The sequence below is a fragment of the Sapajus apella genome, unplaced genomic scaffold (genome assembly GCF_009761245.1).
Source record: "Sapajus apella isolate SASKATOON/1434 unplaced genomic scaffold, GSC_monkey_1.0 scaffold115, whole genome shotgun sequence".
In the NCBI taxonomy this organism is placed as follows: domain Eukaryota; kingdom Metazoa; phylum Chordata; class Mammalia; order Primates; family Cebidae; genus Sapajus; species Sapajus apella.
In genome coordinates, this window is record NW_022437055.1 from 4,962,751 (window position 1) to 5,251,108 (window position 288,358).

General features: G+C 41.7%; 3 protein-coding genes, 2 non-coding genes and 1 pseudogene across 27 annotated transcripts in view; 2 read left to right on the forward strand and 4 right to left on the reverse strand.

The window, feature by feature from the left end:
• Positions 1 to 14,033: 14,033 nt before the first annotated feature.
• Positions 14,034 to 207,569, reverse strand: PLAC1 (placenta enriched 1). Of its 5 annotated transcripts, none has more exons than XM_032260250.1 (3): positions 206,583 to 207,569; positions 47,230 to 47,301; positions 14,034 to 14,937 (listed from the first exon to the last, which is right to left on the reverse strand). In XM_032260250.1, the coding sequence occupies exon 3, from the start codon at positions 14,877 to 14,879 to the stop codon at positions 14,238 to 14,240; it is 642 nt and encodes a 213-aa protein (XP_032116141.1). In that variant the 5' UTR covers positions 14,880 to 14,937; positions 47,230 to 47,301; positions 206,583 to 207,569; the 3' UTR covers positions 14,034 to 14,237. The 5 variants fall into 5 exon arrangements, with proteins under 5 accessions (XP_032116141.1, XP_032116142.1, XP_032116140.1 ...); XM_032260251.1 differs by lacking the exon at positions 206,583 to 207,569 and adding an exon at positions 159,008 to 159,219; XM_032260249.1 differs by lacking the exon at positions 206,583 to 207,569 and adding an exon at positions 158,907 to 159,219.
• On the forward strand, positions 93,045 to 102,605 carry LOC116538014 (annotated as a pseudogene).
• LOC116538022 lies at positions 202,687 to 202,826 on the reverse strand. The gene has a single exon (XR_004263458.1). It is a non-coding gene; the product is annotated as a U4 spliceosomal RNA (small nuclear RNA).
• A 2,654-nt stretch (positions 207,570 to 210,223) lies between the features above and the next one.
• FAM122B (family with sequence similarity 122B) lies at positions 210,224 to 236,415 on the reverse strand. Of its 12 annotated transcripts, none has more exons than XM_032260265.1 (10): positions 236,294 to 236,415; positions 232,974 to 233,049; positions 228,887 to 228,943; positions 228,532 to 228,575; positions 228,394 to 228,448; positions 228,038 to 228,139; positions 227,323 to 227,384; positions 226,012 to 226,076; positions 221,705 to 221,801; positions 210,224 to 212,888 (listed from the first exon to the last, which is right to left on the reverse strand). In XM_032260265.1, the coding sequence occupies exons 2-10, from the start codon at positions 232,989 to 232,991 to the stop codon at positions 212,744 to 212,746; spliced, it is 645 nt and encodes a 214-aa protein (XP_032116156.1). In that variant the 5' UTR covers positions 232,992 to 233,049; positions 236,294 to 236,415; the 3' UTR covers positions 210,224 to 212,743. The 12 variants fall into 12 exon arrangements, with proteins under 12 accessions (XP_032116156.1, XP_032116145.1, XP_032116144.1 ...); XM_032260254.1 differs by having other exon boundaries at positions 226,012 to 226,073; positions 235,245 to 236,415; XM_032260253.1 differs by having other exon boundaries at positions 235,245 to 236,414.
• Positions 217,604 to 217,747, reverse strand: LOC116538028. The gene has a single exon (XR_004263464.1). It is a non-coding gene; the product is annotated as a small nucleolar RNA U109 (small nucleolar RNA).
• Positions 236,416 to 243,717: 7,302 nt separating the features above from the next.
• Positions 243,718 to 288,358, forward strand: part of FAM122C (family with sequence similarity 122C) — a 47,454-nt gene continuing 2,813 nt past the window's right edge. For 2 of the 8 annotated variants that reach the window (XM_032260266.1, XM_032260273.1), the window contains exons 1-9: positions 248,250 to 248,336; positions 248,564 to 248,734; positions 255,092 to 255,170; positions 266,244 to 266,300; positions 280,367 to 280,410; positions 280,509 to 280,563; positions 282,519 to 282,611; positions 283,008 to 283,096; positions 283,972 to 284,033. In XM_032260266.1, coding sequence (XP_032116157.1) covers positions 248,311 to 248,336; positions 248,564 to 248,734; positions 255,092 to 255,170; positions 266,244 to 266,300; positions 280,367 to 280,410; positions 280,509 to 280,563; positions 282,519 to 282,611; positions 283,008 to 283,096; positions 283,972 to 284,033 — 676 coding nt within the window. In that variant the 5' untranslated portion in view covers positions 248,250 to 248,310. Of the gene's footprint in view, positions 243,896 to 248,134; positions 248,337 to 248,558; positions 248,735 to 255,091; positions 255,171 to 258,001; positions 259,326 to 266,243; positions 266,301 to 269,785; positions 270,201 to 280,366; positions 280,411 to 280,508; positions 280,564 to 282,518; positions 282,612 to 283,007; positions 283,097 to 283,971; positions 284,034 to 288,358 lie in introns of those variants that run through there. The other 6 variants (XM_032260269.1, XM_032260267.1, XM_032260268.1 and 3 more) reach the window with 6 other exon arrangements.

The window sequence follows — 288,358 nt, forward strand, 5'->3', positions numbered from 1 at the left end:
GTCTTCCAGGGTCTGCAAAGCTGGTTTTCAAAAATTAACCAAAAAGGTTTTAACAGAGCAAGATTTTCTTTTCAGGAAATGTTTTTAAACAGCTGATACTCGTCCAGTTTCGGTGGGCGCTGAAAACTCTTATTACTAAGCTACAGTTTCCCTGCTAACGTTTTCAAAACCCCTCGTGGACAGGACCGAAAGTTTGCCGGGCTGTGAGACGTGACTGAACACGCTTCTAAATCCTCAGAGAAATCATTTATTAAGCTCTTGTGCCCTTGGGATGAAAGGCTTTGCTGGGCTTTTAAGGCTTGCCTTCGTGGGTAAATTTGCTGGGGTTGCTACACGTAAGCATTTATTTCCCCACCTAAATTAGTAAAAGGGCAGAAGATTCCAGCGACATAAGATAAAAGTTGAGTTTGTAGCATGTTCTCTAAAGACAAACTGCAACAGCTTTCTTTATTAAACTCCTTTTGCTACCTCAGCAAATTGGAGAGTCAGTTGAATATTGATGAATTCTTTGAGGGTGAGTAATATTGCTACAGGCCGGAGAGAGTAAGGGAGGACAAGCTTAAGCACTTACTCAAGTGAACAGTCTTCAAATGTTTTTCAACTATGATGGCTCGAGGATTTTCTTAGGACCTTTGAAGTGAACCCTGATTCTGCAAATGGCTTCTCATTTGGTAGGCCCTTCCCAACTTGACAAAACTCACAGGATATAAATTGCCCCTAAGAAGTGGTGAGAAAGTCGCCCTAGGACTGGAAACAGGGACAGCTCAACAACTGGGGCGTTAGGGAGGCCTCCAACTGGCAGTCAGGCAACTTCTCACTGGGCAGCTAGGAACCTGAAATGAAAATTGCACACCATCTATTTTTTTTTTTTTTTGGTCACTTCTGAAATATTGTTTCAAGGCAGGTGTTTTCAGGAAAATAGTTCATATTTTCCTTTCTATTTTTTCCGTGAAACATTCAGAAATTACATTGACAAGGAATAATTAAAGTCAGCTGAGGGAGGAGACTTTAGCAATAGCTTTGAAGGCTCGGAAGGCACAGCTGAGAAAAATAAATTAGCTCTAGACTAGAGATATTCAGCAAGGAAGTTACGCATAACATGGTATTTGGCATAATTTTTGGAAAATGTTTTCTGGAAAGCAACTGTGAATGAATCCTGGGAAATAGATACTGGAGAATCCAGTTGAATTAAAATTTCTTTTTTGTAAATTATACAGAAGATTTCTAGAAGTTTCTATTTTTGTTTTAAATAGAAATGCCATTTATGATTGTGTTTTTATTGAAGGCCTTGAGTTAGGGAAACAAGACTTTCCTTATGTTGTAAATATCCAGAAGTCTTCAGAGAGATAAAATCAGGATACAGTTACAAATTTAACAGAAGGAAAACAACTGGAATTGTGCTATAAAGCTTCTATTGTATTATTTGTAAAGGCATTTTTCGGGATTTAAGCAATGGCTAGCAGTGAGTAGTATAACAGTATACTGTAATATACAGTGTAAGAATGCTTGTCCCACTCTCAGATTAAACAAAAATGACAGTGCCCTTTGGTAATTTTTATTTTATTTTATGAAATTAGTTATGATAAAAAATAGTTATTTGCAAACCTCACAACTTTGGGAGAAAAATTTTAATCTTCTCCTACCCCCGTGATCTCACCAGGAAAAAGTAGAATGAATCAGTAAGTTTTTCCTTTCTGCCTAAGAGAAGGTTAGTAAGTCATTGGTAGCTGTTGCTTTTGATTTCTAGATCTCTTTTCCCTCCTCAAAGACGCAGAATCACTGCCTTCAGTGTTGCTGGGAGTTCTTCTTTAAACCAGGCTTTTTTTTTTTTTTTTCTTGCTGGATATGTGTTATTATTTTCTTAATTATTCCTGGATTTTTACCCATTAAATCAAAGACCGTCTCAGATGACGGCAATGATTGAAACTTTTTGCCAAGGAGGGCCGGAATGAAGGGGTGTAGGACAGCCTCAGTGTCTCTTTACACCGTGCTGGCCCTATAGCATGACTTGCTGTCCTTTGCACAGCATATGAAATGACAGAGCAAAATGTAATGACAGGGCCATGGAGACCAAAAACCCATCTCTTGTAGGTGTGGTGGCCAGAATAGGGATTCAAGTATAGTACCAGGCTAGATTTAGTCACTTGCTTTCACCATAAAATTATGGTAATTAGTTTTCACCTCACACTTCCAGCACTTTCCTTTAACTGCAGCTAATTATAAAAAAGAGAAAAGAAAAAGAAATCCAAATATATCAGTGTCGACCTGTCAAATGCAATCTTGTTCAGGGAAGCTGAAGTACATTTGAAAGGTTGGTTGCTCCACTGATATAAAAAAAAAAAAAATTGAAAAAAATCCAAACAAACAAAAAACACCAACCAAAAGTGACCAGCGCGAAGGATGTCCTTTAAAAAGCACAGAGCTCTGCTTTGTAATGTCTGAATGACATCACTTTCAGGATCTTGTTATGTAGAAAGAAAACACTCCTGGGGGCAAATAACCCCTTGCTGGGTAGAGAGAATAGGAGGGAACAAGAAACTAAAGAGTGCTAAGGGATTCTATCCTTGTTTAAAACCAAGATGCAGCCAGAGTGTTTTCCAAAGCATGAAATACGCTGTTGAAGTAGCAGTGGGGAAGTCAAAGTGCATATCTGAAATGTTTACGTGAGAGATGGTAACACAGAATCATCCAGAACTGAACTCACTCATGGTTGCCATTCTTTTCCCCTGAACACCCCTGTTTCCATTTTAAAAAATAAAACTTAAGAGGTAGAGTGTCAATTAGCCAGGCATGGCGGCAGGCACCTATAGTCCCAGCTACTCGGGAGGCTGAGGCAGGAGAATCGCTTGAACCAGGGAGGAGGAGGTTGCAGTGAGCTGAGATTGTGCCACTGCACTCCAGCCTGGGTGACAGAGCAAGACTCTGTCTCCAAAACAAAAGTGAAAGAGCGTCTAGGACTGATGGATAATGTCATTTCTTTTGCCTCCTGTTGCTTAAAATGAGTCTTGGGCTTAGGATCAGGTGGGATTTTGCAGCAGTTCATGAACAGAGTAAGCCCCTGCCATCCACGTGGAAGAGGAAATGGAAATCAAGATCCAGTTTTAAATTTTAGCATTTGCCCTAAACCCAGGGCTGAATAGCTTCGTTAGTCCAGAGTCCGCAGGAATGCTTATGCCATAGGCAGGGAGAGTGGAGTGGGGAGCAAGGGCCAGGGCAGAAGAGAGAAAGAAACAAGATGAAGGAAGAAAGAAAACCAAGTCCTCCTCCATTCCTACTATCTGTCCTCAAGTTCAGTGTCTCCACTTGCCACCATGAGGTCATCAAGGGGACCCACTCAGGCCCCACACTGGTCTCTCAGCTGAATTTTTCTCCTCTCCATGGAGTTCTGCTGGGAAAAGACAATTTTGATCATATTAATCCTCGGCACAAAAGGCAAATGACTAAAAAGCTTAACTCAATGTGGCATTCAAGGCCTTCTACAGTCTGGCTCCAATCTGCGCCTGTAGTAGCACCTCCTACCTTCCAGCCACACCTCCTTCACGTGTTCATGCTGGATACCCTCTTCCTCCCATTTCCTCAACCTTCTTAGGCCCAGCTAAACGCCAGCTCTTCCTTGAAGCATTCTCAGATGGCCTCAGAGTTGGAGTTAACTGCCTCTGTCCTGTCCTCTCACGGTACTTTAATAAACTTAGTTGTTCTGAGACTCTCTGCCTAGCAGACAGTAAGCTCTTAGAGGGTAGGGACATGTCTGTCTATAGGCATCTTCTCAGCGCATTGCACAATAATTTGCTTCCATTGATGTCCAATACATATTTGTTTTTGTTGGGTTTTTTTTTTTTTTGAGACAGAGTTTCACTCTGTCACCCAGCCTGGAGTGCAGTGGTACTATCTCGGCTCACTGCAATCTCCACCTCCCAGGTTCAAGCATTTATGATGCCTCAGCCTCCCAAATAGCTGGGACTACAGGTGTGTGCCACCATGCCCGGCTAATGTTTTGTATTTTTTTTATAGAGAAGGGTTTTGCCATGTTGGCCAGGCTGGTCTCCAACTCCTGACCTCAAGTGATCCACCCGCCTTGGCCTCCCAAAGTGCTGGGATTACAGGCATGAGCCCAGCCAAGTTAGAAAGGAATCCAGACCATATTTGTTAAGTGAGCGTATACCAGAGAAGGGAGAAAGGGAGCCGGAAGAAGTAGGAACAAGGTGCTGTGTTGGTGGCAAAGATGATGGCTGACATCCTCAAGAGTTGGCTTAGGCACTATTTGATATTATTGGTGCTGACCAAGGCTTGTCGAGCCCATATCTAACATGTTAGCTTCACAAACGTCCATCTGGCACTGACACTTGGAACACACCCTCTGGAATAATATAGAATTAATTTGCTTTTAAATTAGCTGCTCAGTACTATAAACTCTCTCCTGAAAATCTATCACCATCATTTTATACTTTAAAGCTTCAAGGTGATCCTTAAAGGGAAGGTGAGATTTGGATGGAATGGGCAAAACAGCATTTTCAGAAGCCAGGAGGTAAAGAAGAACTGAAAGGAGATGGACGTAGTTGGGTAGAGCCTTTCTACTGGGGGTTTAAAGAGTGGGCTGGACAAGGAAGGTGATGTCAGATAATCGGGGCATGGGGTGTGCACGGTGGCTCACGCCTGTAACACGAGCACCTTATGAGGCCAAGGTGAGTGGATTGCTTGAGATCAAGAGTTTGAGACCAGCCTGGTCAACATGGTGAAAACCTGTCTCTACTAAAAATACAAAAACAGGCCGGCATGGTGGCACGCATCTATAATCCCAGCTACTCGGGAGGCTGAGGCAGGAGAATGGAGAATAGCTTGAACCCAGGAGGCGAAGGTTGCAGTGCGTGGAGATCGTGCCACTGCACTCCGGCCTGGGCGACAGAGAGAAACTACCTCAAAAAAATATATATATTATGGGGGGCCTGGAAGTCGGCAGAGTAGTTGTGACTTTAGTTGCAGGATGGTATGGAGCTTTTTTCTTTTTCTTTTTCTTTTCTTTTTTTTTTTGGGGTGTGTGTGTGTGTGTGTGTGTGTGTGTGTGTGTGTGTGTGATGCTTTTAAAGGGGCAGGGGTGTGATGTAATGAAAGCAATGCTTTTTAACAGATTCACCTGGCTTATATGCTAACCATATGCACTATAAACTATGGTAAACCCAGGACTATCTGAAAAATTAGAATATCTTCTCCATGCCACACTGGGGTGAACATTTTTATTTGGGAAGAGAAAGAGTGGAAAAATACTATTTATCATATGCCTATTGTGTGTCAGGAGATGTACCAGACTCTTCCCCCACCCCAGGTATGCCCTCCCTCTCTCACCTCCCTCCCTCTCTCCCTCCCTCCCTCACCCACCTGCAGTTGCACACACCAAAAGTTCCAACTAGGATTTAATTTTAATTGACCTTTAAAGTTAATCAATTTCTTGTTAAATTACTCATACAAAGTATGCTGTGAAATAACAGTAAATATCAGGTTAAAAAATTAGTTGAAAGACAGAAACTTACTACTGTGTGCTGATTTGATGGAACAGAGGGGTGAAAATATAGTACACACCTTCTGGATTGAGACTGTGGTTTTCATTTTTGTTTGTTTTCATTTTTCGGTAGTGGCAGAGCTTCAAACTGCAGAATGTTCTTTTTCATGGGCAGTCTTAAAAATTGTCATCAAATATTTTCATGAAGTTAAAACAACATTGAAAGTAACTTGGGCAACTTAGATATTCCCTGTACTTGCTGTAACTCAAATACCAAAACATATTTAGAATTTAGGTGCATTTATCATTAGAAATGTGTGATTTCTCTACCTGGGTAAAGTGAAAGAAAGTTAAACCTATGAAATATGAAATGAAAATGAGAATTAATTTGTAGAATGAACCATAAAAGGACGAGACTTTTGAAGAGATTATTTTACTTTGATTGCAGATAGTAAATTATCACAGGGAGTTGGTGTAGGAATGACATTGAGGCTTACTTTTGGGTCAATTTGTTTCTGTCCTGACCCACCCTTGGCAGTGGAGAGAGCTAGAATTTCTCTAACCCCATAGAAACCAGTCTCACTCTTGCTTTAGGACTCCTATGCTGGGCTTCCTTTAGTGCTTTGTTATGTAAACATAACTTCAAAAATAGAATATTCTGTAGGCATTACTTGGAAAACGAGCTTTTCTTTTAAAGATGTGTGTCCGTTTAAGTTGCAGACAGAGCTTTAAAGAGCTCTTGATAGAAATATATTTGGCAAAAAGTCAAAAATTTTAAAGTGACTTTAAAAGGTGAGTAATTTTTACATCTGTGTGGCGTTTGTGTAATAGGGTGTGTATGACAAAACCAAAACAACACTGAAAATAACTTGACCAATTTAAATATCCTTCCTAGTAACTGTAAAATAACGGTGCTTTCAAATGGTACATTCACTGGCAGGGATTCTTTCGTGTTCTCTTATGTTTGAAAACTGGTATGGCATTTACTTGTCAGACTCAGTCCAATTCCCCCTTACCTGTCAGAGAACAGCTAGCAATGAAAGCTAACAAAGCTACATAGCAAAGGGCAAACCTGTCACTTCCCTTTTGGAAATTTGTTTATGCACCCTCCTTCAATGCCATCACCTGCCCAGGCCCAGCGAGCTGCTCTCTGCTACTGATGTTTCGTAATTCTGTGAGCTACTTTGATTTCATGTGTTGCCCTTCAGGTAAGCCACAGGAACCTCACCACTGGCCACACCAGACGGTTGTGAATTGGATAAGAACAAAGAAAAACGGAAGTAGCAAGTGGTGGGGAGTTTAGTGTACTATATGACTCATATGCAAGTCAATAAGCAAAGTCCCCTGCCTCTTGTCCTTGGATGCTGGATAATAATAAATGTAAATATACGTAATATATATGTATACATATGTATGTGTGTGCGCACACACACACACAGACACACATTACCTGGATTCCCCTACCTCCTCACCCCACTCTGAACAACTTTAGAGTATTGTTGGCCTGATCTGAATTACATTACATTAGAGGATTGTTGAAAGAGTTCATATTACCGCTAACGTGGGGAACATAATTAGAATCAACGTAGTATCCTCATTGATATTATTTGATTTACATCATCTGCTTTATTCCTTTGGCTTTAACTGTCTTCATCAATATCCTGTTATAAAAATAAATAGAAGCTTCCTGTGGAATGATTCTCATCAGTCAATCAGTCAAGTCCTGTAACCTGTTTTCCTTGAAGAGGAAAAATATAGCTGATGGACACAAAGCAGCAGCAGTGGCATAGCATTTCCTTTTCCATCCAGTCTGTGGAATACATTAATTGTATTTACACAAATAAACTGAAAAATGTTGCATTTGTGGAGTTTGCCAGTGTGATGACATTGAAGGGGTGGTAGGCAGCCTCTACGCTGGTCCCCACTGATCCCTGCCTCCTGGTGTTCCTACTCTTGTGTAATCCCTCCTAGCATGTGGGCTGGACCCAAAGACTCTTCTAACAAGTAGACTATGGCAGAAGCCATGGGATGTCACTTGTGTGGCTTCTAACTTGGGCCTTCTGTCATTCCCTTCCCCTTCTCTCTCTTCATCAGCTGCCATGTTATGAGGACGCTTGGACCGCCTATGGAGAAAGCCACAAGAGAGGAACTGAGGTCTCTGGCCATTATCCACTTGAGCGAGCATGGGAGTGGATTCTCCAAACTCCAGTTAAGACTTGAGATGACCACAGTGGCAGCCGCCAGCTTGACTGCAACTTAGGAGAGACACTGAGCCAGAGGCACTCAGCTAAGTCGTGCCCAGATTCCTGACCCGTAGAACCTGTGAGACAATGCAGGTTTGTTGTTTGGGGGTAATGCGTTATTCAGCAATAGATAACGAATACAGAAGGCCTTGAAATTGTATAAACAATGTGAGTTTATAAGCGGAAATCTGACCTCATTTGTTTTGTCCTGAAATAGTTGTAGAAAAATTACAGGACTGCAAGTCACTCTCTTTCTTTCTCTTGGGGGGAATAAACAAGCATAATTACAATTTTTAAACCCATTGCTTTATTCTCAAATATAATTACAATTTAAACAGGATATTGTATTGCTCCATTGTAGAGATTAACACTAATTAGAATTAAACGATGTTTTTCTGAAAGTCAGCTTTAATTTTTTTTAAATAAACACTCATCCATTGATAATGTATTTCTTTTTCATATTAAAAAATGTGTGGGTATGTAGTAGGCATATATATTTTTTGTGGTACCTGAGATGTTGTGATACAGGCATGACGTGTAGTAATCACATCACGGAAGACGGGGTGTCCATCCCCTCAAGCATGTATCCTTTGTATTACAAACAATCCAGTTACACTTTTTTTGTTATCTAAAAATGTACAATTAAATTTTTATGGCTATAGTCACACTGTTGTGCTATCAAATATTAAGTCTTATTCATTATTTTAACTAATTTTTAGTACCCTTTAACCATCTGCAATTCCCTCCCATCACCCATCCGACTTCCCTTCCCAGCCTCTGGTAACCATCCTTCTACACTCTATCTCCACAAGTTCAATTGTTTTGATTTTTAGCTCCCACAAATAAATGAGAACACATAATGTTTGTCTTTCTGTGCCTGACTTATTTCACTTAACATAACGACCTCCAGTTCCCTCCATGTTGTTGCAAATGACAGGATCTGATAATGTATTTCTTATAAACGTGTGTATGTGTGTGTGTGTGCTTAATTTAATGCTTGACTAAGCCTTCATTACCGGTGAGGGAGGGACGGGTGTATTTCCATGCATTTCCTAAGTGGGCTATAGGTCCAAATTAATGAGAAAAGACTTTTTGCCCTTAACATTTACATATACTTTACACAGTTTTCTAAAATATCTGGTTGGCTACTTTCAGGCTACAAGAATAAAAATTTAAACGTTACTTTGAGTTTCCTTTTATGGGTGAAAAATCTCGCTGTGTCCCTAAGTTTTAAATATTTGACAAGCAATTATCATAACAAATGGTTTCAGACATTTTTGGCTTTCCCACAGATTGAAAGGTGAAATGTTCATTTATTTTATTGGCAATGAAACATTTCATCTTGTTATCACAAATATGATTAACACTGTTATGGATTTTTATAAATCATGTCATCTTAAAAATTAAAGAATATTACCACAATAAAAGAGAAAAACACTCTTTTGAAATGGCATTTCAAAAGGCAAATAAATTAGTCAACTTGAAATGCAGTTTTTTCACAAGGTGTTTTTATCTTCCCATCTTTAGAATGGTTCCTTTAGCTTACAGACTCCCATGCCCTTTCTCAGCACCAGTCAGTCAGTCAGTCAGTCACCTGGACTGACCCTACACTGGATACCTTCACCAAATAATGGAAAAGCAAGGCAAAGCAAGCAAACAGGAGACAGCCCCCCACCCATCCGCCTCTGGCTCAAGAAAATACAACGGATTTGAAAAGATCAAACATGCACCTGAAATGTTTGAAGAACACTTTTTGAGTAATGACATGTCCAAGCCAACAAGTGCAAATTACTATTGAATTTTGAAAAATTATGCCCAATTATCCTGAGACATTAATCCATCATATGCAAAATATGATCCTTGACCACAATGTTTATTTGCATCTTTTTTTCTTTTTCTGAGATGGGGTCTCACTGTCACCCAGGTTGGAATGCAGTGGCACGATCTTGGCTCATTGCAACCTCCACCTCCTGGGCTCAAACGATCCTCCCATCTCAGCCACCCAAGCAGCTGGGACTACAGGCATGAACCACCATGCTCAGTTGATTTTTTTCGTACAAAAATGCAAAAATACACGCTGGTCTTAAACTCTTAAAGTCAAGTGATCCTCCCACCTCGGCCTCCCAAAGTGCTGGGATTATAGGCATGAGCCACCATGCTTGGCCTGCGTCTTCATTCTTACTGTTTCCTTTGCCTAGAATGCCTTTCCCCTACATTTTCACCTGATTAAATTGTACCTCTCACTTCAAGTCTAATGAAAAGGTTCCCAGTTTTGTGAAGCCTGTGCTTACTACCTCTTGGCTTATCTGTTGTACTGGAGACTACAGTCCACCCAACGCTCCTCATTAGAATTTCATGAGTCATACTTCTTCCGTATCTCTGATCACTTCTCTTCTAATTATTTTGATGACTGTTCTTCTCTTGCCCTTTTCCTAACAATGCCTTGAGGATTGAGTATTAGGGAATTCTCTTTCCTGTACTCATGTGATCTCCCAAGGCTTTATCTTCCAGTAATTACCCTTTACTGGAGCTCCAGGTCCATTTCTCGAGCTGATTCCTGGACATATCCACTTGGATATCACTGTCATCTCAAGCTCAACATGATCAACCTAGACTAATCTCCCCCCATCCTCTACCGTCACCCCAGTTTCCTTACTTAAATCCAGAGCTTACCATGTCTTCTGAGCTTCTAGGGCTCTTGATGGTGACATCTTCTTTGAGTCAACATCTTCTTTTTCACATATATCCAGTCAGACAGATCAGAGGGTAGCTTAAGTCTTGCGCTCCATGAAACCTGCCTCTCTGCTCTAAGGTCTGGAGCGTTCCACACTCCAAATTCAATTTCTCTCTTAATCGTGAATGGGGCTTTTATGAACATTTAACTGTTTCCTGTAGGCTAGAATGAAGTCCTGTCATTCTTCACTTGAAATGGATCTCATTTTCTTCTCTTCCTACTCTTCAACTCCTTCCCCATGTGCTCTCATCTCCTCTCACCTAGGTTAGAGCAGTAGCCCCATAAGTGGCCTCCCTCCAACACAGTAAACTTGTCCACTCTGACCCAGGGCTTATGACCACAAAGAATACTCTACTTCCTCTTCTCTGCTTAGCCAAGTCCTCCTCATCTTCTAACAGTGGGGTCTTTGCCTACCTCTACCAAAAAACCTTCCTGGATCTTCTAGTCTACACGGAAGACTCTCCTTCTTTGGGAGGGAGTGTTGAGTACAGAGGGGAAAGTGGACTTTGGAGCTAGACAAACCTGCGTTTGAGTCCCAGTGATGTCATTTACTCATGGTACAATCCCCATTTCTCTGAGCCTCAGTTTCCTCATCTATAAAACAGAGAAACTCACTTTCACCTTGTAGAGCTTTTGTGAGGATTAAATGAGATCATGTATATAATGTGTCTGGCACATAGTAACTCCTATTATTACAATGGAGGTCTTGAGTTTTTTCCAAGGCTGATACATTTTGCAACTTCAGGGCAAGTCTCTGTGAATATCACCCTTCCAGTTGTGAAATGCTCAACTTGCATATTGTAGCCCAAGTCTAATGTATCTAGTGTTGATTGTCTGCTAAGTTGTTTGTGTTTTAGTATTAAATAATCTGTTAGCTTCTGAAGAGAGGGTAGGCGAGGGATGTGCTAGCTCTCTTGTACATAGTCTCCTATACCACTACTGCTTTAGCCCCATCACTCATCACCGTCACCGTCCCCCACTCTACCTACATTGTATTGGACCAGACCACTTGCGCTTTCTCTGATGACCTCAGCCCAAGTGCTCACGTCTGTGCACAGGCACATGCTCTGGGCTGGAGTAGCCTCTATAGCCTCTACCTCTGTAGGCCTCTTTACTTGTCTCCCTCACCCCAATTAGATTGTGTCAGTCTTGTTCCCCATTGCATCCCCAGCATCTAACATAGTACTTGGCATTAAGACAGGCTCAATAAACATTTTTTTGTATGAATACACTGTTTTCAGGGATTATTACTTAGTTTTCCTCAAGAAGGGGTAGGAGATTTTTAAATGAACAGCTATTTCTTCAGCTACCGTGACTGAATTTCTAAATTTACTCATCTACTGAAGCACTTTGCCTATATTCAATATGCAAACATTGTGTCAACATTGTGTAGTTTTAATTAATTAATTGATCTTTGAGACAGGGTTTCACTCTCACCAAGGCTGGAGTGCAGTGGCGTGATTATGGCTCACTGCAGCCTTGACCTCCAAAGCTTAAGTGATCCTCCCACCTCAGACTTCCAAGTAGCTGGGACTACAGGTGAGCATCACCGTGCCCAGCTAATTTTTAAAATCTTTTGTAGAGATGAAGTCTCACTATGTTCCTCAGGCTGGGCTCAAACTCCTTGGCTCAAGCAATCCTCCTGCCTTGGCCTCCCAATATGTTGGGATTACAGGTGTGAGCCACTGCATCTGGCCAAATTAATTATTTAATTTTTTTTTAAATTTATTTATTTAACTTTAGGTGCATACTATATCTGGCATTTCTCCGCATGTTATCCCTCCCAACCTTCCCCTCTCTCTCTACGCCCCGCTGTCTCTCCCCTACCCCCTCAACTGTCCCGAGTGTGTGATGCTCCTCTCCCTGAGTCCATGTGTTCTCGTTGTTCAGCACACACCTGTGATTGAGAACATGCGGTGTTTGGCTTTCTGTTCTTGTGTCAGTTAATTTATTTTTAACGACAAGTTAAAAAAAAAATATATATATATATATATGTGGTGCACAATAAGATGCTTTGAGATAGTCTGCTTCTTAATAGGTATGTGGCCTTGGGCAGGTATCTTCATCACTCTGTGCTTCAGTTTCATTATTTATAAAATAGATATAGGAATAGTATTTCTCTTACAGGTTGTAGTGAAGATTAAATGAGATGCTTCTACTATTTGGAATGTGTTCTCCTCGGATCATCTCAGAACTCTCTCCTTCTTCACATGCAAGACCCAGTTGAAATGACAAGTCTTCAGAGGCCTTCCCTAAAATTTAGGTTCTCCATAGCATTTGTTGCAATATAGATTTATCTTTATTTATTTATTTATTTATTTATTTATTTTCTATGTGACCTCAATTTTTCTGAGTCCCTTTCTATTCACTGCTATATCCTCTGTGCCTAGGACAGTGCCTAGCATCATGTAGTAGCATTCAATAATAAGTTTTTGTTTCTTTTTTTTTTTTTTTTGAGACGCAGTCTCGCTCTGCCACCCAGGCTGGAGTACAATTGCATGATCTTGGCTCACTGCAACCTTCACCTCCCAGGTTCAAGAGATTCTTCTGCCTCAGCCTCCCGAGCAGCTGGGACTACAGGCGAGCACCACTATCATGCCCGGCTAATTTTTGTATTTTTAGTAGAGACAGGGTTTTACCATATTGGCCAGGCTGGTCTCAAACTCCTGACCTCATGATCCGCCTACCTTGGCCTCCCAAAGTGCTGCGATTACAGGCATGAGCCACCACACCCGGCCATTTTTTTTTTTAAAGATGGAATCTTGCTCTGTTGCTCAGGCTGGAGTGCAACATCACGATCTCGGCTCACTGCAACCTATGCCTCCTGGGTTCAAGCAATTCTCCTGCCTCAGCCTCCCGAGTAGCTGGGACTACAGGTGCATGTCACCATGCCCGGCTAATTTTTGTATTTTTAGAAGAGACAGGGTTTCACCATGCCAGCCAGGCTGGTCATGAACTCCTGACCTCAGGTGATCCATCTGCCTCGGCCTCCCAAAGTGCTGGGATTACAGGAGTGAGCCACTGCTCCTGGCCTCAATAATAAATTTCTGTTTAACAATTCACTTCCTGTTACTTCTTGCTTTCTCTCTTACCCCTTTGAGAAATCTAATAGCCAAACTTTGGCAAAAATTTTCTGATCATACATGTTGGGGGAGAAAAAACTCCTTTCAAAGCACTATCAGTCTGCGGCTAAAGCATAAGCTCTGGCTCTCGACATGAGGAGTTTACCATCTAGCTGGTGGGTAGTGACTTGAGTGCTTCTTAGAACCATTGATGGTTTATAAATCACCAGTGCATTCTATGCTTTTTGTGGATAAAAAGTGACACAGTTGCAGATTGAACTAAGAAACAATGTAGCTAAGTACTGTTAGGGGTGCAGAGTGTAAGGGAAATGGGGATAGAGATAGAGGGTCAATTGCTGAAGGCTTTCTTAGAGGAACTTTAAGCAGAGGGAAGTCATGCTAGAGAGATGAGACCAGGCACCACTGTTTGCAAACCACTTAGAACAATGCCTGGCCCATACCAAAAATGAGATGTGTTTATTAAATAAAAATGCCCGACATATTTTTATGCAATCAGAATTTTATTTTTTTGTTTACACATGATTATAAAAATATAGAAAAAGGCTTAATTCATGAGGTTGCTATGGGTTGCTCTTTCTCAAAAGTGCTCACGTGAATAGCATAAGAGCACTTATTTGTGAGATATTTGTACACTACATACTAACTCTAGAAATAACATGTTCAGGAGATTCCAACCCTGGGGATCACATGGATCCAATCAGATCATCTGCGCGAAGAGACCAATCTTCGGAAATATCAAGAAAGTGAGATGGCTGCAGAGGTCGGGCCTCCTGAGCCTCTGCTTGGTGACAGGGGACCTGGGTATGCTCTTCTTCATTGAAGACACAAGGTGGACAATCGCAGTTGGGCCTTTGGCTGGGCTGTGACGAGGCGAATACCTCAGAGCATTTCTCATCCTTCTGGGCTGTGGCCCTGCTCTTGCTGGCTACTCTCATGAAACCCCAGGGCTTGGTGAGCCATGGGGACTTTTTGGGGGCAGCACATGACACTGGGATCACAAATCTAGATGGCGTGCCCTTGGAAGAGTAATGTATCTCAGTGCTGTAGATAATCGTGTCTGGAGAGACAGCTTTGACCCTGATGCCACATTGAGTAACACGGTAGACGAACTGGTAGGCATGTGGCTGAACATGGTTTGGGGGGCAACCCAGACCCATGTGTAGCTCATTAAAGTGTACACAGACATCGTTGTTTAGCATGAAGGGGTGCACTGTGACCATGAACCAATCTATGGAGCATAGCACAGTCATTGGACTTTGTCCTGAACAGGCTGAAAACGCGGAGGTGAGGAGGACCATCACTCCTATGAACTCAAACACTTTCATCCCTGCAGCCAATCAGATAATGAACCACAGGAAACAGGAAGCCGTCCAGTGAGGATTTCTAGAGCACATAAAAACACAAGAGGCAAATCATCTTATTTTCTATGAAAGTTCAAACATGATCTATTTTTTAAGCAAAAGGCTGTCCCTAAAGCATTAAGAAGAGGAAAACATTCATTTGAGAGAGAACTGAATTTGAATTTCATTGTTGGAACTCACGTGCTTATGGACAATTACAATGGCTTTTAAAAGTGACTTTCCCATGCTGTTCTAGTATAAAACATATATCCCAAATATGCGGAACAACAGTTTACACTGATCAGCACTGGCATCCTTTTGTGTTTAACCTCAAGACGAACCCAAAACGGAACGGTTTTTGTCTCAAACATTGAATAAAGAGATAGGAGATAGCGTTTAATTCAAGATGGCAATACTTGCCTCTTTATGGGCCTCAATGTCCTCCCATAGACCATACTAATGAACCCTTCCCTATTGCTTTTTTGTTGTGGTTAGCAACAAATCTGATCAAATAAAAACATAAGGAATTGTGGTTTATTCCTAACAACCAAATGTTGAAATTTTGCCGAGTGGCACTTAAAATGATCAAACAAATGCTTCATAAACTCTGGCAGCAGCATCATAAGTCATTATGACCAATAGATTCCCTGGTATATTCTTTGGAACACCTTGTAAAATAGTGACATTGCAGAAACATAAAAACATTTTTTTTTTTTTTTTTTTTGGACAGAGTGTTGTTTTGTCAGCGGACGCCAGGCTGGAGTGTAGTGGTGCGATCTCGGCTCACTGCAACCTCCGCCTCCCGGGTTCAAGCAATTCTCCTGCCTCAGCCTCCCGAGTAGCTGGGACTATAGGCACACACCACCATGCCCATCTAATTTTTGTATGGGGTTTCACCATGTTGGCTAGGTTGTTCTCAATCTCTTGACCTCGTGATCTGCCCGCCTCGGTCTCCCAAAGTGCTGAGATTATAGGCGTGAGCCACCGTGCCTGGCCAACATGCTGGTTTTAAATTTTACATTTTTCAATGCATATTACACATGAAAACTACTGTAAAAATCTTATATTAAAGAAAGGGGCTTGGTTGTAGCAGCTCATTCCTGTAATCCCAGTACTCTAGGAGGCTGGGGTGGGAGGACTGCTTGAGCCCAGGAGTTCAAGACCAGCCCCGGGAACATAGTGAGAGCCTGTCTCTATAAAACAATACAAAAAACTAGTCGAGCATGGTGGCGAACATCTGTAGTCTGAGCTACCCAGGAGGCTGAGGTAGGAGGATTGCTTGAGCCTGGGAGGTTGAGGCTTATAGTGAGCCAAGACTGAGCCACTGCACTCCAGCCTGGGCAACGGAGAAAAACTTTGCCTCAAATTAAAAAAAAAAAAAAAAAAAAAAAGGAAGAAAGGGAGGACTGTTTGTACTTTACACACCAATTGACAAGATATCTCCTTAAATCTTTGCTTTACATACTTTTACTTTTTCTAGCTTTTTATTGTTTTCTTTTTCAATAGGAAGCTCTGTGGCCACTTCCTAGTCCTGTTGCTTTTAGCTGTCAAAGAGTGGCAGGCAGACCAGCGAGGAGAAAAAGCGGTGCTAGGAATAAATATCTAAAACATGTTCTCAGAAGGAGGTAAGAGATGAAGAAAGAAGACAGCAAGAGCAACATCATCCAATGTTTTCCAACTCAACTTTCATTTTACAAGTGAAAATGACATAAGTCACAGAAAGTGCCTACAGTTTGGAAGGAAATGTACATGCATGTAGGAATTCACTTTTGCTCCCTGCTGAGAGAAGTAACCCCTACATACATTCATTCTTTGACTAATATTTGTTGAATGCCTACTATGTGCATAGCAATGGGCCAAAACGTGTCCCAAGACATTTCTTTTCTCTCTTTTTACCGAGTTGCAAAAATGCAGCTCTTTCTCTTCCCTTGATAGTGACAAATTTGCTGCATTCTTTAATGGAAACCATGGCATAGGAGCCCACTAGAAAAGTGCACTGGCCTGGATGAGATGTTTTGTTTCTGATTGGTACAGACTGGTCTCACTATCTTTCACTCTGCCATTAATGATTCCTCATTCTCTCAGAGGTGCTGGGGATGTAAAAGAGAAACCCCCAAAGATCTGCCAGGCTCCTTCCTTTCCTCTTTGTTCCTTCTGAAATGTCTGTCCAGGGACCAGTTTTTGGGGTTTTGTTTTTCACAAAGCAAAAAACAGAAGCAGCAGGAACAAACAAAAACTTACCTCCTTTCTCTCTCCCCACCCCCCAGCACCAAAACAACAACAACAACAACAAAAACCCAAAACAAACAAAAAGGAAACAATGATAACAACACAAGTAAATTCTGATGTGAGCTGGTCCTGGAGGACTCGACAGTCAAGCAAAGCAACCACCTGCTCTGGAACACTGCACCACATTTGCTGAGGTGCCTTTTGGCAGCTGAGATAATCAGCCCATCACTACTGCCTGCACTACTGCCTTGGTCTGAAGACCACCTTGTCCTAAATGTGCTTTACGTGGGTTTTGTCTCCCTTCCTGTCTCCCTTCCTGCCTCTCTTTCTCTGTCTTCTTTCCTTCTTTCTTTAACATCATCCCACAACCTGGGCCTAATTGCCTGAATGAAAACCTCCTTAAGTAATTCTGGACTAGGCCAACGAAAGAACAATTTTGACTGAAACCCCAAAACTAACACCCAAGTTTAAGGCTACTCTTTTCCGGGGAGCTAAGCCATCCATTTCCTCTCCCTCCTTCAAGCATCTTTCCTGTACTCCTCCTCCTTTCTCCCCATAGATAATCCAAATATAATCATAAAATGTCTAGAATTTCTGAGAAATGAGACTGTTGCCCCTCAAGCAATCATTATAGACTACCTCACTTCCCACCCCCGCACATTCACTTCTTGAATTATGTTGCATTGAATCAATCTCAAAGGAAGGAGTTCAATAACGTCATGGAGTTTAGGGGTTCATTTAGTACAAGCCTCCAAATGTGAACACGGCAGAATGTTTCCTCTGATTTTTATAAAGCCAAGAACAGCTCACCATGTGATAGAGAAATAAATGAAGATGACTATGCGTGAGACAGGATACCCTTGAGCTCAGATAAAACTGAAAGAGGAGGTCACTGAGACCCAGGTCTAAGGTTGCTCATCTCTAAGGGGACAGAAAGAGATTAGGGGGAGAGCAGAATGTACTTTCTAATGAGCTTGTGAATGCCTAGCTCACTGGCACACTTTGGGACTTTCTCTTCCTGCTGAGTACAGATCCTCAAAGCGAGGCAGCCTCCCTTCTGCTACCTGCAATTACTAGGGAAGGGTAGAGCAGTGTATGCAGGGTGTGCCCACGTGTGTGTGTGTGTGTGTGTGTGTGTGATGGGGGATGATTATTTTAATTCTTTTTTTTTTTTTTTTTTGAGACAGAGTCTCGCTCTGTCACCCAGGCTGCAGTGCAGTGGCATGACCTTAGCTCACTGCAACCTCCACCTCCTGACTTCAAGCGATTCTCCTGCTTCAGCCTCCTGAGTATCTGGGATTACAGGTGCATGCCACCACACCAGGCCAATTGTTTTATTTTTAGTAGAGACAGGGTTTCGCCATGTTGGCCAGGCTGCTTTCGAACTCCTGACCTCATGATCCACCCGCCTCGGCCTCCCAAAGTGCTGGGATGACAGGCGTTAGCCACCGCTCCCGGCGGGGATAGTTACAAGTCATTCACAACAGAGTTCATCAGCTGGCTTTTCTAACACCTTGCTGAGATGTGCTGGAAGAATGGGATCCTGAACAAGAGAGGGAGAAAGTGGGCTGTAGTTATTGGAGGAAGAGCGAAAAGAAGGCTGAGGGCCTAGAGATGGGAAGGAGGTGCCAGAAGAGAGGGCAGTGTGGGGGTGCCCAGCTGAAGGTATTTTTAACCATCGTTCAGGCATGCACAGTATCCCAGGAGCTTAGGGCAGAATTCTATTTAAAGTCTTCAGAACTCTTTAGAGCTGAGGTGGAGTTGGGGACCGGGGAAGAAATAAATGCAAAGAAGGGAGCACTCATTTTGGGACTACTGTACAGCTTCTTGGGGAGCCCTCTAGGCTGAGAAAGAAAGCAGGTCTCAAGGTTTGTATTACTATAGCCGCATTTTGACTTGATTGCAAATTAGCCTTGCAACATGCCTGAAGCAATGAGCTTAGATGCATTTGTATAGCCAAGTAGGGCTCAGCTGTTAGTACACAGCGTCCTGAACTAAGCTATAGAGAGGTCAGGCAAACCCAGAGCTGCTAATAACACCTGGATGCAAAATGTTTGCTTTCCTTGAAGCTACAGAGTACAAGTAGCTTTCTGTTTTTTCTAAATGGAGTTTCCCACTGGCTCCTTTAACAGTTTTCCTCTTTCTCCTTTTTTCAAGAACTCCCTGATAAGCCTTAACAAGTTCTTTACATTAAAAAATCACAACAAGTTTCATTTTGGGAATATAAACTACATTTCCTTTCTTCTCCCATAATCAAATCTGCTCTTTTAATTAAGTTCAGAAAAATTCCAGTGTTTATGTTTGAGAGATATCTACATCAGTCACTGACAATGGTACAATCTGATTAGCAAAGCCCGACTGAGATCTTATAGTACTTGTAAAACCAAGACAGCCTTTTTCTTCTTATAGGCAGGAAGAGAATGGATTGGCTCAAACAAACAAAAAAAAGGAAAGAGGAAGAAGGGCTGCCACGTAACTCTCCATCGTTAATTTTTTTATGCTGAAAATGCTGCTTATAAAGTTCAGCGTTGTTCTGTTTTAAAATTGACAAAAACTGTATGTATTTATGGGATACAGTGTTCCATATATATACATGTAACAATGATCTATGTATATACATTGTGGAATGATTATTTTAGATCAAGCTGGTTAACATGTCCATCGCCTTACTTAAAGAAGTAGAGAGTAGAGTGATGGTTGGTGGGGTGGCGTGGATGGGATAAAGGGAGATCCTGGTCAAAAAGTGAAAGTTTCAGTTAGACAGGAGGAATAAGTTCTAGTGATCTATTGCACAGCATGGTGACTTCAGCTAATAATAATGCATATTTCAAAATTGCTAAGAGGGTAAATTTTAAATGTTCTTACCATGAGCTCTATTTCTTAATGTTTTATAATAAAGAGACTGAATATTGGGCTAAGCACAAAGCATTTTTAATCTCAGGACCCCCAAAAAATCCTTATCAAAAAAGACAAAAGCAGAAGTTCAAATTAGTTTTGTGACGTTACAGAGTGAATTGAGAAGTGTAAGAGAAATCGCTTTCAGAGCAGACAGGATTTTTGCCTCCCCATCTCCTCTGATGTCGTTAGAGACACGTATGAACTCTTTGCATGAAGAATGGGAAGGGGAATTAGCTAAACATTTCCACATCTGGTTTTGGAACGGTTTGGAAAAAGAACTCACTCCATAGGCTCCTGGAAGCTTTTTGGGTCGACAGCTATTTATTTTTAAAATTCAGTATACTCGTGACAGCATAGCTATCATTTGTATATTGTTTTCCCAGAAACTTGTTGTCAAAACAAAAGGAAACAGAGGGGAAAAGGAAACTCCAAAGCAGCATGCAATTATCTCAGGGAAATGTAACTGTCAGGGCTTTGATTTGCAACAAAGTTTGTTCACTCTCTTGCAGCTGATTTAAAGAAAAATGAATCTGAGTCAGAATAAAGATTCTTTTACAAGACAAGAACGAAAAAAAGGAATCCTAACACTTTGTGGACGCTTTAGTTTAAACATTCAAGCAGTCACATTCTGACTTCTCTCAAGGTTTGAGAGCCTTTTAAAATAGACATTCTTTTTAAAGCCCAGTTTTAAGGAATTAGTTGGTTCACTGCTCTCAAAGAAAGTGACAATTGTGATTAATACTAATGATGTTGAAAGTACATTAAAGTGAGTTAGAAAATTAAATAACTGCATTTGTAGAATTTACATTAATTTTAAAGACGCTGAGATCGGTTCAGTTTTCCAGCCTCGTGAAGCACAGTGTTAAAGTAACCACACATTATTCATCATTTTGTGTAGAAGAAGAATTATGAACTGCTAATGCTTAACAATGTCCATTTTCTCAGCAGAGAAAAACACCTGACCGAACCCTAAAAAAAGTCTTCATTAAAATTAAACTAAAAAGCAGCCATTACATTTGTTTTCTCATTCTAAAAGTAAGTGCAGAAAAATTGAGTGTTGTCAAAAGGAAAAAAGAAGGAAACACACTTCTCAACCCCCAAATAGCCATTGTTACGTTTTTGGTTTATATATTTCTAATTTGGGGGGAAAATATATGTCCACATATATGATTCAGTTATCTCGGGGGAAAAAAGAGTCAAGGTTTTTTGAAAGCTGTTTTTAATTTTTGACATTGAATTTTAAAGCAATCAAAGCATTATTTTTGTTTGGGCCATCTGGTTTTGTTCTTATAATCTGTTAAGCTATCAAGCATAGTTTAAATGTCATGGTTCATCTCATACACAAATAAAGGTTGCGAAATAAATAAGACTCCAAGCTCCTTGTAAGAGAGAAATTTCTGCTGGGTCACAAATTGGTTACTAAAAGGTGAGTAGTCCAATGTGAAATCAAACCATAATAAGGCTATACACAACAAGGGTAAACCATGCCCTGACTGAACATAAATATTCCTAAATAAATACAGAAAGCCATACTTTAGAGGAAATTGCAAAGATCAGATCATGAGAGCTCCTCCCCTTTTGTGAAGAGAAGCTGAGTTGGTTGAATTTTAAACTTGAACAAAGAAATGTGTTTCATAATTTCCATGAAGTATGAGGGACATCCCAAATATATGCCCCTAATTCAGTTTATGTTTTAATTTAATAATTTATTTGAATTTGATTTTTTTCAGAAAACTACACCCTTTGCCACAAAACCCCAGAGTCCCTTCTCATTTTAAAAGACAAGGCAGGTTTGTGTCTCTGCAGACCTCTCAATCCCATGGCAGCCACGGCCACATTTTTAACCCATTAGTAGTCTCTGGGAGTCTGCCAAAACCAGATAAAGGCCCATTTGCCTGAGATGATCTGAAATCATCAGAAGGCAGAGGATTGAATCAGATGTTCCTTCAAGGGCTTCACCACCTCTTTGATACACCTGTGTCAATAAATGAGGGCTCTAGCTGGCTTCCAAAAATGGTCAGGCACATTCCTGTCTCCCTTTCAAAATTGGGATTTTTAGGTACAGTTTTTCTTAAAGCGAGGTGCATGCATATGGCCCCTTAAGTATGGCTTAAATCCAAAATAAACCACAGTTGACTTTATAGGCTACTTGACTGATTTTTCACTGACTTGACCCAAATGCATCTTTCCAAAACCCAAAGCTACCTTGTGTATGCCCCACCCAGAATGTGGTCACTTGGTGCATGTGTATATGCCCTGACTGAGGCCATTCACCATCCTTTGGCTCCTGAGAGGTAGAAAAGGTTTTAGAAAAGGCTCCTTTGATAGGAAGGCTGTTGGTCATTGTTAGCGAGCCTACAATTTGGGGCATGCATGCATATTGGAGTAGGTAAAGATGTATTGCTCTGTGATCAGGACATTGTAGGAAGAGAAAAAACCTTTACCTTTTTTTCTCTCAGTCTCTCTCTCTCTCTTTCTCTCTCTCTCTCTCTCTCTCTCACACACACACACACACACACACACATACACACGTATGTGATGGACAGATAGACACACACATACTGAGGAGAAGAAAATTCCCAAATCTGTTTCCTGCTATTGCCCTGATCCCTACTATTTCACCTCATTCCTTAATTATTGTGCTGTAAATTCCTTTAAAAATGGAGTCTTGGTCTAATATGGTATCTGGTACACAGTAAGTAATCAGTAAATTTTTTTTTCTTTTTTTTTTTTTAGATGAAGTCTCACCCTGTTGCCCAGGCTGGAGTGCAGTGGCACGATCTTGGCTCACTGCAACCACCTCCTCCCATGGTCAGGCAATTCTCCTGCCTCAGCCTCCTGAGTAGCTGGGATTACAGGCGTGTGCCACCACGCCCAGCTAATTTTTGTATTTTTAGTAAAGATGAGGTTTCACCATGTTGGTCAGGCTGGTCTTGAACTCCTTACCTTGTGATCCACTTGCCTTGGCCTCCCAAAGTGCTGGGATTACAGGCGTGAGCCACCAAGCCTGGCCAGTAAATATTTTTTAAATGAAAGAATGAAGAAATTAATGAATGACCACCAGAAATCACCATCTGCCCCTGTGCCTCCTTGTCTAACCCCTTCCCCCACTCCTCCTCCAGTCTCCCAGTTGAAGGCCTGGGGTAGCAGTAGAGCCTTTCTATAACAGAGAGTACAGAGTCCTAAAAAGGGTCCTGGCCTGTCCACTTGCACACCTGCTTACCTTCTAGGCTCACTGATGCCAAGGGCTCTATATCTGTCCCACCCAACAGTACCCACTGCCCTTTCAGTTAGCTCTTAGCCAGTGACCCCAAGTGTAGCCAGCACTTCTTGTACCCCTTTCCCTCCATCCCTAAGTCATCCTCTGGAAAGAAGACAATATGGAACTCTCCCCTAGTCTGGCCTTTACGTGGGAGGAAAGAAGAAATTATCAAGCCATACGTAGACCAAGTCCAGGCCATTGAGAGAGAGCATAATCAGAAGTGGGAGCCTCAGGTCGATGAGGTACCGAAGACCAGTGGGGTGCCTAGAAAGGGCTTGCTGGAGTCCCCAGGTTTACCCAGGCAAATGGACTTAGCCCCTGAGGTTGTCCAAGGATTCCCTTAGCCAGAAAAAAACCCTAAATCACAGGCTGGATATCTGTTCGTCCTGAGAGCAGAGCTACACATCTACTTCCAGTTCCAGTTCCAAGCATAGACGCGGAAATCAGAAAACGCCTCAGAGGTTCCAGGGAAATCAGAGGCCAGATGGGTGAATTCTCCCCTACCCCAAGTTGACCGTTGGCTCCCTTTGAGCTGGGCTTTTCACATATCACTGTACGCTTCTCTCATCTGGACTTTTTATATAACAAAGATGTGACTTTGGGTGTGATAGCTCCTTATCCTAGCAATATCAAAAAACAGAACATTTTTTTTTAATTAGCTGGATGTGGTGGTGCGCACCTGTAGTCCCAGCTATTTGAGAGGCTGAGACAGGAGGATCACTTGAGCCCAGAGAGACTCTGTCAGGAAAATAAATAAATAAATAAATAAAAACAGCAAGAACAAAGTGTTGCCTTGAGGCTTGACATCTTTTTCCTGGAATTAGTTACTTGGTTAAAAAAAAGCAATTGGTTAAATTTGTGTTCATCATTTTCATATTATAATATATAATATTTTAAAATATAGCATATATAATGTTAAAAATTAATATAAAAGGCTCATCTATTATAGCTAATAATATATATACATATGATATTAATATAATACTTTTATATTAACAACAAAAAGGAAGTTTCCCCCCACTGGTAATCTATCTTGCCTTAACAAAGAATGAAGGACCTTTTTGTGAAACTTTTTTCTAGGACTGAGACTTGAGTTTACATCACTGGACTACAAACGTTTAAGAATACATATGTATGTATTCTATATCTAGATAGCTAATATTCTATATATAGATATATACATCTCTATATCTATATCTATTCTATGTCTATATATTCTATATTGCTAGATAATTACATAATATACACATATATGTATAAAATTGTGTCCTCCTAAAAAGATATATTGAAGTCTTAATCCCCAGTACCTCAAAATGTGACTTTATTTGGAAATATACTCTTTACAGAGATAATCAAGTTAAAATGAAATCATTATGGTGAGCTCCAATCCAGTATGACGTGTCTTTACAAAAGGGGAAAATGTGGACACAGAGACAGACACACACAGAGGGAGGACAATGTGAGACATGGAGGAAGAAGGCGGCCATGTGCGTCACTCCAGTGATGCACCTACAACCCCAGGAACGCCAAGGATTGTCGGCAAATACCAGAACCAGAAGAGGCTTCCCTAGAGCTATCAGATAATATGGCCACGCTGACACCTTGATTTTGAACTTCCGGCTTCTAGAACTGTGAGACCATACATGTTTTGTTGTTTTAAGCTACCCAGTTTGTGTACAGCAGCCCTAGCAAGCTAACAACTTTATCTTCCCAACAAATGGAACAGACACATGTGCCTCCTTTCTGAGATAGGAGCCTGCAACTTTTAATGTTCTGACTCTGTGTTTTGCTACAACCTTAAATTTCATTTAGAATTAAAAATCTGATGAGGCAACAAGGAATACAGACAAAAACTTAGAAAGGAGCCAGTTAAAATTGGTGTTGGTGCTGATATTTGATGCCTACAGGAGAAACTGAATTAGAATTGTAGTGCAATATCAGGGAGATGTTCGTAACTCTACAAGTTGTCCAAAAATGGATGGAGAAACCTGGAGTGAAACTAAGATCTCTTTGTTCCCTGTAGGCATTCAGTTAGAAGCTGGCTGGCCACTTGTTGGGGTTACTGGAGAGGGAGATCCTGTCCTACGTCGGAGGCTAGATTAGATGGTCTTTGGCTGGGCACAGTGGCTCACGCCTGTAATCCCAGCACTTTAGGAGGCAGAGGCAGGCAGATCACCTGAGGTCAGGAGTTTGAGACCAGCCGGGCCAACATGATGAAACCCCATCTCTGCTAAAAATACAAAAATTAGCTGGGCGTTGTGGCACATGGCTGTAGTCTCAGCTACTTGGGAGCTGAGGCAGGAGAATGGCAGAGGTTGCAGTGAGCTGAGATTGTGCCATGGCACTCCAGCCTGGGCGACAGAGAGAGACTCCACCTCAAAAAAAAAAAAGATGGTCTTTAAAGTTCTATCACAGAATGTCCTGTTTGTGTGTATGTGTGTGTGTAGCGGATAGATTAGCATATGTATTATGAACACATGCATGCATGAGAACACACCACACACATATATACGTCATGCACATATGCAGAGGTTATTTATGTAGGTCTTCTCTTGAAAGTCTTACAATGTCATTGATGCCTGAAGCCTTTAATTCTGATATACAGAAGACTATATAACACTTCCTAACAGGGACCTGACCTCTCAGCCAGGTTATTGTTGTGACTGGATATGACTGTCTACCGGTGGCAATTACAAGGGGAAGGTGGAAGGGGAAAAGGGAGGGCAGATCATGATATAGAGGAAAATACTCAGAATGATTCTAAGTATTAGTTATTAAGAATAAAACCTCAGAATAGGGCTTACTGCCTAGCTCTAAAGCCTGGGGCTGGGGTAGTGGAAATGGTCTTTCTTCTTTCTGCTTTTTTTTTTTTTTTTTTTTTTTTTTTAGATAGGGGCTTGCTTTTTGCCTGGGCTGGAGTGTAGTGGTGCAATCATAGCTCATTGCAGCCTCATCTCCTGTGCTCAAGTGATCCTCCTGCCTCATCCTCCTGAGTAGCTGGGATCACAGGCATGCCTGGCTACTTTTTTTTTTTTTCTTTTTTTTTTTTGAAGAAATGGTCTTTCTAAGCAGCATGGTCTCTGGAAGCCAGAACTGGGGGTTTATGTGATGTCTGTCTTTGGGGAACTTGCAGGAGAGCTGATCCAGAGAGAGAACAGGAGGGAGTTTTCTGCTGGGGTGGGGCTGGGAAAATCTCTAGACAAAAGATATCCAAATTAAATCAAATTTCTTGCACCGAATTGAAAAGGTTGGGGCTCTGATCATTGGAACTGCAGTCTATGAAGGCCCTGTCACAGTTATAGGGCAAATGTTCAAAAGTAGAAATGTTTTCTATTTCACCTTGAAAGGAGTAGTAGTGATGACTTTAAAATATATATATTTATGCTTCTTTGCAATGTCTTAAGTGATTACAGAATCCAAGGGTCCTAAAAAGCCAGTTTAAACATGTATGGGTTACAGATGGCAACAAATTAACTTTTGCTTTAATATGGATATCTTTTGTCTAGAGATTCCCCAGCCCCAGCCCAATAGAGTGCACTCCCTCCTGGTTTCCCTCTTGACACTTGTAGCTCTCCTGTAAGGGCCCCGAAGACAGCATCACATGTTAAAACTATAAAAACAGGGGCCCCAGAAGGGTAGAGAGCCTTGGCCAAGATCAAGGTTGGATAAGTCAATTGGGGCCTCAGGCCCTTCCACCAGCCTGCCTGGCTTCTCTGCCTTACAACTCAGAGAAAAATGGTCAGACATTATAATGAGTTTAATCACCGTGAAAGGAAAGGTAAGTCCCGAGGTGGCTTGGCTTCTGGACCATGGCTCTAAAACACTCGGGTGATTCTGCCTCAGTGTCTGATGGCTGAGTTATTTAGGAGAGGGGACACAACTTTCAAACTGAGCAAACCCAAACACAGAAGGGCTCTGGGAGCAATTTCCCGCATAGGACTGGGGGAAGCTGAGAGAAGCTCTAAGGGTGGCAGTGAGAGATAGGGACAAAACTTTCTTGAAAACGACAAGAGAAAGAATGGAGTGTTCTCAGGCTTTCACACAAGACTTGTATCACAGGCTGGAGAGGGCAAACCAAGATAGACCCCAGCTGAGCAGGTGGTTTGTGCTTTCCCGGAAAGCTGAGGCCTCTAGAACTTAGGAGAGTGAGGGCAGATGCTCATCCCTAGGAAGACACCCACGTCCAAGAAAAGCAGATAATTCCTGTATTCCAAGAGTTTTGTGAACTTCTTTATGAAACTGCCCTGCTTCCAACAAACAGAGCTATTTCTTAGGCCAAGCTACCAGTTCTAAAATCCACTGCACTGCATTTATGCTGGGTATAAAGAGATATAGACAGGCTGCTGAATTTCTCACGTGGCTACCTTCTGCCAACTGGAGCACCTTTGGGAGTAGAAGAACAGAAAGAGGTTCACGATACACAGGCCGCTGGAATTTTTTGAAAATTGGATATTTTATCTTGCACAAAGATAAACCTCTTTTCTCTGCACCCTCAAAAATAATCCCACTTTTTAAAGCTTTCTTTTTACACCTAAGTGAGGAGAACAAAGGCAGAAACTGAGTCCATCTACTAGACAAAGCCTTTCATCAGAAGCAGCTGCTTAAGTGTAGCAACTGAGATTCCTGCAGAAGGAAGAAAGGAAGGAACACAAGAAAGAAGGAAATGGATATTTATTGAGACACTGTGTTACTGTGCTGAGGGCTGTACGTGCGGTATCTCACTTAACCCTCAGGGTAACTCTGTGTGGAATTCTTATTAGCTTCCTTTTATGGAAGAAGAATTGAGGATCAGAAAGGTTAGGAAATTCGCTAAAGACACAAAGGTTATCCAGGATGAGAAGCTTCTATAGCTGTCTGTTTATGCCACTGCCAAGAAAGTAAACACAGGGAAGGTTTTTCAAAACACAGGACACAAAAGAATGGCATCGGTTGTTTATGGGTATCAGAGTCTAGGGTGGTGGGGAGGTGGGGAAGTTAATAGCTTTTCAAGCAGGGGAAATTGAGAAAAATAGAAGCAATAAATGGGAGACAGAAATCCAAGGGCATTTAGAGTAGATAAGTCGGGACCACTGTTTCTATTTTATCACTCTCTATATTTTAGACTTCTTGACAGCAAGCAGTCATTCCTTATTTCAATGTAACACATTTATTCTGTGGGCTCCGTGCATGCCCAGAACACAATGAACCTCGGGACACACCGTATATTCAGGCCTTCTCAATCTGTTTTGACGAGGGAAATGTGTATGGCTTCTGTACAAAGCCACCAAATATGGCAACCCCAAACTAAGAAGAATGGCCTGTAGGCTCACCCCATAAATCTTCCTGAATGGAAAAAGGGTACCACACATTCTCAAACTCTTGCATTTGTTACGGAAATGGAGAATCATATATTCCTGATTCCACTCTGAAGACAGGGATTGTGTGTCTTTCTGATCTCATCATGTCTTTAAAAAGAATGGGCTTCTCTTACCAAGCCTGAATGTTTGTGACACTCCGGACTTGGATGTCAGGGCTTGGATGGGAGGGAGGGAGAGAGCACAGACGGTTGAATGACTGAGTCAGTGGGCAATGTCTCATTAGTGCCATGTTGAAAACAACCAGAGCTAAGCAGCCCTAGTTCCCTGTTTTCACAAACATTTTAGTTTGTAAAAACTGAACAAAGAGTGGGGGGAACTTACTGAGTTTGAAGAAAGCAGCAGGGTGGAAGCACCCTTCGTTCCTGATTAAAACCACTAGCTTGAGTTGCTGAAGAAAGGAATTGAGTGTATTTCCCCCTCATGATACCATCTGGTGGTCTCAGACTCTTTTTTTTTCGAGACGGAGTCTCGCATTGTCATGCTGGCTGGAGTGCAATGGCACGATCTCAGCTCACTGCAACCTCCACCTCCTGGGTTCAAGTGATTCTCCTGCCTCAGCCCCCGAGTAGCTGGGATTATAGGCACCCACCACTGCACCCGACTAGTATTTGTATTTTTAGTGGAGACAGCGTTTCACCATGTTGGCCAGGGTGGTCTCAAACTCCTGACCTCAAGTGATCCACCTGCCTCGGCCTCCCAAAGTGCTGGGATTACAGGCGTGAGCCACCGCGCCCAGCACTGCTTTCTCAGACTCTTTATGAAGAATCCTATATTGTTCGAGCTATGAACTGGCTTATAATAAGAGCTGAACAACTGCAGCACCCACCTGTTAGAAATCAAGACTGGGGTATTAAAACCAGAAGTGCTGGCCTATTAGAACGGCCTGACCATTTTGTGTGGAAGGCAAAGCTCGCCTAAACCCATGGATTAGCATGTTCACATTGGGACAGTAACTGAAGCAGGTGCTCATTCTATGGGTTCTTTGGAATCATTTTTCTGAATACCGAGAGGTAGAAACTGAAATAGAATAAGTTCTCAGAGGGCACAACTCCAAACAGGGAGTGGGGAGGGAAGTGAGGCATTCCTTATTCTTTGCTTCGTTGGAAAATGGAAAAAGAAAGTCTGGCACAAAATGGCAGCTGCCCTGGCTCATTTGGCGGCTCTGTTACGAAACTAGGGGGCAAAAGCTGACTAAAGAAGGTCATGTTTATCTAGGGATATGGTAATTGAAACACACCCTCACTCGTGATCTAAGTTTAAATCCCAAGCCTCTAAATAAGCAATATTTTCAAAAGGGCCGCCTTATCATTATTTATAAAATAGTCTGATTTTCAAGGAGGAGTACTTCTCTTTTAAGTCTCTCCTTTAGAGATTTTGTTTGTGGGAGATTATAGACCTTGGGGAGGATTTTTTTTAAAAAAATAAGTTTTAAAGTCACCATAGTGTTTGTCAATAAAATAAGATAAAATAAATACCAGATAAAATAAATACCAAGTGATTATTTTTAAGTACAAGGGCTTATGGTTTTGCATTGTCTTCTTAAAATTCTGTGAATCTAGAAGGGTGACTGAAAACTTGGTATTAGTAGTATTCTTGTTCTGATTTCCCTATATGGACACATCCTTGAAACTTCCAGATCTGCCTCACTGGATATTGGTGATCAGAAGTGATTTGGGTAAGGAGAAAAGGCAAGGTTATGGAGGAGACAATGACTTAGCTCACTCATGGGACAGAAATGAATGCAATGTATTTGGACAGACTTATAGGGACAGAAGAATGGTGAGAAGAAAGTCTAGGGAAAGAATTTTGGAAGCAATGAGGTCCTAGAGGATTTGAGGCAGGATAGTCTAGTAGTTGAGTGGCTTTGACGTACTAAGAGAGACTTGGAATAAGACAGTGCTGTCTTAAACTTTGGGCATTACTTTCTAAGTATTATTTTCCTCATTTGTAAATGAGGAAAAGAATAATAACAATAACACTGCATATTTAGGGTCACTATGATTATTAAGTGACTCCATGAGTGTAAAACTATTTAGTTCCTAACATGCAAGTGCTCACTAAGAATTATTAAAATGATTATTGTTTAATATAGAAATTAGACTAAACCAAGCATGAAAACAGGGTTCATAGCACCTTTTAGAAGCTCCTAATCTTTCTCTTTTTTTTAAAATGTCTGGACTTTTGATGTAATGAATAGGATGGTTCTTCTTTTTTTTTTTTTTTATTTTAATGTTTTGTAGAGACAGGATCTTGATATATTGCCCAGGCTGGACTCGAACTCCTGGCCTCAAGCAATGCTTCGGCCTCAGCCTCCCAAAGCATGGAATCACAGGCATGAGCCACTACGCCTGGCTATTTTATTTATTTATTTATTTATTGCTTACGTCTAAACCACATCTGAGTTATTATTATTTTTTTTAATGCCCAGGGAATTGGAGATATACAGACCTAAGCTTGAATTGAGGCTCTGTCACTTCCTAGCTGTGTGACTTTGGGTAAGTCTCTTCCTTGTCCTGGCCTCAGTTGCCTCGTATAAAACAGGGACAGTTATAATAGCAACCTCAACGGGATTGGAGGAGTGAATGAGGTCTGAAAAACTGCACGTACAGGGCCTGGCACAGAGCAAGTGTCCAATCAATGGGAGCTATAGAATAGGCTCAGGCAGACAGCCTGGCTGCAGGGCTCTTTCCGCCCCTACCTCCCTCCACCCCCTGGTTAGTCCCAACTAGAGTCCCATCAATCTGCCACTCTCCTCAGGGGTTGCTGGAAATTCCTGGCACAGATGTCTCTTACAGAGACCAGTTTTGGATATTCCTCCATCCACCCCTGTTACCACTGAATTATGGGGAGAGAGAGAGAAGGAGAGAAGACCCATTGAGAGGGAGAGGAGAAAACAAACGACTTCTGTATACTACTACCCTGGCTAGCCCAGGTTCATGCCTGAAATAGGTGTTCGGTAAATACTTGAGGAATGTATGTACAAGTGAATGAAAAAAAAAAAAAAAAAAAAGCTGCAGGCAGGCATCCGGGCAGGAAGAGAAAGAAATCCGAGTCATGGCAAACTTTTCCTGACTGTGCCTCCATGACATCTGTCTATCTCAGGGGCCTCCCCTGGCTATGGCTTCACTCAATAACTCCAATTCGCTCCTTCCTTTTGCATAGATCACGTGCAACACCCTACACGCTCCCTTCAGGAGATCCAGATAGAAGCTTGGGGGCTCACCACTTTGGGTTCAGAGAACCTGAATTGCTTTGCTGTGGGCGGAAATATTGATCTTAGACAGCTCAGCAAGGGGTATCCAGATATAACCCCACCCATCATTCTGAGATTCCCTTCTTGTGCTGAGACCAAGAAATAGGGTGCCAGACAACAGAATCCACCAGTCCACTTCCATTTTCCACGTAACACATGTGAGCAATATGACTACGAGGTTTTGCCCTGAAGGATTTGCAAGTGAGTCAAGACACCTGTGCACACAGGTGGATAAACATGAGCATTGAACGTGCACATTGACCATCCAAGGGACTGACACTGAGCATTATGCTTTTTATGGGTAACATTTAAAAACCCTTATGTGTAAGGGTTTCTCGGTGCCCTTCATAAGCTCAAGTTCTGTTCCAACATTTGTTTCAAGTAAGATTTCCTTCCATAAAAATACCACTTAAGGACACACATGCAGAATATGCATTTGGCTTTTCCTGGGTGTTAAATGTTTTATTTGATGTGCTGATTTTGTTACTACATCACTGGAAAATTAATTCACAATGAATTGCCTGTGTGACAGCCTCTCACCACAGAATCAATAGCGATTTGAATCTTGAATCCTGGATTCTTTAGCTCTTGCTCCCTGTGAACTCTTAGCCTCAGTTTCACACCTGATCTCCTATTCCCCACAAATTCTGCAACTGACACATAAACACAGGCAAAACGTCTTTCTCCCCAAATAAATAAAAACAAGGAATCAGAAAAACAGGGCAGGGATTCCACCTTTCATGATGCCACTTAAATTTTTTTAAATATTTTAAAAACCATTAAGCCAGCTCTTGCTAACACATGTAACTCCTTGATTAGTTCCACATTCACATCATCGCTGCCTTTATTTGGTTCTGGGGTCTGACTTAGCAAGCTTTTGTTTTTACCTCATTCCACATGCGATGAGAGTGAGGGATATCTGTGAGTTGCTCTTTATTGTTAAAGTTTAAAAAAAAATAGTGAAGACCACAGCTGACTTCCAAAGTGGGCAACTCCAGCTCATGGGTTAATGAATGAGCCCCAGGGAGTGTGTTTGTGATGTTCTGAGGTGGGGACCCTGAGGTGGGGGTAATTTTGGCCCAATGGCAGCTGGTTAGGCAGCTGGTAGAGAGCAGCTGCAGGAAGGGGACTACTTCTATGGGGGTAGTATTTAAAGTTGGACTTCTGTACAGGACTGCTCAAGTTAAGCTTCCCCTGGATGGAATTCTCCCCCTTGGGATAGGTTACCAGCTTATGCTTTGACATCAGATGTACAAGGAGTTGGGGGAGGGAACTAGGGGTGAAAAGAAGGACCCCTGCCTACTTCCTGAATCACAGCATTATTGGGGAGAAGTTGGGACCCAAATGTGGCCATTGCCATGTGCCCTCCTTTCCCTCAATATGGTGTTTTGATGGAACTTCGCGTTTGAGAATGTACCACCAACAGGGCTCTCATTTAAAATGTAAAATGTCCTTTCATAACTGTTGGAAAGGAGGTCTGTATACATAGAGAGCATCTAGGATTTGCCCATTTCTGTGAAAAAAAAATTCTTCCTGACTGTAAATCCTGTGCTCTGTAAATAATTTTTGGGTCCAAGAAGACCAACAACTTGCATTTTCCTACCCACTGCCTGCAGCGAGGGGAGGGGAAAGGGCATCTGGAGGGAGGAGACAGCAAATGGATCCAAACACACATATTTATTTAGTAAACAAACTCATCATCTCCTCAATTTTAAAATTCACTGTGAGCAAATACAAGCACAGACTTCATTTGAAAAAAAAAAAAAAAAAGTACAACGTTCCCCTTAAAGAGATTTGGTAATTGCAGGAAGGAGAGAGCAACATTCCACCCAGGTGCTCAGTACAGCACACCTGTGAGTTTGGAAACAAAGTCTCAGCTGTTAAACCTGAGGGGCTGTGAAGCCGCCTTTGGATTAGGCTGTGGAAGGAAGAGTGCTAGGGGAAGGACGCAGAGGGCAGCTAAACCTTTCTTTCCAGGGGACCCCAAGGTCATCTTGCCACCTCCTCCCTCTCCTCCTTCTCTTCCTTCTCCTCACAAATAAATATATATGTGTGTGTGTGTGTGTATATATATATATATATATATATATATGTTGAGATGGAGTCTCGCTCTGTCGTCCAGGCTGGAGTGCAATGGCATGATCTTGACTCACTGCAGCCTCTGCTTCCCAGGTTCAAGCAATTCTCCTGCATTAGCCTCCCGAGTAGCTGGGACTACAGATGCGCACTACCACGCACAGCTAATTTTTGTATTGTTTTTGGTAGAGATTTTGCTATGTTAGCCAGATTGGTCTCTAACTCCTGACCTCAAGTGATCTGCCCACTTCAGCCTCCCAAAGTGCTGGGGTTACAGGCATCAGCCACCGCGCCCCGCCCTCATTAACATTTATGGAGCACTAACAACATGCCAGGCACTGCATTTAGGCCTTTGTGAGCCTTGCTTCATGTAGGCTTCACAGTGTTCTGAGGTGGGCACTGTTATTACTCCCACATGAGAGAGGAGGAAACTGAGGCCCAGAGTGTTTGGATGACTTGCTCACGCAGGTCACATCCTAGTAAGTGACCAGGAGTCAAGGCCAGGCTGAGCTCACTCCACAGCTGGTTCCCTCCCCATAGAAGCCAGACATTTCCTTAAGCCTCCCCTTATGGGCTGGGTGTGGTGGCTGGGGCCCGTAATCCCAGCACTTTGTGAAGCCGAGGAGGAAGGATAGATCACTTGAGCCCAGGAGTTTGAGACCCCTGTCTTTACAAAAAAAATTAAAAATTATCTGGGCATGGTTGTTGGCACCTATAATCCCAGCTACTTGGGAGGCTGAGGTGGGAGGATCACTTGAGCCAGTGAGCTATTGTTTTTCCCATTCCCCTCAGGCCAAGGCATCAGAGTGAGACCTTGTTTTTAAAAAAAAAAAAAAAAGCCTCCACTTCTGGACCCTGTTAAGCTGCAGATTGCTCTAGGGAGTCGAGCCCTTTAAATCCCTCCGTTCTCCAGAACAACTTCATGAAGAGAGGGCCCAGGTACATCACAAAATGTTGAGTGGGAGAGGTGGCACCAGTATGATGCTTCCCAATGTTCCTTTTGCTCTCACTTCATTCAAGTGCTATTCATGGTGGCCTCTGCCGTGGCTCTTGGGCATCTTCAGGTTGTTTACAGGACCCAGTAGCTTTCAATGAGGCAGGCAGTGCGGGGAGGGGCTGCCTCCCTTCGTAACCTCCAAACCATAAAAAAGGGCACATTTCATGCAGAATAAAACAACTGTCAACATATTTCTTATTTTTATGAACTGGTACAATTTTAACCCCACTTGAAAAATGTGATTGACCCTAGAAAAAAACCAATTTATAAGGTTCTGGTATTTGTATTCTTTCTCAGAACATTTTGAAGGTTTATTTACAAAGAGTCTGCATATAGGAAATGTTATTAAAAACACCCTTGAATAGATTTTCCTTGACTACGATTTGATTAGCTTACCCTCTCTTTAGGGGGAAAGCTAGCGATTTTCTAGCTGTTTTGATGAAAAATACTCTCATCTTCAAACTCAGTAATCTCGGTAATATCTGAATACCTTCCCTGAAGGGACTGGGTGGAGGAGGCGTGGGGAACTTATTTGGCCTGTCGCAAAATCATGGTACACTGAGAAGAAAAGGCAAGCTTATGTGTGAAAGGCTAAACAGGTTGGATTTGTCCCTGAAATGTTCCGGCTTTGGGCTTGTTCCCCTTGCTCCTCCAGTTTCTCCCACTGGTGGAATCTCTATTTCCTAACTGGTTGGAAGGGAAGGCTGTGATGTGAGTGACAGGAAATGGGAAACCTGGAGAAGCCCGGAAGAGCACTGGGGTCCTAAGGTCAAAGTCTAAAGCGCAGCCTCCTCTCAAATCCTTTGTGCTTGCTCAACGTGTTCCCTTAGGGGAAATAGTATAGGGGATGGAAATAATCATTTTTAGCTTGGATAGCAAATGGTTCCTTCCACCCCTGGGCTCTACTGGATGGTTGCAAGGGATATTTGGCGGGTGGAAAGAAACCCCTCCAATGATGGATACATGAGTACTGATGTCTACAATTTCATGTGCAGAAGATTCAGAGCTTGGGATTCTGTATCTCAAAGAACGTACAATGGGGTGGGCGAGGTGACTCATGCCCATAATCCCAGCACTTTGGGAGGCCAAAGGAGGGGGACAGATCACTTGGGGTCAGGAGTTCAAGACCAGCCTGGCCAACATGGTGAAACCCCATCTTTACAAAAAAAAAAAAAATCAGCTGGGTGTGGTGGGGCACCTGTAATCGAAGCTATAATGTTTGCAATAGCAGAGGAGTGAGGAGTGGAGATCTTTGTGCAAAAAATTTTGGCACTCAAGATAATACCCTTGAGGTCCATCCAAGTTATTGCCCATTCTTTTTTACTGTAGCACAGTCTGTTTAACTCTTCACCTATCAAAGGACATTTTGGTTGTTTCTAGTTTTTTGCTATTACAAATAAAGCTGCTGTAAATGTACGAGAATTTGTGTGGACGTAAGTTTTCATGTCTCTGGGATAAATGCCTAGGAGTGTGATTGCTGGGTCCTATGGTAATTGCATGTTTAGTTTTATATGAAACTGAGAGTTTTCCACAGTGGCTGCAGCATTTCACATTCCCACCAGCAATGTCTGAGAGATCCAGTTTCTCTACATTCTTACCAACATTTGGTATTGTCACTGTTTTTTATTTCAGCTGTTCTAATAGGTATGTAGTGAAATCTCATTGAAGTATTAATTTGCATTTCCCTAATGATTAATGATGGTGAACATATTTTCATGGCTTACAGTCCATGTTTCCTCTCTGGTGAAACATATCTTTATGTCCTTTGCCCATTTGCTAATTGGATTTTGTTCTACTGTTGATTTTTTTGAAGTTCTTAATGTATTCCAGATATGTGTCATTTGTCAGATGTATGGTTTGCAAATATTTTCTCCCATTATATTATATAACTTGTCTTTTCATCTTCTTTCACGAGTAAACATTTCGTATTTTGGTCAGGTCCAATTTATTGATTTTTTTCCTTTCATAGATTGTGCTTTTGGTATTAAGTCTAAGAACTTTTTGCCTAAGCCCTAGATCCCAAACATTTTCTACTGTTTATTTAAACATTTAAAAATAGTTTTTACGTTTAACTCCATCCTCCATTTTCAGATAATTTTTGTATAACGTATGAGTCTTAGATTGAGGTTTCTGATGGTTAATTTTGTGTGTCAACTTGGCTAGGCCACAGTAACCAGACATTTGATGAAACATCTCTGAATGTTGCTGTGAGGATATTCTTTTTTAGAGGAGATTAACATGTAAATCAGTAGACTTCGAGTAGATTACCTTCCATAATGGGGGTGGGCGTTATCCAATCAGTTGAAGGCCTTAAGCAAAAGACTGACCTCCCCAGGAGGATGGAATTCTGTCAGCGGGCGGACTGCCTTTGAACTCAAGTTGCAACATTAACTCTTCCCTGAGTCTCCAGCCTGCTGGCCTACCACGCAAATTTTGGACTTGCCGGCTTCCACAATTCCATGAGCCAATTCCTTAATCAATCAATCAATCAATCAATCTCTCCCTCTCTGTCTCTTTTTCTCTCTCTAAATACGCCGCCACCACCGCCCCACACACATCCTATTGGTTCTTCTTCTCTGGAGAACCCTGGTTCTTTTTTCCCGACTGGATGTGCAAGTTTCTCCATCATCATTTGTTTAAAAGGCTATCTTTTCTCCATTGAATTGCATGTGTATCTTTTAAAAAGTCAGTTGGTCATACTTCTATGGGTCTATTTCTGGGTTCTGGTCTGTTCTATTGATTTATGTGTCTATCCTTCTACCAATACCACACAGTCTTGATTACTGTAGATATATAACAGGGTCAACTGATTCCTCCCACTTTATTCTTCTTTTTCAAACTTGCTTTAGCTATTTGGGTTCCTTTGACTTTCTGTATAAATTTGACATAAAATTATACAAAAGTCTAGTTGCTGTTTTGATAGGAATTATGTTAAACATGTATATCAATTTAGAAATTATTGACGCCTTTATGCATAATCTTTAAAATGGATTTAAAGCATTTAAAGTACATAGTATGTTTCTCCATTTAGTTAGATATTTGATTTATTTCCTCAGCACTTCATAGTTTTCAACATACAAGTCTTATTCATGTTTTGTTAGATATACACCTAAGTCTTTTTTTGAGCAATTATAAAGGGTGTTGTATTTGTAACTTTGATGTTTATGTATTCATTACTAGCATATAGAAATACATTGATTTGTATATGCTTATCTTGTATCTCCTGACCTTGATGAACTCATTTATTAGTTCTAGGAGTTTTTTAAAAATAGTTTTCTTGGTAGTCTTTATACAGACCATCATGTCATCTGAAAATAATGAAATTTTCATTTCTTCTTTTCTAATCTGTATGCCTTTTATTTCCTTTTCTGGACTTTCTGTGCTAGCTAGAATGTCCAGCACTATGATGAATAAGAATAGTGAAAGTGGACACCCTTGCCTTTTTCCTGATCTAAGGGTGAAAACACTACAATGAATAAGAATAGTGAAAGTGGACACCCTTGCCTTTTTCCTGATCTAAGGGTGAAAACAATCAGTTTTTCACCATTAAGTAAAATGTTAGCTGTAGAGTTGTTGTTTTGCAGATGCTCTTTATCAAGTTGGGGAAATTCTTCTCTATTCCCTGTGTACTGAGAGATTTTATCATTAATGGATGCTGAATTTTGTCAAATGATTTTTGGCATCAAATGATAAAATCATGTGATTTTTCTTCTTTAGCTGTTAATATGGTGGTTCATATTGATTGGTTTTTAAATATTGAACCAGACTTGCGTACATGGAATAAACCCTATTTGGTCATGGTATGTAATTCCTTCATATTGCTGAAGTCTATTTGCTAATATTTTGTTATTAATTTTCGCATCTAAACTCGAGTGATCTTGCTCTGTAGTTTTCTTGTAGTGTTTTTGTCTGGTTTTAGTATCAGTTTGTGTTTTTCAAGGAATTGGTTCATTCTTACATTTGTGTGTCTAAAGTTGTTAATCTTTTGATGTCTACAGGGTTTGTAGTGGTATCCCCTGTTTTGTTCCTGATACTGGTAATTTGTTTATTCTCCCTCTCTCCTCTCTCTCTCTCTCTCTCTCTCTCTCTTTTTTACCAGTCTTGCTAGAGATCTGTCAATTTTATTTTTTATTTTTATTTTTTACAAAGGAACAGAATTTTTTCCCATTAATTTTCTCTATTGTTTTCCTTTCTTTCAATTTCAACTCTTATCTTTATTATTTCCTTCCTTCTGCTTGCTTTGTGTTTATTTGTTCTTTTTGTAGGTTCTTGAGGTGGGAACTTAGATTACTGATTTAAGACCTTTCCTCTTTTCTAACGTATAATTTAGTGATAGAAATTTCCCTCTCAGTGTGGCTTTTGCCGTGTCCCACAAACTTTGAAATATTACACTTTTATTTTCAGTTCGGTTCAATGTATTTTAAATATTTCTCCTGAGACTGCCTCTTTGGCCCATAGATTATTTAGAAGAATGTTGTTTATTTTCCAAGTGTTTGGATGTTTTCCTGTTATCTTTCTGTTATTAATTTCTAATTTGATTACATTATCATCAGAGAACACACTATGTACAATTATAATTCTTCTAAATTTGTTGTGGTTTCTTTTATTATGGCTCAGAATATAGTCTATCTTGTGCTATGTTCTACAGAATGTGTATTCTGCTTGTGTTGGATGGAGTATTCTATATGTGTTGATTAAATCCTGTTATTGATGGTATTGTTGAATTCTATATTTTTGCTAATTTTCTGTCTAGTTGTTCTGTCAATTGTTAAGAGAGGGGTGTTGAAATTTCCAACTATTATTGTGGCTTTATGGATGTTCTTTCAGTTCTATCAGTTTTTGCTTCACATGTTTTGCTTCACAAACAGCTTGGTTGTTCGGTGCATGCACATTTAGGATTGCTAGGTCTTTTTGGTGAGTTGAGCCATTTATCATTATATAATGTCCCTCTCCATCTCTGGTAATTTTCTTTCTCTGAAGTCTATCTGATATTAATATAGACACTCACGCTTTGTTTTGAGTAGTGCTTGCCCGATATGTATCTTTCCTTCCTTTTACTTTCAGTCGTCTTATATAATTATATTTAAGGCAAGTTTCTTGTAGAGTACATACTGTTGGGTCATTTTATCTTATCCACTCTGCCAGTCTCTGTCTTCTAATGGGTGTATTTGGACCTTATATACATTTAATGTAATTATTGATATGTTAGGATCTACGTCTGCCATTTTATTTTTAATTTCGTTTTCTTTTTCCTGCCTTCCTATGAGTACTTGAATATTTTGGGGAATATTTTGTAACATTTTGATTTGTCTTTAGTGTATTGAGTGTATATATTTGTACAGATTTTGAGTGGCGGTTCTAGGTATCACATTGTATATACATAACTTATCACAGTCTACTGGTAATGTTATTTTGCCAGTATGAGTGAAGTGTAAAAACCCTACTTCTGTTAATGCCCCTTTATCTCCCTAGTTTATGATATAATCATCTTAAATATTTCCTCTACTTGCAATTAGAACTATATCAGACAGTATTATTATTTTTGCTATGACCATCAAACAACATTTGAAGACTCAGAGAGGAAAGAAATTCTAACATGTTCATCATGTTTTTACTTATTGTGTTCTTTCTTGCTTATTGCTGTTTCAAGATTTATTTTATCATTTCTGTTCTGTTTAGAGAACTTCCTTTAGCTATTATTTTAGAGTAGCTCTGATGGAGACAGGTTTTCTTAATTTTCCTTCATCTGAGAATGTCTCCATTCTCCCTTCATTCCTGAAGGACATTTTTGTGGGATATAGGATTTAGTTTTTTTCTTTCAATATTTGAAAAATGTGCCAATTCCTTCTGGCTATGTGGTTTCTGATGAGAAATCAACTGCCATTTAAATAATTGTTTCTCAGTTTCTCTGTCAAATCATTGTTTTTATTTTCTTTTTTGAGACAGAGCCTCACTCTGTTGCTCAGGTTGGAGTTCAGTGTGGCATGATCATGGCTCACTGCAGCCTCCACCTCACTGGGCTCAATGACTTTCCTACTTGAGCCTCCTGAGTAGCTGGGACTACAGGTGTGCAACACCACATCTGGCTAATTTTTGCACTTTCTGTAGAGATGGGGTTTCACCATATTGTCCAGGCTGGTCTCAAACTCCTGGGCTCAAACAATCCACCCGCCTTGGCCTCCCAAAGTGCTGGGATTACAGGCATGAGCCACTATGCTTGGCCAAATCATTGTTTTTCCTCTGTCTGCTTTCAAGATTGTTTTCTTTGTCTTTAGTTTTCAGCAGTTGGACTATGATATGTCTTAGTGTGGATTTTTTTGGGTTTAGCATGTTTGGGATTCTCTAAGCTTTTTGAATCTGTAGGTTTATGTCTTTTGCCAAGTTTGGAAAAGTTTCAGCCATTATTCATTGAAATACTTTTCAGTCTTAGTCTCCTCCTCTCATCCTGGGACTCCAATAACATGAATGTTTTATCTTTTGTAACAGTTCTACAGGTCCCTGAGACTCTGTTATTTTTTTCCAGTCTATTTGTTTTCTGCATAATTTCTATTGTTATATACTCAAGTTTGCTAATATTTTTTTCCTTTGTCCCCTCCATTCTGTTGTTCACCCTATTCACTGATATTTGCATTTTGGTTATTATGTTTTTCAGTTCTAAAATTTACATTTGGTTCTTTATATATTCTTTTTTGCTGAGACTTTCTGTTCTTTTTTTTTTGAGACAGGGTCTTGCTCTGTCGCCAGGCTAGAGTGCAGTGATGCGATCTTGGCTCACTGCAACCACTGCCTCCCGGGTTCAAGCGATTCTCCTGCCTCAGACTCCGAAGTAGCTGGGATTACAGGCGTGTGCCACCATGCCCAGCTAGTTTTTTGTATTTTAGTAGAGACAGGGTTTCACCATGTTGGCCAGGATGGTCTCAATCTCCTGACCTTGTGATCCACCTGCCCCAGCCTCCCAAAGTGCTGGGATTACAGGCGTGAGCCACCACGCTGTCCCGTGTTCTTTTTATTTGTTCCAAATATGTTTGTAATTGCTCATTGAAGCATTTTTATGATAACTGTTTCAAAATCTTTGTCAGATAATTCTATCTCAGTCATCTTAGTGTTGGCATGTATTGATTGTCTTTTTCATTCAGTTTGAAATCTTCCTGGTTTTTGGCATGATGAATGATTTTCAATTGAATACTGTTCATTTTGGGTATTATGTTATGAAACTCTGGATCTTATTTAATTAAACCTTATGTTTTAGTGATTTTTTTTCTGACATTGCTTTAGTAGAAAAAAGGGAAAGGGATGCCTTGTTACTGCCAGATTGGAGTAGAAGATCAGGCTCGCCACTCAGCCTTTGCTTGCAGTTGGAGGTGAGGGTTACAGTTTTTCCTCCGATGTTTGGCTACAGTAGAGCAGCAATTGTGTAAAAGTTTTCTGTCTTTTTCGGGTGTCCCTTTCCTAGTCCTCTGGCTAGAGAGAAGAGGCTTTTGTTGGGGCTTTAGAAAAATCTGCTCCCTTGGCCGGGCACAGTGGCTCACACCTTAAATCCCAGCACTTTGGGAGGCCAAGGTGGGCAGATCACGAGGTCAGGAGTTCGAGACTAGCCTGACCAACATGGTGAAACCCTGTCTCTACCAAAATATTTAAAAAATTAGCCAGGCATGGTGGTGCATGCCTGTAATCCCAGCTACTCAGGAGGCTGAGGCAGGAGAATTGCTTGAACCCAGGAGGCGGAGGTTGCAGTGAGCCGAGATCATGCCACTGCACTCCAGCCTGGGTGACAGAGTGAGACTCAATCTCAAAAGAAAAAAAGAAAAAGTAAAAGAAAAATCTGTTCCCATTGGTGTTTTCTGAATTGCTAGCTTCTCTAGCAGCTGGTCTGGGATACCTGAGGCCAAAAGAAAGCTTGGGGAACTCAAGAACTCGTCACTCTTTGAGTCTCAAGGTCCTCAGTGAGTCTATCTTCTCTCCATCTTTCTTGGTTGTCTTATGTTTGTGTATATATAACTAGGGTTTATAGTTGTACCTAGTGAAAGGAATAGGGAAAAGGATATCTATTCCATCTCTCTAAAAGCAGAAGTTGACTTTTAGGATCTCACATCTCTGATTAGTTATTAAATCTCATTACCTATCTCTGGAGGTATGGTGTCAAAAACTCACATTTTAATACGCTGTCTTTGTTGAACGAGTGGATCATACTCATGTAGCTTGTGAGATGTTGAAGTAGAACTATAGATTAAAGTGTCCCCTGAGCTCGTCAGCTGCTGAGCTGGTGACAGATTCCTTGAGTCTGTACTGCTCTTTAACAAGTGTTCAGTATGTGACCAGAACTGTACTGGGCGTTTAAGAAACTATAAAGAAAGATGTGGCCTTGACTCTCAGGGTATTTATGTCTATTTGGGAAAACAAGAAAAGTGAATTCTCCATTTCAGGACGTAGAATATAGTAGACACTCAATACACGCTTGTTGCATGAATGAATGCTGCTGAGCACATGCTGATTGCCCCTGAATGAGAAGTGCTAAACTAAACTGTGTGATGCAGATTAAAAGTGCTGTATGAAGCCAGAAGAGAGGCAGTAGTATGGCTGAAGTGGTCGAGAAGGGTTGTTTTTTTAAGAAGGTAGAGGTTGGGTGGTCTTGACAGTATGTCAGTACCTGGAGGTAGTTTTTGAAGGAAAAATTGACAGGACTTGTTAACAGACTGTTTGTTGGGGTTGAAATTCAGTAAAAAGCAAAACAGACTTTGGTCCTGGGTGACAGGGAGATGAGGGAAACACAGTGAATTTAACTTTGTACCTGATTAGCTTGAGTTGTTAGCAAAACATCCAAGCACAAGTACACAGTATTTGGAATATTTGGAGGTGAAGAAAAGATTAGACTAGAAAAACTCATCTTTTCACTTGAGAGTCTCCAGAAGATATAGGAACTATCCCATCTTAGCAGCCAACAAATGATGTGAGCTAAGGTAATTAATAACCTCTCTCAGGGCTTCAGTTTCCTCATGTATTAAATGAGGTGCATTGGTAGGTATTTTTTTTATGAGATAACATTGGATTAGCATAGTATCTGGTATTTGGAAGGAGCCCTATACTTGCTGGAATATTTTTCTTCCAGCTCTAATGATCTAGGATTGTGTGATTACTTCGAGATATGAACTGTCCTCAATATATCTGCTGATATGGTTTGGCTGCGTCTCCACCCAAATCTCATCTTGAATTGTAGTTCTCATAATCCCCAAGTGTCATGGGAGGGACCTGGTGGGAAGTAATTGAATCATACGGGTGACTACCCTCATGCTGTTCTCGTGATAATGAGTGAGTTCTTACAAGATCTGATGGTTTTTCAAGGGGCTTTTCCCTCTTTTGCTCGGGACTTCTCTCCCCTGCCGCCATGTGAAGAAAGACGTGTTTGCTACCCTTTCCACCATGAGTATAAATTTCCTGAGGCCTCCCCAGCCATGTGGAACTGTGAGTCAATTAAGCGTCTTTCCTTTATAAATTATCCAGTGCTGGGTATTTCTTCAGAGCAGCATGAGAACAGACTAATACATCTGCCTTCTATGATTGAGTTTTTCCTCCAGCAGAGCCCACCAGTTTATATCATGTGAGGCTAAGAATCTAGGGAAGAGAGGGTTACACATGTTGTGTCTCAATCTTTTCAGACTTCCCAAGTTTTTCTATCTTTTGAGCATTTGCATTTTTCACGCTTGAATCAGAAAAGCCTCCATTTTGGCTGACTCTAGCCCTTCACTCTGGGGAGTAAATGGGCAGGTAGCCATTAGTACACAGGAAGGGAGGGATTTGTGGTATCTTAAAGCCATTGGATTTTATTTATTTCCAGTTTGCTCAACATTTGTTCCCCAGATCTGGACAGTTTAAAAAGGGGTGGGGATAGAGAGAGAAGGATGAAAATTAACTAGGACTCGAGAAAAGGAAAAACATATTTGCCTTTCAATATCAAACTAAGGCTCAGAGAATTATTATTATTATTATTCTTTTTGACATAGGATTTCATTCTGTCACCTATGCTGGAGTGCAGTGGTGTGATCACAGCTCACTGCAGCCTTGACTTCCTGGGCTATGATCAGCCTCAGCCTCCTGAGTAGCTAGGACTACAGGCATATACCATCATGTCTGCTCATTTTTCACATCTTTTCTTTGTTGAAATGGGGTCTTCCTATGGTGCCTAGGCTGTGCTGGAACGTCTGACCTCAAGCAACCCTCCCACCTTAGCCTCTCGAGTAGCTGGGATTACATGCGATTGTCACCAGACCTGGCTAATTTTTAAATTTTTTGTATAGACGAGGTTTTGCCATGTCGCCCAGGCTGGTCTTGAATGCCTAGGCTTAAGTGAGCCACCCACCTTGGCCTCCCAAACTGCTAGGATTACAGGCATGAGCCACTGTACCTGGCCCCTCAGAGCACTTAAATTTGAAAAGACTTCTGGGCTTTAGTTTTTCGAAAAACTGACTACTGCCGTAACCATCCATATGGTATCTGAAGAGCTGACACTGAGCCCAAGAGTTTGAGGCTCCAGTGAGCTATGATCACCCCACTGCACTCTGGCCTGGGTAACATAGAGAGACCCTATCTGAATTTTTTTTTTTAAGGATGAAGAATTGACACTGGTTGGAGAAATGGATATCTCATTACTAGGATCTTATGAATGTCAGCCCTCTAGCCTAAGTACTTCTTTCAAATTAAAAAAAATTGGTTAAAGTAAGATAAGCTCATTACAAAAATAAGAAAATAAAAATGACTCATAATCCCACAACACAGGGATGATTATTGTTTTGTAGTTTGTTGTTTAGGGACATGGTCACCCAGGCTGGAGCAAGGTGGTGTGATCACAGCTCACTGCAGCCTCAAACTTCCGGATCCAAGGGATCCTCCCATCTCAGCCTGCCGAGTAGCTAGGACAACAGGCATGTGACACTATGGCTGGCTAATCATTGTTAACATTTCATTTTTTTTTCTGTTGAGATGGAGTCTCACTCTGTCGCCAGGCTGGAGTGCAGTGGTGCGATCTCAGCTCACTGCAATCTCTGCCTCCTGGGTTCAAGCTATTCTCCTGCCTCAGCCTCCCGAGTAGCTGAGATTACAGGTGTGTGCCACCATACCCAGCTAATTTTTTTTTTTTGTATTTTCAGTAGAGACAGTGTTTCAACATGTTGGCCTTGATATCCTGACCTCATGATCCACCTGCCTCAGCCTCCCAAAGTGCTGGGATTAGAGGTGTGAACCATTGTGCCTGGCCCATTGTTAATTTCTATTATTTCTTTCTAGTCTTTTTTTTCTGCGTGCACACACACAAACAAAGACACTTGGGATTTCACTGTACGTTCGTCTGTGTATCCTCCTTTTCCCCACTTAATTTAGACTCTGAACATTTACTCATGTCATTAAATATTCTTGTAAGCATGATTTTAAATAACTACGTTGCATTTCCTAGTGTAAATGTTACTGCATAGGATTTCATAGTATGGATAACTGAAGTTGTTTCCACTTCTTCTCTATTTCAAATGAGGGCACAATGAATTTCTGTGCATTTGTATTTTGTGCATCTCCATTTTCTTTTAGGATGAATCCTTAGATAGAGAATTACTGGGTGAAAGGATAAGAACATTGTTAAGGCTTTGGAGCATTTTGCCAAGTTGCCCTGTGGGAGAGTTGTACCAATTTGCATTCCTATTAGTGTTTGAGAATGCCTGACTCACTGCATTAACACAGAATATTTTATCGTCATGTATACATGATTCTCTTTTGGGTCATTTCAATTCAGATGGCATTTAGTGAGCACCTACTGTGTGTAGAGTGTTGTGCTAGGCATCTCTCCTGTTGTTATACAGCATAAGTGCTAGATCTATAACACATGTACAAAGATGGTTAAAAATGCAAATGAAATATAACAACACATAAATTTCTATGGCCAGGGCTGACATTATTCAGCCTTTAAATGGCTACTCATTGAGTAAAGACGCTGTGCTAGATAATTTAAAAATTAATTTAGATTTTGTAAGCACTTAAAAATCCAGAACGCATAATATAAATCTTGCAAACAATAGAGGTTTCATTGAGATCACTTACACTCTATTTCCTGGTATAAATTAGAGTAGGAATGGAAAGGAATATTACAAATCCACATGTTTTTAAAAATCAACAATCACAACTCATTTAAGTGAAAAGACAATTTCTGCTTTTGTCAGTTCCCTTCAGAAAGTTAACCTGTTGGTTATCAGAAAAGGGGGACACAAAACACGCGGAAAACTAACCTCCTTCTGGCAGCTGGGGATAATTTGTCAGTTTCCTTTGAAATGTGGCTTTGTGCTCACTGGCGAAGGCAGCTGGAACAGAAAAAGCATGACAGACAAAAGCTGAAATCCACATGAAGAAAGGTCTTTTTCCCAAAAACTACTGCCTGAGTTAGCAACGGTCAGAACAGAAAGTACATGTATATCTTCCCAGCAACAAACATGTCTGGTACTAGAGAAGACCCCCTATGTGACAGGAGGCATTTAGAATGGCTGTAGCCTTGAATAGGGCTGCTGGACAGCATTTGAACAAATCTTCCCACCCCCAAGACAAATCACACCCTCAAATTAAATCCATCTAAAACTGTGACTAAAGAAATGAAATTATGTTTTTCAATCAGTCCAAAGCATTTACTATTCTGAAAAGGAAGACCTACTTACTATATAGTGGATGATGGTACAAGAAGTAGACGTTTCAGTATATGATTTCCGGTTGAAAAGTAACCAATAGAATAACTAAAAATAATGCTATCAAACCAGAAATAACTGAAATGATCTGTAACGAGTGAATGCATAAGCTGTGGTACATCCATGCAATGGAATACTATTCAGCAATACAAAGGAATGAAAAACAGATATATGAATCTCAAAATAGTTACACTGAGTGAAAGAAGTCAGTCTCAAAGGGTTACATAGTGTATGATTCAATTTCTGGGACATTCTGAAAAAGACAAAATTGTAGCAAGAAAACAGATCAATGTAGGGGTTAAAGGGAGGAGCTGATTACAAAGGGCAGCATGAGGGGATTTTGGGGGTACTGGAACTGTTCTGTATCATCATTGTGGTGGCAGTTACGTGACTTTATGTATCTGCCTAGACTCATAGAACTGTACACCAAAAAAGCAAATTTTAAAATAGCACACTATTTTAAAAAGTAAAATTTAAAAAGTCTCGTAAAAATACTACTATCAAACATGGGGAGGTGGAAGAAAGAGAGGCAGTTGGGAGTAATGTTAAGTGAGCTAAATCTTCCATTTTTACAACAGGGAATCAATAGACAATGTCCAAAATGGATACACCAAGAATAGGAATAGAGTAATATTTAGAGATACAGATGTAACTATCAGATGAATTGCCAACAGAATCTGTTCAAAATGGTTGCCTCTGAGGAGTGGGACTGGGGATGGGGAGGAGTGGGGCAGAGAACCGTTGTTTTTTATTACCAGCTCTCTATATTATTTGATATTTTTAAACCATGGTCATGTATTACTTTGATTTAAAAATGAATGTAGTGGAAAAGCACTGGACTGGGAATCTAGAAACCTGTTCTCTAACCCTAATTTTGCACTAATCGAGCAAATCCCTTCCCCTCTCTGGACCTTGGGTTCTACATCTGTATGATAAAGGGGCTGGACTATGTGATGTTTAAGGTCTCCTTCATACCTAAAGAAAACTATAAAATTCGATTACTTGCATATATCCACAATTCTTTGTTGAATGCCAAGCTATGCAACATGCATTTTTATTTTTAAAGCTGGAAGAGACTACCTCATCAAATTCAGCAGTCTCTTTTTAACTGCTGAAGAAACCAAGACACAGATTCATTAAAAGATTCACTTGGAATGACAGTTAATTGGCAACAGAGCTAGGACTGGAGCTCGGGGCTCTTCGTGGCTCTTTCTGTTGCACCACATAGCTTCTCCTAGGCCTAATGGAATCAGTCCTGGGCACCAGGGTTGACAAAAATTCCCTTGGATGACACCAGGAGTGTAATTCACATACTGAAACGGTTTCATTAGCCTGGGAGATGAGTCAGAATTTTGGAAGTGGTCCCTGACATAAGCATGTATGACACAATACCATAGGCATCCCAAAGTTGGTCAAGTCTATGTTAAAATTCCAATTTTAGGACTCTATTCCCTAATAACTGTCTAATAAGCTGCCCTTGGCAGCTACTGCTAGCCTACTGACTTCCCCTTTTGTGTGACAGGAATCCCACTACTCAGAAATATCACCATTCTCATTCTGATGTAAAACGATGGGCTCATCCATTATTTTCTCATCAGCCTTTCATCTCTAGAGCCTCTCAGCTTGCAGCATGATTCACTGAAATACATCAAATATGACAGAAGATACGTGCATTTGGAAACCTGCATCAGCCATCATCAAATTAAAAAGGTATTTTGATCTGATTTAGCAATCATCCTTGGAATAAAGTTGAAACAGACCCCTGACTTTGACCACACCGTCTTCCTAGGGAAGACCTTCCATGTTGACCAGCAAGCAAGCTAAAAGTATGTGTTTTGCCAACCCTCCCCCTTTGCTGGGGCCCACAGGCGCACTTGCCCCTCATCGCACAAGGTCTGGGGTTTACAGAATAAGGACACCATTATGCAGGGTTATCATTCTTCCTTAGTGGAAACAACACTGCCCTTTGTAAGCTCCCAGCTAACTTCAAAGGGTGTGGCTATCTTTCTGTGCTCCAAGGGGAGGCTCCTTGGGAAACATTGCTCACAGTGCCTTTCCAGCTCTAGAATCTTCTTTAGCTGATAGTGAGTTAGAGCAGGCATTTTCAGGCAGCACCCCCAGCCCTGCACCCCCCCACCCCGCCCCATTGGTGCTTTGTCTACTTTAGAGGCCAAACTGGATTTTTTAAAACCTACTTGGAAAGTACTTGTTTGCCAACTTTTATGCTCCACTCCTATCAGTGCTCCCACTCCAGCCTGGCTTTCTGCCCAGTTCTGAATCTTGCCTTACCTACTGCCTGGCGTTTACTTCACAACAGCTGGCCCAGAGATCTCAAGTACTTAGCCTCAGCTGCCAGCTTTGGGGAAGGAGAGGCCCCTGTAGTTGAGCCTGTGACAAAGACAGCATTTGTTTCCACGCTGGTATTCTCAATGTCAACATCAGTGACAGGCTCCAAAGAGGATCATACCCGTCATTGCCCACTTGATGAGAACTCCACAAGCCCAGGGATGTCCATTCATCCGGCTTCAGCTCTCCCCACAATGCTGTGAGATGCCTAGAGACCACTAATAAGATTCCTGTTTTTATTTGCCCATGGGGAAAGCAGACAAATGCCTGGAGACTAGGGGACTTGTCCAAGAGAAATACGAGCATTTTATTCACAACAAGAATCAGGATAGCTGTGTCTGACAAATGTTGGTTTCTGTGATTTACGAATTCGTTTAGCTGAAAAGTGCTATAAGCTGGCTTGCTCATCACTGAGTGACCTGAAGTGATCGATGATGGAGAGGAGGTTGCTGTGAGGATAGAGGTGGCTCAGTACCCTGCAGGAGCAATGCAAAGAGACACTGTACCCGAGACCATCTCCCCAAACTGCAAAAGAAATATACAAAAATATATATCTCCATATAATTATGTTTTGGCTGTTGAGTTTTTCTTTACAACAATAAAAGTAGTGCTATTGTCTTGTTCCTCAGTAAGTTAAACACAGAATTACCATATGACCCAGCAAGTCTATTCCTAGGTACATATCCAATAGAATTGGAAATAGTTGTTGAAACAAAAACTTGTACCCCAAATGTGTAGCAACACTATTCATAATAGCCAAGAGGTTGAAACAATCCAAATGTCCATCAGCTGATGAATGGATAAGCAAAATGTCATATATTGGTACAATGGAATATTATTCAGCCATAAAAAGGAATGAAATGCTTATACATGCTACAATTTGGATGAACCTTGAGAATATATGCTAAGTGAAAGAAGCCAGACACAAAAGGACTGCTATATGATCCCAGTTATATGAAATATCCACAATGTGCACATCCACAGATACAGAAAATAGATCAGTGGTTATATAGGGTTAGGGGAAGAACAAGGAGTGAGTACTTCAAGAGGGATAGGATTTCCTTTTGGGATGATGAAAATGTTCTGGAAATTGATAGTGGTGGTGGCTGGACAACACTGTGAATGTGCTTTGTTCCATTTATTCTATCATTTTGTATCGTTTTTCTTTTTCTTTTCTTTCTTTCTTTTCTTTTTTGAGACAGAGTCTTGCTCTGTTGCTAGGCTGGAGTGGAGTGGCGTGATCTAGGCTCACTGCAACCTCTGCCTTCTGACTTCAAGCAATTCTCCTGCCTCAGCGTCCTGAGTAGCTGGGACTACAGGTATGCGTCACCACATCTGGTGAATTTTTTGTATTTTAGTAGAGATGGGGTTTCACCATGTTGGCCAGGATGGTCTTGATCTCCTGACCTCGTGATTCACCCATCTCGGCCTCCCAAAGTGCTGGGATTACAGGCATGAGACACTGCACCCAGCCTCATGAGCCCCTTGTCAACATGGAGGGTCACTCTGGCCACCCTTGCCATGGCCTGTGCTCAGTGCTCACTCCAGATACGTGCTGCTTACTCTTTATCCATATGAACAAGACAAGGCCATTTTGCATTGTATGGCATAATAATCCATGCAGATCCCACAGCTCCAAAGCTGGTTGGGGGTGACAGGTTGGGATGCCAGCAAATAGGATAGTGGCAGGCTGGAGTTTCTGAACTGATATGACTACAACAACCAGTAATCCTGTCTCACATAAACAAATTTATTTGAAATAATCCATGTTAAGATGCCTTGCCCATCTTAAGCACTCAATAAATGTTAATTATTATACTTTTTTGAGGCGGGGTCTCACTCTGTCGCCCAGGCTAGAGGACAGTGATGTGATCACGGCTCATGCAAACCTCCACCTCCAAGGCTCAAGTGATCCTCCTACCTCAGCCTTCTGAGTAGCTGGGATTACAGGTGTATACCACCATGCCTGGCTAATTTTTGTCTTTTTTTGTAGAGACGGTGTTTTGCCACGTTGCCCAGGCTGGTCTCAAACTCCTGGGCTCAAGTGATCTGCCAACTTTGACCTCCCAAAGTACTGGGATTACAGTGTCAGGTACCACTCCCAGCCTATGCTTTTATGATAAAGGTATTTTATACATCCATTAAAATTATGTTTTTGAATATATCTAGGCATATAAGAAAGTCATTGTTAAGTGAAAGGACGTTACAAAGAATGCATACAGTATCATCTCATTTTTACAAAAAATGTGATTTGTGTATGAGAGATATTGTATAGTAATTTACAACTCAGGATCTGAAGGTAGGCCTGTTCTTAAATCTGTGCACTATCACTTATTAGCTGTGTGACCTAGAGTAAGTTACTAAGCCTCTCTGAGCACCTTACTATATATATACACATATATATGCATATATATTTGTAATGATATGCTTGGATATCTTGAAACCCAAGAAGCGTTAAGTGAATTGTAATTTCACAAAAGAATGAATAAGAGAGTTCAATACGGTAGTTGGATGCACAGTGGACAGCGCAAAAATGAAAACTTTTCAGTGGGCCAGAAATAACCAGTCAAAAACTACCGTGATAAAAAGACACGAGACACAAGGCAGGTGTAGGTTTAGTGCAAAGTGCTGGTTGTCTGATCTGCCAAACTCTAGGTCACACTTGGACCCCTGGGCTTAGAAGCAGCTCCATGGTTGCTATGGTTTCTTAGGCCTGTCAGCCTCTGGCCCTTGGCCTTCGCACACTCAAGGGTCTTGAAGTCAAACTGCATTCCATCACCTTATCGTACTTGTTCTCTCTTCAGCCAAGATGTAATTGCTCCAATAGCAAACTAGTTTGCAGAAGTGCTACTCTGCCTCTCTGGTAGACAACTTTATATATCTTCCCCATTGCAAAGCCATTTTTGCTTCTTGAACTACATTTGATTTTCATTAGAAAGTATTTTCTTTAAATTTGCAGGGAGAAGAAACTTAAGTAGTCCTCTGCAGGAAGTTTTGCATAGTCATTAAGACTAGGGGTTCAAACCTCAGCTTTCCACCTATTAGCCACCTTGCCTTAAGTCCCTAAGTCTCCCTTTCCATCAGTTTCCCCCTCCGTAAATGGAGGACAATAATATTATCTCACTTAAGGGTGCTGTAAGAGTAAATGAGATTATGTATGTAAAGGGTTTTTAGCACAGTGCTGGACACATAGAAAGCTCTCAATATACAGGAGATGCTATCACTAAAACAGGAAGAGTTTGTCCTAAATGAATATCAAAGGTTTCATCTCTTATAAGCTAAAAACTACTCTCAGCAATTAAATGGGATTTCTCCACCCCTAGTTTCTATCCAACAAAATTTCAAAAATGTCAGGGTCTTAATTTCAGTCTCGGGCTCCCAAACACAACTGTGCAGACATTTGTATATAAGGAAATATATCTATATGGAAATATACATAAGGAAATACACTATCTCCGTACAGAGCCACAGGACACTTCATCCAGCACGGCAACTGAAACACAACAATGTCATTTTTATATTCCTTTAAATATATATATAAATATATTTATTTTTATATTTAAAAGTTCATAAGAACAAAATCCTCCTTTTCCAGCCAGATGAATGTATTGGTACCTTTGCTTTGCCCTGCCCCTGAGCTGGAGTAGCTGAACCTGTACTGAATCCAGCCTCCAAGAGCAATCTTGGTCAAGTGCAGGAACCCCTGCGGGGGTTCCACCCCATTTGTACTTGAGGGTGTGTGGGGATTGGGTCAGGCATGGGTTTCTCAGGCACACATAGCAGCCTCAGAGGGGTCTCTACATGAAACCACCTCACTCATATTTCTGAAAGAAATGCTCAAAGCCGAGATGGGTTGGGTGGCTAACACTGGTAAACCCAGCAACTCGGGAGGCTGAGGTGGGAGGATCGTTTGAGCTTGGGAGTTCCAGATCAGCCTGAACAACATAGTGAGACCCTCATCTCCAAAATAAAAGGAAAAAGCTCAAATCTGAGAAAGAAATGCTCATGTCAATCCAGGGAACTGAATCCCGAGAGACCTTTGCAAGATCTCCCTTTTGTACCTTTCATGTTAAAATGTCAACAGAATTGCATCCATGTGGGACCAGGTTCACGACTCACCTGTGAAAACTGAGAGACCATTTTTCCACCCTAAAAGCCTCACAAGACCTGTTACATCAAGTAGAACTCTGGGCAGAGGCGGAGGAAGGGGACTGTGGAGGTACTTTGTCATCCCATGCCTCAAAGCGTCCCTAGGGCAGTAACTTGGACATAAGCTGGGGCAGTTTCTATGTCAAAGGACCCTCTGTGACTCCTTTGGTGAAGAACCGTGGTGCAACATGAAAAGTCACCTCTCAGGCTCTCTCCTTTGCAAGTTGTCTTGCCTGGTTTTCTTCAAGCAGGACGCGTGCTCCTGGATGAAAGAGGTATTTCTCATGTTGTAGAAATATAAAGACCAAAAATGGACTTGCTTCTTACAGAGAGAAAAGTCTTTGTGTTACTCCAGCCAAAGGCTCTAGAGACCAGCGAGTGCTTTCATCCTTCCTCTTTCTTTGTTTCCATGGCTTCATCCTAGCCCACACTGACCACTGATGGCTGGATTCTTACTCCTGGCTCCCAGGTGGACTCTCCGACTCTACTCCCTTTTCTTGCCGCTCTGTTGCCACACCTCACTGCTCACTGCCTACCAAATCAAGTCCAGTCCCCTTCCCTTGTTTGAGCAATCAATGCCTTCCATAACCTCTTTGACCAAAATTCCCACCGTTTCCCAAAGTGAACTCCCTGGCTGACCACTGTGTGAGCCCCTCCATTCCCCAAGTCTACTCATCCCAGCCTCTATGCTCCTGCTTAACTGCCTACCAGACTGCTTCCCTCCGCATCCCTGGCAGCCCAGGGCCCACCTCCTCCAGGAAGCCTTCCCTGGATCCTGCAACTGACCTACATCTTCCGCTCACTACAGTCTCACAGCCCTTAGCTGTACCAGATCATCCAGTGTCTAGCATACTTTCTTACAATTTTTACTTTCATGTATTCTTTGAAAATGTTTTTATTGCATATATGTTTGAGATGTATAACATGATGTGTGTGTGTATATATATATATATATATACACAGTAAAATACAATCAAGCAAATTCATATGTCCATCACTTCACAGGGGTACATTTTTTGTGTGGTAAGAGCACCTAAACTCTACTTTCTTAGAAAATTACATACCATGTTATTAACTATAGTCCTCATGCTGTACATCATCAGCTTTCTAGAGTTATTCGTCCTACATAAATCATATTTGTACCCTTTAAGTTACATCTCCTCACTTTCTGTATTTGACTTTTAAAAAATTCTACATTCTACATATAAGTGAGATTATTCAGTATTTTCTTTCTGTGCCTGGTCTATTTCACTTAGCCTAATGTCTTCCAGGTTCGGCCACATTGTCAGAAATGGTAGAATCACCCTTTCTTTTAGGTTGAATAATATTCCATATATGTAAAACACACACACAAAATATATATATATATATATATATATATATATACATACAAAAAAAAATACACACACACACACACACACACACACACACACACACCACAATTTCTTTTTTTATATAGAGACAGAGTCTCACTCTGTTGCCCAGGCCGGAGTGCAGTGGTACAATCATAGCTCACTGTAGCCTCAAACTCTTGGGCTCAGGTATCCTCCCACCTCCACCTCCTGAGTAGCTGGCACTACAGATGTGCACTATCATGCCCAGCTAATTTTTTGACTTTTGTAAAGATAGGATCTCACTATATTGCCCAGGCTGGTCTCAAACTCCTGGCTTCAATCTATCCTCCTGACTCAGCCTCCCAAAGCATTGGGATTACAGGCATGAGCCATTGTGCCTGGACACAATTTCTTTATCCATGCATTCATTCCTGGACACTAATTGTTTCTGAACCTTGGCTATTGTGAATAATGCTGCAATGAACATGAGAGGACAGATATCTCTATGAGGTGTTGATTTCATTTCCTTTGGGTATATATCCAGAAGGAGAATTGATGGGCCATATGGTAATCCCAATTTTAATTTTTTCAGGAACTTCTATTCTGTTTTTCATAATGACTTTACTAATTTACATTCCCACCAGCAGTGTTATTGGGGGGGGATCCCTTTTTCTCCACGTCTTTGCCAACACTTGTTATCTTTTGACTTGTTGACAATAGCCAACCTAACAGATGTAGGTGATATCTCATTGTGATTTTGATTTGCATCTCCCTAATGATTAGTGATGTTGTGCACCTTTCCATATATTTGTTGGCCATTCGTATGTTTTCTTTAGAGAAATGTCTCTTCAGATCCTTTGCCCATTTTTAAATCAAGTTATTTATTGATTTATTTTGCCATTGAGTTGTGTGAGTTCCTTTTATATTGTGGCTATTAGCCCTTATTAGATACATTATTTGCAAATCTTTTCTCCCAATCTGTAGGCTGCCTTTTCATTTTGTTGATTATTTTTCTTGCTGTTTGGAAGCTTTTTAGTTTGATGTAGTCCCGCTTCTTTATTTTTGCTTTTGTAGCCTGAGCTTTTGTTGTGATACCTGAAATATCATTGCCAAAGCTAGTGTTAAGGTGCTTTTCTGCTGTTTTCTTCTAGTTTTATGGTTTCAGATCTTACATGTAGGTCTTTAATGAATTTTGAGTTGACTTTTGTGTATGGTATAAAAGTTTAATCTCATTTTTATATCCAGTTTTTCCAACAGCATTTGTTGAAGACACTGCGCTTTCCCCATGGTGTCTTCTTGGCACCCTTGTTAAAAATTAGTTGACAGCGTATACTTGGATCTATTTATGGGCACTCTATTCTATTCTATTGGTCTATATGTCTTTTTATATGCCAGAGCTATACTGTTTGGATTACTATAGATATTTAATATAATTTATTATTTTTTTCTTTTAGAGACAGGGTCTTGCTTGTCACCCAGGTTGGAAACCAGTGGCACAATCATAGCTCACTGTAACCATGAACTCCTGGGCTCAAGCAATTCTCCCTCTTCAGCTTCGCAAGTAGCCAGGACTGCAGGACTACCACCACGCCCAGCAAAAAAAAGTTATTTTGTAGAGACAGGATCTTGCTATGTTTCTGAGACTGGTTTCAAACTCCTGGACTCAAGCTCTCCTCCCACCTTGGCTTCCCAAAGTGCCGGGGCTACAGGCATGAGCCACTGGACCACCTGCATGTAATATAATTTGAAACCAGGATGGGGGATGCCCCCAACTTTCTCTTTGTTTCCCTCTCAAGATTGCTTCAGCTATCTGAAGTCTTTTGTGGTTCCAAACAAATTTTAGAATTGTTTTTTCTATTTCCGTAAAAAATGCTGCTGGAATTTTGATTGGGATTACATCAAATCTGAATGTCACTTTTCTTTTTTTGAGACAATCTTGCTCTGCCTTCCAGGCTGGAGTGCAGTGGTGCTATCTTGGCCACTGCAGCCTCTGCCTCCTGGGTTCAAGCTATTCTCCTGCTTCAGCTTCCTGAGTAGCTGGGATTATAGGTGCCCACCATCATGCCTGGCTAATTTTTGTATTTTTATTTTATTTTATTTTTTTGTAGAGACAGAGTTTCACCATGTTAGCCACGCTGGTCTCGAACTCCTGACCTCCAGTGATCCACCCACCTCAGCCTCTCAAAGTGTTGGGATTACAGGCGTGAGCCACCACGCCCAGCCTGAATATCATTTTAGGTAGTAGTAGGGACGTTTTAACAGTGTTAATTCTTCCAATCCATAAACATGGGATATCTTTCCATTTATTTGTATCTTCTTCAATTTATTTCAACAATGTTTTTAGTTTTCAGTGTAACAGATCTTTTTTCTCCTTGGTTAAATTTATTCTTAAATATTTTGTTCCTTTTGGTGCTACTGTAAATGGGATTGTTTTCTTGATTCTTTTTTGGTATAGTTTGTAGTTAGTGTATAGAAACACCATTGATTTTTGTATGTTGGTTTCGTATCATCAATTTTACTAAATTCATTTACAGTATTAGGTCTAACAGGTCTTTTAGTGGAATCTATTTTCTACATATAGGATCATGTCATCTACAAAGGAATAATTTGACTTCTTCCTTTATTTTCTTCTTCTTTTTTTTGAGACTGGGTCTGGCTCTGTTGCCCAGGCTGGAGTGCACTTGCATGATCTCAGCTCACTGCAACCTCTGCCTCCTGGATTCAAGCAATTCTCATGCCTCAGCCTCCCAAGCAGCTGGGACTGCAGGTGCGAGCCACCACGCCTAGCTAATTTTTGTATTTTCAGTACAGACAGGGTTTTAGCATGTTGGCCAGGCTGATCTCAAACTCTTGATCTCAAGTGATCTGCTTGTCTCGGCCTCCCAAAGTACTGGGATTACAGGCATGAGCCACCATGCCCGGCCTACTTCTTCCTTTCTTATTTAGATGGCTTAAATAAGTGTGTGGTTGCTCAGGTGAGTACTTCCAATACTATGTTGAATACAAGGGGCTAGAGTGGAATTCTTGCCTAGTACTTAATCTTAGAAGAGGAAAAGCTTTCAGTTTTCCCCACTGATTATGATGTTAACTTTGGGCTTTTTCACAAATGATCTTTACTGTGTGAGGTAAGCTCCTTCTATACTTAATTTGTTGAGAGTTTTTATCAAGAAAGGATGTTGAACCTTGTAAAATAATTTTTTGCATCTATTAAGATGATCAGGTGGTTTTTAGCCTCATTTTGTTAATGTAGTATATCACACTGATGTGTGTATGTTAAACTAACCTTGCATCCCAGGGGTAAATCCCACTTCATCATGATCTATAATCTTTTTGATGCACTGTCATGAAATTCTTGCCACTCCAATCTGACTGTATGAGCCTTTCAATGTGCCCAGCACTGTGCTATGTTCAATTATACTCAATAAACTAAATATTCAAAAACTAATACTCGATAAACATTTCTTGCTAACACACTAATTTCACTTATTTACAAACCACTGCATTTTCACAAAGTCCCCAAAACTTCTGGACTTGCTTGTATCATTGCCGCATAAGTGGCTTTTCCAACACCTGCTTTGCTTACCTCATATGGCTGTTTTGAGGATCAGATGAGAACAGGCATGGGAAGACCCTATGGACACTATTATTGCTGCTGGGTCAAAGCACCAACTGGAGCTATTGAGCTGATTTGACTGCACCAATTGTTCCTCCCTTTTTCCTACATAGAACTTCAGGGTTTAATAGTCAAACATGGTTTCAGGGCTCCTCAACAGTTTCTAGCAGAGGACAAGTGTTGAATAGGCCAAACCCTATGTTTTGAATAAAGTGGCAAAGGTCCAACTGGTTTTGTTCCCATGCCCATGGATGGACCACTGAGATGGTGCCAGGCAGCAAGGTAGCTTGCAGACAGAGCTATCCACATCCCCAGGAAAGAGCTTTGGATTTTCTTAAAACTTGGTTATCAGCACAGGTACCACTGGCATTGCTATTTATTAAGCACTTACTATGTTTCCAGCACATTATATACATCATGCCACTTTTGATTGGAGACAGAGTCTCACTCTGTTGCCCAGGCTGGAGTGCAGTGGTGTGATCACGGCTCACTGGAGCCTCAACCTCCCAGGCTCAAGCAAACCCCCCACCTTAGCTTCCCTAGCTGCTGGGACTACAGGTGTGCACCACCATGCCTGGCTAATTTTTTTTTTTTTCAGTAGAGATGAATTTTTGCCATGTTGCCCAGGCTGGTCTTGAATTCCTGGGCTCCAGTGACCTGCCCACCTCAGCTTCCCAAAGTGCCGGGATTACAGGCTTGAGCCACCGTGCCCAGCCTCATCACCTCACTTATAATCCTCAGAACAATCCTGTTATTATCCCCATCTGTCGGATTAAAAACTGAGGCTCAGAGAGATTAAGTGACTTTCCCAAGATCACAGAGGACTATGATTCTAAAGCTGAAGTCATGGAACAAAGATGTCTGCCTTATAGGCTGTACTCTGGGGTTGACAACTGAGGACAAGGACTTGGAAATGTTATCAAACAATACCTTATTTCAGTCTACAACAATTGCCACTCAACTCCTATTAGCATGGTTATTACCCTGCAAATCCGACAGAGAGAAAGTCAAAGCTTGGCACTATGTCCCATGGGTACCTATTCTTCAGAGGCAGCAGAAGGAAGAGAACCAGACCATGCAATTGACAGAGACAAAGCTACCTTCTTAATAAATTGTGGTTGAAGCTGCATATTTTAAGACTCACAAACACAATTACAGTTCCACTATTTTTTTCAGCCAGTTTTTCTTCATCTTTTTGGGTGTCAACCCTTTTGAGAATTTGAGGAAAGCTGTAGATCCTCTCAGAAAAATGTATAAAAACAAAAATACAATTGTGCACATAGTTTCAGAAAAATTCACCCAGCTTCCTGTAGCTAATCCAAGAGCAACAGACCCCATGTTTAAAACTCCTATGTTAAGAAAACCTAATTCTGGCCGGGCATGATGACTTACACCTATAATCTCAGCACTTTGGGAGGTTGAGGCGTGTGGATCACGAAGTCAGGAGTTCGAGACCAGCCCGGCCAACATGGTGAAACCCTGTATTGACTAAAAATACAAAAAGCAGCCCAGCCTCGTGGCATGTGCCTGTAATCTCAGCTACTCAGGAGACTGAGGCAGGAGAATCACTTGAACCTGGGAGGCAGAGGTTACAGTGAACTGAGATCGTGTCACTGCACTCTAGCCTGGGAGACAGAGCAAGACTTCATCTCAAAAAAACAAAGAAAAAAAAGAAAACCTAATTCTATGTTTTAGAAAATGATAAACTAGGGATCAATGATTCTTTTAAATAACAAGCTGATCTAAGCAACAAAAATAAAGATTTGCTTTACAAAAATTTTGTTTTCAATGTCTAATTGCCTGCATGAGGTACACTTATGATGAACATGTCTATATTTCCCTAGTGGCCCATGCATTAGAAATGATGATGGCAGAGATGACCATCATCAGAACTGTTCAGAACGCAGAGCTTGGAAACTATAGGTAGAGTAGGCAGTAAGTTTTTTTTTTTTTTTTTTTTTTTTGTCACTGGAGGGTGGGCAGCAACTCATCAGATAGGAATAGCTTTACTGGATGGGAACTAGACTATATGACTTTATTAAACAGCTCTATTCAGTATCATTGGTCAAAGGTCCTAAGACCTATGTAAACCTGGAGAAAAGTCAGATCACAAGTCTGCTCCTGCTAAGCAGTAGATGGGGACAAACTAAGTAGATACTGCCTGACTCACTTGAGTCTATAGTCAGCCTTCTTATACTGGCCCATGTTATTCTAAATATCAACTGCTAGTTCCTTGCCAACTAGAGGTCTCATTGTTCTTTTACAGAAATATTAGATAATCCAAACCCAAGTCATTCCAATACCATTTCCCCCTGTCCTCTTGTGTTTTAAGTTGACAAGGTCTTACTGTGATCTTCAATAGCATCATTAGTCCTAGCTTGATATTTCTTCTTCTAAGCCCACCTCCAGTGTTTAAGTCCTCGTATAAAAGGCATTTTTTTTTCTTCTTCTTTTTTTTTTTTTTGATGGAGTTTCGCTCTTGTTGCCTAGGCTGGAGTGCAGTGGCGCATACTCAGCTCGCTGCAACCTCTGCCTCCTGCATTCAAGTGATTCTCCTGCCTCAGCCTCCCGAGTAGCTGGAATTACAGGCATGCACCACCACACCGGGCTAATTTTGTATTTTTAGTAGAGACGGGGTTTCTCCATGTTGGTCAGGCTGGTCTCCAACTCCCAGCGTCCTCCACCTGCCTTGGTCTCCCAAAGTGCTGGGATTACAGGTGTGAGCCACTGCACCCAACCTTAAAAGAACTTTACATCTGAAAGTCAGAGGTTGTGTAGAACATTTGAAGGAGCACTGAATCAGAAGCCCCTAGTTCCATCATCTATTGCCTCTTCACCTCTCCGAGCCTCAATTCCCTCTATCAGACAGGTAACAGTCCTTACCCTGTTTATCTCACAGGTGCCTTGAAAGATTCAAATAAGATAGTGAGTATACAGATAATGTATTAAGTGTAAAGTGTTAGAAAATGAGAACTCATAACCATTATTTCATTTAAGCTTCAAACCAACTCCATGAACTCCACAAATCCTTACCATTCTGTCATATATTCATTCACTTTCTTTATATATTCATTCATATATTCATTGCTTTCTTTTTCTCTCTCACTATCACTTATTCAGAAAACTAGGCACTGTGTGTAGCTAAAGTAAGTATTTACTGAATCAGAATCAGAAACAGGCTTAGAAAAGTAAAATAACACTTCAAAGCTTACACTTCTTGGGTCACCCTTCACACCCAAAGGAACTAGGACACTCCTTCCTTCCTTCTCCCCTCTCCCCCTGGCAGGCCAGTTTGTTTTCCATTATTCCACATTGCCTGTTCCAGAACATTTTCCCCATTAGATTAAGAAATTTTTACTCGTTTTTAAAAATTAGATCCTGGCCAGGTGTGGTGGCTCATGCTTGTAATCCCAGCACTCTGTGAGGCCAAGGCTGGTGGATCACTTTAGGTCTGGCGTTCAAGAGCAGCCTAGCCAACATGGCAAAACCCCATCTCTACTAAAAATACAAAAATTAGCCAGGCGTGGTGGCACCCACCTGTGATCCAAGCTACTTGAAAGGCTGAGGCAGGAGATTGCTTGAATCCAGGAGGCAGAAGTTGCCGTAAGCTGAGATCGAGCCATTGCACTCCAGCCTGGGCAACAGAGCAGACTCCATCTCAAAAAAAAAAAAAAAAAATCCTTGGCCTTGTTTGAGACCTCGGAGGCAGTTAGTCCTGTTTTCTCCTTGTGAACATGAGGGTGAGGGTGAGGAGAGGATAGGAAGATGCCGAGGCAGGCCCCTTGGACTTGACTCCTCAATGACTGAACTGTTCGAGTTATGTATGGCTTTCAGAAGACGGCTATGTCCACTCTCTCTTTTTCCCTGCTGCCCTTTCCTATTTTGCAAGTTGTAAATAAAATGTGTCACCCTCCAAATGCACCAAGTGTCTTCAACTTTCTAATTGAAAGAAAGGCAGCCTCTTTCCCAGCCAAGAGTCTTGAAATATTTACCCACATTTTGGGTTCACTGGATTACTGCTTTAAGCTGGTGAGCAACCCAACTGAAGGTCAATGTTTGTTTCCGAAAGTTGTCCAATGTCTGTGTGGTACTCAGACCCAAAAATGATAACTACTCCAGATTGCAAACTCCCCAGAATGCATCCTGGAGATGGAAGCCAGCCCACAATGTTTTCTGATCGGTCAGCATAAATGATCCTCTCTTTTGAGTTCAAGGTGGGCTCAGAACTGAAACTGTCTTGAGATAAGGCAGATCAGCCCCAATTCACCCCTGGGGGAAGGGCTCTGAGCAGAGGAATGTGAAAGGCCCCTCCAGTCAGGGAAGGCATGTGCTCCGCTTGGCTTTGGGCTGTATCAGTTGGCAGATGAAGCTCTGTGCAAATGCTGGCCAGACCAAAATGGTGCCGAGACAGCCACAATGTTGTTTAGAAAAAAGAAAGGAAACATCTGCAAATCCTGCCTTGGTGCTGAGCGGGGACAGCCTGCTGCTTTTCCTCATGGGCCCACGGTGGGCTACCTCCTGGCTGATCAGAAGGGATCCCTGAAACAAATGCATTTGAAAGATATTTTCCACCCCCTGCCTCCCCCCGCCCCACAGGAAATTCTTGTGTTTAGTCATCCTTACTACATGGGCTGAGTCAGCAAGCTCTGCTTTAACCACAGCTGCTTTCAAATGGTAAGTTAAGACCAGTTAATTGAATGAGGAGGCTTGGCTGAAACACTTTGACAGCTGGAGCTCCAAAATCGGATGGGCAAACTAGAGGAATTGCAATTTGGACACTGCTCAATACCTTTGAGTCCTTCTGGGTGGGCCTCAATTACTTTTTTAGTACGTTGATACCATGGAACATTCCAGAACTAGAAGAGACAGCACTTTGAGTGCCTTGAGAGATAACTAAGGTGCAGTGGCATGATGTGTTGGCCTAAGATTTAAATCCTTGTCCTGCTAATAATTTGCTATATGACTATAGGGCAATTATCTCCTCACTCTGTGTGTTAGCATTCTCGATCCTTAAAATAGAGGTTTGGATACGATGACCTCTAAGAGTTCTTCCTGCCCTGGTGGTCTGTGAAATGATCTAGGACAGATGGCCAGCCACTCTTTTCCCAGTTTACCAGGGGAAGACACTATATAACCTGTTTCTGGAATCTGGCCTAGCGTTTTATTCATGTGTGGTAAAAATGTCTTCCCTGGGTCTAACCACAATCTGTAGACATGGAGCACCCTCATGGAACATTCTTTTCTAAAGATCCTTTGTCAAATCCAAGAGTCTTCACGTCTGAGCTCTGTTAAATCCTCTACAATGGCAGAGAATTGCTTATGGCTGGAGTCTCACTGACCACACTTTCCCTCTCGTCAAATAGTTTTTCATATTTTTGGTCATTATCACTGACTTGTGAACCCAGGGACACTAAGGCTGGTCTCATTGGACAGTAGCTGTATAGAAAAGGGAAAGTCACCTATTCCAGAGCAGATAAAAGTTGTTCTTACAAATGTTGTCCTAGACCACAAAGAGTCTTGAACTCAAGAGAAAGGTTGGCCCTGTGAAATCCAACCCTTTCAACTCCTGGATCTGTACTTGGACATTTGAGCCCAATGGACAAATAGTTAACATTTGCTGAGCACTTACTATGTATGTGCTAGATGTTCTAAGCACTTTACATGCTCACATGATCTTATCTAATCCTTGCAACTATACTCTGCAGTAGTGTGATTATTATTCACATTTTACAGATTAGGAACCTGAGGCACAGGGAGATTAATTAACTCACTCAAGGTAAACAGCTAGTAAGCATTCTAATCCAGGAATGCTGGCTCAGGGATCTCTGCTCCACACTATTATGCTTCTGAGTGGGGCCAGCTGCATGGGAGGACTGAGACTAGTACTGATTATTCTGGCTCCTGTGAGGGACAGCCTGCCCCACATGCCGCATGTGCCTGCTTCTCTTGTCAGGTGTCAGTTCCTGCCCTAGTTCCCATGGCACTCTGTGCCCGTTCTACATAGAAAGAAGCTTCCTTGTGCAGAGCTGCAAAGTGTTGACTTTATGACACTGGAAATTGGTCATGTTTTCCTTTTAAAAGGGAAACACAGGGAAAGAACATATAAAATGAGTTTCCCCAAACTAAAAGAAAGTGTTGGAAAATAGCCACATTCCTCTGTGCTGATAAGTGCATTAGATTTGTCAAATGTCAGAGTTTGGGGAGAACTTGTAGCTTGTCTAGTCCAAGTCCTTCATATAACACATGAGGAAACTGAGGTTGAGAAAGTGGTATTAGATATATGTAAATCGAAGTCTGAGAGAGCTCTTAAAAGGTTGGGAAATGGACAGAAATGACACAGTTAGCCTAACTTATAATTATCCTTTAAGCCAACCCTACAAAGGAATCTGAAGGACGAATTCATCCACACTGGAGCCGCTTTTTCCTGCAGGCTGCCCCGACCCCTTGCATAACAGGGATTCCATAAGCATGGGCTTCAAACGCATTGAGATACCAGGCAGCTGCCGCATTTAGATGATCAGGGTCCATGGCTAAATGGTAATGTTCCTACAACTTTCCTTAACAGCAAGCCTGCTTACAAAATGGATCCCACACCAACAATCACAAACGACTTTGGGAAAACCAATTCTGTTGAAAAAGAAGCCAATCAACCACCGGACTAATGACTGGGGTACAAAGAAAAGACATTTCTGAAAGCCTACTACCATGAGAGCGGAATGAGGCCATCTTACTTTTCAGTATTGAATGTGCAGATGTTATTGAAATATTTTCCAGCCAAAGGTTTGTAAAGCATTACTTTAAAATAAATTTTATGATAGTATAAATTTTCACTGATCCTAACACAGGAGTCAATATGGAAAAGCTAAAAGAAGGACCTGGGGCTTTGTATGTGGTTAAAGCCGCCCAGGAATTGGCCCAAGGGAACAGTATCTTAATGGCTGTTTTCAAAGAAAGATCCTCTTGCGCATTCTCCAGTGTCAACCCACAATGTACTTTCCAGTCTTTTCCTCCTAAACTCAGAAAAAAAAGTATCAGAGTTTAAAAATACAAAGTACATAATGGGAGATCTTGCGTGATTTGCCTGCAAACAAAGCAGATATACATATGCACACACACACACACACACACACACACACACACACACACATAGAGAGAGAGAGACCTTATTAATTATCATGTCTCATAGGTGCAACTACAGCTAGACACTTGAACAGAAGACCCACATTGTGCCAGCTGCAGTGGCTCATGCCTGTAATCCAAGCACTTTGGGAGGCCAAGGTGGGTGGATCACCTGAGGTCGGAAGTTAGAGACCAGCCTGACCAACATGGAGAAACCCCGTCTCTACCAAAAATACAAAATTAGTCGTGTGTGGTGGCACATGCCTGTAATCCCAGCTACTTGGGAGCCTGAGGCAGGAAAACGGCTTGAACCCAGAAGGTAGAAGTTGTGGTGAGCCAAGATCGTGCCATTGCACTCCAGCCTGGGCAACAAGAGCGAAACTTGGTCTCAAAAAAAGAAAAACCCACATCGTGTTTTGGGGCATGATCTGTTACAGCCTACCAACTTTCCCACGTGGCAAGTCGGTCACATACCATCTTACAAATAACCAAATGAATTCCCCTTCATTTTATAGGATGGCTGAAACCTGATTACCTTTCATAATCAGCCAATATCTTAATTCATCCCAGGTTGCAGCTGGGCTCCAGGAATGTGGAGGAAGCTTGGTTTAGGAGGGAAGGCAGAGGGTGGGAGAGAGATGGGGTATGTGTGTACACGTGCATGGCACACAGAATCACTTTTGAGATTTTTATGGGTAGTCAGTACTTCAAAGCTAGAGAAAACCTGCTTTTGTAGTGTTAGGGGATGACATTTCATTGCAAAAATAAATGATTTGGTCATTACCATTTCATGGTTGCTGGCAACCACCCTCCTCTGCTTTCTAACAATTTCCATTTTAGGCACTGACAAGCCCTTCAAAGTGATTCAGCCAAATATCCACCCAAGGTTGCATATTTGGCAGTTTCAGACTGAGAAATCTGGGGCCTCTGGGCAAAAATGTCAGAAAGGGCTCCCTCCTTCTTTGTCAATTGCAAAACAAACATATCACCATAAACAGTCATTGGGGACTCTTTGGGCAGCCATGCTGAAGGAAAGGGAAGGAACGGAAGTTGTTGGCAGGGGCTGCTTCCTTGGCTTCAGTTCTTGCTCTCTCTCCCTTGCTGCTTGCACTTTTCCTCAAGGCCAGCACCGCCTCAATCTTTAACCCTAACCAAGGCAAGGCACCCCTTATCCGCAGGCAAGCGTCCCCTGCAGAAAGAAAGTGATGATCAGGAATGAAAATCACTGCGAAATGGGTCTCGGAGGCTGTAGGGTTTAAGAATATTCTGGAAGCTCACTTCATCCAACTGACTGAAACTAGCAGGCTATCACTATGCTATTGGGCAACTTTCAGGCTGCTCTCTGGAACCCACCTGGTCCTCTGTGCCCCAAGCAACCACCAAGCCCAGAGCACTTTGGTCTACACAGTGGGGAGCAAAAAGTGGAGGAACTTTCAGGGAGCCTCCTGCCTGACCAGCAACTTCAAGAGCCTGAATCCCCAAAGTGCTTTCACACATGTTCCCTCAAGCCTGAAAGGCTCTTCTCTTGGCTCTGTAAGTGACTGGCCCCCTTCTGTTTATTCAGAACTCATTCTAAATGCCAGGCCACCATGGCGAGGCCATTCTGACCCTTAGTCCATGCCCCACCTGTATTTTTTCTTTTGCCATCTGTAATTCTGTATCTGTTTGTGTGTTTACTTGCTCTTCACTCACCTCTCCTATGAGACAGTAAGCTCCCTGAGGGCAGGGGACACTTCTGTTTTGTTCAACACTTACTCCCAATGTGTATCAATGTACCTGGCACGTGGTAGATGCTCAGTAAACATTTGTCAAGTGAGTGAATAAAATGGTGGTATTCTGTACCTAGTTCATTTTGTGGAAATTTAAAAAGCAGTCCTATTGTCTCCACCCATAGGTCTCTGTAAAAGCTTGCGCTGGATTCTGTTGTAACCCCTCTATCTGGAAGAGACAGCTAGCATCAGCTATCTTCTTTCCCTATCTACTCCCTTCTTACTTGGCTCATGACGCCCAGGATCTGGCACCAGGGTCCGGTAGCTTTTCGGCCAGAGGCAGTTAGTACTGGGGAGGTGCCAAGCAGAACTGGCTCTACTAGCAGTGGATCAAACTTATCACTTGGAGGGACACACCATTATACTTCATAATAATACTCAAGTTTACCTTCCCTTCCCTTTGGGAACTGTTTTAAAGAATGTATTTAGATTCCCTCACTAAAAACAATAGCCAACCTTCTCGACTACAAATAAAATCAAATTGTTATTATTATATCTGAAAATTGCCCTCCATTCAGTTTGCCAATCTTCCTCCCAGGAGCCTCTCAGTGGGCTGTCTATTAAATGACAGCCACACAGGAGGATCGCTTGAGCACAGGAGTTGGAGGCTGCAGTGAGATATGATCACACCACTGTACTCCAGCTTGGGTGACAGAGTGAGACCCTGTCCCTTAAAAAAACGACAGCCACAGCAATGCAGCTGCTCAACCCCGCAGCATAGCTCCCCTTCCCTCAAAATTAAGTATTGAAGAGAGATGAGTTCCAAGTTCTCCATTTGCAAATGGTTCCCAAAAGCGTTACCGTGACTTCTGTCCCCTTTCTTCTTGTAATTAGCTTTGACAACATGGACGTTGCTTGGTATGAATGGTATGGAGGGCCTTGTGCTTTTTGATTACACTTTTGAATGACGACCAACTCATTTACTTCTGCTATAGAATATCTACCAAGGAAGGTTCCCTCCCACATCCCTAATTTAAAATAATAATCACTCAAGTATGAAAATCTTCCCCAAAATGTCTATCGAAATTTAAAATATGTTGCTTTAAGCCCAGAAATTCCACTGATGGGAATTGATCCTATATACATTCCAGTATACAAAGATATACATACATCCAGCGTGCTCACTAGAACAGCGTTTGTAGTAGTAGTACTCACAAGGAATGAATGCCTAAGCAGTCACAGAAGGTACAAGACAGATTTCTATGTCTTGTCATAGGAAGATCTCCATGATTTACTAAATGACAAAAGCAGATCCCAACACAGTAAGATCCTATTCATCTTTGGAGTCTGTCAGTTTCTCCTTCCAGTTCTATTTCACGGAATTCTTTGTTTTCATTCCCTTTCATTGGTTCTGCCTCCTGACTGTTTCCTTAGTCTCAGGGCCTATCTTTCCAGTTCACTTTTTCTACCAGCCAGAATGAACATTCTGAAATATCAATTTTGTCAAATCTCTCTTCTGTCAGAGGGAGAGTCTCAAGCAACCAAGCCGTCCCAATTACAGATGCAAGATGGGGGAGTGTTTCTGTGCTCTGGAATTAAGGGAGATCTGAATTTGAGCAGAGGTTCCATCACTGACTAGCTGTCTGACTTGGGGAAAATGAGTTAACCTCTCTGAGCCTCAGTTTCCTCATCTGAAAAATGGAGGTAGTGCCTACATCCCAACCATATGATGAAATAAAGGTAAAAGGAGGAAATAAGAAAACGATGTAAAGAGCTCAGCATGGTGCCTGGCACATAGTAAGTGCTCAATCAATGGTAGCTATTATTAATATCGTCATTATTAAGCCAAGAATTGGTTTACTGGAAGCATTAAAATGTTTTTCAACTTCACAACACCTTCAGAATAAGAAGGTTTGCACACTTCCTTCACATTTACTGGGCATCTCGTATCATTGTGTACAGTAAAGCTGCTTTTTTCGGTCTACTTTTCCTGATAATCACTGCAAAGGCTCTCCATCTGTCTTGTACTCCAGAATCTGGTGAATGTGTCTAACTCCTCTGGATCCGTGACCTTCAGGAGTTTCTCTACATACTTTGATTATGTGACATCCCTTCTATGCCTTCATCTTCCCCAGCTATTTTGGTTGAATCTTTCCTGCCTGGCCTTGTAAGGCAGCCTCCCAATGCCCTTGACCCTTTCCTAGTTTTGTCAATACCTCCTTTGTGGCTGCCTGTTTGGTGTCTCTCTTTTTTTTGGACCAGATGACTGTTTTACTCCACTAATTGTTTAAAAATGAACAGGGCTGTTAGCTGGTACTGTGGAATGAAAGAGCATGCCAGTTTGGTGTTTCCTGTGGAATCCTAATGTTATGCCTGTATTGTTAAAGGGCAGCAATGTTTTCTATATTCCATTTTGATTCTGCCTCTTTCATTTAGTGGGTTTCCTGAATTCTGCCAGGGGATGAATTTCCTGTGTGACCCTGGGCATGTCTAAGAGACTCCTGTGCCTGTTTCCTTATCAGTGAAGCGAGAATGTTGGATCATAGTTCCTAGTATGTCTTCCAGCTCTGAGGTTGTTAGGTGTGGATAGAGTCCTGATGGCAAACACTATGGCTAAAGTCCTCCCATTATATCCACCCCAGTACTGGGGCTGGGCTGGCTCAAGTTGAAATTAGCTATCTTGTGGGACAGTTTCATTTACTTCTAAGAGCCCATCTTTTGCAAATTCCTCTAATGTCCACTAAATATCAGAAGAATTGATTTTTCCATTTTTCCAGGGCTCACCACAGCTTCAAGTTCCAGGTTCCACTTATATTGAGAAAAACCCTGCATGCTGAGCTCCGGTCAGATGTGATGGCAAAGAACTTTCTATCACCACCTTTATCCTCAGTAATTCTCATCCTCACACATGTATGTCTTGTCTCTTACAGGCAAATGCTGACTGGTGGATTATTTGCACTGATGATTGTAGCATGCCTTCACTTGGATTTTGCCTCCAAAGTCTTTTTATTGAGAGTTTTTATATTAAACATACACTAAGTCCCAAGCTTGATTTTTAACTGATCCCACATGAAGGAATGATTTTCAACTCAGAACACATGAGGAACATCTGTTCCGTTTATTTGAATTCAGGCGGTCTCATTATTATTATTATTATAGAAGCTGACTGTTGAGTATCAATATTTGTCTCTTTCAGTTCCACTGAACTTTCCTGAGTGCCACTCCCATTTGTGAATTTTTAAAACATATATCCTGAAGTCTTTAAAACAGTGGAACAGTTCCCATTTTCCTTTTCCTTTTTCTCGAGTTTTGTTGTACAACTTGGGTCAAGCTCTTGTGATTTCTTGCACATGCGATTGGGACATGAGAGTCTCTATCAGATGCAGCCAGAGTCACTACTCAAAAGTCCAGACGTGAGGTGCACAGCCTTTGAGGCTGCCTCATGAAGGCCTCTCCAGACCTTTGTTTGACACAATCTGATCTTCAGTCTTCAGGGAGAACTTCACTGATCTGGGAATTCACCTGCAAACTGGAGCTAACTGAGCTGAGTTGTGGCTCTCTGGAGCCTCCAGATATGTTTGGACCAAATGTTCTCACCTTTGATGTCAGGACACATTGGTATCTGACAATCAGTTACTATTTATTTCGAATAATCAAATACCAAAGCTTGTGTATGATTTACTTAAAAATAAATTTGAGCAGATTCAAGGATTTCTCTATAAATAACTCTTACTAACATTCCCATATGCTTTCACGAGTGGGAGAGAAGGGGGTGGGTTACATTCAGTTCTCTTGGAACTAAAGAAAACTCTGGGTGTGCCCGAGGGCATATGAATACTAGGGATACTCATGCCAGGCTACTAGCCCTGGCAACACATGGGTATTTTCAAAAAGGCCTCATGAGATTATTCCCTTGCCTATGGGGTCTGCCACGGTGGGGATTTAAGGGTGGGCAAGATGGTACAGGCAGCACATACCATGAAGAGAGTATGTTGCCTCTAAGTAGGCAGACTGGCTCTAAGTGGGGCTGAATACATGATAAATAATGGAAGGACCTGAGTTGGAATCTTTACTACTAGTGTGACCTTGGCCAGGCTACTCAATTTCTCTCAGTCTTGGACTACTTGTCTTGAAAATGGGAACATTATTATTATCTACTTTAGAGTTGTGAAGATTAATCAGAATGGTGCAAATCAGTCACCCAGCATGTGCGTTGAGTAAGCTAAGTATTCTAAAAAGCAGTAACTGCTGCACCTGAGGAGGAATCCTCATGTCTATTACAGTGGGTACTCAAAGAATGCTGGCTTGACAACAAAGACCACATACTGTATGATTCCAGTTGTATGAAATGTCCAGAATAGGCAAATCCACAGAGACAGATAGCAGATTAGTGGTTTCCGGGAGCTGGTGAGGGGAGGGGATGGGAAATGAGTGCTTAACGGGTATGGGAATCGTTTTTAGCGGTGATAAAAATGTTCCAGAACTAAACAGAAGTCATGATGGTACAACATTGTGAATGTACTAAATGCCACTGAATTGTGCCTGTAAAGGCCTGGGCCCTAGCCCCTGTCTCAATGCAGCTGGTGGTATGCTGGCCCTTTTGGCCTTGCCCCTGACCTGAGCCCATGAATGAAGAAAAGGAATAGTAGGAGTGGAAAGGTGCCAGCAAAACCCAGAGCTTTAAGCTGAAGCCCAGCAGAAACAGTGATGTCCCACTCCAAGCCACCATTCCTTAGGCTGCTCCAAGCTGACCAGCCCTGGTGGAAGCCATTGATGGCTCTACTCTTGAAAAAGATCACTCTGCACACTTCTGCAGGGAGCGTGAGGAGACTGCTGTTATTATTAAGCCTTACCGAATCCTCCTTGAGCAATCACCCAACACTCCAAACACCAAGATTCTCGAGCTGCGACCAGGAATGTCCCTGGAGTGAATTAGTTTTGGCAGGGGGGTGGGGGTTGGATTGAGCAACAGGCTTCAATCTGGGGTCTAGGGGTGACTGGAGCATTTGAAATTTGTTACCCAATAAAAATCTCTGCTAAGGCTCAAGACTGAAATAACTCAGCTGGGCTCTGGACTCAGCAGGGACCATTCATTAACTAACACTTCTCATCTGTGATAGTTACAGACAGGTTTTTTCATGCCCCCCAAAACGGGCTTTAACGTTGCAGCTGACAGACAGCTGTGGCCTCACAGTGTTTACTTTACCCAGACTAATGCAGTCTGCGCAGGAGACACAGAATGAATCTGATTTAGCTTTTGGAAAATGGGATTTTGAAAAGTTCCGTGGTTTTCTCTCACCCCTCCTTTCCTGAGCTGCAGAAAGACTGAAGGTGGAATGAAACAGGCATGGCTAGGAAAAGGAGACTCTTGTTTCTTGGGCTGACACTCTTCTTTATTTTGGAATTCTTTGTGTGACACCTCCAGGTGGTGGGAACTGAGTTGAGACTTTAGGATTAAGACAGCCAAACGGTGGTTCATCACTCTTGAGCCTTGTCTTATTGGTCAACATGAGCTCTCTGGTGACTTAGCACAGCCGGTACAGAGACAGCTGGGCAAAGTCCCCTTTGCAATGGTCTAGTCCCTTTCACCTCTAGCCATGAAAAGTACAGCTGGGCTTATAACCAGTTGTCCACAAAGTGCAAGTGGAGGCTGGTTAATCCTACTGGGGTCTGTAGGACCCACCACATTGCCTCATGGGGAACCTACTTTGGTTCCACAGTCCTTTTGCACTGTTTCCTTGGGTCAGTGTTAAGTAAGGTTCCCAAGTCCTGTCTATTCTTTCAAAATACATCAGACATCCTCCCTTCTTCTCTGTCACCATCGTTACTGCTTTGGGTCAGGGCTATATTTTCTCCTATCTCGCAGGGTGACATCCTTCTAACTGATCTCTTCCTGCCTTCTTTTCCAGATGGCTCCTCCACAGATCTAACCTTCCACCAAGTCCCATCCCGTCCTGTCCCATCCCATCAACACACATTTCCTCAGTGCTGACCATGTGTTAAACTCTTTGTTAGGCATTAGGGATATATACGTCAACCAGATGTAAGATGTTCCCACAAGGAAATCAGTTTGAGGGAAGAAGAAGCAAGCAGCGAATTATAGGAAAATGTGTAAAGTGCTAGGATATGGCCCAGGGAGTTGTGGGAGCCCAGAGAACACCAAAACCAGAATTGAGGGGAGGTTGAAGAGAAGGCTCCCCTGATGTGGTTTTCATCTGGCCACTCACGTCTTCAAAACGCTCCATTTTGCCTCTGTAATCTGTCTCCAACCTTCTTCTTCAATCAAACATCCCATTAACTCCCTTAAAAGAAATGTCTATTCCATAAAGACTGGTCTTCTAACTGTTATACAACATACATCAATTCTCCTACCCCTTCAGCTTTGCTCTTGCCCTACACCATGCCTGGTTCACCTTAACCCTATTTTGGGGGTATATAGCTCCTGTTGGACAGGCATCATTTCTTTTCCTGTCTCCCCCTGGCACAAGCATTGTACTTGGCACACAGGGTCCATTGACTAATGGCCTACTGAGCATACTTTCTTTTCACTGTGGTACTAATAGGACTCCAACAAGCATGATCAATGGGTTCACTGCTCTTAGGGCTTTCAGGAAAATCTGTGAATGCAGATGATGGGGTTTGGAAAATTGCTGATACATTTCGGTCAGACTGTCCCCAGCTTTGTCCTGACCTCCTGCAAAGGTCAGGTTGTGAATAATCAAGTAGAGATTAGCAGTTTCAAGGGCTTCAGTAGGCGTATAGTTGGATCTATTTTCCATTCTGATTTAAATATTAAGCTTAATTTGTTTTTGGCTTTATTATTTTTGGTTTGGTTGTTTTGGTCCTGAGCCTCTTGGTCAGGGCTCATTTGTACAGCTGCTTTTTCATCTAGTTTCTTCCAAGAAAGCAAGAGGAAATAAGGTTGCCAGCAAATTTGCAGTTACCAAGGTTTTCCTAAGATGAATATTATTTTTCTCTTCTAATACTGCCAAATACAGTATAAAAAGAAGCATGTGATTATTCCACAAATTTAGTTGTACCAGGGGTCAAATCCTGTACTCTGTCCACATCCTGATGTTGGGAGACCTATAATACAGATCTTCTGATCTACTACTTAGGAAAGTTGCACCATATTTCCCAAATTGTAAATTCACCCTGATTTTGTGCTTGGATTCTCAGACTTGACTTCTAGATTTCAGCAGGAAGGGCCAACGGGGCTGATTTGGGCAAGGCTGGGAAAAGGGAAGTAGTGGAAGGCCAGGGCAGGAGAAAGAGCACTGGAGCGGGAGTTAGGAGAATCAGGTTCTGGTCTACGTTCTGCCACTGACTAGCTGTGTGACTTGAGCAAGTCACTTCCTCTTTCTGGGCATCTACACAGAGGGATAGGAGTAGGCAAGCTCTAAGGTCCTTGTCTGTCAAGTATTATTGAAGTGTGTGGCTTTGGGTTGGATGTTTCTATAAAGGTAAATTTTAAAAACCCCGAAGGCTTATGGGTATTAACAAGGCTTTTTCCCACTGGTCTGCCCTCATGAGGCATTTACCTAAGTTCATACTTGCCCATTTTGAAGCCTGAGAAGAACTGTCTAGAAGAAAGTGCTCATGTCCTTCCTGAAGGAGTGCAGCCTAAGCTGGAGGCCACATGTTTACTGGCTTCACTGAGATCTAAATTACGTTCCATACAATTCAGCCATTTAAATGGCACAATTCAGTGGCATTTAGTATGTTCATGGAATTCTGCAACTATCACCACAATCAGTTTTAGAACCTTTTCATCACCTCCAAAAGAAACTCTGTACCCTTCAACTGTTACTCTCCCATCCGCAAATCCCCACCCTGCTCAGTCCTAGGCAACCAGTGATGTAATTTCTACTTGTATGAATTTGCCACGGGCACGGTGTCTCATGCCTGTAAACCCAGTACTTTGGGAGGCCAAGGTGGGTGGATCACGAGGCCAAGACATCTAGACCATGGTGAAACCTCGTCTCTACTAAAAAAATGCAAACATTAGCTGGGCATGGTGGCACGTGCCTGTGGTCCCAGCTACTTGGGAGGCTGAGGCAGGAGAATTGCTTGAACCCAGGAGGCGGAGGTTGTAGTGAGCCAAGATCCCACCACTGCACTCCAGCCTGGCGCCTGGTGACACAACAAGACTCTGTCTCAAAAAAAAAAAAAAGAAATGGAATAATATGATACAGTCTTGTGATGGCTTCTTTCACTTAGCATTATGTTTACAAGGTTCATCCACGTTGTGGCATATATCAGTTCTCCACTCCTTTTCATGGTTAAATGATATTCCGTTATATGGATATACTACATTTTGTTTATCCATTCTTCAGTTGATAGACATTTGGGTTGTTTCCGCTCCTTGGCTATTATGAATAATACCGCCATGAACATTCATGTACAAGCTATTGTGTAGACATATATTTTCAGTTCTCTTGGGTAAATATGTAGGAGTGGAACTGCTGAGTCATATGGTAACTCTATGTTGAATTGTTTGAGAACTTCCAAACTTTTGCAAAATGCCAGCACCATTTCACAGTCCTGCCAGCAGTGTCTGAGAGCTCCAGTTCCTAGAGGCTACTTTTTGATTCTGTCCCATTGGTACAGGATACTTTCTAGGGTTGCTGGCTTGGAGAAGCCATTTCCCTAGGATAGTTTGACCGTGCAATCATAACTTGTCAAGGGAACAACTTTTATAAGCATGTACTTTTTATACTTGCTTATAAAATACATAATTATAAAAGATATTGCTGCCAAACAAGCTGGGAGGTCATGTGAATTGTCTGCCCGAGCAAAAGGGAGTGTGGTGGCTTTTAATTAGAAAAATGATGAAGGATATTCAGAACCTTGGTCTGTCAGAGAACTGGGAACACCCAAATGCTATATTTCATTCCTCTCTCTCTCTCTCTCTCTCTCTCTCTCTCTCTTTGGAGACAGGGACTCACTCTGTTACCCAGGCTGGAGTGCAGTGGTGTGATCAGGGCTCACTGCAGTTTCAGTCTCCTGGGTTCAAGCAAACCTCCCACCTCAGTCTCCCCAGTAGCTGGGACCACAGGCATGAGCCACCACACCTGGCTAGCTAATTTTAAAAAAAAAATTGTAGAGACAGGGTTTCACTATGTTGTGGAGGCTGGTCTTGAACTCCTGGACCCAAGCAATTCCCTTGCCTCAGCCTCCCAAAGTGTTGGAATTACAGGCATAAGCCACCTCACCCAGCCACGTTTTTCTTTAAACTTCACTGTATCCATGGAAGCTTTTCTGCATAAACTTCCACCCTCTCAGTGTACCTCACTCTTCTTCCAAAATGCACTTCCCTACACTTTGAATCTCATCAGGATTTGGTTTTGACTGTACAATCCTGGCTTCCACAGCCATTTTGAAGCTGTCCTTCAGCAGACTTGAAAGGCCGTTCCTTATCCCAGTGAGATAGAAGCTCATCAAGATGCAAAACTCTGTGGTCTTTCTAGCTCTAAGTGTGATTCCGTACATTACATATTTGCTGCCTAAAGCTAAAGCGCTGCCGAAAGCTAAGTTTATTGTACAAACTGGGACACTTTTGTGGGTGAACGGCAACGCTTCAGTAATGACACTGAGACAGCAGGTGTAAAACAGGGCTATCCTGAACAAACCAGCTTCCCCTACCTAAAGCACAAGGTTTCTTTCAAACTTCTATTGTTCCTACCCCAAATTCCAGGAAGGTCTGGTTGACACCAAGGCTGAGAAGGCAGATATACCCAAAAACCCTCAACTCCCTCTATCCAAGGAATGATATAATGCTGACAGAAAGTAGCCTTGAAAGGGTTAACACTTACATAAGCCCACGACAAACCCTTAGCATCTTAACACAAGTCACTTGACAAAGCATCCTGAAAGTGTTTTCACTGAATTCCTATAGGTCTCAGAGGCCAATGATGGCTTCCTCCAGGATCCAATTGCCATATACCAAAATGAGCTGTAAAAGTTACCGTTCCCTATCTTTTTTTTTTTTTTTAGACGGAGTTTTGCTCTTGTCACCCAGGCTGGAGTGCAATGGCACGATCTCGGCTCACTGCAACCTCTGCCTCCCAGGTTCAAGTGATTCTCCCGCCTCAGCCTCCCGAGCAGCTGGAATTACAGGCATGTGCCACCAGGTCCAGCTAATTTTGTATTTTTAGTAGAGACAGGGTTTCTCTATGTTGGTCAGGCTGGTCTCAAACTCCCAACCTTAGGTGATTCGCCCGCCTCAGCCTCCCAAAGTGCTGGGATTACAGGTGTGAGCCACTGTGCCTGGCCTGAGTTTCATATCTTGATGAGCTTCTATCTCACAGGATAAAGTATAGGTCTCAAATCTGCTGAAGGACAGCTTCAAAATGGCTGTGGGAGCCACGATTGTACACAGTTGAAACCAGATCCTGATGAGATTCAAAGTGCGGGGAAGTGAATTTTGGAGGAGGGATGGGTGCAGTGTGGGGATGAAAGTTTATGCAGAAAAGGTTTCATGGATAAGGTGAAACTTAAAGAGAAACTTGAATGAAGTATAGCATTTGAGTGTTCCAAGTTCTCTGACAGACCAAGGTCCCAAATATCCTTCATCCTTGTTCTAATTAAAAGATATCGCACTCTCTTGTGCTCGGGCAGACAATTCGCATGACCTCCCAGCTCATTTGGCAGCGCTTGGGAGAAATCTGGCCTTGCAATCAGACTAAATGATGTGTTACCCTACACTTAATCTCCGCCATCCATCAAAATCCAGGGGCCTTGGCCTCAGCCCCTCGACAAGAGGCCCACAGTACCTGGGTAGGATTTCATTCAGGGAATGAATGCAAAGCCCCTAATTCTCCATCCATCTCAGTCCTCTGTAAACAGTTAAAGACTGCAGCCAACAGCAAAAGAACTGCCAACCCAAATGAAAGCAGTGAGTCAGCAAAATAAAGACAGATGGCAATGGATTAACTGTAGCATAGTCAACAAGAAGCAGGCCCTACTTAGTTCTCACCAGATTGCTTTCCCTCAATTTCAGGCAACCCAGCATTCACATGGAGTCCCTCATGAGCTATGCTGGAGATAGAGGAAAGCAGCTGCCGCACCCAGGGGTGTGTGTAGCCATAGCACTGTAAGAGAATACTGCTTTAATCCACGGTCTCCAGGTGGTCCAGGCATGGGGAAGGGGACAGGATAGGAGGAAGAAGACATTGATCAGGTTTTCCCAACTGTTCTACCTTCCTTGTCAAAGGGCCATTTCCTTCAATAGCCCTATTTTCAAGTATTATTCTCTGTTGTCCCTTAGCCATATTTGTTGGATCACATATTCCAGTTTGTGGACACACCACCATCATCACCATAACTTGTCCTGTTCTTGCCCATCAGCTTACTCAAGCTTAAAGTTTAGAGATAGTAAACAGTTGAAATTATGTCTACAAAGAATTTGGGGGATTGTAGGCTGGGCATGGTGGCTCATGCCTGTAACCCCAGCACTTTGGGAGGCTGAGGTGGGTGGATCACCTGAGGTCATGAGTTTGAGACCAGCCTGGCCAACATGGTGAATCCCTGTCTCTACTAAAAATACAAAAAGTAGATGGACATGGTGACACATGCCTGTAATCCCAGCTACTCAGCAGGCTGAGGCAGGAGAATCGCTTGAACCTGGGAGGCAGAGGTTGCAGTGAGCTGAGATCACACCACTGCAGTCCAGCCTGGGCAACAGCGTGAGACTCTGTCTCAAAAGAAAAAAAAAAATTGGGGGGATTATATGTGAATTTCCTTTATCCGTGCCTATGATGGTACATCCCTATTACTGTATGTCCTGGAACACAGCAGGTGCTCAATAAATTTTTGTGGAATGAAAGAAAAAATGGAAGACTAAAAGCTCTTACACAAAATGTGGTCTGAAGCCCATAAATGAGATTTTACTGGAGTGGAATCCTTTGTTTAAATGTCCTTTTTTGGTTGTTTTTAAAGGAATGCATTTTATTTCTCAGCAAGAGGATAATGAGCATTTAACTTGCACAAAATATTCATTAGCACATATCGTTTACTTTGGGAGCAGTAACAGTGTCACCGACCACACAAATAGCAGAAGACACAAAGCATCAGCTTCTACTTCAAAATTCATTGTTACTTTTACAAAGACTGCTCAAAAATTACCATTTTTCACATGCAGCTGTGTTGAGATATGATTTTGTAAAACAAGACTTGCCATTCAGACTAAATAGTTGCTTTCCGTAATAAGTTTTCTAAGATTAACTTTTGTAAATGTGCAAAAAGTGAGCTGACAGTTGTTCCGGTGTTAACCATTAGCAGAAGAATCTTATAAATACTTGCATGATGCAAGTATTCTATCAATGTCATATGATGATTCAAAGAGAAAATCAGTTAATTATGTTTCATCACTAATTCTCTGTTTTTCAGATTGTGTTGCCTTGGTATTTGTATTTTTCATTTCATCACTACTTTTGCAAAGCATCTCACTAGAAGACTTATGTAAAGAAAGATTCCCATCCTCTGTTTCTACTGAAGCTGTCTGCTGTGTCAACATCTGCAGCAGAATTCCAGGTGGTATCTTTTTTTGGTCCTGCCTCTAAGCTCTTACTCTCACCATTCCCTCTGCTGGGTGTGCCTTCCTGGCTATTGCCATGGCTGGCTCCTTCTATTTTTTTAAAAAAGCTTTTCCTTTAGGTTCAGGAGTACGTGTGTAGGTTTGTTATGTAAGTAAACTTTGTGTCATGGGAGTTTGGTGTACAGATTATTTCACCACCCAGGTAATCAGCAGAGTATCCAATCCTTTTTTGATCCTCACCCTCTTCCCACACTCCACTCTCAGTTAGGCCCCACTGTCTGTCGTTCCCTTCTTTGCATCCATGTGTACCCAAAGTTTAGCTCCTACTTATCAGTGACAATATGCAGTGTTTAGTTTCCTGTGCCTGTGTTAGTTCACTTAGGATAATGTAAATGTCTTTGTCTACTCAACCAAGGAATCAGCCCATCAACATGCATTTCCTAGCATCCCCCAGGTACCCAGCATCTTGTATGCATCCATCACGTTGGTTACATCATTTTCTGATGACTCTCCTCAAAAGATGGTCTTCTTAAGCTGACATATGGCTACATGCTGGCTTTCTATATTCCTAAAATTTTTGATATTTGGGGTTTCTTAGGACTCCCAACAAATTAAAACTGCCTTTTTCTGATGAACAGTCCTTAGAGAAGTAGAATATTCTTAAGAATAATTCCAGATGATTCTTGATATGAACAGGAATGGAGATAGGAATAAACACTTGACTTAGCTGAAGAAAGGAACAAGCATTGGGGTGTGGTGGGGTGGTGGGTGGGGAAGGAAACTACACCCACCTTGTCTACCACTTCCCACAACTACCCAGTGTGCCCACGGAATTGAGGCTATTCTACTCTGACTTTTTCCAAGGTAAAATAATTGACTGAGGTGAAATTCATGTAAAAGGAACCATTTTAAACTGAATAATTCAGTGGCATTTAGTATAGTCACATGTTGTATAACCATCACCTCTAGCTAGTTCCAAAACAATTCCACCATTCGAAAGTAAAACCCCTTACCCATTAAGCAGATTCTTCTCATTCCTCCCAGACCCTGGAGATCATGAGTGCCCCAGCTCTACAAATTTACCTATTCTGAATATTTCATGTAAATGAAATCATACAATATGTGGCCTCTGTGTCTGACTTCTGTACCTTAGCATGTTTTCAAGGTTCATCCACATTGTAACCCATATCAGTACTTCATTCCTTTTTATAGCTGAATAATATTCCACTGTATAGATACACCATATTATTGTTTATCCATTCATCAGGTGATGGATGTTTGGGTTGTTTCCACCTTTTGGCTATTGTGAGTAGTGCTGCTGTGAACACATGTGTTCGAGTTCCTGTTTTCCATTTTTGGGGAGTATGTACCTAGGAGTGGAATTGTGGGATCATATGGTAATTCCATGTTTAACTTTTTGAGGAACCATCAAACTATTTTCCTATCCTATTATTTTAATACCTTCGAGGACGAGTAAACACTACAATAAAAGTGACCAATTGAAAGTCACTAGCATCTGTGAAGCTGACCTAGGTATGCCTGAGTTTTTGTCCCATGACTTTGGGAACTGCTTCAGGATTCTAGTTGCTTCAGAGACATCTTGATTGGGAGGGTTATTTCTGGAGGGTCCAGTCAATGATCATCAGGGACTCAAGCATGTCTCTGAGATTGGATCCTATGAAAGTTACTCCACATCATCTCCAGTCAATATGAAACATTTCTGTGATGCCTCATCTAGCCCTCTTTCCTACCATCCTTCCCTTCACCTTTCTTTCTTTCCTTTCTTTATTCATCTAACAAATGTTTATTGGGTGCCTACCATATTTTAAGTAGTGTGCTAGATGTTGGGTGGTACAGAGATAAATGAGATGCAGTTTCCGTTTCTGGAGCCACTGAAAATGCTGAAGAGATGGTACATAATGAAGTCAACATGCCAGATAGCACAGTGGCCAGGAGAGTTCCAAATGTGGACACTGTCCCACACAGACACCAGATTATAAGCGCCTCAAGGCAGTAACTGTGTCCTATTCTTTGCTACATCCCTAGAGCACAGCACAGTACCTGGAGCACATTTGCTGTCAGCAAAGCAACCTTACAAAAGTCTGAGGTAAGTGGCCAGGTGCAGTGGTTCACACTTGTAATTCCAAAGCTTTGGGAGGCTGAGGTGGGAGGATCACTTGAGCCCAGGAGTTTGAGACCAGCCTGGACAACATAGGAAGACCCTGTCTCTACAAAGAAAAAAAAATTAGCTGGGCATGGTGGCATGTGCCTGTAGTTGTAGCTACTCTGGAAATTGAGGAGAGAGGATTGATTGAAGCCAAGAGTTTGCCCAGCCTGGGAGACATGGTGAGACCCTATCTCTACAAAAAAAAAAAAAATTAGCTGAGCGTGATGGCATATGCCTGTAATCCCAGATACGCAGGAGCTTGAAAGGGGAAGATCACTGAGCTCAGGAATTTCAGGCTCCAATTAGCTATGATCACACCACTGAACTCCAGCCTGGGCAACATAGTGAGGTCCCATCTTTTCAAAAAGAAGAAGAAGAAGAAGAAGAAAAGGAAAGAAGAAAAGTCTGATATAGGCTGGCTGGTAGCATCAGTTCATCACCTTTTTCTAGCACCCCTGGGGCCTGCATGGTTCCCTGTAGCCATCTCTCTTTCCTTAGTTCTGTGTTAGGCAGGTAGCACAGAGTGAGTGTCCTTTGGGTCCTGTATCCTCTGAGCTCCCTACAATTTCAGAGTGAGTTTTCTTTCAGAAGTGTTTTTATATTTTTAGTTTCATGATGCCTTCCTCAAAGAGAAACCCAGATGATGTGAGGAAGTGAGACCATGTTTCCCAGGAAGTAAATTCACAGTGAGCAGGAAAACCCTCAGTCACCAGCTTGATGTTTGTCTCTAGAAACAGCCTTCTATCAGCCTGTAGCTTAGGGTGGAGGTGGGAGCTGAGACGTGGGCAGGAGCCAGCCCTGATGCTGATGGTGTTCCATGATTTGGGTATGCCTCTCTTTCAGTTCGTTCTGTGTTCTGCTTTCCTTGGACCTGAGTGCTAACCACAGAAGTTTCTAGAAGAAAACTGAGGGCAGCAAAGCATAGATGTTGCCAATTTCATAAACTACTACCTCAGTTCACATTCTCGAAACGCCTCCTGGACACAAGTAATAAAAACTACAAGGTCAATGGCAAATAAGGGGAGGGAATTGAGAGGAAAGATGAATATATAGAGGGAAAGGTGTTTCAGATGAGATTGGAAACAAGAGGAGTGGAAGTGGGGGTGAGGTACCCCAACCTTCACTACAGAGAAGGAAGGGCTCTCACACAGGAAACTGCTTTGAAATAATAAAGCCCTGGGGCAGCCTGCAGACTCTAACTATAGTCAGGCTCAGCTCCTTTGGGGCCAGCTCTTGGCCTTGTCCCCTTTGGAGTTGAACTCTCTAGATCCATGCTGGAGTGCAGAGGTGGAACGCACAGAGCACTTCCCCAAAGGGTGGACCACAGAATGACACATTTGAAGGGATTTGATTATGTTAAAAATCAAGAAACTAAAGCTATCAAGGGTATTTTTTCCTTTTTTAAAAAAAGACCCCAAACTTCAGGCAACAGACTGTACTAGGAGCTCCTTTGTGAGATCTACCTACCAGCTTATGGGTGGGTTGCTACGTCTAATGAGATTTCCATTTGAACGCCTATTGGGGATGCCAAGTATTAATACTATATTAGGTGGCTGGAGGTATGATTATGAACCAGACATGGTCCCTGCCCTCAAGGAATTTGCAGTCTAATAGGGAAGAGAGGTAAAGCAGACAGCTAATTATAACATGGAATGATGAGGGCTGGAAGTTGTTGGGGGAGGACAGAGGATGAGCATTTAAATCACTCTGAAGTGTCAGGGAAGGCTTCCTGAAAGACATGATGCGTAAACTGAAGAATGAGTAGGAGTCAGCCAAGTGAAAGGGAAGGGGGAAAAGATATTCCAGACAGATGAGCTTTGCAGGAGTAAGGTTTGCTAAGAGAGATTAAAGCAAAAATTTACAAAATACACAATTTTTTTTTTTTTTGAGACGGAGTTTCGCTCTTGTTACCCAGGCTGGAGTGCAATGGCGCAATCTCGGCTCACCGCAACCTCCGCCTCCTGGGTCCAGGCAATTCTCCTGCCTCAGCCTCCTGAGTAGCTGGGATTACAGGCACGCACCACCATGCCCAGCTGATTTTTTGTAGTTTTAGTAGAGACGGGGTTTCACCGTGTTGACCAGGATGGTCTCGATCTCTTGACCTCGTGATCCACCCACCTCGGCCTCCCAAAGTGCTGGGATTACAGGCGTGAGCCACCGCGCCCGGCCTAAAATACACAATTATTAAAAATGAAATGCTGATCAATATAAGCAAAAGCCAGCTCTTTGGAAAGACCATGAAAATAGGCAAAGGTTAGCAAAAAACAAACCAACAACCACTCAAGAGTAAAAAGAGGCAGAGAAAGGGAGAGGGAGAAGGACAGGGGGATCCAGAGGGAGAAGAAGATGAAAAAGGAAAAGAGAGAGCAAGAGGACAGAACTGCATTTAGAATATATTAAAAATCAGATATGAAGGATGTGACTAAACAAAAAAATAAAAATAAAAAAGAACATATTAAAAAGTATAAGATAATATTATTCTTAGTAATTGTGTAAATCCTGGTATAGGTATAAAATTACAAATAATTGGTATTTTGTATTAATATTTATACCAATAAATTTGGAACGTAGATGAAATGGACAATTTTCTGGGAGACTTTACCAAAATTGGTTTGAGAGTAAGACAAAAATCTGACTATATCAACAAAACTAGAAAAGAAATGGAAATAGAATCAAAGATGAGTACACCTCAGCCCCCTTAACACACACAAGTAGGCTTTAAAGGTAAAGCGTACAACAGCTTTAAGGAACAGATAATCCCTTTACCACACAAACTATTTCAGAGCATTAGAGAAGACGAGAAACTTCCAACTTATTTTCTAAAGCTATCATAACACCAATATCAAAAACTAACTCTATAGAAAACCCCTAAATAAATTATTACCAAATCAAATCTCGCACTTTGGTAAAAGAAGACTATACCATAACCAAGTAGGGTTTATCTTAGAAATCCAAGGCTGGTTCACCATTAGAAAATATACCGATGTGATTCATTATATTTCCATAGCAAAGGAAAAGATAGTATGACCATTTCAATAGACGCAGCAAAAATATTTGATAAAACTCATTTCCTCTTAGAAAGCTCTAAGAAAATTAGAAATACAAGGAAAGTTTAACTTGATAAAGAGTACCTTCCAGAAAGGTACAGAAAACTTCCTACTTAAAGAGGCAGCAAGTATAGCAGAGTAGTTAAGAACACAGTCTCCAAAGCTAGGCAGTGGAGCTTTGAACATTTGTTGGCTGTGTGACCTTGGGCAAGTTACTCAGTTTCTCTGTGCCTCAGTTTTCTTATATGTGAAAGGGGAATAATAATAAGAATAATAAGAGTATCTATCTCATATCATTGTAGGAGGATTAAATAGCCAAATATTTGTAAAGTGTTCATAATAATGTTTCACACACAGAAACATTACACAAGTGTTTGTGAACAAATTTTGAAATATTAGATGTTTTCACCCTTAAAATCAAGAACAAGACAGGAATGTCTATTTCTACTGCTACTGTGCTATTCAACATTTTACTAGAGCTCCAAGCGAATGCCGTGCAATAAAAAAATAGAATTAATAGCACCAGAAAGGAAGAAAATTGTCAATATTTGTAGATAATATAATCATCTAACAAAAAATGACTTCTGCATCTCATGAAAGGAAGTAAAAGAAGGAAATTCTACTCTCTAGGGTATTCCAATATCAACTATTATTTTTCTAGACATTTTTATAAATTCAACATTGAATCCATCATTTTCCCTCCATATCTACTGCTCTTCTTGATTCTCATTTTTCTGTCAATGGTATCACCACTTTCTTTTTTTTTTTTTTAATTTAATTTAATTTTGTTTTGCGTTCCGGGATGCATGTGAAGGGCATGTAGGTTTGTTACATAGGTAAACGTGTGCCATGGTGGTTTGCTGCACGGATTGACCCATCACCTAGGCATTAAGCCCAGCATGCATTAGCTATTGATCCTGATGCTGTCCCTCCCCCCCGCCCTCCAGACAGGCCCCGGTGTGCGTTGTTCCCCTCCCTGTGTCCATGTGTTTTCATTGTTCAGCTCCCACTTATAAGCGAGAACAATGGCACCACTACTTTTGAAATCACCTAGACTAAAAACTCCGGAACTCTCTTGGACTCTTCCTTCTTGTTCATCTCCCATATCCAATTACCTACTTTATCTGGTTAATTTTTCTTACAAAATATTTTTCAAATGTTTTCTATTCTCACTCTCATGTCTCTAGTCCAGACCCAAATCAACTCATGCCTGAAACAATGGATATCCTCCAGTCCCTCTCCAAGTCACCAAGTGTACCACAGGCCAATCCTATTCTAAGACTACTATTGTCAAGTCACTCTTTTTTGTTTGTTTGTTTTTTGAGACAGAGTTTCACTGTGTCACCCAGGCTGGAGCGCAGTGGCGTGATCTCGGCTCACTGCAACCTCTGCCTCCTGGGTTCAAGCAATTCTCCTGCCTCAGCCTCCCGAGTAGCTGGGACTACAGGCACGTGCTACCACACCCAGCTAATTTTTTATATTTTTAGTAAAGATGGGGTTTCACCATATTAGCCAGACTAGTCTCCAACTCCTGACCTCGTGATCTGCCCGCCTTGGCCTCCCAAAGTGCTGGGATTACAGGCGTGAACCACCGTGCCCGGCCCCGTCAAGTCACTTTCTTGCTTAAAAATCTCTGGTGGCTTCTCCCTTCCTATCATATCCAGTCTAAATTCCTCCACTTGGTGGCTCTTTACCATCTTGCTGCACCCAATCTAACAAAGTTTCTTTTCTCCTACTCCCTTTATGTGTACCCTCTGCTTTAGCAAGATCAGTATTTTCAATATCCTCACCCACCTCCTTTCCTTTTTAACTCAGTACCTTTGTTTATTTCAGTGCCTTGTATTGTCCTGTCTCTCCCCGTGAGTGTCTCCAAATCTTCCCCATTTTCTATGGTCAGTTTAAACAGCACCACGTTTTACTTTCTCAAGTGAGATAATGGATACCATACTGTGCTCGTTTAATCTTCTCAGCAACTTTTAAAGTACTTATTCATTTTCATCCCATTTTATGGATCACATATAGTGATTTGCTTGAGGTTCACATTGCTGATAATGGTGGAGCTGGAATTCAAAGCCGTGTTTGCTGCCCAAACTCAGAGGTCATGTTCCTAACCATCCCTCTGTTCTGACTCTCTGGGATGCCTCCCCTCGCTGCCTCAACCCTCTCTGATCTTCTCTTCCTTTTGTTCGGCTGCTACACATTGTTTTGTAGCGTGTACAAGTTTAGCTTCCAGGAAAACTGTAAGCTTTTGGAGGTCAGGATCCATTGACACTGATCTCATTCTTTTCTGTCTCTTCCTCCCCGCAAGAGCTGGGCCCATGATGCACAGTTGATTCATTGATAAGGTTGATCAAATATAGCTAAATACATAGGAATTTGGCCTTGGTATCCAGTCTCCAAGAAACTTTTTGAGTAGCTTGAGGATAACTCAAGCCCTTCCAATTCAAGCCTGAGTTTTTAGCCCCAGGAAGGGAAGGGAGGAGTAGAATTATTACATTTCCCAAGAAATTATTAAATTTCCCCTAGTCCCCTTCCCTGATGATCAGGCTGCTCTCGGCATAGCTTAGGTCAATATTGCATGACAAATCTTCCCTTTACATAATGATTGGACCGGGCCAGGTTTCATTAGCATGTGCAAATAGAGCCAAACCTGTCAACTTACAATTGTGCACAATCTAACTCCTGGGAATCTTCCAGAAGTGAACAGGGAAAACTAATAGCTGTCCTACCTACCTCACAGGGTCATGGTGAGAATCAAGTGAGATAATGGATATGAGTACACTTTGAAAAGCAGAAATGAAAAGCAGCTTGCTTCTTGAGCCTGGAGTGGAGCAGCAGGAGCGCCTTGGTGATTTCAAGGCCAGGTGAAGGGTGGAGGTTCTTCTGAAATTCTTGGATTCATCATTTCCCAATGGTTGTAAGACTTGCTTTCTGGCAATTCATGGGAAATTTTATTGTATTTTGAGATTTCTTCAACTACATGGGAATTTGTCCTTGACTTCCCTTTTCCTTTTTCTAATTACCCTTCCTCAGCTAGTCCACAGTACTCCGAAGGGTTCTACAAGATAAGTTAACTTTCCCTCCTCTTGGTGTGTTGAAGAGACAATATTTTGCTGGCGGCTTACATTTAGATTTCAAATCTCTCTCCAAGGTCAGGGGCAAGTGACACAGGGAGAACACACTCTGAGATTGATGACTTCTGTGATGGTCTGTAAATAATAATTAGCCTTTGGATGTTATTGGATAAATAATGAGTGCCTCTCTGCTTCCCCCGGAGAGACCAAATTCCCTCAGAATTCAAGTGTTAGAAGACATAAGAAAACCTAGAAGTGCAAGAAGGCTAAAGGTGAGAGTTAGAGAAGAGATTTTTGTAAGAAAGAAAGTTTTGGTTCAAAAGATTCCAATTCTGAAAGTGAAGTACTTTGAGGAAGGCCAGGGGAGAGTGAGCTCAGCTTGGACAGAGAAGAGGAAAGAGTGCCGGCTGTGTGGGGACTTTGGCCAAAGGGCCCTGGATCAAGACTAGACCGGGCTTGCAGAGGTAGCCAGAGGTATTCTGACCAGGGAATTGAGCAAGATTTATTGCCTAAGTTGGCCTCAACTGGACGGAGTTTGGCCTTAGGTCTGTTTTGTGTGTTGGGTATGCATACATACCTCCTTACAGATGAAGCCTTCAGATAATGAGCCATGTCCTCAGCGAAATGAGGCCAAAGGGAGATTGCTGTTGGTGTCAGAAGTGGGGACAGAACCTGAGAAGCACAGCTATGGAGAATACCCCTAGGCTTCCATGTAGGCAGGAAATAGCAGCCCTCTTGTCCTCTACAGCTCCTGAACCACTGGCTAGCGTATCTGCATTTGAACAGTATGCACCCAGCAGACTGGGCAGCTGGCGAAGAAGCTCGTTATTGTGCCCCATCCCATGGCCTGCTGGGCGCCCAGGATCCACGCATCTTATTCCACTGCTCTGCCCTACTTTTGCTTCCATAATATTGACTCTCATGAACTGCTGTGCTGAACTGAGGGAATGTTGTGGGCTTCTATGTGTGTGTGTGCTTGCATGCATGTGTGTGTGTGTGTGTATTTGTGTGTGTGTGTGTGTGTGTGTGTGTGTGTGTGTGTGCGTGTGTGTTGGAAGGGTCCCGAGTGGCCCCCAGCCTCAGCCTCTCTGACTCCAGGCTTCAGAGGGTGCCTGTGCCTATGAACTTTGCTTAGCTAGCCTGCTGGATGGAGAGAGATGAGAGTAGACCCCTGCTGGTTCCATCCCACACTCCCCGTTATGATAGGCAGTGAAGCAAATCATTTGGGCAATTGCCCGACCTTAATGGGATAGAAAGGGCTCCTCTCTTGCTTGAAAGGAACATCCAAGCATGTGCTTAGTGTTTCGTTTTCCTGGAAAAATAATTTCTCTGGCATGCTAAAGAGGGTGAATTTGCCTTCAGAAAGGATTGTGTCATATCCATAACCCTTGAAGCCTCTCAACCATTTCCGTGGATGAAAAGTTTGCATTCAGGGGAAGATGAACCAAACATCTGCTAGGATAATGTTTTAGTTTTCACTGCAAGAAAACCGTGCTGTGTAAAGAAAAATAGAGATACACTCTTGGGCAGTTCTTCGGGAGTAACCTAGCAACCCATCAAGATCAAGAGATTTTTAAAGGCTACTGCAAAGTAGAATCGGGTCTGACTGTTCAGTGTTATGATTTTAAGGGCACTGAGTACAGATAGAGCCCCACCCCTCACCCCCAGCGCCTTGCTTGGAATTCCAGCTTTCAGAAATTCATTCCTTTGTATTTGAAAGACCTTATGTGTCTTCTGGAGTCATGCGTTGAAGAGTAAAATACACCTGGGAAGAATATCACCTAAAACCATATCAGCTGATAACAGCTATCTCTTCAGTGAAGATGGAGAGCCTTGGGACAGGACAGGAGGATCTCTGGGAATAGCAGGAATAGGATGCCTGAGTGACAAGAGAGGACAAAAGGATGAAAGGGAAAATGGAAGGTTAGCAAGACATGGCTAACTTAAGATACCATAGATGGAAGGAGCCTCATAGGCCATCTATACCAATGTCTTTTAAAAAGACATTTTAAAAACATGGAGGCTGGGTGTTCATGCCAGTAATCTCAGCACTTGGGCAGGCTGAGGTGGGTGGATCACTTGAGGTCAGGAGTTCAAGACCAGCCTGGCCAACATGGCGAAACCCTGTCTCTACTAAAAATATAAAAATCAGCCTAGCATGATAGCACGTGTCTGTAGTCCCAGCTGCTCAAGAGGCTGAGGCAGGAGAATTGCTTGAACCCGGGAGGCGGAGGTTGCAGGGAGCCGAAATCATGCCACTGCACTCCAGCCTGGTGACAGAGCAAGACTCTGTCTCAAAACAAGAAAAAAAAAAGATTAAAAAATAAAAAAACATTGGAACTCTCTTGGGCTCAAACACAGAACCCCATTATGCATGAAATGAATACAAGCAGGGCTGTTCTGGTTAAAGTTGGGGCAAGAGCCTTGGGACCCGGTCTACTCAGACTCTCTACTAGTTAAGCTAAGAGAAAGGTGAGGCAGCATCACACTCACCTGGATAGTGAGAATCGATGCTTCAAAATGATTTTTGTGAGCCAGTTTGTTAAACAGAGTCATTGTTAAAAGTGAAATGATCTAAACTTACAATTAGGTTGTATTAAACTCAAAGCTAATGAATACTGACAACTCATCACTTGTTAATTCTTTTACTACACTTACTGTTACTTATGCTCTTGAGGTTATTTACATCTATATTATCTGTGCTGTTGCACATCTATTCTCGATTCCTTGTTCAGTCATGTCATGTTGGGAGCTTGAAATCGGCCACGGTGGGAGCATTTACACCATAGAAATCAGCAAACACCATAAACCAGCATTCCCCTTCCTGCTCAACTGAGGGAGGCAATTGTTGGACATCTGTCAGCACGCCACTGTCTCCCGCCCCTCTTTTCTCCTCCTGGAGTGCAGTGGCACGATCTCGGCTCACTGCAACCTTTGCCTCCCAGGTTCAAGCAATTCTGCCTCAGCCTCCTGAGTAGCTGAGACTACAGACACTTTACTGTCAGTCCTCACTTCTTTGGAAACCGTACTTCAGCAACCTCAACCTGTGGAATGCAGTTTAGAACTCAGGAGGAAGAGGAAATACATCCAAGTGGCCAACCATTATCACAAAACACGTGCATTTTATACTCCATAGGAGAGAAAAGCCACTATAAGGCCCCAGCTTAGGCAAACATGTGTTAAATAACATGGCAGATAAGAAGTGCTGGGGCTCAGAAAATCATACCCCAAACGATGACGCTTTGTCATGCTGAGTACTTTGAACTAAAGGAGACTGGAAGGTCTCAGAAGCCACCTCAGAAGCAAAATCTCTCTCTGACCTTCTCCTACCCTCCTGTCTTCCGCCCCTCTTTTCTCCTCTGCGGTGAATCATAGAAACTAGAACCTCTCTCCCCCAAGGCAACCCATAAAATCTAGAAAGGTCACTTCTCCCTTGTAGACCTTCATGCCAGACAGGTCCTGCCCTATACCTGGGAGGCAGGAATGCTATACAGAGAAGTCAAGAATCTAAACATACAGGCCTTACTGGATACCCTCTGCCTTCAGCCTATTTCCATTAGATCATATCCTTTCTCCAATCACATTTCTATGCATTCTTCGTAGAACCTAAGCATGAAAATACACAATTTTCCCTCAGTCTTTGGGTCTTAATTTCTGAAAGCTCCCATGTCATGTAAAACTTTGATTTAATAAGTGTGTTAAATGCTTTTGTTAACTGCCTTTGCTATAGGAGTGTTGGCCATGACCCTTATGATGGCTGAGGAAAGACATCACACCTTTCTCCTCCTACAGAAACAACACAATGACAACAGCACGAAGTGACAGCTGACACTGGGAAGTCTTAGCCCCACAATCTGGAGCCTTTTACTATAAGGGCAAATAACCCAACTGATTCCCAAGACCCTCAAAGACCTCACTGCATCACAGCCCAGCACAGTTTAGGAAGTGGAAGTGTTCATACTCCGAATCCCTAAAAATGGGCCAAATTATAGGCAGAACAAGCTCCATAAGAAGGCTTCATGTCCGTCGTGTCCACAGCACCCAACACAGTTCTTAGTGCATAGAATGCCCTGAATAAACAAATAGCTATTTAAAGAATGAAACCAATTTTCACAAGCAAACTCCTTGCCTCTTCTACCACTGTTTCCAGAAAAAGGACTCAGGATGTTTAGTTTCAGAAAGCAGTGGAATGTGAATACATTTCAAAAAGCTATCTATTCCAAACTGAGGCTTGAGCTTCTTCCTAAGCCGACACTCAGCAAGAAGAAGGCCATGTTCACTTTGAACACCAGGATCATAAAGCCCAATGGCAAGAAGCCGGACAAGTTCAAGTTCGGCATCTCCCAGGTTCTTCTGGAGCCAAAGATGAACATGGACCTCAAGGCTAAGCTCAGGGAGCTGAATATCATAGCAGTCAAGGAAATTGAAATTGGTGGTAGTCAGAAAGCTATCATAATCTTTGTTTCTGTTTCTCAACTGAAATCTTCCCAGAAAATCCAAGCCTGGCTAGTACGTGAATCGAAGAAAAATTTCAGTGAAAGGCACGTTCTCTTTATTGCTCAGAGGAGAATTCTGCCTAAGCGAACTTGAAAAAGCCATACAAAAAAATAAGCAAAAGCATCACAGGAGCTGTACTCTGATAGCTGTGTACCATGTGATATTAAGGACTTGACCTTTCCAAGTGAAATTGTGGGCAAGAGAATCTACTTGAGACTGGATGGCAGCTGCCTTGGAAAGATTCATTTGGACAAAGCACAGCAGAACAATGTTGCACACAAGGTTGAAAGTTTTTCTGGGGTCTATAAGAATCTCATAGATAATGATGTTAATTTTGAGTTCCCAGAGTTTCACTTGCAAACAGAAATGACTAAACAAGGTACATTCACAGTAAAAACAAACAAACACATAAAAACAACAACAAAAAGCAAAACTGAGTTCCAAAAGGATAAATACCCAAAGGGCACAAATGTCTACTCTTGGATAAATCTTTGGTATAAGAACTCTAATGCCATAATGATGTCTGATAAACAGGAAGTGGCTTTATCAGGATGCAGAGCCACAGGTCCTCCCAACTGTCCCTACGCCAAACATCTCTGGCGTCCCTCCTCTCTCTTCTGCGCCTGTTCGCTTCTCTTTCTAGTCTCTCACCCCTCCCACCTTCTGTCCCCCCTTTCTTCCTCTGTCCCCCTCATGCCCTCAGCCTGCCAGTCATCCCCCACTTGGCCCCAAGCACCCACCAGACCAAGTCCTGCCTGAGACCCTCAGACTGGAGAGATTGCTTCCCCCATACCCAGACAAAATGTGTTCAATAGACAAATGCTGTTGTCTCCAGCCTTTTACAAAGGAAGCTCACCTAGAGTCAAATATTTACTTCCCTTTTCTCATTTCTTAATTTCTACAGGGGGAGGAGGGTATTGTGTGTGTAAGAGGACCCCAGATGTCTGTACTGTACCCTAAGTACCTTTTACCCTTGTGTGTCCTTGCAGCCTACTCTGGCCTATCTGGAGTTTATAGCATTGCAGCAGAAGAACTTGAGCCCATTTCCTGATTTTAATTAAGCCCTTTTGGGTTACAGTGACCCAGAGGCAACTATCTAGCTAGTTCAGGCAGACTCTGAAAAGAACTTAGGCTGGAATTGCTGGGTGAGCTGAAGGCTTTCCTCTGAAAACACCCACGTTGACAAGCCATGTGACTCAAATTGGATGGCTGGTTGGTATGCTGCCGTTTCCTTGTCTGGCGGCATGGTCCGTGATCAGACTATTGGTCTTCATGGACATTTTGGGGTCCTTCTAAAGGATCTTGAGGTTTGTGGCCAACCCTAGTGAAGCTTGTTCTTTCTGTTCTATGGTTCTACAGGCAGCTGCCCCCAGGCGAGTGGTGAGGCTCATCCTTGGTCAGGTTTACTCTACAGCAGGGTTAGAAATCTCATTTGAAGATAAACCCCTCAACACAGGGGTTGAGTCAGTAGGAAGAGACAATTCAGAAGTGGGCTTGAGTTAGGAAAAGTAATCTGAAAGAGTCTAGCTGGCCAGCTGACTTCCAGGAGCTCGGCGGGAGCAGAGCAGTGCCGGCCAAGTTACTTAATCTCTCTGTGCTTCAGTTTCCACATCTGTAAAATTGGTTAACAATAACATCTACCTCACAGTGTTGTGCTGAGGATAAAATAAACGACATATCTAATATGCTTGCTCTAGCATCTGGCACACAATATGTGCTTTTAAAAGCATGGCGGGGGAGCGGTTACAGAAAATCAAAATTGTGGATTTCTTAATAGACATGGCAGAGCTGGAATAAACTGTAATGCGAGATCCTTGAGGCCTGATCCCCCAGATGTGAGGCTCACGGCTGCCCGCTGCTACTGTGGCCCATCAGTCTGTGTCACTGCATAATCGGGCAGATGCGAGTGTCTCTGGGCTACCAGGCTCACTGAAAACTCAAAGCACATGCGCTCAGCACAGTCATGGTAATAATAGTGGTAACGAATTGTAAACTGTGGTGATGGCTTCCCGATTCCACAGTCATTACAGTCAGGGTGTGCCTGTGAGGCCACATATGAGAAGAGTCCTGGCCCAGGCCTCTCATGCACTTGCTGCACTTGCTGACCTCACCTCTCCCAGGCTCGATGGCTCATCTCTCTCATTCCCGAAGGTTCTACCAGTGGCTCAGGGGCCATGTTGGCAGGCCTGGGTCTTCTTGACAGCCTTCCCTCTCCTAACCACCTGCTCACCCTCCAGGCTTACACCAAAAACCAGACACATCACTACCCACCCTTCCCCATTTGCTTTTTAACCTTAAGTGAAAAGCTGATTGTATTCAAAAAATTAGAGGGCCGGGCACGGTGGCTCACGCCTATAATCCCAGCCCTTTGGGAGGCGGAGGCAGGTGGATCACGAGGTCAAGAGATCGAGATCATCCTGGTTGACATGGTGAAACCCTGTCTCTACTAAAAATACAAAAAATTAGCTGGGCATGGTGGTGCATGCCTGTAGTCCCAGCTACTTGGGAGGCTGAGGCAGGAGAATTGCTTGAACCCGGGAGGCAGAGGTTGTGGTGAGCTGAGATCGCGCCATTGCACTCCAACCTGGGTAAAAAGAGCGAAACTCCGTCTCAAAAAAGAAAAAAAAAATTAGAGTTCCTGTCTTTACCTCTGAGACACGTTGATTTAGAGAAGACAAGGGACTTTAGTGCTTGACACTGAAATGCGAACGTTTCAGGCAGTGTGACAAGCCAATGCAGTCCCCTGGCATTGTGGGACTTGCTCTACAATGACATCGGGACTTGCTGTACCTTGTCCCAATGCAGAGGGTGAGTTTGATGCAGAGCCAGGCTTTCTAGGACACCAGAAGAGACCAATTTGAGATCAGCACATGGCTTCATGGGTCTGGGCACTCAAGGCCCCTCACAGCTCCTGCTCTTGTCTTAGGAATGTTCTTAAAGCATTGTGACTGGGAGTCTTAGCACGGCTTCTAGTAGGGGTTCAACTCCACAGGCCATTAAAAAAAGTCATTTCTTAGAAATTCAAGTTCATATCAGGAATGATAACAGGATGGCTGTCTCCCAAGGTCTGCAAGCTGTGCAGGATTTAGCTGCAAATAAATAAAATAAATAAAGGAATCCAGTCCCTTTTTGTTAATTGTGCCAATGCTTTCATTTTTCAGGCAATTTCAGTTCAGTCCAGATCTGGTTTCTGAAGTCACATTTTTCCAATCATCCTTCCCATTTGCCAGGAGGAGTCTTGTGTCCAAGTATGTGATTTGAATTTGCCCAGGTGCTGGCAGTTGGGGAGGGTTTTCATATTCAAAGTTGCACATGCTTTGGAAATGTGACTCTCATGATTGCAAGAGGAGGCAATCATCCCTGGAGGGGAGGAATTGGGGGAGGAAACTCATATGGGAGTTAGTGGGCTCTGTCCTTGGACTTCAGCATTTCTCTGGCGTCCTGCCTCTTCTGTCTATTCTCATGACTTTAACTAGCACCATTAGTGGAACTTCCATCCCTCAGTCCAGTTCTGTCGCTGAGGCCCCAGTCCTGGTTCTCCAACTGCGTATGGCAGCACTGCCCTGGCTGCAAAGCTTGTTAGGCAAATGCCCAAATGATTCTTATGATCAGGCAAGTTCAGGAAGCCTAGGCAATGTTTTTTCTACCCAGATGTTCCACCATCACCCGGAGCACAAAATGATTAAAACCATACTCATCCTAAAAGCAATCCATCCTAAAAACTGTACTGAAAGATGAGACAGATCTACAAGTGGTCACACAGAACAGCCAGGGTGTGCCTGTGCGGCCACATTTGAAAAGAGTCCTGGCCCAGGCCCCTCATGCACTTGCTGACTTCAGCTCTCCCCAGGCCCGATGGCTCATCTCTCTCATTCCTGAAGGTTCTACCAGTGGCTCAGGGGCAATGTTGGCAAGCCTGGGCCTTCTTGACACCTCCAAGAAGGCTCCTGGAGTGAGAAAAAAAGCAGGCTGCCACCATTACAGTGGCAGCTCGCTTAGCTGACGTCTGTGGAGCCAACTCTCACAATTGAAGGATACTCTCCATTTCCTGTGTAAAATGCACTGATTGATACCCACAGCATGTTGCATGCGCTTGGTCACTGCTCCCTAGTGGGTTCAAGCACTTCCATTTTTACTGATTTTTAATTAACTGACCATCTATTCTCCCACTTGAATAGATAAGAGAGTCTATTTGTAGCTAACAAAAAGATGCATAGCATGAACCTATCTATTCATGAACAGAATTGACAAACACATAAGCTTGTAAAATGCAGATAAAATTTCAAGAAATGTGAACAGGGGCTGCTTCTGGGAAGGAGTGGTGGGTGACTGGAGTAGAAAGGTTCCCACCATACCCTTTTGTGTTGTATTGTTGTTGTTGTTGTTTTTAACAAGGTTCATGCATTATTTTTTCCCTGAATTTTTTTTGAAAAAATTCAAATGTACAAATAGATCAAAGTAGAACAATCTACACACATATAACCACCAAGACTCCACTATTAACATTTCAACATATTTGCGGTGTAGTTCTGTTTCTATCGATCTATTTACACACATCACACACACACACACACACACACACACACACAATTTGAAGGTCACAGACATCATAACACATTTCCATTAAATTCTTCAGAATGACTTTTTAAAGAACAAGAAGATTCTCCCTTCTAACCACAAGCCATTATCACAGCCAAGAAAATAAACAATCATCTCCTAATATCTTCTAATTTCCAATCCACATTCAAATGTCCCAATGCCCCCAAAGGTCTCTTGTAGCTTTGTAAAATCCAGAATCCAGAACCAAGGTTTGTGCATTGCATCTACTTATGTCTCTCTCATGTTGTTTAACCTAGAACAGTGCATGCTCCTAATTTTAGTGTGTGACACTGAATTTTTGAAGAGTTCAGGCTAGTCGTCTTGTAGGATATCTCATATTCTGAATTTGTCTATTTTCTCATGGTGTGTGGGTTTCTTTTTAAATAAAAGGATTGAATAGCAATAGTAATAAAAAAACCAGGCTCTGTTTTATATAAACAGCAACCTTAAAATGAGTATGCGTTCCCAATATGCCTAGCAGCAGCATTGCCCAGTCTTCTGGTTCCCAGATCAGATTCTTTAATCAGCCCGCTGTTCTTCATTCTCCATATTGAGCTGGTTCCCAAGCCTGTGAATTTGCCCTTTGACATGTCTAATGGCATAATGCCTTCTCTAGTCCCACCATGCCCCTACCCTGGATCAGGCCTTCAATGCCTCCGCCCAAAAGTATTGCAACTGCCTCCTAATTGACCCCTCTAGTGCCAGAATCTTCCCCCGAACATCTGCTGCACTGTGAATATAGAAAACACACTGCCTTTTCTATGTCACTCCTATCTGGAAAACCATCGGTGGCTAGTTCCTATTTTCCATCTTTCTTCAGTCAGAGCCAGCTTTGAACATAGCCTTCAGCACCAGACAGAGACAGACCTCTACCGAAATCCTAGCACTGCCAATTACTTGCTGAGTGGCCTTAGAGAAGTCACTGGGCTTATCTGGCTTTCCATTTTCTTATCTGTAAATTGGAAATAACAGTTGTGCCTACCTCTCAGGTTTGAGTAGCACTTGCCCACAGAGCTCCCACCTTTTCTAGGGTCACTCCAAGCCTCATCCTTTCTTTAAATCTCCACTGAAGGCTTGCCTCCTGCGGGAGGACTTCTTATTCACAGCAGCACCCCCTCTGTGAATTTCCAGAGCACTTGTGGTCTACAGGGACTGCTTCGGCAGATACTGGTCTTATTGCCCACTCATATTTATGTTTTATTCTCTTTTTTTTTCTTTTCCTTTTTGAGATGGGGTTGCGCTCTGTCCCCCAGGCTAGAGTGTGGTGGAGTGATCATAGCTAACTGCAGCTTCAATCTCCTGGGCTCAAGTGATCTTCCCATCTGAGCCTCCTGGGTAGCCAGGACCACAGGTGTGCACCACCATACCTGGCCATTTTATTTTTAGTTTCTGTAGAGACAATGTCTCCCTACATTGTCCAGTCTGGTCTTAAACTCCTGAGCTAAAGTGATCCTCCTGCCTTGGCTTCCCAAAGTGTTGGGATTACAGACATGAACCACCATGCCCAGCCCTTTTTTTTTTTTTTAACATTTGTAGACATTTTCATTTTATCTGTTCATTTGGATGGTCGGGGCCCCTTGAGAACAAGAGTGGATCTACCCATTGTTTCTCCTAGAGCCTTCCAGAGAGCTAGTGCTGTGTTGAGCATCCAGCAGCTCAGAACTGTCACTTGACCATGAGAAGAGGCTTTGTTCATCTTTAGAGTTCTCCTTTCAACTCTGATTGCGTCTAACTCCAGTGAGACAGGAAGGACCAAGGGCTGCAACCATCACCTAAATAATCATAGTAATTCCACCTATTTATAGAGCACCGATCATGTGTCTAGCACCTTGAATATACAGATGCCCATTGACTTATGATGGGGCTACAGCCCCATAAACCCATCATAAATCAAAAATATCATACATAGAAAATACATTCAATACCCTAATAAACCTGTCATAATGTCAAAAAACTACAAGCCAAACCATTGCAAGTTGGGGACTATCTGTATATTCTATTTGATGCCAATTTATCAGATAAAGAAACAGGCTCAGAGAGGATCAGCAACTTGCCCAGCGTCATCCAGCTATTAACTGCTGAAGCGGGAACTTGAACCCAAGTCTGTTTAAATACAGAGCCCATATTTGTTACCTGCAGCCTCTGTAGTAACAGTGAAGAGCGTATTGATAGAAAGAAGGATGAGTTATTAGAGCTTATGGGATTAGATGTAATTTATTTTATTCTAGTACTCTTCTTTATAAATGAGAATGCCCACCCTGAGAGTAGCATTGTGCTACCAGTCGTGGTACAGCTTCTGTGAATCTGTTTCCTCTCAGAATCAAGGTCCAGAGACACACTTCTCTGTGGTCATGGGAGAGAATGAGGCAAAGCAGCTCACAATGGATTTAGGGTCTGTGTCTCTTTCTCAAAGACTCTGAAACTGATCATCTGGGTTAACGGAAACACAGACAGTTAAAAGCAATGATAAAGAAATAAGCAGGATAGTAGGCCAGGCATGGTGGCTCATGCCTGTAATCCCAGCACTTGGGAGGCCAGGGCGAATGGATCATAAGGTCAGGAGTTCAAGGCCAGCCTGGCCAATATGGTGAAACCCTGTCTCTACTAAAAATACAAAAAAAAAAAAAAAATAGCCAGGCATGGTGGCGTGTGCCTGCAGTCCCAGTTACTTGGGAGGCTGAAGCAGAAGAATTACTTGAACCCGGAGACAGAGGTTGCAGTAAGCCAAGATCATGCCACTGCACTCCAGCCTGGGCTACAGAGCAAGATTCCGTCTCAAAAAACACAAACAAACAAACAAAAACAAATAAGTAGGAGAGTAAAGGAAGAGAGAATGATAAGAATGATGAGATGGTAAGTAAACAGGGGAAGGAATAGGCAATTAGATTGGGAAATAGTGTTATGGGGAATTCCACATGAATTCCTAAAGAATATCCTGTGCAGTTGGGGAGTGGTGCATGTGTGAGTGCGTGTGTGTATGATAGTGATTTCAGATCTATGTGTGTGTGTTCAATCTTTAGGTTTAAATAAAGAACAGGCCAAATTCAGAGTCTAACTGCCTCCTTCTCAGCAGCCACTTTATCACCCCCACGTCACATTTCCCAGCTGGAGGGCAATAATTGCATGGCCAGATCTGGCCCCATCTGGGAAACACCAGGGTCTTCCTGAATCGTCATACACCATGCTGGCTGCCAAGGCATAAGGTGATGTAAGCGAAGCTTTCACACAAGCCATGTGCACAGTCATAAACTCTCAAGAGAATGTGGCAACAGTGACAGACTTGACTTACCTGCCAAATTTCCAAAGGAAAGAAGGAACTTGCTGCATCTATATTTGCCCCCAGGATTGGAAAAATGGATCTCAGTCACTGGAACTGAAGTGGGGGTGGCCTTTACCTTCACAGGAGAGTTACTCTTTATATAAATCCTGCTGATGGCCTGATATATGTGTGTGTCTTTATATAAATAGAGCTACATACTAACTTTGCCAGATGGCATCAGCTACCTGCTTAACATTTTACTGTGGTGCTTTTAAAACAACACTCTGAAAGTCAGAATAACCTGTGGCCTCTACAGCATTTCCCAGTTTGGCATTTTGTTTACAGAGTTGAAAGAAACCCACATGTGGTATTCACCCTTGAGATCATCAATGATTGAATGATACCTACAGTCACATGTTAGAAGCCATGTCACCTTGACAGAGGTCATTCACAGGAAGAAGAGTGGGGCAGAGGGTCACATCATGGTGGTGGTAATTCTTTTTTTTTTTTTTTTTTTTTTGAGAAAGAGTCTTGCTCTGTTGCCCAGGCTGGAGTGGCAGTATCTCAGCTCACTGCAACCTCTGCCTCCCGGGTTCAAGCAATTCTCCTGCCTCAGCCTCCCAAGTAGCTGGGATTATAGGCACGTGCCACCACGTCTGGCTATTTTTTTGTATTTTTAGTAGAGACGGGGTTTCACCGTGTTAGAAAGGATGGTCTCGATCTCCTGATCTCGTGATCCGCCCGCCTTGGCCTCCCAGAGTGCTGAGCTTACAGGCATGAGCCACCGCACACAGCCCAGTGGTGGTAATTCTTAGAGAAATCAAGCAGTGAGCTGGCCACTTGTAGTGCTTGCTGTTGCCAAGGTAGTCTTTCATTTCTTTATTCAGTAAACATATGTCAAGTATATCAGGCAGAGGGAATACAAAACACATAAAATATGTCCCTTCCCGCCAGGAATCCAGCCTTTGTCCTGAGTTCTTTCAAGGAGCCCACTGCCAAATGAGAAGCAAGCCTCTTCAGGAAGAATGTTCAGGGAGAATGAGAACACGTGGACACAGGGAGGGGAACAATACATACTGGGGCCTGTCGGGCAGCAGCGGGGGCGGGTGGAGAGCATCAGGAAAAATACCTAATGCATGCTGGGCTTAATACCTAGGTGATGGGTTGATCAGTGCAGCAAACCACCATGGCACATGTTTACTTATATAACAAACCTGCACATCCGGCACGTGTACCCCAGAACTTAAAAAAAAAAAAAAGAATTTTCAGGGATTGCTGGTCAGTATGGTTGGCTAAGCTGTTGCAGGAAGCACCTCCCCTGCTCCAAACACATTGTTTTTGAAAAATTTAAAAATGTCATAGAGAGCAAAAGCAAAAATAAGCACATTGTAGTGCCAGAAATGAAGAGGGAGCTCAAAGCCACAGCAGCAACTACACAGCCTACAGAAGAACCAGAGGTGGTCATGCGTCCTGAGTGAAGGGTTTGAATGGCAGGGTGGGAACAGGAGTGGAATCTGAGCGCCTGTGGAAAGTTAGCAGTGGGAAGTGCTGGCCTGTATGTGGGAATGGGGGAGAAAACACAGTTCAGAAGTGTACTGGCCACTTCGACCTGAGAGTAGGCAGTCACATAACTCAAAGTACACAAGACTCCAAGGTAAAACAATTCCTGCCAAATAACAGTACTAACACTAGCCGAGTGCTTAACTATGTGCTAGATGCTATCCTAAGTGCTTGGCTTATATTATTTGTGTTGAAGCAGGTTTTGCCATTGCAATTAGTGGCAAAAACTGCAATAATTTGGCACCAATCTAATAACTCATTTGTAGAACAGCCCTGTTTTCCAGATACTGAAACTGAAGAACAGAGAGATTAAATAACTTACCTAAGGTCACACAGTTACTAAGTGGCAGAGCCAGAATTCAAACCCACGTAGTATATAGCACATGAGTCTGTGTTTGTAACTATGACTCTGAGGATGAATGCATTGCTAGAACTTACGAAGTCCATGAGGAAATAAACCACCATAAGACCAGTAAAACCAACGGGAGAATTCATACCTTAGGAACCACAGCTAATAGACAAATCTGAAAGGGGTTTTAAAATAAGTATGAGAAAATGTTCATTTTTTAATTAATTAATTATTTATTTATTTTAGACAGAGTCTTGTTCTGTCACCCAGGCTGGAGTGCAGTGGTGTGATCTCAGCTCACTGCAACCTCTACCTCCTGGGTATAAGCAATTCTCCTGCCTCAGCCTCCCAAGTAGCTGGGATTACTGGTGCCTGTCACCATACCCGGCTAATTTTTGTGTTTTTTAGTAGAGACAAGATTTCACCATTTTGGCCAGGCTGGTCTTGAACTCCTGACCTCAGGTGATCCACCCACCTCAGCCTCCCAAAGTGCTGGGATTACAGGCATGAGCCACCATGCCTGGCCAAAAGAGATTTTAAAAAAGAATAGGAACTAGAAGGCAAGAATAGAACAGTTTGAAAAATACAGGTGAATGTGAAAAAGAATCGAAATATAGGCATTGTAATGGAAAAATGAACACTCAAAAGAGGGATTAAACAACAAACTAAACACAATTGATGAGATGATGAGTGAACCAGAAGATAAAGCTGAGGAAATTACCCGAAATGCAGAGTAGAGGAAGAAAGAGATGAAAAGAAAGGGAAGGTAACCTACATGGAGGACAGAATGAGAAATTCCAGTAAGAGTCCAGTTGGAGTTCCAGAAGGAGGGAACAGAGAGAATGAGGAAGAGGCAATATTTGAAAGATAACAGAGGATATTTTCTGGAGTTGTAGGAAACCATGAATCCTCTAACTTCCTGTCTTAGTATCAGACTCTGGAGCCTGCAGGTCTGTAGCTAGTCCTCATGGGAGGAGTCAGCCTCTTAACTCCGCCATTGCTATGATAATAGCTCAAGAACACCAAGTTGTTTATATAAACCAATGTTTCTCAATTTTCTATTTTTATTTTTTTTCTTTTTTGGTTTGTCCAGCGGCTGGCACTCAGGCCCAGCATCACACCCCGCTTCTCCAGCACAGGCGTCCTCCCCGGGGGCTGGGTGTCTCTCGGAAACTCCAGCTGGCCTCTTCCCCTGGCCTAGGGCCTCCCTTGCAGGCCCCCAGCCCCTTCCTCTCCTCTGCCTCACCCCCTAGAGCTGGCCCCAGTGCTGTGCACTGAGGAGGCACTGATAGAGTCTCACTCTATCACCCAGGCTGGAGTGCATTGGTGTGACCTCAGCTCACTGCAACCTCCGGTTCCCTGGTTAAAGTGATTCTCCTGCCTCAGCCTCCCGATTACATGGGGCTGTAGGCGCGTACCACCATGCCCAGCTAATTTTTTGTACTTTTAGTAGAGACGGGGTTTCACCATGTTGGCCAGGATGGTCTCGATCTCTTGACCTCGTGATCTGCCAGCCTCGGCCTCCCAAAGTGTTGGAATTATTACAGGCATGAGCCACTGCACCCGGCCTCAATGTTGTTTTAAAAATATTATCATTGCCTTCCTCCCAGGAGCCTTTTTGGATGTCTTTTTTCTAATTTCTTCCCCCATTAAATGTTAACACCAAATATATACTGTATGCCTGTGTATGTATTGAATGTGCACCTGTGCTTTGGGCAAGCATCGTATGGGATGTCCCCATCACCTGGAAGGAGACTTCTACTTCTTTTTGCCTCTTCCTTGGCATGACTTTCTACTCATTCTGCAGGTGTCAGGTTAAATGCCACATCCTGAGCCTCCCAGAATAGATCAGGCTGCTATGTTATATGATCTCCTTTAAGGTGCTAACAAAAAGTATAAGTAAATAATGATCTGCGTAATTATTTATTCAGCAGGGGCCATGTCTCTATTGCATTCTGCTGTGTCCCTGGGGCTCAGCACACTGGTGGGCAGTTGGTAGATGCTCAGACAGCTGAATAAATGAATGAGAACCATGAGTGGCATTACCTGAGCAGATGAGAGGCAAATCACAGCCCTGGGAGGAGGCTTGGAAACCTATTTTAACTCTTCCCCACTTTATGGGCAGAAGTATTGTTTAACTGCTTCTGAAAGAGCAAAGTTTGTGCTTTTCTTAAAACCACACTGCATTAGTTGCTTTTTCCTTTAAATAGTTCATTATTTGGAAGCAAAAGGTGGTCAGGAAGCAGTTGAGAATAGAGACAGACCTCTTTTTGAAAATACGTAAAAATAACATCTAAAATCATTTCCTATTTTAGAAGAGCCAGGGAAACTCCCAGCTTCAAAGAAACCCTGTAGTAAATTCTTTTGTTACAAGGAATAATGGACCAAGTGGAGTGAAGAGTCTCTTTTTACCCACCCCCCAACAAAAAAGACAGGATGAAATTTGTTATGGTCAGTGGTGTGCTCATACCAACTCACAAGAGACAAATTAATTTTGGGAGCCGAGTTGTTAAATCCAGTCATTATTAGAAATTAAATTATATAACCTTACAATTAAATAAATTACATGAAAAACAAAGGTTGGCTGGGCGTGGTGGCTCGTGACTGTAATCCCAGCACTTTAGGAGGCTGGGGCGGGAGGATCACTTGAGTCGAGGAGTTCCAGACCAGCCTGTGCGACATAAGAAGACCTCATCTCTACAAAAAAATAATGTTTAAAAAATTAGCTGGGTGTGGTGGCACACATCTGTGGTCCCAGCTGAGGCAGGGGGATCGTTTGAGACCAGGAGGTCGAGGCTGCAGTGAGCTATGATCATGCCACTGCACTCCAGCCTGGGTAACAGAATGAAACCTTGTCTCCAAAAACAAAACCAAAAGAACTCGTAAAGCTAATACATATGCAAAACTCATCCTTTTCTAATTATTTTACTACACTTTCTATTATTCATGTTCTTGAAGTTACTTACATTTTTTGTATCAGTATAGTAGAAATACTATATAATGTTCTGCCACTGGGCATGTCTTCCCAACTCCATATTCAGTGACATCAAGTTGTGTAGTCTGAAGTTGGCCATGGTAGGACTATTTATGTCATGAAAACTAGCAAATGCTACAAAGCAGTGCTTAATCTATTGTGTTGATTGTCTTGACCAAGAGTTGAGAACTTTCTCCACAGTCTGTTTGTGTGTAGCCCACAAGCAAAGGATAGCTTTTATATTTTTAAAGTGTTGTTTAAAAAACGAGAATGACTATGTGACTACAAAGCCTGACATATTTAGCCAGGCACGGTGGCTCATGCCTGTAATCCCAGCACTTTGGGAAGCCGAGGCAGGAGGATTGCCTGAGTGCAGGAGTTCAAGACCAGTCTGGGCAACATGACAAAACTTCATCTTTGTAAAAAACACAAAAAGTAGCCAGGCATAGTGGCGCACAACTGTCGTCCCAACTACTTGGTAGGCTGAGGCAGGAGAATTGCTTGAACTTGGGAGGCGAAGGTTTCAATGAGCCAAGATCATACCACCGTACACCGGCATGGGTGATAAAGCGAGACCCCATATAAAAAAAAAAAAAAAAAAAAAAGCCTAAAATATTTACTATCTGGCTTAACAAAATATGTTTGATGACCCCTGATCCAGGCTTAAGAAAGACAGAGGAAATGTTAACAGCATAGCTGAAACTTAAAAATTGTGTTGTCTCTGTAGCTGTTACATTGCAAACAGCACAAAAAATTTCAGGAAATATCCTTCCAGTATTTAAAGACTATTATCTGATTTAGTAAAGAAGTCATTTGTGTCACTGATGTGAGTCAAAGAAATTTCGACATGCATTTTGCTGTTTTGCTTTTGTCTTAATCATTAATTTAAACCAATACTTATGTCAGAACCATGTTTGTTTGTTAATTTCCACCTTAGGTTGGATATGGATACAAGAGTTAGGTAAAAATCAACTAAAGCACAAGTATGAGTGTTAATTAGCTGTAAGAAATTTACAATAATGAATATTGTATATTTTATTATTTTTGGATCATGTGCTATACATTTAGAATAAAGATATATGTATATATATACACACATACATAAATTTATGCGTGTGTGCATGTGTGTGTGTGCGTGCACGCACAGATTGTTAAGCTTTTACCAGAACACACTGGTAAGGAGGGGCAGAGGTCTATGAAGGTTCCTTGAGTATCTGAATAGGTTCATGGTCCCTTTTCTTCAGGGTGTCTGAGCAAATTTCCTAACCTGAAAACAAACAGACATCTGAGCCATCTTAAGGCATTTGAGTTATGGCTGTAAGTTCTAACCCTCTTCATTTGATCATGGTGATGGGGGAGGCTGTCTAGTTCTTGAGGCCTTGAGCTGCCTGGGAAAGTCTTCAGGAAAAGATAACATTTCACTTTGGTGACAAATTTGTTGATTTTGCAGATAACATCCACATTTTGCCCTCGAGAAGCATTCAACAAGGACATTGGTTTTTATGTTTTTCTCTAAACAGTCATTAGTACAAATTAATAAATCTTTTTGTTGAGGGAACATTGGGTTATATTTCATCTTTGTTCTGCTAGCAGAAAAAAAAGTTAAATGTGTTTCCTTGGGTTCAGGATATAAAGAACAAGAGACTTTGAAGTTATATGGACCCGGCGTGTGCCTCTAAGTCATCCCAAGGACACAGGACACTGGCTATGCACATGAGCAGAGCACGTGTGAATGTGTCCTTGCTTTCTCTGGCAGTGGAATTTAGAAACCACTAGAACAGAGGTTCTCAAACTTGAAGGTGCCTCAGAATTACCTGGAGGGCCTGTTAAAACAGATGACTGGGTCCCACTCCCAGAGTTTCTTTCGATAGGTCCCTGGTGGGCCCACCCCCGCCCATTTGCATTTCTAACTAGTTCCCCAGTGATGCTGATCCTGATGCTGTAGGTCTGGGAGCCACACTTTGAGAACCAGCTGTCTAGGAAGAAAGCCCCAGTTTTTCACATGCTTGATTTTGATTATATTCTGCCTTGAGATGTTTCCTACAGGGTCACCTTGACGGTTCCTGGTCATCTAAGCAAGCTAGAAATTGCCCTTCTCTCATAATTCACACAACTTCCAGGCAAAAAGCTTGGCTGCTCAGAACCTGCACCATTTCAGCCTTGGGGAGTGTTGGTACATTCCCATCAGAAAGTCCTTTGGGGCCTGAGTTAGCATTTCAACTCCTGTAAAGGCAGAAGACACAGTGAACCTGGCTTCGTGACCTGGCTGTCCAGAAAGGGAGCCAGAGGCACAGAAGATGCAATGCAAGGTGATGTGCAGATGAGGACATTAACATTTTGGCACTATTAAGCTTCAGGTTTTATCTGAGGGAAGGAGTGAAAGAGGGGTGAGAAGCACTCTTTCCAAGAAGGTGGAAAAGATGGTGGAAACGATGGTGGAACTTCCTTTAAATTATAGTGGAACCTTCTTTCTCCTTGAGCCAGAGCAAGACCATAGAGAAGTAGAGCCATAAGAGGGATAGACAATGCAATGCAATATCTAAAATGTCTCTACTGGTTATCTTTGGGAGGTGGGGCCATCGGATATTTTTTTTTCTATTTTTCTGCATTTTCTAAATTTAAAAAACTTAACATGTACATATGGTAATTAATAATTTTTAAAAACTCCCCACTATATTTCCCTTTGAAAAAATGCAGCCATAACATATGCAGGTAGGTGCATAAAGTATATTAACCTTAATTGCAAGCTTTGTGATTTTTGGAGTGTGTGTGTGTGTGTGTGTGTGTGTGTAGGTGTGTGTGTATGTGTGTGTTTGTGTGAATGTGTGTGTGTTTGTCTATGTTTGTGTGTATATGTCTGTGTCTGTGTGTATCTGTGTATGTGTGTGTGTTTGTGGTATGTGTGTATATGTGTTTGTGTGTGTGTGTGTGTGCGTGTGTGTGTGACATCAGAATGTAGATCAAGATAGAGAATATTTCCAGCTCCTTAGAAGGTTCCTTCTTGCCCCTGGTCATTATCCCCTAAGGATCACCACTGAGTCACTGGCCTTTACCATCACTCATTAGTTTTAGAGAAAAGGAATCATACAACATATATTTTTTGTGTGTCTGGTTTCCTCAGCTCAATCTAATGCTGATGAGATTTACCCATTTTATTGCTGATTAGAATTATATTGTATGGACCCAGCACAATGCATTTACCCATTCTTCTGTTGATGGACATTGAGGCTATTTCCAGGTTTGAATTATTATGGGTAGGCCTATTTTGTTTAAAAGTTAGGATGTAGCCATGGAAATGATAGATTCCCTAGTAGTAACAGCTCCCTTTGATGGAATGCCTCCTTTGTGGCAGGTATTTTACTTAGTTCTAATCTTTTTACCAACCTGTGGGATGATGCCATTATTCCCCTGTCACAGGGGAGGAGACACAAGCTGAGAGAGACAGGTTGAGTTCTCTGTGAAGCAGATGCTCCGACAGGTGGGAGTGCAAGAGGTTTAGCAGGAAAAACCTGTGAAAGAAAAGGGTTTGAAAGCAGGACCAGGCAAGGGGAGCGAAGAGCACAATGCAGACCTGTCAAAGTCTGTACCTAACGGGGAGCTCTGGAGCAAATACTGCCTTTCAGAGGAGTCTTCCGGGTGGTGGAAATGGGCTTTGTATCACCTCCTTCATCAGTCATTGGCTAGGGGCCACCTCAAGAACAGCATGACCTTGGCTCAAAAGCTGAGGCAGACCCTGAAGGAGCTAACAGCTGGAGGCTGTCAAGTAACCACACTCCTTCCAGCTGGTCAGCGGGTTCTTTCTTGACAGGGGATCCAAGTAGTGCATCTCTGTGTCTGCCATAGCAAGCAAATGCAGAATCAGGGACTCAAACCCAGATTGTCTGGTGTCAAAGCCTATCCCCTCTTCACTCTGCCATTCTGCCTTCCCTGACTCAGGGAACCCTATGGTCAAGAGGTCAAGAATCTCCTGAAGGCATGGGTCAGGATCCTTGGGTGTTAGGTAGGGCCAAAGCTAGTGGGAAGTCACGTTCTTTTTCTGTCCTGGGAAGTCCACTGCAACTGTGAGGTGCTCGCTTCCCAGCAAAAGTGGGAAGGACATGTCCAGTGGAATTTCATTGCCACTTGCTGGGGGGCTGCCCAAAGTGCGAAGCTGTGTGAGGAGCGAAGAAGATGCAAGCAAGAGCATTTTTCCTTCAAGAAAAAAAAATGCAACCAAATCCCTCTGCTTTCTGAAATTCTGAGCTCTAACTATAGCTGAAATTGAGAGTGTGCAGTCTCAGGAGGGTGAACATTGGATGAACTTCCCAGCTAGGGGGAAAGGAGAAAAGATTTTCTTAAACTCACGACAGCATGCTCAGAAAGAGGAATGCGGTCTACACTGAGGCCTAACTTTCCAGAGAAAGGAAGGTTGGTTCTGCAAACACGTGTAACTTTTCCATGTGATCTCCTTCCATGTTGAGTCATTAGACCTAATGTCAGTGACCACCATTTCCTCGGGGAGCGATCCTTTCCCTACCAAGTAGATGGAGGAATGCGAGGCTTCTTTCTTGGTGTGCTAGGCTGAGACATTGGGACTATTGTCGGCCCTCCATAGCTGACCATTCTTTTCTGTCAGTTAAAAGTGCTGTGGACCAGAAATAAACCCTCACATTTATGGTCAATTTACTTTCAACAAGGGCATCAAGACAATTCAATAGGGGAAAGAATAGTCTTTTAAACAAATGGTGCTGGGACAAGTGTATCGCCACATGCAAAAGAATGGAGCTGGACCTTTACCTTACACCATGTGCAAAAATTAAATAAAAGTATACCAAAGGTCAAAGTGTGAGAGCCAAAACTATAAAAGTCTTAGAAATAAACATACGTGTAAATCTTAGATTTGACACCAAAAGCACAAGCAACTACGGAAAAAAATACGTCTCTTTTTTCTTTGATGAAAGGGAGACTTCATGAAAATTAAGAGCCTTTATGCTTCAAAGCACACAATCAAAAAAGTGAAGAGACCACCCATGGAATGAGAGAAAAATTGTGGACATTATATATTACATAAGAGACTTGTATCTAGATTACATATAGAACACTTAAAACTCCATAAAGTAAAAAGACAAATAACCCAATTAAAAATGATCAAAGGATCTGAATAGACTGTCTTCCAAAAAAAGATACACAAATGCCCACTGAGCACATAAAAATATGCTCAACATCAATAATGAGGGTAACAAAATTCCAAACCACAGTAAGGTACCACCTAACACCTATTAGGATGGCTGTAATAAAAAAAATACAATGGAAAATAACAAGTGATGATGAGAATGTGGAGAAATCAGAACACTTACACATTTCTGATGGTGTTGTAATATGCAGCTGCTTTGAAAACAGTTTGGCAGTTCCTCAAAAAGTTAAACATGGACCAGGCACAGTGGCTCACACCTGTAATCCCAGCACTTTGGGAGGTCAAGGCAGTAAGATCACTTGAGGTTAGGAGTTTGAGATCAGCCTGGGCTATGCAGGGAGACCCCATCTCTATAAAAACCATTTAAAAAATAGCTAGGTGTGGTGGTGCATGCCTGTAGTCCCAGCTACTCAGGAGGCTGAGGCAGAAGAACTGCTTGAGATTAGGAGTTTGAGACTGCAGTGAGCCAAGACCTTACCACTGCACTCTAGCGTAAGTGACAGAATGAGACCTTGTCTCAAAAGAAAAGTTAACTGTGGAGTTACCCTGTGACTCAGCAATTCGACTCCTAGGTACACACACATCCAGGGGAATTGAACACAGATCCACACAAACACTTGTACACAAATGTTCATAGCAGCAGTCTTCACAATAGGCAAAAAATGGAAACAACCCAAATGCCCATCAACTAACAAATGGCACAGTCATATGACTCAGTCAGAAACAAGAATGGAGGTCTAATGCGTACTACAACATGGATGAACCTTGAAAACATAATGCTAAGTGAAAGAAGCCAGACACAAAGATCACATATGCATGATTCCATTTATATGAACTATTCAGAATAGGCAAATCCATAGAGACGGAAAGAGATTAGGAGTTGCCAGAGGATGGAGTGGGGAGAGAATGGGAATGACTGTTTAACGGGTGCCGTTTCTTTTTGGAGTAATGACAATATTCTGGAGTTAGTAATGATGGTTGCACAACTCTAGGCCTAAAGTCACACATATATCAAATAGCAGGGCTAAGATGTCAGTCCAGGCACCCACACCCAGAGTCACTCTGTGTAGAGTTGGATGCCCAGACTTACAATTCAGTATTCTGGATCCCGGGTAACATGTTCTAGTTTTTTTTTTTTTTTAAGGGATGTCTGTTTATTTCCTCAAAAGGGCCTCCAAGGGCCCCGGGAAGGACTAGTGATGGGTCTAAATCTGGCCATAATGGCCAGCTCACACTTGTCCATAGGAATTCCACACAGGTGAAGCTGTGACATGAAGGTTTCAAGGCTGAAGACAGAAAATTCTAGGACCGAGAAAGATCTCCTCCTGGCCTCTCCAAATTTCCCTGAGATCGGGGCAGGATGGGCTAAGTGTGAACACTCCAAACAAAGAGAAGCCAAGCCCTCTCCCACCCCACCCTCCTCCCCCAGTGAGCAAGTACATTGTGGTCTTTAACCAAAACCAAATGAGCAGTAGTGGCTACACTGGGTGGCAACAGAGCAGGCAGGTCCAGCGAAAATGGGTCTGGCCTTGGAAAACGGCCTCCCAGAGGCTGCTTCCCAAGGTGGGGCCTCCCACATCGTTCTGGCCTTTGTGCTCCCCAGAAATCACCCACAGCAGGATCTGTTATGCCTGAATAGCCATCCACAGGGGCAGGAGGGAGAGGTGTGTGAGTCATTAGGGGCTACCTCTTTTTTTGGCCCATCCCATTTTTCCAGGATCTTCCCTATGGTGTTCCTGGTTTCATGTGGTTCAGTTAAGTCCACCCAACATCTCTGGAGTGCCCACTCTGAGAATTCAGGGATGATTTGACTCACCTGCCCTCAAAGAGTTCATTTCCCAGTAAGCCATACTTCGGAGCCAGACAGCTTGGGTTCAAATCCTGACTTCACCATTCCCTAGCTGTGCGATGTTGGGCAAGTTACTTAACCTCTGAATTTCTCAGGTCCCTCATCAATAAAATCAAGATACTGATGTTAATATGTGTAAAGAAGGTAGAACAGTGACTTGTACATTGTAAGCTGGAGAGGAGTGTGACCTATTATTCTCTAGGCTGAGAAATGCTGTGATTGGAGGAAATACAACATTTTGTGGGGGGGCACAGAGGAGAAGGCCAAACTCAGACAGAGGGAATCCAGGAAGGCTTTCCAACTGAGGTGATCCCGGAGGAGAGTCTTGCAGAACGGGTAGGAATTAGGAGAAAGAAGCAGTGGGGAAAGAGCACTCGGGACAGGGGAAGAGGCACAAGCAGTGGCAGAGCAGCTGAGAGCTACCTGATGTGAGCGGGATGCTGGGGCAGCCTAGCGTTTCTGGAGCTGGAGGCCCGCAGTAGTGGAAGACAAGGCTGAAGCAGGCGGTGGGCTTGGCGGTGGAGGGGCCTACATGCCTGGCTACTCTCCCTGAAGTCTCCTGTTTCTGCCTCTGAGTCAGGCCAGCCTGCTCTTGGCCATGGGGCTTGCCCTGGATCTCGAAAGAACCTTGGCTAGGGTTCACAGGAGGCTAGGCTGCAACCATCTCCAGGAAATGCCGAGGTGATGAGGATGGCCCTGCATACGGCTAATGTAACTGTCACTCCAGTCTCCCCACCCCACCCCCACCCTGAGAAACACATTTTTGTCTCTGTCTCTGGAAAACATGTGTGCAAGCAAAGTTTGGCTGGGGGGCAGCCAAAACAGTTTTTTGACAACAGAAAGGCACCAACAATCCAGCTCTTGCTACCTAGGAGCTCCCAGCCCAGCCTCCTATGTTCACCTGAAAAGTCTAACACCCCTGGGTGGTCCCATGCCACCTTGGGGACTGTCCTCCACGCATCTGTTTCCTGCTGACCTTACAGCAGAAATCCAGCAGGCAATGGGACCCGACTGCCTCATGCCTGAGGAATGCCTCCTGAGCCCCTCCTACCTCCTGCCTCCCAGCTTCCAAAACTCAACAGCTCGCCTCTTGTGGGTCAATGTTTGCAGAAAATGTTTGCAGACTTCATATCATGCCATTTCCAGGAATAATTAGCAGTCAGGCAGTTAGTCTCTCATTCAGGTTTGGTAAACGAAAACCTCAAGAATGTGGAGCTGGGTGGGGGTGGGGATTGGGGTAGGTGAGGTTTGGCATGTTTGCCCATCTTGCCAGTCTGCCTAGCTGGTTGAGTTCACAAGCCACTGGATCCCAGTCCCTGAGCCCACCACCAAGTAACCTGCTTTGACTGGCTTCCATGGAACAGAAGAATTGGCTGGTCATTTTGTTGTCCCATGAACACCAAGTCACAGTGTTGCCTCCAGCCCTGCCATGCAAATAAGACAAGAAGATGTCCTAGTTCATGCAACTCATACCAAGAGCTAGCAGTCACGGACACATTTGCCAATCATGTCCCACTGCCTTGAGGATTTGGCCTTTGCAAACTCCCCTCCCAGATTCTTACCTAACAAAGAACCTGCTGGTTTCAAGTTCACAGTTCCAATTCAATCACATGGTGAGCAGTTGGGGATCTTTCTGAGAAGGTTGTTACCTATAACATGCTTGGAAGTTCCTTGCATTATTCTACTGAGCCAAAGCATAATGTGATTGCCTTGGTTCTTCATTTGTTTAAAAAAAAAATTCAACCTCATGAGGTGAAACTCCCATGACATCTTGGGTGTCAGGACTTCAACTTTTGGCTAAGACCAAGTTTCTCTCTGTGATAGCCCAGTGGTGTAAGTTTTATATACAGGCCCCTGAGTAAATGCAAAGGGCTTTCTGTCCTCCTAAATCACAAACTAGCTTAATAGACTGGCATGACAGAGTATTTTCAGTAAAATAATATTTAACAGATGTAATAGATGTAAAACGAAATGTACAGAAATAGATGTAAAATGTTGTAATTTGGTCCAAAAAATCAATTGCACAAATATGAAACAGGAAAAAACTGGCCTAATGGTAAAACATGTTTAAAAGTGGGGAACGGGGGGAAGCTTAGGGGTATCTAATGACAGGTCACTGTAAGACAATGTATGATATGACCAGTTGTAACTATCACTCCAGACTGCTATAAAGAACTATCTGAGACTGGGTAATTTATGAAGAAAAGAGGTTTAATTGACTCACAGTTTGCAGGCTTAAAAGAAAGCATGACTGGGAGGCCTCAGGAAACTTACAATCATGGCAGAAGGCGAAGGGGAAGCAAGCACGTCTTACCATGGTAAAACAGGAGAGAGAGAGAGAGGAACTGGGAAAGTGCCACACACTTTTAAACCATCAGACCTCATGAGAACTCTCTCACTATCAGGACAACAGCAAGAGGGAAATCCACCCTGATGATCCAATCATCTCCAACTAGGCACCTCCTCCAATTTGACATGAGATTTGGCCAGAGACACAAATCCAAACCATATCACCAGTGAAACAAGAAGCAAAAGTGGTCATAAGTTGCATTCATGAGTCTAGTCTTCTGAATAAAGGAGTTCTGCCCTGGCCTAATAAATCAAGAAAAACCCTCCCAAGTCATTGGGTTACATTTTATGCACCACCAACACGTGGGTAAAGGCATAGGGAGTGATAGAGCTGGGTGGAGAAAGTTCTGTTCCTTTGTTATCAATCTCCTCACTGGAATGGAAACTCCAGGAGGGCAAGGATCCCATTTGTTTCATCCACTACTGTATCCCCAGTACAAAGTGCACTGCCTGTCACATAGTATAAGCTCAGTAAATAAAACTGAGAGCTTGAATAAATAAATAATACCCTTTTCAGAGCCATTCAAGAGTGCAAAACCGTCTCTGGTGGTGACGACCCTACTGTTGGAATAGTCCAAGAAGAGGAAGGATAGCTATTTGGTGTGGGAACTGTATAGGGGATTCCAGCATCATTAGATAACCTCCCGGGGTCCCCTGACAAATTCCAAGGACTTATCATAACATCCTCTGTGGGGAATGCAGAGGCTGACAGGGTATCTCTGGGTGGTTCCAATACCCAGCTGGCTGTGTTCTCAGAAGCCCACGAAGCCTGAGTTCTCTTGTGTACCTCCCTGTACACTCTATTGTGCTCTCTCTTCCCTTCTATTTTGATGCTATGTGGTGTCTCCAGAGCATCATCCTGTCGTAGCTGTACTAAAATCAGGCAATACTCAGCTATCTTCCTCTTTGATGAAAATGTTGGTGCTACTAATCTAATCAGCTGCTTGGAGGCACATCCCCACTCTCTGAGGAAAAATATCCTTGATAAACATGAACCTCAATAAAAACTGATGATTCTGATGAAACAGAGCAAAGGATTCTTTCATAAGTCATGAATGTTACCCCAAAAAGGGGCTTCATTTGAAAAAAAAAATTCACAATATACTAGTAAACAAGTTACGGACTGATTATTTACTACACATAAATTGCCGCACTAACAATGCCCTATAATAGGCAACTGGCTGGTGGGTGAGAAGATTTCAGGATGGATCTGGTGTTTTTCCTCCTTCTTGAATGTGCTTCTAGGCACCTCTATAAATCCTGTCATTTCAGAGACTCCTTCGGCTACATACTATTAGAGGAAAAGTCTAGAGTTCGCCTCTAATAGTATATAGCCGAAGGAGTCTGGGGACTGTCAAGGCCCAAACTCCTTATGTAAGTCACAATAATATGGATTTCCCCCTCTGTGTCTGCTGAAACTGAAATAGCCATTTTGGAGAATCCAGTAAGTACTGACAAGGGAAAAGGTGAGAAAGAGAGAAACATCCCAGGCTTGTGAACTTGCTGAAATTAAACTGGGTAAGCCTCTGCAGGCTAAAGTATTTTTAAAATTAAGAAAAAGAGAGAGAAAGAAAAGAAAGAAGAGAGGGGAGGAGAGAAGGAGGAAGAGGAAAGAGGGAGGAAGGAGAAGGAAAGAATGGAGGGAAGGAGAGAGGGAGGGAAGGGGGAGAGAAGAAGGAATGAAGGAAGGAAGGACGGAGGGAGGGAGGGAGGGAGGGAGGTGAGACAGAAGGGACAGAGAGAGGGACAGGGAAAAGGAAAATTTGAGTGGATTTGTGTGACAGGATGAGGAAGAAAATGGCTCATAATTCTGTGGCCATTTCTTTTCAGCCTAGCAACTCTATCATGTGAAAATCTCATCGTCATAGTCCTAATTTTTTTTTTTTCATACAGAGAGGTTTAGTCAACCAAATGATTCCAAATAAGATGTGGCCATAGGATGCAGAGCCCACCCTGGTCCCCAAGCCCTGTGCCCTAATAAGGCTGTTTCAGATTGCAGCCTCCCTCACAGAGAGATGGAATTTGTTGATAGTGAGTGTCAAACGCTAGAGAGATTTGTGGATGGTTAGGCTGACACTGCCTTTTGATCTCCATCTGTTGAGGGAGGAAAGGGGCTGGCCTTGCTCCCTGACATAACTTCATCCCAGAATGAGAGCCCAAGAGCTTCCAACAACCTGACCTAGGTGCTGCCAGCCATTTCTCAAATGTCCCTCACTTGCCTTCACTCTTCTGTTCATGAGAAGAAATGTGGCTATAATCTTCTGTGGGACTGGGTAGAACTGTTCACACAGTCTTTATCTACCCTGCAGATGAAAGGAAAAATGTTCAACAGATGGATATTTCAGAAGCTTACCACCCTTTCCTTTTTTGAAGCTACACATCTGTTGGGTATGATCACAACTCCCTACGGGGTCAAACATAAGACGCTCTACTTGAACACCAAAATCTTGGCCCAATAGCCACTTGGGAGCCATTTAGGATATGGCCCTTTCATAATATTTCACAAGTTGAGTGGTAAAGAAAGACACCAAGGTTGCCCAAAGCTAGCTGATATTATGGATTGTCTCCAGAACTCCTAGATTCAGGATGACATGTTGAGGCAAAAGATTCCAAGCACTGAATCTTAAAACTCATTTTCTCAGCCTTATGCCTCAAATTCTCTTGGGAATCCTGAAACAGACCTGTGGAGACACCCTTAATCTTTGCAATGCCAAGAGAGTCTCCAGCCAAAAGGCTACTCAGGAATGAAATGGAAGGTTGGGGTAAGGGCAGGGAGGTTTCTATGTCTTCAGGAGATCCAAACAAGAAAAGCTCACACAGCCAATAAAAGAAGGCCAAAGTCAGAAAGGACCCAGGACAAGATAAACATGGTTCGTACAGCATTCAACCTGTAACCTCAGTAACATGCACCGTGACCCACAAGCATCTGTGGTGCACAGAAATGGGTAATTTAGAACTGCAGAAAACAAGTATCAACAGCCTCTCAAAGAGTGGTTGGCTGGGTCCTCCACTTTCCTATGGGCTATGTTGGTTTCATGTAGATGTGGCCCAAGGTAGATCACACTGACTGCTTTAGTACTTCCAGGATGTGGAAGAAACTATTTTGGAGCATTCAAGGAAAACTTGAAATGAGTTCTCATTGGTTTCTCACTCCTTCCTTGTCCTGACTTTACAGCTGGTAATACAGATCAGGCCCAATCTTTCAGCAGAACAGGGAAAAAAGAACTCGACCCAAGCTGGGGTTTCACGAAAAGAACACAGGACAGGAGTCTGGGAAGAGAAAACTCATGAAGGAAAATACTCATCCTTTACTCTCTTCAATTCTTAGCTGAGGCTCTTTGGACAAATGTAACCTTATGGACCTCAGCTGTCCTAACCATAGGATGTGGTGAACAAGAACAGTGATCCATCTGAGGCAGAGGAGCTGAATCAGTCATCACTGAACACATCGACCTCTGGAGTCCAGGATCACTGGGCTTTGTTCTGAGCCCACAGACAGCCTCATTGTCTTTGAACTCTGCTAAAGGCTGAGTTGGCTTATAATTAAGGAGGAAAAGTAAGCTGTTACATCTGGGCAGGGCCGAACCCTGCCGTCAGGCCTCTTGCTCCTTTTCCGTGCTAGAATTCTAGACCAGGCAAGTCCAAGACAGAAGTTGGTGAGACTGCCTTGTCCCCCACAGGCCTCCTCAGATATCTCTACCCATGTAGCCTGGATAGAAATAAAGTGACGTTTTTTCCCTCCTGCCATTTATGTCCCCAAAGGATGGAAGCTGAGTTACAACTCACGATGTGGGCAACCAGTACAGAAAATCTGACCCCTTGAGATCCATTTTGGAGCAGAGATGGACAGTCTGAATTCCCAGATGGACCAGGTCACAAGACCATTGCTCAACCCTCTGTTGTTCTGAGCAAAGCTAGTGTAGCCCTCTTTCTGTTTCCCCCAAAGGTAGAATATGGGCTCGCAGAGGCAGGAGCAAGAGGGGAGGCTAAACAAAGGAGTCTTTCTTTAGCAGAGTGACCTTCCATAAGTCACTTAACCCTTCCATGCCCCTTGCTGTCATGTGACTCAAGTCATAATTTATTGGTTACAAACATTCAGTTGCTCAATGAAAAGTAATGGAAAAAGGGTGAACTCGTACAGTCATTCTACTAAGGAAACTTTGTCCATTCAAAGTCAGGTCACAGAGTGGCCTTTATTTTAATTAAAAAGCATCTGGAAATTGAAAAGCCTGTTTGGCCCGGGGCTTCATTGGAGAGTAACTGAGGCATGTCATCTGGCTGGGCCATCCCCCAGTTCGCTCAGTGGGGGCTGGTGAGGATGGGGGAGTGAGGCTGCCTGCAGAGGCCTGGCGCACTTTTTGTGACCGGAGCAGATAAGCTCCGCTGCACATACTGCTCCCTCCGCTGACATTGTGGGGGTTCCTCTTACACCTCCATCCTCAACTCGGCCAGCAGCAGCAGGCTTCATGGCCTGTGGCTTTGCTAACCTTCTTCTGAGGAAAGGGGGTCTCCTACATTAAGCTTGTATTGCTCCAGAGATCATGAGAAAACTCAATACCAGGAGGTGTTCCTGCATTCCCTGACAACAAGTTCTGACAGCAAAAACATTTCTAGACAGCTTCCTGTGATTGAATTTTTATGTAGGCAGCATGCTCCCCAGTCCAGCCCTCTACAGAGTACAGAATGACTGGACAGAATGGAATGCTCATCAGATGGAAAGACACAAAATCTATTTCATTTCTGATTGTGGCTTTAATCAAGTCCATTGTCTAGTCTGGGTCTCAGTGTCCTTATTGGAGCCAATTTTATTTATGGGTTCCAAACAGCACTGATTACAGAACCTACTATGCAGAGGTAGCACGGGACAGTGGTTAAGAGGACAGACTGACTGGGTTCGAGCTGACTCTACTACTTCCTGCCTGGGTCGCCCTGGGCAAAATTACTAAACCTCCCTGTGCCTGTTTCCTTGGCAGTAAAATCAGAATACTAAAATTATTCTTATAAGGATAAAATGAGTTAATATATGTAAAATACTTAGAATAATGGCAGTAAATGCTATATAACTGTTTGTTACGAACTGAACTTGTTCAAAATGCAGATTTCTGGACCCTACCCCCAGGAGATTTTGATGCAGTAGGCATGGAAGGGGCCCCAGGCAATAGGGATTGTTTTAAAAGCCCTCTGGACGATTCTGATGGCCACTCACTGGATAGTCCTTAAGCTCCTGTCCAGCTGTGCACTGAAGAGAGGTTCATTCACTCAACAGATATCAACTGAGGGACTACTGTGTGCCAGGCACTGTACTAGATGCTGAGGTCATAGCAGCAAACAAGTCAGACATGACTGATTCAGGAAGCTAACCTTCTAGTAAGAAAAGGCAGGTAGTAAATAAGCCACCATATAAACACATAATAAATCAAACAAGTACCTGATATAATTTCAGAAAGTAAGTAATACATGTTCTGAAGAAAATAAAAGAAAACAGGGTGACATTCAGAATTCTACTTTCATGAGGATAATCAGGGAGGCCTCTTGGAGGAGGTGACAGCAGCTGGAAAAATCCATATTATCACCTAGAGGAACAGCTAGTGCAAAGGCCTTGAGGTAGGAACAAACTGGAAAGGTTTAAGGAACAGAAAGAAGGCCGGAGTGGCTGGAACGTAGTGAGTAAGGGTGAGAGTGCTAGGGAATGGGGCTGAAGGGGTAGGTGGAAGTCAGATAATGGAGACCATGGCAGAGTGTTTGGATTTCATTTTAAGTGCACTGGAAAACCATCACAGGTTTTAAGCCCGGGGAGGGGGGTGACATGTTCTGATTTATGCTTTAAAAAGATTGACTTGGCTCTTGTGTTGCAAATAGACTGGGGAGGCAAGGGTTGAGTCAGGGAGACCAGTTGGGAGGCTATTATAGTGGTCCAGGCGAGGGATAACAGTGGCTTAGACTGAGGCGTAGTGATGGAGATGAGGAGAAATGGTCAGATTCTGGATATATTTTGAACACGAAGCTGACAGAACTTTCCAGTGGATTAGATGTTGGGGATAAGGGAAAGAGAGAAATCGGGAATGACTCCTTGAGCAAGGGGATGGATGGAGACAGCACCTCGCCCTTTGTACGAGCTGGTCTCACTGCCTATGCACTTACCCTGCTGCTGTGCTTTCTTCTCCATATCACAGACAGGCTGATATTTTCAAAATGCACATCAGGTCATGTCACTCCCCTGATCCACAGCCTCAGTCTAATGGTTTCTCATCACGCTTGGAATAAAACCAAAGTCCTTTCCATGGCTCACAACACCCTGTGTGCGCTGGTTCCTACCAAGCTCTGCAGATGCATCTCCTGCTAATCTTCTGGTCACTTTCCGTGCAACAGCCACTCTGGCCTCCTTGCTTTTTCTCAAACATGCCAAGAATGATCCTTTCTAAAGGCCTTCGCACTTTCTGTTCCTTCTGCCTCTAACACCTTTTCCCCAACCTTCCCATGCCTGGCTCCAGTGGTTCAGTTCTCTACTTGAACATCACCTCTTCCAAGAGAATTTCCCTGATCATTCTATCAAAAGTAGCATAGCCTGTCATTTTCTATCTTCTTACCCTGCTTTCTCTTTCTCCCTAGCACTTATCACTACATGACATTCTATATTATGTAGTTATCCATTTATTATCTATCTGTCTTCTTAAAGTATAATGTAATTTCCATGAGATCAGGGACTTTTGCTTTGTTCCCCATTGTATCCCCAGCATCTGTAACATCCCTGGTGCATAATAGGAGTGGTGGGTTGAATGATGGCCCCTAAAAAGGACACATCTGTGTCCTAACCCCAGGAACCTGCGACCATGACTTTTTTTGGAAGAAGGGTCTTTGCAGGTGATCTCAAGATGAAGTCACTGTGGATTATATAGGTGGGCTCTAAGTCAAATGACAAGTGTCCTTATAAGAGACACAGAGGGCCGGGCACGGTGGCTCACACCTGTAATCCCAGCACTTTGGGAGGCCGAGGTGGGTGGATCACGAGGTCAAGAGATCGAGACCATCCCAGCCAACATGGTGAAACTCCGTCTCTACTAAAAATACAAAAAAATTAGCTGGGCATGGTGATGTGCGCCTGTAGTCCCAGCTACTTGGCAGGCTGAGGCAGGAGAATTGCTTGAACCCGGGAAGCAGAGGTTGCAGTGAGCCGAGGTTGCACCACTATACTCCAGCCTGGTGCCTGGTGATGGAGTGAGACTCTGTCTCAAAAAAAAAAAAAAAAAAAAAAAAAGAGACACAGAGGAGTGCCACAGGGAGAGAAGAGGAAAAGACCATGTGATGACTAACGCAGAGATCTTAGTGATGCAGCCCCAAGCCAGGAGTGCCTGGAGCCACCAGAAGTTGGAAGAGGCCAGGAAAGATTTTCCCCTGGAGCCTTTGGAGAAAGCAAGGCCTTGCTAACAGCTTGATTTGGGACTTCTGGCTTCCAGAACTATGAAAGAATACATTTTCTGTAGTTTAGACCATACCAACTTTGTGGTCGTTTGTAACAGTAGCCACAGGAAATGAATACACTACGTGTGCAATATTGTCTAATGCAAGACGGAATGAATGAGGGCAAAAATGAGTTGGAGAAAGGGCAGGCTCAAGAGTCAGGAGTTCAGTGTTCGACATATTGTCTCAGATGCAAGAGGGACAGCGAGTAGGCTGTGGATATATAAGACAGGAGTGGGCCGGAAGAGGTCAAGTCTAGAGATCCACATCTGGAAGCCATCAGCCATGGGGCTGGATGATATCACCATTGGAGACAATATAGTGGAGAGAAGAGCGCTAAAAAGAATGCTGAGGATCAAGCTGCATTTACAGTGCTGTCCTACTCAGCTGTGTTCTCAGCCTGAGGTTCTGCCACCGCACCTCACCCCTGGAGCAGACATTTGGCAATGTCTGAAGACATTTTTCGTTGTCATACAACTGGGGGAGCAGGCCAGGGACGCTGCTAAACATTCTACACTGCAATGTGTGGTAATTTGTAATGATCTGGCTCCAAAGTCAATAGTGCTGACGTTGAGAACCCTGGTATACAGAGACTAGCTTAAGTCTCCTAGATTCATGGAGTTTGTTTTTGAACCTGTTCTATGCCGCACACATTTTCTTTCCCAACTCTTATTCATAAAAGAGGCAGTAAAAAGATCAAGAGGTGGAACTGTCCACCACTAATTTATTGTGTGACCTTGAGAGATTCACTTCCTTTTTTGGAGTTTCTGGGTCCGTTTGGTGGTGGCGGGTGAAGGTGAACAAGAGGGTGATTGCCTTAGCTGCTCTCTGAGCTTCTGGCTGGGCCTTAGAGTTTATGTCTCTGTTCTTTCCACCATGGAGTGGTACATTCCCACTTGGTCAAGCCACTCACTAAGCAGAGCTTTAAGGCAAAGAGCAGAGTGCAAACGGCTTCCTGCGCAGAGAATGAATTTTACAGGACAGCCCCAGTTTCAAACATGCTACCACCTCGAATCTTCAGGAGGACGTGCGTATTCTTGTGTCCCAATATTGTAATTTGGACATTTTCTTCTAACACTGACAGAGCACCAAGAGCCAGGCATTGTTCTAAGCGCTTTATGTGCATCCCTTTATTTAATTGTCACAAGTACCCTAAGAAGTAGTACCATTATTATACCCTTTTACAGATAAGGAAACTAAGGATCAGAGGTTAAGTAACTTGGCTAAGGTCATGGAGCCAGCGAATGACAGAGCTAAGAGTAAGACCCAGGTATCCTGATGGCAGAGCACACCATCATAGCTACTCTACCACGCTGGCTGTCACATCGCATGCCAACGTGCCCTGGAGCTGTTAAGCAGGGAAGGGAGGGAAAAGAAGAAGGTCCTGCCTGAAATACTGGCCATTTCTTTGTCTATGAGGAAGTATTTCAAAACTAAACACAACACCTTCCTTCCCCAATCCCTGCATCACTTGTGTGTAGCCTCTTGAGAAAATTACCCAGCTAAGGGTTTGGAAAATCAGTTCTACATGTGGTACATTAGCTGTAATTCTAGGTTTTTCATTTGGGTATCTTAATTAAGGCCAATATCCAAGTGTCTGCGCACTGCACTTTTAATTAGAGCAGAGCAGACATGGCGGTGCTAGGGCCATTTGAGAAGGCACTGTGCTTTCTCAAGCATCCTGGCTGTATCCTCCCTTCCTGAAGTCAGGAAGAGTCAAGCCTAATAGATAGAAAACTGCAAAAGACTCAAGTGCCCAGAGAACAACAGCTTCATTGTACAGATGAGTTCATCACATTTCAAGGGGCTAAGGCTTGACCCGGACTGGGGGCAGAATTGCAATCAGGCTCATGTGACCAGGCCAGGAAGATTCTGTATGCCCAAGATCCTCATCAGAGAAAGGGCCTCATCTGTCTTTTCGGGGCCTAAAATTATAATAGCTGCTCTTTTGTTAGGGCATCGTGGTTTTCACAGGGCCCCAGGGAAACTGGAAATCCTTTTACCTACCCATATTCATCAGTGGCCCTTAACAGCGTTAAAGGAATAAACTACAGTCCCCAAGCTGTCACAATACTGTATGTGATGAGATTCAAATGAGTGGTAAACACTTTGGTTGTTAAGAGGAGGAGGTCCTCCTGGGAAGCCATCACTAAGGAAATGAGGCTGCCTTGAAGGATAATGTGAGAGAAGTGGAGATGCTATTTCAAGCAGGGGGGATAGATTGAGCTAAGGTATAGAAGTGAAATGGCATTATACACACAGTTATGACATGCACACACACACACACACACACACACACATTCCTTAACTGAAGATAACAACTATTTATTAAAAACCTATGCTGTGCCAGGCCCTAGAGATATATCTATTTAGGAGTCTTTCTGCAAAGGAGGACTTTTTTTAAAAAAATAGGTGAATACAATGAAATGGCAATGATGAGGATGAGGATGAAGAAGGTAAAGATGAAAAAGCATGAAAATAAATATAAAGCCCATGAAGGCAGACATCTTTTGTTTAATTCACTGATGACTCCTGAGTGCCAAGCATACTACCTGGCACATAGCAGAAACTAAAAAAAAATTTTGGTTGAAAAAATATGAAGGTATCATCATCACCAACAATATCATTATGGCTGGAACTAGATGGTGCAGCAAGATGTCACGGGAAAAAGATTCTAATCCCAGCTCAGACTCAGGTCCTTCTCCTTGTTGGATATCAGTTTCCCAATTTGTGTGACAAGATGCTTTTTCTCCAGCTTTTTGTTTTAAAATGATGTTGTGTCCTCATATTGAGTCACATCAGGAGACACATTATGTAAGATTGCTCCATTGTAGGCTTATTTATTATTATTGTTGGGCTTGTAATTTCAAAGGGGAAAAAGATAGTTTTATAATGGAAAAATTGGGCAGATACCACCATAACCAAAAAATCAAACTAATGTAGACTTGCACCCTATAGTTTCAGCATACGTTGATGATCATTGTCTAAATTCATTGTAAAGGTGATGGTTGTGAAATGGTGATATTTTAATTCTGTATTTATGCGTTGGCATTCTTCTGGGCAAAGTGATTTTAAGGCCCTTTCTGACTCAGATGTTAATTAAACTGGATTTAATTTGTCTTGTAGCAGGCACTTTGAAGAATAGGAACTTTGGCAAATGATGCTCTTCACAGGGCAGCTGGGTGGGGCAAGGAGCCCCGGCTTCTCCTCCTGCCAGAGAGACAAGCAAGCTTAGGTGTGCTCTGAGGGGCTCACGAGGAAGGGAAGGGCCCTTTGGCCAAATGGCTCCTCCTCTTTTCTTCATAGTTATTGGATCTTGGTCTTGCCATGGATGACTCAAGTACCTCTCTATCTGCTTTTTTTTTTTTCTTTTTTGAGATGGAGTCTTGCTCTGCCATCCAGGCTGGAGTGTAGTTGCACAATCTTGGCTCATGGCAACCTCCCTCCGTCTCCTGAGTTCAAGCAATTCTCCTGTCTCAGCCTCCCAAGTAGCTAGGATTACAAGCACCCACCACCATGCTCGGCTAAATTTTGTGCTTTTAGTGGAGATGAGGTTTCACCATGTTGGCCAGGGTGCTTTCGAACTTCTGACCTCAGGTGATCTACCCACCTCAGTCTCCCAAAGTGCTGGGTCTTACAGGCATGAGCCACCATGCCCAGCCTCTGTCTGCTCTTGACTAGAAGATGTCAGCTAATCAGATGGCCTAGTAGAAGCGTCCCTTAAAACCCAAACTCAGACAGTAATTGGAGATAAAGTAAAAGAGCAAATGGACTCTTCAATTGTGAAACCAAGACGTCATTTCACCGTGTCCAGTTTATAAGTGGTAGAGACAAGCCCAGGAAATATGTACAATATTATTTTGTGTGTGATTTATTTGTTCAATGTCAATGCTTTCTTCATCTCTCCCTCCATCTCCAGAATTTTCTGTGAAGTCTCAGTACACAAAGAAAAATCAAGAAGTAGACAGCTTTAAAGTTTTCATTTTCTTCTGTGATTGAAGCTGCAACTGATTGATTTGGGGGATGTGGGTTGAGCAATAAAATGAGATTTGGCTTAATCTAGTGGGCCTTGGAATCATCTTAGCCTTCCATGGCCATTTCTGCCTCCATCTACAGAGATCCTAGAGAAGTCAGTTAGGGCACCTTATCTCCGTTATTGCGGGCCTACTCATCTCCAACATAAACAACAAAAAATAGAGAGGTGAATTTCACAAACTGGTTCAGATGGCCCTACTCAGTGGAGACTAGAAGAGATTCTGGTCTGTTCTCACTGTGTGACAGCACAAAGATTTGAGTGTCACAAGTCTTTTCCATCACAGATTGCCAGGGGTTTGCAAACAGTGGCCTTGAATCATTTATCTTTCTCTGCTTCCCATCACAGGCTAATTTGGCCCAGATTGAAAACAGATGATGGGGATAGCTTTTGGTAAAGTGAGGGATAGGGTTCTTCTAGAGTGCTGTCCCTGACATGGAGCCTAAACATGGAGTGTCTATGTGGCTTGAAAAATACAGTGAAACCATCCATGCTAGCTATTGTGACAAGAGACTTGGAAGTACTTACACTTCCATGAAAGGCCTTCTGCTTCCGGAGCTGCCACAGAGTAAATACTGGCTCTGTGCCCAACCTCACTTTGTGCCAACATCAGTCTGTGTGGGTATCATGCATAAGGCCTGAAAATTCAGTTGGGCATCTGCAATCATGTTAGACTAGATCTGAAAGAATAAGTTAAGCTGACATGCCCACTACAGGCAAGGTATCAGAAATCCCTTGCACACTCTCTGACTAGACTGGCCTGGCTTGGAATGCCCAGTCAGAAAGAAAAGGGGTGATCTTCTGTGGTCCTAATGGGAAGCTGGCCACATCCAGTGATGATCAATCTGGGACTATATTTTAGGGGGGTAAAATGCGAGAAGGAGACTGAGAATGGGACTTCTATATGATGTGTAAGAGATTGGTAGACTTACCAAAGTCTCAATCAGGTTCCAAAGGAAAGGAGCCCACCTGGTGCTAAAAACCCTCGACAGAAAAACTACCTTTTGCATAGTTCAGCCTTGCCCCTAACTATATGAAGGCAAATGAATGTTCTTCTAAAACTCTTAGTAGAAACTCAGGAATTGGCATCACTCGGGAACTAAGAGAGTTGTAGGGATTAAATCTTACCATCTCCTCAATATCCTGAATGTTACTGAGTGCTCTGCCACAAAAAAAAAAAAAAAAAAAAAAAAAAAACACTGTAGGTTGGACTCTGCTTTGATTTGGTGTCTTTTCATTTACACTTCTGCTGCCAAGAAACTGGAAATCTCAGTATTTTCATACTTACATCCTCAGAAGACAGGTCATCCGTCCCAGCTACTTCTCATTGCCCTACTAAGTACAGTTTTTTTCTTGCTAGGCCACTTCATACAAAGATCATCCGTCAGCTTGGGTCAGGTACCCAACCATAATCTAAGAAGTTACCACTCCATTCTCAAGTAATAATTTAGGGCTGTTTTCTTCAGCAAGGGACTGTGCAGTTTCCCTTAGAAGGAAATGGTAGAAATGGTAGTGTCCATGATTGACATGACTGGTCTAGGATTTCTGCCAGCATGATGGCTGGAAAGGGGAGATAATTTGAGCCTTATTGGACAGCCCCTTGCATTAATATGTGGAGATGGTCATCTATTTCAGTTATGCTTAAAGCTGGTGCTAGGCATATCCCTCAAATCCCATAAAGTGTACACAGGGCCATCCCTGACTTGGACTATGCAGGAGAAAGACAGTCTTATCCTGAATTTCTCTATTCATGGCAAAAGGTGGTAGAGGAGAGTAAATGGCTTTTCCTGTCTTGGGAGGCTGACTGGCTGCTCCAGAGGGCCTCAGCAGAGCAGCTGTCAGTCTCTACAGAGGAGTAGCTTTTGCCCTCCTGAGTGGCCATGTGTCAGGTTCCCTTCCTGAGGAACATGCTCCAACTTGTGTCCCCTGCTATATTTGAGTTGTTGAAAGTGGATCCAGCAGGAACGAGACATCTGCAGCATTAGGTAGCAACACCATATCATAACTTTTACTGGGCTGAGGCTTGCAGTGAAACAAGAGCTGAGCCTAGCACCAGATACATAGGCATCCCTTCTCAAATTCCTCATTCCAGTGCTGCAGTTCTATTGCCTAAGTTAGCTCCAAAAATAGTGTCCATACTGGGTCACAGTCTGGTGAATAAGGGGAGGTAAAACATGGAAATATATGGAATACAGCAGGCTGAACAAAATGGCATCCTTTCTTTTCTTTTTTTCTTTTCTCTTTTTTTTTTTTTTTTTTTTTTTTGGTTAATACCTAGGAAATAGTGCTCACTTCATGTGAATGGAAAAAATGGTAACTAAAATCTAATGCCTGGTAGAAGGAAAGGTTAAGAGCTCCTCAGAGGAGCTCAAGTTTGGGTTTAAAAGCCAATTTTCTAAAAACACAAGGCTTAAAGGGCTATTCAAGTCAGGGGACTTTATGTATATCTTCTTTAAAATGGAAAAATTCAATATTTTGTGCATTTGGTCTTGTGAGGGAGCGGGAAATAGGCAACAATAGCTTTTTAACACTCTAAAAGCTTGTGTTCCCTTATCAGGGCTTGTATAGCTAATATTTTTCCTTGTCCAGTATCTAAGGAGTCATTTTGAGACAGACATCTGCTCAGCAATCCGAAAGCCCCAGACAGAAGACAGAGACATTCATTTTCGTTTACTCACAGTGCAGAGGCCAGGGAGGACTGACTTTGTGGCAATGTTCCATCCTGGCCTGGATCGCAACTGATCTGGGGAGAATAATCCAGGATGACACTGAGGCACTATCCAAACAGCCTTGAATTATCAAGTGAGTCCGAAAAGCCAGTGAGGAGAATACTTTGGAACCTGACACACATGTAAGCCAAGAAGCCCTTAATCGGAGGTCAGCTATTGATGGAGTCACCTTGTGGTGGGGTGGAATTCCTCATCCAGGAATCAGGAAATCTGGGTTCTAGCCCATAACTAAGCCACTACATGACTTTAAGAAAATCCATCTCCTTCTCTAGGCCCCTCTGTTCCCCATCCATGCAACTAAAGGTGGGAAGAGATGAGTTTGAAATTCTCTTTGAGTTTTGTCTTTCTCTGGTTTGAAGATGGGAAAGGTGGTGATCATAAGTATCTCTTGCAGGGTGTAATGACAAACCCAGGGTATACTAAAGAGGGCAGAATTGCTGGTTTGACCAGTAATTGGTGGGATAGTTTATTGAAAAGTAAATAAACAAAGGAAAATGTATTTCCCTGGTTAGAAACCCTCCTTCATCTCAGCTAGCCATCTTGTTTGGCACAGTCAATACTAGGTGAGAGAGTGTGACGTGCTCAGTCTGAGTCTTGTCTACTAATGTAAAAACCCCTTGAAACCCTTAGGGTAGGTCAGCAGTGATTAGCTTCGTTAAGGCAGCACAGCACTTATGTTATTATAACTTTTTAAAGATCCTCCTTCAACCTTTTGTGAATCATAGCAGAAGGCAATGGGTCTTAGTTTAAGCCTCAGCACTGGCTGCCTGTACAGACTGCCATGTCCTCAGAACCAGCACTGAGCCTTGATAAATTTGGGAAGAAGCCCAGGCTTCTCTTGGTTGCCCCCTTCTAGAGCCACAATATTTCTGCTTGTCTCTTGTCTCATTTCTTCTTCCAATATGACCAAGAATCATGGTTCTTGGCCTTCATCTTGGAAACCAATGGGATGAATTAATCCCAATACAGAACAGGATGGTAATGCAAGAAGAGATGATAGTCTATTCTTTCAAGAGACTTGCAATTTAACAGGGGATAAATGCAAACCCTAAAGCTTCTTATTGCCCCTCAAGTCCTATGCCACTCTTAAGATCAATGTTTCAGTAGAAAGAGATTATGAAAGGGATATTGGCATCATGGCTGTGTCACAGATCAGTCATGGCAGGGCTAGATAGAATCAAAGTGCAAATTCAAAATCAATGGATATTCCCAAGAAAAAAATGTGTGTTACAATTTAACTTGAAAGCATCTAAAGAGTGACTGTAAAATTCCTGCCAAAACAAAACTCTCCCCTTGCCCATGTTAAAATTAAAAACCATCTTAACAGTTTCCTTTAGGCCAAGTTTGTCCAACCCACACCTTGTGGGCCACATGCAACCCAGGACAGCTTTGAATTTGGCCCAACACAAATTCATAAACATTATGAGTTTTTTTATGATCATCAGCTATTATTAATGTTAGTGTATTTTTTATGTGGCTCAAGACAATTCTTCCTCTTCTAGTGTGGTCCAGGGAAGCCAAAAGATTGGACACCCCTGCTTCAGGCCATCAGTGGAGTCTGCCTTAGGGGGCAGATGTAAGGGCCTCTAGGAACTTCCCTGCTCAAAAAAATGATGTGAGAGTCTGCTGGTTGCTAGGGTTGATCTGGGTGCTTTTCGCTAGTTAGGTTATGCCCCTGTCTTTCCTATCACTTTATGATGAAGGGTGATGTGGTGGAAAGAGTTCCAGACTCAGGTTTGTGCCTTAGTGGAATCTTCTTAACTTCTTTAAACCTCACGTTTCTAATCTGTACAATGAAGGGAATAATAGTACTTACCTCATAAGTTTTTATAGGAGTAACTGAGATAACATATAATATAAAGCACCTAGCACAACGTCTGACACATTGTCAATTCTCAATACACAATAGTTATTATGAGTTTTAGTGACGTCTCACAGTGGGGACCTGGAGCTGTGCTAGCTCTGGGAACTTAGAGGCAAGCCTGTAGGCTATCAAAAGTAGCTGTGAGAAGAGAGAAGACAGGAAGAATGGTGGAAGGGCTAAAAGAGAAACTTCACAAGTTTCCCTGATGACTGGCTCAGACTCCAAGAAAGAGAAATAAAAGGCTCCCACAGTCCTTCTCCCTGTAAAAATGTCCAGAGCAAATCGACTCCCTGCTTGCCCTAAGAGCACACCAGAATCTCTGCGGAACCTGCTGTTTTCCCTAACTAGGACGGTTTATTGCAGTTTGGCTCATAGAAATCAGAGATGAAATTTTTTGGGTTAGCAAGTCCAAGAGTTTTGTCAGTTATGCTTAAGGAGGTATAACCTTTCATTCACTGAGCAAGTATGTAACAGACAACAGAGCAAATATTGTCAACTCTCCCATTCTCACTTTGTCAAATTATGTGATATTACAGGATGCTCTGACATGAATCATTCAGGCAGCTGCCATCCTGCATTAATTGCAGAAGAGCTGGGTTCCATACAAGGTGTTCCCAAAGGTTCATTACTAAATACTCATCCAGCAGTTCTTAAAAGGTTGCATTGGGTGACAAGGACACTAAATCCTTCTATGCATTAAAGCTCCAAGAAAGGACAGCTGGAAATTACACCATGATTTTCTCTCTTTTCTTTCCAGAAGTGAAGATTTATAATTATTCACTTGGGCCAGTCCCACCCTTTGCTTGATGTTTTCTGGCTTTGAAGGCACTTAAATGCTTGTTCTCTTGCATTCAAAGTCTTACACCACAATTTCTTTATGAAAACAATATGTCTTTCAAATTAATGCTAAACACAAATGAGGATGTCACTGGAACGCACCATCCTTGTGTAAATTATGCCTATTTAAAATGAGAATTTAATGACGTCTTTTCTGTAACCCAGGCACCAATCTCATATTTCAAGCTGCGTGGAAACTACCTTTACTTGGATGTTTTTTTACCACCCCCAACTCGTCACGTCCAAAACCAAATGTTTCAGCTTTGCCCACGCTATCTCCTCTTCCTTTGCTTTTCATTTCAGTTAAGGGCACTACTATGACTCCATCGTCCAGGCTTAAGAATCTTAAATCTGTCCTTTCATGGATGACTAAGTTCTGGCTGTTCTGCCTTTGACTTGCCTTTGAATGAGTCATTGATTTACCTTTGCCTCTTTGTTCTCACTCCCACCATCCCAGTTCTGGTCCCTGTCATACCGTGGCTGAATTCCTAGAAGAACCCACTCACTGGCCTGGCTTTATTATATACATCCTGTTGGCCACTGTTAGATTAATCTTTTTAAAAGCCTGCTTTCACCATGTCACACCTGTGCTCAAAATTCTACAAGGGCTGCCTATTGCTTATTGTATCAAGTCCAAACCAATATATTGTTCAAGAGGCTTCTATTATTTCAAAACATAACTGCTGCAGCCAGGTTCCATTTTCACTATGTCCGTACAAAACAAAAACCAAATTCATTTTTGCTGATAGACTTTTGTGTTCATGCCCCTTTTCATCTCCTCTGAGTTACAAATCCTTCCATCTTTAAGGGCCTTCATGAGGTGCCACTTCCTCCATCAAGCCCTCCCCAACTTCTCTAGCATCCACGGGGTGCCTCTTATGTCTGTTGCCAACACAGTGATATTTGAGCAATGAATCAGACGATATAAATTTGAAAATACTGACAGAGTTGGGAGACCTGGATATCAGTAGTGGCCCTGCCACTGACTCAATGTGTGATGCTGGGCAAGTCCTTGCCCTTCTCTGAGCCTTGATGCCCTACTAAGTACAACGAGGGAGTCAAACTACAACAGTTTCCCAAACACCAGCCACTTGCACACCACCTTCCTGATTGCCATATCTGCAGTCTGTGTCTACTTTTATCAATTTTAAACTTTTTTTTTTTTTTTTTGAGACGGAGTTTCGCTCTTGTTACCCAGGCTGGAGTGCAATGGCGCGATCTCGGCACACCACAACCTCCGCCTCCTGGGTTCAAGCAATTCTCCTGCCTCAGCCCCCCGAGTAGATGGGACTACAGGCATGCACCATCATGCCTAGCTAATTTTTGTATTTTTAGTAGAGATGGGGTTTCACCATTTTGACCAGAATGGTCTCGATCTCTTGACCTTGTGATCCACCTGTCTCAGCCTCCCAAAGTGCTGGGATTATAGGCGTGAGCCACCGCGCCTGGCCTAAATATACTATTAATGAAAGAAAAGCATCATATCTGGGAAACCATAGTTTTGTGGAATGGTTATAGTCTTTATAATACACACTAAAATAAACATATAATTAAAATATGAAGTTTGTGTGGTCCCAGTCCCACGAGTGCTGTGCCTCCCACTCTTCCAGGAACACCTGACTTGTGCGTGGATATAAGATATGGATCACTGTGGCAGTGGTTTTCAAACACAGCTGATTATCAGAATTCCTCAGGTGGCTTTGAGAAAATACCAAGGCACTATCCCAGATCTGCTGAGTCAGAATCTCTGGGGATGACCTGGGAGTTTCTATGTTAACAGGCTCCTGAGGTATTTTTGGTGATTAACCGCGTTTGGAAGCCACTGCTGACTTGAAAGCAGGGCTCCAGGTCTACACCTTTTTTACATTTCCAATAGTGCAGGGCACAGAGGTCACACACAAAAATATCATATTGACAATCTCCAGAAATAGAGAGGAGACAAGACTTTAACTTCTTCCTTTTGAGCAGTGTTTCTTTTTTTTTTTTTTTTTTTTTTTTTCACAAGTTCCTCTGTAAAATGGGGGTAATACCACCTACCTTACAGGGCTGCTGGAACTCAAATCTGATGTATGTGGGAAAGCAATGGCTGTTACTACGAAAATTTCTTGTACATATCCTGTGAGGCCAGCATCATGCCAGGAGTTGTAGAAGAGTGGCAAGAAGTTTAAAACATGATTCCTGCTCTCACAAGAGCTCGGGATCTGTTTGAAGAAACCAAACTAACTCAGATGGAACAAATGAGGAGCAACGACTTCCAAGCAGGGCAGGAATTCAAGCCAGGTGTGCTCTGGGCAGGCTTCATGGGTAAGACTTGAGCTGAGCCTTGACGGAAAAATAAGATTTGGAGCGAGAAACAGGAGAGGCCAGAACATTCCAAGAGAAAGGAACGGCATCAGACGTCGCTGAGGCGGTTACCCATGTGGTATATTTGAGCTGGCCCAATAAGGCTTGTCTCATCACACAACGCCCCAAAATAACTGTGGAAATTTGACTTTAGAATTCTGTTTCTTAGGATGGCCCTTCTGGAAATGCAAACACACCTGGGCTACTTCGTGTGTGACCTCACTTACACCTTAGTCTGCATTAGTTAAATAAGAATGCTTTCTCCCTAGCAGCTAGATGACATGGGTGGGCTGAGGAATGAGATCTGATTGGTAGAGGCCTAAGAAGGGTTCATTTTGGAGCCATGGAAACAGTTTATTCTGGGAATTCAGAAAACAGCCTGGGAGCCTGCAGAAGGTGGCAGGTAGCAGCGTTCTGAATTGTCAGCAATGACATCACTTTGAACATGAGCAAGGGGACAAGAGCTAACCAGAATCCATTTCAAGCAGCTTCTTTTGTTGATGTACTTGGAGGCTTTTGCAAACCAGGATAACATGCAGATGTATATTAGAAAAGCTTTGCATTTCCACATTGGACAAATGAAGATTTGTCACAGATGGGTTATTTCATTTGATGAGCGTTTGGGAAGACGCATGGTGACAGGCATGGAGCTGTGGTTCTTCGGAACCAGGGCGTAAGAGGCTCTTTCCTTTCATTACATACCCAGGCTTTCCTTCCCAGTCCCTTCAAAGTTTGACTCCTGGTCTTGACCTCAGGTTAGAAAAGAGTTTCCTTTGCAAAGACTCTCCTTCCCCCCCTACCCCCCCAGAGACTGCTGCTCTCAGCAGAGCCTGTTTCTTGAATAGCTGTGATTAAAGATAGAGGCTGTTTCTCTTCCTTCCCCGGCATCTGAGGAAGCTGGTCTCCCCCACAGGGCTGCATTTGGGGCATCTCTTTGAGGAGAGTCCTCCATTTCCTGCATTTCCTGGTAAGGACACTAGTTAGCCCAGCCAGCAAGCCTTTGTTTGGCTTGGCAGATTCAAGGCTAACAAATGTCTTTAGGCAAAGACATTTAGGAAAATGTTCAAAAAACTTGATTCTGGGGCTTCAGGAATAAGCCCATGACCTATAACCCTGTCCACCTTTAATTTTCCTACATTCCTCACAGAGCCAGTACTCATCCTGCCTGAGGGACACTTTGTTTTTGGTGCTCCAATTAGGCATGTCCATAATCAATCACTGAGTTAACTCATAAATTATTCCTTCAGAGTCCACAATGTGCTAAGCTCTGTGTGGTGGACAGAGGAAGTCAAAGGCAGGGCCCTATCTCTGGAGAAAAATATTTCTCTCTCTCCCCCCACACGCACAACTCAAGGAAAACATTTACCCTTGAGATAAGGTGATAGATTAAGGGCAAATTTATTGGGGGGCAGGGGAGCAATCAGTGTCAACAGTGTCTGGAAAAGGAAGAGTGAGATGCAGGGGGGGAGGGGCTGTGAGCTGGACTTGACAGATGAGCTGAATTTGAAAGGATGCTAAATGTTTTATCATCCCATCACCCTTGAGTGAAAAATCTCAAACAGTTCTTGACTGCTTCCAGCACCACAGCCTGGCATTCAAGGCCTTCAATCACATGGCCCTGCCTTCCCCCTCCGATACCATTTTCAATATTCCCTTCCACAGGCTTCAATGCCCACCCGCATGCACTTCTGGTCTCTAGACATCCCGACTTGTCCATGTCTTGGCTTTCTCCCTGCTTCCACCATCATTCCCTTCCTCCCTCCAACTCTTCAGTGTTACCCATATCTCACCAAGTTCAAAAATTATCTCACCCATGAAGCCCTCCCTGCTAATACACTATTCAGTTATGTACATTATAACACATAAGGCATGTCTCTTTCATTTGACACACCACAGATAAACCACTTGCTATAATAGTTAATATTGAGGCTTTTGTGTTGCCAGGCATTAGACTAAAATTTTTGCAAATATCATTGCATTTAATCCACAGAACAATCCTGCAAGGAAGACGCAATTATTATCCTCATTTTACTAGTGAGGAAATGAAGGCTCAGAGGGGTTCACTGGGCCAAGGTCAGTAAGTGGTGAAGCCCGCCTTTGCATAGCCCCTCCTGTCTTGTTACATGGGTATGGAGAGGCACATCACAAGTACACCATTTTTATATGAGTTGGCTGATATATAAAAGAAAGAGAGAGAGAGAGACAGAGACAGAGAGAGAGAGACAGAGCAAGAGCATGCAAGCAATTGAAAATTATGTGGGCAATCCTAACTATTATTCCACTCGACAAGTTTTGCCCTGGAGTTAAATTGAGTTGAGAGATGTGAATCTGATGTTCCTTCAGATGGTGTCAGTTCCTGTGGGTTTCTCATGGTGAGATTCTCATGCTTAAATATGTGCACTTTAAAAAATTCAACACAGCCTCTAAGTGCAAGCCAATTGGCTTGGTTCTCGATTAAAGAAAGAGTGATCTGGTATAAGGTTGTAGGGGAAAAGAAAATGCGTTTGACTTACTGAAAAATGGTATAGCACCTCTCAAAGGAATTTTCAAAGTGCACTTTGTCTATCAATGATTTTTTTTCTCACCAAGAACCTAACCCCTTATAAGTCTTTGCCATATGGGTCTTGTTTCCCCAACTGGTGTGAAAACTGCGTGACTACAGCCTGTGTCTTAAACTTCTTTGTATCCCTGCCCCCAACAGTGCCTAGGAAAGTGACTTGAAACTAATAGGGGCTCAACAAGTCAATGTCAAAGATTATTTATTAGACATGTTAATTTTTTCAGCAAGTTTAAGGTTTCTGAGCTACCCTTCAAGCTCCCTAGAAAATGGAAGGGAAGATTTCTTCAGTAGCTTATATCCCATGACCTGTTGGCATCCTCTGTGCTATTTCTAGAAATGGAATCTGTCTGTTCCCATCTCTAGCTGGATCAGCTGAGCACCTGGCAATTTCCTATTGATGCCTGTTCAGCTGTCAGCTTCAAAACTCCTGGTTCTGTTTGCTCAATGCATCTCCTTGAGCAGGCCTGACTATTTTGGGTGTAAGCTACAGCTGTCAGCGTTTCAGGCGTACCTCACGTATTTCTAGAATTAGTTGGAAATATTTGAAGCTTGAAAAAGTAACTATAATGTTCTGAGTATGAAGGAAATATTTAGGCAAGTATCAACTGGCAGCATATAATGCCAGCTAAGAAGAGTCAAGTCTCTGGTGATAAAAGGAGATGAGAACAACATAGCCAACCCATCTTGGGTTACTTGCATTTTAGTACCATAGGGTGAGTTACCAAACTATTTATATCATTTTTATGAGCATACGATTGAGGAATTGACCAAATGTGAGATTGTTTGCTATAAATCTGAAATGACAGATTGACTGTATACGTTTGCTTTGTTCTATTAGAGATAATCATAATTCCTCAACTAAAAAAGTCATTTTGGTTAGGAATGTTTTGAAAGTCAGGTTGTACCTCTTGACCTCATTCTTTTTAATGTTTGATAATCATTTCTGTACTCCAATCTGATAGGATGCAATACTGACCTGGATGGCCCTGTACCAAATTATTAAGATATGATTAGTTCTTTGGAGTCAGGCCTCGGAAAAGTAGAGAATAAATTTTGTGAAATGGCAAGGCCCCAATGCAAGAGATGTAGGTGATGGAGAATTCTTCAGCTTCCAAGATCCAGTTAAATTTGGTGACTTAATAGAGGCCAGGTCAATCATCTGTCCTTTTACATCTAATGGTTATTTTGGATTCCTTTATTTGGCAGTGCTGGGGGGGATATCAAACCCCTCCTCAATTCTGTCTTTTAATAAATTACCTTTTATAATATGTAATGGGAGAAACAAAACATAAAGTAACCAAAAAGTTTTCTGTCATTGAGACCCTCCAGATAAAGGCTGTTAGTGGAACTAAAGGCTGTGGAAATGGAGGCAGTGATTGAGGTGCCTACAAGACAAAGACAGGGAACTGAAACTTTCAAAGGACCAATTACCTTTACTTTCTGTCTATATCTACAGACTGCTTCCCAGATTATTCTGATGCAGGTAGAATAAAGACTACACTGTGAAAAAACATATCTTTAGAGGCTAAGCCTAGTCATGACTGTGGAGTAAAGCAAAACCTTAATGCTTGTGACCTTTAGCATCTTCTGAAAATTTACTTTTCATGGGAATATGTTACCTTTGTGATCATTCTAATCCTGTTTCCTTCCAGCCAATAAATTATTAATAAAAGATCGCTGAATTAGATCATGTGCTGGAAAACTAGAAAACTTAAATTTTCAGCCCTACCACTGAATCGCAGTCTAACCTTGACTTAATCAGTTAGTCATTTTCCCCTTTTGTAAATTGAAGGGCCATCTAAGAAACATCTGGTAAGTTTTAGATGAAAAGCACTGAGAAACCCTTGTATCACAAGAGGGATTTTTTTTCCCTCTATCTAGGATTGCCAGATTTAGGAAAAAAAAACACAACCAGTTAAATTTTAATTGCAGATAAACGGTGACTATTTTTTTTTTTTTTTTGGTATAAGTATGTCCCATGCAACATTTGGGATATACTTATACAAACAAAATCCATTGGTTATCTAGAATTCAGATTTAACTGGCTGTCCTGTATTTTATCTGGCAACTCTATCTACCACCGCCCTTTTCCGGGAGCCTGCAGTTTCCAAGACTTGGGCAACAGCAGAGAGACTTTTGTAACTCAAGGCCAGGAAGGAAATGAGCATTCATTTCACATGGTACAGTACAGGAGAAATGCTAGCAGGAGACTAACCTCCCATACTGGAGAAATCTAAGTATTTTCTGGTGATAGGGAGTGGGTAGGTAATGAGGGGGACTGGAGGGGAGGATAGAGAGAGATTAGGCAAACACATACATGGAATCCCAAAGAATATCCAATCAGTTATTCAAAATACATAATCCAACTTGTTCTTCTTACAGCCTCAGAGAAAGACAAAGAACCAGGGACCTCTTCATACAGAAAATTGCCTTCATTTTCCACTGCTACCACCAAAGGGAATGAGGCATTTCTATACCAAACAGCAGAATCTGGGAGTCGTAGCTTGGCTCCTTTATTAATTCCTGTATCTGTCTACACTGTGAATCAAGAATTTAGATTGCAAAATTCACCGTGCTCTACATGTTCCACATGCTCATCTCCCCAAGGTCGGGCTTGCAAGAGGCCCTCAGCTTCTTGTTCTATGTTGTGCTGCTTTGAAAATCTCAGCTCAATTCTTCTCTTCCAAGGCACAAGTCTTTCTTTCTCACAGCTCCTGTCGGTCTTCACTCCTAGTTCACCTTTTCTGCCTCCAGCTTTCCAAGAGCCAACATATCTTCCTGTTATCATTCTGATAGTCCTGCCCCCATATGGATTTTCAGTAGGAAAGAAATTGTTTTTCTCTGAATTCACCCAAATAGGGGTACTTGGAAGTCATAGGTAAGTGACAAAGGTGAGGGTGGTTTCAAAAATTAAAAGAATGTTCTTCCTGATAAAAGGAATGTACGCTCATTGTAAAAAAAAAAAAAAAAAAAAAGAACAATAAAAACAACAAAACAACAACAACAACAAAAAAAAACTAATGCAATACAAAAGAAAGGGAAAAAAAAGACCTTTTATCACAGGGCCTAGAGATTATCACTCTTAATATTGTGGTTAATATTTTATAATCATTTATTTGTTCATTCATTTATGCATTCCTTCAACAAATATTCATCTGTGTCGAATGGATACTAAACATTGCTTTAGGCTCAGGGGATACATTAATAAACAAAGTAAAAAAACAAAACACCAGCTGGGCACAGTGGCTCACACCTATAATCCCAGCACTTTAGGAGGCCAAGGTGGGCAGATGACTTGAGATCAGGAGTTCAAGACCAGCCTAGCCAACATGGTGAAACCCCATCTCTACTAAAAATACAAAAATTAGCAGGGCATAGTGGCACGTGCCGGTAGTCCCAGCTACTCAGGGGGCTGAGGCAGGAGAATCGCTTGAACCCAGGAGACAGAGGTTGCAGTGAGCCGAGATCATGCCATTGCACTCCAGTCTGGACGACAGAGTGAGACTCTGTCTAAAAAAAAGAAAAAAAAAAAAAACACCTACCATTATGACCCTATTTACATACATGCTCAGACACATACACACATATAATTTTACATTGATATCTTCATACTATATCGGTTATTTTGTAATCTGCTCTTACATGTATTGTGGACCTATTTATATGTCAGTAAATATTGATTGGTATCATCGTTTTTAAAGTTTGCCTACTGGCCGGGTGCGGTGGCTCCCGCCTGTAATCCCAGCACTTTGGGAATCCAAGGAGGGTGGATAACGAGGTCAGGAGATCGAGATCCTGGCTAACATGGTGAAAATCCATCTCTACTAAAAATACAAAAAAATAGCTGGGTGTGGTGGCATGTGCCTGTAATCCCAGCTACTAGGGAGGCTGAGTCAGGAGAATGGCTTGAACCCGGGAGGCAGAAGTTACAGTGAGCCGAGATCGCACCACTGCATTCCAGCCTGGGTGACAGAGTGAGACTCCATCTCAAAAAGAGAAAAAGTTTGCCTAGCATATTCTATAGTATATATATGCATGTATTATACATACTATATGTATGCCATGATTTAATTAACTCCCTATGTACATTTATTTCCAATTTTTGCTATTATAAAAATACTGTGATGAATATACTTGTGTGTCTATAGCTTTACATACTTGTTCAGTCATCTTATTAAGATAAATAGCTGGTTTTATCCTATCTTGCTTGCTGTTTCTTCTCAGTCTCTTTTGCTACCTTTCCCTTCTGTGCCTGATCTCCACATGTTAAAGTATTCCAAGGCTAAGTCTTCTTTTCTAGTGTCATTACACCCTAGATGATCTCCTACAATTCTATGACTTTAATCATTATCTATATGCTGATGACTACTAAATCGACATTTACAATCTTGACATCTCCCCTTGAGCTCTGGACTCACATATCTAACTGTTTTCTTAAAATATCTGCTTGGATAGCTGTTAGAGAATTTCAAATATAATGTGACCAGAAGAGAACCCTTAATTCTGCCCCTAAAATATATTCCCATGCTGCTCTTCTATAATTCAAAAAATGGCATCATCATCCACCCAGAGAGGCCCAAAACAAGGCACCAACCTGGTTTCTCCTCTTTTCCTTACCCTCAGCCTCCATATATTGAATCTATCAAGTCTTTCTCCAAAATGTACTTCAAATATCTACCGTTCTATCTATATCTACTGTGATGTTCGCTTACTGTCATCTTCATCAAAGCCACTTCAACCTCATCCAGGCTACAACATTAGCCTCTGATATGGTTTGAATGGTTTTTGTCCCCTCCAAAATTTGTGCAAGGACTTAATCCCCAATGCAACAGTATTAAGAGGTGTGGTCTTTGATTATTATTATTATTATACTTTAAGTTCTGGGATACATGTGCAGAACGTGCAGGTTTGTTACATAGGTATACACGTGCCATGGTGGTTTGCTGCACCCATCACCCTGTCATCTACATTAGGTATTTCTCCTAATGCTCTCCCTTCCCTAGTCCCCCACCCCCCAACAGGCCCTGATGTTTGATGTTCCCTTCCCTGTGTCCATGTGTTCTCATTGTTCAACTCCCACTTATGAGTGAGAACATGCACCGTTTGGTTTTCTGTTCTTGTGTTAGTTTGCTGAGAATGATGGTTTCCAGCTTCATGCATATCCCTGCAAAGGACATGAACTCATCCTTTTTTATGGCTGCATAGTATTCCATGGTGTATATGTGCGCGAGGTGTGGCCTTTAGGAGGTGATTGAGTCATGAGGAGTCCTCCCTCATGAATGGGATTAAATACCTTCAAAAAAGGGCTCGACAGAGGGAGTTTGTCCCTTATTGCCTCTTTTGCCCCTCTGCCTAATGAGGACACAGCGTTCCTCCCCTTCAGAAAATGCAGCAACAAGGCAGCATCTTGGAAGTGGAAAAAAGGCCTTCATAGACAATAAGCTTGCCAGTGCCTTGATTTTGGACTATCCAGTCTTCAGAACTGTGAGAATAAATGCCTATTGTTAAAAAGTAACTACGTGAGATGATGGAAATGTTAATTTGCTTCACCACAATAACCATTTTACTATCTGTATGTGTTCCATACATCATGCTGTAAACCTCAGATATGCACAATAAAATGTATTTTTAAAAATTTTTAAATTTCTGTTGTTGGTAAATTGCCCAGTCTGCAGTACATTGTTATAGCAGCACAAATTGACTAAGACAGCTTTTTAACCGGTCTTTCAGCTCATGTGTTGCCCTTCTACAGTCCTGACCCTGCACAGTAGCCAAAGGTATCTTGTAAAAAGTATATATCAGGTCTTATTATCCCTATCCTGAAATCCCTTGATTTCAAATCATACTCAAGATCAAATAAAAATTCATTACAAGTCTACAAAACCCTGTCTCATCTAGCCCCTGTATAAATCATCTAGCCCATCTCATATACACTCTCTTCTGCTAGCCATATACCAGCCACAGAGTCCTTTCTATTTCTTCAGTACGCTAAGCTCATTCCTGCCTCAGTCCAGAAGTGTTTCCTCTGCCTAGAACACTCTCCTTCTGAACTTTCAGGTTCCTGCCTCCTAATTTTTCAGAGTGTACCTCATATATCACTGCTCAAAGAGGTCTTTAGTGATTACTTCATATAGACTAGCCTCCATCCCTCAGTTACCCTCTTTTTTATTGCTCTGTCTGATTGCCTTAATTATACCTATGATGATCTGAAATTATCTTGTTTATTTATATATTTACTTGTTTCTTCTCCCCTAACTCCATGAGCGCAAAAGCCTTGTCTATTTTATTTGCTACTATAACTTCAATATACTATTTCGGTAGTTGACCCATAGTAGGTGCTCAGTAGAAGCTCTTTTATCTAACCTCTTTATTCATTACTCTCCTGATTAATCAACTCTTTCCATTCCTCCTGTAAAATACATTGTATAACATTATGAATGGTTAAGGAAGTCTTGGCCAGAGCAATCAGGCAAGATAAAGAAAGAAATGGCATCCAAATAGGAAAAGAAGTCAAACTGTCCCTCTTCACTGACAATATGATTCTATACCTAGAAAACCCTAAAGACTCCACTAAAAGTCTCCTGGAACTGATAAAAGACTTCAGTAAAATTTCAGGATCCAAAATCAGTGTTCAAAAATCAGTAGATCACAAAGTCAGGAGTTCAAGACCAGCCTGGCCAATATGGAGAAACCCCACCTCTATTTAAAATACACAAAATTAACTGGTGTGGTAATGTGTGCCTGTAGTCCCAGCTGCTCGGGAGGCTGAGGCAGGAGAATCGCTTGAAACCAGGAGGCAGAGGTTGCAGTGAGCGGAGATCATGCCACTGCACTCCAGCCTGGGCAACAGAGTGACATTCCACCTCAAAAAAAAAAAAAAAAAAAAAAACAGTAGCATTTCTGTACACCAATAATGTCCAATCTGAGAACCAAATCAAGGATGCAGTTTCATTTACAATAGCCACAAAAAATACAATACCTAGTAATACATCTAACCAAGGACATTAAATATCTCTACAATGAGAACTACAAAACACTGCTGAAAGAAATTATAGATGGCTCAAACTAATAGAAAAACATACTATCCTCAAGAATGGAAGAATCAGTATCTACAAATTTTCCATATTGCCCAACGGGGTCTACATATTGAGCAATATTCCTGTCAAATTGACAATGTCATTTTTCACAGAATTAGAAAAAAAAACTATTATAAAGTTCACATGGAACCAAAAAAGAGCCCGAATAGCCAAAGCAATCCTACACGAAAAGGATAAAGCCAGAGGCATCACATTACATGACTTCAAACTATATCATAAAGCTACAGTAATAAAAACAGCATGATACTGGTACAAAAACAGACACATAGACCAATGGAACAGAATAGAGAACCTAGAAATAAAGTCACACACATACAGCCATCTAATCTTTGGCAAAGTTAACAAAAATAAGCAATGGGGAAAGGAATCCCTATTCAATACATGGTGCTAGGATAACTGTCTAAACATATGCAGAAGAATGAAACTGGATTCCTACTTTTTATCATATACAAAAATTAACTCAAGATGGATCAACAATTTAAAGACCACAAACTGTAAAAATTTAAAATTTTAAAAATTTTCTTCCTAGAAAAAAACCTAGGAAACATCATTCTAGACATCTGCCTCGGGAAAGAATGTACGACTAAGTCCTCAAAAGCAATTGCAACAAAAACAGAAATTGACAAATGGGACCCAATTAAATGAAAGGGCTTCTCCACAGCAAAAAAAAAAAAAAAAAAAAAAAAAAAAAAAAAAAAACAAAAAACTATCAACAGAGTAAACAACATATAGTATGTGATAAAATATTCATAAACTATGCAGCATCCAACAAAGGTCTAGTACCCAGAATCTGTAAGGAATTTAAATAATTCAACAAGCAAAAAACAAATAACCCATTAAAAAGTGGGCAAAAACATGAGCAGACACTTCTCAAAAGAAGACATACAAGTGGCCAACAAATATTTGAAAAAATGCTCCTTATCAATAATCACTAGAGAGATGCAAATCAAAACACAATGAGACCAGCCGCTGTGGTTCACACCTGTAACCCCAGATCTTTGAGAGGCCAAGAAAGGCAGATAATTTGAGGTCAGAAGTTTGAGACCAGCCTGGCCAACATGGTGAAACACCATCTCTACTGAAAATACAAAAATTAGCCGAGCATGGTGGCGCACACTAGTAATTCCAGCTACTTGGGAGGCTGAAGCATGAGAATCACTTGAGCCCGGGAGGCAGAGTTTGCAGTGAGCCGAGATCGTGCCACTGCACTCCAGCTTGGGTAATGGAGTGAGACTCTGTCTCAAAAAAACCCACAATGAGATACCATTTCACACCAGTCAAAATGGCTATTAATTAAAAAGTAAAAAAATAACAGGTGCTGGTGAGAGAAAAAGGAAAAAAAATGGAGAAAAGGGAACACTTATACACTGTTGGTGGGAATGCAAATTAGTTCAGCCACTGTGGAAAGCAGTTTGGAGATTTCTGGAAGAACTTAAACAGAACTAGCATTTGTCCAGCAATCCCATTAATGAGCACATATCCAAAAGAAAACGAAATGTTCTACCAAAATGACACATGAACTTGCATGTTCACTGAAGCACTATTTGCAATAGCAAAGACATGCAGTCAACATACGTGCCCATCAATGGTGTATTGGATAAAGAAAATGTGGTACATAGACACCATGGAATACTATGCAGCCATAAAAAGGAAAGAAATCATGTCCTTTGCAGCAACATGGATGCAGCTGGAGGCCATTATCCTAAGTGAATTAATTAACGCAGGGACAGAAAACCAAAAACCACATGTTCTCATTTATGAGTAGGAGCTAAACATCGGGTACACATGGACATAAAGATGGCAACAATAGACACTGCAGACTACTAGAGGGGGGAGGGAGAAAGGGGGCAAGAGTTGAAAAGCTGTTGGGTACTATGGTTACTACCTGGGTGATGGGATCATTTGTATCCCAAACCTCAGCATCAAGCAATATACCCATGCAGCAAACCTGCATTTGTAGCCCCGAATCTAAAATAAAAGTTGAAATTATTTTAGAAAACATTGTGAATGCTTGAAGCTAGTAGACCACTCTCTAGTACACCCCAAGAACTTTTGCTCACACCAGTTAAGTTGGATATTTACCAAGAGCCAATTATATTTGTTCCTAATCTTGTTAAGGATAGTTTTGCTATGTAATTTAAATAAATATTCTGTAAACAGATGATATATGGATATGAAAATGAAGAATTATTTCTATGAAAGTTGAATACTTTAGAGAGGCATAATAGAAAAGAAGGCAACGAAAAAAAGGCGTTAAATTATGTATAGGCAAGATGGCCATAAAAGATTGAGGGAAATAACAATGATGGGAAGGCCGCTGCGGTTAGTGTCTTTAGATCTTGATCCACTATTTAAAAATAGAAACTGTAAATTGAAAGCAATGTATTATGAATGTAGTCTTATGTAAAACAATAGGAATTCAGATTGAAGAAGCCCAGATCCTAAGAAGAATAAAAATAAATACAAACCTAGACAAATCATAGTGAAAACAAATAGAAAATTCTTAACCAAAGAGAAAAGACAGATTGAATTTAAATGCTAACATAAAAGATATAGACTGAAAATAGATAATAAATGATACACTTCCCAACAGCAACAACAGAACTCAGAAGACAATGGAATAATATTTACAATGTTGAGGGAAAATACCCATTAACTTAAAATTTTACATAGAGGAGTTATTCACAACTGAGGGCGATTAAAATGAGATCTTTCAACAAAGACTAAGAGAGTTTGTCAGTAATAAATCCTCAGTAAAAAAAAAATATTAAATGATGTACATCAAGAAGAAAATTGAACCTAAGATAAAGGAGTGGAGTTCAAAAAACAATGGAGCAAAAAACTTGGTAAACATATAGATAAATTTAAATAAACCTCCACTGTAAAAAAACAGGGTTTCTTTTGAGATGATGATGTTCTAAAATGGTGATAATTGATATCTCAATAAAGCTTTTTTTTTAATTAAACAAAAGAATCCCAATAATAATAAGGTTACAATGACCAATTCTGGGGGTACTGAAGACGAAAATGGCACCAAAATATTGCCCAACTGTCCCAATTAAGATAGAAAGTAGAAGATTAGAGTTAAAACATATTTAGCTTATTTTATTACTCAAAGGATAAACAGAAATATATCTCAATTTATCTCTATCTCCAAATGAAGCAATATCTCTATGCAATCTGTCTTTTCTCTCTGGTTAATACCTTTAAAATTTTTACATACGCCCACAGACTGCACAAAAATTCAATTAACTTGAATTTTTGTGTGTGTGCAGTCTGTGGGTGTATGCAAAATTTTAAAGGTGACCACTAAATGAACAAAAATACAACTTCCAAAATTTCAGAATAAGGCAGGGGAAATTAAAAAATTAATCAACTCAATCAAGGCAGAAAAAATTTAAAAAGAAGCAATGTAAAACATAGTAATAGAAATACAGGCTGGGCATGGTAGCTCATGCCTGTAATCCCAACACTTTAGGAGGCCAAGGCGGGTAGATCACTTGAGGTCAGGTGTTAGAGACCAGCCTAGTAAACTTGGTGAAACCCCGTCTCTATAAAAATACAAAAATTAGTCAGGCATGGTGGTACATGCCTGTAATCCCAGCTACTCGGGAGGCTGACACAGGAGAATTGCTTGAACCTGAAAGATGGAGGTTACACTGAGCTGATATCACACCACTGCATTCCAGCTTGGGCGACAGAGTGAGACACCATCTCAAAAAAAGCAAAACAACAACAACAACAAATAAAACATAGTAGTATAAATGTAAAATAAAATGAAAAAATGAATCTAAGCGTAACAGAAATCACAATAAATACAAACACATTAAAGTACAGGTATTGATCGACTTACGACCTATGCAACTTACGACCATTCGACTTTACGACCACAATAGCTAGCCACGACTGCTCCGCGTCTGGCAGCGCAAACATTGCCCAGCTGGGCGTATGACAGTGCGGACCAGCTTCTGGCAGCACTACCATCTCCGCATGCACCATTTCAACTGTACATATAGCCTATTCAACTTACGACCAAATCGTGTTACGACCGGTCTGCCAGTCCCAATAGTGGTCGTAAGTCGAGCACTAGCTGTATAATATATACTTTAATATATATAATATTTATATGTAATATTTTAATATAATACAAAGTATTAAACATATTGAAAATATATGTATATATATATATGGCCAGGTGTGGTGGCTCATGCCTGTAATCCCAACACTCTGGGAAGCCGAGGTGGGTGGTTCACGAGGTCAGGAGTTGGAGACCAACCTGACCAACATGGTGAAACACTGTCTCTACTAAAAAAATACAAAAATTAGCCAGGTGTGGTGGTGTGCACCTGTAATCCCCGCTACTCAGGAGGCTGAGGCAGGAAAATTGCTTGAACCTGGGAGGCAGAGGTTGCACTGAGCCGAGATCACATGCCACTACACTCCAGCTTGGGCAACAGAGCAAGACTCCATCTCAAATATATATTAGAAAAAGGAAAAAATCATCATAAGTGCAGATGATACGATTGCCTATAAAGAAAATGCAAGAGAATCTAGAAACTATTAGAACTAATAAGACCATTCAACAAAAGTGCTGGATATATTAATATGAAAAAAATCATTATCAGTTCAATATGCCAGAAACAATAAATTAGAATATGTAATCTTTTTTTTTTTTTGAGATGGAGTTTCGCTCTTCTTGCCCAGGCTGGAATGCAATGGCACAATCTCGGCTCACTGCAACCTCCACCTCCCAGATTCAAGCAACTCTCCTGCCACAGCCTCCTGAGTAGCTGGGATTACAGGCATGTACTACCACGCACGGATAATAATGCATTTTTTGTAGAGAAGGGGTTTCTCCATGTTGTTCAGTCTAGCCTCAAACTCCCGACCTCAGGTGATCCGCCCGCCTGGGGCCTCCCAAAGTGCTGGGATTACAGGCATGAGCCACAGCGCCCGGCCAGAATATGTAGTTCTTAAAGAGGAGTGATATCATCCAAAATACACATTATTAGCAAACAGCTAGGAGCGTGAGTAGTGTGTGAGTAGCATTCCAAGAAACATCTGTTAAACAAGTACATGTAAGTGCTTTATTGCATGCATTACAGAGTGGTAATCATTTCCATTCACTGAATTAACACTGTTAACAACGTAGTATATATATACACACACAACAGTTGTATAAGACCTTTATGGAGAAAATTATTAAAATTTTTGAAAGTAATAAAAGATTATCTTATGCTTCAGTTCCAAGACAAGATGAAGTAAAAGTACTTTTCCCTACTCTTTCTGCCAAGTACAGCTAAAAACCCTGAACATTATGTATAAGGCAGAACTTAAGATGACTCTGACAGGTAGAGAAAAAAGGGCAGAGTGGGTAGGGACCTTGGGAACTGAGGCAATGTATTGGTGAGTTTTTTTTGTTCCCTTTTTGCCTCACATATACCAGACTGGGTGCTAGAGAAGCTAACAACCCAGAAATACCAACAAGCACAGACAAAAAAATCCCCAACATAAGCTTTCTCTCTCTAGCCAATACATCAGAAAAAGAACAACCATGTAGAACAGAACACCTTTAACAATAACTGCTCTCTACTCCTGGCAAATATCCACAGAAAAAAACATTCCTATTCATGCCAGCAAAGGCTGAGTGGGGTGGCTGACCTTTCCCACCTCCCTAGGATGTAAGGAAGTATCCGAATCACCTAGACAGTGTGGGGTCAGAGACAGCCAAGTGAGAAGTTGCGGCTTAATAATTCCCTCTCTCCACAGTGACAGTAGAGACCACACAGGGAGCTGTATGTCCATCTCCAGTTGGGAGTAATGAGGTGGTGCCTCTTCTTCCACCATTGGAGCAGTGTCAGAGGAGGCCTTCTAAAACAGAAGACTTCAATAAGATCCAGTCTCATAACGTAAATACCCAAAATGTCAAAGTTGAACAAAAAATCACTTATAACACCAAAAGCCAGGAACATCTCAATTTGAATCAGAAAAGATATTCAACAGATGTCAAGACTGAAATGACACAGATATTACAATTACCTGTCAACTATTTTAAAGTAGCCATCATAAGAACTTTTGAACGAGTAATTATAACACTTGAAACAAAGAACAAAAAATCTCAGCGAAGAAAATAGGAGATATATGGGCCAGGCGCAGTGGCTCACGCCTGTAATCCAAGCACTTCGGAGGCCAAGATGGGCGGATCACCTGAGGTTGGGAGTTCAAGACCAGCCTGACCAACATGGTGAAACCCCGTCTTAAAAAAGAAAATAGGAGATATAAAGAAGAACCAAATGGAAATTTTAGAATGAAAAAACAACCAAAATTTCAAAACTTCAATAGATGGGCCCAGTAGCAAAATAGAGGAGATAGAGAGAAGAAACAGTAAACTTGAAGATACAAAAATAGAAATTACCAAGGACAAACAACAAAGAGAAAGTAGACTGAAAAAATATATATGAATAGAGCCTCAGGGATCTGTGGGACTCTAACAAAGTATTCATGTCATCAGAGTCACAGAAGGAGAGGAAATAAAAGGTGAGGCTGAAAATGTATTCAAAGAAAATGTGGCTGAAATTTTCTCAAATCTGGCAAAAGACATAAACCTACAGGTTCAAAAAGCTGAGTAAATCCCAAATAGGTTAAACCCAAAGAAATCCAGGCCAAAACACATCATGGTCAAATTTCTGATAGCAAATAACAGAGAAAAAAAATCTTAAAAGCAGCCAGAGAGAAACTATACTTTCCTATAAGGGAAGAATAATCTCAATGACTGTAGATTTCTCATCAAAATCTGTGAAGGTTACAAGGAAGTCACATGATGTTTTTTAAGTACTGAAAGAAAATAACTACCAGCACAGAATTCTGCAACCAACAAAAACATCCTTCTTAGTGAAGGGAAAACCAAGACATCCTCAGATGCAGGAATACTAACAGAATTTATCACTAGCAAACTAACATTTAAAGAATGGCTGAAGGAAGTCTTCAAACAGAAATAAGTGATAGAAGGAATCTGAGCATCAGGAATAAGGAAGAACAAAGAAAGAACAAAAAATATGGATAGATACAATAGGCTGTCCTCTTCTATTGAGTTTTCTAAATTATGTTTGATGGTAAAAGCAAAAAGTAAAACATTGACAGTTTTCTCAATGTATGTAAACAAAATACTTAAGATGATTATAAACTGGGGAAAGTAAAAGAATAAAGTTGCTGTACTGTAACAGGTAAAATGATGACAACAGTAGATTGTAATAAGTTATGCGTATGTCATGTCAGGCCTAGAGCAACCACAAAAATGCTACACAAAGAGACAACTCTAAAAATCCTGTAGATAAATCAAAACAGAATTCTAAAAAATACTCATGTAACACACAGGAAGGCAAGAAAATGAAAACAGAGTAATAAAAAGGAGAGAACAAACAGAAAGCACCCAAACCAGAAACAACCAAAATGTCCCTCAACAAGTGAATGGGTATAACCAACTATGGTACCTTCACACCATGAAAGAAAAGAATTGCCAGCACAGAATTCTATACCCAGCAAAAAATATTCTTCAAAATGAAGGGGAAATCAAGACATCCTCAGATGAAGGAAAACTAACAGAATTCATCACTAGTAGACTCAGCAATAAAAAAGAGTAACTACTGACATACATGGCAACTTGCATGAATCTCCAGGGAATGAAGAAAGGTAATCTCAAAAAGTCACATACTGTATTATTCCACTTATATAACATTCTTGAAATGACAAAACTGTAAAGATGAAGACTAGATTAGTGCCTTCTGGGAGTTAGAGATAGAATGGGGTGGGTGTAACCATAAAGGTAGCATAAAGATCATCTTTGTGGTGATGGAACAATTCTGTATCTTACACAAATCTACACCTGTGATAAAAATGGCATAATTTTATACACACATATTGTACCAATGTTGAATTCCTAGTTTTGATATTGTACTCTAGTTATGTAAAATATAATCCCTGGGAGAAAACAAGTGAATGGTACAGAGGGCCTCTCTGTACCATTGCATCTTCCTGTGAATTTATAATTATATTGAAACAAAAAGTTTAGAATAAAGTAACCTCAAAAAGGAGAAATATGCCATGTTCATGTATGGGAAGGCCCAACACAAATATGGCAATTCTCTTTAAATTGGTCTATAAATTCTATGCAAGTTCAACCAAAATCACAACAGGATTTTTCTGGATTTTGACAAAGTAATTTACACAGAAGATTTACATGGAGAGTAAGATTTAAACAGAACAGTAAGGCATCAAGAATATACAAGACAATTGTGAAGAAGAGTAATGAAGGGCATATTGTTAAGGCTTATTATAATGTTATAGCAATTAAAGCAATGTAAGCCAGGTGCAGTGGCTCATGCCTATAATCTGAGAACTGTGGGAGGCCAAGGCAGACGAATCACTTGAGGTCAGGAGTTTGAGACCAGCCTGGCCAAAATGGCGAGACCCCGTTTCTACTAAAAATACTAAAATTAGGCGGGTGGGTGGCATGCACCTGTAGTCCCAGCTACTAGGGAGCCTGAGGCAGGCAAATCGCTTGAACCCAGGATCGCACCACTGCACTCCAGCCTGGAAGACAGAGCAAGACTCCATTTCAAAAAATAAAAAATAAAACATCATAGTATTGGCAGATAGATAAACAAATAGACCAGTGGAATACAAAAAGGGCCTACAGACAACTCAGGTAAGTCTATGAGAACTAGGCATAGGACAGAGATTGATTATAAATCATGGAGGATATGATATAGATTATTTAATAAATGGTACTAAAATTATCCATGTGATAAAATATACAATTAGATAACTTATTCAAACCCTACATAAAAATCAATTCAAAATGAATTAAAAATCTAAATGTTAAAACCAAAATTTTACAAAGTTTTGATGCAAATATATAATACCTTTATGACCTCAGAATAGAATAATGCACACACAAAAACTCATAGATTAGTCAATAAATTAATCACACACAAAAAAACTCATAAATTTTAATAGAAAAGACTGATAAATGTGACCACAATAAACATTATAATGTCTGTAAGAAAAAATGACAGCATAAAGCTAAAGATAAGCCATACAGTAGGAGAAGACATTTGCCACACATATAATTGAAAAAGAAACAGCATCAAAAAAGACATAAAATAAATGCTATAAGTCAATTTTAAAAGGCAATCAACACAATGGAAAAGGGGCAAAGAATATCAACAGACAACTGGCAGAAGGCACTGGAATGGTCTAGAAATATATGCAAAGATACTTAACCTCACTAGTATTCAAGGAAATAAAAACAACAATAAAACAAGATACTATCTTTACTCACCAGACAGGCAAAAATTAAAACCCAAAAGTTGTAGATGGTATGGTGTCACAGCCGCTCATACACCACCGATGGGACTGTTATTTGGTAGAGCCACATTGGAGAGCAACCTGCCAGTACCCAGCAAAATGAAAAGTGTGCATACTCTTTAACCCAGAAATCTTACTTTCTAAAAGGTACGTCCTCTATAGAAATTCCAATCCAGTGTACAAAGACACGCATACCTCAGTGTTCATTGCCAAGTTGTTTCTAACACTAAACATTTGGAAATAAATATCCACCAAAGGAGGAATGAATAAATTAAATGTGACATGGTTGTGCTATAGGTCACTGTTCAGCTATAAGAATGAACTAGATCAATAGGCACCCACGTGGACTGATCTCAAGAAGATAATGCTAAGTTTTAAAAAGTACAAAAGTATATCACGGTTTGGAAGAAAACATACCAAATTAATGAAAATCAGTTGACTAGAGGCAGGAGATAAAGGGGGCTTCAACTTTTCCTGTAGCACTTTTTTTTAATTGAAAAAGAATGGAAGACACAGTAAATACAGTAGCAGTGTATTTCTCCTGTGCATGGTGAGAATACAAGTGTTTGCTATATTCTTCTCTGCACTTTCCTGTATTTTAGAAGTTCTCAATATAAATGAAGGGTGTATTAAATACCCAGTGTGGGAAACCGCTGTACTGAGATACTAATAACTCTATATGTTAACCTACCCAGAAGCATTTTTTATTTTTAAAGAAGGCTGCAATATTTAATCCAAAAGTTGAGGCACTGTTGTATTTGTTGTCACTTATGAAGCGTGGGTTTCCTACGCAAAGCTTCAACGGGCATCATTTTCCTCCTATATACTAGTCCTACAATTTGAGTAAGTTGCCACCACTTTTGACACAATGATAGGTTTCCCTTAGGTTGGACAGCTAGAAGAAAGGGAACAGGGAACACTTCCCCACTGAATTGTGCTTTCATTCTTTATAAATAACTCTGTTTTTAAAACAACACCACATAAAACAAAATTTAGAGCAAGATTTATAGAAACACGGACACTTTAAGTGCAAATAAATTCCTTCAAATGTTATCGAGCTTTTATTCTGTCTTATTCATCAGCCTTGAGTAGATTTCACACAATTTAAATATTTCTTAGCTTGTCTGCAGAGTATCAAGGCTTGTCTGTGGCTTTGAGACTTCTACTCCCTTCACCCCAATCAACTCCACCAGTTGTTTAAACTGCTCAAGTCTTTCTTCAGCCGCAGTTTTTTAAGTGAGAGTCTTTTTATTGCTTTGGGCATGTTCCTTTTCCTAGCCAGTGCTTAGAATTTTAACTATCTAACTATTCAATTTCTCTCTGTCTCTTTACATGGAGGAGAAACTGGATTTCTGTTCCACACAGTTTGGCAAAGGCTAGCAGGGAGTAAGAGATTACAGCCAGATGTACATCTGCATGTCAGCAGCAAGAAGGTCTGAGATGGTGCTTTTTCAATCAGAAGGGAGTAGTCATTTTCCCTCTCTCTAAGGAGAGGGCCTCCTCCCTCCCATCAGATATTTGGCTGCTAGACGTTCACTGATTAATTACTGAGGTTGCATCTACACACAATTGGTTTCCTTAACAATTCCAGCAGGCTTCCAGCTCATTTTTGAATGTGCTTCTTGTTTTTAAAAGTACTATCCTCTTTTCCTCCAGCATACATTTGAAAAAGAAAATGAAAACTAGTTAAACAGAGCAAACTATAGTCCATAAACAAATAAAAAGGGATTCTACCACAATCTCTAATATTAGAAAATCCAGCAGCAGTGAGGAGTATTTTTAGGGGCAGGGAAACAGTTCTAGTACCCTTCAAATCGGGACCCCAAGCTGATCATTTATTCTATTTTCATGAAGGGTGTCATTTCCTGGTTAATCTCAAAATCCATTTTATATTGGAAAGGTAAGGAAAAGTAGACACTCCTTCTCTGTACCCCAACAGCTCCTCATACCCCATCTGGCTTCCCAGTAGAAATAGCATTACCAAGTTCATTATTAGTAAGTTCGTTTTTCTAGTTTGACTCATGACTAAGACTTTCCCTCTGTTTCTCAAGACAGGTAGATGTGGTCCCCAGCACAATCACTCCTTGAAACCTAACCTGGAAGCTACCTCTTGGGTCACATCCTCATTTCTAAGAAGCTCAATGTGCAGCACAGCCAGTGCTAGAAGTACTTGATTCTGAGAAGTATAATTACAGGGTTTCCAAGACAGGTCAAATTCACAAGTATGGGTTGACAGCGGCTACTTTAACTGAGATCACATCCCTGTACTTGGGGAAATACTGGAAGCTGATAAACAAGCAGTAGCTCTACATTACTGCCAATTAGATCTGCAAAATTTGGGGGCCAATCCAGCTGAAACTGTTTACTCAAACTCTGAAAAACCGCATCTACCCATCCTGCCTCTCCAGCTTCATCTCCTTCCACTCTCCCACAGAACACACACTGTGTAGGCCACTCAACTCTAAACTATGATAAAACTGACAGGTGATGTGCACATGCATGACACACTCCATGAGTGTCCTTGGGGAATCTACTTGGTATGCCAGCTATTAATTAGGCCCTTTTCTCTAATTGTCATTAAAACAAACTGAAATGCAAGTGGGTGAGAGTGATGCTGTTATTATAAAGATAACCTTGAATCCACTCTACCTTACAACTAAAGTAAATTATTCAGCAACTTTGGTACATCAACTATTATCAGTAACAAATTCCTTGTGTCACACTTTCCAGCCAATCACAATACATCAACTGTGGTTGACAATGGCTACCCTTGTCATACCAGTGACCATCTCTCTCATGCCTCTGCCCATGCTTTCCCCTCTGTTCCCCAAAGGTCCTAAACCCCATATGATAAGTCCACAAAAAAAGTCTGTTGATGGATTGAATAAACGAATGAATGAAGAGCTTCTGACCTCAGATAAGCCTCACGTTGCATTTACAACACTCATACATTGGGCTGCAGCCATACACAGATGGAAAATAATATTCAGTTACAAATAGTAAAGTCCACTGTGATTATGGGCAATTTTCTTAACCAGAAAGCATTGAGTAGCAAGATGCTTTGCAGCTGTACATTTTTATTAAAGGCTGTTTAAATAAACATAAAACATATTTGCCGGGAGAGGGTAAAAAGACAGATGCAAATTTCAGTCACAAAATAGGTACATTTGTTATTTTTTGCATTTGCTTTAAGATGTGCCCTAAAACAGCAGTTACCCTTAGATGTCAGATTTGACCAGCGATAGGGACCAGAAACAGTGACTCAATTTGGGCAGGAGTTCGCTGGGACATAATATGGCTACTGTGCCTGAAGTCTTTCTTGGTCATAAAAGCAGTAAGGAAGTATGACATAATGGTGTGATGGTAAATCACAGCCTAAGCCATTTTGGTTGGCAGAATTTGAAAGACAAATAAACATTACTTCAGGAGCAGAGAAGACGTGCCTAATTACCTCCGTGCCTAGGCTGGGATCCCTGCGGCTTGTGTCGTTCCTGGACTCAGGTGTGTCTACACGGCCAGGGTCCACGTGTACAGGGTCCGGATGGTCCCGTGAAGAGGTTGGTCTGCTAGGGATGTAGGGACTGGCAGCCCCACCTCCACAACCTCCTCTCCAGGGAAATCAGGCAGCTGGAACCGAATGAGAAGGGCAGCCTTGAGGGGCCCCTCGTAGCCTGGAAGGAGTGGGATTGGAGGAAGAGAAGAAGCTGGTCCCACCCACTCTGCCTTGGAAGTGGTGGGGAGTTGAAGAGCTGATTGCACTTGCAAATCTCTGCAATTTTTACCTCAGGCCAGTCCAAATTACCTCCTCCTTCCCTTTTGTGGTCTCCCAGCCTGGCTATAGCTGTGGCCCAAGTGGGCTTTGGGGCTCACCTAGGGATGGCGCCTACTCTCGTTGCTTGTTACATTTTCAAAGCTGAAAAGCCTCCAACTTTTGTATTTTTTGTTTTACACTGACAGCCCAGGCCATCCTCCTCTCCCTCCTCTCCTGCTTCTGTCTATATAGCCCCCCATCCTTCTCCCTCTCACTCTCTCCCCTTCCGCTGTATGGAAACTGGCTGCCTTCTCATAATGGAGTAGAAAATAGAATCCAGGCCGGGCGCGGTGGCTCAAGCCTGTAATCCCAGCACTTTGGGAGGCCGAGGCGGGTGGATCACGAGGTCAAGAGATCGAGACCATCCTGGTCAACATGGTGAAACCCCGTCTCTACTAAAACTACAAAAAATTAGCTGGGCATGGTGGCACATGCCTGTAATCCCAGCTACTCAGGAGGCTGAGGCAGGAGAATTGCCTGAACCCAGGAGGCGGAGGTTGCGGTGAGCCGAGATTGCGCCATTGCACTCCAGCCTGGGTAACAAGAGTGAAACTCCTTCTCAAAAAAAAAAAAAAAAAGAAAATAGAATCCCAGCCAGGTTTTCACCAGGGCACTGACCTGTCATGGCTTTTCTAACACAAAGAGAAAGGCCATACCTGTCATCCATCCAAAATTGCAGCAAACACATATAACACAGAATTTCCCATTTCCCATTTTAACCGTTTTGAGCGTATGAATCAGAACGTTCACAGTGTCGTGCCACCCTCATAGCCAGAACTTTTTCATCTTCTCAGATAGAAACTCTGTACCCATCAAACATGAGCTCCCCATTCGCCCCTTTCCAAGCCCCTGGCAACCCCCATTCTACTCTCTGTTTCTGTGAATTAAACCATCCTAGAAACTTCATGTAAGTGGAATCATACAGTGTTTGCCTTTTTGTGACTGGCTTATTTCACTTAGCATAATGTCCTCCAGGTTCATCTGTGTTGTAGCATGCATCAGAATTTCCTTCCTTTTAAAGGCTGAATAGTATTCCATTGCATGTGTGTGCCACATTTTGTTTGTCCAATCATCTGCTGATAGACATTTGGGTTGTTTCCACCTTCTGAACTCGCCTTTGAACTGTGTAAACAATAGGAATGCACACCCAAAGTGCTGAACATTTCAGGATGACACCGAGGTATCCCAACCTCCTCCCTCCATAACCCTCCTCTTTGATCATCACACCCCTCCGTGTATATTGATAACACAGATCTTCTGAAGCTATCTAGGGACAAAAAAAAAAAAAAAAAAAAGATAACACAGATCAGTTGCTAAGCACTTAGCACACTTTATGGTATTTAATCCTCGCAACAATGCAGTGAGGTAGATGTTATCCTCACTTGACAGAAGGTTTTACTGAGACTCAGAAAAGCTAAGCAACTTACCCAAAGTCAAACAGTTGTAAGTAGCAGAGCTGAGATTTGAAACTCCCATTCAGCCTTGTCTGACTCCAAAGGCCACTCTAAACCACCATTCTAGTGCCTACCCGAAGCCCACGAGTCCTTTGCCACCAGTCTCTCCTTGCTTCTGGTTTGGGGTTGGGTTGGTTTTCAAGACAAGTAGAGCTGGCTCTAAATACTGACAAACCATTGGCCACATGCGCCTAGATGGGTCCTTCAAATCCTCAAATCCCTGCCCACGGCCCCCCATCTCCCCAACACACTGAGTTCTGAATCCGTTCTACCTTGACTACTGCTACTGAAACCGAGCAGAGGGCATTACTAAGATGCTGGGATTTGTTTTAAACTTGTTTGTCAATTAGCAGAAAGACTGACCTAGAAGACAGGGTACTTCATTTGTGTCCTTGGATCTGCAGCTCTTTCATAAGCTATTTGTTTCCCTCTCCTGAGGCCCTCTGTTCTTGTCTGCGTTGAATGGACTAATTAATTACAGAGAAGCCTGACATTTTGAAATGCTAGAAGAATTAAGCTAGAGGCTGTTGGCAGATGTTTACCTGTTAGTGTCTTAGATGCCTGAGTGACACTAGGTTCCACTAAGAGGAAGAAGACTTGAAGAATTCTGTGGCTGAGACTGGGGTGTGTGTGTTATGGAGGGGTGTCCCTGGAGGTGGGAGAAGACCCAGTGGGCAAGAAGCTTGCAGACATAAAACACAAACTTCCCTGCCTCAGTTTTGCCAGGAGATGGCTGAGTGCACAGCTCGCTCTGACACTGCCCCAAAGGCCGGCCAGAGTGGCCATGCACATGCTGGTCCTCTGGGCAGCAGCAGGTCCAGCTGGGTAAACAGAAATGCAGGAGCAAAACAAGCCAATCAATCACAGCACAGCTCCAGCCGGCCCCAGTCCTCTCCTCCCCTTTCCTTTCCAGCTCCCCCGGGTCTCTCCAGCAAGCAAGTGGGCCCAGGTGGCCTTTGATCTGTCTCCTTTGCTCTTTACAAGGGGGAAATGTATCTATAGGAAGAGTGAGCTCAGCCCCACCTGTGACCCACCCCCAGGGTTCCTTGCGGGGAGCCACGAGCTTCACACATTCAGTGGCTAATGGCAAAAAAGACAGGCAGATGTGGGATACTTGAAAAACTTAATGCTGGCTTATGGTTAGGAGGGCCTGGGGTGGTTGACCTTCACAGGGTTACAGAGATCAGTAGGGCATGTTCTCCTTCTCAAGCACTGGAGGGTAGGCTGCAGCCTATACCATGGGCACAGAGCCCTGTCAGCGTTGAGCTGAAACTTTGCCATTGCCCCTTTGCCTTGTGGCTTGAGTTTTTCACACACTCCCTGTGTTTCAGCATGGAGCTCCCACATTTTTGAGATCCGTTATCTTGCTAGCAAATGGATGTATTATCCAGTGTTAGGTCACTGATTCCCGGAGGACCTTCGTCCAGAGGCCCACACAGTGTCATGTTCCACTGGGCAAAGATCTTCTGACTGCTGTCTCCCCCCTGCCTAGAACCATGCTAACACGGAATTAGTGCCGATTAAATACCTATTAAGTGAATGAACGGACTGGCATAACATGACAGTTAAGAGGTTAGTCTCTGGAGTCAGACAGACTGGAATTCCAGATCACTTCTGCCAATTTGACCTTGAGAAAGTCTACTTACCTTCCCTTCACTTGGTTCCTTGTCTGTAAAATGAGAATAATAGTACATAACAAGACTATTGTGGGAATGAAAAGAGATAATGCACTTAATGCACTTAGCCAGTTCCTCAACCATAATAAGTCCTCAGTAAAATGATAGCAATTGTCATTATCTTGTATACCAACTCCAAGCAACTGGTCCAGGCTGCTGGGAGTGCTGGCCTGAGGATTCTGTGGTCTAAACCTGACTCAGTGAAAAAGAGTACTTGCCCTAAAGCCTGCTATCGGTAAATATGGTAGAAATAGAAATGCACTTGCTGGGTACATATGCATTCTGGGTAGATGGCCAAACTCAAACCATTTGGAGTAGCCTTCAAGGAGAAGTACATTGCATACATATGATAACTAGCTTTTTTTTTGAGACAGGGTATTGCCCTGTCACCCAGGCTGGAGTGCAGTGGTGCAATCTCAGCTCACTGCAATGTCTGCCTCCTGGGTTCAAGCTATTCTCCTGCCTCTGCCTCCCTAGTAGCTGAAATGTGTGTGCCAAAAATTAGCCCTGCTCATTTTTGTATTTTCAGTCGAGACAGGGTTTCACCATGTTGGCCAGGCTGGTTTACAACCTCCTGACCATAAGCGATCTGCCCTCCTCAGCGTCCCAAAGCGCTGGGATTACAGGCATGAGCTGTCACACCCAGTCAGACAAGTAGCTTTTATCAGCCACATATGTGGGAGTGAGGAAAGAACTTTTCCTTCAGTGGGGACTGTCCCCCAGAGTGAGACCTGCCTCCTAAAATCCTAGAGTCATTCGTTAGCCCATTATTTGCCTAAGGGCTGGAAATAGCATTCTAATTCTTCATCAAAGAGCCCTCAGTCTGAGTCTGCTGTCAACAAAGAGACAGGCCCCAATGAGCAGTCACTCCCCTATTCCTTAGGGGAGTCTTTGCTCTGCAAGCAGAATAGCTGCCTCACCATGTGCTTGTGTTTGTCAAATGTCACACACTCTATTTCAAACATGTGAGATTTGACATCATGTGAGCAATATTGCACTCATTTCCAGCCCTATTTAACTTCAAAGGGCATGTCAGCCACACTGGCCCTACCTAAATGTGTGACACTTTTGATCAACTGGTACCTGATGGCCAAGAAGACTTAGAGGCCATGTGTAATTAGAAGTGGAGCCCAGAAAGGGAATTTTGATTAAATGTAAATGAACTCAAGTCTTGGAAAGTTTGGGTTTAACTGGAAACAAAAAGCACATGAGGTCAGAGCAAGTCTGAAATTCTCTATCTGAAAACACTCCAATGACATCACTTTGCATCTGGGAGTGTCCTTGGGGTCTGGAGAAGTGTAGGCCAGAAAGCCTCCCTGGAGAAAAAAAATTCCCCAGAGCCTCTCCAGAGACTTAGCTCCTAACAAAGCTGTGGAGTGAACTGGGCTGTAAGGCATCCTGCGAGGGTGGGGGTGTCACCTTTCTCTTCCCAATCCCTGATCCTGCTTCACCAAATAACAAATTTGCCCATGTGCATCACTAGAAAAGTACAGAAAGATCACCCTGCTCTCCAGAAGTACCTCCTTCTTGGACTTGAGTGAGTCACTTGACTTGAGTGAGTCAAGCTTTGGGGCTTGACATTCCTCACGTTCAGGGAATTTGGACAGGATAACCTAGGGAGGCTCTTAGCAAACAAGAACACGTGGCTCAAGCAAGTGGTTGCCATCTGGCCAGTTAGCAAGGCTTGCCAGGCAAGGTACACCCAACAGGAAACCAATTATGAAAGTAGTGTCAGGGCTTGCAGCCCCGCCTGGAGGAAAGAGATCTTAGAGATATCCTGGGTCCTGGCTACTTGAGGCCACTAAGGCCTGGATATAGCAGCAGAAAGGGGAGATTTGAGGGCAAAGGAGACAAATGTTTATATTTTGCCTGGAGCCATCCTGGGCAGTTCTCTTCTCATAGCCCCCCTTCTCTGGCAGAAGGAGGGGACACACAGTTGAAAGATGGCCCTCTTCCTTTTCCATGCTTACCTCCCTTTCTTGCCAAATGCAGGAGGTACAAAAGGGGCCTGTGAATAATTGTGTTGGACAGGCTACTGACTGGCTGCTGACTGATAAAGAATTCCAGATAGTCATTTTCTAAATAGAGGAGATTTCACCCAAACCCTTTTCACCTCGCACCTGGGCAAAAAATATTCAGAATAGCCAAATACATAGAGACAGGAAGCAGATTAGTGGTTGCCAGGGGGAGGGGAGAATGACTGCTTAGTGTGTGTGGGTTTCCTTTTGTCATGCTGAAAATGTCTTGAAACTACATAGTGGTAAGTATTGTACAACATTATGAACATAATAAATATCATTGAGTTGTACACTTTGAAATTGTTGAAATGGTGAATTTTATGTTATGTATTTTATCACACAAATACAAAAATCGTCAACAAATGCTACTGAACTGAATCCAACAACAAATAAAATGAATTATGAACAATGACCAAATAAGATTTTTCCTAGGGACGCAAGGTTCCACATAAGAAAATCAGTCAGTGTAGTCCACTGCATTAATAGAACAAAAACTAACCTGTTCATCTCCATAGATGCAGAACAAACATTTGACAAAATTCAATATTCTTTCATGATAAAAAACACTCAATAAGCTGGGCGCGGTGGCTAATGCCTGTAATCCCAGCACTTTGGGAGGCCGAGGCGGGCAGATCGCTTGAAGTAAGGAGTTTGAGACCAGCCTGGCCAACATGGTGAAACCCCGTCTCTACTAAAAATACAAAAATTATCTAAGTGTAGTGGCGGGCACCTGTAATCCCAGCTACTCAGGAGGCTGAAGTGGGAGAATTGCTTGAACCCGGAAGGTGGAGGTTGCGGTGAACAGAGATCAAGCAACTGCACTCCAGCCTGGGTGACAGAGCAAGACTCCATCTCATTTAAAAAAAAAATAAAAATAAAAACATAAAAAAAACCTCAATAAACAAGGAATAGAAAGTAACTTTTAATCTGGTAAAGAACATCTATGAAAAACCCACAACTAACATCAAATTTAATGGCATAAAACTGAAAGATTTCCCCCTAAGATCAGAAACAATACAAGAATGTCCACTCTCACCACTTCTATTCAATATTGTACTAGAAGTTCTAGCTGGGATAAATAGGCAAGAAAAAAAATTAAAGGCATCCAGATTGGAAAAGAAGAAGTAAAAATATCTCTATCTGCAGGTGGCATAACCTTAGTTAGAAAGTCCCAAAGAATCCACAGAAAACTATTAGAGCTAATAATCATGTTCAGCAAGGTTGCAGGATACCAGAAAACACCGCAATCAATTCTATGACTAAGCAGTAACAATGGACAACTTGAAAATTAAATTAAAAAAAATTCTATTTGCAATAAAATAATTAATTAATTAGAAATAAATTTAACAAATGAAGTGCAAAACTTGTACACTGAAAACTACGAAACACCATTGCCAGAGAACAAAGAAGACCTTAGTAAATGGAATGATGTTTCTTGTTCATGGATTAGAAGATTTAATGCTGCTAAGATGGCACTACTCCCCCAATTGCTCTACAGATTGAATGTAATCTCTAATAAAATCCCAGCTGGCTTTTTTTTCTTTGAAGAAATTGACATGTTGACCTTAAAATGTACACAGTAATGTAACAGACCCAGAGCTAAAAGTGTAACAACTAAAACTAAAACTCAGAAGAAAACAAGTATAAATCTTCCTGACCTTGGATTAGGTAAGGAATTCTTAGGATGATAGGACAGCAAACGCATAAGTGACAAAGGAAAACAAGAGAGAGATAAATTGGACTGCAAGAGAATGAATCACTTTTATTTTGTTGTTTGAAACAGAGTCTCACTCTGTCACCCAAGCTGGAGTACAGTGTCATAATCATAGCTCAATGCAGCCTTGACCTCCTGGACTCAAGCCATACTTCCACTTCAGCCACCTTAGTAGCTGGGACCGCAGGAGTGTGCCATGACACCCAGCTAATTGTTTTTTAATTTTTTGTAGAGATGGACTGTCACTATGTTGCCCAACCTAGTCTCAAACTCCTGGGCTCAAGTGATCCTCCTGCCTCAACATCCCAAAGTGTTAGGATTATAGGCATGAGCCACTATGCCTGCCTAGCATGAAACACTATTGTACTACAAATTAAACCACCCAGAAAGTGAAAAGGCAACATGCAGAATGGGAGAAAATATTTGCAAGTCATAAACCTGACAATGTACTTGTATCTAGAATATCTAGAATTCTCACAACCAAATGATAAAAAAATAACCTAGTTAAAAATGGGCAAAGAATCTAAAGAGGCATTTCTCCAAAGAAGATATACAAACAGTCAAAAAGTACATGAAAAGATCCTCAACATAATTAGCCATTAAGGAAATGCATATCAAAACCACAAAGAGATACCTAGTGAAGACATCTATTAGGATAGCTATAATCAAAAAGATAGGTTGGGCATGGTGGCTCATGCCTCTATAATCCCAGCACTTTGGGAGGCTAGGGCAGGGGGATCACTTGAGACCAGGAGTTTGAAACCAGCTTGGGCAACATAGCAAGACCCCGTCTCTGAAAAAATTTTAAAAAATTGGTCAGGTGCGGTAGCACACACACCTTGTAGTCCCAGCTACTCAGGAGGCTGAGGATTGCTTGAGCCTAGGATTTTGAGGCTGCAGCAAGCTATGATTGCTGCCACTGCACTCCAGCCTTGGCAATAGAGTGAGAACCTGTCCCTTAAAAAAAAAAAAAAGACAGGCCAGGCTCGGTGGCTCACACCTGTAATCCCAGCACTTTGGCGGGCCAAGGCAGGTGGATCACGAGGTCAAGAGTTCAAGACCAGCTTGGCCAAGATGATGTAACCTCATCTCTACTAAAAATACAAAAGGTAGCCAGGCCTGGTGGCATGCTCCTGTAATCCCAGCTACTCAGGAGGCTGAGGCAGGAGAATTGCTTGAACCTGGGAGGCGGAGATTGCAGTGAGCTGAGATCACACCACTGCACTCCAGCCTGGGCAACAGAACAAGACTCCGTCTCAAAAAATAATAATAATAATAATAGCAAGAACAACAAGAAGTGTTGGCAAGGATGCAGAAGAATTGGAATGCTCATACATTGCTGGTGGGAATTAAAGTAGTACAGCTACTTTGAGAAAGTCTGGCATTTCCTCAAAATTTTATAAACAGAGTTCCCATATGACACAATAATTCCACTTTAAGAGAAATGAAAACATGTGCCCACCAAAAACCTTGTAAATCAATGTGTTCTTTTTATTGTTTTAGAGATGAGGTCTCTCTGTGTTACCCAGGCCGGGCTTGAACTCCTGGGCTCAAGTGACCCCCTTGCCTCAGTCTCCTGAGTAGCTGGGACTACAGGCACGTCATTGCACTCAGCATAAATGAATGTCTATAGCGTCACTATTCACGATAGCCAAAAGATGGAAACAACTCAAATGTCCATCAACTGACAAATGGATAAAAAAAATTTGGTATACCCATACAAGGGAATATTATTCAGATATAAAAAGGAATGAAATATTGATTCATGCTACAATGTGGATAAACCTTGAAAACATTCAGCAAAATGAAATAAGTGAAATAAGCCAGGCACAAAAGGCCACATAATATATGATTTCACGTACATGAAATGACCAGAATAGGCAAATCCAGAGGCAGAAATATTAATGTTTGCCAGGAGTGGGGGCGGGGGGAAATGGGGAGTGACTGCTAACATGTAATGAGTTTCTTCTTGGGATGATGAAAATATTCCGGAATTGAATAGTACTGATGGTTGTACAACTTTCTAAATATACTAAAACCACTTAATCATACAGTTTAAAGGTGTGCATTCTGTGGTATGTGAATTATATCTCAGTAAAAAATGAAAAAAGTTATTTTTGTTGGGAGGTAAGTCTGATTTTTGGTTTCTAGCCCAGAAAATGTTCATGGAATTACATGACAATCCTATAATAAAACTTTTTAATTTTCTTCTTATATAAACAAGTTTTTCAGCCCTCACATATATTTAAAAATTAGAAATAGAATTGATGTTGAGTTGGGTGCGGTGGCTCATGCCTGTAATCCCAGCACTTTGGGAGGCCAAGACGGCTGGATCACGAGGTCAGGAGTTCAAGACCAGCCTGGCCAAGATGGTGAAATGCTGTCTCTACTAAAAGTACAAAAATTAGGAGGGCATGGTGGCGGGTACCTGTAATCCCAGCTACTCAGGAGACTGAGGCAGAGAATTGCTTGAACCCGGAAGGCAGAAGTTGCAGTGAGCTGAGATGATGCCACTGCACTCCAGTCTGGGAGACAGAGCGAGACTCTGTCTCAAGAAAAAAAAAAAAAAAAAGAATTGCTGAAAGGTCTTAAGACCCTACAGTCCAGGCTACTCAGGAGGCTGAGGCAGGAGAACTGTTTAAGCCTAGGACTTTGAGACCAGCCTGGGCAACATAGTGAGACCTTGTCTCAAAAAAAAAAAAAAATAAGATGTGATGCTGAAAACTGTCTCTTTCTAGCAATAAGTATTAGTTATCCTGGATACCTGAAAAGAAAGTCCCATTCATTTTATTAAGAGATATATTTAAATAAAAATTTACTTTTCATAAGTAATAATTATTTTTTAAAAACTTTATACTTGTTTTGATCATGGTGTATAATAATCATAATAATTCTAATAGTGCTTTATGGTAAAAGTCAAGTAAAAAATCAATTTCAATTTATACAGCATTTTAAGCTTTACCTTTTTTTTGAAACAGGGTCTCCCTCTGTCACCTGGGCTCACTGCAGCCTCAACCTCCCGTACTCAAGCCATCCTCCCACCTCCGCCTCTGAGTATCTGGGACTGTAGGTACGCACCACCACACTTGACTGATTTTGTAAAATTTTTCTTTTGTGCATACGGGGCTCTCTCTATATTGCCCAGACTGGTCTTGACTCCCTCAAGCACTCCTCCTGCCTTGGCCTTTCAAAGTGCTGAGATTATAGACATGAGCCTCTGCTCCCACCCAAAAATGTATTACCTTAAGACAATATTATCTGATGAAAGTGGACTAGAAATTCAGCTTCCAGAAGTAAAATGTTAAATGTTTAAAAAAGATCTTCATGTATTTTAAAATAAAACAATAGCGAGTAAAAATGACTTTGGTATTTAGATTCCATTGGATACATTTAAAAGAGTGAAGTACTTGCATTTTAAATGCTGATATTTACAACAGATTGGAAATAAACATCTTGGCAACCATTTACATTTATAATTATAAAATTGCATGATAAAAATGTGCAAGGGGGCACAGTTATAAAAGACCAGGGAGTCCTGAGAATGGCATAATATCACTTCTCTGATATTCCTCTAAAAAAAATGCATAACTGCAGTCTAATCATGAAAAAAACATCAAACAGATCTAAAACGAGGGATATTTTTCAAAGTAGCTGACCAGGATCTTAAAAAGTGTCAAAGCGGTCGTGCGCGGTGGCTCACGCCTGTAATCCCAGCACTTTGGGAGGCCAAGACAGGCAGATCACCTGAGGTCGGGAGTTCCAGACCAACCTGACCAACATGGTGAAACCCCATCTATACTAAAAATATAAAAATTAGCCGGGAGTGGTGGCGCATGCCTGTAATTCCAGCTACTCAGGAGGCTGAGGTAGAAGTGTTGCCGGAACGTGGGAGGCAGAGGTTGCAGTGAGCCGAGATCGCACCACTGCACTCCAGCCTGGGCAACAGAATGAGACTCAATCTCAAAAAAAAAAAAAAAGTGTCAAGGCCACAAAAGACAAAAGATTGAAGAACTGTCCCATTGAAGTTGGCTAATGAGACATGGCAACCCAATGCCATACGGGATCCTAGATTGGCTTCTGGAACAGAAAAAAGACATTAGTGCAAAGACTGGGAAAATGTGAATAAACTCTACTGTTTAGTCAATATTATTGTACAACTGTAAATCTCCTAGTTTTGATCTGGAAACTGTGCCATGGTTAACTCAGTTAACATTAGGGAAAGCTGGATAGAGAGTGTTCGGGAACTATCTGTCTGCACCGATTCTTTTTCCAACTTTCATGTAAAGCAAAAATTACTTCACAACAAAAATGTAAAAAGAATCTCAAGGGAGTCTCAGGCAAAAAAAAAAAAAAAAAAAAAAAAAAAAGTTGAAAGATCATTGAGTTACATGAGTCACAGTGACTAGAAGATAAAAAGCAAATCAGTACAGCTCTTCCCAGTTCTGAGGCCTGAGAGAAACTCCTCCACCAGTTCCCTCACTGTGTGCCAATGTGATAAGGTCCTCGGAATCCTCTTGCAGGAAATAGCGACAAGCAGGGTGCATTTTTCTTTCAGTGCATTGTGCACTGAGAGGATGCTCACGTCTTCCTGAAGTGCACGTATTCAATTTCTTTTTCAAAAGGGTGTTTTCCCTGATTACAAAAGCAATATAAACTTTTTGTAGAAATTCTGGAAAACAAAGGTAACTACAAAAAAGAAATTTAAAATGCCTCCAATTGTACCACCACAATGAGTATGTTGGGCTATTTCCTCCTAATCTTTTTCCATGCATATATACATCATTTATGGGTTTTTTTCTTTTAATAAAAAGAAAACTCGGCTGGGTGCAGTGGCTTATGCCCATAATCCCAACACTTTGGGAGGCCAAGGCAGGAGGATCATTTGAGCCCAGGAATTCAAGACCAGCCTGGACAAGATGATGAAACCCGTCTCTACAAAAAATACAAACATTAGCTGGGTATGCTAGGGTGTGCCTATAGTCTCAGCTACTCAGGAGACAGGTGGGAGGATCGCTGGATCCTGGGAGATTGAGGCTGCAGTGAGCTGTGATCATGGCACTGCATTCCAGCCTGGGTGACAGAGTGAGACCCTGTCTCAAAAAGAAAAAGAAAAATCCCACTTTAATTGTAAACATCACTCCATATTTTTACCTTTCTGAGTCTCAGTTTCCTCAGATGAAAAATAGGATTATAAAGTTGTTGTGACGATTGAGTAAACTCATATTTGTAAAGTTCTTAGAATAATACCTGGTCCACAGTAAGTTCTTAATAAATGTGAGCTATTATCACGATTGTCATTTTCACTCAGATTCCTTCTGGATAACCAACCATTTTTATCTGGCCTGTGGGTCTTAGTTTAGTGTCATGGCTCTTCCCTCACTTCCTGTCCCCTCCCCGTATCCTCTTTCTTCATTTGAGTTTAGAACTTGCCCAAGGTCATACAGTGAGAGAGCTTGGCTTCCAACCTAGGCGGTCTGTGTATGGAAGTAGTTTTCCAGATTGAGCACGCATTGGAGTCATCTGGAGAGCTTGTTAAAACACAGATGACTGGGGCCTATCTCTAGTTTCTGATTCAGTAGGTCTAGAATGGGGTCCAATAATTTGCATTTTTAACAAGTTTCCAGTAACACTGAGAAGGCTGGTACCTGAACTACACCTTGAACTTCACTGATATATAGATTCTGCACTCTTAACTACCTTACTGTACTACCTAGGTCATTCCCCTGTGAAATCCTTTGTTGGTTCCCTTGTAACTTTCAAGATAAAGCATAGATGCCGCCTTAAAACATGCAGGGCATGCCAGGAACAGTAGCTCACACCTGTAATCCCACCACTTTGGGAAGCTGAGGTGAGCAGATCACCTGAGGTCAGGAGTTCAAGACCAGCCTGACCAACATGGTGAAACCCTGTCTCTACTGAATGTACAAAAATTAGCCAGGTGTGGTGGTGGGTTCCTGTAATCCCAGGTACTCAGGAGGTTGAGGCAGGAGAATAGCTTGAACCCAGAAGTTAGAGGTTGCAGTGAACTGAAATCACGCCACTGCACTCCTGCCTGGGTGACGGAGTGAGACTGTCTCAAAAAACAAACAAACAAAAACACGCACAGCATTTCATGACCTGGCTTTATTTACATTTCTAATCTCATCTCCTCTGGAACCCTCCATACACCCGATGTCTATCCTCCAAAGCTATTTTTCCAACTCTGAATGTATCAGAATATACCAGAAGCCTCTTCTGGCTTCTGTTCCTTCTCGCTACGATGCTTGAACCCTCACACGCTCCTTCTGCCAATGATGCTTGACAAACTTACTGTGCTTTAAGGTTAGAGATTCCTCTCAAGCATTAACCCCTGCTAGAAGTGTTACAAATTCTGTTCCTACCCCCACTCCAAGCTGGAGTTAGGGGTCTCCTTGCAGACCCACCTCCCTAGCCTTCCCTCAGTCATACTTCTGCTCTCACTCTACTGTAGTTTTCTATACGTTACTTTTCCTTATAATCAAGACCTGTTTTATTCATCTCAGTATTTCCAGTGCCTGACACTTAGTACATAATTGTTGAATTAATGCATAAGGTTGATGGTTAAGGAATATTTCAAGAACCAAATAACAGTATTAAAAACTTCCTGGTGAAAATATGGAGTCAGAAAAGGCAAACTACCCCTTGCTCTAAGCCTGCCCCAGTGTCACAGAATTTATCGATCATTTTTTATCTTGTTGCCTATCTCCCTTTTTCTCCCTCCCCCTTATCCCCATCCAGTGCTGGAGACACTCTGCCCATGATCCTCTGGGCTATCTTACGAGTCCTTCTGGCCGAGTCTCTGATTACCTCCCAATTTCATAGGGCTGCCTCCTTTGCTGTGGAGAGAGAGCCTCACTTAGGCACCCCTGTCCCTGGTAATACCACAGGACCTAGACAACTCCAGTTAGCAGGGGTGTGCTCCCTCTCCCTCAAAAGTAAGGAGACTTGCAAATAGAAGTAAAGGGCTACGAGCATCTCTCTCAGGAGACATGGATTTCCATTCTCCTTCTGGACTGTGGCTTATTTCACTTAAAAGGGACCCTTGAAGGCCTCTTTTTTTTTTTTTTTAAATGGAGTCTTGCTCTGTTGCCAGGCTGGAGTGCAGTGGCACAATCTCGGCTCACTGCAACCTCCACCTCCTGGGTTCAAGTGATTCTTCCACCTCAGCCTCCCAAGTGGCTGGGACCACAGGTGCGTGCCACCACGCCCGGCTAATTTTTGTATTTTTAGTAGAGACAGGGTTTCACCATGTTGGCCAGGACGGTCTCTATCTCTTGACCTCGTGATCTGCCCGCCTCAGCCTCCCAAAGTGCTGGGATTACAGGTGTGAGCTACCATGGCTGGCCCCTTTAAGGCCTCTTAACAGAGTGGAATGGGATCTTCTCTCATGCCATGTAAATCTCTCATTATTTTTTTCTCAATCCAACATAAAGGCAGATAATAAATGCTGATTTCCCTTGTAATTTATGAGTTATTTAAATAGAGGTTGCTCAGTGAAGATCTAAGAAGCATCAAGACAAGCTTGATATTTATATCTTGCTTCTCTGAATGACCGGCTTTAGGTTTCATCAAAAGAGTTGTGGGGCAGCCAAAGCAAACAGTAGGGGGAGATATACTTTGCAAATTGTAGCTATGACATAGGGCCAGCCGACTGTGGTAGAAGTTCAAACAGAATATGTCCCTAAACAAATAACTATTGCAACAAGTAGCAACAACAACAAACCCTCAGGAGGAGAGAGAATCTGATTTCCAGGATACCACCTTAACATACTCAAAATTCCCAGTTTTCAACAACAACAACAAAAAACTATGGGATCTGCAAAGAAATAGCCCACACACATGAAAAGAAAACAACCAATAGAAACTCCCTGAGGAAGGCTTGACATTGGACTTTTTACACAAAGATTTAAATCAGCTATTTCAAATAGGTTCAAAGAGCTAAGGAAAACCATGTCTAAAGAAGTAAAATATGAGTGTGATATCTCAATAAATAGAAAATATAAATAGAAATTATTTGAAAACAACCAAATAGAAATTTTGAATTAAACATATAATAACTGAAATGAGAAAATCACTAAAGATGTTCAAAGGCAGATTTGAACAGGCAGAAGAAGGAATCAGCAAATTTGAAGATATTTATATTATCTAGTGTGAGAAACAGAAAGAAAAAAGAATGAAGAAAAATGTCAGGGCCTCAGACACCAGTGGAGCACCATTCAGCATAACAACGTACACTTAATGGGAGGCTCAGAAAGAGAGGAGAGGAGAGGAAGAAAGGAGTATAAAGAACGTTTGAAAAAATAATAGGCAGAAACTCCTCAAATTTGATGAAAAACATTAACTACACATCCAAAAAGCACCACCGACTCCAAGTAGGATAAACTTAAAAAGGTCCATATCTAGATACATCATAATCAAGCTGTCACAAGCCAAATGCAAAGAGAATCTTGTAAGCAGCAAGCGGGAAGTGACTCATCACATACAAAGACCCCCAATAAAATTAACAGTTGATTTCTCATCAGAAACCATGAAGACCAGAAGCCAGTGTGATGACATATTAAAAGTGCTGAAAGGCAAACAACTGTCAACTAAAAATTCTATTCCCAACCAAACTGTTGTTTAAAATAAAGGAGAAATGAAGACATTCCCAGCCAGACAAAACGTGAGAGTTTGTTGCTAGGAGATCTTCACTACAAGAAATGATAAAGGAAATCTCTCAGGCTGAAATGACAGAGGACACCAGATAACAGTTTGAATCCACAGGAATAAAGAAATGAATACTAGAAAATGTAATATTTAAAGGTAAATGTTAAAGATTTTAAGGTATTTTGTAACTCCTTTTTTTCTTCTCTGATTGAAAAGACAATTGCATAAATCAATCATTATAAATCCATGTTGATGGGCATGCAATGTATAAAGATGTCATTATGATGCACATTTCATAGATGAAGAAACTGAGAAATGGGGAGGTAGTGTACCCTTCCCAACATCAGATGTCAGTCAGGAGGCAGAGATGATATGCCTGCCTGATTGCACAGCCCTGTGTTTAAATCCCTTGCTATGCTCCTATGTAAGGAAGACCCGTGGGCCTCTCCACGTGGCTGCTAGTTGGGCTCTTGGAGGAAGCTCAAAACATCCTGCCTAAAAAGCTCCTTGAGAACACTTCTTCCTTCATAGATTTCTCCTGTCTTCCTCACAGTATCCCTAGCACAGTGCTAGGCACACAACACTCAAAAATTCCAGTTGAATTGAGTTTCTCAAAAGTGACCTCCCAAGTTAAGGGACCTAAAAGAAGAGGTAGCTTTAGCAAGGAAATGATAAGACTAGACGCCATTTATCAAGCGCCTCCCATTGTGCCAGGCACACAGGCACTCTGCTAAGTGTTTATATGTATTCGAGTTACTTAGATTCACCCATCTAAGAACCCTGTGAATTATGTACTATACTTATCTTGTTTTATAGAATAAGAAAATGGAGGCCCCACAGCTAGTAAGTGGCCGAGCTAGAACAAGACGCCAGACAGTCTGACTTCAGAGCCCACGCACTTTCCATTTGACCATGTCAGGGGCGGCTGAGACTTTTCCAGCTATAGATACTAGTTTCCAAACGGGACTGATGCTCAGAGCCAGGAGTGTGATTTCAGGAGTGCCAGAAAGGTGCCTTCTTTCAATCTCTTCTTATTAACCCACCCACCTGCAGGCTGATGCCTGAAATTCCACTGTTAGGGATTTGTTCCTTTAGCTTACGGTTCCTGTCCCCTGAAACGGAGGCCCAGAAAACAGCGTATAAGCCATTATGATATTCTTTCCAGAGAGATAGGGTTTGTTTTTTTTTTTTTTTTTTGAGATGGAGTTTCACTCTTGTTGCCAAGGTCAGAGTACAATGGGGCAATCTTGGCTCACTGCAACCTCCGCCCCCCAGGTTAAAGTGATTCTCCTGCCTCAGCCTCCCAAGTAGCTGGGATTACAGGTGTGCACCACCACATCCGGCTAATTTTGTGTTTTTAGTACAGATGGGGTTTCACCATGTTGGCCAGGCTGGTCTCAAACTCCTGACCTCAAGTGATCCACCCACTTGAGCCTCCCAAAGTGTTGGGATTATAGGCGTGAGCCACCATGCCTGGCCCCAGAGAGATAGTTTTATTGTACACATGTGGACAGCACATGAAGATGCACGCTGATCCAGGGGGTAAAGCATGAGCATATGAGGACCTGAAGGCTCTGTATGAGAGAAAGGTGTGAGCTCACACACTGCAACAGACAAATGTTACCACTTTTGAGAGGGCCAGCCTTCGTCAAAAGAAAGTCATTGCTCTGGAAACTTTTCTTCACAGCCAGCATTGAGCTTCTGAGAAGGAAATGAGCAATGGTTGGATTCGACTCCCAAATTCATGTTTTTGTCAATAGATTAGGTCCTTGCTCCATTTTTGAGACATTTAAATCAAATAATCAAATAAAAGCCTATTCAAGCATTAGCAACAGCCTTCTCATCTAGACTACAAGCTAGACTACCCTAGGGGCCTGCTCATGAACTTGCAAAAGTACCTTGGCCTGCCTGGAACTTCATAAATGCTACCTAGCAATACTGTAATCCTACTCCTGCCAGGGCGGAGCAGAGAGATTGGCACCATCTGACTAGAGACTCAGTGTGGTCTATTTGGTGAGATTTCTGGGGCATTGGAAAGCTCTGCTCCTCTTTCCCCAATCACACCCTTCAGATGCCTGAAATTCCCACAATGTCTTCTGATAAGACTCAGTCCAAAAATATCTATTCTATGAGTTCTTATCCCACACAATGGCCTCCATCTTTGGGTGCTTTTGCCTCCTTGAGACTCCCGTCAATATACAAGTATAAAAAATTAGCCGGGCTTGGTGGCACATACCTGTAGTCCCAGCTACATGGAAGGCTGAAGTGGGAGGATCACTTAAGCCCAGGAGGTGTAGGCTGCTGTGAGCTGTGATTGCACCTGCAAGTCATGCCCCAAGATCTTACCAATGAACTCCCAACTTGTAGTCACTTCCTTAACAGTGATTGGCAGAATGGTGGCACACATGGCAATATGAACTAGAGGGATGCCTTCCAGCAGGAAGGGGAGTGGTGCCGATGGAGGTGGGGGCTGGCGCATACATCCTCTGACCCTACCTCACTGCATGCAGCCCTTGGGTCCCTTCCTCCAGATTTCCTAAAGCTCCAGAGAGAAATTAAATCCGCCATCTGAAAAGCCCAAGATTGGGCCATCAAGTCATATCAATTTGAGCTAATGGGTACAGAGGAGGCTGTTCTACATGATAGACCATTTTTCAAAGAGATACAGTTTTATGACTATCCAGCCGGTACAGTAGCATAGAACTAATAGCTAACCAAGGGCTGCCAAGTTCCAGGCCTGCCAGATCTGTTTTAATCACAAGATAAGAACCATTCATAATTAATGTGTTTGGTCTGTATGTGGGCTCTAGTACACTCCTCGCCAACAGTTTGTTCCCAGGGTTGCGATGAGCATATGCCCACAATGCTTACTCCATTTTTAACAGGATCTCAAAGAAAACCCCATCTTTATGCAGCCCAGCTTCTGGAAATCGCTCTTACATGCTGAGATAGGGCCATCCAAAGCAGTGACGGAGGCTGTTGCCAGGCTATCAAAAAGCATGACTGTGGGCGAGGAGAAACGTTGAGCTTGATTAGAATGAAACATCAGCCTCCTGAGTCAGGAACGGCTCCTACCTTTCTTATCTGCAAGGAATACGTCCAATGTCCTTGCTAAGAATATGCACAGTGTTACCCAAACATCAGTGAACACATTGTTTTTGTGGGCATCAAGTGGAGAGTCGGAGGTAGTTAGAGAGGCCAGAGATGCAACGTTGTGGTTACTTAACCGGCCTAGGAGTCAAAGACGTTCCCAGCAAGCTGGGAAGAGAGATGGCGAGGGGCCCCCACTGCTGCTCCCTAATACTGCTGGGAATAGACATCCACTTCTGTTTCCTCCCAAGAAAAGTGAATGAACAACAAGGATCCTGTGTGCCTTCTCCTGCCATGATACACACACTCACACACCCCCTCATACACAAGTCCTTTGTTGAGCCCTGAGGCAGGAAATGGGAAATTCAAAAGGAAGAGCCTGAGAAACCATTTTATTTCATTTCAGGGGGCTTCTCACCATCCCTTGAAGGAGGCCGTCCCGAGTGATATAGACCAGAAGCCCTCTCACAGAGTCTTCGTTCACATCCTAGATATAAAACAGAGAACTTCTGGGGCTCAAGGCAAGAGAAGTTTTGTCTGTTAGGGGACATCGCTGCAGGCTCAAAAAGTAACCCAGGGTTGGCCTTGTGGGTATGGTGCATTTGTGTTTCAGTGAAGTGAACAAAGAAAAGAGGTGAGTATAAGCAAACACAAAAATTAGAGGAAAAAACTCCAAAAACTCACTTGTGCTAGGTCTTGAGGGGCAGTCCACCAGGAAGACACTTGCCTTTCTCCTTCAAATGTCTTTGTCAGTCTCGTTTTCTTTGTCCTCTGGAGTGGCGGGGAGAATTGGAGTTCATGCAGATGGACACACAAGCAGTATATGCCCAAAGCCCTTGGCCAGGCAGTAATGGGGGCCTGAGAAATACCTAAAGCTGTTTCCTCAGAGAACTGGTCATGTGAAAGGACAGAGAGGCTTTGGATCCTCAAAGGGCAAGAGGATTCCAGATGGAGCAAAAGCTTAAAGGCAAATCTGAGCAGGGTGGGTTGGCAGGGGTGCTAGGGATGAGGATGAAGCCTGGTTTGAACAGAAGGCTCAAGGCTGGGAGCAGTGAGAGGTGAGAGGGAAAAAAAGCAGATTGTACTTGTCAGATACTGCAGGCTGTTGGCATGAGAGTGTTCACTGCCCTTCCCTCAGGGGAAAAAAAATGTTTGCAGACTGATGTGATTTTACGAACTGCAAGCTTTAGAACTCTGTCTGTTTGGTGGCTTCACCTTTGGGGAATAAATCTCTTGTCTTCAAAGATCTATATGGGTCGTAGGAAACCTGATTGAGGTTCTTTCCTGGATGAAATACAATAAACCAGGACAACTCTGCCTGACATCTCACGAGTAAAACAAGGAGGTCTGTGCCTAGCTGGGCCTTGTCTGGGAGGAGAACATTCTAGAGGGAGCCCCAACTGCCATCCCCTGCTCAGCCAGCCCTCTCAAATGTGTTGGGTTGAAGGCTGAGAATAAATCCTCCACGTGAGTTTTCTCCAAACTCCATCCAGGGCAAACTTCCACACTTAGCCTATTGTCCTCAGCCCGCTGGCGATGACCTAGACCTGATCTCAATGGCAAAGCCTGGCTGGTTTCGGGAGAACTATTGGCACTGGGAACGCACGGGGCTGGGGGGCTCCCCACAGCTCAGCAGGCCCAGTACTCCCTTTCTCTGCTCTTGGGACCTGCAGGAGTTAAAATGCAGGCTTAGTCCCCCACTCCACACCTGCAGAGGGGACAGCAAGCCTAATCTGCCCCCAGTGGCTGGCATACAGGGGCCTCATTCACAATTCACTGTGTTTCAAGGCCTCTCACAGGCTGCTCTTCCATGGGCCTCTTTCTAATGACTTGCTACCGCGAACAGCCAGGCTGCTCTAATCTCGAAGATAGGCCTGAACCTCCCTCCCTCAGCACATTTTTAAGGAATGGCGTTCCCTCCCCTCTCGCTTTATTTTATCATCATCAAAATATATTCACAAAACACCCACATCTCTGTCCACGCTATAAATCAGGGTGGGGAACCTCTGGCCCACAGCCCAGATCTGGCCCTCAGCTTGATTCATCTGGCATGTGGGGGATACTGTACTTGCTGCCACAGCTGCAACCCAGAGAATAACGCCTCCCTCCCCACCGCCTCCCACCCCTGGACTGCTGGGCCATCCCCTTCCAAATGGAGCCTCGAAAATAGGCAGACTCAAATGGGGGGTGGTGGCTCCTGTGGCTACTTCAGTTGCTATTAAACAGGAAATGGGACTACAAAGCCAAGGAGGTGATTTTCATAATGAGAAGAGTCGCCATTTAGTGACCATTTTGCTAATTTCCAGGACTGGGCTGAGAAAGCATGTCACCTCTATTTTCTCATTTAACCTTCCCAACCCTTTTGCACTAAGAACTCTTGTTTTCATTTGGAGGGAAGGAAGCAGGGGCTGGGGAACCTGCCTAGTGCCACGGCTATAACCAGCACAGCTGGGGATCAAATTCAGGCCCAGCTCACATCGGAACCTCTGTTACCAGTAGCAACCTCTAACTTTACTGGCTGCTGGATAACTGGGAGGTGCTTGCTCTTGCAATTTTTGACTCATATCTTTTGCTTGTCTCTGCAGTATATGCAATAACCATGTGGTGGTTCTGCAGTGACCATAAATTCTACTCCACTTACTTAAGTGTGACAACCTCTGCTCTAAAGATTTGTAGAAAGAAAGAAAGAACTGGAGAAAGAATTAGAGGGTCAAAATAGCATTTAACAGACTACTTACTAATTTTAAAAGGCAGTAAAGTTCTTCTCAAGTCCAGAGCCCAAACAAATGGATTTGCCGGGAAGGTTTATCACAAAGATTCCCTTTCCTATTTGCTGATACATAGGTCATGGCTAATAGGGAAGAGGGAGAGAAAGAGACAGAGAGAGTTTAGAAAGCAAGAAACAAAGACAGAGGAAGAGAGAGAGGGAGAGAAAACACCCTTTGTTCTTACTCAGCAAGACACCTCTTCAAACCCTCCCATGGTATCTCTACTGGTACAATTCCTCGTCTCCCAAAAGACTGCCTTAGGATGGCATCTCTGAACAGGTGAGCTGGAGCTCAAAATGTATGACCCCAACATAATAGAGTATGTCTCTGGACACCAAGAAAGATGTCAAAAATTCAGAATTACCCAGCAGTTGACTGGCTATAAACAAAAAGTGGGCAGTGGGTAAGTTCAGAGCTCCCTATATCAGATCATCTGTCTACTTTTAACAAAGAAGAAGAAAAGGGGCCACGTGTGGTGGCTCACGCCTGTAATCCCAGCACATTGGGAGGCCGAGGCAGGTGGACCACGAGGTCAAGAGAGAGACCATTCTGGGCAACATGGTGAAAGCCCGTCTCTACTAAAAGTACAAAAATTAGTTGGGCGTGGTGGCGGGCGCCTGTAATCTCAGCTACTCGGGAGGCTGAGGCAGGAGAATTGCTTGAACCTGGGAGGTGGAGGTTGCAGTGAGCCGAGACGGTGCCGCTGCACTCCAGCCTGGCGAAACAGCAAGACTCTGTCTCAAAAAAAAAAAAAAAAAAAAAAAAAAAAGAAAAGAAAAAGGAAATAAAAGCTTTTGCCTGATGTGAAATCTGCAAATACCATGGACCCACAAATACCCTTTGCTGACACTCCAAGGCACCAGACAACTGCATGGGTTTAGGAAAAATCAGGGGGAACTCTAGACTGATCCAGGAAAGAGGCAGCTGCTTGGTGAGAGCCCGCAAACCCCCCCTTGACTCCTGCTTCTTAAGGCCCAAGTGACCAGAGCTATAGAAAGGGTTGGCTGGGCCGCTGACCCCACCAACAGGGTGGTCTCTGAACCTGACAGCTGGTACAAACAGCCCTGGCAGTGCGATACTGAAATGAGTACATCTCATCCTCCCAAGATCCTTGGAAATTGAAGCTTTGCTATGCTCATTACTGAGAAGGCTCTGGCGCCCTTCAACCCATTTGTATCTCTTCAAACTCTCACTAAACATTTGTTGTCTGGCAGGCGCAGCTGCAGGCTCCTAAAAGCTGTGGCCCCAGATTTCTGGGAGGCTCCCCTGAAAGGGGTCAAGGTAAGGAGTACCCTAAAGGGTATCGTGTTTGATTCTAGAAGGAAGTGGACACCACAAGACTGATCATTAGAAATCCATGCCTCTGTTTTCAGAACTTCCTGGCCTCTGTCCCCATGTGGCACTCCAGAAGCCAGTAACTCAGAGGAGTTTGATTATACCCAGAGAGAAGTCTATGAAGACTGCAAGAGTCTAAGGAAGTAAATCAAAATAGCAGTGCATCTAGCATCCTGGTGACCTATTTCCTGAATTGGATGTTGGAATCGTCTTCCCACAGAACAGCCAATTGTGATGTGTTAGTATATTCATGCTGCGCAGCCCTCTGGCATGGAGGCGCTGCCCCATTCCTTCCCAAGGAAATTCCACTGCAGGCAATGTTATGATTAGTGGACTAATAACACTTGTCGTTGGAACACTCAGACAAAGCTGCAATGTGGACTGGCCTCCAAGTCCCTTAATCACCTATTTCATCATCTTGACACTGAAGCCCTGGCAATAGGGATGGGCTTGTGGATCCCAATAATTAAGCAAAGGGACAGCTGCTTGCTTGCATGGGGATCTCCCTTCCTTCCATTCATAATCCCAAGCCAACCCAGGGTGTTAACTGGTGTGGTTACCACGTCCAGTACTGGATGGCAGCTAGAAAAAGAGATGCTGCAGGCTAATTCGGAAGCAAGTCACCTGCCTGTTCACTCTTGACATTCAGGCACACACGTTTTCCTAATGATTAGCTTGCTGGAGTTCTGGACAGGGGCCAGGGGAGAGGCCAGGAAGCGTGTGTGTATGCTAATGTGCCTGCCCCTGATTGGGAGCACCACTGATCCCCAACATTCTAGCAATGTGCTCCATTACCCTGCCTTGTGACATTGCATGGGCGGTGGGAGAGCAGATGTGGAAGCTCTAACCATGCTAAGGTCTACGAAAAAGCCAGTTTGGTTTATGGGATGAAGTCAGGTGGGGGTGCTGAAAGGAAAGTCCACTCTATTCCTTTATTCTGGTCCCTTTTAATTGAACTTTGAACCCAATCGGAGTTAATTCGCTGAAGGCAGATGCTTATGGTCTTTGAATGAACTGATTTAGAAGTGAGCATGGATACAAGGAGAATGGATAACACAGACAAGTAGAGGGGAGCGAGGCTGATGCAATCACAGAGGGAGAAAAAGAATCTTCAGGGACTTGCTGATTTCTCAGAACTCCCAGTTATACTCACACCAATCCACTTCACCTCCTTTGTGACTGAGAGCCATTGGGGCTTCCTGGCTACATCTTTGAGGGAAGAAATAAACATATAAAGAGAAAACGAAGATTAGGGAAAGGGGGAGAGTAGTGAGAGCAAGACAGAGAGGGTGAGAAAAAAGAAAATTGAAAGAAGAAAGGTCAATTATTGTTGGAAGGTGGCGTGTTAATAGTGATGTTTGCAAGCCCTTTGCAGACGCACTGGAGCTCTGAGGTGCCTGGAACTGGCTTCAGGGAGAAGCGCTTTCCCAGCACACAGTATTCAATTATTTGAAACACATCAGCAGTTCTCTCGAAAACAAGACACAAGGCAGACAATCCTCAGCTATTTTCTTCCCACAGATGTTCTGTTCTATCTCCAAGGTTCCTGACATAACTACACTGTTCATGGGGTTCAAACGGGCTCATTCGCAGGGTGAGACAACTGCCCTCAAGCCAACTGAGCAAATCCCAGGCTTCCAGCACCCCCCGGACCCAGGTACCCAGAGAAAAGGATTGCTTCTGCTCTCTTCCCCACCCTCTCTGGGAAGTACAAACTGTCCGGATGACCAGACAGCTCATGGAGAAAAGGCTCAAACATTTTCTGGGAAAGTCCCACCCCAATCCCTTTCCCACTGACCTTTCCAAAATTCATTTGGCTTTGTTTTGGGCTCCACAAGTTATGAAAGTTAGCTTCCAGGGGAGCCAGAGATGAGGCATTCCCAATGCGGGATTTAGAACTCTTCATTTCCACCAAAGTGCCAGAGTAGAGTTTTGGGGCTGTTGTTTCTCCCTCATATTTAGACAATGACGCAAAACCTGTTGATTTGTTTAGACACAATTGTCCCTCAGCAGGACAGATGGTATTCAACAGAATGGAATAATTAAGAGATTTAAAAGAAATAATTATGTGGGAAACTATGGTTGGAGTCAAACATGCCTGGTAATGTAGATGAGGAATTCTGATTTAAAATGTGGGTAAATTTTATCATTGTAGATTCTGTTGCCTTGTGATCCTCAAGTACAACTCCTTATCGATAAGAGATGTTTCATATCATGCTGTTAAAGACAAACATGATTTTTTAAGACTCGTGGGAACAGTGACATGAAATGTTCAGTTTATTTTCATCTCTTCCTGGGGAAACTGAAGTTCCTGGTGAAACAACTTTATGAGGCGACGGCTTAATGACACTAAATGGTTTTCAGAAAAATAACACAGCAGGGTGGGAGTGTGTATGGCAGGGACCGTTTTGCTAAATTGGTTTTTTATTCAATTTCGAGGTGCCTTTGGCTTTTCATAGCTCAGGGTCCAAAAGTGGGAACTGTTTTTTGAAACAGACACTTCTTGGAATGCAAGCTTCATGTGTAATGCTCTTTCCTAGGCAACACCACTCCTGTGCCTACACGAGTGAGAATGAGAGAGCCTGCTTTCAACATTATCCCAAGCCAGCTGACTCCCAGAGCAAACAGGAAGCCTCAGTGCAGAGAGGAAGCTGACTGATTCCAGCTAACACTCTTGGCCACATGGTTTGCCTCTTGCCTCTCTCCATGGCCAATGCTACCAAGTTCTCTCTTACTTTTGTGATACTACAAAGGCGATACAGCATGTTTTGGGGGTGCCCGAGCCAGAATGGGAATGTATAATAAGATCTGCCCCATTCAAAAGGTCTGAGCACCAGGAGAAATACTGTTTTCTTTTGGTGGCAGGGGTTGCCCAGCTTCCTGTTGATTTGTAAGAAATACTGTGTTTTGTGGATTAGTGGATTTGGGATTATTATTTGCATTTTATTTGAATGAGGCATTACTTAAATCTGGTATTGATTTCAAAGATTCATTCTAACTTAAAAAATCTATAATTCTTTGGCACTATCTACTGAAGCTGAACATAGACATATCCTAGGACCTAAAAATTCCACCCCTAGGTATACCCCATGGAAATATATGCACATTTGCCTCAAGACATAAATATAGGAATGTTCATAACCACAGTATCATAATGGTAACACCGAAAGTAATCCAAAGGCCCTTCAAGAGTTGAATGGATCATTGTGATAAAGTCATCCAATGGAATACTATACAGCAATGAGAGTGAATGATCAACAGCAGTAAGCAACCATGGATATCTCACAAGCATGATGTTAAGCAAAAGAAGCCACATGCAAAAGAGTACATACTCTATGATTCTATTTATAGAAAATTCAATTGCATGCAAAACAAATCTACCCTTTGGAGGTCAGGAGACTGGTTACCTTTGACATGGAAGTCACTGAGAGGGACATTAGATTGAATGACAGCCCCAGAAAAGATATGTCCATGTCTTAAAAGTTGTGAATGTGGCCTTATTTGGAAAAAGGACCTTTGCAGACGTAATTAAGCTAAGGCTCTCAAGGTAAGATTATCCTGAATTATCTGAGTCAGCCCTAAATCCAATGACAAGTATTATTATAAGCAATGGCAAAGGAGAAGGCACAGAAGAGGGAGAAGAAGGCCATGTGAAGACAGAGGCAGAGAATTCTGGAGTGATACAGCCACAAGCCAAGGAATGCCTGGAGGCACTAGCTCCAGGAAGGAAGAGGCAAGGAAGGAGTCTCCGCTAGAGCCCCTGGAGGAAGCACAGCCCTGCTGACACCTTGATTTCAGATTCCTGGCCTCTAGAACTGTGAAGGAATAAATTTCTATGTTTTAAACCATGAAATTTGTAGTAATGTGTTATGGTGACCACAGAAACTAATATAAGGAAAGTGTTCTGTTTCTTGATCTGAGTATTGGTTACATGGGTATGTTCATTTTGTAAAAATCCAGCAAGTTGTACACTAATGATTTGTGTACTTTTTAAGATGGATATTATGCCTTGATAACAGTTTTATTTTTAAAAAATCTATAATTCTATAATCTGGTTTCAAATTACCCACCACTTTAGGTAAACAGAAGCTGGCTTTATGAGCTTTCATTGTCTATGTTTAAGTCATGCTTCATAACAGCAGATCCTTTTTAGCAAATCAAAACAGTCTACCTGTAACGAATGTATATTCATAGTCTTTCTCTCCACTGTAGTACAGTGAGGAGAACTTTGGAAGAAAAAAAGTCCCAGAAGCAATCAGCAAACATCAAATTTTCATACTTCCCTTTTTGTTAAAGTAAGTAGCAGGGTGGTTTAGCGGTAACAAGTCTCTGGGACAGGAGCTGTCTGGAAATTTTGGATAAGGAAGAGACATGCCCAATCACAGAGGAGGGAGAGAATAACAACACCCTATTTTTGCTCAAAGCAGATCAACTGTGAGCCCTTTGTGGTAAACAATAATGATAATAAGCCAAACCCTAACCCCACCTTATTTGGCAATTTTGTAATGGGTGGGAGAAGCACTGGACATAGTTTGTCTGTTATTTAGAGTGAGATGCAGAGATGGTGTCCTGTGTCCTGGAAAAAGAAAAAGACACACTTGGCAGCTTATAAACAGTAAACCAGTGGAGGTTTCAGATTTTTCAAAAGAATGAGATGCCTCCAAACTGAGCATGTTTCCCATTTTCCACTCTCTCCAACCCCAGGCAGATGATTTTGAACGTGCACTCTGCTGACTTGGAAGAAGTCAGCCCTTGCCAGGACTGTGAACTCAAGAAGAAAGCCAAGTGCAGATGGAAGTGGCTGTGGATAGCAGGCCTAAATTCCCTCAGCAGGGATTACTGAGGAACAAAGCTGGCAGAGTGGGGATTTTGAACAGTCACAGGTGCAAGGGCTGGGTGGGGGATGGCAGTGGAGAAGAGGCTTTTTCCACCCTCATGCAGTCAGTTCTCATGTCTGTCTGTCTAAAGGGGGCCACGGCTGCCTAAATCCAGGTATTGAATGTGTAAATTCAAAGAAACCCCATCACTGAAGATGGGCAGACAGGCTTGCTGTTACCTCGATAACAGACTTGACCCTTCCTGATTATCCCTGCCCAGGCACTGAGAGCACAGGACTGTGGCTGCACAGCCTGGGGCATGGAGTTTGAAGTAAAGCAGGCAACAGTGGGCTGGGCATGGTGGCTGATGCCTGTAATCCAGCACTTTGGGAGGCCAAGGCAGAGGATCACCTGAGGTCAGGAGTTTGAGACCAGCCTGGCCAACATGTGAAACCCCATCTCTACTAAAAATACAAAAATGAGCTTGGCATGGTGGCACATGCCTGTAATCCCTCCTACTTGGGAAGCTGAGGCAGGCGAATCACTTGAACCTGGGAGGTGGAGGTTGCAGTGAACAGAGAGTGCAGCACTGCACTCCAGCCTAGGTGACAGAGCGCCATCTCAAAGAATAAGAAGAAGAAGAAGGTGGGGGGGTGGGGAGGAGGAGGAGGAGAAAGAAGAAGACGAGGACAATGATGACAATGACGACAACAGTGGTCTTCTTTCAACTCTGAGGGGTTTTAAAGTCCAAAGTAGGAATCAATATCATTTTGGCAATGGTCTGGGTGCTGACTTCCTTAAGGGGCTAAGTTAGGTTCAAACTGATGATTCCTCTGTCCCTTCCTGCACTGGAATCCTCAAATGTGTGTGTTTTGTTCCATTTGGATGTCCTGTCTTTCCCCTTTCAGGGTATAAACTATAGCAAGGGCTGGGCCTCCTGTTTCTGTTGTCACCTTCTATCTTTTGTCGACTACAGGCAATTGTTACTGTAAAAAGAAAGAAAGAGAGAAATGAAAGGAAAAAAAACAGAAAGGCAAGAAAATAAAAATGAAGACAGAAGTGAAATGGCACATGCTTCACAGCAGGCCACTCTGGGATGGCCACAACAGTGACTTCTTCAGCAAGAAGAAAAACCATGCTCAAGGATTTGTTTGAGAGGGATAAATGTGAAATTAGGGGACAAAGAGCAAAAAATTTCCCACCTAGAAGGTGTAACAAAAAAGGCAATGTTTGTGAGGCCAGATAATAACTGACTTGAAAAGAAGTCAAAACATTAGGTAATGCAAAATTCTAAGCCTGAAACTTTGACTCTAACATATATTGCATGTTTTTTTCCTAATTCAGTTTTGTCTGTATGACATTCCAGCCAAATGTTCTAACCAAAAGCCCTTGGGGAAAGACTGAACATGAGACAATAGTTCATAATTCAATTCCATCAGCATTCGCTGAATGCTTACTATGTGCTCCACTTTCTTTTGGTGCTTTGGGGAATGTGCAGAAAGCAGAAAACACAGGCAATGCCTGAAAGAAGCTTGCCATTGTGTTGGAGGGGGAGAGAAGACTTCCAAACATAAACAATGAAAATAACTGAATTAGAAAATAAAGCCATAGTGAAGAACCAAAAGAAACATACGTTACCTCAAAGATGTATGGTTCAGGCAAGAATGAGCAATTAAACAACATAAAAATGCTGAAAACAGTAAGGAGAGGTCTGCAAGATACAAATAAGGTGGACTCCTGGGATGTAGGGACAAGGCCAACCATTATCACTCTCTGAAACACTAAAAACTCTAGGCATTGATGGTATTCAGACTAGGGTACTATCTCAAAATCAGCAAGAGACTGGGAGTGGTTTCTAAAATCTCAACCAGAAGGGATCAATTTAAAGGGCTAACCGACACAAAATCAGTTTTTTTGACGTGGTTGTGACGAAAGTTTTTGGTAACCTAACATGAATACTGAATAAGGACATCTGGATTGTAAGATGTTCTCATTAAGTGTGTGACATTGTTTAAGGAACAGGACCTAAGTTCTTTAGGCCATCAGAAAGGTACATTTTGGGCCAGGTGCTGTGGCTCATGCCTGTAATCACAGCACTTTGGGAGGCTGAGGCGGGTGGATCACCTGAGGACAGAAGTTTGAGACCAGCCTGGACAACATGGCGAAACTCCGTCTCTACTAAAAATATAAAAATTAGCCCGGTGTGGTGGTGCACACTTGTAATCCCAGCTACTAGGGAGGCTGAGGCAGGAGAATTGCTTGAACCTAGCGGGCAGAGGTTGCAGTGAGCCAAGATCATGCCACTGCACTCCAGCCTGAGCAACATAGAGACTCCATCTCAAAAGAAAAAAAAAAAAAGAAAGGTATATTTTGGATGGGACCAGAGGAACAACCTAGATGCTGCTTTTCTCCCCCTCGCTTGGTTATGATTCCTTAAAGACTAGTGGATACCCTAGAATCACATCAGGTGACCCCGCCACTTATTACCCACATGACCTTGAGGACTGATTTCATTTTTCAAGCTTCTGTTGTCACTGCTGAAAAATGAGAATTATTATAATACTTGTCCCCACTGGGTTATAGTGAGGATTCAATTAAGTAATCCATGTGGAGTGCTTAGTACAGGGCCAGCCACATAGCAAGGGCTCAGTATGAGTTAGCTATTGTTTTTGGTAATTGGAATAACCTCCTGATTGCCACTAAAAGCTAGATAAACTACTTATGAATTTCGGCTTTGGACTCAGATAGATCAGAGTCTACCTGTTGATTCTCTGTGCTCTGCCATTTACAAGCTATGTAACTTTGGGCAAATCAGGCTGTTGGTTATTATTTTCGCTGTTTGTTATTTTTGTACTACCAGCATGGGTTCCTAGGTACCTTGATATACTGGGACTGGAAGTTAGAGGACACAAGCATTTCAGGTCCTGAAAAGACACATCCTCCTTGTCACTGAATAAATTGGTATTCCGGATTATAGTCTCTTCTGAGTCCAGTTTGTGTGTATCAGTCTCACAGAATCTCCACTGGAAGATCTGGGAGTTCCTGTCTCAGGGACCAGCCAGCCTCTCTTTTCACCATCTACCTTCTAAAATAAGAAAGCTATTGGCTCACTAAACTAGAAATCCAGAGGCACGTGGCTTCAGGGCCAACATAATTCTGTAGCCCTGCTTCCTTTCCCCCACTCTTCTCTGTCCTGACCTCCTCCCTCAGTTGACTTTACCCTCAAGCTTGAGTGAGACGTCTGCAGCACTTGCAGACCTCACACCCATGTATAACAACTTAGAGAGTGAGAGAGATCTCTTTCTTAACAACGAGGAAGCTTTCCTCAGAAGCCCAATGCAAACTTTCCATCATCTGTCATTGATATGAACTTAGTCATATGTGCACTCCCAGGCCAATCCTTGTAGCAAGGTATAGCTGAAAAATCCAGGGATATGGCATTACCAAGGTTGGCTCAGACTAATCAGGCTTCACCCAGTAGAGCTGGAAGCAATCCTCAAAACTATACTTATGTTAAACAATGTAAGAGGTAAAATGGATGGTGGGATATCAAACCACAATGGCTATCATCTTAGCGTAGGAGATCTGCGCTTCTTAAAGTTACAGATAATGAAAAATAACCCTACCATAAATAATTGGCCACTCCCTGAAAGCCAGTTGAAGTTAAGATCTATCTCAGTGACCTCTTTGGAACTATAGTCATATCCGTAGTAACAGGAATGTCACTGCCTGGAAAAACAGGGTCCTTTTCTAAAATGGGCTTTCCCTTCTGGCCAGACTCCTTGGTCCAGAACTGCAGTTGATAGGATCTTTGGGAGAGGTTTCCTTGGCCTTTTGTTTGAATATTGTGCCCCCTTTATGATTCTATACATGAAAAGGAAACCAGCCCTTTCCAGCTATGTCAGGACCCTGATTAATGCCTCAGTAGCAAGCACTACCCAAACCACAGTGAGTCCAGTTCCTTCCTTTCCCAGAAGGAAGCCAACATGCTCTCCCTTTGTTGGAAGGTGCTGGGTTAGAAAACACCAGCGTTCATTTCAGAAGGAGGTAAGTAATCCCTAAAATCTGTTCCCCTCCCCACCTCTCCCTTGTTTTTGTTGAATTTAAAGTGAATCGGCTTGAGAATTGAAGATTCACCCAAGCCAGGGTTGAGGATAACACACATTGACACAGGCAAGGCCAGATGACTTGCAGAGCTCAGTGTGACACTCTGCTCTGGAGGGTATGCAATCAAAGCCCTGTGGCCTAAGGTTCAGTTCCCAGCATCAGCTTCCTCCTTGACCTGTTTTTAATATTTCCATACTCCCACCCTTCTTACAGAATAGTTTCAAAACTTCCTTGCCTGACCTCTGCTTTGTCTCGCTGGGCAGGTTGCCTTGTTCCTCAGCTGGCCAGGCTGGCTAGCTGCCTCATTGTCCCAAGAGACAGGAAGGCACCCTTTACATCTCTCTGCTGTGGGTCCATTTTTACTGCCTTTCTGGAGTTAACATCAAGGACTTTAAAAACATCTTGGTAAAGGCAGATGTAGAGGCTAGATAGGATTGTGGTCACCTTGGCCCTCATTTTTCTTGCTGCTTACAGAGTAGGAAAATTCAGTGCTGTTTTTGGACTTGACCCAATACCTCTTCTGTCCAAAAAGCCCATAACTCACTCTCCAATGGCTCGTTTGGCTCCACTGGCCATATCACGTATCATATATTATAGATGATATATCACAGTCATTGGCAAAGTTAACTGATGCCCAAGCTCCACTCACAGATCCCAGCATGGAGACTGCCAGAGGTAACCATACATTAACATTAGTGAGACATGGTGGGCTGTTAAACCAATCTGCACAATTTGAGGTGAAAGGGTGGAAGTGAATAGACTTCCAAGTCTCTTGGATTAGTATCAGTATAATTTCTTTTGGACTGTAAATACTTCAAAAGATCGTATTTTTTGACATTGCTTGGATTTTGTTTTTCAAATCACGTGAATACTGTTTACAGAACATCGTGCTCAATGCTCAAGGGGCTACAAGGGTTTCGGAAAGGGATATATGCCACATGCTTTGGAAAAATAAAAACAGCCCGAGGCAGTATATGCTAAGAGGAATGTTATAGAGTAGGCTATACATGACAGAAGCACAGAGGACTTTATCCTTAGTTGATGTGTAACAGCTTAAACTCATTTCTAAGCATTGCCCTTAGGCCTTCTCATTCAGGACAATGACATACTCTGGGAGAGGTGGGGTGGAACACCACTGACCACCTAGAGTTAAATGAAACCTCTCATTAACCCATGGCCAATCAGCATCAAGAGCAGCCTGTTGAGTTGCTTATTTCCTATGACTTACATCGGCCTATCCAGGAGGCCAAAAGAGCATATACCCAAAGGTTGGTGTGGCAGCGTGCATTCTGATGGAGAAGGGAAGATAAATGAGGAGGGGGTGGGGGAAATGGTGACCTGACCTCCCTGGGAAACACCCTGCTATATTTCGAGTTGCCTGGTCACTCAGCTTAATGATTTTAAAAGAGGACATTATTTTGTTCAGTGGCCTGTAGTGAAGTTTGCACTCTGCCAAGGAAGAGAAAATAAATGTTTGTGGGAGTGGGGAAATGGTAGGGACCTCCCTGGGAAATTCTCTGCTAGTCACTCAGCTTATTAATTTTTAAAAGAGACGTTGTGGGATCAGAAAGAGAACCCTGGCCTGAGAGTCAGGAAACTTGCTGTGTGGTAGGCCTGTTAACAGATGCAGGGAGAACATCAGCCTCTGGGAACCCCAAAGAGGCATTTATAATGATGATAATACCACAAATGTTACAATGTACACCACTTAACACTTTTCAAAGCACTTTTGCATTCACTACCATAAACTCATAGAATCTTAAGAGCCAGAAAAGGACTTCAGAAATCATCCAATATGTCTTCCCACCCCAGGCAAGAGGCCCTATGAGAAAGCCAGTTTAGCAGGTAGCACGATCTCCATTTTATAGAAAAGCAAACAGGATTTAGAGTTTAAGGCCAAGGTGATCCAGTCAGTTAGTGACAAAACTGGCCTTAGATATGCCAATCTCAGGTTCTCTTTATGCTGTCACATGTTTCTTTTGTTTCTAAAGGTACAGGTTTCACCCGGACACAGTGATTCACGCCTGTAATCCCAGCATTTTGTGAAGATGAGGTGGGTGGATCACCTGACGTCAGAAGTTAGAGACCAGCCTGGCCAACATGGTGAAACCCTATCTCTACTAAACATACAATAAAATTAGTCGGGTGTGGGGGCAGGCGCCTGTAATCCCTGCTACTTGGGAAGCTGAGACAGGAGAATCACTTGAACCTAGGAGGCAGAGGTTGCAGTGAGTCAAGATCATGCCACTGCACTCCAGCCTGGGTGACAAGAGCAAGACTCTTTGTTCTAATTGTTCTCAAATTGCTTTAGAAGCTTCAGATCTGTAACCCCAACTAGAGTACAAATCTTTGAGGGCCAGATTCATATCTGAAACTGCTATTGAATCTCCTGTCTTCTTTCCACATCACCAATGGTAAGGGTTCTTGGAAGACGTTTAATAAATGCCTGCTTGAACGAGCTGAAATTCTAAAATTTCTGAGTGACTCCTTATCTGTCTTGTATTTGTCATGCCAAATTCTACTTTCAGAGGTTTTACCCTCATCTTTGAAAACTTAATTTGGTTGTAGCTACCAGGGTTACTCAGACAGCTTGAATTACTCTGGTATCAGGGTTTAAACGGGGGAAACGTCTTGCTATCTTACAGCAGATGGATGGAATGAATGGCAAGGCAAATACCTAGGTCTGATATTGGCAGGTTGAGGCTCTAACATCTGTTTCATTTCTCTTTAAATCCCTAGCTGGAACTATGGAGATTGGAGAAGTCATATTGTCCCTTTCTGGCCACTGGAACATGTTGAAAAAGACACGTTGTGCTCACTTTAAATCTTAATGTTAGAAGAAGAGTTCTAATCAGGGTTGCTCAGTGTCATGGGCTTTTGACATGAATCAGCCTTTTCTAAGAGTGCTAGGCTTCAGTGAAAACAAGAATCAGGCTGGGCATGGTGGCTCACACCTATAATCCCAGCACTTTGGGAGACCAAGGCAGGAGACTCACTTGAGCCCGGGAGTTCGAGACTAGCCTGGGCAATATGGTGAAACCCTGTCTCTAGAAAAATACAAATTAGGTGGGTGTGATGGCACCTGCCTATAGTCCTAGCTACTCTGGAGGCTGAGGCAGGAGGATTGTTGAGCACGGGAGGTGGAGGTTACAGTGAGCCAAGATCATGCCACTGCACTCCAGTCTGGGCGTGAGACTCTGTTAAAAAAAATTATGATGACATTCGTCTATAGACCCATGGTGACATTCGCCTTTAGTCCCATGGTGTCATTCGCCTGTAGTCCGAGCTACTAAGGAGGCTGAAGTGGGAGGATCCCTTGAACCTGGGAGGTCGAGGCTGTAGTGAGCCATGTTCGGGCCACTACACTCCAACCTGGGCGACGGAGGAAAACAAGAACCAAATACCTACACAGAAATATCCACAGGACTGATGAGGTAACCAAAGGTGCACTTGTTTCTGAAGTTAAAATTTGAGCTTGTCTTGAACCAAATTCTTTCTCATAGAGGACAGTATTTAAAAAATGGAGCTTGTTGAGATATTTCTAACAAAAAATCAAGATTTTAAATTGCTGCCTAATACCTGGACTTTAAAGAAAACTGTTGAGTTCATAATTAATTCTGTCTGTGTTATTAACATATAGAAAAATCCTAGCTGATCAGTTTCCATTCCTATCTTCTCATCTTTAGTTTGTTTCTTATTCCAGAAAGAACCTTATATGGAATTGCATGCATTTGGCTCAGTACAAATTTGGCCCATGTTGAGCCTCTTAGACTTGGCCCACCATGAACTCATGCTGTCAACCACAGTTTGGTTCCCCTCACTGCCCAGTTGTTCCTGGTATACTGTATGCTGTGAATATCCCAATCTTTCTTCTCAGGCTCCCAAATTTTCTTCCTCTCAACTCTCTCATTTTTAGTAGATGAGCTTGACAGTTGGGCTGCTGAAAACATTTAAGCTATGGGTCTGAACTCCCCTAGCTATTGGAGATGCGAGAACATCTCTCATCAGATGAAGGTTTTCCCTAAATACTGCTATTGCCTCCCCCTCTGCTCTAGAATTCATCTCTTCCCACTTTCTTATTCCCACATTTATTTTCTCCTTTTAGACTTCTGCTGTCCTAGACGGTAACCACTTGCCACGTGTGGCTATTTAAAAGTAAATGAATTGTGGCCAGGTACTGTTGTTCATGCCTGTAATCCCAGCACTTTGGGAGGCTGGGACAAGTGGATCACTTGACGTCAGGAATTCAAGACCAGCCTGGCCAACATGGTGAAACCCTGTCTCTAATAAAAACACAAAAAATAAAAACTAGCTTGGTGTGGGGGCGCCACCTGTAGTCCCAGCTACTCAGGAGGCTGAGGCAGGAGAATCACTTGAACCCAGGAGGCAGAGGTTACAGTGAGCGAAGATCATGCCACCACACTCCAGCCTGGGCCACAGAGCAAGACTCTCTCTCAAAAAAGAAAAAAAAAAAAAAAAGAAGAAGAAGAAAAGAAAAAGAAAGAAAAATGCAAATGAAATAAAGCTAAAAATTTAGTTTCTTGATCGTGCTAGCCACATTTCACGTACTCAAAAGCCACGTGGGGCTAGCAACTGCTGAATGGGACGGGGCAAATGTACATAATTCCCATCATCGTGGAAAGTTCTAGTGGACAGCACTGCTCACCAGGGACCTCTGATTTCTTTTTTATCCCATGGGCTCTTCAATCTCATGCAGACAACTGTATCACCGTCAACAACAACAACATCAACAACTGCTCTACAAGTTACCCTCCTGCCCTTCCAGCTACCAGTCTCTAGACTGCTGCCAAACTTTTACAATAAATGGTGTATTCCTTTCTTGCTCCTCTGCAATCTGACTTCTGACCTTCTCGACAGAAATAAAGCCACCAGACTTTGGGGCATCTTCTACCATTTTATTTTCATTCATCACCCTCCTAAAAATGTCTCCTCTCAATCCTGTTCCTCCCATCTCTTGTCCCTAGCATGCTACCATTACTAAAGAAGTGTTGGTTAAATAAGACAATAAGCTTCCCTTCTTGATCATTCACTCCTCCAGGATCTTTCATCCTACGTCTCCCTTCTGCTGCAAAATCCCAATCCTCTACTCTTCTTTTGTCAGCCCTTCACTCATGAGCTCATCTTCTCTCACTTGCCTTTCACTATCTGCTCTGTGTAAAAGTGGGTGTCAGTTTCACAACTCAAGCTGCCAATTTCTCACTTCCATGACTAGCATTACTGGAGAGCACTAAGAATAAATGTTTGTGTTATCAATGACGGCCCCCAGTGATGCAAGGAAATCTGCCCTCCAACCCAGTTAATTCCTATGTCCCTTGCAAAACTGTCAGGGCCAACTCTGTAAGAAGTCATCAGTGCTTTCCTGTGAGACTGCGTTTTGAGGAGATTTCTGGGCTTGTGAAGAGTTAGAGACTCAAGGGGGCAGAAACAAAGGCTGCAAAATGAAAGACATGGGATGTCTCTGGCCAAAGGAACTTTGTCCACATAACAATTCTGCCACAGTCTTTTCTCAGGACTAGTTTCAAAGTCTCAGGATGATATAGAAGTTCGTGTTTCTTTTGATTTCTTCTTTTTCTCTTGTTTATTTGGAGGGGGAAGTGGGTTAGTAACCTCCCCATTGCCTCTTCATTGAGAACTACATAATAGCTGTAGATTAAAATGGAAAACCAGTCACTTTCACAAGGGCAATATCATGCAATAAGCCTGTAGCAAATTACACCTTGGTGTTACATGAAGGAACTTGACAGGACAACACTTTCCTTCCCTTCTCAAAATGAATGTAGAAAGTACACTCTAACCTTTACCAGCATATGATGTCTATAACTAACATGAACAAAAGTCAACATTTTTTCTCCTCTGGGCTTTTCTTTTCTTTTGACAGACACATTGCTCTGCTGATAAGAAAGCTAAGAAAGTGGGTAGGTAGAAATATACAGCTCATTCAACTAAATGAGAATTAATGTCATGCAGACAACACAGTGCAGGCTGCTTGATTTTGTTACATTTAACTTAAAGACTACCAGGCCCTGACAAACATCCTTGAAATGTAAATTCAACATTCAAAACCCACAAGTCACACTAAGAGCACTGGGAAACAGGAGAAATATACACTGGACAGATACAGGCAGTCCCAAAGCTCGGTGATCTTTTACAGCTACAAGGTCAAGGGAGTTATTTCACAGTGATTTGTATGAAAAGAAAAACAAATTGAAAAGAGGGCATTCATGTATATATGAGATAATTGACATAGCAAAAATAACCCCTAAAGTGAGCATTTTCTAGACAATTTAGGTTAAAATGGTATAAAAGGCAGATTGTTTGGGCCAGCACATCCACCTTTCTTGCACTTAAAGATAATTTGTAGATGAAGAAACTGCTGTCTTTAAAAAAAGAAAGAAGGAAAAAGAAATTCCTCCTCCACAAAGCCTCCTTTCCCACAGCCTTCTACCAAACAGATTATGTTGCTAAGTAAACATAAGCTACCAACAATTTCTGTACCAATATATATAGCAAATTGTAGTTGAGAGGAAGCTTGCAAGCTTATGAAACAGATGGTAGATTTGTGTCGTGGCCCGAGAAACAATGGTGTTTTGGTAAAATGAGCCACTGCAAGTCTCTCTGACATTTCCTAGCCTAACCGACATTGACTTTTCATGTCACGAAGTTGCATGAAACAGCGGGAACATGCAGCGAAGCAGGGAAACATCAGAAGCAATGGCAAAGATGACGTTCTCTCAGAGTTGGAATCATCAGTTTTAAACTTTGTGTTTAAATATACGATAACGGCAGACAGTAAACCAACACAGCTCCTAATGTATCCCTCAGACCTGCCATCTGGGCTGAAGTCAAATTTAATAAGCCCAGCAACATCAACGCTACTTCTCAGGCACTATAACTAATCTTTGAAAGGCTGTTTAAACAATCAGGATCGGGAACAAGATGGTATAATCTTCCGTGAACTGGATATAACTGGAGAATATATATCCATGCTAATTTAGATTTTGTAAAAAGAAATTTTGGAGACTTGAGGTCTTCACAGCTCACATTTCTTATCCAAACTAAACTGTTATTTGTTTAATAAGCAACTGGTTCACAACGGGACTTCAACTGTCCCACCACATCCTGGAACAAAGAGTTGAATCACACTCAGATCCATACTGACATCTGCAGGTAATTGAAACAGGACTTCCACGAATTGGTTTCTCAACTCAGGAGTCTCAAACCATTCGCCACAGTAGTGTGCTAAACCATAAAACTTAAATGCCCTGGATGACGCAAGTATTTATTTAAAAAATACTATCAATGTCTAAGTGCTTTCATAGACTAAAATACTGTATATAGCACATGAGTTCCATCACATAGAAAAGCCCACAAACACGTAGCTGTCTCTGCCTGGTGTGATTTTGGTGATTTTTATTTTCACTTTAAACTTTTTCTATTTTCCTTTGCTTTTCATATATTCTCCAATAGGCATATGGTACTTTTACAATACGTTGTTGCAAGGTTGCTACCTAAATTTTAACTTCAAATTTTCTGTTGTCCCTACCAATTTATATTCACATTAATAAAAGCTTCAACAAAATCCAGCAGAATATAGCTTTACTGTAATAACTGCTGCTAAGCAGCACACTTATTTATATAGGCTATCAAAACTCCTAAACATTCACAAAGAGAGGGATAAAACAGAGTTGGAGTAAATTCAAGCTGCTTTAGTCTAATACATGTGATTCTTCTATAGTGCCTTTCCGCTGAGCAAAATTTTAAAGTAACATTTACTGGATCGATCTATAACTTCAGTACTACAAAAAATGGAATCTGCTACCAAGAGACTTCTTTTACAATGACTGTTTAGGGGGAGGCCTATTTTTCTGGGCTTGTAAAAGTCAAGTGATTTACTCAACTTCTGAGGTAAAAGTCAACATGGAAGGCCTTATTCTATGTGCTGAAAATTCAAGTAATAGAAAAATCCATCAAGGATTTCTAGTGGTAGGAGAAAAAGGGGCAATTTCTTAAGGGCCCATTAACAAATTTAACCAACAGGCACTCCTACACACACTATCTTCCAATTTACAAATGTGCTACATTTCAAACATTTATTGTTCTATTTATTTATTTATTTACTTATTTATTGGTGCCTACAATGCATTATCTTGAAGAGACAAAATTAGTGCTGGTTAGAGTTTCAATTTGATTCACAAAAGTAAAGCTAAAGTACTGTAGGTTTGCAATGAAATGGTAGGAAGCAGTTTTAGAAATAAGATAAACGTTGGAATGGTTTTACCAATACATTATTTTTCAGTTTTCTTATTTTGGTGCATAAGAAAATAATTATAGAAAGATAAGAAAGCGGGACATTTTAAAGTTGATGGTAACATCCAATTTTTCAAGTAAATTTGCAACTTTTCTTATTTTTGATCTAGGCAAACATTTTATGAGCATGGGCCATGCTGAAGGTTTTACTTTAGCCAGCATATGGAAGTTAGATGGAAATTAGGGAGGAAAAAATTGGAGAGAGAGTTTGCCATGGAAAGGGGGAAAGAATTGAAAAAGAAGTGAGAGAGAGAACTACAGAAAACATAGATTTAGACTCGATTCCTTGCGTCCACGTTACTTATTCATTCATTCATCTATTAGGTGGTAGTTCTCGTTGGTGAGGATAAAGACTCGTTTGTTCATTCATTTGACAAATGTTAATCGAGCATTTACTTTGGTCGTGGAACTGGGGAACAAGCCAGTGCGAACAAGATAGTCTTGGTCACTATTCTTACACATTTGTAACTAGTATGGAAGACAGACATTAAAAAATACTATAAGTCAGATAAGTGCCATAAAAGGTGAAGCCCAGGGAGATCAAGGAGAGCCTAATGGGAGAACCTAACCTAACCTGGCATTACTCCTCCTCTCCAAATGATCCAGATGGTCAAGTTGACTGTGTATTTTAAATATATTTGCATCTATTACTATGTGTGAAGTTGAGCATCTTTTCATACACTTAAGGATCATTTGTATACTTTCTTCTATAAATTGTGTATTCATGTTTTTTCCCATTTTCCTGAGACTTTTTTAGCCTTTCTTTCTCTAGATTTTAAAAGTTCTTTACATGTTTGGGATATTGGTCTTTAATTAAGTATATACATTATAAATATTTTCCCAGTTTCATTTTTTTTTTTTTTTTTGAGACGGAGTCTTGCTCTCTCACCCAGGCTGGAGTGCAGTGGTGCGATTTCGGCTCACTGCAACCCCCGCCTCCTGGGTTCAAGTAATTCTTCTGCCTCAGCCTCCTGAGTAGCTGGGATTACAAAATTATCTGGCATGCACCACCACGCCCAGATAATTTTGTATTTTTTGTAGAGATGGGGTTTCTCTATGTTGGTCAGGCTGGTCTCAAACTCCTGACCTCAGGTGATCGGCCTGCCTCGGCCTCCCAAAGTGCTGAGATTACAGGTGCAAGCCACCATGTCCGGCCTTCATCATCTTTCTTTTGACTTTGCCTATCTAATTCTTGTCATGCAAAAAAAGGTTTTTACTTTAATTTTTATGTACTTGAAAATACTTATCATTTTATGGCATTTGGATTTGGAGTCATATTTAAAAGGCTTTGCCTACACACAGACTATAAAGAAATTAATCCATGCTTTCTTCTAGTACCTATATGGTTTTACTTTTTATATTTGGACCATCTAGTACCTATATGGTTTTATTTTTTATATTTTATATAATAAGCTTGGAGCTTATTCTAGGGTACAATGTGAAGTGTGGGACCAAATTACCTTTTTATCCAAATGGCTGTCCAGTTATGCCAATAACATTTATTTTAAAAGTCCATCTTGGCTGGCTGTGGTGGCTCACGCCTGTAATCCCAGCACTTTGGGAGGCCCAGGCGGGTGGATCACCTGAGGTCAGGAGTTTGAAACCAGCCTGGCCAACATGATGAAACCCTGTCTCTACTAAAAATATAAAAAATTAGCCAGGTGTGCTGGTGCATGCCTGTAATCCCAGCTACTGGGGAGGCTGAGGCAGAATTGCTTGAACCTGGGAGGCAGAGGTTGCAGTGAGTCGAGATCGCACCATAGCACTCCAGCCTGGGAGATAAGACTGAAACTCTGTCTCAAAAAATAAACAAATAAATAAAGTCCATCTTTGCCCCAGTAATTTGGGTATACCATGTTTATTATATATTATATATTCATATATATTTGGGTCTATTTCTGGACTTTCTGCTTTATTTTGTTGATCTGTCTATTCATACAGCAGTCCAATAATGGTAACAGGTTATAACACATTGATTAATTTTAAAAAAGAATTTGAAATGACCTATAAAAAGAAGGAGGTCAGCTTCCTTTACAGAAGAATAGATAGCTAATAAATGTGGAAGGAACAACAGAACTAGGAAAACATACTTTTGTGCCCACTATGTTAAAAACCGATTCAGATAGGGATCATAATGAATGCTAAAACTATCAGGTGAAAGTTGTTGGGGAACAGAACATGTACATGGTGATACTTTAAAGATATTAATTTAATATTAATTACAAAGGAGGAGAATGTGCCTTTACAATGGGGAAATCTGGATTACACTACCTTGGCCAAGTGATAAAACTTGGCAATAGGACAAATTGACATTGTATACCTATTGATGTGATGCAATGGAAACCAGCTATGTGGTATTCTTGCCAATAATGTTTAACCTGAATATATTCATGAGGGAACAATATGACAAATCCAAATTATAGGTCGTGATACAAGATAACTGGCCTAAAGTCTTCAAAATGAATATTTCATGAAAGATGAAAAGAAGTGGGAAACATCTATATGAAAGACTACTAGAGACATGACAAGTATATGAAGTTGTATGACATTTTATCTTGAATTTTGGATCCTTGATTTTTTTTAAAAAAGCTCTAAATGACATTATTGGGGGCAATCAGGAAGTTTGAATATGGGCTATGAATTAAATAATATTAGTCTGTCAATATTAACTTTCTCGGGTATGCTAACAAAATTGTGATTATGTAGGTAAACACCCTTGTTTTTAGGCAATACAGGCTGAAAATGTGTCTTGATATCTCCAACTTAATTTCAAATGGCTCATGAAATATGTCTGTGTATGTATGTATATATATATATGTGTGTGTGTGTGTGTGTGCTATATAGTGTTACATATATGTATACACACAGAGAGAGAACAAATGTGGCAAAATGTTAACAAGTGTTTAATCTTCATGAAGAGTATATGGGTTTTTTATTGTACTATCCTTTCAACTTTTATGAAGGTTTGACTTTTTTAAAATAAAAAGTTGCAGGATACAAAATCAATGTACAAAAATCATTAGCATTTCTATGTAATGGCCAATAATGAGCTAGCCATGAAAGAAAAGAAGGCAATTCCATTTACAATAGTTATGAAAATAAAATACGTAGGAACAATTTCAACCAAGGAGATGAAAGATCTCTGCAAGTAGTTGGGCATGGTGGCTCATGCCTGTAATCCCAGCACTTTGGGAGGCCAAGGTGGGTGGATCAGAGATCAGGAGATTGAAATCATTCTGGCTAACACAGTGAAACCCTGTCTCTACTAAAAGTACAAAAAAAAAAATTAGCCCGGTGTGGTGGCACCCACCTGTAGTCCCAGCTACTCAGGAGGCTGAGGCAGGAGAATCGCTTGAACCCAGGAGGTAGAGGTTGTGGTCAGCCATCATACCACTGGACTCTAGCCTGGGCAACAGAGCCAGACTCTGTCTCAAAAAAAAAAAAAAATCTCTACAAGGAAAACTAGAAAACACTGATAAAAGAAATTGAAGATGACATGGACAAATGAAAAAAAAATAATAAAACGCATGCTCATGGATTGGAAGAATTAATCTAGTTAAAATGACCACATTGTCCAAAGCTATCTATAGATTCAATACAATCCTTATCAAAATACCAACAAATTCTTCACAAAATTAGAAAAAAACCCTACAATTCATACAAAATGAAAAAAGAGACCAAATAGCCAAAGCAATCCTGAGCAAAAAGAAGAAAGCTGGAAGCATCACATTACCTGACTTCAAAACATATTGTAAGCCTATAGTAACCAAAACAGCATGATATTGGTATAAAAACAGACACATACACCAATGGAACAGAATAGAGAACCCAGAAATACAGCCACATACATAGCCAACTGATTTTTGACAAAGCCAACAAGAACTTACACTGGGGAAAGATACTTTCTTCAATAAACAGTGCTAGAAAAATCGGATAGTCACATACAGAATGAAATTGGACCCCTATCTCTTACCATATAAAAAAATTAACTCAAAATGGATTAAATATAAAACTTCAAACTATAAAAACACAAGAAAACCTGTGGAAAACTCTCCTAGACATTGATCTAGACAAATAATTTATGACTAAGACTTCAAAAGCACAGGCAACGAAAACAAAAATAGGCAAATTAAACTAAAAATCTTCTGCACAGCAAAGGAAATAATCAGTAGAGTGAAGAAACAACCTGTTGAATGTAAGAAAACATTTGTAAACTATTCATCTAACAGGGGCTTAATATCCAGAATATACCAAGAACTCAAATAACTCAACAGGAAAACAACAAACATTGCCACTAAAAAGCGAGAAAAGGACATGAATAGACATTTCTTAAAAGAAGACAAACAGCCAACAGGTATATGAAAAAATACTCAACATTGCTAATCATCAGATAAATGCAGCTCAAAACCACAGTGAGATCATCTTACCCCAGTCAGAATGGCTATTACTAAAAAGACAAAAAATAGGAGATGTTGCAGAGAAAAGGAACTCTTACACACTGTTGGTGAAAATGTAAACTAGTGTGGCCACTATGGAAAACAGTATGGAGATTTCTCAAAAAACTAAAAATAGAATTACCACTTGACCCAGCAATCCCATGTATCTACCCAAAGGAAAAGAAATCAATATATCAAAGGCATACCTGCACTCTTATGTTTACTCCAGCACTATTCACAATCACAAAGATATGGAATCAACCTAAATGTCCATCAACAGATGTATGAAAGAAAATGTGGTACATATACACAATGGAATACTATATGGTTATTAAAAAGAATGAAATCATGTCATTTGCAGCAACATCAATGGAACTGGAAGTCATTATCTTACATGAAATAAGCCAGGCACAAAAAAAAAAAAAATGTTGAATGTTCTCATTTATATGTGGAAGCTAAAAAACTTGATCATATGGAGATAGAGAGTGGACAAACAAATAACAGAGATTGGGAAGGGTGAGTGAGGGGCAGGGAGGAGGATGAAGAAAAATGGGTTAAAGGGCACAAACATACAGTAAGATAGAAGGAATAAATTCAGTATTTAATAGCACATTAGGCTGATTATACTTAAAAAAAATGTATTGTGCTTGGGTTATGAATACCCTAAATACTGACTTCATCACTACGCCTTATATACATGTAATAAAATTTCACATGTGCCCCATCAATTTGTGTAAAAAATTAAAAATTTTAAATTATGAACTTCCATTTTCTTTTTTTTAATTTTATTTTTAGTTTAGTCTCCGTAGAGAGTGTCAAAAATTACCAATGCCAACTATATTTCAAGCCATCACGGCGGGATATTGGGAAAATTTTCAATTAGCGATAACCACTCCTCAGATAAACCTCATCGGCTATGATGCTGCCACTGCAGAAGCCTGAACTTCCATTTCTTTAGAGTAAAAGAAACACAAAATTTTAAGTTTAACTTGGAAGTCACTATCAAACATGATAAATATGCATATCTTTTGACCTAGTAATTCCGCCTCTAGGAATTTATCTGACATATATTCAGTGTTATTCACTGCAACATTGTTAGATAATAGCAAAAGACTGTAAGCAATATACTTTCCTTCAGTGGGGGCTGGCAAAATGAAATAGAATAAAAAACAAAGAAGCTCTTTGTGGACTAATATGAAATCATTTCTAAGATACAGTGTTAGGTTAAAAAAAAAAAAAAAGGTAAGGTACATAACAATACCTATAGCATTGTATTTGATAGAATAAATGGCCCCAGTTCTTCCCCTCCCTAAGCCCATACACCCTGCAATGTCACTTTGCAGCTCCTTACATTCCTTGAATCTGGGCTAGCCTGTGGCTTGCTTTGATCAACAGAATAAGACAGTAGTTATGTTGTGCCAGAGCCAAGTCTAGGCCTCCAGGGGCCTTTTGTGCTTCTGTTCTTGTGGAATCCTGACACTATGATGAGAACAAGCCCAGACTAGACTGCTTGTGGGTAAGAGGCCTCATGGAGTAGAGCTGAACAATCCCAGCTGAAGCCATTCTAGACCAACCAATCCCCAACTGACCCATCAACTGACCAGCCAAGATGATCTGAGCCTGGCCCTGAATAGTAGCTACTCCCAGCTTACCCTTAGACTCATGAGAAAAAATGAATTATTGTTTTAAGCCACTTAGGTTTTTGAGGGGAAAAGGAGAGGGAGGTCATGTAGTAATCATGCATATTAATATGCTGCTGTTTGTGTAAATTTTCAGGAAAAAAAGAACATATAGATGCATTTGTTTACATATGCAAACTTTCTCTGTAAGGATGCATAAGAAACTGAAAACACAATTGCTCTGTGGGAAAGGAGCCATGGCAACTAGGGGATGAAAGTGGGAGGCCGACCTTTTGAATTCTGAAGCACATTAATGTATTGCCAGTGGATAGATGAATAAAACCTGTTCCTTTTTACGCAAATCTTTTCAGAACCCCCAAATCATCCCTGGCTGGGGATCAGTGGGAAGGGGAACTCTCAAACCCTATTGAGGAGATTATAAATTGGTAGAATCTTGATGGGGTGGTAGTATGGCTTTAAGCAATGCCTATAAAAATATGTAAATGTATATGCAATGTACACTCTATCTCTGTAAGAACCTGCCAGAAGCTGATAAAGCTGGTTGCTGCTGAGAAAGGATCTAAAGGGACTGGAAGTCAAGGGTAAGAGGAAAACTGACTTTTCTCTATATGTCTTTTTTATTTGCTGTTTAATTATTTTTTTACATTGAACTTTCTCTTTCCAAAAAGAAAACAATAAAATGCACATGTCCTCTGACCCAGCAATTTATCACTTCTAAGAGTCTCTCCTGAAAAAATACTTACAAAAGCAGATAAATTTAAATGTATAACATTTACTTATGTATACTAATAATTTATAAAGAACCTCAATGGCAATCAATTGAGGGTTATATTATGGAATGTTCATACAATTGCTAAAAATGAACCCATAAACCATCACCTATCTGAACGTAGAGCATTCAAGAACTTTTGCAGCGCCCTCTAATGCCCAGTTCCAGTCATTCACTCTATGAATGATCACAAATGGAATCAACCCCGCTAACCATCACCCAGGTCCACAGAGAACATTCCAGAACTCTTGAGGTGCCCCCGCAGTGCCTACTTCCAGTCATTCACTCTATGAATGCTGACAAAGTGAACCTAAGTAAACATCAGTCAGGTCACATAGAACATTCCAGAACTGTTGCGGCGCCCCCAAGTGACCACTTCCAGTCATTCACTCTATGAATGATCACAAACTGAATCAACCCAAGTAACCATCACCCAGCTCCACAGAGAACATTCCAGAACTCTTGAGCTCCCTACTGCCTACTTTCAGCCATTTACTCTCTAGGAATTATCACAAATGAATAAACCTATGTAACCATTACCCAGGTCTAGTTTGTGATAATTCATCAACCTGTACACTTTTTTGTATATACATTACACTTCAATAAAAAGTTGAAAATATGCATGTGCATCTATTACAAATATGTTTGCCTATGTATAGAAAAAGATAACTAGGGCTGGATACAGTGGCTCACGCCTGTAATCATAACACTTTTGGAGGCTGAGGTGGGTGGATCACGAGGTCAGGAGTTCAGGACCAGCCTGGCCAACATGGTGAAGCCCCATCTCTACTAAAAATAGAAAAATTAGCTGGGTGTGGTGGCAGGCACCTGTAATTCCAGCTACTCGGGAGGCTGAGGCAGGAGAATCACTTCAACCTGCGTGGCAGAGGTTGTGGTGAGCCGAGATCATGTCACTGCACTCCAGCCTGGGCAATAGAGTGAGAATCCGTCTCATGAAAAAAAAAAAAAGATAAAGACAATTTGGTATCAAAATCAAACTATTACAATATAGATGAAAAGGCTAGATGGGAGTATTTTTTTTTTACTTTGCATGCTTCTATGAGGTTTCAACTTTTTATAACAAGTTTTTCTCCTCCACAATTCAAAAACAAATAAAAATGAATAAAGATTAATAACAATAAAAAAATTAAACCACTGCTATAAGATGTTAATTTTGTCTCTGAGGAAGAAATATACATGATCAGGATTACGAATCCTAGAATTCTTGACCCCCCACCTACATCACCCACAGCCCCTCTTCCCCTCTTCCTCCCTGCATCCCACAGGTCTCCAAGGAGATGGATGCTTGGAGGGCAGATTCAAAAAAGCACTTCACCAGCTAGGGCTTTCACCCGACTACTTCAATAGTCATCAGCGGAACTAGACTAAAAATTCCTCTTGCCCAAAGAAGGCAGGCCTCAGTGATCCAGACTAGAAGCTTCTTTCTTTGAGTGCTACATGCTGATATTAGCTCTGGAGTTCTAACCACTTTTTTAAAAATCAGAAGAGATAAGTAAGGAAACCAGGCCTGAAGTTCTCTTTAGGCCCACTTTTCTCAGCCCCACCCAAGTTCACCCTAGAAGCTAAAGGAGAGAGGTTCCTCACAGGATAAGAAAAGTGCAAAATCAGCCGGGCGCGGTGGCTCACGCCTGTAATCCCAGCACTTTGGCCGAGGCGGATGGATCACCTGAGGTCAGGAGTTCGAGACCAGCCTGGCCAACATGGTGAAACCCAGTCTGTGCTAAAAATGCAAAAAAAAAAAAAAAAAAATTAGCCAGGCGTGGTGTCAGGCGCTTGTAATCCCAGCTACTCGGAGGCTAAGGCAGGAGAATTGCTTGAACCCGAGAGGTGGAGGTTGTGGTGAGCCGAGATCATGCCATTGCACTCCAGCCGGGGCAACAAAAAAGAAACTCCGTAAAAAAAAAAAAAAGATAAAAGTGCAGAATCCCAAAAAAGAGAAAATCTAAAAGGAATCCAGCAAGAGCATTCCACACAGATTCCACAGCTTCTAACTTCTTCATACAAACAGTTCCACACACTACTGTGACCCAATACTTTCCTGGATCGAAGTAATTATGTATATGTTAAGATTTGGGCCATATCTGGCTATGGATCATTCATACTATCATTTACTTAAGACATATTTAAATCAAGTCACTTTTCCTTTACCATACGACTTGCCAAATTTACTGTAATAAAAAGTTTCCTATCACTATCATAAATGGAACATCAGTATCACATACCACAAACAGAAGGTACATATTAGGTATATATTAATAAAGATTACCAAAGGGTGGCACTCCTTGCCAGACTCCTCGTGCAAGTTTTCCTCGGGAATGTCTGGAAGACAAGAAGCTTCACCCTCCTCCTAGAGGTGAAAGTGTGTGGTTAACATTTCCCAGAGATTTACTTTCAGCTCCTCCTATAGGTTCATTTCCTTGCGATTTTCTTTCAGCTTCTCCTATAGGTTAACACTCCCTGTGGTTTTCTTTCAGCTCCTGCTATAGGTAAGAGTGACTTTCTTTTACTCCCTCTATAGGTTATAGCGTGGGGTTACTTAGTTCAACAAAATTTTATTGAGTGACTATTCTATTTCAGATAGGATAGTGTGGGCTTACTTGGTTTAACAAAATTTTATTGAGTGACTGTTCTGTTTCAGATAGGATAGCGTGGGGTTACTTAGTTCAACAGAATTTTACTGAGTGACTGTTCTATTTCAGATAGGGTGCTAGCTGCTGAGGATACAGAAGGAGAAAATGGGAGAGTCTGTATTACGATTGAGCAAGGGTTGCGAAAGAAAAGAAGGGAAAAAAGGAAGTTGGCAGATACACTCCTTCTATCTGTACACATACACTCCTTGTCTCCATTCCTAAGTCCCCGCTTGTTTAAGCCACTGCAATTCAACTTTGGCTCCTTCAACCTAACAGTACAATAATGAGAGCCTCCAGAGGACCTTCTAATTTTCAGATCCAATGGGAAAATTTCAATCCTCATTTCAATTGACCCTGTAGAGCACACCCTCCTTAGGTTCACTGATATTGTTAGCTGCTTTGTCTAGGCCAGCCCTTCTTATCGTCAGTTGCCCTCTTAAATGCTGATGCTTGTAAGGATTTTGTCCCTAATCTTGTCTGGATGATCTCCCTGTTTACATCTACAGCCATAGCTTCCACCTACATGAGCTGAAGACTCCCAAATCCCCAAGGAACAAATGAGGGCTCTGTTTTCCTCTCCAGCTTCATCTCCTATATTAGCAAATTACTAGCATTTCTGTAATGGTGCTTTAGTCTCTTCTCGCCTGTATCTTTTTTTTTTTTTTTTTTTTTTTGGAGACAGAGTTTCACTCATGTTACCCAGGCTGGAATGCAATGGCGCGATCTCGGCTCACCGCAACCTCCGCCTCCTGGGTTCAGGCAATTCTCCTGCCTCAGCCTCCTGAGTAGCTGGGATTACAGGCACGCACCACCATGCCCAGCTAATTTTTTGTATTTTTAGTAGAGACGGGGTTTCACCATGTTGACCAGGATGGTCTCGATCTCTTGACCTCGTGATCCACTCGCCTCGGCCTCCCAAAGTGCTGGGATTACAGGCTTGAGCCAACGCGCCCGGCCCCTCGCCTGTATCTTATTGCCCTCTAACTAACTCCTTGACTCATGCCAAGTTTGCTCTTCAAGATTCAACATTAGTGTTCCCTGTTCTGGGAAGCATGGTGGGTGCTCTCCCTTGATGCTCCCCAACACACTCTATCAGTGCTTCCAGTAATCAGTGTACTTGACTATTGTGCTCTACTGCCCTCCTTGAAGGCATGATTTTTTCTTTTTTGAGACCAAGTCTCACTTTGTTGCCAAGGCTGGAGTGCAGTGGCACAATCTTGGCTCACTGCAACCTCTGCCTCTCAGGTTCAAGCAATTCTCCTACCTCAGCCTCCTGAGTAGCTGAGATTACAGGTACACGCCACCACACCCAGCTAATTTTTGTATCTTTAGTAGAGACGAGGTTTCACCATGTTGGCCATGCTGGTCTTGAACTCCTGACCTTAGGTAATCCATCTGCCTTGGCCTCCCAAAGTGCTGGGATTGCAGGCGTGAGCCACCGCGTCTGGCCAAAGGCATGAAATTAATCTGCATTTACAGTTCACAGCACAGGGCTCAATAAATATGTTAAATTGATGAATGTAAGAAAGTCCCAAGCTGTGAACAGTTAAGCACAGAAGATAAGGTTGAGGTGGTTGTGAACCAGGGATATTCAAAACTTGAGGACTTAGATTCTCTTTCTTTCCTTCCATCCAGGCAGCCAGGACTGGCAGGCCATCAGGGTCAGAGCCAAGGAGATGGATTGGGGCTGAGGAGGCAGCCAGGGTGGCCAGCTGGCAGGGTAGGAAATTGGTTACACACAGGAGCAAGGAGTAATTACACTGAGATAAACACTGGAATGAAACCTGTGGTATTGAATTGGAATCAGAGATATAGTTCGAACTCATAACAAACAAATATATATGTGTATATACATTTACATGGTGTATATATACACGTGTGTTTTTCTCTGTGCTCTGAGAAGGCCTTTAAACAATGATGCCCCAATAGCAATGATATACCCAATTCCCCACCTTGGTTTTTAAATATTATTCTCTATTAAAAGGAATCAAGAGGCTCCTTAGAGAAATGGCTGATCCCAGGGGCTGGGGCCAGGAAAAAATCTTTAATTAAAAAAATATATAGATAGAGGGTCTTGCTATGTTTCCGAGGCTGGTCTCAAACTCCTGGACTTAAGCGATCCTCTCGCCTCAGCCTCTCAAAATGCTGCGATTACAGGTGCAAGCTACTGTGCTCAGCTAATAGATGGCAGTTTTGTGTCAGTTAATTTTCTGATTTTGATAGTTGTAATGTGGTTATAGAATGTCTTCAAGAAATTTATGCTGAAGCATATAAGGGTAATGGGGTATCATAACGACAATTCATTCTCAGATGATTCAGAAAAAAATGTGTATGTGTGTATATATATATACATCCCCCCACACAGAGAGACACAGGGAGAGACAGAATGATAGTGCATATATGGAAGGAGGGAGACAGACAGACAAAGCAAATGTGGTTAAATGTTAACAACTGAGGAATCTGGGTGAAGGATATATAGGAGTTATTTGGGCTACACTTGCAACTTTTTTGTAAATTTGAAATTATCTCAAATTTTAAAATGTAAAGTTTTTTGTTTGTTTTTTGAGACAGAGTCTCGCTCTGTCGCCCAGGCTGGAGTGCAGTGGTGTGATCTCGGCTCACTGCAGCCTTTGTAGGTCAGGAGTTCAAGACCAGCCTGGCCAACAAGGTGAAACACCATCTCTACTAAAAATTACAAAAATTAAGCCAAGCTTGGTGGTGGGCACCTATAGTGCCAGCTACTCGGGAGGCTGAGGCAGGAAGAATTGCTTGAACCTGCGAGGTGGAGGTTGCAGTGAGCTCAGATCACGCCATTGCACTCCAGCCTAGGCAACAAGAGCAAAACTTTGTCTCAAAAAACAAAAAACAAAAACAAAAAAGCTGAAGATAAACTTGCTAATCTGAATCATGCATGAAAGGCTTTTTGCTGGTTTGCCCACCCTCATCTTGTTCTAAAAATGATTTATAGAGGCTTATCAATATGTAAAAAAATATAACAAGATAAATTGAAAATGAGGAAGAAAGATGTATGACACTGGCAAGAACCTTCTAAATTGTCAAATTCTACAAAATACTGTTGAAAATTTGATTATGTGGAGAGGTTTCACTTCGTTTTGGGAAAAGCCCCAACTTCAACACAGCTATTAGTTCTTTTGTGTTTCTGACAACCTTTTATTCAAAACTTGACCAGCAATTAGACACAGAGAATAAACTATTGGGATACAGAGGCAGAAAATAATTATTAATAAGAACAAAGAACAGACCTTTAAAACATTGCTAAATTTTATGCATGTATACATACTTTATTAAATTTGCATTCTAAGATATACACAAGGCCAGCAGTTCACAAAACTTCCTATTATTTCAAAAGCAGTAATCATGAAACAGTGATTATATAATTTAACCAAGCAAAAAAAATTATAGTTTTATCATCTCTTATACCTGTTTTCAAATAGAAGCCTGAAATATATGATATATATTAGAATAGGAAGAGAGAATTTTACTTTATAACAATCACTTTTCAAACATTAGACTTTATATAAAAATAAAGGGGTCTTATCAACAAAGTTCACCTGGGAGTTAGCCTATGTCTTTATTTTAAAACAATCCCTGCAAAAAACTTAATTTTCCAGTCCATTTAAACAAAAAATAACTAAAAATGAACCTTGGGTTAAATAATAAAGTGAATCATCTTGTCTCCTAGTTCTCATACCATTGGAACAATTTCCATTTCCCGACCTAATCCTACACCACTGAATTCCAAAAATTAATGTAAATACCATCATATTTCAGTTATTTCTTAATAGTGTTAAGTTCGAGCCTAAAAGTGATGGCCAAGTGTCCCTTTAAGGCAAAGAAGACAGTAGGTGGATCAATCTCCTGTAAGACAAAACTGTCTATTATCATTATAGAGGCAGAAACATTTTGACATGATCTTTTACAAACAGAATAGATACACTGCATACCATCAAAGAATTTTTTCTTTATAATGGCATACTAGGGGACAAGCTTCATAGTAGATATATTTATGTTAGGTTTGAAGAAGTAGGGACTTTTCCCAGATGAGAGCAATAAAAGAAATAAAGCCATTAATGGCTGTTACGGTTACAATTTAAAATAAAGGGCACATCGGCTGCTGTAACAGAACTACTGCACACTAAGTGATGCTCTCCTGTAATTGAAAGAGAATGGGTTTTCCTTCAAGCCATATGCTATTACTAGTCCGTGAGTGCCTTCAAAGCACATAATCTTCCTTTAAAATCCAAGGATCTTTGCCTTCAAAAGACACAAATGCAGTAGTTTTCATTTCTTACATTCACTTAAAAATGGAATAGTATGATTCCAGCAGGCAAATCTGCATATTAAATATAGACAATCCAACCACAATATCTGAACATTAAAAGAAATCTAGCATGACAGACATTTTACCTAGTTATAAAGAACATAACAGTTGATTACACTCAGATTTCTTAAACAGCTCACTCAGGAGTTTCCTCTCCTAAAAATTAAATAACGTATGGTACCTCACACTTACAGCATGTACACAGTTCATAGCTGAAACAGCTTCCTAAAAGCAGAATGCACGATCACATTGACTTTTTCAGCTCCTAAAAGCTTCTTTGTAGATATTAAACTGCCCTCACTATAAGGCAGTATGAACAAGAACTGGATTCTGAGTCTGGTGACAACACAATAACTAAAACACCATTCACCACATGACAAAACAAACAAATCTAATGACAAAAAGGAACCGGAAAAAAGCAGCAACAGAAACAGTATGTGGCAATCATATACATAAATCCCCTCTTCCACCATACCTTATGATATACATCCCTTATAGCACAACAATGTACCCCAAGGCACCTAAGGCCTCATAATTCCACCCGAGACACTGACAGCTCCATGGACGCTTTTGTACACAGTGCTTTGTGTGTAAATAACTATTCATTCATTTGTAGATGCTCCACACATCTGGTCAAGGCAGGAATTTCTTCTCCTTGATAACACCACCTAGAAATATCAACAATATTTTATATATTCCTTAGGGCAACAGGTTTGAGGAGAAATATATCAACTGTGGTACAAAGTCATAAAAACCTGTGGTGACTAATCCAGGCATCCTGTAAGTCTATTTACTTTCTCAGCACTAAAATCAATGCTCACTTCACACACCCCAACAGCAAAGAAGCAATAAGGGTAATGAAAGCGACTATGTATTTCTTCCCCTCTGTGAGAAATGGCGTAAGCAGCTCAAACAGGAAAGGGAAACAAAATAATGTACTTTAAGCTGATGCAGAAAAATAAAAATGAAATATAATCAAAAGCAATTTATATACTACCATGAAATAAAGAGAGAGAGATTGCAACTATGTAGTCAACAGAGAACAAAAAAAAATCTCTCAAGCAAGAGAATTTCTGATCAAATCTGTCATATCACTGCTGGGAAAAAGAATCATTCAAGATAATTCACATCAGTGCCTTCCTTAAATGTATAGACTCAAAATAGGTGTTCTCTGAGGCACTAAGAAAAAAAAATTCCTCTAAGTAATCAAAAATGAGCATTTGAGATTTAGTCACTAAATTCAAAATGAGATCAGCAAAACTAGGTATTAGTAAGGTCACCAGGCTTACAAAATTGAACTTTGGAGGAGACAGATGCCAAAGAGTAATAATAGCATCAGAATGGGTGAAATCTGTAAAACTTTAATCCTCATTATGGATCAAAGTTCTCTGCGTTCCCCACTGAACATTTTATGTAGGAAACAGCAGTTAAAACGCTGAATCAGAAATGCTTAAGTCACTTGGGTGAGAGATCATCCATCAAGATGAACGAGGAACATGAATTGGAGCATGCTACTGGAGACTCTGCGGTAGCGCTGCCTTTAGCCAGCGGGTCTGAGGATAAGCCACTGCTGCTACTACTGCCATCCAAAATATCTGAACTGAAGACAAAGCAAAAAGAATTATAAGCAAATGCAACTATCAGGGTAAACATAACATGCAACGACACAGTTTCAAGAGCTCACAAATCAGTATCACTTGTAAATAATAAAAAAGCATCAAAGCCACAGCAATGAACTACATAATATACTACATTATAAAGCCACAAAAATGCAAAGTAAGACTCTTCAAGGTCCTGTGTCATTTGAGTGTACCCCCTGGAGGCACCAGACTGTCCAACCTACAATAAACGTTCCTCTTGACATGCCATGGTTTTCGGGACGGAGTTCCTTCACTTCACTTCAGCTCAAGACATTTCTATCCTTATATTTATCTTTTTACCTTCCCATCAGACTTGGAGCAAGAGGAATGGTTATTTATTGAGGTAACCATACTTGGACTATCTGAGGTGTTCGATCAAGTACACTGCCTCATAGTTCCTCTACTCTAAACAAAGTCTTTCAACTCCCCTCGTGTTGATCACTTCCCTACTCCCAAAGGGCCTTCAATCCAAACACATTTTTAAAATGACTTCCCTCTCCCATTCTATGCCGTTTATAATTCCTTACACTGTTTCCTTTCTTCTTGCTTTCAAAACCCAAAGGTCTATTTCCAGAAGATTCCATTTCTTTGATCCCTTCAGTTATTCTCCAGTTAAGCTTCTAAAATGAATAATCTACACTCATGCTCTCAATACCCATAGTCTATTGCCTCTTTAATCCTGACAACTGGCTCTTGTTCCTACCCTTCCAGTAAAACTCCGGATCTGGACATCAAGAACCTCTATACCCAGTCCAGTGATTCCTTCCCTATCTGGCCCAGGGGCTTATTGTTCCCAGCCATCAACCTTGCCTGCATCATGAATCTGGCTCCATACTTCAGCAGGGAACGGAGAGCCTTTGCAGTCTGGCATCAAGCTGCCTTTCTGGCTTTGATTTCCATCAATCCAATAATAAGCTCTATGCTTTATATTTGCCCTCAATTCATTCACTTATTCTAATATTTACCAAGTGCCTGCCAGGTGCAGGAAGCACACTGGATGTTAGAAATACAATGGTTTTGGCCAGGCGTGGTGGCTCACACCTGTAATCCCAGCACTTTGGGAGACCGAGGAGGGTGGATCACCTGAGGTCGGGAGTTCAAGACAAGCCTGACCAACATGGAGAAACCCTGTCTGTACTAAAAATACAAAACGTTAGCCAGGCATGGTGGTGCATGCCTGTAATCCCAGCTACTCAGGATGCTGAGGTGGGAGAATTGCTTGAACCCGGGAGGCGGAGGTTGCGATGAGCCGAGATCGCACCACTGCACTCCAGCCTGGGCAAGAAAAGCAAAACTCCATTTCAAAAAAAAAAAAAAAAAAAAAAGAAAGAAAGGAAGAAATTCAATGGTGTTTAAGAGAGATGTGGTCCCAGCCCTCATTGAATTTACAGTATTGTGCAGCAGACAGACATTTAAATAACCATGCTAATAAACATATAATTATAATTTGTAATAAAAGTGATAAAGGAAAGATACAAGGGGCTATGAGAATTTATAAAATGGGTAACCTAATCTAATTTGGGGAATGAGAAAAGTTTCCCCAGAGATGATATTTGCTGTAATCTGAAGGATGAGCAGGCATTAACTAGTTAAGGTTTGGTAGGAAGCAAAGGTAGTTCTAGGAATCAAAAGCAGCCTACCGTGGCTGGGGTAGAGAGAGTGAAGAAAACACAGAGACAGACAAAGCGAGAGTGGTAATGGGCAGTTGTAGAATTTACACAGGCACTTTTTTTTTTTTTTTTGAGACGGAGTTTCGCTCTTGTTACCCAGGCTGGAGTGCAATGGCGTGATCTTGGCTCACCGCAACCTCCGCCTCCTGGGTTCAGGCAATTCTCCTGCCTCAGCCTCCTGAGTAGCTGGGATTACAGGCACACACCACCATGCCCAGCTAATTTTTTGTATTTTTAGTAGAGACGGGGTTTCACCATGCTGACCAGGATGGTCTCGATCTCTTGACCTGGTGATCCACCCGCCTCGGCCTCCCAAAGTGCTGGGATTACAGGCTTGAGCCACCGCGCCCGGCCCTACACAGGCACTTTTTATTTTTGAAAAGGAAAACAGCATTGAATTGGAGAAGGAATTACGAATCAGGAAATACGGGTTCTAGTTTAAGTTTGGTCACTAGCACCTTTGAAAAAGCCCGTCCTAGTCTAACATTTTCTGAATCGAAAGGTTATGAGTCTTTAATATTATCATTTTTCTGAATTTCCAAGTTAATGTATTTCCAGTGTTAAAAATAACCTATGGTACATTTGAAAGTTTCTGGGCCCTATACTACCCTCAATGAAATATATCACCCCCACCCCTTGCTTCTCTACTCTTTCTACTTTTCTTCAAAATGTCATTTCATTCTATTGCTTGTAGATTGTTTTTAGGTGGAGACAGAGTACGAATAGGCTTTGGAAAAGTAAAAATAAAAATGGAAACAGTATATTCCACACTACGCCTACTCTATGCTCACTGCTGTCAAATGCATCATTAATAATACCACTTTTAAGTAAGAACTTTGGAAAATTTAACTGGCTCTGATATTTTTTCAACCAAATGGCAAAATGGGTCTAAAATATGAATTACTCAAACTACTAAAAGAAAGTTGCACAGATAATCCAAGACATTGGAAAATCAAAAGACCTTTCTATTTGCCTTTGGAACATATGTGATTTTTCCTCCTGCAGCTTTTTGCCTAGACTAATATTAAAATGAATTTACTTTCCTAAAGCACATATTGGCTGGGCATCCGAAGGACACGCTCTATGCTACTTGGCAGGAACAAATGGGCTTAGATTAAAATTTGGCCAGCAAGCAGATAATCTGAATATAAATAAAGAATTCTTTATTCCATCCACCAGACTTACGATGAGCCCTGGGTTAAGAGACTCCATTTGTCATAAGACCTGCCTACTTCGGTGAATCCTATATTCATTCAAAAACACAAAACTCATGCAGTGTAATTTGACTTCTAACACTATTGATTACCTTAAGAGAAATAAACTAATGGAGGAGCAGAAAAAAAAAAAAAAAACCCTGAACATTTCATTTCAGAATGCCTTCCCTATTATTAAAATATAAATGTATATATTTGTGTTCATTAACAGAAAATAGCACACTTACATTTAGTCTCCACTGCAACTTAGATTCAGAACTTGGTAAATCTTTAACCAGACATTTTCACTAAATTAAAATCTAGTTTCCGTTTGAATTAATCTGGCACAATTACTCATGGTCATGGAAGCAGAGACTTCACATCACAAATCACTCAGTGTTATTCTATCCACGTCAAGTAAGACTTACGTGATTTTTTAACCCACAGAAACATCACTACACAAAAGTAATTTTTACAGAGTCTACTATTAAATCTTCTTCTAGAGCTTCTAAAAGCAAAGAGGTCTGGTCTAATTTGAGTTTCTCTCTTTCTTTCCTAGCTTAAGCTCTGATGGAAGTGCTAATGAGCCTTACTTAGACTAATGGCTGAAAGCCAGACAATAGCAAAAAAGGATCTAGACAATTCAAATTGGACATAGGAATCCCTGAGTCAAAACTGAACGAATTCGTTCCCGCCACTGAATATACATATTGGGGCCATATTTGAACCACACAACCAAAAGCACATATGACTTAAAGTAGTGTCCTATCTAGAAAAACTAAAGATGAAGTATGAGTGACTCATTAAAACAGTCCAATGATAAAGTAATAACACAAGTAGGATATCCAGTGTGATTCATGCTATCACCCCATCTGGGTGAGCCACTTTGTGTCTTGTCCAGTCAATAAGCGGGGCTCTATCAGATTAATGACGGGCAGGTAAATACACTAGAAATTAGTGACAGCCCTATCAAGCCTAGCAGAGATTTTGGTATAAGGTATGATGACAGGGCATCCGGACCCCACTTGCTGTGGGTTAAACCGATATATATGGCGTGTTCTCTCGTCTCTACTATCTTGCCTTTTGGGTCCCAGTGTTATCCTTCTGAATAACCTCTATGTTTTTAAGATCACATATTTAAATATCAGTCTGCAGTCATGCTGAGGACAGGAGTTTTTTTTTTTTTTTTTTTTTAACTTGCTCATTTTTATGATGGAAGTGGACAGGAGTTTTAAACTATCAGCACAGATGTCTAAGTTGCTCACATCAACATCTCTAAAGCATACTGTGTGTGTGCATATACATATACTTTAGAGATGAATGTGTATACATACACAGACATACACATTCCTATTAATTTATTAATGACTAAAACTTATTTTTTGTACCTGTCACATATTCATGGTGAAATTTTGACATGACACATATAACATTAAAAATAATGTTAGAGGCCAGGTGCAGTGACTCACACCTGTAATCCCAGCACTCTGGGGGGCCGAGGAGGGCGAATCACCTGAGGTCAGGAGTTCAAGGCTAGCCTGACCAACGTGGAGAAACCGCAACTCTACTAAAAATACAAAATTAGCCAGGCATGGTGGCACACGCCTGTAATCCCAGCTACTCAGGATGCTGAGGCAGGAGAGTAGCTTGAATTCGGGAGGTGGAGGTTGTGATGAGCTGAGATCACACCATTGCACTCCAGCGTGGTCAACATGTTAGAACCACTAAGACAAATTTAACAAAAAATGTGTTAAAACGATCACATTAACACTGATGCACAGAGTAAGAAAATTCATGAGAGAAGTTTTCCTTTCATGAAAAAGAAACAGACTATCACTTAATTGTCACTGTACGGCCAGCAGCCCGGAAAACTCCTTTATTTTATATAGTATGCTGCAGATACACAGTCTCACTCCCAACAGAATGAAGAGCAGATTAAGAGCTCCCAACATACAGAAAGAATCAAAGCACAGACAAAGGTAGACTTCTGAGTTACGCTCAAATTTTGATGTCCATAAGGACTAAATGCAAAATGACATAATTCCTGCCTTGTGGTTGATAATGTCCTCCAGATTTGGTTGGCAAAGATTTGAGAATTTTCATTTAGTAAAATGAATAAATAAATAAAAAGTATGCCTAACTGGATATAAACTCCAAATGGGTCCACACTCAAATCTCAAATTTAATTTATGCTTCAAAGATGTCAGCTTTTAAAGATTGTTATGTAACATATAAACTTTAAAGGCTGTAAAAGCCATCTCTCCTTTTGCTGGGTGGGGCAGGGAATAAACTATAAAGATTTAAATTATAAGATAACATCTACTAATGATCTGATCCTTTTACTGCTCTCTAAAAGATAGAGGCAGCTGTTTCTGTAGTTTCCTTAAAATAGCGATTAAAACCATCCAATGATAGAGTATCACGAAACTAAGATATTTGGTGTGATTCATGCTATCACCCCATCTGGCTGAACCACTTTGTGCCTTGTTCAGTCAGTAAACTCAGTTCTATCAGATTAACAGCAGGCAGGTAAATAAACAAAAAAATTAGCCACAGTCCTATCAAGCCTAGCACAGATTTCTTAGTTTTGTTATCAAGCAGACTGCCACCCGTGGTAGCAGAAACCAGAACACAGCTGGTTCCTATCTCTAGCCCCATTTCTAAAAATATGAATGTCTGGATCTGATTACTGAAACTGCATTAAAAAGACTGGGTGCGGTGGCTCACGCCTGTAATCCCAACAGTCTGGGAGGCCAAGGCATGTGGATCACTTGAACACAGGAGCTCAAGACCAGCCTAGCCAACACGGCAAAACTCCGTCTCTACAAAAACAAAAATTAGCTGGGTGTGATGGTGTGCACCTGTAGTCCCAGCTACTTGGGAGGCTGAGGTGGGTGGATGGCTTGAGGCCAGGAAGCAGAGGTTGCAGTGAGCCACGATCACACCACTGTACTCCAGTCTGGGCAACAGACCAGACAAGGAAAGGAAAAGGAAAGGAGAAAGAAAGAGAAGAAAGGTTTCCAGAAAAGCAGGATCCGGTTTTTTTTTTTTTTTTTTTTTTTTTGAGATGGAGTCTTGCTGCCACCCAGGCTGGATGGAGTGGAGTGGCAGGATCCTGGCTTACTGCAACCTCTGTGTCCCAGGTTCAAGCGATTCTCCAGCCTCAGCCTCCCGAGTAGCTGGGATTCCAGGTGCGTGCCACCACATCCAGCTAGTTTTTGTATTTTTAGTAGAGACGGGTTTCATCATGTTGCCCAGGATGGTTTTGAACTCCTGACTTCAAGTTATCCACCCACCTCAGCCTCCCAAAGTGCTGGGATTACAGGTGTGAGCCACCGCACCCAGCCAGGATCCAGGTTTTATATAAAAGGAACAAATCATATTTTAAAATCTCTTAATTATAGGCAAAAATGTCAGCATCATTAGTATACAAGGTGTCCCCAAAGTCTTAGCACAATTTTAAGCTTTAATAACCTCAGAAGTACAGATGCTGCAAGTTGACTAAAAACCTCAACTGGAAGTTAATTAATAACCTAACTATCTTTGACACTTAGTTTTGTGAATTTTGAGTAACAGATATTACTGTAGCCATACTTGGCTTGTTGACATTCTATGAGTGGCTATGAATAAAGCAAATGTCTCCTGTGTGAGGTAACAGCTTTTTATGTTTAAGAATCAAAACTTGGCTGGGCGCAGTGGCTCACGCCTATAATCCCAGCACTCTGAGAGCCAAAGTGGGTGGATGAAATCAGAAGTTCAAGACCAGCCTGGCCAACATGGAGAAACCTCGTATCTACTAAAAATACAGAAATTAGCCAGGCATGATGGCACATGCCTGTAATCCAAGCTACTCGGGAGGCTGAGACAGGAGAATCGCTTGAACCTGGAAGGGAGAGGTTGCAGTGAGTTGGGCCATTGCACTCTAGCCTGGGCAACAGAGCGAGACTCCATCTCAAAAAAAATAGAATAAAGTTTCCTTCATCACCAGTGTTGATGTTCCCAAGGCTCTCCTAGCCATTCATGGGTCTATGGAGTAGGGGAGTAGTGACAAGGAAATAGAAGCCTCACAATAGCCACTGCTAGAGATGAAATCATCTCTAGGTTTTGCTGCTCAGAGGAATAAATGTCTGGACAATGAGAGAAGACCCTTCTTAAATACTGCACCTTCTCTTTCCTTTCTTACTTATTTGCATGAACCTGTTTTATGGCATCCTGCACTGTGAGCCAAAGACAATATAAAAATAAGTCACCTTACCCTGTATGTTTTTAGCTTGGTAAAATGCTGTCGTATCTTTTACTTAACTTGGTCACTTGGTTAGTAACTAGGTAAGCAAACCTATTTATAGTCATGTGCCTATATTAAAACACACTTTACCATAAAAGTGATATGCACTTTCCACTAAGGATAGAGTTTCATCCAACAGTCCTCTTGACAAGCTTCAGAAGTTTTCTCTTTGCCATCATCTACATACCTGGAAAGGCACTCTGTACCAAAATTAGCACACTGAAGTAGTAAGGACAGACAGAGATGAGAGGAAAAAGAGACTGGGCTGAAAATAGCTAGAACAATCTAAAAGGCATCTGTCCCAAGGTTGGAACAGTACTGATCAACAAGACTAATAAACTAGAATAATCTGTGACTTCTTGGTCAATTAGAAGTACAGGTTATTTCACACGGAACAATGAATAAGTGATTCAGGAAGAAGGGATCGTCCATGCTTATACCTTATAAGTGGCTTACACACTTCTTCCATTTAGAGGGTATGATCTTGTTATTTTTAAACTGAATGACTTTGTGGGCTTTTTAAAAAGACCTTCAGCCCAGGCGCGGTGGCTCACACCTGTAATCCCAGCACTTTGGGAGGCCGAGGTAGATGGATCACCTGAGTTCAGGAGTTTGAGACCAGCCTGGCCAACATGGCGAAACCCTGTCTCCAATAAAAATACAAAAAAAATTAGCTTGGCATGATGGCCCATGACTGTAGTCCCAGCTAATCACGAGGCTGAGGCAGGAGAATCTCTTGAATCTAAGAGGCTGAGGCTGCAGTGAGCCAAGATCACACCAATGCACTCCAGACTGAGCAACAGAGCAAGCTTATCTCAAAACAACAACAAAAAAAGACCTTCATCCATAAAACTCAGGTAACAAAAAAATTCTGAAAAGCAGTACACAATTGATTACACAAGTATTAGTGAGTTGATCAGAACATACTGAAAGATTTCAAATTATTACCTGGTTACTGCTACTTATCCCTTCCCCTTCCTTCCAATATGTACATAAGCACTCAAGTGCTCAACTTCGGGTATTGGAAAAGAAGTTCACTTTCTCATGAAAACACTGAAGGCCCTTAAGTTAAAGATCTAAACAAGGATGAGTATGATTTTAAAAAACTTGTATGTGACTAGACTGTAGATTTTGTTATTATAAAAATCAAACCTTAGCATTGTGATGAAATATCTCATAATCTTCAAAACGATAACAATAGATAATGCTAATCAGAGAATACCATGCTTGCGAGAACACTGGTATCCTTTAAGTCTAAAGGACCTGATACAAAATGCAGGCAGAGCAGCTGCAATTAGTACACATTACCCACAGCCACCCAGAGACTCTTTCTCACACCAGCCAGCAGTTGACACTCTGCCACACCACTGGCAACTAATGACAGGCTGACCTAGCAGGAGCTGAGAAGGAAAGCAAAGGTGTCAGAAAGACACACACATTTCCAAACGAAGTACTCTTGACTTTTGAGTAATCTGTTTTTTCACATTATCCTCCATAGAGATTTCCCCTTCATGGGAGCGTGGATAAGAAGTTGAAAACATTTTAAATTATCCCAATATGCTTTCAATATGACTCTTTTAAAATGGATTATACTCTAATATCCTTTTCATTTTACTTCATTTGTTTACCATGAACTGAGATCAGACAGTTGCGCAGCCTCCGGAGACAGCATATTGGTAGTGCCTTGGAAGAGTCTCTTGGGCTGACTTTCTGTCTCCATTTCACCTAAAACAGAAAAAGATGCTGCTGCTATAAAATGATTTTACAAATACAGGCATAGTGCTAAAATGGGATGATCTTTGTTTAACCAAAGCTCAGAATACTTCTTCGAACCATTGCTTGAAAGCTATTTTCCCATGTGCTTTATATGAAAGAAACATGCTACCACATAAACTCGACCAAAAAAGCTCAGCAGCCCTAAAAAAACTTCACTCGTTATCCACAGTGTGCTATGTACATATTCAAATTAATAGGAAAGCAGAACACTGACTGCATCAGGCAAAATGAAGCAAGGCTAACCACAGCAGAGATAAAGAATTCCCAAACAGCTGAAACTCACAGTGAATATTTTATGCTAGATGGTTAGCAAGGCCTTTTTATATATTTTGATATCTGAACATTTCCTGAGATGCTATCAAATTGGTTAAAAAATATGTAGTCCGATGAGTAGTGTGTAAGTAAAAAGTTGCTTTCACACTATTTAGTGAAAATGAAGACTAAAAAGGTAAGTTTGAAAACACATCTGTAATCAAAAGCAAATCTTACTCAATTCACAAAACTGGTATTGTACCGACCATCTCAATCCTACAGATTTTCTCGGAATTGCTAATAGAAAAACTTTGCACCAACAGGGATAATGCTTAACATTTCGCTACCAGGAGTACAAAGAGTAAAACCCTAAGTTAGAATAAGCTCCTTTAAAAACAGGCTCTGATTTCATTTCAAACATGCACATTCCTTGGTTCTGAAGCTCTTCATCTGACCTTGAAAACGGAACGTTCAAAACAATTTAATTCATGAGCCTGTCTATACTCCAGTAGAAAATTAGTAACTTTGAACTTAAAAGTATACAAAATTCTTAGAATGAAAAAAGATCAAGCAAGAACAAATGCAACATTCACTTCGTCCATGTTATCAGTTAATTCATATTATCTTTCCTCTGGAACGATTCTGAAAAATGCTGAAAATCTGTAGAAGTTGGTTTTTTCGAAGCTTTAAAATGCAGCTTTTAAAAGTTGCTGTTGGGCTTTTGAGTTCACCTCGCTAGCAAAAGACTAAAGCCCTTTTGAGCAAAGAATTCCTCCATCTGGTGGTGTATTTCGGAATAGCTGTAAAACTAAACCACCATACTAATTCCTTCAACTTCCTGCAACAAATTTTAAGTTAATAACAACAATAACAGCTTTATTTCCAACTGTTATTTTCACTTACTAGCTACTGAGAACATTCCTAGGACTACAAATAACTCCCTACAAGATTAAGGGAAGACTGTTTATAAAATAGAACTTATACACTAAATACAAATACTGTCACCATATCAGTAACTATTTTCCAGAGCACACCATCTTTAATTTTAAGTTGTCTGAAATATAGCACTGTTGGAATCTGTATACGATCCGATGACTGGAAAGTTTTGAAAGCCACAAATACCTGTTCCCCTAACAGAAAAGTTAGTCTCTTTATTGGCCCTGAAGGTGATCTGCATAAAGAAATCACTTGCTGAATTGCTTTTAAAAGTTATTCTTGGACACACCTGTAATCCCAGCACTTAGGGAGGCCGAGGCAGGCAGATCACCTGAAGTCAGGAGTTCGAGACCATCCTGGCCAACATGGCAAAACCCCATCTCTACTAGAACTACAAAAATTAGCCGGGCATGGTGGTGCACACCTGTAATTCCAGCTATTCGAAAGGCTGAGGCAGGAGAAACGTTTGAACCCGGGAGGCAGAGGTTGCAGTGAGCCAAGATCACGCCACTGCACTCCAGCCTGGGTGACAGAGCAAGACTCCATCCCAATTTGAAAAGAAAAAAAAAACAACAAAGTTATTGTTATTAGCTGGGTGCAGTGGCTCACACCTGTAATCCCAATACTTTGGGAGGCTGAGGCAGGTTGATCACTTGAGGCCAGGAGTTCAAGACCAGCTTATCAATATGGCAAAACCCTGTCTTTACTAAAAATACAAAAATTAGCCAGGCATGGTAGCTCACTCCTATAATCCCACGTACTTAGGAGGCTGAGGCAGGAGAATTGCTTGAACCTGGGAGGCAGAGGTTGCAGTAGCTGAGATCCCACCACTGCACTCCAGCCTGGGTGACAGAGTGAGACCCTGCCTCAAAAAAAAAAAAAAGTTATTGTGAAGACTCTTTTTAACGACACCTGACAGTTGCAATCATATAGTCACATCCCCAGGAATGATGAGTAAACCCTGTGTGGCTGGCCGGGTGCAGTGGCTCATACCTATAATCCCAGCACTTTGGGAGGCCAAGATGGGTGGATCACATGAGATCAGGAGTTCAAGACTAGACTGGCCAACATGGTGAAATCCAGTCTCTACTAAAAATACAAAAAAATTAACCAGGTGTGGTGTGGGGACGGGCACCTGTTATTCCAGCTACTCGGTAGGCTGAGGCAGGAGAATTGTTTGAACCAGAAAGGTAGAGGTTGCAGTGAGACAAGATCACACCACTGCACTCCAGTCTGGGCAAGAGTGAAACTCGACAACAAAAAAAACCTGTGTTGCTTTTTTTTTTTTTTTTGAGACAGGGTCTCACTCTGTGGCCCAGGCTGCGATCTTGGCTCACTGCAACCTCTGCTTCCCAGGCTCAAGCAATTCTCCAGCCCCAGCCTCCTAAGTAGCTGTGACTACAGGCGTAAGCCACCAATGCCTGGTTAATTTTTGTATCTTTTGTAGAGATGGGGTTTTGCCCTTTCTCAACTCCTGAGCTCAATGCAATTCTTCCACCTCCGCCTCCTGAAGTGCTGTGATTACAGACCTGTATTGCCTTTTTAAAAACAGATGCCATCAGTGCCCTTCATAAGCATCTAACACTAGTGTTCATTGATGCTAAACTAAACTATTTGAGTCTACTGCTTTGTGGTTCAAAATAAGGTAACTGAGAGCATCCTGTTATATAAAAAAAAACTCTATAGAATTGAATATAAGGCAGTTCTTGCTTTGATGAGGCATAATTTGAAGGGGGGGTAAACCGCACCTTGTATTTGAATATACAGCACATTTATGGATATGTCTGCTATGGTATTAGCATATATTTCTGCAGTTGATAAACTATGCATCTCTTTCATATTCGGATCACTGAGTCAATTTTTGAATATATAATGATAATATGAATATATGAATAAAACTGTTATGAAGTATAAGAAAATATAAATGTATCAGATAACTCATTTACAAAATTAAGAATCAGTAGAGCAAATATTTGGAAGAATTCCCTAGAACACAAGAGAGCAATGCTGTTAGCTCATTTCAGACAGCAGTTCCAGTTGTTAATTCAGGCTTAGCTAGGTTTAAGACCAGAAGCATGATGCATATCTTTTTTCTTTTTCCCCCTCGGCTTTACTGAGATATAAATGACAAACAAAATTATATATTTAAGGTATACAATGTGATGACTCGATGTATGTACATACTGTGAAATGATGATTACAGTCAAGTTTTTTTTTTTTTTTTTTTTTTTTTTTTGAAGAGACAGTCTCACTCTGTTGCCCAGACTGCAGTGCAGTGGCACAATCTTGGCTCACTGCAACCTCTGCCTCCCAGGTTCAAGCGATTCTCCTGCCTCAGCCTCCTGAGTAGCTGGGATTACATGCACTTGCCACCACTCCCAGCTAATTTTTGTATTTTTAGTAGAGATGGGGTTTCGCCACATTAGCCAGGCTGGTCTCAAACTCCTGACCTGAGGTGATTCACCCTCCTTGGCCTCCCAAATTACTGGGATTACTACAGGCATGAACCACTGTCAAGCTTTTTTTTTTTTTTTTTTTTTTTTTGAGATGGAGTCTTGCTCTGTCACCCAGGCTGGTGTGCAGTGGCATGATCTCGGCTCACTGCAACCTCCGCCTCCCAGGTTCAAGCAATTCTCCTACCTCAGCCTCCCAAGTAGCTGAGACTACAGGTGCATGCCACCATGCCCGGCTAATATTTGTATTTTTAGTAGAGACAGGGTTTCACCATGTTAGCCAGGATGATCTCGATGATCTCCTGACTTCGTGATCCACCTGCCTCAGCCTCCCAAAGTGCTGGGATTACTGGCATGAGCCATTGCCCCCGGCCTACAGTCAAGTTTTTAGCATATCTTTTGCTTCTCTTAGTTACCTTTTGTATGTGTGTGGTAAGAACACTTAAGATCTGCTTTCTTACCAAATTTCAAGTATATCACACAATAGCATTAACTATAGTCACCATGCTGCTACATACCTTTTCTTTTAAGAGGACCAAGAGCGCTGGGTCTAATGCACTTGACCGGACTCTGACTTCTCCTGCTTTGATGAAAAAACAAACAGGATAATGTGAAGAACATCCAAGATGCAAGATAAAACAGCTGTCCAACCCAACAAGAATATAAATAAAATGGACAATAAACTGTATAAATAAAATTACTGAAATGGAAAATTCTTGTGGAATTGAGTAACTGAAATGCCAGTATATGATTTGACCCAGCATATGGCAACTTGGAATAATACGGCATTTTAAGCCATTTAAAATATTCTATATGACAAAATACCCACAACAATTTAAAGAAAAAAGATACTTTATTTAAAAAGTAATTTGGGGCCAAGCGTGGTGGCTCATGCCTATAATCCTAGCACTTTGGGAGGCCGAGGCAGGTGGATCATCTGAGGTCAGGAGTTTGAGACCAGCCTGACCAACATGACGAAACCCCATCTCTACTAAAAATACAAAATTAGCCAGACGTGGTGGCGCACGCCTGTAATCCCAGCTACTCGGGAGGCTGAGGCAGGAGAATCACTTGAACTTGGGAGGTTGCAATGAGCCAAGATCATGCCATAGCACTTCAGCCTGGGCAAAAGGAGCAAAACTCCGTCTCAAAAAAAAAAAAAAAAAGTAATTTGGATTTGACTGTGAACTTTAACATTTTTCCTTATTCTTAAAAAGGATGTATAATTGTGGGTGGGTAGGGGTGGGTGTGGGGTGTGTGTGTGTGTGTGTGTGTGTGTGTGTGTGTGTGTGTGTTTCCCCTCTAAATATAAATATAAATCAGCATTAAATCGCTTCCAGAAAACTCTGGTAATTTGTTAATGGTAGATTACAGGCAGTGGTATATGGGTGTTCACTGTGAAATTCTTTCAATTTTGATGTCTGAAAATTTCAGCGTGAAATATTGGGAAAAAAGATAATGTTTTTTTTTTATTTTGAGACAGAGTTTTTGCTCTGTTGCCCAGGCTGGAGTGCAATGGTGTGATCTTGGCTATGCAACCTCCGCCTCCTGGGTTCAAGCAATTCTCCTGCCTCAGGCTACCGAGTAGCTGGGATTACAGGCATGTGCCTCCACACCTGGCTAATTTTTGTATTTTTAGTAGAGATGGGGTTTCACCATGTTGGCAAGGCTGGTCTTGAAATATTGACCTCAGGTGATCCACCAGCCTCAGCCTTCCAAAGTGCTAGGATTACAGGCATGAGCCACCATGCCTGGCCACAAAAAGCTAATCTGAGAGATAAACGTAATGAGTGGCACGTCAGCCACATTTAAAATTCTAGTTTGCTTACCTTGAAAATCGTCTTGGACTGGGAACTGGACTTGGTGGCAATCCACTGCTGCTCACAAACATCTGTAAGGATGGGGAAAAGCATTGCTAGAAAAAACATATTCAATATTTAAATAGTTCTAGCACTCCTGTTTTCTTTCTTTTTTTTTTTTAGAGACAGAGTCTCTCTTTTGCTTAAGCTGGAGTACAGTGATGAGATCACAGCTCACTGCAGCCTCGAACTCCTGGGCTCAAGCCATCTTCCTGCCCTACCCTCTTGATTAACTAGGACTACAGGTGTGCGCCACCATGCCCAACTAATTTTTTGTATCTTTTTGTTTTTTTGTAGAGATAGAGTCTTGCCATGTTGCCCAGGCTGCTCTCGATCTCCTGAGCTGAAGTGATCCTCCCGCCTTGGCCTCCCAAAAGAGTTGGGATTACAAGTATGAGCCACCATACCAGGGCCCCAGTCATTATCAAAAGGTTCTTTTCAGAAGGACAGAAACAATATCCTTAGAATTGCTTAGCTGTCTGTGTATCTCATAACTAAATTGTGTGTGTGTGTGTGTGTGTGTGTGTGTGTGTGTATATATATGTATTTTTTTTTCCCCTCTAAATTACAGCCATAGATTTTCCTTCAAGGCATTGGATACCTTAAAAGCCGGTTGATTTGTGTGTGTTTTAGAGTAAACAGCTCAGTATGTGAAAGAGACTTAGTATCTTGTCAATTATCCTACCTTTCCAAATCCCCTGGTGGGCGAAGGTGCTGGAGAAACTGGAGTGAAGTCAATTCTCTTAGGAGAATATAATTTCTCCTGTTTGTCAAAGTCACTATCACTCTGTAAACATAAAGTGTCATCTCCTCATAATAAATTCAGCACATCACAGCTCCTATATACTACTACAACACACCCAGATTTTCCCAGGAAAAAGGTATAGACTCTAATATTCAGCTGGAAAAGCAGAGATCAAAAAACAAGTATCAATTTGGAAGTAGAAGGGGGCAGAAGTATACGAAAAAAATTAATGAAGCCAGTGAGCAACATAAAAGTTTCTAGAAAAGGAAAAACAAACAGCCATGAGCAAACTTTACCAGGCTCAAGCTCTCATCCCAAGATTGGCTTATCTGCATTGCCGATTGCATTTCCCTAAAATAAACAAAGGGAAGGGCCATCAGTGTTTACAAACAAGACACTTATTAGCAAAGGCCCTGCTCTTGTGAAGAACTAACCTTTCATGTGCAGTTTCTCTGTTCATCATATCCAGGCCTTCTTCCTGCAAAGACAAACATGTGCTAAAAAGGTAGGATCACTGACAAAATATTAACTCTTCCACACACTGTAATTTTAATCCACATAGTTCTCTGCTTCAAATAAAATACAAAGACTTTTCTACCTCATTTGCCATAATCACAGGACAGCAGAACATTCATGCCACTTGTATATTTTATCTGCATGCTCCAGAAGAATTATAATCTGTCTCCAACTAACCAGAGTTGCATCCTAACTCATTTTAATATCTAAATCTTCAAAATAAAAATGCAAAATTCAAAAAACTTCCAATCTGAGCTAGTAAGTAAAATTTACCCTTTTGATCTGATGCAATCTGCTACTAGGAATACGATTAGGTGAGGATGACAGCAACTGCAAAGAAAAAGTAAACATTTACTATTTTCTGAATCACAAAGCAGCAGTCTGCTGTCAGTACTGGTGTACAACCTCTTCCTAGGTAAGTTTTCATATTCTTCTTCGAAATTTAGCTCTTTAGATCACTGAACATTAATGCACTAGAGGCAGTACATTCAGTCTTCAAAAAGTACACCAGGTGTCCAACCTCAAAGCACCATCTGTTGCTAGACAGACACTGACATCAGCACTTTTCCCAAATGAATGTGAAGCTACGTAAATTTAGAGAAATAAAGACTTTGGGCCTTAGAAACATCCCTTATCCCACTTATCTAAAAGAAAGAACTATATGAGAAGGGAAAGAAAAAAAAACACCAATGCTATTAATTTTTATTACCAATGCAGCAATGGGGAAGACAGGCTAATAACTCTAGTATGTAATATTTTGTATATGATTGATGTTTTTCAAAAACACTTTAAAACTGCAATGAGGAGATTTGGCTTACATGATCCAAATCCATTCTAAAACCTGATCACATGCTATCACTACAAACCTTACTAGTTAAAAACAACAATCTGGAAAGATGAGGTCTATCTTTAAAATAACTGATGCTTTCCCTTAGATCATCATTTTTTTAGTAACACAAAGCAGAAAAGATTTGGGGGCCAAATTACGTTCCTTCACAACAATTACGAGCTGGTCACAAACTATAAGACACAATTTATATCAACAGGTCTTAGAGAATTCTAGCGGTCATAATATTAACAACTACTATTTATTCTATAATGAAATGCAAATGAACTTGTAATATTATAAAATCAAATAACAATTATCCTGTTTAAGAGGCCCTATACTATTAAAACTTTTTTGAATACTAATGTAGTGAACAGTATAAAATGGTGATAAAATGCACTAAGTTTCTTTAGGCAAAGGCTAATTCAGATAAAATTTGTAAATTATCCACTAAAATATGACTATCACAAAAGATAACCATTCATCACCCACCCCTTTTACTTTTTCCTCTATCAGGCTTTGAAAAGGGAAAATCTTTAGCAGTAAAATCCATTTTCAAGTAGTTTTTCTATTATGGAAATAATACATGTTTACTGGTGAAGTAGTTTTTCTATTATGGAAATAATACATGTTTACTGGTGAACTTTTTTTTTTTTTCTTTAAAGACGAAGTCTTGCTCTGTTGCCAGGCTGGAGTGCAGTGGTGCAATCTTGGCTCACTGCAACCTCCACCTCCTGCGTTCAAGCAATTCCCCTGCCTCAGCCTCCCGAGTAGCTGGGACTGCAGGCATGTGCCACTAGGGCTGCTAATTTTTTGTATTTTAGTAGAGACGGGGTTTTGCCATGTTGGCCAGGATGGTCTTGATCTCTTGACTTTGTGATCCACCCGCCTCAGCCTCCCAAAGTACTGGGATTACAGGTGTGAGCCAACTCGTGCAGCCACAAGAACAGTTTTTTAATGGATTGTGCTTGAAGCACCATGATTACAAACTGGCAAGAAATGAGGAGACAAGGAAATAGAGGCAGTGGAGTGCAGATTATGCTTTGAAAGAGCTTGGAGAAAGGAACGGGGAAGGAGAGACCTTCGAAAAAGAAAACAGTTTGTTTTTCCCCATCAGATGTGTGAGTCTGGAGAAGGTGGAAAGAAGAGAGCCCGTGAAAAATAGGGAAAAGATACAAGATAGAGAGGAGATGATAGACCGAGCAAAGCAACAGGAGAGTCAAAAGCATATGTAGTAGGAGTAGAGAATTTGAGAGGATTGGTAGTTTGAAAAAAAGAAGATGAATTCTTTGGGACATATTGGATTTACGGTGCCCCTGGCCCCATGATATTAGGGAGAAATGCCATATGTGAAGGTAAAGGTATTTCAAGGCAAAGAAAGCTGACATTTACACAAGATGGGTGCCTGTCTTCTTTGTGAAGTAAGAAGGGTCATCTGCTCAACTTACAAAGTAAAGTGGTGACACTGGAAGCTGATAAAATCTTAAAAAACAAGATTGAGAATATTGCTTTGAAGAATATCATGGGGCCAGGGGCAAGTAAAATCCAATATGTCCCAAGGAATTCATTTTCTTCCCCCTGAAACTACCAATTCTCTCAATTTCTCTACTCCTTCTAAAGGCAGCACCAACCCCGTGTTCACCAACATAAAAATTTCCATCACTTGGAATCTTCCTTCTCCTAGCCCTTATATCTAATCAGCTGATGAGCCATGAAGATCCTATGTCTGCATATGCAGTCCACTTCATCTGTCAACACCTTATTCATCACAGGTTACTATGGGACACAGATAAGCATATTAAGATTTATAGCGCATACTGTGATAGAGTGTATACAATGTAATTAATATTATGATAGTTGTGGAAACCTGCCCTGAGGAGATATAAGGATTACACTGAGTTTTGAGAGACCAAAAAGCTAGAAAGGAGAGGGGCAGGAATGAAAAGATTCATCAGGATCCACAAAGAGCAGTGAGTCACCATGGCCCTTTCAGAAAACTAGATATTTCAGTGAGAGATGAACCTGGACTATGGCTGATAAAAATCTTCTCATCTTACAAAAGAGGTAGGTGAGGTGTAGAAAGGCAAATTCACTTTCCCTTCTTTGCTATGCTACTGTTATCAGGAGCATGGCTGTATAACATGTATAAAGATTTTTCATATATCCGGCAAAAATCAGCAATATTTTCCAGTATCCTCAGAGAAGGAGGTGAAGTGAATCAAACCTCCAGATAGCAAACATTTCCCCCGTAAGTATTTTTAGCTGTTTCAGTTGGAAATCTTTCTAAAATATGTTCTATTTTTCCCTTTCTTCAACAAATTATACCTATCAGAATGGCACTGGGAGATCTCTATTCTAATCCTAGTTCTGCCATTTACTAATTGTGTGATTCTGAGCAAGTCACTTACATCGTCTTGAGTTTTAGCTGCTGCTGCTTTTAACTGGGAAAAATATCTTTGCCCTCCCTATTTCACAGGGGTTGTTATGACAATTAAATGAGTGAAAGTACTTTGTAATATGTAAAATATAAGTGTAGGTATTACTAGAATTTATGAATAAGTTAGTGACCCAGGTATCCTTAAGAACATTATTATATGATTCTACACCAGTGACATGCTTGGGGTGTACTAACAGGCTCTTAGCCTTTATAGTAATTAGCCACAAACTAATTTTTTAAAAACCTCTGTTTTTCCATGTTTCCCTCTCCTCCCTTGCTAGCAGCTATTAGTATACTTTTAACCAAAATGCATCTCTTCTAATTTGCTGCTTCTCACACACTATTGGATTGGAAGCTTATTATAATTGTGCATACATTTTAGATGATTCAGAGGTCAGAGGCTCTCCTATAAATAAACCGATGAACCTCTGTGCACAGACTATGGAAATCTAGTTCTGCCATTTAGGGATCTGTCTTCTTACATCTCAGATGTCTTCCAGAGAATTGAAGCTGCTGGATAAGTGAGGTCTACATGTGAACTGCTACTATATATATATACAAAAAAACAAAAACCTCGTCATAATTTCTCCCAATGCGACCAACTAATAAAGCAATCCCTGACAGCTCTGGCTAGAGATCGGTCACAATCAATAACTCTTCAGAGAATATAAATACGAGCATTTTAAAGGAGTCTTCGTTTCGGAAAACCAGCATTGTTTAACAGGTTAAGTGTCAGCCACAAACACTTTGCTGCCTTTCAAGTGATTTGTGTATCCTAGGACAAATGAAGACCACTGTTCTCAGCTATAATTAGGAGTTCATCCTGACTTACCTCACAAGCATGATGCAAATAGTGACAAATAACAATGAACCATTTTTAAAAAAATACAAAATCCCACAGCAAAGAAAAATGTTTAACCATGTATCCTTTTTGGACCAAAGCTGAAAGGCCACAGCATAAGCAGTAAACAAGATAGGTAAAAATCAATCTTTTCTTTCCTAAACGATTGTGCATAGCACATCATTTTAAGAAAGAACTACATTTCTAAGTATTTTCCTCAATCTAAATCACATTAGATACTTACTTCTATACTTACCAAGCTGTGACTGCTCATAATCGTTGTACTATTCCTCCGAGTTCTCGTGTAAGGTTGAAAAACCTGTGAAAGGTCACTGAAAAAAAAAAAAACAAAATTAGTAATATATTCTAAGGGAAGATCTCTTTCAGATACATTAGCATCAGTTCTCTAGTTAACAACGAAATCTTCCATGGCTCCTCGTTTCATACAGAGAATGAACTCCTCACCGTCCTCTCTGCAGAGCTTCCCAAGTGGTATGCTGTGGATTACAGGTTTGCAGAGATACTGATCTCAGTGGTCGGGGGGCAGCTGGGAGAGGTGGTGCAGGCGGAGCTCCAAACTGGTTGACTCTAGCTGCTTCTGATCAGAGCTACGCCCCCAAACCGGTTACCACCAGACCTGAGCAGCCTCATCTGTTTACCCTAAAGGACCAATGAGTTCTGTTTTCTGTGTATGCCATGACACGAAAATGGGTGAGGAGCACTGTTCTACAATACGAGGTGGATCAAGACATCGCCCCCTCTCACCTAAACATGGGTCTTACCTTTGAACCCTGCTGTTCGACTGAATAAACATACCTGAGGTCATTGCCCCTTCTGCCTCAAATGCTGTCCCTCCTGCCACCATCTAATAAAATCCTTCCTCTCCTTCCATATCCATCTTGAATGCCATGCCCTCCAGTGAAGACATGGCATAAACCTCTCTTCATTCCACAAACAGAATGCAATCACTCCCTTCTTTGAACCCAAAAAGTACACTGGGAGATGAGATGCTTCTTGAGACACCTACTTTGTCTCTTAATAAAGAGAAATGTGCATGTGTCTTAAACCCATTGCTACAGAGGTGTTTTATTCATCTTTGTATAATATCCCTGCAGTGCCTAGCCGAGGGCAATGCCCACAATAAGGATGAGAGTTCAAGAAAGATTTTCAGAACTGAACTGCACTGGGCTTCCAGAGCCCACTGAGATCACCTATTTCAGCTCTCTTGATTTCCAAATGAGAAAACAGACTCAGAAAGGTTAAATGACTCATTCGTGATCATAGCTAGTCAGTGAAAACTGGGACCAGGCCTGGTATCCTCGCTCCTTCTTGTGTCACATCATGCTATGTTTTCAGTGATTACTTAAATCATGATTCAAAAAACAGCATGTTTTTGCTATAATAGTCTAAGTCCTGGTCAACAGAATCGCTGAAGTCCCTAGCAATTGCTTGCTTACCACATTTCAAAATACAACCAGAAAAAGACCAGTTTATTGTTATAGTAACAAAATAAATGCAGGGCCAAGGACAGCAACAGAAAAGCAAAAAGTCACTGCTACATTCCCTCAGTTTCAAAATTATTATTTCATAAATGAAAAAGTCAACGTTTTTTCCCCAAAATATGGATGTTGTAATCAGTTCAACAGCAAGGATTATCTCTTTCTTTGCTTTCACTGTGCTTGATTAATATGTTTTTGGCTAATTGTACTCTCATCTCCTTTTTTGGATTAATGCCATTTCTACAGGGTCTCGAAAATTGGCTTTCTACCTAAGATGAATTGTCTACTTACAAAAGTAAAATACAATCGGCTCAGGAGGTGAGCCAACCTAACCTTCACTATTACAAGATGCTACCTTAAAATAGACCCTCGGTGATTTATTCATATGAAAACACAAGACTCTACCACTGAAATTCAAGAGTTGATTCTCTTCATTGTTTTCTAAAACCTGTCTTTTCACTGACCCTAAGCTACAGACCACCCTCTCTTTTTTTTAATTCACTGCAATGCATTTCAGGCAGTTGTAGAACCTGAAAACATCAGGGCAAATCCAAATCGCATACTATGATGTGAATATATCACTTAATTACAATTTATTAGATAAACTGTGATTTATTAAAGTAAACCTCTGTTCATGTCAGGATTCCTAAACTAAGCTTAGAAATAGCTCTGAGAGACAGGTGTCAAGTTGCACGTCTAGTTCCAGGGGCTTCCGTCTGACATTCCCTGGTGTAAGTTAGTCAAGGCAAGCAACCTGTCAGAAGAGCCAGAAGCTTTCTGCAGTTCCTTTTTCCAGTGGGACAACACGGCCCCAGGTAGAGGGAGGCTGTTTCCTCCACAATGCCCAAAGTTGGAGGTCAAACTTTCACTCCACCCTGGGACCCGTCACCGTCAAGCAAAGAAATCGCCACCCTCTCAGGTTGAAGAGCCCAAATGAGCGCGAACGTGCACTTTAGAGAAGGAAGATTGCTTGCACGAGGGCAAGGAGCCCCTGAACCCTGTATTCCATCCTCCCCAACCCTGCTCACCTGAGTCCATGGATTAGGGGAGCACTGCTGGATCTCCTCAGGGTTCCCCCATCAGCTGTGTTAGGCTCAAAGTCCAGCTCCATTTTCTCCTGAGCCATGTCAGACTTGCAGGCAGGCACAGCGGGCAGTGCTCAGCTCCTGGTGCTTAGCTATGGACTCCCAAGACTCTCACTGCAGGACTGAGCTGCTGGGGACTGGCAGCTGGGGGCGGGGGCTAAGGGGCGGGGGCTGGGGGGGGGGGGGGGGGCTGGGGGCGGAGAAAAGTAGGAGAGGAGGAGGAGGAGGGAAGGAGGATGCTGATGAGGAAAGGGAGGATGATGGTGAGGCAGGGGAGGAGGACGGAGAGGTAGTGGTGGAAGGCGACAGAATGAAGGAAAAGGATGGAGGAAAGAGGAGGATGGAGGGGGAACAAGGATGGAGGGAGGAGAGAAGAGGGAGGGAAAAGATAGATGGAAAAGCAGAAGGACAGAGAGGATAAGAGGAGAAGGGCAGAGGGGGGAAAGGGAAGGGAAGGGGTGAGGGAAGGAAGGGGGCGGGGGAGGGAAGGGAAGGAAGAGGGCAGAGGGGAGGGAGGAGGACAGAGGAAAGGGGAAAGAGGAGCGCAGGGGCAGAAGGAGGAGGTCGGGGGAAAGGAGAGAGGAAGGAGAAGGACAGAGGGAGAGGAGGTGGGGGAGGAAACTAGGCAGCGGCGGAACTCATGCTGCTATCTTTCCGGCTGAGGACCAGGAGCGGGGCCCGGCTACAGACGCTGCGGCTGCCCGGGCAGCGATAGCACCGAAGACCTGACAGTCGGGTGGGACCCGGCCAGGCGGCCTTGGCGGCTCCAGCTCCCCATGCTCGGGGACCCGGTCCAGCCCCCCATGCTCCCGGACCCTGTCCCGGAGGCTCCTCAGCCCTGGGGTCTGTGCTTCTCCCCTCCCTGCCCCCCTCCCGCCTCGAGGACAGGTTGGGGGTTCGGCCTCTCAGCCGCCGCCGCGGTGCCTCCTCTTCCTGTCTCGGGTTCTAAAGGTCTAGGGGAACTAGTTGGGGCTAAGACCGAAATCTACAACCTGCAGTATTTTCCGCCTCCCACGCTTCAGAAGCGGGAACCTCCGCGGGGCCAGTTCTTCCGCGTCCGGGCACCCATCGGGTCCTGCGCACGCGTCCAGCGGCCACTCCAATGGGCCCGCGGGCACCGAGCGTGCGTGGGAGCCCCGCCTCGAAATCCGCCTCCAAAGGGGAGGAGCGTTTCCAGGGGGCCCGTCGTGTTCCTCTACGGCATTGGTCTGGGGACCCTGGCGCCCAATTTTGAAAAGAACCAATAGTTTGGAAAAGCTGGAGCATCAGCTTTCAGAGTTTGGGCCAATATTCATGGGAAATACACAAAAACATGGGGTTTCCACGTTATTTCACTCCCAATGTGTACGCTCCGACCTCTGTCATCCCCACTCATGCCCTAAATCCCTCGATTTTGTTAGTCTGTGTCTGGAGAAACTGATTTCTTTTTCAGATCATCCATTTGGATGCTCTAGACAAAAGAGAAGTGGGAAAACAAAAGCAATGGATAAAAATAAAGCGGGCATCATGAGATTTCGTGTAGCTAATGAGAAACTCAGCTCCATTTTGCAAGCACCTTTAGCTTCAACAAAAATGGGAAAAGTCCTGAAGAACAGGTAGCAAACAGAACCAAATGTTTTTTCTTACTAGGAATGACGGAATCCCTGACAATCATGACTCAGAGTGTCAGATTTGGATTTCTTTTCATTCCTTTCTCTTTTCTTCTTTTTTGAGACAGAAGCTGGCTCTGTCACTCAGGCTGGAGGGCAGTGGCCCGATCTCAGCTCACTGCAACCTCCACGCCCTGGCTGGCATTCAAGTGATTCTCCTGCCTCAGCCTCCCGAGTAGCTGGGATTACCGGTGCCCACCACCCACCACCATGCCTGGCTAATTTTTTGTATTTTTAGTAGAGACGTGGTTTTGCCTTGTTGGCTAGGCTTGGTCTCCAACTCCTGACCTCAGGTGATCTGCCTCCTCGGCCTCCCAAAGTGCTGGGACTACACGTGTGAGCCACTGCGCCCAGACGAGATTTGGATTTTGTATTTCACAAACACCCACATAGCACTTGTTATGTGCTAGGAACTATTCTAAGAGTTTTAGAAATATTAACTCTGTCCAGGGTGTGACTGGCCAGTGGTGCAGGCGCTAAAGAAATATACCAAGACAGTCATAGATAATGGAAGGCAGATTTATTAGAGAAGATATGAAAATGCGTTGCAAGGATGCAGTGGGCAGCACCGCAATGGAGGAGCTGTCTGCAAAGAGGCAGGGGCTGGAGGGAAGTTTTATAGGGTCATGCTGGAGGGTGGTAGGTGCAGAAAGAGGTTATGCTGCTGGAGCCATTGTACGGAATGTGTGCCGTTTGTATTCATTGTTCTTCCCCACCTGGGGCCCACCTCGCCCTTCTCATTCTTGCTTACTTCTAAGGACTCCACATCCACCCCCACAACACCCGTCAGAACAACAATGACAAATCTTTGGCATTAGGGCTGAGGTCTCATCTTCCAACTTCTTCCTGCTGACCAGGGTGTAGAGTTGACCCTACCTATGGTTGATGGTCTGTCAGAAGACCCCATGGGTCATTGTCCCAGATTGTGGGACATAGAATGTTGAATCTTGCTGGAGGAAAGGACTCATCACAGAGTGGGAGTGTGTTAAGGCAAAACTGGTGACCAGCTGAATCCCGGGGACTCTCATAAAGGCAGCAGGCGTCACTGGGGAGAGATTGATATCCCATTCACAGCATCATGTGAAAGTGAAACTGCTGAATTCTAGAAGATAAAAGTTTGTTTCTTAAGCCAGCTATTGGGTGGGGGGCGGCACAACCATTTGCAGTGTGACTGTTTTTCCTTATTGGAAGCCCATTTAGATAGCTTGAAAGTTAAACTTGGTGAAAAAGTGTTTAAATTTAATTAGACACAATAGGAGTGTATCCAGGGTTATGAATATAGCAAGCAAATACATGACTCTTAGGAAGAGCATGAAAAGTTTTTTTTATTACATTGAGAATTTAGACTTTTTTTGAGAAAGAGTCTTGTTGTGTCACCCAGGCTAGAGTGCAGTGGCTTGATCTCGGTTCACTGCAATCTCTGCCTCCTGGGTTCAAGCGATTCTCCTGCCTCAGCCTCCTGAGTAGCTGGGACTACAGGCACCCGCCACCAAGCCCGGCTAACTTTTTTGTATTTTTAGTAGAGATGGGTTTTTGCCATATTAGTCAGGCTGGTCTGAAACTCTTGACCGTGATCTGCCCACCTCAGCCTCCCAAATTGCTGGGATAACAGGTGTGAGCCACCGTGCCCAGCCGAGAATTTAGACATATTTTTAAAAGCCAAGGGTACAGAATTAAGTTATATTAGAGGAAAACATTGCTTAATTCTTTTTGATTTTCAAGATGAAATATTTCAGCATTAGGCCATAATAACAGAACTGGAGGAAGAAGTTATAGGAACTGACAAAAAATGAAGGAGAGTTATTATCTTTAGCCTTCTCCAGGGGAGAAAAAGCTGAAAGCAGCAGGCACAGAGAAAGTTGAACTGAGGTATTATTCTGTGAAGCTTTAACTTCTTAAAATTTTATTAAGAGCACATTAATACCTTAAGAAAAGCCGTGTTGGTTCAGGCCTATAATCCCAGCACTTTGAGAGGCCAAGGCAGGCAGATCACCATGTCTAGAGTAGACACCATCCTGGTAACATGATGAAACCCCGTCTCTACTAAAAATACAAAAATTAGCCGAGTGTGCTGGTGCACACCTGTAGTCCTAGCTACTTGGGAGGCTGAGGCAGGAGAATGGCTTGAACCCAGGAAGCAGAGATTGCACTGAGCTGAGATCACCCCACTGCACTCCAGCCTGGCAACAGAGCAAGACTCCGTCAAAGAAAAGAAAAGAAAAGAAAAAAGAGAAGAGAAGAGAGAAAAGAGAAAAGAAAGAAAGAAGAAAGGAAGAACGAAAGAAAGAAAGAAAGAAAGAAAGAAAGAAAGAAAGAAAGAAAGAAAGAAAACCTTGTTTTTAACACAGGTAACCAATGTTAGACTATTCTAAATAATTCCCTTTCAATTATAACCAACTTAAACACATGCAAAATTCTTACATAACTTCTTTGCAAACCTTCTCACGATTTACACAGACCCATTTATGACATGGACTTTCTGACCTGGACATCAGGACTTTCTGACTTGTCCTAAACATTCCTCTTTCCTAAACAACCAGTCATTTTACTTTAGGACAAAAATTTATCATACAAGGTCCTTTCTTGGCCAGGTGCAGTGGCTCATGCCTGTAATCCCAGCACTTTGGGAGGCAGAGATGGGCGGATCACTTGAGGTCAGGAGTTCAAGACCAGCCTGGCCAACTGTGGGAAGTAAAAAAAGTTTATCTTCAAAGTTTCCTTTCTTGTTTAAGAAAAATTCATAAGTGTTAGAAATAATAGTTTGTTTTAAACACCTTCTTCAGAAGCCTTCTTGCCTTTTTGATAGAAGCCCTATCCTATGTAGCTGTTAGAAATGTTTACAGGCACGTAGTACATTCTATGTCCTCGTACTTTAACCAAAATATCTGTGCTGGACGCACTCACAGGTATGTCCCAGCTCGCAGCCTATGTCCCTTCCTCTTTTTTGCTCTCCATTTCCTTTATCTGTTTAGAAAAGTTTCAGGTTATTAGACAATCGGGTTTTAGTTTAGATTATGAGGTCTGGCTCCAGCCAATGGAGATCAGACACAGCAGTAAGGACAACCCCAAATACAAAGAATTAAATATGTCTGCTTTCCTTTGTTCATTGTATTCTTGCGACAAGATTACTAGTGGCAGTATCCTTTCTGCAGGAAGTAAAAAGAATTCCTTTGCTGAGAGATCCTTTGTTCCAGTACTAATTTTTCTTTGCAACACCAAAAAGGTAACTCAGAGAAAAGCAAATTTCAGGACAGGAAATCAGAAGCTGTCCATGCAGGGAAAAAGAATCAATACATGGCAAAAGTACCCCAAGTATTAAACCACAAAGGACTGGCTTTCAAAGTCAGGAATTGAACCCAGGCTGCCATTGTGACAGGACAAAGCCTTAGCAACTGACCTACAGCACAAGGTGACTACTGTTGTTTTTCCAGAAGTTTAGAGCATTTTCAAGCTTGCAAAGGGTTTTAACTGCTCAAGACAATTTTCTAAGACTAGCCATGTTATGATTATGCATCTTTATTTTAATTTAACCATTTTCTTTTCATGGGGTACTCAATTCCAATAGTGATTCAATCTAAATAAAAGCCTGTTAAAGTCCAAATAGTAATTTTCCAGGTTTTTACCATATAAGCAAAAGGTATTTCCAGAAAGGGGTAGAGAAGTCATCTCCATGACAGGCGGCTTTTTAACTCAAGAAGGAAGTTCATAATTTTACTTGCCACCTCCAGAGTTGCCCTTGGCTTTGTTTTCTTGATGACTCCTGTTTGATTTGGAAGCTAGCCAAAGCAGAGAGCCCCCTTTTAGTTTAAGGCCTGATGATCATCAGGGGTTGGGATTCTGTCCCACGAGCCCACTGGCCCTCAGGGCAGTCCGGTTTCCAGTGGCCAGGCTTGTGGTAGAGGGAGCAAGCCATGCGGGATTTTTTCTCATAGGGCCAGTTTGCCTTCCAGTGGCCTGGCCTTCTGCACCGAAGGCAGTTACCTGGAGGTGTGTAGCTGGAGTAGGGGCGGGGGGCTTGCAAAGCAGCCAACAGCTGAGGCTGCTTCTTGTCCCTGCGTTTTTCTTTCTCCTTAGCCCTGTTCTTATTCTGCTCTTGGTTATAAAAGACTGAGGAGACTAATTTGCTGATTTTCTGCCTAGGGGCCATGCTGTATTACAAACGAAAATTCGACATTTCTTTTTGAATCTCTGGGTGACATTTGTCTCAATGTTTTGGGATGCGACCCAGAGGTGTTTGAAGGGATAGAGAGAGTTTGTCCCATGGCGGAAGTGGAAAACGATGATCTGCTGGGGGCTAATGTCTGCTGGGGACACCAACCGCATTCTCTCAGGCACCCCTGTCAGTACCCACCGCCCTCCGCCCCCTGCACCCCCCCCCACCAAGGAAGAGGACTCAACTCACATCTGCTGAAGGATTCCAGTGCACTTTTTTTTTTTGAGATGGAGTCTCGCTCTGTCACTTGGGCTGGAGTGCAGTAGCACGATCTTGGCTCACTGCAACCTACACCTCCTGGGTTCAAGTGATTCTCCTGCCTCAGCCTCCCGAGTAGGTGGGATTACAGGCATGTACCACCACACCCAGCTGATTTTTATATTTTTAGTAGAGATGGGGTTTTGCCATGTTGGCTAGGCTGGTCTTGAACTCCTGACCTCAGGTGATCTGCCCACCTCTGCCTCCCAAAGTGCTGGCATTTCAGGCATGAGCCGCTGTGCCCCCAGCCTCCAGTGCACTTTCTAAAAGGGTGTTCCACCTATTAGAAAGGACATCTTGAGGCCGGGCGCGGTGGCTCACGCCTATAATCCCAGTACTTTGGGAGGCCAAGGCGGGTGGATCACGAGGTCAAGAGATCAAGACCATCCTGGTCAACATGGTGAAACCCCGTCTCTACTAAAAATACAAAAAAAATCAGCTGGGCATGGTGGCGAGTGCCTGTAGTCCCAGCTACTCGGGAGGCTGAGGCAGGAGAATGGCTTGAACCCAGGAGGCGGAGGTTGCAGTGAGCAGAGATCGCACCATTGCACTCCAGTCTGGGTAACAAGAGCAAAACTCCATCTCCAAAAAAAAAAAAAGAAAGGACATCTTGGTGCTGGAGACTTGCGCTGGATGATTAGCCAGGAACCAAGAAAAAGGGTAAAGGAAGAACTCAGCCTGGTGCCATCCCAGGAGAGAGGACCAGAATGGGGAGACTCACTGCTTTGAGCCAGCTTGAGATCACCTAATTTGGGAACGTCCAGAGCAGGAGGTCTGGCTGTTTTCACAGGAGAATTTAGAGTAAGAAAGAGGGCCTCTGAGCTCCCCAAAACATATGTGCCAATTGCACCACATAAAGATTGCAGAACTTTTCACCAGAAGGGATAGGAGAGGGCCTTCTTCTCTTCTGGGCAAGGCAGCCAAACCTGTTCACCCACAATGGCCTTCAGGCCACACCAGAGAATGGCCGTGACCAGTTGCCATCAATTGTCCAAGGGATGCTAGAGTTTGTCCCCTGGAAGACTGAAAAGTAAAGCAAACTCTGAACTCTCACTCGATCATGGGGCAGCAGTCAGATGTCTTTCCACTGGGACTTTCTGCTCCACTGGGGAGCAGCCCTGACCAGGGACTTTCAATTGTCTCAGGGTTTTGATGCTGTCCACCGAGACGTTGGAATTGGAGGAAAGGGAGAGAATAGGGGAGAGGTCCCCAAGTACGGTCCCTATACAGGCCACCAAAATGTTGCAGGTGCAATTGGCCAGTGGCGCAGGTGGTAACGGAATTTACCAAGACAGTTGTAGGTAAAGAACGGCAGATTTATTAGAGAAGGTAGGAAAATATGTTGCAAGGATGCAACCGGCAGCTGCAGAGGAAGAGCTGTCTGCAAAGAGGCAGGGGCTGGAGAGAGCTGGAGGAGCTACTTGTAGAAAGAATCCATGCTGTTGGGCCACCTGTGGAAGGAGGTAGATGTGCCCTAGGTCTCTCAGAACAATTGTTCATTGTTCTTCTGTACCTGAGGGCCCTTTCTCATTATTGCTTACATATCTTATCAGGACTCCACAAACTGCTAATCCTCACCGCTTGAATGACCCTGGGGAAGAGAAGACCATTGGATTGAAATGTAATAGTTATGAAATTGCTTTCAAAATTCAGCAAGAAATAATAATTTTGCTTGCCATTGTCCCATACGAAACTTGCCAAGGCCGATTGTCATTTTATTCCTTACTGCCTATGCTTTCCGCCTGTATAGAATGAGGGATCTGTAAGTACTTTTAGATAGTTTCTTTTAAATTGCCTGTATTTTTCTCCCAGCTAGATTAGAAATAACAACTTCTGTTTTTGAGCAACTTATGCATCTGTTTTTATCTCAAGGTCTCAGCAACCCTTAAGGCCAGCTCCACCTCCTACTCCATGCTCAAAAGAAATTATAACACATTCTTTTGTTCACAATAGCTACTAAACAATCACTTGTTGGCTGCAGCTTGCACTGACCCTAACTCTGAGAAGTCAAACAATTTCCTCGAACCCCTAACTTTGAGGAGCTTAACAATTTAGGAGAAATTCAAGGATAGGCGAGGAGAAGAGTGCTACTTGGGCCATCATTTTCAGGTTTTATTTACATCTTTCTTGCCTGCTAGTTTCTTTTACCTTTCATGTAAATCCCTTGGGAAGGTTTGGGGTGTTTGTGGTTTGTAGATTTGGGTTCGACTTGTATTTGACTTACTCTTGGGTTAACTAAAGGTTACACTGTAGTAGCTTCCAGGTTGCCATGACAACTGGGAAAATAAAGAGCTGATTATCACATGTTTGTTGGTTACCTTTTATAGGTGAAGGCCTGGGACAGACGGCAGCAGACTGGGATATGCAAAGAGAAGAGTGGCGTAAGTGTCAAGTCTAGATCGAAGAAAACCAGTATCCCAGGATCATGGCGTATTTCCCTTGAACCGAAAGAACTGATCAAGAAACAAAGCTAGGTTGGTATAATACTGTGTGGGTAGAAATGGGGAGAAGTAAAAGCAATTTCTTTAATGTTGTGTTTGCCATTGTAGCATATAGAATTCTTGGTGTTTTTGTATTACTTATTCCTTTTTATTATTCCAATTTGTGTACGTACTATGAGTCCTATTTATATCTTTACAGGTTTGGGGTTCCTGACATGTAGCTGTTCTTTAGTTAAAGGGAGCTCCTTCTCTTTGATAATAGCTGAAAACTTATTACTATCTCATATATTTAGTTATACTACTAAATCCTTTTCTTAGAAACATAGTCCCTTGGTCACTCCTTCCTTGTCATTTTATTATACCTATTTTTTTTTATTTTTTATTTTGAGACGGAGTTTCACTCTTGTTATCCAGGCTGGAGTGCAATGGCGCGATCTCAGCTCACCGCAACCTCCGCCTCCTGGCTTCAGGCAATTCTCCTGCCTCAGCCTCCTGAGTAGCTGGGATTACAGGCACGCACCACCATGCCCAGCTAATGTTTTGTATTTTTAGTAGAGACGGGGTTTCACCATGTTGACCAGGATGGTCTCGATCTCTTGACCTCGTGATCCACCCGCCTTGGCCTCCCAAAGTGCTGGGATTACAGGCTTGAGCCACCGCACCCGGCTTTTTTTTATTTTTTAAGACGGGGTTTCACCACGTCGGTCAGGCTGATCTTGAACTCCTGACCTCAGGTGATCCGCCCGCTTTGGCCTCCAAAGTGCTTGGATTACAGGCGTGAGCCACCATGCCCAGTCTACCTATTTTCTTTTTTTGAGACCAAGTTGTCTCGTTCTGTTGCCCAGGCTGGAGTACAATGGTGCAATCTCAGCTCACTGCAACCTCCACCTCCCGGGTTCAAGCGATTCTCCTGCCTCAGCCTCCTGAGTAGCTGGGTTTACAGGCTCACACTACCATGCCCAGCTAATTTGCTTGTATTTTTTTAGTAGAGATGGGGTTTCACCATGTTGGCTGGGCTGGTCTCGAACACCTGACCTTGTGATCTACCCGTCTTGGCCTCCCAAAGTGCTGGGATTACAGATGTGAGCCACAGCGCCTGGCCCAGTATACCTATTTTCTTAGTGTTATTGTACTTATTTAAAAATTAGATATTTGTAATGCTTAGGCAGGATGAGATTTTGTCCATTTATTCAAAATATATGTATGAAAACTTATTACCTGCCAAAAATACCAGCAAATGGTGAAAAGTAAAATGAAGAGTGGAGGTAAGATTCACTTGTTTGCTGGTGTGCTCCATATTTTTCTGTTATTCAGACAATTTGTTTTTGACTCTGTTCTGTCTTTAATCACTGCCTTCTGCATTCACCCTGAACTTACTCAGCTTTAACCATCATCTTTTATAAACTTTCCAAGTACCCTAGGAATTTTAACAGTGGCATTTAGGAGATCTTGATACTAGCCTGAATTCTGCTGGTATCTAATTATGTGCTATTAATCTCTTTGGAATTTTATCCAACTGTAAAATAGAAATGATTTACCTGCTCTACAAGAGAACAATGAAAGATAGGGTATCTAAACCTGCATTTATTCATAAAATAATTTAATAAGTATTTACCAAATGCTTATGAGTACAGAAATTGTGTCCAGGGAGATATTCTAAGGCATCTCATTTTTTTACTTAAACAGAAGGGCAGAGGAATCTTGGTTTTACCACTTAGTAGTTGTAACGTGAATAAACCCTCTGGGCTTTGGTTTCCTCCTTTGAAAAGAGGGCATTGCGATGGTGCCTACCTCACAGAATTATTGTAAACTTTAAATGCAATAATATATTTAAAGTGATTAGGACAGTACCTCGCACATAGTAAGTGACCAATAAATGGTAGCTATTAGTCATCTGTCTTAGGAACGGAGACTCCAAATCATCCTGATGTCTGGGGTTTAAGTAATCTAATTCTGTCTAATGTAATCAAGTTTGTCTTATTCTATTCCCACAATGAACAAAGAATAAATAATTATGATCTTACATGTCATGACTTGTCACGAACTATCTCAAGACTGTCCCATTATTTTAAGTTCACCACTGGCTAGCTGAGCAGGGTTGATGATTGAACCATTGGAGATAAGTATGTGAAAACCTTTTGTAGGCTGGGTGCGGTGGCTCACGCCTGTAATCCCAGCACTTTGGGAGGCCAAGGCAGGCAGATCACTTGAGATCAGAAGTTCGAGACCTGCCTGACCAACATGGAGAAACCCCGTCTCTACTAAAAATACAAAATTAGCTGGGCGTGGTGGCGCATGCCTGTAATCCCAGCTACTTGGGAGGCTGAGGCAGGAGAATTGCTTGAACTTGGGAGGGTGAGGTTGCAGTGAGCCAAGATTGCTGAAAGATCATGCCATTGCACCCCAGCCTGGGCAGCAAGTGTGAAACTCCGTCTCAAAAAATAAAAATTAAAAAAGAGAAGAAGAAAAATTTTGTAAACTGTATAGTGCTATACCAGTGTTATGACTTTTTTTTTTCTTTTTTTTTTTTTTTTTGAGACTGAGTTTCACTCTTGTTGCCCAGGCTGGAGTGCAATGCTGTGATCTCGGCTCACCGCAACCTCCGCCTCCCGGGTTCAAGCGATTCTCCTGCCTCAGCCTCCTGAGTAGCTGAGATTACAGGCATGTGCCACCATACCCAGCAAATTTTTTGCATTTTTAGTAGAGACGGGTTTTCTCCGTGTTGATCAGGCCAGTCTCGAACTCCAGACCTCAGGTGATCTGCCCGCCTCGGCCTCCCAAAGTGCTGGGATTACAGGCGTGAGCCACTGTGCCTGGCCGTGTTATGACTATTTTAATTAATAACTCCCATTTCACTAGATTTATTTGCCTTGTCTGCCAGTTCTCTATATGGTTACTAAAATGTGTGGTTTTGCAAAATTATTAGCATGGAATTAAGACTTCAGTACTCAATGTGGCTTATTAACTGGTGGTGAAAATTTCTAAAAGAGCAGTTCTTAAAATGATGAGCCATGGCAATATTGTTAGAATGTATATAGCCTCTAATATTAGCTGAAATGGAAACAGTGATTTACATAGATACTAAATTCTGAGATTTTTTTTTTTTTTTTTTGAGACGCAATCTTGCTTGCTCTGTCCCCAGGCTGGAGTGCAGTGGCGCGATCTCGGCACACTGCAGCCTCCACCTACCAAGTTCAAGCATTTCCCTGCCTCAGCCTCCTGAGTGCTGGGACTACAGGCACGCGCCACCAGGCCCGGCTAATTTTTGTATTTTAGTAGAGGTGGGGTTTCATTATGGTTAGGATGGTCTGGATCACCTGACCTCGTGATCTGCCCGCATCGGCCTCTCAAAGTGCTGGGATTACAGGCGTGAGCCACCGTGTCTGGCCGATATTTGTTTTAAGAAAAGTCTTACTGCTTTAACTCAAATCTTGTAAATTAGCTGAGGTCTTTGTTTTTTGCATGAATGATTTGTGAGGAGCCAGATTAAATATAATGTAAAAATACACACGGTGGCTGGTCGCGGTGGCTCATGCCTGTAATCCCAGCACTTTGGGAGGCGGAGGTGGGCAGATCACCTGAAGTTAGGAGTTTGAGACCAGCCTGGCCAACATGGTGAAACCCTGTCTCTACTAAAAATACAAAAATTAGCCAGATGTGGTGGTGGGTACCTGTGATCCTAGCTACTCGGGAGGCTGAGGCAAGAGAATCACGGGAGCCGAGACTACGGCCACTGCACTCCAGCCTGAGCAACAAGAGCGAAACTCCGTCTCAAAAAACACCCTCCCAAAAAACAAACAAAAAAACCCACACTGTACAATTATGGTTAAAAAAAAAAAAGAAACCACACTGAAAACAGTAATTAGTTTGCCAAATGAGCTCAATTAGGTTACCGCCTTAGCAAGCCTCTTTGGGACCAAGTGGCCTCTAAGCACCTAGGTAGTAGTATCTTTTCTTTTCCTTTTCAGACTTTTGCTTTTGTAAAATTACTAAGGTGTAGTATGTCTGCTGTTACAGGATGGAAAAATGCATCATAGGAGGTTAGAAGCTTGTTGGCCTCACTCATAAAGGGATGATGAGAAAACTGAGTACCAGGCATAGAGCAAAAAGGAACTCACTCCTCCCAACGCTTTCATTTCTAAATAATGCTTATGGAAACCGTGCCAGGGTTAGCAAAAGAAAAGTGGCACAACCACGGCGGGTGGGCTTTGGGGAAAAAGGAAAGCGGGCGGGATATGGGGAAGAAAGCGACTTCTTTGCGCTTGCGCCACTGGGAAAGCTGACAAAGGCGCGTAAAGTGACGTCATTGTGCGTCACAATCCTTGTGGTCTCGCTGGAAGAGTAGCGCCGGCTCCGAGGGGCGGGACCCAGCTGATTGTCAAAGGCGGCAGGTTGTAGTTTTTGTTTTGTCCCGAAAGGCTTACCATGAATTGCCAGGGCTGAGAGAGATGAAGAGGATATGCGGCGGTGACAGGTTAAATTCCCCAGTTACCTTATAGAGTTGGAGGTGGGGGACCTTCTCATTGTTAGAGACCCCTACCATGGGAGATAGGCGGTTCGGAGCCAGTCCTGCCTAACTTTGTGTTCACTGATGTTAGGCATGCTAGGGCTGCAAAGGTGGGCACCCCTACTCATCTAAGAGCTTTCTCCCCTCTTCTCTTTTTCCCCTTTGCATCTCTTCTTACATCATCTGCCACTTAGTCGGCTTTCCTTGTGTGAACTGGAGCCGGAAAACCTTGAGAACTTATTCTTCGATCCAGACATGGCGCAGGAGAAAATGGAACTAGATTTCGAGCTGCCGCCGACTTCCACCACCTCAGACAGCAACATTTTGAGAAGAGTCAGCAGTGCCCCTTTGATCAATGGACTTGGGTGAGCCGGGTTGAGATACTGGAGGAGGCAAGCGGGTGGGGAGGAGGTGCTCAGGAAAGTGATTTCCTATAGAATTCCCGTCCCTTTATTTGTTGAGGTTCTGCAGATATCTCCCTTGTTCCTGGTGTCCAGAAATCCCACCCTCAACCTTCGGTGGGGGTAGTGGGATGGGCTGACCTGACTGAGAGTGCGCATCTACCCTGAGGTTGACAAACATCTAAACCTGAATGTCCTCTCCTGACAGTCTACCCGGAACTGAAAGCAGCAGCCAATTGGTGTGGAGCAGGACTTTTTTCTAACTTCAGCCCATTTCTTACCCACTCCTTTGAAGAAATTTAGCATCCTCCCCCACTCACCTCCAGATCTTCTGCCATGACTCTAATATTTGTCATTTCAGCTGCATTGTCACCTCTGACCTTCACCTACAGCCTCTTGAATGAAAATGATTGTCAAGCAAATAAGCTTTGGACTTTTATACACACACACACACACACACACACACACACATTTTTTAGACAGAGTCTTGCTCCGTCGCCTAGTCTGGAGTGCACTGGCACGATCTCAGCTTACTGTAATCTCCACCTCCCGGGTTCAAGCGATTCTCGTGCCTCAACCTCCCTAGTAGCTGGAATTACACGAGCCCGCCACCACACCTGGCTAATTTTTTGTATTTTTAGTAGAGACGGGGTTTTGTCATGTTGGCCGGGCTGGTCTGGAACTCCTGGCCTCAGGTGATCTGCCTGCCTCGGCCTCCCAAAGTGCTGGGATTACAGATATGAACCACCGGGCCCTGCCTACACATATTTTTTACTGGAGCAAAAAGTTTTGATACCACAGAAGCTTGATCTCCTAAATTACACATTCATGCTGGGTGGTAACTCCCCAAGGGTGGAGAAAATAGTCCTTAGGGGTGTGTGAAAAATTTTTGCTCTTTTTATGTATACAGATATACATACAGTACATACACATACATAGTACATATGTGTTATTAAAATTTCATGGGGAGCAATTGGGGAAAATGTCTAAAGAGACTTTTTAGAGGGTCAATAATGGAAAAAGGATTTTAAAACACTGTGCTAAGTGATGATTAACTGTATTTCTGAAGGTCTAGCATTACTAAATCTTATTTCTTAAACTAGAGTTTTAAAATGAGATTTTGGATCTCACATTTCAGTATATAAGATTTTCTAGATATTGTAAAAATATCTGAATAATGCATTCACTACATACGTTACTAACTTTGCCCCTCACCTTTTGTGGCATCATACTAATTGATAGTTGTAATTCACAATATCATAGACTATCAGGAAGGGATTCAGAGACCAGCTTTACCCTCCTCGTTTAACGTATGAGCATACTGAGGCCCATAAATCTCCAAAATGACATGTTTAGCGGCAGAGCCAGTACTAGGAACCTTGGTTTCCTTACTCCTAAACGACTGTTCTGTCCACTGCTAATCAATATCTAAGCTGATTAACTCTAAATAAATGCTGCTTTGGGGTCATTTGAAGTAGGAGAAAATATATTGTTCACAAAGTGAAAAGTAAACGAAGATTGACTGCAAGAAAATACATTACCTTTTTAAAATAGGCTGCCAGAAAAACATATAATGGGGACTCTGCATGTTGTGCTGAGAACAAGAACATTTTATACACTCAGGATTTTGCTCTAATCCTGTTGTGGCAATAAAGGAATTAAGGGACCCATGCTACTAGGAGAAGAGAGCAGTAGGGAGAATGCTGGCTTTATTGAAGTCAATGTAAAAAGAAGAAATAGGTTGCAAATAGATGATGGAGGATGTTGACTTGAAAGAACCTTTAGATCCTATTTAATGTATTAAATACGCCAGAGAAGGCGTGGGCTGGGCCCCTGCCCTAATCCTCAGAGTCCTGGAAACAGATCTCAGTTATCCCTTCATACCTTGTTTTGTTCTGCAAGTGATTTGTTTTTTGTGTTTGGTTTTTATTTTTCTTTTATCATATTAGAGCATAGCTACAATGTTGGATTCCATAGCTTAAAATCCTGATGCATGAAGTAAAATTTGTACAGAATGATGAGGGTCACTAGCATATTTCTTTACTAGGAGTTTAAAGATATAGAAGCCACAAAGTGGACAGAGCCCAGGGACTCTAGTCCATTCAGAAAGAAGTAGCATAGGAATGATGTGTGACATACCTGAGGTCAGGGAACTTTCCCAAATGATCTAAGGGCATTTTTTGTGCTGTTGTAGAAAATGTAGGGTGTGGTCAGAAAAGTTATTCTGAAGCAAGAAAAATTTAGGATTACACCGAGCCTTAGTTGAATTCATTTTTGCCTCAGTTCTCATTTGCGTATGTATACTGCTCACTTTTCTCTTTTTTTTCCCTTCCTTGGCCCTCTAACACTTGTGTACTACCTCTTTCTAATCTATACCTGGTAGTAAAACTTTATTTTCAGAAAGGTGAGAGTCACTAGCATATTTCTTTAGTAGGAGTTAAAGATATAGAAACCACAAAGTGGACGGAGTCCAGGGACTCTAGTCCATCAGAAAGAAGTAACAGGAATGATGTGACATGCCTGAGGTCACCGAACTTACCCAAATAATCTGAGGGCACGTTTTGTGCTGTTGTAGAAAAATTTAGCTTGCTAAACATTATTGCACCTCTTTCAAGTAGTTTTCGAACTTTGCTTGATGTTTCTTCTATATAAGGACCCTCTCGCACCGGTGTTTGCAGAATTAAATTCCTTACATTTGTTTCTTTCATGTCAACTCTTTTCAATACAGTGTTACTGTTTCGAAGAAGTTTCTGCACTGTTTTGTGTATATCTTGTACTAATAAAAATTCCAGTGTCAAAAGTTTTGAACCTCTTGTTTCTTTATACTTTTTATCTCTGTAGGTGACTGACTTTATTACTGGTGTCTAACTATATTTAAAGCTAGGAGGTTTTTTTTCCTTCTCTTTCTCTGGCCATTATTCAAAGACTCAGAGATTAGGTTCTTGTATTCCTGCCAGTGTCTCCCTACCTTAAAAACCTCTACCTTGACCCTGCATTTAAACTGTGACTTCCTCAATTCTTTTTTTTTTTTTTTTTCTGAGATGGAGTCTTGTTCTGTTGCCCAGGCAGGAGTGCAGTGGCACAATCTTGACTCACTGCAACCTCTGCCTCCCGGGTTCAAGCAGTTCTCCTGCCTCAGCCTCCCGAGTAGCTGGAACTGCAGGTGTGCACTACCACGCCCAGCTAATTTTTGTATTTTTATTAGAGACAGGTTTTCACCATGTTGGCCAGGCTGGTCTCGAACTCCTGACCTGGTGATCTGCCTGCCTTGGCCTCCCAAAGTGCTGGGAGTGTAGGCATGAGCCACCGCACCTGGCCCTCAACTCTATTTGAAAGGCAAATCACTGCCCCAAAGCCAAATCCATCCCATCACCTGACTTTGCAAATAAAATTTTATTAGAATGGAACCATGCCCATTTATTTACTTATTATCCATGGCTACTTTCCCACTGCAGTGGCAGAACTGAGGAGTTGCAACAGATACTATATGGCCCACAAAGCCTAATATGGCCCTTTGCAGAAAAAGTTTGCCCACCCTCTGGTTTATTGAACTCCTAGGAACGTGGAAGAATAGCAGCCATGAAAAATTATTGCTTTGGGAATATTATGACGTAAATCTATTATAGTTTAGACAGAGCTGTTTATTGATCGTTTGATGTGGAACGTTGAACATCCATCCAGTTATATACTACCTCTGCTTTTTCCAAGTTAGAAGTAGCACTTAGCTCAGTTCAGATATCACCTAGGGTTTTATAAATTCATGTTGAATGATGCATACCAGTTGAAGTATATGCTGCCTGAGTTCTTTCTTTCAGTTATAGTCTTACTAAAATTGGCAAATTTAGGAGAGAATATATCATTGCCAGCCCTAAGAATTAGGCCCCTTACACACATTCACGAAAGAGAGTGGAAAGAAATAGCCCATTACTGTCCCTCCAGTTTTCTTATAAGTGACTGCCAGAACATATTCCTATTCTCACAAAGAAAATGACTGGGAATAGAAGTAAAATTAGATACATCCATATACCTTCTCATTCACAAAATATTGAATGACGATCTGTTGTATGCAAATTATCATGTTGCAAAGATGTATCTCAGGGCTCAATAAGCTTTAATAGGGAATATAAATACTCAAAGGACTTAAATGTATGGTAGAGTCAGATAAGTGCTTAGGGAGCTAAAGAAAGTGCTAGGGGAATTCAAAGAAGGGAGGGAGAAGGAGAAGGTGGCATTTGAGATGGGCCTTCATGGATTGATAGGATACACCCTGGAAGAGAGGGGGCTGGGGTTGGGATAGCATTTTAAGTATTACATATACAACAGACTTGAAGGCAGAAAAGCATAGATGTATTCAGAGAACTGAATGTTCCACTTTGCCTGAACCCCTGACTCCCAAATGTTCATCTGCTGATTAGTGCTGATCTCAGATGAAGTTTTTACCAATCCATGCTTTTGGAGAAGTTAAGTACAGCATAATTAAAGATGTCATTATGTAGTTGTTAATTGTCCTTCCTGGGCAGGGCTGTACTGTACTCTGAGACTGTTATTCTCTTATTTTTTAAATACCAAAATGTCCTTTTACGAATGAAATGATGGTGTTGGTCAATGGTGGGATTTTTTTTTCTTTTTTCTTTTTTTTTAAGACAGTCTCACTCTGTTACCCAGCTGGAGTCCAGTGGCACCATCTTTGCTCACAGCAGCCTCCGCCTCCCGGGTTCAGGCAATTCTCCTGCCTCAGCCTCCTGAGTTGCTGGGATTACAGGCGCACACCACCACGCCCAGCTAATTTTTGTATTTTTAGTAGAGACGGGGCTTCACCATGTTGGCCAGGATGGTCTCGATCTCTTGACCTTGTGATCCACCTGCCTCGGCTTCCCAAAGTGTTGGGATTACAGGCGTGAGCCACTGCACCCGGCCAATGGTGGAATTTTTTTTTAAAAGAAATGACTTGGCAAAAGAAATAAGTGGCAATGTATGTTTCTGCCTAGATTTTGTTTTGAAATTGTACTTGTCCATGAAATTGAAGAGTCTGGAGCCAAACTGTGGAGGGCTTTGAATGTCATAGTAAAGAACATAACTGAATCTGACAGGCACTGAAGAGAGTCACTGAAAGTTGTGAGCAAACTGTTCTTTAAGAAGGTGCCCCCGGTAGTCTGTTAGATAGCCCGGAGAAGGGAAAGAAGAGAGGCAAGGAGCCCAATTAGACTACGGCAGTCAGTCTGCAGAAAAGGAAAAAGGCCTTGAATTGGTTTTTGGCAAGGAGCCTGAAAAGAATCAGGTGGATATCAGAGGGAGCGAGTATAGAGGTAAAATCTAAAATACTGGCAGTTGATTGGCTATAGGCAGCTAAAACAAAAAAGGGTTACAGATGATTTCTCATATAGGAGGTACCTGGATGCAGGGTGCATGCGAACCATCTGTATTCTTTTTGCAACTTCTTGTGAGTCTCAAATCGTTTCAAAATAAAAAGTTATAATGAAAAGGAAAAGATGCCAGGCACAGCTGGGATCTGTGGTCATGGCTACTTGAGAGGCTGAGGCAGGAGCATTGTTGAGCCTAGGAGTTTGAGGGCAGCCTGGGGAATATATAGCAGGACCACGTCTCTGAAAAACAAAAAAAAATGACGTGATGATTTCTTCGGGATTACAAGGTCAAATAGGATTCACTTGGGTGGGCAACCATCAAACCTGAGGACACAGATCCATCTTCAGTGGGCTGCAGCTGCACAACTTCAGTCCATTGTTATCATGGGAATGTGGCCCAGTGTTGCAAAATCTTGCAACTTTTCAATAGAAGCCAGAAAGTTGGAATCTGGGTTTTTTCTTAATGTGAAATCTCACAGTGTACAAAACAAATTCAAAAACATTTTTAACACTGTGTAGGCCAAACAAAACACATCTGTGAAAAATCTCAGTTCCATCAACCCCTGCTATTGCTTATTCCTCTTATTCCTGTGACACTTTGGGAGTTGAGAGGGAATTGGTATTTGCACATTGTTGCTCTGAACATAAATTTAAATCATTTACAGGTTTACACTGAAAATGATGTATTTCCAAGGTCACAATAAATTATACTTATTCTCTGTAGCATGATTAGAAGTAAAGTAGTGTGCTAGAGAATTCCTTACCTTATATGGAGACCTGTTTAGGCTCAGCCAACTAAGGCCGTGTGTGTGTGTGTGTGTGTGTGTGTGTGTGTGTGTGTGTGTGTGTGAATTTCTACCTTTGCACAGCTTGCCTTTACCCTTACTGTTTAAGTATTTGAAATCTGCTTTAAAATAATTTTGTAATGGATTTTATATAACAAATTTTTTCTTTTTAGTTTTAATTCACAGGTGTTGCAAGCTGACACATTAAGAGTTAGGACAAACAGAAAAACGTTTGGGAATCAACATTCTCCGGTAAGAAAATGCTTATAGTGGCCTCCCTGTCCAAGACTGGTGCCTATTGGTCTTAACTAATGGTCTTCAAACATGAGCATTCACAGGGAGGGCTTATTAAAACACAGATGGCCAGCGGGAGTCTCACCCCCAGGGTTTCTGATTAAGTAGATTGGGGGTGGAGCTTGAGAATCTGCGTTTCTAACAAGTTCCCACTTTGAGAAACACTGCTCTAAACATTACTGAAGGAAAAATAAACACACTGACTACGGTTATGATTGCTGCAGCTGCAACAGAATTAATTTTTAAATCCCATATGGATTTAACATTGAGATTTTATGTATAAGACCATCTGGTTTCCAATTTTTTTAAAGAAAATTCTAACTTTGAGAGGAAAATTTGCAGACTCTCCTAAAAGTAGTTTTCAGGCTTTTAGTTAGACTTTTATCTCACATTTATCTTGAATTGTAAATAAAATTTGCTTTTCATGGTGTTACAATGTAATCTCTAAATTATAACTCTTTTCTACTAATTATCCTGTAAACATAGGGAATATACTTGTAGATCAGTAAGCCAAAGTGAATACATGATTCATTATATGATTTTTTTTTTTTTTGAGATGGAGTCTCTCTGTTGCCCAGGCTGGAGTGCAGTGGCATGATCTCGGCTCACTGCAACCTCTGCCTCCCAGGTTCAAGCAGTTCTCCTGCCTCAGCCTCCTGAGTTGCTAGAATTATAGGTGCCCACCACCACACCTGGCTAATTTTTTGTATTTTTTTAGTAGAGACGAGGTTTCACCATCTTGGCCCGGCTGTTCTTGAACTCCTGACCTCAGGTGATCGACCCACCTCAGCCTCCCAAAGTGCTGGGATTACAAGCGTGAGCCACTGCACCTGGCTGATTTTTTTTTTATTGAGATGAAATACACATAACATTCAATTAACTATTTTAAAGTATACAATTCAATGACGTTTGGTGCATTCACAATGTTGTTCACCTACCACCTCTCTCTGGTTTCTAAAGTGCATATCCTTGTCTTGTTCCTCATCCAAGGGGGGAAGATTTCAGTCCTTCACCATTGAATATGATATTAGCTGTGAGTTTTTAGTAACTGCCCTTTATCATGTTAAGGAAGTTTCCTTTTACTTGCTGAGTATTTTTCCTTTTCCTTTCCTTTTTTTTTTTGACAGAGTTTCACTCTGTTGCCCAGGCTAGAGTGCAGTGGCACAATCTTGGCTCACTGCAACCTCTGCCTCCCAAGTCCAAGCAATTCTCTCACCTCAGCCTCCCAAGTAGCTGGGATTACAAGCACCCACCACCCTGCCCAGCTAGTTTTGTTTGTTTGTTTTTTGTTTGTGTGTTTTTTAGTAGAGACGGGGTTTCATCACGTTGGCCAGGTTGGTCTCAAACTCCTGAACTTAGGTGATCCGCCTGCCTCAGCATTCACAGTGCAGGAATGACAGGCATGAGCCACTGCACACGGCCTAGTGTTGATTCTTTAAATGTTTGGTGGAGTTCAGCATTGAAACCATCTGACATTTCTTTGTTGGGAGGTTTTTTATTACCAATTCTATCTCTTGTTATAGGTCAGTTGAGATTTTCTATTTCTTCTTGAATCAGTTTGGTAATTTATATGTTATGTGTTATGTATTATAGATTTATGATTTTTTAATGTGATAAAATCTATCGAATACATTTTAGTGAAATATTATAGCTTGATACCAATTTAAAAATATTGTTCACTAATCATGAAACTAAACATTTTCCTTTTCATAGATTTTGATACTCAATATTATTCCCACAAATGCATTAATGTTATAGTGGGAGAAATTAGAACTGTTCATTAAATGAATCTTTCTTCTTTCCACTTAGTCATTTATTCATTCATTCAACAATATTTGTTGATCACCTGCTTACCTCTCAAAGCCTTTCATACCTATCCAGTCTTTTTTTTTTTTGAGATGGAGTCTGGCTTTGTTGCCAGACTGGAGTGCAGTGTCACCATATCGGGTCACTGCAACCTCCGCCTCCCCGGCCCCAGTGATTCTCCTGCCTCAGCCTCCCGAGCAGCTTGGACTACAGGCGCCCACCACCACGCCCGGCTAATTTTTGTATTTTTAGTAGAGATGGGGTTTCACCATATTGGTCAGGGTGGTCTCAAACTCCTGACCTCGTGATCCACCCACCTCGGCCCCCTAAAGTGCTGGGATTACACATGTGAGCCACCAAGCCTGGCCAAATTTTTATATTTGAAAACACTTTCAGTTGAAGGAGGAGTGCGGTGAGATGAAGCCAGATTTGATTGGGCTGAAGAATGACTGAGAGGCGAGGACCTATAAATGGCACTGTACAGCCAGGTGTGGTAGCTTACACCTGTAATCCCAGCACTTTTGGAGGCTGAGGTGGGCAGATTACCTGAGGTCAGGAGTTCGAGGCCAGCCTGCCCAACATGGCAAAACCCCATCTCTAAAAATACAAGAATTAACCAGGCATGGTGGCAGGCACCTGTAATCCCAGCTACTCGGGAGGGTGAGGCAGGAGAATCGCTTGAACCTGGTAGGTGGAGGTTGTAGTCGTACCACGGCACTCTAGCCTGGGCAACAGAGAGAGACTCCAAATGAGAAAAAAATGTGTGTGTGTTTGTGTGTGTGCGTGTGTGTGTCTCTACATATGTAGGTAAAGCAATGTTTTAGAAACAAATCACTGTGACAGAAGGCATTGAAGAACCATAGGTTTCATTCAACACAAAAATAAATAAAGATGCATATTTTCTAAGCATTGTTAAAAAAAAAACTGTTCTCTCACAATTATTTTGTTTAATTAAGTGCAAATATTTTCTTCACTTCTCTCAGGAAATCACTCCACCCACTTCTGTTGAACAGAAGCCCGAACACCTCTTCTGACATTGAGACTGCCTTCTCTCAAATCACCCTTTTGCTTTATCTCCTAACAACTCTGAAGTTGGCATGCCTGTTTCTTTCTCTCCCACCAGGAATTCTGGCACTTTTGCTCAATCTGCGTGTCACTGCCTCACTTCTCCATCCCCACTCCCTCCTCTTCCAAAGGAAGCAGGGGGAATGTCTCATCTTCCTAAGAAAAAAGGTTGTGCTTTTCTTGAGCAATTCATCTGTTCTAATTTTATGCCTACTGACATCTATCTCATTAGATTTTGCTTTTCACACTGGCAACCACAAACCCCAAATCTACTGTATGGCCCACAAAGTCACAGGCATGTAGTACATTCCTGCCCTGCTTTGTGCCCTGTGCATCCAGCCCATGTTCAGTTGGTGTCAAGTAGCATTATAGGCCACCTTAAATCATTTCTGAAACTAGGCAGAGACATTTATGAACATAGTGTACAACCCTTTGTTTAGGATTTTCTGAGCATTTTGTCTGTAGTTACTGTAGTTCGAGATGGCTTAAAAACAGCAAACCTAGGAAAATGAAAAATAATTTTTAAAAATCTTAATGTCTTTACAATATTAGTTTATGGTGATCTTTCTTAAATGGAACTAGGTTTGATTTTTCCTCCTATCTTAATTCCTTCACTGGAGATAATTGTTGGGAATTAGCTTCACCCAGAACCCTCCCTAACCTCCCCCTACTTCTACTCCCAGCCTGCTTCACACCATGACATTGTTCTTTGGTGCTGATAATCTTAGTTCCTTCCAAGGACTTTTTACTCTCCTGGAGTGGGAGAGAAAGGCACAGTGGGAAATTTACACAAAAGATACCAGTGAGGTTTATTACATCTGAGGAAACTCATTATTTCTATTTTAATACTTTGTTTCATGTGGAAAAATTATCTAAGGTAATTCCTTTGCAAACGCCACTTGTAGTACTTAATTTGGGGACAATTCTCTTCCAGAAGTCTTGTTTTCTACAATTAATTTCTCACATTATTACTAAAAGAATTGGCCAATACAATGTTTGATCCACATTTTGTCCAATTAAAAGTCCTTCTTGTAGCTTATGATTCTGTTGCTCAAGTTCAAATCCTACTACCTCAGACATTTCACACTGTCTCCCTGCTGGTATCATCAATTTCAGTCAATCTTCTCACGATTTCCTGGACAAAGTTTTTCAGTTGGAAATCCTAAGCCTTTGTCTGAACCTAAACTAGTTCTTTCCCATCCCTTAGGTAGTCATTAAAAATAATCTCTTCTAGGAAATCTTTCATTATTTTATGAAACAAATTTGTCATACCATGTTGTTCTCACTTATAAGTGGGAGCTAAATGATGAGAGCTTATGTACGCAAGGAAACAACAGACACTGGGGTCTACTTGAGCGGGGAGGGTGTGAGGAGGGAAGCAGAAATGATAAGTATTAGCTGGGCGCAGTGGCTTATGCCTGTAATCCCTGCACTTTGGGAGGCTGAGGTGGGCTGATCATGAGGTCAGGAGTTCGAGACCAGCCTGGCTAACACGGTGAAACCCCGTCTCTACTAAAAAATACAAAAAAAAAAAAAAAAAAATTAGCGGGCATGGTGGCACGTGCCTGTAGTCCCAGCTACTCGGAAGGGTGAGGCAGGAGAATCGCTTGAACCCGGGAAGCAGAGGTTGCAGTGAGCCGAGATCATGCCACTGCACTCCAGTCTGGGCAACAGCGAGAATCCGTCTCAAAAAAAAACAAAAACTATTAGGTACTGGGCTTAATACATGGGCGATGAACTAGTATGTACAACAGGCCAGGCGCAGTGGCTCACACCTGTAATCCCAGCATTTTGGGAGGCCAAGGCGGGCAGATCACCTGAGGTCAGGAGTTTGAGACCAGCCTGGTCAACATGGTGAAACCACGTTTCTACTAAAAATACAAAAAAATTAGCCAGGCATGATGGTACATGCCTGTAGTCTGAACTACTTAAGAGGCTAAGACAGGAGAATCGCTTGAACCTGGGAGGCAGAGGTTGCAGTGAGCCGAGATTATGCCACTGCACTCCAGCCTGGGTGACAGAGCAAGACTCCATCTCAAAAAACAAAACAAAACAAAACAAAAACAAAAACAAAGATAATATGTACAACAAACTCTGGTGACACGTGTTTATCTATGTAACAAACCTTCACATGTACTGCCAAACCTAAAATAAAAGTTAAATAAAAAATTAAAAAATAAAAGGTAATTGTCTTACTTATGATATGTCATTATAATACAGCCAGTGTCATAATTTCTATAGAAAGTATATGTATACATTTAAGTTCAGTTTAGCATATCTTTTTCCTTAGATTATAAACTTCACAAACCATAAGGTTTCATGTTATATATTGTGAATTTTCTGTGCATTTGATTGATGAAGATGTGAACTTCAGTAACATGAATTAAACGTATTAAAATTCTGCATCTTCACTGCTGGATGTGGTGGCTCACGCCTGTAATCCCAGCACTTTGGGAGGCCGAGGTGGGTGGGTTACCTGAGGCCAGGAGTTCCAGACCAGCCTGACCAACATGGAGAAACCCTGTCTCTACTAAAAATACATAACTAGCCAAGCGTGGTGGTACATGCCTGTAATCCCAGCTACTTGGGAGGCTGAGGCACGAGAATCACTTGAACCAAGGAGGCGGAGGTTGTGGTGAGCCAAGATTGTGCAATTGCACTCCAGCCTGGGCCACAAGAGTGAAACTCTGTCTCAAAAAAAAAAAATAATAATAAAATAATAAAATTCTGCTTCTTGAAAGGTGTGTTTGTGTGTATATATGTATATTTGTATATGTGTATTCTGTGTACACATATACATACATGTATACATGTATATGCATATACACACAAAATGTATACATGTACACATATATCCACGTGTATATGAGATTTTTTCAGGAAAAACTAAATTTTTCAGATTCTGTTCATGCTACTGCACAACTTCTCAATTAGTGCTACTGAAGGAAAACAATGGGTAGGAATCTCCAAAACTGTGTGTAAATCACAATGTTTTCTGCTTGCTTTGAAAATTTGATTATTTTTATAGTACGCCTTAAGAATGGGCATATAAATTTTTTTTTAATTAGCAATATCAGAGGTTCAAGGTAAAAAAGAAAAAAAATCACAGTATCTAATGTTGAAAGGGTACAAGGAAGTAGGCATTCTAATACACTACTGGGAAGTAAATTTGTGTAAGTTATCTGGAGACAGCTTGGCAATGTGTATCAACAACCTTCCAACCAAGAAATTCCAGCTCTATGAATTTATGCCAAGGAATTAAGGATGTACACAAACATTAGCTTAAAAGATATTATTACAACATTGTTTATGTGAGCTAGCAAAAAATATGGCAACAGTCTGAATGTCTAACAATAGGGACTAGGTTAATTGACAGATTCTTCATTACCTCTATTTGAATTCCAGTTCTAGCAATGACTACATAACTTGGGCAAGTTGCTAAATCAGTGGCCCTCAGTCTTCCTGAGGCAAAATGAGGGTGCTAATAATGCCTACCTCATGGGGTTGCTGTGAGAACTGAGTGAGATAAGGCCAGGTGGGGTGGCGCATGCTTGTAATTCCAGCACTTTGGGAGGCTGAGGTGGATCACGAGGTAAGGAGTTTGAGACCATCCTGGCAAACACAGTGAAACCCCATCTCTACTAAAAATACAAAAATTAGCAGGGGGTGGTTGCGGGTGCCTGTAATCCCAGCTACTTGGGAGGCTGAGGCAGGAGAATCACTTGAACCCAGGAGGTAGAGGTTGCAGTGAGCCAAGATTTGGCCACTGTACTGTAGCCTGGGTAACAGACTAAGACAGAAGAAGAAGGAGGAGGAAGAGAAGAAGAAGAAGAGGAAGAAGAAGAGGAGGAGGAGGAGGAGGAGGAAGAGGAAGATAAAAAAAAAAGATCAGGATGAATAGGCAGAGCATAGAGGAATTTTAGGGCAGAGAAACTACTGTGTACCATACTGTAATGGTGGATGCATGTCATACATTTGTCCAAACCCTTAGCACGTCCAACACCAGGAGTGAACCTAAATGTAAACTATGAACTTTGGGTGGCAATGATGTGCCAATGTAGATTCACTGGTTGTAACAAATGTACCGTTCTGGTGAGGGATGTTGATGGTAGGAGAGGCTGCACATGTGTGAGGGCCAGGGTTATGTGGGAACTCTTCATAATTTCTGTTCAATTTTGCTGTGAACCGAAGAGCACTCTAAAAAATAAAATCTATTAAAAATAAACAAAAGATCCAATAGAATAGGAAAATACTAAAAACTGCTACGTAGCAGAGGACAGATAGCCTAGTTTTATAAACGTGCAGCATATAATCCAAGTTGTTTATGTATAATTAAATGATGAATTCTAGAGTATTTGATGATGGTAATACTAATGGTGGCAGTAGTTACAGTTATCATTTATTTAGCACATACTATGTACCAGACGCTGTGCCGATCACGTTACATGCATTATCACCATTACCACATTTAATATAAATAGATGCTTGAAACAGCAACTCTTGTTCATAACACTGTTGCCTATAGCAACAAATTATATATCCAATGTTTCCCTTTAATGTAAGTTTTATCCAGAAAAGATTTCTGATTTTTGTGAGAAGGGTCAGCTAATAGCATTATTGATTTGAATTACAAATTTTCTTAAAATATCAACCTTGGAACATGATTACTATAGGCCAGCCTGAGTTACACACCAGTCAATAGTCCATAGCTGTCAGACATTTTTTTTGTTGTTATTTTTTGAGTCAGAGCCTCACTCTGTCGTCCAGGCTGGAGTGTAGTGGTGCGATCTGGCTCACTGCAACCTCCGCCTCCCAGGTTCAAGTGCTTCTCCTGTGGCAACCTCCAGAGTAGCTGGGATTACAGGCACCCGCCACCACACCTGGCTCTTTTTCCTTTTTGTATTTTTTTTTGTAGAGACGGGGTTTCACCATGTTGACCAGGCTGGTCTGGAACTCCTGACCTCAAGTGATCCACCCACCTTGGCCTCCCAAGGTGCTAGGATTACAGGCATGAGCCACCACGTCCAGTGTGACATGTCTATACCCATCCTCTGGATAGCAACAGAACCAGGCTCAGGGCTGATGATATCTGAGTATGTCTATTCCAAGTATGTAGATGATGCCATTAGGTGTAACCTGCTTTTCTCCTATATATACCAGAGTAGATTATTTTTTCACAGTTCAAACTCTTTGAGCAAGACATTTAAAGCTTTCTAGTATCTTCACGCTTTTGGCCTCACAGTCCTTTCTCCCTCCATGAACTCTTGGCGTTCCACTCACACAGGGCCAATAGCCTGTCCTAAAATATGCCAAGCACCTTCACTTTTCTGTTGCTTATGCTGACAAACTCTTTGTCCTACAAGGTCTAACAGAAATACCATCTTAAGCCTTTCTTGTTTGTCTCCCGCCTCCCCCCCACCCCCCCCCCCCCCGCCTACACACACCCACTTCATCTTTGCTTTTGATTCCCACCCCACTTTGTTTTCATTTCACCTGCACTTCCTTGTCTCTTACATAAAATCTGCTTCCAACACTCTTCAGTGGATTGTAAGGTCTCTGAGGGTAATAACTATAGCTTATTAGTTGTTTTTCTTTAAAGAAAAAACTCTCATTCCCCTCTGAGCAGAAAAATAGCTCATTAAACCTAGTAAGCATTCAAAAAATACTGAACTACTTAACAGCCATATTTTGACAATAGCGAATTATTGTGGTGAAGTAACTGTTGCTAATTGTCAAATACAATTTATATGTAGTGAATTTTCAGTTACCCACGTACCAATTTTCTATAGTTCTTTTTGCAACCTTGGCTGTTTCTTCTACTTTATAGCAAATGATTTGAAAAAACAAACAGATTTTAATACTTTAAGCAACATATAATGAGTGAGGTAATGTATTCCTTAAAAAGTCATCTGATACATTTTAAAACCCAATAAAATTTCAGACTATCTGCTTCATGGAAACACATACTTTATTTTTTTTATTTATTTATTTAGAGACAGTGTCTTGCTCTGTTGCCCAGTCTGGAGTGCAGTGGCACGATCTCGCCTCACTGCAAGCTCTGCCTACTGGGTTCAATTGCTGAGGCGATTCTCCTGCCTCAGCCTCCTGAGTAGCTGGGATTATAGGTGCCTGCCACCATGCGTGGCTAATTTTTGTATTTTTAGGAGAGACAGGGTTTCACTCTGTTGCCCAGGCTGGTCTCGAACTCCTGACCTCAGGTGATCTGCCCACCTCGGCCTCCCAAAGTGCTGGGATAACAGGCGTTTTTGAACACTCATCTTCTCACTCCTCTTACTGCCTTTCATGGCCACGCTTCATCTATTGGTTTCCACTGGGAACCTTAGCAACCTCTTTGCCCTCCTTTTGGTCATTTCTCCAATCTACCTCCTTCTATTCACCCTCCCTTTTTCATTTAGACCCTCACCATCTGTGACCTGGCCCGTGACCCTGCTTCTAGTCCCTCTTCCATCCACCATCAATGTGTTCTGCATGATGCTGCTAGGGTTACCTTTCTAAAGCAGATATGATCTTGTTTAAAAGAACCTTTGAGGTTTGAGAACTCAGAGGAATCTATGCTCTGGGTTTCCTACTGTGCTCAAAGGCTAAAGTCCTAAAACCACAATCTGGTTTTAGCCTAATTTCCCTAAATTTGTTTCCTGCTTCACCCTCTCAGATACTAAGTTTGAGCCACCCTGAACCTCCCTGTTCCCTGAACATTCCTCTCTGCCTGTTTACTCTCACTCCTTGAAATGTCCTCCCTTCTCTTCTCTAATGAATTGCTACTCCTCTATGAAGTCTTCTCCAAGACCCCACACAGAGTTCTCTGTGCTTTGAACTCAAATCATAACTCTGTTCTGCCATTTGACTGTGACCTAGTTTCCCCTAACTAGACTTGGACTTGCTCAAGGACAGGAAAATCTCTTATTTACCTTTGGATCCTCAGGGCCTAGCTCAGTGCTCATTATATGTATTTGTTTGTAGAGGTGGGTTTTTGCCATCTTGCTCAAGCTGGTCTTTTATTCCTGGCCTCAAGTGATCCTCTCAAAATGCCAGGATAATAGGCATGAGCCACCATGGTGGCTGGCCTCCAGGTCTTTTCTTTTCTTTCTTTTTTTTTTTTTTTTTTTTAATTCCAAGTAGCTGGGATTAGAGGCACGTGCCACCACGCTCAGCTAATTTTTGATTTTTTAGTACAGACAGGGTTTCGTGATATTGGGCAGGCTGGTCTTGAACTCCTGGCCTCAAGCGATCCACCTGCCTAGGCCTCCCAAAGTGCTGGGATTACAGGCATGAGCCACCGCACCCAGCCTCATTCCATATTTTGAATGTACAACTCAATGTGCTTTTTATAGAATTTGAAACTAAGATATGGTAAACACATTATCTGGCATTTCAAGAAATAGGCACAGTACAGAAAGAGTTTACAAATGAATTCTGAAGGTAATTTTCAAGCTTCATTTTCACACTTAGCTTTAAATCCCTCCATTCTTTCATTCCCCTCTTGTATGGGTCCTCATAAGCATTGAGAAAAGACTGAAAAGGAAAAAGTAACCCCCGAAAAAGAGAAAGGACCTAGACAAGAAGTATCTTAGCAACCAAGAGTAAAATGTGCTTTTAAATGACTTGAAAGTGACTACCTTAAAGTCATTCTATATTATGAAAGTTTGGTTGCCCCAGGTAGATTTCAGTTTATTTGATGTCGTTATTTTGTTTATGATTTTTGGGCTGTATGCTTGGCAAGCAAGCTACTGATTCAGTGACTGTTTCAGCTTTTTTTTTTTTTTTTTTTTTCCGGGTAATACCTCTCACTCAGCTTTAATGATGGGCTGAAACTGGCAAGAGAAATGTGGCAATTTTAATATCTAGTGCCTTAGGAAAGAAGAGGTAGAGATGAACAAAATCCTCTGTTGATGTTCTGCTCTATATTTCTTATGATAACAGTTATTTTGTTCTGTTTTGGAAAGTGTTGATTTTTGATCAGTATAATTTTCAGTCAAGATCCAGTTGGATCTTTTTTTAACTTTGAACTTAACTGATACTGTTGCTGGCATGCATAAGGCACTAAATAAATATTTTAGGTAATTCAACATTGACTTAAGGTTTAGATATAATTAATCAGAAACACTAAAGCAAGCTTGACTTCTACATTTTAAATTTCAGTTGTTGCCACCATCTCCCTTTCGTGGTTCCATCAGCCGCCTTCATCAAATCAAACAGGTAAGAAGACTTTGCAAATTGAGAGCTGTTCATTTAAAAAAATAAGTGTTATTTTTCTTTGTAAAAATACCTGTGTTTTAGTAATTCTAAGTGAGGTCACATGTAATTAAGTTTTTATTTCTAGGAATGATTTCTTAAAAAAAGAAAACAAACTAAGAAGTCCTATATTTGGCTTATTCACTATTTTAATCAATTAATAATTTCTAGAAATACTGCATACTTTTCTATCTTGAGCCTGGCTTCTTTCTTCCAGGGATCTGAAAGTGGAATGCTACACATAAAAATTAATTTTCAGCTTCATAATAACCATAGTTATCATTATTTTTTTTGACCCTCAGATGAGTTTTTTTGACAGATAAAATGGCCTTCATGCTATTGTTTTGTGTTTACTTCTTAGTGATTTGAGATCAGGGACACATTGTACCTCGCTGGTTTATATTTTGCGCATTTGTGCACATGTGTATGTGTGTGTGTGCGTGTGTGTGTGGTTGAGTGGGTGGATATGGGTAGGTTGGTAGGTGTGCACTCATATGCACATGATGCTTAATAGCACAAGCCTAATACAGAACTCAACCTTTTAATTATCCAAGGATTAGCCACAGAACTCAAAAGATCAAATCACCACTCCACCAGAGGTGTTATTTCTTTTTTTGACCCAGCTACAAGCAGACATTTTTCCCCCCAAGGGAGGCTTAAGTTATTCACTTAGCACTGATAGGTACTTTACATCTGTGGCCTCATTTTATCTTGCAACAACTTTATAAGGTCAGAAACTAAAAAGGGGAGAAATTTAGCAATTTACCCAATGTCCAGAGTTGGTGAGTGTCAGAACCAAGATTTGGCCCAAAATTACTGGATTATTTTCCAGCTCCCCTTTTGCTGTTTCAGTGGCACAAAGCCCATAATACCGTCTTGTAATCCTAGTTACTAGTCCTCCAACTCTTGCTTCCTTTCCCTCTCTCCCTTTCACCCCGGTGCCATGCCTTCCTAAGGTCAGTTCATACACTACCAAGAAAGTATGGTAAAAACGGTTTTTCATACCTTTTTTTTTTTTTTGAGACAGAGTCTCATTCTGTTGCCTTGCCCCTGCTGGAGTGCAGTGGCGCGATCTCGGCTCACTGCAAACTCCTCCTCCTGGGTTCAAGCGATTCTCCTGCCTCAGCCTCCCGAGTAGCTGGGATTACAGGCACCTGCCACCATGCCCAGCTAATTTTTGTATTTTTAGTAGAGACAGGGTTTCGTCATATTGACCAGGCTGGTCTCAAACTCCTGACCTCAACTGATCTGCCCACCTCGGCCTCCCAAAGTGCTGGGATTATAAGCGTGAGCCACCACACCGGGCCGGTTTTTTACTTTTTAGTAGGTAAAACTTCTTTTACTCCCATTTTTGTATGTAGCTGTTTTAGAAATTCTTAAAGAATTCAGCAACTTTGGATGAGTAGTTAAAGTGACCTCTGATTTATCTGTGCAATATGTTTCTTTGCTTCTCCTAAATTAAGTCAAATATTTGAAGTTGGGTTATGTGTTGCTATTTGCTGATGAAGCTTTATATAAATACTAATTTACATTGATTAGGAATATAAGTTTAACACACTTTATTTCCATAGTGACATATAAACATTTTAAATGAAATGCAAGTAGAAAATGAATAAGATGGGAAAGTAGAAAAACATTAATTTTCAATCTAGATACTGATTGAATGGAAAATTAAGAGTTATTTTCAGCAGTTTAATGGTCTGATAGACATCTTAAGTTGTATATTTATTATTTATTTATTTATTTTGAGACGGAGTCTCACTCTGTCACCCAGGCAGGAGTGCAGTGTTGCTGTCTCAGCTCACTACAACCTCCGCCTCCTGGGTTCAAGGGATTCTCCTTCCTCAGCCTCCTGAGTAGCTGGGATCACAGGTGTGTGCCACCACACCCAGCTAATTTTTTTGTATTTTTAGTAGAGATGGGGTTTCACCATGTTGATCAGGCTGGTCTCGAACTCCTGACCTCAAGTTATCTGCCCGCCTCAACCTCCCAAAGTGCTGAGATTACAGGCATGAGCCACTGCGCCTGGCACAAATTGCATATTTCTTTACATGCATTCTTTGACTGACTTCATTGTAGTTATTAAACTTAACATTTTAAGTGCAAAACAGAAATGTCTGGTTCTCTCCCCATTACATTCTGAACTTTCACTTTAACAACATTAATAAGGGCATTGATTTTATCAAAAAAGGGGAATAATATTGGCTGTCTCATGGGATTGTTATGAGTATGAAAAGAATTGCAACTGACCCTTTAACAACCTTGGTTTTTAAAAAGTAATTTAATTTTTATGCGTGCCATGGAGTACATGAGATACTTTGATATAGGCATGCAATGTGTAACAATCACATCAGGGTAAATGGAGTATCCATCCCTTCAAGCATTTATCCTTTGTGTTACAAACAATCCAATTATACTTTTAGTTATTTTTTAATGTACAATTAAATTATTATCAACGATAGACACCCTGTTGTGCTAGCAAATACTAAGTCTTATTTGTTCTTTCTGACTAAATTTTTGTGCCCATTAACCATCCCACTTCCTCGCCCACCCCTCATTTACCCTTTCCAGGCTCTGGTAATCATCCTTCTAATCTCTATCACCATGAGTTCAATTGTTTTCATTTTTACCTCCCACAAATAAGTGAGAACATGAGGCTGGGTGTGGTGGCTCACTCCTGTAATCCCAGCACTTTGGGAGACCAAGGCGGGCAGATCACTTGAGGTCAGGAGTTTGAGACCAGCCTGGCCAACATGGTGAACCCCTGTGTCTGCTAAAACTACAAAAATTAGGCAGGCATGGTGGTAGGTGCCTGTAATCTCAGCTACTCAGGAGGCTGAGGCAAGAGAGTCACTTGAACCTACGAGGAGGAGGCTGCAGTGAGCCAAGGTCACTCTACTGTACTCCAGCCTGGGCTTCAGAGCAAGACTCCATCTCAAAAAAAAAAAAAAAAAAAAAAAAAAAAAGAAGAAGAAGAAGAAGAAAAGATAAAAGGAGATAAGTGAGAATATGCAATCTTTGTCTTTCTGTGCCTGGCTTATTTCACTTAACATGACCTCCTGTTTCCAGTTTCATCCATGTTGCTGCAAATGACTGGATCTCATTTTTTTTTTTTTTTTTGAGTCATTCTCGCTCTATCACCCAGGCTGGAGTTCAGTGGCACCATCTTGGCTCACTGCAACATCTGCCTCCCAGGTTCAAGTGCTTCTCCTGCCTCAGCCTTCCGAGTAGCTCAGATTATAGGCCCACACTACCACGCCCAGCTAATTTTTGTATTTTTTGTAGAGACGGGGTTTTGCCATGTTGGCCAGGCTGGTCTCGAACTCCTGACCTCAGGTGATCCTGCCTCGGCCTCCAAAAGTGCTGGGATTACAGGCGTGAGCCACTGCACCTGGCGATCTCATTCTTTTTATGGCTGAATAGTACTCCTTGTTTATATGTATCACATTTTCTTTATCCATTCATCTGTTGATGAACACTTAGGCTTCTTCCAAATCTTAGCTATTGTGAACAGTGCTGCAACAGGCATGAGAGTACAGACATCAATTCCAGATACTGACTTCCTTTTTGGTGGGTTATATACCTTGGAGTGGGATTGCTGGATCATGTGGTAACTCTATTTTTTTTGTTTTTTGAGGAACCTCCAAACTTGAACAATGTGGATTTGAATGGTGTGGGTGCACTTATACACAGATAATGCAGATAAAAAATACAATATTCTTGGAATGCAAAACCCTCCTATATGTATGGCTGACTTTTTGTATCCTCGGGTTCCAGAGGGCCTACTGTGGACTTGAGTATATGTGGATTTTGGTATGGTGGTGGGTGCTGGAACCAATTCCCCACATATATCAAGGGACGACTGTAAGTAATTATGCATGGTGCCTGGGATACTTCATTAAAAAATCTTTTTAAATGGAAAATTGAAAACATATACACTATAGAATCTCCATGTACTTAACACCCAGCTTTAACAATTATCCACATTTTGTACACCCTTTTTCATCTATCCTCTTCTTTTTTAGGGGTAGGAAAGAGTACTTTAACATAAATCTCTGACATATCTTTTTACCCAAGTTTATGAGTATGAGAAGGACTTTTTTTCCTCCATAATCACAATGCCATCATTATGCATAACAAATTACCTTATTGCTTAATGTCATGTAAAGCCATGTTATACTTTCCCTAATTCTCAAAAATGCATTTTTAACTGATCTAAACACAATCCAAATATGACATTTAGTTGATATATATCTCTTAGATCTCTCTTCCTTTTTTTTTCTTAGAGTCTCACTTTTTTGCACAGGCTGTAGTGAAGTGGCATGATCTTGGCTCACTGCAACCTCCGCCTCCGAGGTTCAAACGAATCTCTACCTCAGCCTCCCGAGTAGCTGGAATTACAGGTGTCTGCCACTACACCTAGCTAATTTTTGTATTTTTAGTAGAGCTGGGGTTTCACCATCTTGGCCAGGCTGGTCTTGAACTTCTGACCTTGTGATCCACCCTTTTTTTTTCTTATAAATTTAAGCTCCTTGTAGATTCTGAATATTAGACCTTTGTCATATGGGTAGATTGCAAAACTTTTCTCCCATGCTGTAGGTTGCCTGTTCACTCTGATGACAGTTTCTTTTGCTGTGCAGAGGCTCTTTAGTTTAATTAGATCCCATTTGTCAATTTTGGCTTTTGTTACAATTGCTTTTAGTGTTTTCATCATGAAGTCTTTGCCCATGCCTATGCATTGCCTAGGTTTTCTTCCAGGGTTTTTATGGTTTTGGGTTTTACATTTAAGTCTTTAATCCACCTTGAGTTAATTTTTGTATAAAGTATAAGGAAGGGGTCCAATTTCAGTTTTCTGCATATGGCTAGCCAGTTTTCCCAACACCATTTATTGAATAGGAAATCCTTTCCCCATTGCTTTTGTCAGGTTTGTCAAAGAGCAGATGTTTGTAGATGTGTGGTGTTATTTCTGAGGCCTCTCTTCTGTTCCATTGGTCTATGTGTCTGTTTTGATGCCAGTACCATGCTATAAAACAGAATTTTCTGCCTGTTTTTTGTTCTGTGCCTCTTATTTATTGAAGAATCCAGGACATTTGTCCTGTAAAATATCCCACATTCTGATTTTGCTTCCATGTGGTGTTAATATGTTCTTTTATCCTCTGTATTTCCTGTAAAAGAGTTTATTTGGTTTTGTGAGTTTTTGTTTTGTTTTGTTTTTTTAGATGGAGTTTTGCTCTGTCATCCAGGCTGGAGTGCAGTAGTGCAATCTCAGCTTACTGCAACCTCTGCCTCCCAGGTTCAAGCAATTCTCTCACCTTAGCCTCCCAAGTAGCTGGGATTACAGGTGCCCACACCCCTCTGACCCCATAGCTAATTTTTGTATTATTACTATTTTTTAATAGAGATGGGGTTTCAACATGTTGGCCAGCCTGGTCCCAAACTCCTAAACTTAGGTGATCCGCCTTCCTTGGCCTCCTAAAGTGCTGGGATTATAGGCGTGAGGCACGACACCCAGCCTCCTATAAAATAGTTTGATGAAATTTACTTTTAATTTTAAATAATCATGCAGTCCCAAGTCAATGTTAGATTCTGGGCCAACATTTGCTTTATATTACATCTTTCCTATTAGGCAGTTAATGGACAATTTCTTCTCAACTGTTGTTGTTAGCTGTTTTCTAAGTATTAAAGAGCTCGAGAACGTCAAGCTGGAAGTTAATTTTCTAAAGAGTCATTATTCCTAAATAGAAATTATTTTTGTGTAATTTTCCTTTCCTAATAAAAATTTTATTTTATTTATTTATTTGTGAGACAGGATCTTGCTCTGTTGCCCAGGCTGGAGTGTAGTGGCATGATCATAGTTCACTGCAGCCTGAAATTCCTGGGCTAAAGTGACCCTCTTGCCTCAGCCTCCCAACTAGCTAGGACTACAGGGGCACACCACTATGCCTGGCTAATTTTTTAAATTTTTTGTAGAGATGAGGTCTCCTTGTGGTGCCCAGGCTATTCCTGAACTCCTGGACTCAAGTGATATTCCTGCCTCAGTCTCCCAAAGTACTGGCATTGCAGGCATGAGCCACCACGTGTGGCCCCTAATACAAATTGAGCTTGTGTTCCAAAAGATCTGAATGTATTCAGTCTAGAGTTCCCTGTTTTCCAAAGCTCTAAACATAAATAAGCGCCATACAGAAACAGTTTGTATATTAGTTTGCTCAGGCTTCCATAACAAAGTATCACAAACTGGGAGGCTTAAACAACAGAAATATATTGTTTCACATTTCTTACGGCTAGAAGAAATGTGAATTCTTTAGTCTGAGATAAAGATGTCAGTAGGTTGGTTCCTTCTGAGGGCTGAGAAGGAGGATCTGCTCCAGGCCTCTGCCCTTGGCTTGCTGATGGCTATCTTCAAGTTCACATAGTGTTCTCCCTGCATATGTGTTTGTTTCTAAGTTTCTCCTTTTCATGAAGGACAGCAGTCATATTAGATTAGAGTCCACCCTAATGACCTCATCCTAACTTGCTTGCTTCTGCAAATATTCTGTCTCTTAATGAGGTCACATCCTGAGGCACTGGGAATTAGGATTTCAACATATGAATTTTGGGGGACACAATTCAACCTTTAACAGTTTCCTCACAGTTTTTTTTATATAACTTTATATTTAATCCCTGATTTGTTAAACAGGATATGAGTCATTGGCACCCAGTAAGAAACTGACTTTCGCTGTAGTGTCTTAAGTAAAACTCAATAAAAAGAAATTAAGCTGGGTGTGGTGGCTCATGCTTATAATTTCAGTAACTTGAGAGGCCAAAGCAGGAGGATCACTTGAGGCCAGTTCAACCACCCTGGGCAACATAGAGAGATTCCATCTCTAAAAAAAATTTTTTTTTAATTGGCTGGCCGGGCACAGTGGCTCATGCCTGTAATCTCAGCACTTTGGGAGGCAGAGGCGGGCAGATCACCTGAGTTTGGGAGTTCGAGACCAGCCTGACCAACATCGAGAAATAAAAAAAAAAAAAAAGAAAAAACATTTGCCGGGCATGGTGGCACACATCTACAGTCTCAGCTCCTCAAGAGGCTGAGACAGGAGGACCACTTAAGCCCAGGAGTTTGAGTCTGCAGTGAGCTATGATCTTGCCACTGCACTCCACCCTGGGTGAGACCCCATCTCTTAAAAAAGTAAAGAAGGCTGGGCATGGTGGCTCATTCCTGTAATCCCAGCACTTTGGGAGGCCGAGGTGAGTGGATCACCTGAGGTCAGGATTTCGAGAGCCACCTGGCCAACATGGTGAGATCCTGTCTACACTAAAAATACAAAAAAAAAAAAAAAATTAGCTGGGCATAGTGGTGGGCGCCTGTAATCCCAGCTACTCAGGAGGCTGAGGCAGAAGAATCGCTTGAACTTGAGAGGCAGAGGTTTTAATGAGCTGAGATTGTACCATTGCACTCCAGCCTGGGCAACAAGAATGAAACTCCATCTCAAAAGAAAAGGAAAGAAGAAGAGGGGAGGGGAGAAGGGGAGAAGGGGGAGGGGGAAAGAAAAGAAAAGTCCCACGTATTAGCGTACAGCAGCTTGAATCTGTTACAACTAGGTTTTATCCTCATCTGTGCATGTATAGGAGTTGCGATAGCCTATGTAAATAGTCATGCTGCTTAGCAGAAATTTATTACAGAAAAACAACATTTTTCAGGGTTTTGTTGTTTTTATTTTTATTTTTTTGAGACAAGAGTTTCGCTCTTGTTGCCCAGGCTGGAGTGCAGTGGCACAATCTCGGCTCACCGCAACCTCTGCCTCCCAGGTTCAAGCTATTCTCTTTCCTTATCCTCCTGAGTAGCTGAGATTACAGGCATGCGCCACTACACCTGGCTAATTTTGCACTTTTAGTAGAGATGGGGTTTCTCCATGTTGGTCAGGCTGGTCTTGAAGTTTGGACCTCAGGTGATCTGCCCAATCTGGCCTCCCAAAGTGCTGGGATTACAGATGTGAGCACCGCCCCGGCTATTTTCAGGTTTTTTGGGGTTTTTTTTTTTGGGTGTTTTTTTTTTTTTTTTTTTTGGTTTATTTTGTTTTTTGTTTTTTGTTTTTTTTTTTCTTTGAGATGGAGTCTTGCTCTGTCACCCAGGCTGGAGTGCAGTGGCATGATCTCAGCTCACTGCAATCTCTGCCTCCGGGGTTCAAGCAGTTCTCTGCCTCAGTCTCCCAAATAGCTGGGATTATAGACACCGGTCACCACGCCTGGCTATTTTTTTTTTTTTTTGTATTTTTAGTAGAGATGGGGTTTCACCATCTTGGCCAAGCTGATCTTGAACTCCTGACTCCATGATCCACCCACCTTGGCCTCCCAAAGTGCTGGGATTACAGGCATGAGCCACAGTGCCCAGCCTTTTCAGGTTATTTTTTAAACTGTTGATGAATGTTAATACTTCATGTGAAATGTGAAAATGGTCTTCTGACGTACTACCTCTGCATTTCTAGAATTCCTTGTATTCATATCTTCACAAATATAACCTTTAATAATACGTATTACAGTTTTCATTTTATGTTAGTTGGATTGTACAAACTGAATTGAAGTTAGACACAAACATAGGGGAACTTTAGGAGACAAAGCCATTTAAAGCAGATTGCACTAGCTGGAGTACAGGTTATGATCATGACAGGCACAATTTGGATATCTTCTGTGTCTGTAGGCTTTTTCTTCTGCTGGCCAGGTTTTACAGTGTCTGTCTTAGAGTCTTTGTCACCATTTTCTAGTCTAGTAAAGCAATGAAGTCATATTTTTCTGATATGTTTTTGAGTTTTCTTTGGAACCTACTAAGCACCTAGTCTCTTTTATGAAGAGAAGTTCTTTAAGGGAAGAGCCTAACTTGTTTTAAAATAAATTTGGGCCAGGCGCAGTGGCTCACGCCTGTAATCCCAGTACTTTGGGAGGCCAAGGCAGGTGAATCACTTGAGGTCAGGAGTTTGAGACTAGCCTGACCAATATGGTGAAACCCCATCTCTACTAAAAAATACAAAAATTAGCTGGGCATGGTGGCACATGCCTGTAATCCCAGCTACTCGGGCGACTGAGGCAGGAGAATTGCTTGAACCCGGGAGCTGGAGGTTGCAGTGAGCTGAGATTGTACCACTGCACTCCAGCTTGGGTGACAAAGGCCAAGATGGTGAAAGCCCGTCTCTACTAAAAATAAAAAAAAAAAAAAAAAAATAGCTGGGCGTGGTGGCCTGTGCCTGTAATCCCAGCTACTTGGGAGGCTAAAGCAGAGAACTGCTTGAACCCGGGAGGCAGAGGTTGCACAGTGAACCGCGATCACGCCACTACACTCTAGCCTGGACGACCGAGTGAGACTCCATCTCAAAAAAAAAAAAAATTTTTTTTTTAATTTGATCTTAGTTTACAGATTGTTTCCTTCTTTCAACAAGCCTTTATTGGGTACTGTGCAGGCACTCAGCAACTAAAATCTTTCAGGCGTAGTCTCCCTCAGAGACCAAAATTTGGTAACTTATAGTTCCCATTTTTCCCATGCATCCTAAAAAATGGAAAGCTAACTTTAACATCCAAGTATAACGACTCTCCTTAAACTAGATTTCTAGTATACTGTGCTCTGCTTCTTACAGTTATAATGCATGGCTCTTGACCTTTTATACTTATTTTAACAATCTTATTTTATCATAAGCCATCTCAAATCCATTTTGGAAATAGGCAAGACATAAATGAAAAAGAGTCAACACTCCTCCTAACAACCTTCAATAGCTGATTTTGGCTAATGCTCCAACTTTCAGTGGAAGGAATATTAAGCAGAATTTGATCTCAATTTCACAAAACTACCTGCTCTTTACTTGTTGACCGAATGAACTACAAAATACTTTGAGCTTCACACTGCAGGAGAATATCTACATAATATTAAATAAAACAGCTGTACTAATAATTACATTTTGCTGAATTTTCTGTTATTCCATTGTTTTTAAAAGACTAATTATCTTCTTAAATTACCTTCTCCAAATCCCTCATTTTCTGTAATGGTAGCAAAATAGTCCCAGTTTTAAGACTCAAAGCTCTTGATTTGTCTTCGGTTCTTCCTTATTTTTCTACTCTATCCAATTAGGTTTCTAGTCCTACTAAGTCTTCCTTGATAGTATCCTCTTTGTTCTCACTGCCACTTCCTTCTTCTGTCCCTTGGGTCTAGATTACTGAAATAATATCCCAATAGATTTTCTGTCTTTCCCAGTTTAATCCAACTTTCACAATCAGTACCAACGTAATTTTTTTTTTTTTAAGACGGAATTTCGCTCTGTTGCCCAGGCTGGAGTACAGTGGTGCAATCTCAGCTCACTTAAACCTCTGCCTCCCAGGTTCAAGCAATTCCCTGTCTCAGTCTCCTGAGTAGCTGGGATTATAGGCACATGCCACCAGGCCTGACTAATTTTTTTGTATTTTTAGTACAGATGGGGTTTTGCCATCTTGGCCAGGCTGGTCTTGAACTCCTGACCTCGTGATCCACCCTGCCTCAGCCTCCCAAAGTGCTGGGATTACAGGCGTGAGCCACCGCACCCAGCCAACTTTTTTTAAACATCATTTTCACTTTCTTCCCCCCATACAAAATGTTACAATGGCTTCCCATTACCTATTGAATAATAATAAAAATAGCTAACATATGTTAAGCACTGAACTGTTTGCCAGGCACTGTGATGAGAACTGTATAGCCACCTCATCATCCTCATTCTTATCATCATCTTCATATGGCTGAAGAAACTGACTCTCAGGTGACGTCTCCTGCCTAAGTTTGCACAGGTAGTAGGTTATAGAGCTGGGGTTTGACTCATTTCTGTTTATCTCCAAAGCCTGTGGTTCTGACAACTAAGTAATTCTGCCCAAATCCTTTAAATTCAAACTCTTTGATTATTTAGGAGCCTATAAATCTGGCCCTGTCTTACCTCTCCTGTTTTCTCTCTCACTACTTTGGAGCACAAACTCAGTTTCAAACAAGGCAGTCTCACTATCTCTAAATCTGCTGTACTTTTTCCCTCTTGTAAACTTTTGTTCATATGGTTTCTTCTACTTGGAATACCCTTCCCTCTACTGCTTGTTCATATTTCACACATCTTTGAAGGACTAGGTCAAATATTGATTGATTGGTTGATTGATTGATTGAGACAGGATGTCATGTTGTTGCCCAGGCCGGAGTGCAGTAGCACAATTGTGGCTCACTGCAGCCTCAATTTCCCAGGCTCAAGAGATCCTCCCACTTCAGCCTCCTGAGTCCTAGGCCTACTGGCATGCATACCACATGCGCCCAGCTAATATTTTTTTTCTTTTAGTAGCGATGAGTTCTTGCTATGTTACCCAGGCTGATCTTGAACTCCTGAGTTCAAGGAATCCTCCTGCCTTGGCCTCCCAAGGTGCTGGGATTACAGGCATGAGCCACAGTATGTCGCCAAATTTTATTGCTTTCACACAACTCACACCAGTCTTCTATTAGGGACTACCCCAAACATTTATTATTTATACTATATAGACAACAGTCTTTAAACTCTTTCGATCACACATCACATCAGAAGAAAATGTTTGAGCACATGCCTCCAACATAGGTATATCGCATTTACTTATACATTTCGGACATATACCACTGTGCTATTATATCATGTGAATCATAGAATATATATAAAGTAGAAATATAAAAAAGGATGAGATAAGGATGAAATGATGTTCTAGAAAATTTAGAAATTTGGCCGTGTGCAGTGGCTCACCCCTGTAATCCCAGCACTTTGGGAGGCCAAGGCAGGTGGATCATCTGGGGTCAAGAGTTTGAGACCAGCCTGGCCAAATGGTGAAATGCCATCTCTACTAAAAATATAAAAATTAGGTGAGTGTGGTGGCAGGCGCCTGTAATCCCAGCTACTCGGGAGGCTGAGACACGAGAATCACTTGAACCTGGGAGGTGGAGGTTGCAGTGACCTGAGATTGCACCACTGCACTCCAGACAGTGAGATCCTATCTCAAATAAATAAACAAACAAACAAACAAATAAATAAATAACTATCCTAATGGGGGTAAAGTGGCGTCTCACTGTGGTTTTGGTTTGCATTTTCATAACGACAAATGATGTTGAGCATCTTTTCAAGTACTGTTTGGTCATTTGTATGCATTCTTTTGAGAAACATTTATTCAGTCTCTTCACTCATATTTTAATTGGGTTGGTTTTTGTTGTTGCTGAGTTGTAGGAGTTCTGTATATATTTTGGATGTTCACTCCTTTTCAGATATATGATTTGCAAATATCCTCTCCAATTCTCTGGTTGTCTTTTCACTCTCTTGATAGTGTCATATGATGCACAAAACTTTTCAATTTTCATGAAGACCAATTTATCTATTTGTTTTCTGTTGTTGCCTGTGCCATTGGTATCATATCCAAGAAATCATTGTGAAATCCACTGTCATGCAGATTTAGCCTTATGTTGTCTTCTAAGAGATTTAGATTTTTAGCTTTTAAGTTAAAGTCTTTAATCCATTTCTAGTGAATTTTTACAGAGTAAAAGAAAAGGGCTCAACTTCATTGTTTTGCATGTATATCTCCAGTTTTCTCAATATCATTTGTTGAAAAGATTGTCCTTTCCCCATTGAATGGTTTGATATCCCTGTTAAAAATCATTTGAACATGACTGATGCCCTTTTCGGCCTCAACCCGCCTGCACCCAGGTGAAATAAAAAAAAATCATTTGAACATATATGTGAGGGTTTATTTCTGTGTTCTCCATTCTGTACCATTGTTATATGCACTTTTTTTTTGAGACAGTGTGTTGCTCTCTCATTCAGGCTGGAGTGCAGTGGTGCAATCTCAGCTCACTGCAACCTCTGCCTTCAGGGTTCAAGCAATTCTTGTGCTTCAGCCTCCTGAGTTGCTGGGATTACAGGCATGTGCCACCACACCCGGCTAATTCCGTATTTTTGGCAGAGATGGTATTTCACCATGTTGGACAGGCTAGTCTCGAACTTTCAACCTCAGGTGATCCGCCCCCCTCGGCCTCACAAAGTGCTGGGTATGCATCTGTTCTTATGCCAGAACTACACTGTTTTGATTATGTAGTTTTGTGGGAAGTTTTGAAATCAGAAAGTATGAGTCTTCCAGCTTTGTTCTTCTTTTCAAAGATTGTTTTGGCTATTTGGGGTCCTTTGATATTCCATATGAATTTTAAGATGGGTTTTTCTGTTTCTGTAAAAAAATGTGATTGGGACTTCAGTAAGGGCCGCATTGCATCTGTAGATCACTTTGGGTAGAACTGTCATCTAAATATTAAGTGTCACAATCCACAAACGGATGTCTTTCTACAGGTGGATTATTTTTAAAAAACTACTTATGTGAAAATGATACTTGCATATTAATAAAAAGTCAAATAATATAGTAATATACAAAGGAAGAAAGAACACATTACTCCAGATCTTACCTCACTGATAACCACTGTTAACTTTCTGGTGGACGTCTTTCTGAGCAGCTCTCTTAGAATTTTACATATATAGGATTCTGTTGTCTCCTATTTAATATGTAATACTTGTTTTTTGATGTCAATGACTAAATTTAAATTATGGTTGTCTCATCATTTACTTAAGCAAGCTCATCCTGATAGACATTTGTTGTCTGTGTACTGTGAATGATTTTTATGAATATCATAATATTAATGGGCATCCATAGCTGTTGTGGACTAGTTTCTTCTCTGTCCTAGTAGGCCTTTAAAAAGTTCAGAGAAAACTGTATAATTTTGAATGCTTAATGTTTTTGCTTGTGAATAAAGAAAGGTACAAAGTTTTTCATCTAATCAGTTCTGCATATCTGATGTACTGTAATGCATAAGTAATAGATCTTTGGTGTGATAATTTGTGAAGCAATAAAGGGTAGAGAACCAGATACTTGTTCAGAGATTTGTTTATTCTTTAGTTCTTCTATAGCCCAGTGAATAAAAATAATGGTGCATCCAAATGAAATCAAATTTTATAAAACCATAGGAACTTGGTATTCAGTTTATTCTCATTTTCCTACCTTTACAGGAAGAAGCCATGGATTTAATAAATAGAGAAACAATGTATGAATGGTGAGTACTGTACTTTGAATTACTATTCTGATAATTTGTATATTTAATTATATCTTTTCTTTCAGACAGGCAAACTGCAATTTTGATTTCTTTTGTAGGAAGATACAAACTGAAATACAGATAAGTCGATCTTGGGAAGAAAGCTTGAAACTGGTATGGTATTATAACTTCAGTTTTGTAGAAAATTTCAAATTTTTATTGACTTGCAGTGTTGGCCCATCTAGTTTTGTTGTAATTTCTAGAAATCTAAGCTCTAGTTTGAAACAAAAATTGTATCTGCTGCATAAATAATTTTTGATTGCTCCTTTTATTTATTTATTTTTTTTTGAGACAAGGTCTCACTCTGTTGTCCAGGCTGGTCTTGAACTCCTGAGCTCAAGGGATTCTCCTGCCTCAGCCTTCCAAAATGCTAGGATTATAGGCTTGAGCCATTGCACCTAGCCCTTGATTACTCTTAAGAAATGCTTTATGATTTACTCATAAAAATAGCTATCATTGTTTGAAAGTGGGGTTCAAAGTAAACAGTTTTGTGACACAAAACCATAGCTGTTGTGGACCAGTTTCTTCTCTGTCCCAGCAGGCCTAAAAAAAGTCAGTTGCACTAGCTAAAGTGCTTAGATAACAAAACAATAAATGATTTCACTCCCTTCTCCATAATTTATGAACTATATATTACAGTCAAACCACAGACAATAGACTTACTAGAAGAATATTGCATTTTTTATGCCTGTGTATTAGTCCATTCTCACATTGCTATAAGGAAATACCCGAGACTGGGTAATGTATAAAGGAAAGAGGTTTAATTGACTCACAGTTCTGCATGGCTGGGGAGGCCTCAGGAAACTTACAATTATGGCAGAAGAAGGCACCTCTTCACAGGGTGGCAGGAGAGAAAATGAGTGCCAGCAGGGGAAATGCCAGATGCTTATAAAGCCATCAGATCTTGTGAGAACTCTCACTATGATGAAAACAGCATTGGGGAATTCGCCCCCATGATTCAATTACCTCCCACTAGGTCCTTCCCACTACATGTGGGGATTATGGGGATTACGATTCAAGATGAGATTTGGGTGGGGACACAGCCAAGCCATATCAGCCTGTAACACATTCTCCCACTAACATTTTAATATAAAACTTTTAATTTAAACATTCTTAGAATTTAGTTTCATCTCTTGTTAATATTTTTAAATGTCTGGGTACACGTTGTGGTTACTGAATGATATTTAGTGTTCTTTTCCATGGAGATCCCAGATAGTGACAAAACGAGAACTGAACTGAAATTTGAATAGGAGAGATTCTGACTAATGTCAATCTTCAGATATGAAAGTTATTCGATACAGAAATGGGTCATCAACAGAAGCAATGGCATCTTATTTTCCTTTGCACCCTGAGTACCTTACATGAGCAGTTATCCCTGATTTTGGAGTAGGTCTGGGAGAATAAGTTGATAATCTCTGGAGCCTGTCACTTTTCATGTTTTGGTGCTAACACAATTGATCGATACTGCTGGAGTCCTTTAACTGGACCAATTCTAATTACTTTAGGTATTGGCATGGATGAGTAAGAGAATCTATGAGTGTGTTAGGAAGAGGAAGGCCACATGTAATACACACTTGTCTTGTTTTGGAAAGAAAAGGGCAGAATTTAAAATCCTGAATTATGAAGCACTGATTTTTGTCTATATAAAATCTCGAGATAGTTTTTATAAATGTAGTTATTCCTGCTGTCCCATTTTCATCTTAGTTCTTACCAAAACCTTTTTGGTCCTTTCCTGGACGTACCATTATAGTTTTCAATAACAAAGCACAGGTCAAAGCCAAAGAGCTTAAATTTAGGATTTGTGTTTATAGTATTGAGTACTCACATTCTAGATCTTTCTAGCGTGCGGGGTAGCCCCTCAATCACCAAATGGCTGTCATCCCCAAAAGGCAAAGGGTACCTTTGCTTATTGAAGTGAATCTTGGGTTCTCTGATTTCTTTAGGATGGTGAGAGCTCTTCACCATGGTGCAGCCAGTAGTAAGGACTCACTTCCCTGTGCAACAGGTATCTCAAGTATTTGATTAGTAAGCAATTGGTGCTACAATTGTACACTGCTTTCTGCTTACAGAGTGACAACAGCTTACAGAAATCATCCTCTCTAAAGTGCATTGATTTAATTCCAGTATCCTCAATGGCTTCTTCCATCAGGAGGACTGGGAAGGTAAGAAAGGAGTACCTAAAAGTCTATGTCCCTTGAAATATTTAGGAAATATTTAGAAACATTAATGGTCACTCACTGAAATCTTTTGGGGGATATATTTTGCCACAGTACATCTGATTCTAACTAACAATTTTTCATTTCTTCAAGTATTACTTATATATAATAAAATTCACCAACTTTAAAGTATAGGGTTGATTAATATTGGTAATTGTGTACAATTCTGTAACCACAACCATAATCAAGATATCATAAAGTTCTCACACTCAATACAATTTCCTCATGATCTTTTGTACTCTGGCCTCCCTCTCCACCATCCCTTCCCCTCCCTAGGAAACCAATGATTTGCTTTGTGAAAAGAGTGGCAGTTTTAAAACCTCTGTTCCAATTTGATTTTAGCAATGTTTTTCTCCATCATTACAAACTTCCATGAATTGCACTTGTTCGCCTTCAAGTCCTGTTCCCAGTCCTATGCAACAATACGTCATGTAAGTTTATGTTGTATGAAAATACCGAATTGCTTATAAGTAAGAATTATAGAAACTTGAAAGAAATTATAGCTCCAAGTTTTGTGCCAAAGAAGTGACTTTTTTTTTTTTTTTTTTTTTTTTTTAGGAGGGATTTTTCTCTGTCGCCAGGCTGGAATACAGTGGCTCGATCTCGACTCACTGCAACCTCCACCTCCCAGGTTCAAGCAATTCCCCTGCCTCTGCCTCCCAAATAGCTGATACTACAGGCGCAGGCCACCACACCTGGCTAATTTTTTGTATTTTAGTAGAGATGGGGTTTCACCATGTTGGCCAAGACAGTTTCCATCTCATGACCTTGTGATCCGCCCACCTCGGCCTCCCAAAGTGTTGGCATTACAGGTGTGAGCCACCGCGCCCAGCCAGAAGTGACTTCTTTTCGGTGACATTAAAATGTCATTGTTTCGGTTTATCATTTTGTGTGTCGAAAAAGCTAGGTGACCAAGAACATGCGAATAATTTAATAATTCCTTCACCCTGCTTATACATAATCTTTCTCTGACCAAGTTTGTTAATAAGGATCAGAGCTATCTCTAGAACTTTAAACAACTTCATCCGTGATTTTCACCTTGATTCAAGGCAAGTCCCAGCCAGGACTGTAGGTTTCTGTAGACTGTAGGATTCAAAATCCTGAATGCTTGTGAATTAGAAGATAGTTTGCTCCTACGGTATTCCTGTTTTTACCCATATGTAAAGAAAAGCAGAAAAATGATGTAATACCATGTCCTATACAGAGTCCTGTTTTTATATATGTCCTTAGATCTGTTATAATGAAATAGTCATTGCTGATTTTGTTAAAAATATTTCTTATAATGATCATGATGATTTTATTTTAGAAGAAGTCAAAATCCTACCAACATTATTAGACCAAGTATCCTTGGATCATTAAAAAGAAAAGGTACTTTTATATATGAGCAGAAATAAATATAACTTTAAATTATTTTATGAAATATCGAAAATCAACTGTTATACAAGAATTTATTTTTAAAGGCTTTATTTATTTAAAATATATTTGATAAGTTATTAGAGGCCTTTCATTTTACGCAAGTAGAAATATGTATAAAGATATTTTGAAAACTCTAAAGTGCTATATAAATGTGAATTGAGAAATTTAATTCCAATTTACTTGGTTATTAAGATTTCCAATATAATTCACCAAGCTAGCTATCTTCATTACTTTCTAAAACAAAGTAGAGAATAAATGAATGAATGAACAAATAGAGTGAGTCAGTCAAGTATTTTGCTGAATGTCAACCCCTGCCTCACTGCCAAACACTCATTGATATAATATGAATAAGTTGACACAAATTGGATCCACTTACAACACTAAAAATATATATGAAGGTGCATGTTCTTTGATTAGTTTTTTTTTTTTTTTTTTGAGGTGGAGTCTTGCTCTGTCGCCCAGGCTGGAATGCAGTGGCGTGATCTCGGCTCCCTGCAACCTCTGCCTCCCAGATTCAAGTGATTCTCTTGCCTCAGCCTCTTAAGTAGCTGGGATTACAGGAGCCCGCCACCGCATCCAGCTAATTTTTGTATTTTTTTTTGTTGTTTTTTTCTTTGGGACAGAGTTTCGCTCTTGTTACCCAGGCTGGAGTGCAATGGCGCGATCTCGGCTCACCGCAACCTCCGCCTCCTGGGTTCAGGCAATTCTCCTGCCTCAGCCTCCTGAGTAGCTGGGATTACAGGCACGCGCCACCATGCCCAGCTAATTTTTTGTATTTTTAGTAGAGACGGGGTTTCACCATGTTGACCAGGTTGGTCTCGATCTCTTGACCTCGTGATCCACCCGCCTCGGCCTCCCAAAGTGCTGGGATTACAGGCTTGAGCCACCGCGCCCGGCCTTAATTTTTGTATTTTTAATAGAGATGGGATTTCACCATCTTGGCCAGGCGGATCTCGAACTCCTGACCTCGTGACCCACCCTCCTCAGCCTCCCAAAGTGCTGGGATTACAGGCGTGAGCCACCACACCCCATGATGTTTAGTTTCTGTATGGGAGTTATTTTTGGTTAAATATATGGAAAGTGACCCACCTACTCAGTAATAAAAGGGAAGTGGAAAGAACAGAAGTGTTTTTTAAAAACTCCTACGGTTCCTGGATCCCTCTTCTCAATGGTACCTCACTAAATTATCCTCTTTTGCCTTTTTTTTTTTTTTTTTACTTGAGATAGAATCTTGCTCTGTCACCTCGGCTGGAGTAAAGTGGCACGATCTTGGCTCACTGCAACCTCCTCCTCCTGGGTTCAAGCGATTCTTCTGCCTCAGCCTCCTGAGTAGCTGTGGTTACAGGTGCTCGTCACTATGCCTGGCTAATTTTTTTGTATTTTTAGTAGAGACGGGATTTCACCATGTTAGCTGGGCTGAACTCCTGACCTCTGGTGATCTGCCAACCTCTGTCTCCCAAAGTGCTGGGATTACAGGTGTGAGCCAGGCCTCACTCTTCTTCCTTTTTAAATATCACTGTTGAATTTGTATATTTAGTACAATGTTTAATTACAATGGGGAGAAGAAATGGGTGAATAGGAAAGGAGATTAAACTTAAAAATGGGTGTTGTGAAAAATGTATTAAGATAAGAAAGAGGAGGAAGAAGAATAAGAAGAAAAAAGATACTGAAATATGCTTTAATGTTCTTTGCATATTTTGGATTAATGTCAGGCTTCCTAACAACATACCTAACTCAGCATGTACTTTTTGTATTCTAAGATTAAGGGCTAAATTCTGGAAAACACTCTTTTCCAAAGTAAGCACATTGTTTTATGGAGATGCTTCAGTTACTAAGCTTAGGGGTCTTTTGCCTGTGCTGTGAAGTTTGGGCTAGTGTTGAAAAAATATTCAAATATTCAAATCAGCAGCTTAAGAGCTGTTAGAAGTCGAGGGTCAATTGAGTATTTAAAATAAAGTACACTTAAATTGAAGAATGTTTCACCAAATTAAAACATTTTTCCTTTTGACACATATACATAAAATATGTTATTACATGAAAACTCTCTGGAATTTTCTTAGAATTTTTGATTTAAAAATGAGTTTACAGATTAATTTTGACATAAAAGACATAGTTTCTAAACAAATATACAAAAAAAAAAAGAAAGAAAAAAATACAAAAGATGTAGTTTCTGCCTAGTGTCTTCAGAGATGTGACCTGTCTCACACTTCGCTTTTAGGTGCTATGAAAGATGACTGCCATATTTCTTTGAGATGTCCCTAAGGGAACTCCAAACTGAATAATGAATATACCACCTACTCCATATTTTAAGTCATAGCCCACCCTCTCAAGCATGCCCTATGCAAATGTACTGAAAATTCATTTGGTCATTTTTGGCTAGATACGATAACAGATAAACAGAAATTGAAATTTATTCATATATTTTGGAATATGCATATTCATTTGGGAAACAATAAATTATGTACTATTCAGACCCCATTAATACAAATGAAATGTGGGAGAAAGATAGCATAAAAATAAAAGAGAAGTCCTGAGGCAGGGGCCAGGGGAGCTAAAAAGAATGAGGGTTCTGTGAAGCGAAGGAGAGTATGAGATCAAGATTAGAGTCTCCAAAGTCACATTTTATGGTAAGAAGCAGCAGTTACGTCCATTAGGAATAAGCGAGAGCATGGACCTGGTGTGGTGGCTCACGCCTGTAATCCCAGCACTTTGGGAGGCCAAGGTGGGTGGATCACTTGAGGTCAGGAGTTCAAGACCAGCCTGGCCAACATGGCAAAACCCTGTCTCTACTAAAAATACAAAAATTAGCCAAGAATGGTGGTACGTGCCTGTAATCCCAGCTACTCAGGAGGCTGAGGCAGGAGAATTGCTTGAATCCAGGAGGCGGAGGTTGCAGTGAGCTGAGATCACACCACTGTACCCCAGCCTAGACAATAGAGTAAGACTCCATCTAAAAAAAAAAAGAAAAGTAATAAGCAAGAGCAAATAAGCCTTCACATTGGAATACCACAGAAATTGGGCACCTATAAATATCATTTGAGGCCAGGCGCAGTGGTTCACGCCTATAATACCAGCACTTTGGGAGGCCGAGGTGGGCAGGTCACCTGAGGTCAGGAGTTCCAGACCAGCTTGGCCAATGTGGTGAAACCCCGTCTGTACTAAAAATACAAAAAATTATCTGGGTGTGGTGGTGGACCCTGTAATCCCAGCTACTCAGGAGGCTGAGGCAGGAGAATCGCTTGAACTCAGGAGATGGAGGTTGCAGTGAGCTGAGATTGTGCCATTGCACTCCAGTCTGGGCGACAGAGCAAAACTTCGTCTCAAAAAAAAAAAAAAAATCACTTGATAAATAATGCTGGTTTTAGCAAAGAAAGATCTAATTTTCTTTTATGAGGAATTTTTTTGATTTGTCATGTTTTCAATTTTAAACCAGAAAAGGAGAACTGAGTAGTTTTTCTATGGTGGCATAAGTGTAATCTGGCCAGGCACGGGATGCCAGACTTTTGAACTTTGAGTCATGATTACACTTCTGTGGAAGGTCTATGCAATATCTTAATGGTGACCTTAGTGTTTTCTCATTCAAATAGAAGTTATGGGTTTGAATGTCAGTTTTGCTCAGGTCCAGAAATAGTTACCATGTGAATGTGAAACATTGTGCAGGTTTTTATCTTTTTTTTTTTAAATTTAGACCCAAATTGTATTATAACCCAATTTATATATTTTTTAATTGCATTTTAGGGTTTGTGCAGGTTTTAACATTTACTTCAAGGCAAAGATCACACAAATGCAGTTTTTCTTGAGATTAGATGTTCCTCCTTAATCTCTAAAGATCCACTTATTTTGTTCATTGTGTGCTGTAAAAGACCATATCTATTTAGTTCATTGTGTATGGCTAGCAAAATAAAGATAGCAACAACTTAAAGTTTTAAAATAAGGAATGAGATTAAACTTAAACAGCCTTACTACATAGCTATATAAAATCATCTTGCAGGGCCGGGCACGGTGGCTCACGCCTGCAATCCCAGGATTTTGGGAGGCCAAGGTGGGTGGATCACCTGAGGTGAAGAGTTTGAGACCAGCTTGGTCAACATGTTGAAATCCCCATCTCTACTAAAAATACAAAAATTAGCCAGATGTGGTAATGTGCGTCCATAATCCCAGCTACTGAGGAGGCTGAGACAGGAGAATTGCTTGAACCCAGGAGGTGGAGGTTGCAGTGAACTGAGATTGCGTTACTGCACTCCAGCCTGGGAGACAGAGTGACTCCTTTTCAAAAT

Coding starts and splice junctions, on each gene's coding strand:
- FAM122B (XM_032260253.1), bottom strand. CDS start 235,342: ATGGCTCAGGAGAAAATGGAGCTGGACTTTGAGCCTAACACAGCTGAT. Junction 228,944..232,973: donor TTATGAGCAGTCACAGCTTG/GTAAGTATAGAA, acceptor TTTTCTTTGCAG/TTGCTGTCATCCTCACCTAA. Junction 228,140..228,393: donor GGGATGAGAGCTTGAGCCTG/GTAAAGTTTGCT, acceptor TTATGTTTACAG/AGTGATAGTGACTTTGACAA.
- PLAC1 (XM_032260250.1), bottom strand. CDS start 14,879: ATGAAAGTGTTTGAGTTCATAGGAGTGATGGTCCTCCTCACCTCCGCG.